A 288,358-nucleotide genomic window follows, 5' to 3' on the forward strand; every position below is an offset into this window, starting at 1 on the left:
TTTGAACCAAAATTGGTTAAGTAGAACCTTTTGTATAAATTTAAACCTAAAAGGCATAGTAGTGAGATAGAGAGTCAGTCAGTCGGTCAGGAGTCAAAGAGTCAGTCATTTAGGCCTATGGGTAAGAAAGGAAAGGCAACTGATATTGAAAATCAGGCCGAGGAAGAAATTCTTGTGTAAATGGTTGTTTATTAATACAGATAACTCGATTCTGAGTTTGTATGATGTGTATTTAAATTATAAGTTGTGTGTGAACTTGAGTAATTCTGCGTAACGTAGGTTGCAGGTGTGCAGAATTAGAGAAGTGAAGAGAGGAGTGTTATGGTTTGACACAGAGACAGTATTGGAGAAAGACTTTAATGTTACAGCGAAGGTGAAGGAAGCATAAAGGCGCGAGCAGAGATTAAGATCAAAACAAGTGAAGATCGTGAGGCGAAGAAAAATACATAGGCAGAAAGCTAAATGGGAGATTACACATTAAGAACCAAAAGAACATAACAGTGTTCAGGAACCATTGGATCCATTAGATCAATGGACAAGATTGTGTGCGATAGACGGATAATATTAAGTCGCACGCAATAAAGTCAAGAAGATGAATGGCAGAGATTAACACCACCTGTTAATAGAAGGACATAGTGGTATTCACAAGGGGTAAGTAGTTTCTCACGCGCTGTAAATGTGGTAAGCGGTCTTTCAAAATTTCATCTGATTACCTTTAGCAGTTGACACATAGCAAACAATGGAGAGAGAAAACCACTTTTCTCACGTGCTTCCAATCTGTTATCGGTCATGCAAATATCCACGCTAGATTGCGCGATAACCATTGGATCGAGCGGGATTCTTTAATGGTGGTGATTAGCTAAGTTTTTTGGCGGGCGGATGACACGATAGGTGTTGGATTGTATTAGACAAATCAACGGTGGAGACCGGCTAAGCTAGTTAGCGATAGGGTGACTCGATAATCGGCGTATCAGGGAATGAGATCGATGACGAAGATTTAATGCGCTAAGGAGAGCATCGATGTATGTTCAAAATTTTGTGGAATGTTGGAAAGGTGAGGTTTAAGTGTGTTTTATGAGATATTTCTATTATACGGAAGTTATAATAGAAATAAGAGGATTAATGTTTTATGGGTTAAGTTTGAGTTTAACCAAAGTTTAAAGACTAGGGTATGGTTGATAAGTGCTGGAGGTGAAAAGTAACCCAAAGTTATAACCTGTGGATAGTTAAATGAATGTTTCTGCATAGAGTTTAATTAAGGAGCCTTAAACCTTGATTTGTGAAGGTTTTACTAATACAAAGGAATATTTTAAATTCCTGGGACATGTACACACATAGTGTGACATGCAATCTTAACTGCAACATTGGGTTATATGCGGCTTAGGTCACATCATTAGGTTATTTGTGGCTTAGGCTGGCATCATTTGGCATTAGAGAAGAATAAGGAGATTTTGTGTGTAAGAATTGTTGGAAAAAAACTTAGAACAAAGTTATGTTTTGAAGGTGTGTATCTAGGCAAGAGGAGATCAGATTCTATATCTGAAAAGCAATAAGCACACAGAGATAAAGTGTAGCAGAAGTTGCAGATGCAAAGGAAACAAGAACAATCCATTCAAAGTGTAGGTGAATGGTAGAACAAGATCATGCAGAGTTCTTGAAGGTAGCAACATAATAAGGTGAGAAGATTGCAGCAACCTAGAGCAAGGAGTGCTCAATTGGTTCGAGAGGAGAGAACGAGAGAGATGTCAAAAGACTGATCTCAGAGGAGAGAAGCTTAGTGAGGCATGTGTAGCAAGAAGGAGATGTGTTACTGCAGAGGTATTGTTGTAGCTCAAGGAAAGATCATAAAGGAAATTCCACAAAGGATGTGGGTAGAATTGGTAAGGGATGAAGGACACTCGAAAGAGTTTCTAAATGAAAGAAGAATGTGGTAGAACCTTGAAGAATTCCAACAGAGGTTGGATAAAGAGGATAGTTGTGTTCTTAAAAGGTGCAGATGAGTTGAAGCCTAGAAGAAGCAGAGAGAAGTGCTCAAAGAGGTTCGAGAGAATACAGAACCAAGTGCTTGCCAAAAGACCAGGTACCGAGGAGATCTTGGTGAGGTAAGTGGCAGTAGGGAGGACTTGTTGTTACAGAGGCTTTAATGCAGCTCATAGTAAGTGAGTGAGGAATTCATGAAGATAGAGAAGATGATGACTATTGATAGTCATAACAAAGATAACTGAGGTTCTGAGGAAGACCACAACAGAAGAAAAGTGAAGAAGGAGGATACTAAGGTAAATGGCAAGAGAATGAGTCAAGAGGAGCGTGGCAAGGAGATTGCAGAGTTAAAAGAACAATTCAATTTATTAAGGATGATATTAGATGAAAACCAGAGACAAGGTTAGGTCTTGAGGAAAAAGGTAGTGAAATGTTCTAAGTTACAGAGAAGGCTATAGCAGAAGCAAGTGAAGTGGCTGGTGGAAGAACTCAAAGAAGCTGAGTTGAAAATGGAAGTTTCCATTTGTGAAGCAGAACAAGGTGAAGTTCTGGGTAAAGATGAAGACTGGAGATTTGTGGAAAATCTTATGAATTATTATGAGAATTTAAGACAGCAAGGAGATATGATGTCTGAAGCATCAAGTGAGACCACAAGGTCTTTTGTTTTTAAAACTAATAATTTATGTATGATTGCAAGTATTGCAGGAGAAAAGAAACTTTGTGAAGATGCCTTTAGTATGGATGAAGATTTTGAAGTAAAAGGTGACAAAAGAAATTTCTTAGAAGAGGAAGAATTTGACTGGTTACAACAGAAAGAGTCTATGGATGAGTCACTTAATGAGAGAAGACAGTCATTTAAAGATGTCATAGAGATGGAAGACCGAGATCTTATTCTGATGAAGAACGAAGGAATATTGTCTCAGAGAGGTAATATAATGAATTTGATTAATGTTATTGATGAAGAACAAATGCAGGAGACTATTAATACAAATGATGGGGCAAGGATAGCTCTTGAAGAAGGTTTACAGAGAGACAACAAGACAAAGTGTATTGAAGAAGAAGGAGAGGCAGATTTGTCTCAAGACAAAGAAATGACAATCACAGAATTGAAGAAAGAAGAAGTCTATGCAAAATATTTAGCAAAGGAAGAAAGGACATGTGATGGTTTGTCAATAAGAAGGGAAGGTATGCAAAATTGTGTGAAATTTACAAATTCTACTCCAATTGAAATTATTGAGATATATAGGAAATTAGACTTTCAAAGAAGGAAGTTGGAAAAGCAGAGGATATATACTCAGGAAAGATTGTTGAGAAAGGAAGACAAAGAAATTGTCATGAATTCCAATCATAAGGAAAAGAGAATGGTAATGAAATTTCAGCAAATTGACATTACAAAAGGAGGAGTTCATTATTGTGAACCAGGACAGAGAGATATCATTGGAACAGATGATATGAAGGAGAGTTTAAATCAACATACTGATGTGTTGACAAAGGAATTGAAGGAAAACACAGAGTAGCATACTAAGATGTTGCAAGAGAAGAAAAAGGTAATAAGGCCTTATATTTTTAATTCTGATAATTGTTTTATGATTACAGGATTTGATGAAAATGAGATAGACATGTTTCAAGTTGAAGAGTCAATTTTAGAACTGAATAAGACTGGAAGTTGTCAGCTCATACATGCTGATGAGGAAAAAGAAAAGCATGAAGATACCGTGCTTGAAGAAGTTAAACTAATTGTCATAATCAATCAAGGAAGTGAAGGACAATTATTAAAGGTTGTCAAAGAAGAGGAAGGAGAATATGTTGGAATTGATGAACAACATAGTGATGTATTTGAGAGGAATCATGTACAAAGGGAATTGGAAGACAATTTATTTTCTGAAGGTAAATTTCCAGATATAGTTTAGAGGTTATTTGGAAAGCAACAAGAGGGTAAGGATGAAAGGGCGGTAGTAATGATCCAACAACTTCAAAAAGAAGACAGTAAACAACAGTTTGAAGATGAGTGGACAGATTACAACAAAAAATGGTAAATTCATTATCAGTCAAAAGATAAATTGGACATAGAGATTGAAAGAATAATAAGATTGATGATGAAGGTGCCTTAGAAGAAAGCAGTAGTAAGAAGGCCAAGCAGCAGAAAGATAAAGACATGAATAGACTGTGAAAGCATAGCTAGTGGGGCAAAGAGACATAAAGTGTGGAAACCTGGAGAACAACAACAAACAATAACAACAACCAAAGACAAATTACAGAACAAAGTATGAGATCCAGGAAGACAAAGGTTGTAAGAACATGATCAGGAGATCATGATTATTTTAACCTTGGGAGTCTAATGCAGCAGCATTGAGCTCAGGAATTTCATTATATTCTAGTTAACTTAGGGGATCTTGTGTCTTCAAGGAAGTTGGATTCCTATGTATCAAGTTAATGTAATTATTAATGTTTTGAGTGATTATAATATGAATTAATTAGATATTGTGTGGATATTTGTAAATGCTCTCGAATGTAGGAGAATATGAGTGATGATGAGTGATGATCAGAGAGTTGGAAATCAATTATAAGGTTTAGACTAGAAAGTGGTGTCATGATTCGTAGAAGTAGAGAGGATTCTTAGGGATAACTAGAGATTAAAGTTGACTTAGAGGATATTCAGGATTTAGTTCAACAGATTAAGGATTTGAACCAAAATTGGTTAAACTGAACCTTTTGTATAAATGTAAGCCTAAAAGGCATAGTAGTGAGGTAGAGAGTCAGCTAGTCAGTCAAGAGTCAGAGAGTCAGTCATTTAGGCGTATGGGAAGGAAAGGAAAGGCCACTGATCTTGAAAATCAGGTCGAGGAAGAAATTCCTGTGTAAATGGTTCTTTATTAATACAGATAACTCGATTTTGAGTTTGTGTGATGTGTATTTGAATTATATGTTGTGTGTGAACTTGATTAATTTTGCGTAATGTAGGTTGTAGGTGTGCAGAATCAGAGAAGAAGTGCAGAGAGGAGTGTTATGGTTTTACACATAGATAGTATTGGAGAAAGCCTTTAATGTTACAACGAAGGTGAAGGAAGCATAAAGGCACGAGTGGAGATCGAGATCAGAAAAAGTGAATATCGTGAGGCAAAGAAAAATACACAAGCAGAAAGATGAATGGGTGATTAAACATTAAGAACTAAAGAACGTAACAGTGTTCAAGAATTGTTGGATCCATCAGATCAATGGACGAGATTGTGTGTGATAGACGGATAAGTTTAAGTCACACGCAATAAAGTCAAGAAGATGAATGGCAAAGATTAACACCACGTGTTAGTAGAAGGACAGAGTGGTATTCACAAGGGGTAAGCAGTTTCTCGCATGCTGTAAAGGTGGTAAGCGGTCTTTCAAAATTTCATGCAATTACCTTTAGCGGCTGACATGTAGCAAATGATGGAGAGAGAAAACCATTTTTCTCACGTGCTTCCAATCTGTTATTGGTCGTGCAAATATCTGCGCTATTTTGCGCGATAACCATTGGATCAAGCGGGATTCATCAATGGTGGTGATTAGCCAAGTTTTTTGGCAGGTAGATGACACGATAGCCGTTGGATTGGATGAGACTGATCAACGGTGGAGATCGGCTAAGCTAGTTAGCGATCGGGTGACGCGATAACCGTCGGATTGGGGAATGAGATGGACAATGGAGATTTAACGTGCTAAGGAGAGCATCAGTGTATGTGAAAAATTTTGTGGAATGGCAAAAATGTAATTAACGTGCTAAGGAGAGCATGAGTGTATGTGCAAAATTTTGTGGAATGGCAGAAATGTAAGGGTTAAGTGTTGTTTATGAGATATTTCTACTATACGGAAATTATAATAGAAATAAGCGGGTTAATGTTTTATGGGTTAAGTTTGAGTTTAACCAAAGTCTAAAGACTAGGGTATGGTTGATAAGTGCCAAAGGTTAAAAGTAACCCAAAGTTATAACCTATGGATAGCTAAATGAATGTTTCCACGTAGAGTTTAATTAAAGAGCCTTAAACCTTGATTTTTGAAGGTTTGTACTAAGACAAAGGAATATTTGAAATTCTTGGGACATGTACACAAATAGTGTGACATACAATCTTAATTGCATCATTGGGTTATATGTGGTTTAGGCTACATCATTGGGTTATTTGCGACTTAGGCTAGCATCATTTCGTATCAGAGCAGAACAAGGAAATTTTGTGTGTAAGAATTCTTTGAAAAAAACTTAGAACATAGTTATGTTTTGAAGGTGTGTATGTAGGCAAGAGGAGATCAAATTCTAAATCTAACAAGTAGTAATCACACATAGATAAAATGTAACAGAATTAACAGAAGCAAAGGAAACAGAGAACAATCCATTCAAAGTGCAGGTGAATGGTAGAACAATGAGTGCTCAACTGGTTCTAGAGGAGAGAACCAGAGAGATGCCAAAAGACTGAGCTTAGAGGAGAGAAGCTTACGGAGGCATGTGCAGCAAGAAGGAAACATGTCACTGCAGAGGTATTGTTGCAGCTCACGGAAAGATAATAAAGGAAATTCCATATAGGATGTGGGTAGAATTGGTAAGGAATGAAGGAAGCTGGCAAGAGTTTCTAAATGAAAGAAGAATGTGGTAGAACCTTGAAGAATTCCAAAAGAGGATGGGTAAAGAGGACAGTTGTGTTCTTAAAAGGTGTAGATGAGTTGAAGCCTAGAAGGAGCAGAGAGAAGTACTCAAAGAGGTTTGAGAGAATAGAGAACCAAGAGCTTGCCAAAAGACCAGGTATAGAGGAGAGCTTCGTGAGGTAAATGGAAGCAAGGAGGACTTGTTGTTGTAGAGGTTTTAATGCAGCTCATAGTAATTGAGTGAGGAACTCATGAAGATAGAGAAGAAGATTACTACTGATACTCATAACAAAGATAACAGAGATTCCGAGGAAGACCACAACAGAAGAAAAGTGAAGAAGGAGGATGCCAAGGTAAATGGCAAGATAATGAGTCAAGAGGAGTGTGACAAGGAGATTGCAGAGTTAAAAGAACAATTCAATTTATTAAGGATGATACTAGAGGAAAACCAAAGACAAGGTTGGCCCTTAAGGAAAAAGGTAGTGAAATGGTCTAAGTTATAGAGAAGGCTACAACAGAAGCAAGTGAAGTGGATGGTGGAAGAACTCAGAGAAGCTAAGTTGAAAATGGAAGTTTCCATTTGTGAAGCAGAATAGGGTGAAGTTATGGGTAAATCTAAAGACTGAAGTATCAAGTGAGACCACAAGATATGATGACTGAAGCATCAAGTGAGACCACAAGGTCTTATGTTCTTAAAACTGATAATTTGTATATGATTGCAGGTATTGTAGGAGAAAATAAACATTGTGAAGATGCCTTCAGAATGGATGAAGATCTTGAAGCAAAAGGTGAAAAAGAAAATTTCTCGGAAGAGGAAGAATTTGACTAGTTACAATAGAAAGAGTCTATGGATGAGTTACTTAATGAGAGAAGACTTTCATTTAAAGCTGTCATAGAGATGGAAGATCAGGATCTTATTCTAATGAAGAACGAAGGAATATTGTCTCAGAGAGGTAATCTAATGAATATGCTTAATGTTATTGATGAAGAACAAATGCAGGAGACTATTAATATAGATGATGGGGCAAGGATAGCTCTTGAAGAAGGTTTACAGAGAGACAACAAGACAAAGTGTATTGAAGAAGAAGGAGAGGCAGATTTGTCTCAAGACAAAGAAACGACAATCACAGAATTGAAGAAAGAAGAAGTCTATGCAAAATATTTAGCAAAGGAAGAAAGGACATGTGATGATTGGTCAATAAGAAAGGAAGGTATGCAAAATTGTGTGAAATTTACAAATTCTACTCCAATTGAAATTATTGAGTTATATAGGAAATTAGACTTTCAAAGAAGGAAGTTGGAAAAGCAGAGGATATATACTCAGGAAAGATTGTTGAGAAAGGAAGACAAACAAAATTGTCATGAATGCCAATCATAAGGAAAAGAGAATGGTAATGAAAGTTCAGCAAATTGACATTACAAAAGGAGGAGTTCATTATTGTGAACCAAGACAGAGAGATATCATTGGAATAGTTGATATGAAGGAGAGTTTAAATCAACATACCGATGTGTTGACAAACGAATTGAAGGAAAACACTGAGTAGCATACTGAGATGTTGCCAGAGAAGAAAAAGGTAATGACACCTTATATTTTTAATTCTGATAATTGTTTTATGATTACAGGATTTGATGAAAATGAGATAGACATGTTTCAAGTTGAAGAGTCAGTTTTAGAACTGAAGAAGACTAGAACTTTCCAGGTTAGACATGTTGATGAGGAAAAAGAAAAGCATGAAGATATTGTGCTTGAATAAGTTAAACTAATTGTCAAAATCAATCAAGGAAGTGAAGGACAATTACTGATGGTTGTCAAAGAAGAGGCAGGAGAATATGCTAGAATTGATGAACATCATAGTGATGTATTTGAGAGGAATCAAGTACAAAGGGAATTGGAGGACAATTTATTTTCTGAAAGTAAATTTTGAGATATAGAATAGAGGTTGTTTGGAAAGTAACAAGAGGGTAAGGATGAAAGGGTGGTAGTAAGGATCCAACAACCTCAAAAATAAGACAGTAAACAACAATTTGAAGATGAGTGGATAGATTAAATAAAAAATGGCAAAATAGTTATCAGTTAAAAGATAAATTGGACATATAGATTGAAAGAATCATAAGATTGATGATGAAGGTGCCTTAGAAGAAAGCAGTAGTAAGAAGGCCAAGTAGCAGAAAGAGAAAGACAATAGTGGACTGTGAAAGCATAGCTAGTGGGGCAAAGCATCATAAAGTGTGGAAACCTAGAGAATAACAACAAACAACAACAACAACCAAAGACAAATTACAAAACAAAGTATGGGATCTAGGAAGACAAAGGTCGGAAACATATGATCAGGAGATCATGATTATTTTAACCTAGGGAATCTGATGCAGGAGCATTCAACTTAGCAATTCCATTATATTCTAGTTAACTGTGGGGATCCTGTGTCTTCAAGGAAGTTGGATTCCTATGTATCAAGTTAATGTAATTGTTAATGTTTTGAGTGATTAGAATATGAATTAATTAGATATTGTGAGGATATTTGTACATGCTCTCGAATGTATGATAACATGAGTGATGATGAGTGATGACGAGAGAGTTGGAAATCAATTATAAGTCTTAGTCTAGAAAGTGGTATCATGATTTGTAGAACTAGAGAGGATTCTTAGGGATTACTGGAGATTAAAGGTGACTTAGAGGATATTCAGGATTTAGTTCAACAGATTAAGTATTTGAACCAGAATTGGTTAAACAAAACCTTTTGTATAAATGTAAGCCTAAAAGGCATAGTAGTGAGGTAGAGAGTTAGCTAGTAAGTCAGGAGTTAGAAAGTCAGTCATTTAGGCCTACGGGAAGGAAAGGAAAGGCCACTGATATTGAAAATTAGGCTGAGGAAGAGATTCCTATGTAAATGGTTGTTTATTAATACAGATAACTCGATTCTCAATCTGTGTGATGTGTATTTGAATTTTAAGGTGTGTGTGAACTTGAGTAATTTTGCGTAACTTAGGTTACAGTTGTGCAGAATCAGAGAAGAAGTGCATAGAGGAGTGCTATGGTTTTACACACAGATAGTGTTGGAGAAAACCTTTAATGTTACAACAAAGGTGAAGGAAGCATAAAGGTGCGAGTGGAGATCGAGATCAGTACAAGTGAAGATCGTGAGGCAAAGACAAATACACAGGCAAAAAGCTGAATGGGTGATTACACATTAAGAACCAAAAGAATGTAACAGTGTTCAGGAACTGTTGGATCCATCATATCAACGGACGAGATTGTGTGCGATAGATGGATAAGATTAAATCGCATGAAATAAAGTCAAGAAGATGAATGGTGGAGATTAACACCACATGTTAGTAGAAGGACGGAGTGGTATTCACAAGGGGTAAGCAGTTTCTCGCGCGCCCTAAAGGTGGTAAGCGGTCTTTCAAAATTTCATGCAATTACCTTTAGCGGTTGACACATAGCAAACGATGGAGAGAGAAAACCACTTTTCTCACGTGCTTCCAATCTGTTATCGGTCATGCAAATATTTGCACTAGATTGTGCGATAACCATTGGATTGAGAGGGATTGATCAACGGTGGTGATCAACCAAGTTTGTTGGCAAGCGGATGACGTGATAGCCATTGGATCGGATGAGACAGATCAATGGTGGGGATAGGCTAAGCTAGTTAGCGATCGAGTGACACGATAACCGTCGGATTGGGGAATGAGATCGATGGCGGAGATTTAACACGCTAAGGAGAGCATCAATGTATGTGCAAAAGTTTGTGGAATGGCGGAAAGGTAAGGTTTAAGTGTGGTTTATGAGATATTTCTATTATATGGAAATTATAATAGAAATAAGAAAATTAATGTTTTATGGGTTAAGTTTGAGTTTAACCAAAGTCTAAAGACTAGGGTATGGTTGATAAGCATCGGAGTTGAAAAGTAACCCTAAGTTATAACCTATGGATAGTTAAATGAATGTTTCTACGTAGATCTTAATTAAGGAGCCTTAAACCTTGATTTGTGAAGGTTTTTCAAAGATAAAGCAATATTTGAAATTCCTGGGACATGTACGCACATAGTGTGACATGCAATATTAATTGCATCATTGGGTTATATGCAACTTAGGCTGCATCATTAAGTTCTTTGTAGCTTAGGCTGGCATCAAGATACATGGAAGACTACCTTCAAAAATAGATAAGGTTTGTATGAGAGGTTAGTTATTCCATTTGGCCTATGTAATGCACCAACTACATTTATGAGATTAATGAATGATGTACTGCGCCTTTTTTTAGATTCATTTGTGTTGGTTCAATTGGGCCGAACCTAGGTTCAGAAGAATTATTTGGCCAAACAAATCCCGCAGCTACCAGCCCTTTCAACAACAACCTGCAAAGTGCGGACTGAGGTCTCACCTGGGGTAGTGGGGGAGGGTGCTGGAACCAGGTTTCTGCACCCTTGGGATGTCTAGGTGTGGTCTTGGAGGCTTCACGCGCCGTTCTACAGCTTCGCGCAGGTCTGAGCCCAGAGCTTCTTTTATTACTTACTTATTGTGTGGTGTATGTATTTGATTTACTTACTATGGTCTTTAAGAAAACATTTATCAGAGGTAACCTGTTTGCATAAAATGAACAGGAACTCATACATTCATAATAGAAACAGAAAGAGAAATCCAGATCGTGATGATTCATATTTAACGCAGAATTCCTGAAACACTGATCTTTATTAACTTGCTTCACCAATGCATCCAACCCACCCTGCGCACTCAGCTGTGGACTCTTCCAGGCCTCTGTGCACACAGCTGTAGAGCCTCTTCCTACTACCCAACCCTTCGACTCAGACTTACAGATGCTTTCTTCTTCGTCAAGTACCCATTACATAATAGATTCTAGCAAAACCAAAAAAAATTGTCTTCCCCCCATAGAGCCTCGCTCTATTTATACATATCTATGGTCCGTGGACCGACTTCCTATCTAATTATTTTATATTATTTTTTGGGCGGACAACCCTTTGACTCGATCTTTTACCCTTTGCACTCCACATATTCTGGAGTTTTACAATATGTTTATTCTAATTTCCAGATTAACACACCCAAAACTATTACGCGGGACCTTCGCTACCCAACAGTCCCCCAACACAATCATCGTGACTCGTCCCAAGTCACTCGTTGGTGTGGCAAAACGCGCTACCCCGGCCTCGTGATCCACTATCCTCTGAGTGATACTTGTCATTGTACTCCATCCATGCTATCTTGTACTGCGTGTTGTCTGGCTCCTACTTCGGTGTTGTGACCCCTTCCTGTGACCGATGATGCTCATTCTGCTCTGCTCGGTTAACACAAAACACCCCCTCTTAGGACTTTAATTTGAGTGGGGGAACCGCGTACAGGGCCTTCGCGTACCACCGTAGCTACTTCCATCATTCGTTGCCAGTCTTTGTCCCATTCGCTGCAGCGTGTGTTGCAATTTTGCAAGACCCTAGCTGCTATCCGTGAGACCCACCTTCCTTCTGTCATTCAGAGATTCCTTAGTTCCCTTGTTTGCACCCCTAGTCTCTATATTTCTCTTCCTTCAGTGAATTAGTGTCATGGACCATTCAATCTGCAACATCCAGACCACTTCTGCTTCGTGTTGCTATTCTCCCTGTAGATCGGCAGGCATCCTTTTGCGGTTAGAGTATTCGGTTACTGCAACGGCCATCTTACCACCTTCGGGCTTGCTCCTGGTGCAGAGATAATTAACAGTGCCATAACAATGGTTAGCTGATAGTATGCGGACTTGTAGCTGGGCTGGTGGATGTTCCTTGTTGATTTATAAGCACGCTGAATTTCAAATCCCATGATTCCCGCCTTTTGCAACCCTTCCTTGAGCTTCCGGGTGTAACTCATGTCATAGCTGGCTCATACTCTGGCTCTTAATTATCCACCGCCCGCTCCCTATCGCCATAATGTAAACGTCTTGTTGTGAATAGTGACCTGAACGGTCACCTCTACTCGGGGTACCGCAGCAATGAGCATTTGACTGCGCAACTGCGTTTGTACTAATGAGCTCGAGCTATGCACCTTTCGGCATTCGCACCCCTTATCCCCAGACTTCTTTACTGTCCCACGCTCTCTTTCAACTGGTTGGAGCGGTGAGACTGTTCCGTGAATGGCTAGTCAGGCAGCTAGCTCGCCGGTTTAGAGCTTCAGGCAACTGCCATTCACTCGACCCGGGAAAAGATCCCCATTAAGCTTGGCCAATTGGACCGTGCCCCCGTCGGTGACTTCCTTGATGACATATGGCCCCAACCAGTGCATTCGGAGTTTGCCAAGAAATTTCTCAAATTTACTGTCATATAGGAGTACTAGATCATTTTCTTTGAAAGTGCGCACCTTAATATGTCGATCATGCCATGCTTTTTCCCACTGTTTCTGTACTTGCTGGTGGAAGCCAGCCAAGAACCGTTCTTCTTCCAATTCTTTAAGTTGAATGAGTGTCTCCTCCAGAGCCTCATGGTCTTCCATACCCATGATTTCTGCTATCCATAAGCTGGCACAATATATTCCATAAGCATAACGGCCTCGTGGCCATAGACTAACCGAAATGGCGTCTGGCCTGTCAACTTCTTGCATGTGGTGTGGTACGCCCATAATACAGTAGGGATGCGTAAGTCCCAGTCATTTCATCATGCATTACAGACCTTGGTCAACGCGGTCTCCAGAATTTTGTTGAATGCTTCCACCGTCCCATTGGCTTGCGGATGGTATGGCGTACTCTGCTGGTGGTATATCTGGAACTCTTCAGTGAGGGTGCTGATTGTTTCATTCAAAAAATGCGTTCCTCGATTGCTCATGAGAATTTTGGGACATCCAAACCTTGTCAGAACATTTTCAAACAAAAACTTCACAGCGGTGGCAGCCGTGCAATCCTTAACCGGCTGTGCTTCTGCCCACTGGGTCAAATAGTCAGTCGCGGTAATGATATAGCACGCTCCGGTTTTCCCTCGCGGCTCGATAGGTCCTACGAAGTCAATGGCCCATTTTTCGAAGGGCTATAGCATCATCTGTGGCTAGAGCAGCATTTCATCTCTTCGTGAAGGTTTCCCCATCCATTGACAGACATCGCAGGCGCGACAGTGTGCTTTCGAATCCTGATACAGAGTAGGCCACCATAGTCCTGCGCGAAGGATTTTCTGGGTTGTGGTGCGACCCGCGTAATGTCTGCCTGCAACCCCTCCATGTGCTTCAGCCAGGATTTGTCCCCTTTCAAACTCTGGGACATATCGCTGCAAGATCTCATCGGTGCCCATTTTGTAAAGGTGGCCTACAATCACAGTAAAATCCACGACACGTATTACTAGTTCCTTCTTCTATTGAACAGAGTAGCCTTGCGGTGCGGTCTTGGTAGTTAAGAAATAGATTATATCTTTGAAGTGACCATCCGCAACTTGGACCGCATATAGTTGGGCATCTAGAAGTCCGTCTTCTATATTTGTGGGTTCTTCACCAATCTCGATTCGTGATAGGTGATCTGGGCCTGCATTTAGACATCCTGGTTTGACGATTACCTCAAAATCATACTCCTGGAATAACAGCAACCATCGACAGATACGCCCCCCCAACACAGGCTTGTTCACTAGGTATCTTAGCACCGAGTGGTCGGTATACATCTTAAAGTGGCCTCCAAGCAGATAGTGGCGGAATTTTTGTAGTGCGTATACCATTGCGAGCCCCTCGCGCTCAGTAGTGGAGTAATTCTTCTCTGCTTTTGATAACCGGTGACTTGCGAATGCAATTGGATGGTCGATTCCTTCTACTCTTGGTTGGGTAAGTACTGCGCCCAATGCGATACATGACGCATCGACATGCACATGAAACTCGACGTCCCATTTGGGGAAGACCAGAATAGGGGCCGATGCCATCTTTTCCTTTAGTACCTCCAGGCTTTTGTCACATTCCTCATTCCAACAGTAAGTAGCGTCCTTCTTCAGCAATTGTTCCATTGGGGCCGTGATCTGGGCATAGCCTTTGATGAACTTTCGATAGTAGCCCATGTGTCCTAAGGTGGCACGTAATTGTTTGACACTTCGCGGTGCTTGCAGGTTGAGTATGACGGTGATCTTGGCTGGATCCACCATCAAGCCGTGTTGGCACACTATGTGGCCGAGCAGGTTTCCGAATGGGACCAGGAAGGTACACTTCTTCAAATTGAGTGCAATCTGATGTCGGCGACAAGTATCCAGCATCAATCGTAAGCTCGCCACGTGCTTCTTAACCAATCCAAACACCGTCCAATCATCCAGATAGACTTCTAAGAACTTGTGGATAAATTCTTTAAATGCCGCAATGACTATTCGTGAAAATATGGTTGGCGCATTTTTCAGTCCGAATGGCATCACTGTGTACTGAAAGCAACCCCATTCAGTGGTGAACGTTGTCTTACTCCTGTCCTCCAACGCGATCTTGATCTGATGGTATCCTGAGAACCCATCCGTGAAGGAGTAGGCTTCCTGCCCACCCACATTTTCCAGTACCTCATCTGTGAATGGTGTAGGAAATGGATCGTTGACACAGGCATCATTCAACTTTCTGAGGTCCACGCAAATGCGAATCTCTCCCTTTTGTTTCTTCTCCTGTACAACCATTGGGCTTACCTAGTCAGATTCCTCAACTGGTTCAATGATCCCGGCTGCCAACATCTTGTCCAGTTCTTCGCAGACCTTTGCTTTATATTTTGGGTTCAATCAGTAGGGTTGTTGTTTTACTGGCTTCGCACCTGGTTTCAATGTTATCTTCATCATGCCTAAGTCTCCTAGGATCCCTTTGAGCTCCGTCATTTTGGTCGGAAACAAATCTCGATATTCCCTCAGTAACTCAACAACCTTCTCCACGGTAGCGTCATCCCAGTAGTCCCCAAGCGTCGCATACTTTGGTTCATCCTCGGTCTCGATATTTACTTGTTTGGTTCTTAATGGTGCTGTGATGTCTAGGTCCTCGATTTTGGGTCTGCGCACCTCCTGGCTACCCTCAGATTCTGGGATGTTCACATTCCACGGATCATCCTCATCATCTTCTATTTGGACATTATAGCATTCGAGGGCCTGGGTCAGCTGCCGCGACCAGTCGGGCTGCACAGGTTCCTCTTGCTCCAGCGGTGTTTTGAATATGGCGGCTTTCACCATCTGTAGGGCTTCGTCCACTGGTTCCCATTGATCTTCAAATAGGAAGGTCGACAAGAATTCTACACACAATATATCCCATTCACCTGTGTTGTGTCAAAGCTCTGCCTCCGTATACCAGTTCCTGGGAATGATGTCCAATGTGTGATAAAATAAGTGCACCCATTCCGGCTGAGGTTCCTCTCCGTAGGCCTTGCTCCATTTGGTAAGATGCATGCATGGATCATCTCGCCCAGTGTACTTTTCCGCTATGCGCAGCTCTAGCTTCCCAAATCTAATCTTCATCATGCGTCTACAGGCATGCCAATCCTTGAACGTTCCTTCATGTGTGCCCCACCATCACGTCGGTGTTGCCCACAACGCCCATTTCATCGCTTCAAATCGTTGGTGCTCTGGGACTGCGATCTCAAATGCGGTTAGGAATTCATCTACCATTGTCAACCCATCATATTTTGGCAATTCGCGATCTTGGGCCCTTACACAATACAGTGGTTTAGTTAATGAGCTGTGCCATTGCTCGGCTTCTAAGTCCCATGTGCATGATTCTGCATTATCCTATGATAGCCTTGCGTCCTCTGTTGTCTCCATCCATTCTCGTGCTTGGGCAGATATTCTGTAGCTATAAGCTCCATCGTTGTTGTTCACAGGTTCAATGTAGCGTGACCCTTCAGCCGGGTCGAGTGAAATGACGACGTGGACCAACTTGGTTTCGAATACCATTGTCTGCTTCTTTAGATCAATTACCCCATTCATATTGGTGGCCCACTCTATTCCCAACAACGCAGGATAGGTATAGTCTCATCCATGAGCTCAATGACTTCAAAGTCCGTTTGGGTACTTGCGCCGTTCAGATCCACCGTAACCCCTCACAGCCTTCCCATGGGCAACACCTTTTGCTAATTGGCCATTCTTAATTGGATAGGGGACCATTGTAGTGTAGGCTTACCCATGCATTCCCAAGTTTGTTTTGGCAGTACATTGGTATCTGACCCTAGGTCCAACACGACCTGTTCCATTTCATAACTGCCGATCTGCGATGTTAATCCCAATTCTCTTTCGGTTTGTGTTGCGTGTCTTTCCAATTTTCAGATAACGCGAGGCTCACTCCAGCCAGTGCATCCACTTACCAATTCTTGTAAGCCTGTGACCATCTTATTGTCGCAAAGCAGTCGTAAACATGTCTCTACAAAGGTAGTAATTATGGATGGTTCTCTGTTTGGTGCAGACTGGTCCTGGCTACCTGAGGTAGAGACTCCTGCGAGGTTCTCTGTATCTGTCTCCCTGCCACCTGCTAAACTTTCTTCATTTGTTCTCATGTCTGCCCTATTTTTCCATTCCGTATTGACCTTGGGATCTTCTTCGCATGGTTCGGACCTCATCATCTGCACATTTTGTGTAGTCGTCGGTTGCGCCGCCCTTTTTTCGCGAATCTGCGCTATTAGTGTAGGACACTCAGTTAGCTCATGATTCTTGTTGGGTTGGTACACTCCCATGCAAAATGTCCCGGTCCTCTGTAGTTGTAACAGATTACCTGGTCGCGACCTCGTCCGGGTCCCATACCACCCCGGCCTCGTCCCCGACCCTGGAACCCACCATGCACGATTGCCACAGCTGGATTCTGACTTCTTGTCTCGATCTGCATCCTGTACATAGGGGACTAGTCTGTTAACAACTGGTAGCTATGACAGTCTCTTTCCTCATGGCCGACTGACCGGTAGAAGTTGCAAAACAGCTGCTGGGGGGTCTGGTTGTATTTGGGTAACAGGTGACAATTATCAGTGTTGTGTTTTCCTCCTACTTGATAGATTGTGCACCAGAGCGGAGCTGTAATGCTAGGTCCTATCTGTGCCTCTGGTCGCAATAGCATTGTCCCCCTCGAAGCCACAAAATTTACTACCACTGGGCAGTGATCTTTATCGTGTCCTTGGCCTCTGCACTTTATACACCATACTTCTTCTCGAGCATCAGCTTGCAGTGCTGGTTCTTGTTTCAACTTCTTCATTTTGATGCACAACTCCTAGATCTGCACTTGGATTTGCTGCACTCCCAACCCTGGGTCTTGCAACGGAGTTTCATGTAGCCTCATTGTCGTTTCTAGTGCCTCGGCCTGGGTTGAGATCTTCTGTTGTGACAGAGCCGCCCTTAGGTGTGGTGGCAATGATGCCATAAACCAAGCGCAGTGTTGCGCATCTGTTAACATCATGTTAGCTTCGCGAATGGTATCTTTCAGTCATTGATCCAGATCCCATGGGGTCTCACCAGGCCTCATCGTAATTTCCTTAAATCCTATCACCACCTATGTTTCTGACTTTGGCCGGCTAAACTCCTGCTTTATTGCAGACTGGATGTCTGCTATTCCTGCTGTAGGATTCTTGCTCGAATATTTTATGTACCAAGACAGTGCGTGATCCTGCAGTGCGCTGACTAAGGTAGCCTTCCTGATATTCTCATCCGTGATTTGCTGCATGTTCCATACTGATGTCAACACAAACCAGAATTGGTTCGGGTCTTCGCCTCCTGCTCCCTTAAATACCGGTAATTGAATTGCGCTGGCCATAGTTACCCTTGCTCTACTATCAGCCTCTTCTTATAAAGTCCCTGTGTTTCACACTAGACACCCCTTAGGCAGATCCTAGTCCCAACAACAAAACTATTTGTTGGCTCAATTGGGCCTAACCCAGGTTCGGAAGAATAATTTGGCCAAACAAATCCCGCACCTACCGGCCCTTTCGGCAATAGCCCACAAAGTGTGGACTGAGTTCTCACCCGAGGTAGCAGGGGAGGGTGCTGGAACCAGGTTTCCACACCCTTGGGATGTCTAGGTGTGGTCTTGGAGGCTTCGCGCACCATTCTGCAGCGTCGTGCTGCTTTGCACAGGTCTGAGCCCAGAGCTTCTTTTATTACTTACTTACTACGCGGTTTATGTATTTGATTTACTTATTATGGTCTTTAAGCAAACATTTATCAGAGGTAACCCATTCGCATAAAATAAACACCAATTCATACATTCATAACAGAAACAGATGCATATAGAATAAACTGTGAAAGGGAAATCCAGATCACGATGATTCAAATTTAACACAGAATTCCTGAAACACTTATCTTTATTAACTTTCTTCACCAATACATCCAACCCACCCTGTGCACTCAGCTACAGGGGTCTGCCCACACAGCTACGGACTCTTCCAAGCCTCTACGCACACAGCTGCAGAGCCTCTTCCTACTACCCAACCCTTCGACTCGGACTTACAGACGCTTTCTTCTTCCTCAGATACCCATTACATAATAAATTCCTGCAAAACCCAAAAAAATTGTCTTTCCCCATAGAGCCTCGCTCTATTTATACATATCTTTAGCCCACGGACCGACTTCCTATCTAATCATTTTATATTATTTTTTGTGTGGACAACCCTTTGACTCGATCTTTTACCCTTCGCGCTCTGCATATTTTGGAGTTTTACAATATTTTTTTTCTAATTTCCATATTAACACACCCAAAACTATTACGCAGTACCTTCGCTACCCAACAATTTGTTATTATCTATTTGGATGATATACTGGTATATAGTGCTACCTAGGAGGAGCATATTTCACATTTGACATGGGTGCTGGAAACATTGAAGAAGTACCAGTTGCTAGAAAATCTCAAGAAGTGCGAGTTTGCGCAATAGTCCTTGGTCTATTTGGGATACATGGTTGGTGGAGGAGAATTGAAGATAGATCCTTCCAAGATGGAAGCCATCATGAAATGGTCGATGCCTACTAATGTTACTGAGGTTAGGAGTTTCACTGGAGTAGCATAGTACCTGAGAAAATTCATAGTCTCGATTTCAGTGGTAGTAGCACCGCTCCATGCCATAACAACAAGTGGCAAAAGTTTCCTGTGGGGAAAAGGGCAGCAATAGGCTTTCAATGAGTTAAAGAAGAAGATCAGTGAAGCAAAAATTTTGGGATTACCAAACTTATAACGACCCTTTGAAGTGGAGATAGAGACGACTAAGTATGCTATGGGAGTTGTCTTGATGCAAGGACGAAGGCACTTTTTCTATCATTCTTAAGTATTTCATGGGGCATTTCTTAACTACCCTACCTATGATAAGGAGCTCTATGCCATGGTGCAAGATGTGAAGAAGTTGAACCACTATCAGATGGGAAAGGAGACAACAATCCACATGGATCACCAACCATTACAGTACTTGCAAGCCCAGAATAAGCTACAACATACCAAACATTACAAGTGGATGGGGTTTTTACAATAGTTTCATTTGGTGATCAAGTTTAAGAAGGGTAACACAAACAAGTTGGTCGATATGATTGGAAGGCCACCCACATAAAATATTACATCTTTGGGGACTCTTATGCACATGGAGCCATTCACCCATGATGCATACAAAGAGGCATATTCAAAAGATGAGGACTTCAAGGAGGTGTATCAGCACTTGAAAATTCAGTGTCGTGTGCACGATGGCAACAACGTCGTTGACTACCATATCCAGGATGGGTTACTCTACATGCTGGATAAGCTATGTGTTCCTAAAGGTGAGAGTTTCTAGCTGATTAGAGAGGCTCACACCTCCAAGTTTTCAGGGCACTTTGGTGTAGGGAAGACCGTGGCTAACTTGCAAAGGTATGTGTATTGGCCGAAGATGCAAGAACAAGTAGCTAGGTTCATAAGAGGATGCATGCTTTGTTGTACCAGCAAGCTTAGCAATAGGAAACATGGTCTGTATCATCCCTTACCTGTACCTACTCATCCTTGGGAATGAATTTCCATGGACTTTGTGGGAGATTTACTGACAAACAGGAAGGGACATGACTACTTGCTCGTGGTAGTTGACAATTTCAGCAAGATGTACATTCGGATGCGATGTAAAAATACCATTAGTGGATGTCATGTAAAAAGACCATTAGCAGACAAGAAGCAACAAAATTGTTCTTTGGACATGTTTGGTTACACTTTGGGGTACCAATGAGCATCATTTCTGACAAGGATATATGATTTCTAAGTGCATTCTGGACTACATTGTGGGAGAAGATGGACACGAATTTGAAGAGATCTACAACATTCCATCCATAGAGAGATGGGAAGACATAAGTAGTCAACAGGAATTTGGTGCAGCTTCTGAGGGGTTACAACCAGAAGCATCTGAAGACCTGGGATGAAAATTTTGTATATATACAACATTATTACAATAGAGCGGTCCAAAATTCTACAGGAAAGTCCCCATTTGAAACTTGTTTTGGATAATTTCTACCTTCACCTTTGGACATTGCATATGGGCAGCAAGGAAGAGTGAAAGAAGCCATTACAACAGATTCTTTGAGGGCTAAAAATTTTATAGCTAAGATAAGATAGATCCATTTACAAGTATAGAAAACACTTTAGAATTTGCAAGTGAAGTATAAGGCCAGGCATGATCAACATAAAATAAAGAAATCATTCCAGGTGGGACACAGAGTATGGCTATAGTTGAACAAGGATAGGTTGTAGGGGCTTTGTAAGAAAATCAAGGCTCTAAGGTATGGTCCCTTTCAAATACTGGAAAAGGTGGGTGAGATACCACCATATATGCACATTTACTCAATTTTCAATGTAGATAATTTGAAACTCTATAAGCCTTCCGTGTTAGATCAGGAAGAGGAACAGGTCCTACCATTTGTGGAGGGTTTGGCACGAGACACTCAGGTGGAGTTGAAAAAAGATATAGTTTTGTAGAAGAGGTCCATAACTACAAGACAAGGGCAAAAAGACCTTTGGCAGATTGGGTTGAAGGGACGACTTCCATATAAAGCTAAATGGTACACCAGAAAGAAGGTGGAAGAAAGATTTCCTCACCTCATTCAATAAAAGATTTTGGGAACAAAAATCCTCCCAAAATGGGGAGGTGTGATCCAAATTGGATCATTATATTTTTTCTCATACATTGCGATGCATTTTGAGTGGAAAAAGTGGAGGAATCAACTCATGGGACCGTTTTTATTAGTGAGACCCAGTTTAGCAAAATGGTGTTTGAAACCTTGCAGAAGCATTTTAGGTCATCAAATGACGTTTTTTTGGCGTAAAAATTGTTTCTTAAGTATAGCAACTTTTCATGATATTCTACACACATAAATCTTTCCAACAACATAAGAATCACGTCAATCAGAGTCCGTATACAGAAGTTATCCCACTTAGAATTTGACCTTTCTCTTTTCACACCTATGGTTCGAGAGGATGCCGCATCAGCACCCATTATTCATGGAAAAGGGGCTAGCCATGTGTTTGTGATGTAAAAGACTCTAGAAGAGTCTATTTTGTAACTTTATTTAAGAGTTGATCTAGACAAACTTAACCACTAGCAGGCTATCAACTGTTATATAACTGAGCCACTACGAGGAAGAGGCATTCCATTCTTTCGAGAGTATTTGTTCCATAGTTGAGAAAAGATAGCTAGGATAGATAGGAGGTAGAGCACACAAAGAGAATTTGTGCACTGTAGCAACCCATGAGCCACAAACATTACTTATCTGTATCTGCAGCCATATTTCCAGACAGAGAAAGAGAGTGAAGTGACCTCACCTTCCAGCTCAGTTTTCTCCCGAAGGGGTTTTGTAGAGAGCATATCTTGTGTATTATGTGTATGTGAGCTTATTTTGTAGTTCTCTATTTTTATGCTTGATTTGCCTTTACATTCATGCACTAATTCCAATTAATTTTACAGATCTAGAAATTAAACAAAACTGTAATAGTGTAGAATCTCATATTTTTAATATAATATTATCAGATCTGTTGTGATGAACTGTCCAGTGGAATATCCACGACAGTTTACGGATCAATTAGACCCTAAAGGAATTTTATCAACTTCAAAGGCCAAGAATGACATTTTCAATGTCCACAAGTGACCTAGCAAGGGAATTTTCAAGGATTGGGTATGGGTCTTAGGACCTTTAGCATGGACAAGGAAGGGGATGTGAACATTAGGCCCTAAAAGAAGCTTCTATCCATCTAGGTCCAATAAGGATTTTGTAGGCAGCCACACATGGCCCCCTAAGAGAATCATTTGGATATTATTGTATGTAGAACGCATGTGTTCGAAGGATAGAAAAATGATCTACATCTTCTCATCTCCTCCCACTTTGCCACTCTCATCGCACCCTCTCATGCCCACCCCTACTGGTCTCCCTTATCTCTCACTCTTGTCCCACTTTTCTCCCAGTGTCCCATATTTCCCTCCCTTGCTGATAGAATCTTTTCCTCTTCTCACATCCTCCCCATTTGCCTCTTTTACATGACCCACTTATTCCCATCTCCCCTTGTTTCACCTATCTCCCTCTCTTCTCAACTCTACCCATTTTCCACAATATTCATCCGCCTTCCATATTTGTTCACCTCCTCTCCCAACCCATTTGATACATCCACTCCCTCTACTCTACATCTCCACCAACTCCAAGCCAACCACATATCCCCTTCCCCCTTTCCCCACCCTCACGTCCCATCCTCCTCTCTAACTTCATATTCATCCTACCTACCCTCCTCATTACCTCCTTCCTCCTATCCTTCATGCCCATTACTCCTCCTTCACTACCCATCCACCCTTAATTTTTTCTTTCCTCATTCATATTTTCCCTCAAATACCACACAATTATCTATGTTACTCTCACCTATCTCCCTATCTTCTCCCACCTCGACCATTGCATCCCATGTCCGTCCACATTCCATCTCTTATTACCTCCTCTACCAACCATCCAATGGATTTTCATTTGTTTCCTTCATGCCCAACACTCCTCCTAACCTAAGCATTAGCTCTTTGTGTCTTGTCACCTCCATATCTAACCATAACCCCCTTCCCTCTAGCTCTTCCTTAACTTCTCCCTCTTAATCTCTCTAATCCCTCCACCTTGGCTACTCCCTCTTTTTATTTATCCATCATTTAGCACTTCTCAGCTCTCCCCGTTTTCTCCATTATCCACCTCCTCTTACCTACCTCCCATAGTATCACCTTTCCTCTTTTATTAGGCTCACCCTTACCTCCTCCACCCATCTCCATCGCTCCTTCCTCACCTTCACACCTAACTCTTCCCTCCTTTCATTAATGCCCACCACAATACTTCCCTAGCCGTGCACACTTTGCCTCTTTCCAATTCCTCCCCATTTTCCCTTTTTTCACCACACTACCTCATGCCCCACCACATACATGTTTATGCTCCATTCCATAAAACCCCCATCCCCACTAACCCTTCTTCCTTTCCTCTATTTATACCATAGTCCCATCTATGTCTAGTTATCTACCTATGCTTAGCTGTTATCTCCCTCTATACTTGTGTATCTAAAACCATGAACAATGCTTAAAGCACTACACACTACCTTTGTAGGATATCCTTGTTCTATGAGATAGATGTTAGTGTCCTCACTACTTTTTGATCATTAGGTATGGGTTTTAACGCCTTGATTTGGTTGACGGGGGGGGGCGTAGGGGGCACAACAATTAGTTGAAGTGAAATTCTCTTTAAACCCCATCTTATCTTTGTACCCTTCCTTTACCTACACACACATATTCTCTTAGGCCACCAAACCCCTCTTCCATTGGGCCCTTACCTCTACTGTGAACACTTTCACACCGGGCCCATATCACCCCCTTTGGGACATCATCACCTCTTACCCTAGATGCTCTTCCCAAAAACCCTATTTATTCCCTATCAAGATTGCTCTAGGGCCCTAGTTATACCACCATCAGCCTTCACACCATTTACCATATACTTAGTCCCCCTTTTCCCCAGGTCACACATTCCCTCAACCCATCACCTTAGTGTTTTACCTCTTATTTATAATCCTATCCACAATCACAACCCTTGGACCCTAATTGCTGAGACCCTATTCCCATAGCCTTGTACCCTTCATAAATGGATCCCAAATGACTATTTCCTCCTTCACATAGCCCTCACCACCCTCATTATAACCCCTATTTTGTTGAGTCCTCACTTCCCAAATTCTAGTTCCCCAAGACCAATACCATAGAACTCATCTCTTAGACCCTATCTCCATCTATACTTGACCTCCCCCTCTACCAAACACTTAAGCTCCTTTACCCATGGATACCCTAACCCGCCCCACAGGGTCCCAAAAACTACATCCTTAGCATCCAATAAGCCACACTATATCGTTGATACCAAAACCTCTAACACCCTGACGTTGTTCTACACATGTACCCTTACCTCTAACCTTAAGCATTTTTTCCCCTAAACCTTTAGTCCCCTTAGTCATTGAACCAAACCTATTCCCTTATCCGTTTCAACCCTTAAATCCGAATTCCCTTCCTATGAATCACTTCCAATCATTCCCAACCTTTATCCCTAACCTACTTCCACGACTAGGCCTTTATCTCCATTAATCCCCTGTCCCATTCTATCTCTCCGTGTCCTTATCTCCATTAATCCCTTATCCCATTCTATCTCTCCGTCCTCACCTGTATTCATCCTCTCCCCTTATGTATGCCTATTATTCCCTACCTCTTCTTGTATAGTACCCCTTTATGTATGCCTATGCCCCTCTTCTTGTCTACTACCCACTTTATGTATGTCTATGCCCCTGGATGCACTTCGACCCTAGCCCCACTACCCCACCCATAACCCCCTTACGCTTGGTCCCTAAGATCCTTATTCCCATAATCTTATCTAGGGGCCCACGACCATGACCACGACCAGTACACTTTCATCATAGTGCTTTTAACTTGCCAATTTAAATACATATTATTGTGGAGCACCTTCAGGCAAACACATATTTTGGTCGTCATTGCGACACGTAGTCGTGCTTTCCCATGTACCAACTGCTGCAATTATTTGTGTATCTGTGGTCGCTCACTAAGAAATAAATATTGATGATGCCACAAGGTGCGTCAGGAATATTTAAAATGATAAGCAATCCACGCAAGCAGCGATGGCGACCATGATGGCTATAGAACTAGCGCATATAAGCTCAATAGATATTTAATATTAAAACTGGGGCCATGGAATAGATACAACAAGCAACATCCGTATGCCCACTGAAAATAAACATATATTGCAGACAGGGATGTTGTGATCATGGGTCCGTTTCTGTCTCTGTCTGAAACATACTCTGTCCAGCCATTAGCTATGTATGCGATGATCTCACCCCATGAACTGTAACACTGAACTGTGCATTTTCAGATTCATATAGCTATGGACATAAATAACATATAGTAGCGTTAAAAGGGTAGAAGATCCCAGCTGAAGTACAGATATGTTCTGAAATATTGTATGCGGAGCTAGTATATTGCTATCTGGTGCATTCATGGCTGTTGCAATGCTTGATTCCAGGAAGAATAATGACGAATACGATTATATGAAGGGCGTCAAACATCTGGTGGACTCCGGAGCATTGAATTCAGTGCCGATTAAATATGTGTTACCACAACATAGCCGGCCGTCAGCGGCAGAAATCGAAGAAGGAGAAAGTATACCAATCATAGATGTGTCTGCGCTGGATAAAACCCCCGAGGAACGACTGGAGGCAATCAAGCAACTTGGTCAGGCGTGTGAAGACTGGGGTTTCTTTCAGGTAACACATGGTGCTCATAGCGATCTTGTTTTATTCTGATCATAGATCGATTTTAATCCAATATCTTTCCGCCGATGAATTCTGAGTTGAAATCAATTTATATATTCGTTTAAAAATCCTATAGCAGATCTATAGAGAAGCTGACTGGATCTATAGAGAAGCTTACTTTTATTTTAGGTCGTTGCATTAGAAAGCACCAAATTCTGGGAGTCTTCTTTGCGACAGTTTTACATTATTTTAATTAAGCATTATTTTAATTAAGATTATTTAAACAAAAATATTGTTTTATTTAATTAAGTTGTTTAAAACATAATTTTGATTAATGGTGATTGAGTATTTTGTTCAGTACAAAATTTACTGGGATTTTTATGGTTAAAATTTCAGTTAGTTTAAGGGTTATTATGGCTTAGACCTGGTGTGATCCTTAGGTGATTTTGATAGTTTCTACTCCTAGGTAGTGGTCAATCAACCCACACACACGGGTGAGTGATTTTGATGGTTTAGATGCCCTTGGGTAGTAGTTACTCAAGTCACAGGCACCCTAGGTAATTTTGACTACTGAGATGCCTCTAGGTAGTGGCTACTCAAGCCACATACACCACTTTATGATTTTGATGGTTTAAATGCCCCTCCATAATGACTACTCAAGCCACCCTAGGGTGATTTTGACAATTTAAATATCTCTAGGTAGTGGTACTAGAATCACAAATTAGATATACCAATGATGTTCAAAACTCACATCACCTATAAACAAAAAAACATTTTTTTATCATTTACATACACCCAAAAATCACCAAATTTATTATTGAAATTATAAATTCTTAATAATAAAATTGTAAATTTAGAAATATAGATACAAAATCCTCTATCAAAACAAAACTGAAAACAGAACAGTTTCGTTGGAGAATCGAAAGCAAATTTTGGTAACAATTTTAACGTTTTGGTAAATCAGTTACTGTGGTGGGAGATATAAGGAATATCAAAATAAATCTGAAAACAGAACAGTTTCGTTGGAGAATCAAAAGCAAATTTTGGTAACAATTTTAGCGTTTTGGTAAATCATTTACTGTGGTGGGAGATATGAGGAATATTTTTTTATGTTTATTATTATTTATATACTAAATATGAGGATTAAAAAATTTAAAATAAAATGCATAATCCAATCTGCATGTAAAGGTCATTAAAAAAAATGAATGATACACATGGATTTATATTAAAATATTTAATTATTTTTTAATTAAGATGAAAATTATTTTAGAATTACGTTTTATTATTTAAGTTATAGTAATTTATTAATTTCATATTTTTATTTATAAGAATATTTTATAAATTTCAAGAATATTAAATTAAATTAAATTATAATTATATTCAATATTGTTAAAACTAGAATAACTATATAATTCTGAATTTTTTAGTATAACTGAAAATATGTCATAAGCTATATTAATATGAATATTAAGTAAAATTCTTACCATCTACATAATAATTAATTTGTTTTCCTTTAGTAAAATTTAAAATTAATATTTGTTTAGAATTTATATACTATAGATAATATTATTAAGAATTAGAATAGGTCCATGTTAATTAATGATCTAAGGAGTGATGAGAGAAATCAAATTTATGGAGGTGCAAACATTTCTTCAAATTTTGCACTAAAAAAATAATTTGCATAATGAGAGATTTAATTGTACAAATACTTGGTAGATCCTAAATCAAGACAAACCTATAATGGTTTTAAATAATTTGATAATTTTCATAAATTAATGAGTATCTATATTTATAAATAATATAATTCATAATATCTATAATATATGTATCTATAATATAAATAATATTATTAAAAATACTAATTAAAGATGTATTAAGTAATCACTATCGGAAACATTTAATTTTTTCAAATTTTACATTTAAAAAACAAATCAATATCTTGAAAAATTTAATCCCTCTCCCTACTAAATAAATACAAAATTATTATAAATTAATAAATATAAGTATTTATCATCCATATAATTAAATTAGAAGTCTAAAGCGCAGTGGAAAGAAGTTATCTTAAATTTCGGAATAACGGAATAGTCAAAATTCCGTTATAAGTCAATTTTACATTCATTTTGCATTTTTCATCATAGTTACTGTCAAATGCACACCGGCATTATACAACACAGAGATAGAGATACGGTAGATGAATTCCCCAGCCGCTCATCATTTATCCCTTAGCTTATTTTCTAATGAGAAGCCACACTAAAAAAATTTGGTGGGAGCAGGTAGTTAATCATGCCATTCCGGAATCTCTGATTTCCAGTATGTTAGACGCAGCTCATCAGTTCTTCTCTCTCCCGCCTGAAGAGAAGATGAAATATGAGACCAGAGATGTGCTGAATCCGCTAAGATATGGCACGAGCTTCAATGCTGAAGCGGAACAAATTTTCAATTGGAGAGACTATTTGAAGCATTTTTGTCATCCTGAACTGTACACACCTGATAATCCCCCAATTTACAGGTATCTTTTCGATCCAGCACTTGATTTGTTTCATTAAGTTTCAATGCGCCGAGCACTCAAGATAATCAGTTTTGTGGCCGCAGAGAGGTTGCGGAACAGTACTTCAAAGAAACCAGGAAATTGGCTCTGAGATTGATCGGAGCAATATCTGAAAGCCTGGGACTGAAGTCAGATTACATACAAACGGTCTTCAACGACTGTTTTCAAATGGCTGTGCTCAACTTATATCCACCGTGTCCAGAGCCAGACCAGACCATGGGCATTGCACGCCATTCTGATCACGGGGTTCTCACTATTTTACTGGAAAATGACGTGGGGGGTCTGCAAGTGCTGCATGAGGGGCATTGGGTGGCCGTTGAGCCCTCTCCCAACGCCTTCATTGTGAACGTTGGTGACCATCTAGAGGTGAGAATCATTTGATGTCTTTTTAAAATTTGTTCAATGATGGGGACCTCAGATTATTAATTTGAATAGCTCTTCTTCTTTTTTTTTTTTTTTCTATTTTGACCAACAGATTTTAAGCAACGGGAGATACAAGAGCGTGGAGCACAGAGCAGTCGTGAACTCGGAGAGAACAAGAATTTCAATTGCAGCACCAAATGGGCCTTCCATGGATTCTTTAGTATTTCCTGCTCCACAGCTAATAGATGAAAATCATCCACCATTGTATAAATCCAGATCATATGAAGAATATATGAGAGATCAGCAAAGCGCAAGACTGAGAGGCAAAGGAACTTTAGAATCGGTCAAGATAGCGAAGGGCGAAACAACATGAACATCCCATTAATCACCCCATACGTTGTATACTCTCTATTTTGTCTTGTATTCCAGTCTACAGCAGTTAGAATATTATTACCAAGGAGAAGTCTCGTTCAACCAAAATATGATTACTATGGAGAAGCTTTGTACTACAAAGTTGTCTATAATTTGTTCAATTGCTAGTATATGTTTAAATGTTAGAAGGTAACATTGCTTTAGCATTATGGACCTGTCCAGTGTTGTCCTTAGGTAGGTAGCAACAGGGAGAGTATAGCATATCCCATCAATTTGTTCAATTTCTAGAATATGTTTAAATGTTAGAAAGTAATATTGAATTAAGTGTTAGAAGGTGATATTGCTTTAGCATTATGGACCTATCCAATGTTAGAAGGGATTATTGCTTTAGCATTATGGACCTATCCAATGTTAAAAGGTAATATTGCTTTAGCATTATGGACTTGTCCAGTGTTGTCCTTAGCTAGTAGCAACAGGGAGAGTATAGCATATCCCATTATTGTTTAGTGTATATATTCTGTTTACGCTTATGGTATTAATAATGACGGTTTTGACTGTGCGATTATATATATATATATATATATATATATCAACTTTATTGAGTTGATTTTGATTTTTGATTTTTTCACATTCAATTAGTTCACATACCTGTGGCATGGATGGCATAGCCATAACCTTTAAGGGGAAAAGAAAAAAGAAAATTGCAAGATGAGCTTGAATTTAAAGTAGGAAAATTGAATGGCAAGAATGTGAAAATTAGTTTCGGATACTTTGTTCAATATTTTTAGCGATAGTAGTAGTTCGTCTTCAAATTCTTTAGAGTTTAAAAAAAAATTGATAACCAAAAATAGAATAAACAACTGTCGCATGTAACTTGTAGTCCTTGCTTATAATGTTTATTTGTTGCTTTCAACGAAATTAGTTTTGGACTCAGTGAATTGCTTCAGCTCATGGCTTCTGTGGATAGCTGCATGCATCTTTATTAGTGTTTAATTTTAATTGTCTTTTGTAATTTTGATATAAAATTTTATTATTAAAATGAATTGGGCATATCACCTCATATATAACGTATTAGATTCTTTTTATGAGAGAGATGATCTCCATGACCGTAGGTTAATTCCTGTCATAGCGTTTTTGTCAGAAATATGCAAATACCTTAATATCATAAATATGGGGCCAAGATTTGTTCCATTTATGTACTGCTCAACTCAACTACAAGATAAGTAATTTACGTTGTTTCAACTACAAAATAAGAAACTTACATTGTTTTTTCTGGACTCTAACTACTTTGAGAAACATTTTCTCAACTACAAGATAACCAATTTACCTTGTTTTCAATTACAAGATAAACAACTTACTTTGTTTTTTCTGGACTCTAATTACTTTGATAAACATTTTCTTTTGTTCGCCTTGCATCTGCATATTATGTATATATACTTTTTAACTAGTAAGTTTTTAACTAGTAAGCTTCTCAGCATTATTTGTATATAATTTCAATTCATAATTTTTTTAATTTATTATTTTAAAGAGGTAAAATATATTATAATTGATAAACTTTTGCTTTTGTTCGCCTTGTATCTGCACATCTGGATTATCTGTATATAATTTCAATTTATAATCTTTGTAATTTATTATTTCAAAGAAAATTATGTGTATATAATTTCAATTCATAATATTTGTAATTTATTATTTTAAGGATGTAAAATAATTATAATTAATTTTGCTAGCATTTTCACATTATGTATATATACTTTTAACTCATAAGCTTCTCTTCCTTATGTGTATATAATTTCAAGTCATAATACTTGTAATTTATTATTTAAAAAAAATAAAATATATTAGAATTATGTGTATATAATTTCAAGTCATAATATTTGTAATTTATTATTTTAAAGAAATAAAATATATTATAATTTTGTTGTGAGTTGGTATTTTTGATAAATATTATACAATTTTATTATTATTTTTTATATTAATTTTTTATTTTATCGAATAAAATGATATTTGAGTTAGAAACATTTGTTTGGTCTGTCTTGTTATAGAGGACGCTCTATAAAATACTTGATAAGGTGTAAGTGGAGATAATTTTAATGATGCAGCTCCATTTATTGAAAGAAGCTTCATGAATATAAAAGTAACTTCATGAATTTAAAACAACCAATATTATTTTAAAATCTTACTATCTCAAATTGCGTTAATATTATTTTAAAATCCGACTAAATTATTTAAATTACTTCATGCCTCCTTGCAACGAGACCAACGACACCAATAAATAGTAAAAAAACTAATAACCATTTAATAAATGGCTCAAATATAAACTATAATATGCATTTATGATGCCTCTCCATTTACTGAGGTGGCTTCACCAATTTACAGGTGTCTTCTACTGAGGTGCAAAAATTCAATATTATTTTAAGATTTCACTATCTTCAAATTGCTTTAATATTAAAATTGTCGTTTCCAGGTGTTTTTGCATGCATATGTTTTCTGAATGGCCTCAAGTGAAAGACATGTAGGTGTTCTGAATGACCTTTGTCAAGTGCAAGGGTTCTTCATGGATCCTTCTTGTCACGCCCCTACACCTGCGGTGATCTTCCAACCGCTTGTAGCGAGGTGCGGCACCACCGAACGCTTTCTTTTTAACAATACTAACACCCGTGGACTACGCCTACTTCAACATGAACATACTTAACTTATTTTTTATAACCAAGTAACAGCATTATCCTTTATACTTTAGTGAAGACCATTCTCAATTATTAACCATGAACAATAAAACGAGAACATCAACAATAATCAAGTACAAAGGGAGGGGCAACTCCCGAAGAGTCTGCCCAACAATTTTATTATGTCAAGAATATCAGATTTTACAACTAGTGTGTCTTGGCCGTACCAAGTCTCACACTTAACCAATTTTTACAAAAGACAGGCCACTCGCCTTTTACAACATCTCATGCACCTTTGCATAAGAAGGAGTGCTCACCTGAGCCACTCAACCTCCTTACCAAATCCTGCATAAAACCGCACACAACTTCCACCTTCACACCTCAAACCACAAGATACTTCCACCTCGCACTTAGGCTAGACTACGCATGAGGTATGCGTATCCTCCTCCAAAACTGCGCAGGTATTTACCCCTATGCGTATGAGAGATGAGCGAAGATGTGTTGGATGAAATGAGGTGCAGCCACCTCTTATATATACGCTCCACACCTTGGCATATAGTCTTTAGGCCGACATGCTAAATAATACCATGAACCCCTCACGTTATATCTTTAGGATGTCGGCTTGGTATATTTTAATGTCTATCCACCATCGCATATAAATTCTCATAACATATACGCTCAAGTGACACTTAGCCATTTTCATGTGTTTATGATCGTCGCTTTTCTGTTCACGGGTTCGTCGCATTTCCGTGTGCGCTCACCTGCCCGTCGTGCAGACCCGCTCGCCTATCGTGCAGACCCGCCCGCCCACCGTGCAGCCTTGCCCGCCGTGCGCCCGCCGTGCAGCCTCGCCCGCCTGTCGTGCAGACTCGCCCGCCAATCGCCCGCGCCGCCCGCGCCCGCCCGCCCGTGCGCCCGTGCACGGTGACTTCGCCCGGCGCCCGAACGCGCCCGTACCCAAGGACCTTACATCCTCCTCCACCTGAAATCGTTGTCGTCCTCGACAACATACCATCCCGGTAGCCATCCACCAAAATCATCATCATCCATGATGTCGACCTTTCCACACAAGGCAAACATCCCTGCAACATATGTAGAGACTCTTTCTCCACTATGTCTCGACCTAGTGACCACTACCACCAAGCTCACCATACCAAAGTATGTATCTCCATAATCCATGCTCAGGTCCATGGAAACTCCATCCATCTCATCTGCAACATGTCACGATGCTTGATGCCAAGCCATCCCTGCATCATCATCATCATTGTAACTTCATCACCTCAAAGTGCCTCTTATCGATCCTCTACATCAAGTCACTCTTCCAAGCCATGCCCATACATGCACTTTGAAAGTATGCATCCCATACTGCATCAAAGTCACCTGATCTCAGTTCCTCAATGCATCAAATCTTCTAAGTCCACCGTACATGAAGTCCCTAAAAGTCACAACAATCTCATGTCATCATGAGCTCCATAAGCCATCCCCCAACCAACACCTCAGCAAGCATACAATATGCCTCAGCTCCCCATGTAGTAGGAATGCTCCATAGCTGCTCACAAGTCCATCCAAGTCTTCAATCTTATCAACTCTCGATGTGCCCCATTCAAGTCCATGAAGTCCTCTTCATCATCTGCAATGTGCTATCCTCAAGTCTCCACTCTTATCAACTCTTGATGTGCCCCATTCAGGTCCATGAAGTCCTCTTCATCATCTGCAATGTGCCATCCTCAAGTCCCCATGTCACACTAGCAAGTCCTCCTGCATAACATTCCTGCCCTAGCACTCCTCTTTGGATGTCCCTTGACATCTCTACAAGTGCTTCCACACAATGTCCTTGCATAGGTCTGCCATGCTCCATATCTTCAAGTCTCCAACCTGATGTCCATGACTAAGTTGTCCATGTAGTCCAACCAAGTAGACACATCACAACATCTGGCCATCCCATCCAAGTCTTCAACTTTCGGTTTAGTGAACTCGGTCACCCAACCATCTCATCATCATGTCATGAGTCCCTTCATCATAGCTCCTCCACCAAAGTGTCCATCAAGACTTGCTCTTGGTTTCGGCCATGAGAAGTCCACCCAAAACATCACAAGTGTGTGCCCTCCTCAATCTGTCCATGAGTCATGCCGGGCACTTAGCCAATTCATGTGGCTAAAGCATGACTCATTCTTCCACAACGATCATCAAGTTCCACCCTTGTCCCGGGTCCTTGCACCTTTCATCATAAGGTCACAAGTAACCCCAACAAGCTTTCCAACAACTGACAATCCTTACTCTTCCATACAAGGTTCCATCATAGTCACCCATGGTAAGATGTCCTCTTGCCTTGGCAAACTGGCTTTGCCCTTCCCTGCACATGGTCCATCTTCCAAATGCCTAAATGAAACACAAGTATCAATACTTACTTCATCATCATGAGGCTCCTCCATGTGAGTGACCTCATCCATACATGTTGACAAACTGCACGATCCTGGTTCAACTTGATCAGCCTCAAGTTCTTCCTCCATCGTAATCATGTCTGCAACATCTTCATCACAGAAGGGGACAACAATAGCCTTGTTGCCCTTCAAGAATTCTTGTCCAAGTATCACATCGAAGTCATTCATCTCCATCACTATGAAGTCCAACTGACTCTTCCATTCTTTCATCTGTACAGGTACATCATGTACCAAACCTGCCACCTTAGCTCTAGAGTTTACTGCCTTGACCTCCATATTAGATGTCAGCCCAGCCTCTTTTGCTAACCGTGTTGTCATAAAGTTATGTGTAGCACCTGTGTCTACCAGAGCTTGAATGGTCTTGCCATGAACCATCAAGTCTACGAAACCCAGACTATTCATCCATGATTTCTCCATAACCTTATCTGCATCGGCTTCACCTGTCATCAATTTCCAAGTGTCCTCACACTTGCTCCACCAGCTCCTGACCGAGCTCTGATACCAACTGTCACGCCCCTACACCTGCGGTGATCTTCCAACCGCTTGTAGCGAGGTGCGGCACCACCGAGCGCTTTCTTTTTAACAATACTAACACCCGTGGACTACGCCTACTTCAACATGAACATACTTAACTTATGTTTTATAACCAAGTAACAGCATTATCCTTTATACTTTAGTGAAGACCATTCTCAATTATTAACCATGAACAATAAACCGAGAACATCAACAATAATCAAGTACAAAGGGAGGGGCAACTCCCGAAGAGTCTGCCCAACAATTTTATTATGTCAAGAATATCAGATTTTACAACAAGTATGTCTTGGCCGAACCAAGTCTCACACTTAACCAATTTTTACAAAAGACAGGCCACCTGCCTTTTACAACATCTCATGCACCTTTGCATAAGAAGGAGTGCTCACCCGAGCCACTCAACCTCCTTACCAAATCCTGCATAAAACCGCACACAACTTCCACCTTCACACCTCAAACCACAAGATACTTCCACCTCACACTTAGGCTAGACTACGCATGAGGTATGCGTATCCTCCTCCAAAACTGCGCAGGTATTTACCCCTATGCGTATGAGAGATGAGCGAAGATGTGTTGGATGAAATGAGGTGCAGCCACCTCTTATATATATGCTCCACACCTTGGCATATAGTCTTTGGGCCGACATGCTAAATAATACCATGAAGCCCTCACGTTATATCTTTAGGATGTCGGCTTGGTATATTTTAATGTCTATCCACCATCGCATATAAATTCTCATAACATATACGCTCAAGTGACACTTAGCCATTTTCATGTGTTTATGATCGTCGCTTTTCTGTTCACGGGTTCGTCGCATTTCCGTGTGCGCTCACCCGCCCGTCGTGCAGACCCGCCCGCCTGTCGTGCAGACCCGCCTGCCGTGCAGCCTTGCCCGCCGTGCAGCCTCGCCCGCCCGCCGTGCAGCCTCGCCCGCTTGTCGTGCAGACCCGCCCGCCGGTCACCCGCGCCCGCCCGTGCGCCCGCGCTCGCCCGTGCGCCCGTGCACGGTGACTTCACCCGGCGCTCGAACGCGCCCGTACCAAAGGACCTTACACTTCTACTTGGGGGATGCACTGCACCGTTGGGCTTGGATACTCCCGAATGCTTCGCTTGCTTTCTCAATGGGCTTGGATACCTTCTGGATATTTGACTTTCTTTCTCAATGGGCATAAGAAGATTAGGTGATGGCATTGAAGGGAAGGAGCACCAAAACAGGGAATGCAAGTAAAAAATCCTCCTTTACTTTCTTAGTTCCATGGAAGGAAATAAACCAAGCTTAAATTCCATGGAAGGAAATAAACCAAGTTTAAAGACATAGATAGGCCCGTTAGAATGCCAGCCAGCGAATCCTCGTCCAAGCTAACTAAATAACTAGGGGATTGCAAGAAAGCCCTTGGTTATTCCTCTCCTAGCAAGCATAAAGTCACTCAAGATAAAAGGGAAATATGCAAAGTGAGTATGAAATTAGTATTTCCAAGTGCATCCCTAAGTTAAAATAATTCCTTGCAGGTTTCCCAGCACATGAGTATAATATGAAGGCATGTGTAAATTGATTGGACTTATCAAATAAAAGTATGCTTCAAACAATTACAATAATTCCTTGCAGGTTTCTCAATTTTCAATAGAGCAATTTTAAGATTTGACAATACCATAGCAGTGTTGGTCATGGTTGAGAAAAGCATTTGACAAGACTGCCTATGCATGTCCATTTTATCAATTGGATGTATCTAATTTGCATAAAATGTAAATGCAATCTTCTTATAATCAGAAGAAACTTTAGGAAAAGAGACTTGAACTTGCAGAAAAGCCATTTTCATTCTTCCCTTCTCACTGTCAAATGTTGTCAATAACCTGTACTGTGATGTGGAAGTCTTCTTCCAAAATTGTGCATAAACATTAGCTTTCAAAGCTTCATTTTTCTGCTTGATTTCAATGAAGTTAGTAAAAACATTTGACTCCTTTGTTTCACTTGTTCTTACTGATTGAGTAATTTCCAACGAATTCTATAAAGTAGAAGAAGACAGAGTGGTAATTACATGTTCTTCTATCCTTACAGAAACCTGTGAATTATCCAAATTGATGTTGGTAGGCGCCTTCTGACCCTCACTTGTAGTAGTAGTTGTAGTTCCCTTTAATTCAATCCTTGATTTCTTCTGGTAATGGATGAATTCCTTCTCTCCAATTGCTGATGATGATGATCCTTCCATAGGACTCTTGTCATGTTTGGTTTGAGAAATAGGAGTCTGAAGAGTAGAAGGAGGTAAAACCCGTTCTTCTGCTTCTTAAAAAATATTATCTTCCCATTGTTCCTGATTTCTAAACTTTTCAATCTCTGGCCTAGGTGTATGATTATAGGGAGTGGTTTTGAGTTCCACCCTTGAGTCTGAAATAATGTTGAATGGGTCATAGGACCAGGTAAATCTGGGTTGGAAACATATCTGTTTCATAATAGAATCTGCCTCTAAACCCACTGATTTGGTATTATAGATAAATGTTCTAACCTATGCCTTGATATTAAATTATGATCTCCTCTTCCATGAGATGAAATGGAACTCATCCATGTTCATCATTTGCCTAATATATTCCAGAGAAAATATTTTCATTGGAACATATTTTGGTAGTTTATATGGAGCGAATTCGTAGCCATATACTCGAATCTTTGTGTAGTTTTGGTAGAGGTACCAGACTCTTGTTCTGATTTGATCATTGAGGTGCAGGATCTTTTTAATTTTTGAGTTGATCCTGGGTTCACTCTAAGTACTGAGAAGTTGTGCAATTGGGTGGATGAAACAGTCTATGAAATCATAGAATGTGAACTTAGTTGAGTTCTTCCTAATCAATGATGTCTAGTGAATAACTGATTGATTCTCTTGCTGATCATCCTGCTTATGCAAAACAATAGGCAACATGTCTCCCTGTTGAAAAATAAACATATGAAATAAAATTGAGGAGTATTTAAATACTACTTCATTAGTGAGGTTCATCAATTTCTCATGCATAGCTTCAGCCAACAATTGACTGTAGTTATACATGAATTCAAGCTTATTTTCTTTGGAAAAGATAGGCAGATAGCCTAGGATAACTTCATCTACCCATTGGTCTGATTAATAGCCTAATAAGCAAGAAATGAGGGAAATAATATGTTTGGCTCTTTACATAGATGCTGGGTAAGGAGTATTCTTCTTGCAGAGATCAACATCTTCAGGGAGAAAGATCTCAAAGATTTGAGCTCTCTCAGGGAAGGTCAACTTGTGATACAGGTCAATTAGGGTTGCAGTGGAACAAAAACTAAGGGAGTCATTATTAGGTATCTGAAGAATTTGGTTTATGGTTTCTACTGAAATAATTATCAAAATGTCTCCATTCTGAGCTACAACTGTTCTCTGTAAGGATTATAGTTTGATTGGCACTAGATAACCAGGTCATGAAAGGAATAAGTCTGGGGAAACATGTACAAAGGTGAATTGGATTCCTAGAGGTTTATTTCATCCTTAGAATCAAAATAGGTTTGCTTCAGCCAGTTGTGTAATTCAAACATGTTGAACTCATTTTTGGTGTCTACAACTTTGAAGTATTGATTGGCTAATGGGATATGATCCAAGTCTAAGGCATTAGAGACCTTTGGGGTTTTAGGAGTTGCAGAGGAGTTGGCAGAGGATTTATCCTTTTCTTTGGAGCCATGAGAATAACAGAGTTGTAATGGTGCAGGGAAGAAAAATGCAGAGGTAGCTAAAGGATACTTCTAGTTACAGGCTTGGCTAAACAGAGAATTTGCAAAGAGAATAGTGAATAGAAATAGTGAAAGAACTGTAGAAGAAGGAAAATGTAATAGGGGATATGAATATCTAACAGGGATTTAGGACAACCGTTACATTAGTTGTTGTTGCTGATCGGCTAATATGAAAATTAATGTGTTAACATGAAGGACATTTATGGCGGCAACGAATATGCAAGAATGGTTAAGAAATATTGGGTGGGGGCACGTGGCATGGAGTGATTGGAGGAGGATGGTGCGGGAGGTATGACCATTGGTGCGGTATCAGGAAGCGCGAGAGTGTGGATGGCAGATTTCGGGGGGAGAGGGGGCGGGTAGTGGTAAGTGGTTTGGAGTGAGGGGGGTGCGAAGTATTGACGGAGTGATACATAGGTGAGGGGGCCCATGAGGTAAAACCATTTTTTGCACCCCCCCCCCCCCCACATCGTTATCTCATTTCGTAGCGAGAGATGCGAAGAGTTTCCTCGTCGTTGGTTTGGGTGGGAAGGCTAATAACCTTTGATTTTCACCCAAATCTGCACACTTGCCAACAAAAGAGTTTTGTTGTTTACAGATTTTGTTTAAAACATAAAGAAAACATATTTATTTACAGTCATTAATCTCCCTGTTATGAATGTAATAAAACAATACTGAAATTTAATTTAACTAAGGGCACGTTTAAACTAACTACCTTTTTAAATTATTAAACTAATCTAAGCCTAAGCTATATGACTTAAGGCCAATTTTTAAGCATATTAGGCTTTTTATTTGTCTTAATCTAACCTAATTTCTAATTTTCAACCAAGATTAAGTTGTTTGGTTGAATTTATTCTCTAGTCTAGAAGAAAAAATTAAATTATCTGATCAAGATTAAACAGTTTGATTCAGATCAGAAGAAAATGTTGTGGCATTAAAACAAAGTACACACAGACCTTTATTATTACAAATGGAATTTATTCATGAAGTGGCACTTGAACGAGCACACATATTCAAATCTTTTTTGACTTTCTTTTGATGGGGTTCTCTTTCATCTCTTTTTATTTTTCTAATTTATTTTTATTTTTTCATTTTTTCATACCCTCTTTTATAAAATAACAACTTACTTATCAAAAATAAAGTATGTTACAACACTTTCGATAAAAAAATAATGTTTAATTAGTTTTGATTAAAAAAATTATAAAACAACAATAATCACTAATTTTTTTTTGTTGATATACATGGTGCAATATAATTTCATATTAATTTATTAATTTATTAAAAATAAATTAAAAATAGTAATTAGAAGTAAACAAAAAAAAGAGAGTAAAATGTTTCAACCTCATATTTTTCAAAAATATTTTAATGCAGGATTTAAATAAGCCATTTGAATATCTACCTTAACTAATTTATGTTCATATCAACTTTATATATATCTACATATAGAAATAATATGTTAAACAAAATTATTTTAATGTTGTATATAGTAAATCCATCATAGGTCCACCTTAACTCAAAATCTATCAAATGCGGAGAGGGATTCAAATCTTTTTTTACTCTAAAAAAATGTTTGCGTCTTAAAAAATATGATCTCTCTTAACACTTGGTAGGTCGAGAGTTAAGATATATATAGACTAGTTTATATTTTATTTATTTATATGTGTTATTTTATTTTCTTTTGTAAATTTAGAAGTTTATTACATATCAGAGAAGGACCTTCTCCTATAACAAAGAAGGAGCACTAAGGATGGAAGGTTGAGGATGGAAGGTTCTACCACTAGAAAGGAAGGTTGGTGGCAAGGAATAAAAAATTTACTAAATAAGATGGCATCAAAGTGGCTTGTAATTGTGTGGCAAGCTTGAGGACTAGAAATGAAACTTACAATGCACAATGCAGGGATAGATAAATAACTCATATGATTTTTCACATTAGAGTAATGGAAGGTCTCCCATGTATACCATAAATCAATTATAATGGTGAGAAGGGAGATTGAACAATAATGTATTTATTTTCAATATGCAAGGTAAAAATTTTAAATTTTGCTTCATAATTTACTCACTAAAAAATCGTTTATTAAATTTCGATTAAAATTATATATTGAAATAAATTATTGTTTACAAATAAAGTGAAAATTCTTTTAATCTCTGCATTTTAATTATTATTTCAAATACATATCACTGTAAAACGGAATCCATGGGAAGCACGTCGTCAACAACATATATTTTTCTCACCATTGCAACACGTAGTCATGCCTGAAATTATTTGTGTATTCATCTAATTGCTGATTATGTCGATAACCATTATATTGTGGGCTTCCTGTTGGTGACACTTTTAAGATTCGTTGTCCTCAAAAAGGGTCACGAAAATCTCAACAATGTCCTCATGCTTATTTTCTCATTCTCGTCCTTCGCAATAATCAATGTCACAAACATCTGAAGAACAAGCATGATGACATGATGGTAAGCTCTTCCAATGTCCAGAATATGATGCAGTTGCAGGAATTGCATGGACATGTTTCTATGGTGACTACCTCACCATCATTGATTGCATCTTCTAAAGGAAGGAATCACAGTAAAATGGAGCCCACAATAGGGGAATTGGTCTTCATGAACTCTCTGATGGTTGAATTGGGTTTACCATTAAACAACATTACAACAAAAGCACTTTGTACACTTCCATTTTCATTAGAAGTTGTCAATGGACAACCTTCTTCTGCAGAGGCGATGTGAATACCACCTTCTTCTGGAGTCTGAAGATCATCTTTTGGATCCGACCATGTCGATGTCGAATCCGTCAAAAGAACTCGACCATCTTTTGGATGCCTGGTTAATGTCATATGCGTTTGAATAACTTGACCATATTCCAAAGAAATTCTTGTGTGGAAGCAATCCGTTGACCTTCTAGACATCTAATCAGTCCATTTCCATCTTTAATCCCATTTATGGTCTTGAGTTTGGTACTTACTAGAATGTCTAGGGCATCCCTGGCACCTATCTCTAGATCCAACCTTCCTCTTATCAGACTTGTAATTAAAACTCCTATATTCCCTATGCATGTAATTCCTTGAATAGGAATATCAACAAAACCACCAACACCTTCTCTTATGTTTGTGCTCTTCCTCCTCCTCCTCTAAAGGGGATGAATCTATGATCCTAGGGTTTAGTGGGGAGTTCAGGGTTTGAGCCTCAAATTGTTAGAAAATTTTATAGGGGCATAGGAGAGGAGTTTGCCTCAAAAATTAGTTGTGGCAACAAATCTCAATTGGATAGAGGCTTAAATAAAACACAAAAGTTTACTCACAGAAAAACAGAGTAAAAACAAAATCGTTGCAATAAAACTAGACATGAAAGTTTAAATCCATATCGCAACAAACCAAACTTTGGATTATATTACAAAACATATGTAAATACATTCACATGATAAATTGGAGGTCGTTGCTCCAATTAAAACAAGAAAATGTCTTACTGCAATTTACTCTTCACCAGGGGTTGCAGAGTACCTCTCTGTAAAACTTCGTAACAACTTCTTTTCATGCCCCCACCAATATTTTCTACACAATTTTCTTCTCTCTACGTCATAGTCTTACTCCCTCAACTACAAATTAAAAGACATTTTTACATGTATATGAAAAACATACATTTTGACTCATTAATACATGACTGGTCAAAACATTAATACATAGTATGGGCACTTTTACATAATAAATGATTTTATGAACTTGTAGGTATTGTAGAGTGTAGATAACAATCATTGAGTGAATGTTTGCCCATACGTATTTACCAACATTTATTAAATTTCCATTTTCCCTTAAATTCTTGATGTGTGTGTTGCAGGATGGTCTGATGTATTATGGAATGGGGAACTCGTATTGTTTCTCAGAAGTTATGTCCTTCAACCTGCAAAAAAATCCACAACTTTCAAAAATTGACTCGGAAAGTATGGTGGTTTTCAATTTGTTAGTGGTTGGGATTAATTTTCCAACACTTCCCCTTAATCACAACTTCCGCCATTGAAAATTCCTAAACAATCTCTGAGATAAAAGAAAAAATTCACATGTTAATGGCTTTGTGAAAATACCAGCAAATTGTTCTTGTGACCTACAGTGCTGCAACATAATTTCATCATTGCTAATCAATTCTCTAATAAAATTATATTTAAAATCAATATACTTGGTCCTCTTGTGAAAAATATAATTATTTGATAGTGAAATTGCTGAAGTGTTGTCGCAGAAAATAGTTGTCATTCCCTCTTGGTTGTGGCAAAGATCCCTCAACATCCTTCTCATCCAAACTGCTTGACACGTTGCTGCTGTTGTGGTGAAATATTCATCTTCTTTTGTTGATAATGACACTATTGGCTTCTTCTTTGAGTCCCATGAAATGACTCCATAACCCAAATGAAAAACATATCCTAACATGGTCTTTCTGTCATCAACACTTCCCGCACATTCACTATCGGTGTAACCAACCAATCTAAAATCATTTGTAGTAGTGTATAAAATACCATACCGTTTTTTCCCACTGACATACCTTAGAATTATTTTTGTTGCTTGCCAATTTGTTTCTTTGGGTGTCTCCATGAACCGCGACACCAAACTCACTGCATACATTATATCTGGCCTAATGGAAGTCAAATACATGAAGCTGCCTATCATGCTTTTGTATAAGATCAGATTGACATTGTTGTTGCAATGTTCTTTGCTCAAATTCATCCCCATGACAGTTGGAGTTGGTGTGAGCTTGCTTTACTACATATTAAACTTCTCCAAAATGTCTGCTACATGCTTTTCTTGGGAAATAAAAATACCATTTTCTGTTTGCTTCAGTTTTATGCACAAAGCAATATTAACAACCCCAAGTCAGTTATTTCAAGTTCACTCTGCATGACTTCTTTAAAATCAATGATGAGGAAATCATCATTGCCTATAAAAATAAAATCATATACATATAAGACAACAATAAGAATATTACCATCACTCTCTTTGATGTAGAGAGTAGGCTTACTGTCACATTTTTCGAAACCATTGTCCAAGAAGTAAGCGTCTATTCTACTATACCATGCACGCGGTGTTTTCTTTATCCCATAAGGAGTTTTCCTCAACCGATAAACTTTGTCTTCTTTGCCTTCTACCTCATACCCAAGTGGTTGCACAACATACACTTCCTCTTTTGGCACTCCATTCAAGAACATTGATTTTATGTCCATTTGATACACTTTCCATTTATATTACATGAAAATCGCCACCACTGTACCCGTTGTCTCCATCCTCATGACTGGTGCAAATGTCTCCACATAATCTCTTCCATGCTAATGCTTGTATCCTTTGACAACTAGCCTTGCTTTATGCCTTTCAATATTACCATCGACATTGCTCTTGGTCTTATAGACCCACTTCACTCCAATGACTTATCTTCTTTGCAGAAGGTTCACTAACTCCCATGTGTCATTCTTTTCTATTGCTTTTGTTTCTTCCTCCATTGCCACAACCCATTTTTCTTCTTTAACTACATCCTCAAAATGGAATGTGTCATCTACATGACAAAATAATGCAAATAAGGAATGTAGACTAGCACTGCTATCAACATCATCTTGCTCATAAATGTCATTTAAATTTCTAAATTTTGGTCTTCTTGTGCTTGCTGAAGATGGGCTTGACATGTCACTTGGTGTTTCACTTTACGACGTTCTTGAAGAAGCACTTGTTTGACTACGTGATGATGTCCTCTTATTTGTTGATTGTGATGCTTGTTGCCTGCTTTGTTGCGCTTGAATAAGAGTAGAGGGAGTCACTGTTGAGGAATTGCTTGTTGCTGTCAATTCCTCTTTGTCCTCACATGGTATACATGCTTTCACATTGATTGTCTTCTCTAAACTTCCATCCCATTCTTCCTCTTCCCTGAATTGCACATATTTGTTGATTATGACCTTCTTGGTTGATGGATTCTAGAGCTTGTATGCCTTGGAATCATCACTTTATGCAACAAATATGCATTTCTCCCCCTTGATGTCTAAATTCTTCCTCAACTCATCTGAGACATGTGCATATGCCACACATCCAAAGACTCTCGTGTAAGTGACACTATGCTTTATTCCACTCCAAGCCTCTTTAGGAACCACATTCTTGACATTTTTTATTAGACACCTATTAATGATAGACGTTGCACAAGCGACAGCTCAACCCAATAATCATTTTGCAAATGCTTTGCCTTCAACATGCTCCTTGCCATTTCCATAATGGTCCTATTCTTCCTTTCCATGAAACCATTTTGCTAAGGTGTATACCTTGTTGTAAATTTCTCGTGAATTCCATGCTCCATACAAAATGAAGGAAATAATTTGAGATGTATTTGCCACCTTTTTCATTCCTAAGGAATTTTATGTAGTGTCCACTTTTCTTCTCAACAAGAGTCTTGTATTGGCGAAAGTGCTCAAACACTTCACTTTTCTGTTTTAGGAGATAGACCCATGTCTTCCTTGTGTAGTTATCTATGAAGGTCAATAAATAGTAGCTACCACTAATTGATGGTGTCTGTGTTGGTCCACATAAATCTGAGTGGACAATCTCCAAAGGTGCCTTTTCCCTTATTGACTTTCCTGCTGGAAATGTCTCTCTATGTTGTTTACCCAAGATGTATCCTTCACATAGGTTATCTTGGTTTTCTATGAGTGGAAACCCTTTCAACATTTCTTTTCTATGCAGCAAATTCAAACCTCTAAATTTGATATGATCAAATCTCAAATGCCATAACCAATTTTCATCTTTGACCTCTGCTTGAAAGTTTACTTGTGTGACAGCTGCATCTTTTCTTCCATACTCCTATGAGTTCATTGATAGTTGTGCGTGTGCACCTTCTTCCTTCAAATTTGATGTTAGCTTGAGAAGAAACATTCTATTTCTTGTCATATAAACCTTTGCAATCAGTTGTCTACTTGGAGGCCTATCCAAAACTGTGCACTCATTATTTTTGAAAAAGACATTACAACCCTTTTGCATGAGTTGTCCAATTCTTATGAGGTTATGCTTCAAACTAGGGACAAAATAAACATCTGAAGTATACTTCTCCCACGTTTTTTGTTAGGATATTAACTCTTCCTTTTCCGATGTCAAAGACATTGCCATGAGTCCCTAATGTCACTTCAGATTTCACACTTTCATCTAGATTGGAAAACATTTGTATTTTCCCTGACATGTGGTTGTAACAACCTGAATCTAGATATTGTACATCACTTTGTTTTTCTTGTTCTACATTACAAGCTAAAAGCATGCTATCATGGTTTTGTTTTTCCTTTGTAAAATTTACACTTGGTTTGTTACTAATGTCATATTGCTTCTTTCTACATTCATTTTCGTAATGACCATACTTCTTACAGTAATGATATTGAACTTGAGATTTATCATACCTCTGACCTTGTGCTTTATTTTGGCTTGGGCCTTAACTTGGATTTTGATCACCTCCCCTTCTACTTGAGCTTGAAGGGATGCTTCTTCCACCTCTATGTGGGATTCCTCCTCTTCCTCTAGCATATGATCTTCGTCTGCCTCTACCATGACCAAAAAGGAAACTTGTGTCTTGAAGGAATGCTCCAATGAGAAGCTTGTTTCTCTATTCAGTCTATGTTCATGATAAATTAGTGATGCATGAAGCTCATCCACTGAGAACTATGAGAGATCCTTTGTCTCCTCTACAGCCACAATAATGGCATCAAACCTTGCTAGCAGACTTCTCAAAAATTTCTCAACTATTCTCCTTTCTTCAAGTGTCTCACCATGAGACCAAATTTGAGTAACCAGTCCAATTACACGTGTAAGAAATGAGTCTACTTCTGAGGCTCTTTCATACAAATTTTATAAGAGTCTCTCCTTAGCATTTGTACCTTTGTTGTCTTCACTTTCACCATGCCTTGGTAGGTTGTCTCGATGGTGTTTCATGTTTGCTTGGACTTTGTTGCTACTTCAATCCTTGGGAAAATACTTTCATGAACTGCTTGGAAAATGTAGGAGAGGGTTTTTGTGTCCTTCTTCCTATTGTCCCTCAACAAATCCCTTTCTCCTTGAGACAAGGCATTGTATGTTGTTGCATCTACTAATGCTTGAAAACCATTCTCCACCAAATCCCAAATGTCTTGAGAAGAAAACATGACCTTCATTGTAATATCCCAATAATCATAATTTTTCCCATTAAATTGAGGTATTTGATGATTATTCAAGCTTGTGATTGAAGTTTCAATTTCTGAAGCTACTAAATACATTGCAAAAATCTGCCCTTAAAACAATTTTCAGTAAAAACACTTATTTTTACACTAACAATGTTTAACCTGCTTTGATACCATGTTAGAAAATTTTACACGGGCAGAGGAGAGGATTTTTCCTAAAAAACGAGATCCGGAAAGAAAATATTTAGTTGCAGCAAGAAAATCTTCAATTGCAGCAAGCAAATCTCAACTTGACAGAGGCTTAAATGAAACACAAAAATTTACTCACAACAAAACAGAGTAAAAACAAAATGGTTGTCGTAAAACTAGATGTGAAATTTTCAATCCATATCACAGCAAACCAAACTTTGGATTATATTACAAAACATATGTAAATACATTCACTTGATAAATTGGAGGCTTCTGCTCCAAGTAAAATGAAAAAAGATCATATTGTGATTTACACTTCACAGGGGTTGCGGAGTAACTCTCTGTAAAACTCCATAACAACTTGTTTTCATGTGCCCACCAATATTTGCTCCACAATTTTCTCCTCTCTACCTCACAGTCTTACTCGACTAAAAACTAAAAGAAACTTTTACATGTATATGAAAAACATACATTTTGACTCATTAATACATGACTGATCAAAACATTAATACATAGTATAGGTGATTTTACATAATAAATGATTTTCAGAACTTGCATGTGTTGTGGAGTGTAGATAATAGTCGTGGAGTGAATGTTTTCCCATGCATATTTACCAAAAGTCATTAGATTTCCATTTTCCCTTAAATGCTTGATGTGTGTGTGTTACGGAATGGTCTGATGTGTTGCGGAATGGGGAACTCATACTGCTACTCAAAACTTCTGTCCTTCAGCCTGCAAACAAATATGCAACCTACAAAAATTGACTGGGCAAGTATGCTGGTTGTCAATGTGTTTAAGGTGGTGGTTGGGATTAATTTTCCAACACATATCATTGGTCATGGATTCCATGTGCATGGTTCAGTCTAAGGTATCAGTAGCACAAGAAGGTTAATGCATGAAAAGAATGGTTATGTGGTCAGAGACACTTTTTTGTTTAAAACTTACACTTATGGAGACGTTGGCTATTGGGGTAACAAATACCTTCAAGAACTTGGGCCTTTTGACCGGTACCAACGCTTCTCCAAAATTTAAACTCTACATAAATAAACATATTCCTAAAACCTCCTATATTTTCATGGTTGGTTGTTGAAATACGATCAATAACAATTGCAACTCGCTCGATTCCTTCCTTATAGTTGCTACTTTTATATTTTGTAAGGTGGGGAAGGAAGGTATGGAGGTCCTAAATTGTGGCGGCCTTACAGCCTGTTACAACAGGAATTTTCCTCTGGCAACAAAATGCCTTCTTTGGTTTGGTACAAAGGATTGTTACAAAGCATTTGGTCCTGATATTATCATGCACATCTCTCGTTCAACACCTTCTATATGTCACAAGAAGCATGCTATGTTTATATTGTGATGCCAAAGCCCACTCTGCCTCCCCATCCACTAAAATACCCCGTAAAGTCATCTTTTGCTGGTCTTGTGATACATAGTTTGTGAATTCTATTCAATCCATATATACCTTTCCACATAAATAAGCGATACATATATGCAACCACCTATTCCATTACACATTCCATATACAGCTCCAAAGGAGCTTGGTTTGGGGAAATAGAAATATTTATCCATATTTCCTTTCCTGCAAGCATTGCCTTCCCAAATTATAGACTAGTTGTGCTCTCTTCTTCTCTTTTCCTGTTATGCCACCAAAATCCCATGGAATGGTTCTAGTTGAAAGAAAATGCATGATCAATAGTATCGAAAATAAATAATTTACGAGAAATTAATTTTTTTGTTGCACAGAGTTGTATCCTTAGCTACTTGTTGTTCCAATGTTCATGTTGCCACTGCTGCCCCAAAAACACAATTCCCAACAGAGTAGTAGTCACCACAATCGACTACAGAGTATTGAGTTTTCCCAATGCTACCGCCTGATGCTTCCACCAACCATCGCCCCTAAAACCTTGTCCCCGAAACTCTCATCCACCCAACCTTCATTCCCAAAACTCTCGTACTTTAACTCCACATTTTCCTCAGCTTCTAAAACAGAGTTTCCATAAAAAATTCTAGAGTAGCAGCTATTGATTTTGGGATTATTAAAAAGAAAATATACACAACAAACATCAGAAATAGTGTGTGAATAGGTTCTATGTGCATCCAAGACACTCATGGAATCCACCTCTGATATAAATTCACAATCCATGATTAGTATCTGACTCAACCACTCTTCATGATTTTCATTCACAATGCTTGAAGACAAAACCTAAAGTAGTCTGAAGGAGAAAAATTGTACTTCACAAAGAAAATTTTGAGAACAATAACAAACCTTCAAAACCAAAGGCCAAATGAAATTGAGAATCCTTACACAGTAATGCCTAAATAAGGATGTGTTAATTGATCCTCAAGCATTTCAACATTCCTTCTAAATTCTCTTCAAGAATTTTGACATAGTTTACATCCAAAATTTCAAAGAGGTAACCCTTGATTATGGGATTATTAAAAAGATAACCTGCACAACAAGCATTAGAAACAATGTGTGAATAGGTTCTATGTGTATCCAGGATGCTGATAGAACCCACCTCTGAAATAAATTCGCATATCCATGATTAGTATCTGACTCAACCACTCTTCATGATTTTCAATCACAATGCTAGAAGACAAGCCCTGAAGAAGTTATGAAGAAAGGCATGATAAGTCTACAATATTACTATATTCATGCTGACACATAACTGACAGACAAGGGTCTAAGGACATCTTGAATCTCAAAATGTTTATCATCTATAATGTCACACTCATTTTGTGTATGTTCTACTATAGACTGCCTGTATATATATATATATATATATATATATATATATATATATATATATATATATATATATTTATATATATATGCTTAATATCTGATTCAAGCACTCACACTTAGACATATTATCAGAGCATATGAATGAAGGAAAATGTCGCTTATGGTGCAATTCCCTTGCCAACTATAAAACACCAATGGCACTCATACCAGTGCAAGGTGCAAAGCAAAATCCAATTTTGGCCAGACCCTTATGAAGTGATGAACTTAACAAATTTGATGACTTGCCTTGAAAAGCATCTGAAAACTCCTCTTGTCCTGTCTGAGTCGAATTATGGACAACATTCATGAAGCTTGTTTCACTAGATGTCGTGTAATTCTTGGTAGAGATATCTGCACAGGAAAGATGCTCCTCTCCTAACATCTGATGTCCCAAGGAACCTGATGTAAACCTAGATTTACACAGAAAATTCTTGTTATTATATTTGTCTTCCGATTCAGATAAAGATATTTTTCCTCCTCCATTATTACTATTCACTTTGCTACATCCTATACCCAAATATTGGTATTTAATATCCCCCTAGTTCTTGCAAAAGGGGATTCCTTGAGAGAAGCATGAGACCGATAGTTTCGAGCATTTCTCACTAAGTGGCAAAAGAGGAAAAATTCCTATTTCCCTTACCTTTTCACAAGGACTCACAGGTTCCAAATAAATTAAATTTTGTTTAGTATAATTCCCCTTGATATTTTCCACAGATTTTAGCAAGCAGAATCTTCCATGCAATGACTCATCCTCCATTGAGTTCATTGTGATTTTGTCTAGATTTAATGTTGACATATTCCTGTCTGACCTCCAACCAAAATCGATGCAAGCAAGAAGGCCATGATTCCATATTGAATCTACTCCATTATTACCATTTGGTTTTCCATAATATTGAATACAACAATCCTTTAATCGTTGAACTTGATTCCATGTCATCCAAAAATTCAAATCATATTTGCATCAAGTTGGCCCTACAGAGAAAACATAAAAATTACCTTCCAACTCCTCAAGAGTAGTTGAATTTCCAAAGTTGAAATTTGTTTCTCCCTCCAGTGGAACTATTGTTGTGTCGGTCTTTGAAGGTAATGATAAATCCAGACCAGTATCTTTATAAAGGACTACAATGTTTTCTATTGTGGTAAGTTGATCATTACTCTAGCTTAGGTAGTAAAAAACTCTGAAATCATACCAGTTAAAAATGACACTTGTGAGAGACTTAAAAATTTATTTAGTGCTAATGTTGGGTACAACGAGAAGAAATAATACGTGTGCATGAAGAGTATTAGAATAACAATATTAGAGTATTGAATAAGGACACACACCAAACTGTTTCAAAATGCATAAATATATCATGAAATTGCATGTATGCGAATATTTCGAGATCAATGTCTTCAAAAGTTGCCCCTTCCTCGATATCCCTACTATTAGCGCAAAATCTAAATCAAGATGCCTGTGTCTATACATAAAACATGTGATCTAACCCTTTCATTTTCACACAAGAGTCTACCAGCAATTATATAGTAAAAAATATCATTCCCTATATAACCTAGCCTCAAAACCGTGGGAAGGAAATGTAGAAGCTCCATTGGGAAGTTCTCGGCAGATTCAACATTAATATCATTCAATCACATTAGATCGAATTAGGTTTTTCCATTAAAATTTCCATACAGTTAACTTACACAGTTGACCAAGGGCATAAGCAAAAGGAGATATGCAGATAATATTTTAATGGGTCCAAAGAATAATGGGAATAATGAAACTTGTCGATCATTCAGGTCACATATAGCCATTATATTGTACAGTTCCATAAGTGAGGCGTGGCACTTCAAAAACAGTTACAATATAAGACAAGAGATTTTCTGGAAGGTTGAGGAGTTATTGTAACTGCTGATAAAGCGGAATAACCCACAGTTATCAACAAGTAGCCAATGTAAAGGATGCTGGGAAGCGTACATCAACTTGAAGAACAACAAAATGTGCTCACTACTCAACTTGAAAATCATTAAATTTGGCATCTAGTAAATATCAAAACTTTGTTATGTTAAATTGATTGCATATATTTTTTGGTCTCATACGAATAAATCAGTGCATTGTTTTTCAGCTCCATAAGATCAATGGCACAACATTATGCGTACCAACTTCCACTTTTTAAAAACAGTCATAGCCTCCGTATAATGTCCTATATTGACCGATGTTCCAAGAGATCAACTAGTACACTACGCATTTTTTCAAGAGACATTGGTTTCAATAACACACCATCCATTCCAAACTTTATTCACTTTTCCTTGGTTGCTTTATCAGTACTTCAGGTAAGAGCCACATGTAATGGTCTTTCATGCCAATTAGGAAACATCTCCTGAATGTGAATGACCACTTCATAAACATTCATACTCGACATGCATACATTAGGAAATAATACTTGAAATTATGCCCAACCTGTGACATTGCTTGCAAGGACTCGTGACCAGATTCCACCATTGTGACATCACACCCTAAATGAGCAAGAAGGCTCCTTGTAACCATCTGTTTCACCCTGCATGTTCAACAAGAAATCACAATTGCATCCTCAAATAGTTCAAACATAACTTTATATTCTGCCGAAAGAATAGATGACAGATGCGTTCCACACACACATTTCATTAAGGCCTCTAGTCGAGGATATTGAATCATTAGCATTACTTTTTGAAACACCTAAATTCATTTTCTAATGACCTGCAATTAAGGCTAAAAAACCAGAATTAAAATCATTTTCTAATGACCTGCAATTAAGGCTAAGAAACCAAAATTCCTGATACTAGACTAGGCATAAAATTTGAATAGACAAAGGTCATTATCCTTCGAGTATGTAAATTTGGAAATTAACTGCATCAACATAGTAAGCATTTCTACCTGATTTAGTGGTGGAAAATGGGAAATCAATCCTAGGCCCTAAACTACATAATCCTTTATAATATGCAGAACGGCAAGTTGTTGGTAAGGCTGGTTCAAAATAAAATTGACAAAACATATGACAATTTACTCCCTTTCAAGCTCCAAAAAATAATTTAAAAGGACCTCGATACTGTAACTGAGATAGAGCTAGAGATATAGGATAACTCAATTGAAGAATAGTAACGTATAGAACATAACAAGAACTGGCCACTGGCATATAATACAAACTCTGCAATCCATGTCAAACATCCTATGTAATTCATCTTAGGAAAATTAATACAGAAGTTTATATCTTAAACTTTACCAATACTTTAGTCTCCTTGATTCCTTATGCCTTCCACATTGACATTGTTGTTTCCTTGATTCCTTATGCCTTCCACATTGACATTGTTGTTTCCTATAGTGTTACCTTTATGTCACTCTACATTCATCTACACCTCACCTCTATCAGCATTGTTACAAATTCTAAATAAAAAATGATGGTGACCACAAGGTGTGTACAGAATTCTTAAATTGATAAGGAATCCACACAAGCATCGTTGGTGACCAGAATGGATATAAAAATGGTAGCTCAACAGATATTTATTCAAAACATATGCCTTGAAATAGATACGACAAGCAACATCTAATTCCCCACTGAGAAAATTCATATATGGTGTGATGAGGGGACCATTTTTGTCTCTGTCTGAAACATACTCTGTCCATCCTTTAGCTACGTATTCCATGATCTCACCCCAAGAATTGTAACACTGAGCTGTACAATTTTAGATTCATATAGCAATGCACATAATATCCTAGATGTGCTATAGATATGTTCTGAAATATTGTATGTGGAGCTAGTATATTTCTATCTGGTGCTTTCATGGTTATTGCCATGCTTGATTCCACTCAGAATAATGGTGAACATGATTATATGAAAGGCGTCAAACATTTGGCTGACTCGATTATATATGTGTTCCCACGGCATAGTCGGTTGTCAGTGGCAGAAATCAAAGGAGGAGAAAATATACCAATCATAGATATGTCTGCCCTGGATAAAACCCGAGAGGAACTACTGGAGGAAACTGAGCATCTTGGTCAAGTGTGTCGAGATTGGGACTTCTTTTAGGTAATAAACGTTAATTGTCTCTATGTTAATGCAAATTAATCTCAACTTTAATATAAATCCATTAATCCATTTTAATCCAAATATGGATAGAATAAATAAGATGCGACCCTCTCTTCGGATGATTAATTTAGTTGAAATCAATTTATATTAATACACAAAAGTTCTTATACCAAATCTAGAGAGAACCTTAGTTTTATTTTATGTCCTTGCTATAATAAAACACCGAATTGTGAGACGCAATTAACTCGTCGCATTTACAAAGTTTCGATTAAGTTTAGGTAAAAGAAAATATTTTCTTATTTCACTTGTTATTTCGATTATAATTTTTTCATTCACATAAATCGAAAAGTCACGAATTCTATTGAAATTATATTTTTAGAGTCATGATTCCTATTTTTTGTTGTAAGTAAAGGTAGTGCCATTCTTTTCTATTTATACTAAACAAGGAAATCATATACATCGTTCGGGTGGCCTCAACCTGCCCCGAAGGGAAACCAGATCTGTTGGCCACCTTAATTTGCTATAAGTGTTCTGAAAACAAAACTTGACAAGTCTTTCCATATTGGCTATATGCATTATACAACTGAAAATACTTATTAAACTACTAGTTCGCATATAACTGTAAAAGGAGAAATTCAAAATAGTTCCCACAGATCCTCCAGGAGCTCATTCCTCCCTGATTCCTGTGTGCTGGTCCGTATCCATGGGAACATTCATCTGATCTCCCTGGCTGGGGCCACTTCCAGCCATCCTGGACAGTAATTGAGACATCTCTAACTTGTTATTCTGATTAATCATGATGACTTGGAAATTCTTCATTTCCTTCTGCAAGTTTGGCACCCCATTGGCAAGCTCCGCCATTTCCTTTGCAACTTGTTCAAGAGCTTTTGCCAGCAGGTGTTTTAGGACCAAGTAAATATGCAGAGACTATTTGTACAGGGTCAGCCTTCCCCTTGTGTTGCCAGGATCTGTAACCATTTCTGCCCATTCTTCTGTCTCTGAACCTGACTGCTCCTCCAGAATGCTGGATTCCATATTTTGGATGATGCGTCGAATATCTTCATCCGTGCCTTCCTGGTAAGCACGAGCCGCTTCCTGAACCACTGTCAGGGTTGATCTTCTTCCTTTGCGCTGATTGTCAGTTGCTTCTGCTGACCTGCCATCCTAGTTCCCCTGCCTTGGGCGTCCCCGGCCTCCTCGACCTCTTCCCCGGCCTGGACGCGCCATCCCTTGTTCTGCCTTCACCTGTAGACATTCATCAATCACAGGTGTTAGTTTTTTGAGATTCTCATCATCGTCTTCGCTTGCCGGATTGCCTTTGGTTATTCCTCTAATCCTGCTGCAATCCCCTTTGTTTCTTCCAATCTGGCATTGCTCTCCCTTCTCCGGATACAAAAGATCTATTATGCCCTCTGTCATGTGGACTAGATTCTGGGCTATTGGCATAATTTTCGGGTCTCTCTTCCCAGGCTTCATCTCCTCTCTTGCCTGGGGATACTTCTCTCAGTTTTCCTCATAATTTCTCCGGCTGTATTCACTACTACAGCTGCCCTTTTTATCCAGACTCCCCACCTGGTACAATTCCTTATAACCTTCTCCGTGAATTACAGAGGGGTGATCATATTTTTCTTCATCCCAGGCTTCACATTGGCTAAACATATCCATTCTGTCTATTGAGCTATATAGTAAGGGGACAGAGTTCATAGAATTCACATACCCGAAGATGCTGATCTCCCTGTTGTTGTCTCCTGGATGTAGCTCGTTCAGCTCCTCCTTTGCCCCGTTCAGAATGAACTTACCTCTACCTACCGCTATCTTCATATAATGGCTCTTCATTACCTTATTTGCTCTGCCACTACCGCCACCACTCCTACTACTCATTTGCAATCCACCACCTCTACTCCGGTTTCTTGAAGCTTGAGCTGTCCCATTAATCGTTGTTTTTGTTGGAAGGGCTGCCTCTTCCCTGCAGTCACATCCGGCTACCCTCCCTTTGTAATGATTACTCCTGTCGTTCTTACCTACCCTGCTCCTCATCTGGATCGGGAGCCAGCTATCGCTAGTGCCTTTGAATCGTGTCTTCATGATTATCTTGATTGAAGATCGTACTAAGCTGTTCAAATCCTGAGTCTTTTGAGTACATCGTCCATAGGCTATCCATTTTCTTCCTTTGTTCCTGGCATCCCCAGTTCGCAAGGAAATCAGCTGCTTTGTTGGCCTCTCTTCTAACATGCTTAATAATCATATAATCAAATCTTCCAAAAATACTTTCCAGATCTTGGATCAGGCTAGTCGTCCTCCAGCTTTGCATTACTTTGTCCCAAGAGGTCCCATTGTTGAGTTTTTTGAGTGCTTGTATCACCATTAGGGAATCACCTTCCACTTCCAGTTTATTATAACCATTTCTAATTGCTATCTTTAGGCCTTGAAGGACTGCCATCAGTTCTGCCTCATTGTTACTCATAATACCTCCGTTGTCTGCATATATCCATCTCGTTCTTCCCTGATCGTCCCTAAAAAGACCTCCGAACCCTGTTGGGCCCAGGTTTCCTTTAGAGGCTCCATCGAAGTTTAACTCTATGAAACCATTCGAAGGAGGGGAGAAATGCATGATGCCATTAACTCCCAACCTAGGTGCTTTCCACATCTGATGGGCCATCATTCCTTGATTCAGATTTAGTGTTAGGCCCCTATACTACTAGTGTAACCCCTTATTGTTATTAGTATAACCCACTTATTATATTGATGTACCCATGTAGTGCCCATATTGTTACTATTATGCCACATAGAAGCCCACCATTGTTACTGTTGTGCCCTACAATATTATTGTTATGTAGGCTTTGATTGTATTGGGACCACTTAGACTCCTATATATAGAAAGGAGGTATTTTCATTTGTATCATCCAAGAATTGTTCATTTATGTAATGTAAAGGAGGTTGCCCCCTCGAAGAGGCTGAATTCTAAGGCGTGGATCTCTCTTTTCTATCTTTTTGTGAGCTGGTTTCATAACATTTGGTATCAGAGCTTTGGATTCTAGGGTTTCGCTGCTCCAAACAGGTCATCGTGGAATTTTCGCTATAACTTTTTTTCTGGGATGTTTCAGAAGTCGCAAAAAAAACCCATTTGAGAAGAATTGACGCTGAACCGCGGGTCCGAATTTCAGATCTTTTCGCATGATATTTTCGGAGATAGGATCTGCGGAAGTTGGTCTTTTTGCAGACTCCTGAATTACACTCAAAACAGGTGACCTGGGGAAAATCGTCATAACTTGCTTTCTGAGCATCGGATTGAAATTTCGTAAGAAGTTACAGAAAGAGGACAGACTGTAGTTTCTGTTTATATATTTTTTAGAGTCAAAGGTTGAAACAGTGACACGTGGCACTTCATATAAGTTCGCCCTACTGAACTAGTCTATAATCAGGTCACTGCGGGAGATTGTGCATAAATTTTTCTTGGAGAATCCAATTTGGATCAGACTTGTGGCATTGGAAAGAGGACACAGAGGTCTACTACAGGTCACAAGTTCAGAACTTAAATATCTGAAAGTACAGAGTTACAGTCGTTTCAAGGTAGAGCTCCTAAAATCAAGAAAAAGCAAGATGAGGAAGTCTGATGGCAAGGATCCGGTAAATTGGATACTTCAGATGGAGCAATATTTTGATATACATGGTGTACAACTGTTACAAAAGGTATGTATTGCATCTTCATATTTAGAACCAGATCAATTTTTATGGTACAAAGGGCTTTGTTCTCGTAAAAAACTTGTTACGTGGTCAATTTTCACGGAGGAAATGATAGCACATTATGAGGATATAAAGAGCAACACCTTCTTTAGAGCAACACCACAACAATTGGAAAGAGTAAAAGGGCTTTGTGACATAATGGAAAGCAAAATTATGGAAACCAGGAAGCATACCCCTCACAACTATAAAGATGGAAGTGTTGTTTCTCCCAGCCTTCCACAACCTACAAGGGTTACACCACAACAATTGGAAGAAAAAAGAGAAAAAGGGATTTGTTACAATTGTGATAGAAAATGCACTAAAGGTCATAGGTGTGCTGAGAAGAAATTATTTTACATAGAATATGAAGAGGAGGAAGAAAAGGATCAAGAAACATCAAAAGAAGAGGAAATGAATCCAACCATATCTTGTAATTCAATGGATGAAATTACCACTCCTCAAACTATCAAGATAGAAGGACACATCAAGAAGAAAAATTTTCAAGAAGTGAAAGATCACATCGAGCATCAAGAAATGAATCTGACCATATCTTGTAAAGGACTGGAAGAAATTACCACTCCTCAAAAGATAGAAGGACATATCAAGAAGAAAAAGGTTCAAGTAGAGAAAGATCATATCGAGCATCAACAACAAGTTCTCCAACTTTTAAAGGATAACGACACTTCGGTGCAAAATCAAATGAAACAACAGGTAGATCAACATCGTAGTGAAAAATGTTTTGATGTGAGTGATTGGGTATTTTTACTGCTACATCTCAAGCAAGCTATTTATGAGAAGGAAATGTTGGCAATACTACATGCACTTAAAAAATGGCGACCTTACCGAATGGGAAGACGCTTCAAGGATGAGGATGTGGAAGCATTGTTTTGTGCTATTTATATTATCCAACCAAATTGGATAAACGAAGCAACAGATGAATGGAAGAAGAACGAAGAAGTATGGCCACTTATTCAAAAGTTGCAAAAGATCCCAATTCAAGCAATATTGCCAGAAATTGAAGAGGAAGGAAAAATCATATTGGAACCTGGAGCAGTCACAGAAACAAGAACCCGACAGCTACGAAATCGATCAATTTCAGAGTATCTCATCAAGTGGAAGAACTTACCCGCTGAATATTCCACATGGGAGGACAAGAATTTTATATAGAAGCATCAAGAACTACTCAAGCGTTGAGGACAACGCTTTTTGAAGGAGAGGGGCATGTTAGGCCCCTATACTACTAGTGTAACCCCTTATTGTTATTAGTATAACCCACTTATTATATTGATGTACCCATGTAGTGCCCATATTGTTACTATTATGCCACATAGAAGCCCACCATTGTTACTGTTGTGCCCTACAATATTATTGTTATGTAGGCTTTGATTGTATTGGGACCACTTAGACTCCTATATATAGAAAGGAGGTATTTTCATTTGTATCATCCAAGAATTGTTCATTTATGTAATGTAAAGGAGGTTGCCCCCTCGAAGAGGCTGAATTCTAAGGCGTGGATCTCTCTTTTCTATCTTTTTGTGAGCTGGTTTCATAACATTTAGTTTCTTTAGAATCTGCTCTTCTTACTGCATCACTTCCCAGTCCTCTCCATTCCAAGTGTCCCCAAGTATAGTTTCCCAGATATGGCTCAATGTTTTTTCCCATAGTTGGTCTTGTGTCATTTCTTTGTTTTGGAAGACTCTTCTATTTCTTTCCTTCCAGATCATCCACATATTCATCCCTGCTACCAGGTTCCAAGCCCGCCTTACCACTGGACTTATAAATTGTCCTCCTCCCCAAATTTTAATAGTGTTTCTAATACTCTATTGACCTCTATGGGTTTTTCCGAAAAGCCATTTTACCTTTTCCCATTGTCTTTGAGTTTCTGTGCACGAATTCAGAAGGTGTTCCTGCATTTTCTGTTCCTGTTTACATAGAGGACATCTGGGGGGACCGTGAATTCCTTTCTTTTGGAGTTGGTCCCATGTTAGAATACGGCCTTTGGTGACCAACCATATGAAATGAGCCACTTTCGGCCACCAGTTGCTATTCCATATCTGTTTCCAGGTACTTATCGTTTCCTCTGGTTCTCTAGTGCTCAAAAGATGGTAAGCCTCTTTAATTGAAAATTTTCCTTTTATTGTGTGTCCCCATCTCAGGATGTCCGGTCCCGATCTTATGGGGATTCTTCTTGTCTGCATTTCCTTTTGATATAGCTATTTTTGCTCTTCGTCTATTTGCTCCATCTATTCTTCTGGGATCTTACAGGTTCTCCATGCTTCATCTTGGTTCTCCATCCTCCAAAATTCCTTCACTAGAGTCTTTCCTTTCTCAGCTGCCTCTTGGCCTATATTCCTTAGTCCTTGCACTTCATTCATTCTTTCCCTTTGTTGCGAGGCTTCCTCCCAAAATCTCGCTGAACTGCCATCCCTAATTTCCCAGAAAGCATGCCTAGTTATCATATCTTTATTGAGACTGGCTAGATTCCAAACTGTTGACCCTTTCGGTGTGTCCCTTACCCTTAGAATTTCCTCTGGTTTGGTGGGCATGTTATATTTTTTTGACCATATTCTTTTCCAGAGGTCGTTTCCTCCATTCATCCAGTGCCACCATAGCTTTGCGCCCATTGCTTGATTTAGAACATAGGGATCTCTAAGGCCTAATCCCCCTTCCATCTTGCTTTTCACAACTTCCTTCCCGGATACTAATGCCCATTTCCTTTGGTCCTTTTGTCCTCCCCATATGAATTTTTTGAAGATCTCTTTCATCTTGGTGCATGTTTCTTTTGGGGCAGCCATTGCTGATAGTTGATATATAGGTATAGATTGGATTACAGCCTTAACTAAAACAGTTCTGTCCTCAAAAGTCAGAGTTCTAAAAGATCAGTTTGCTAATTTTTTGGTTATCTTATCCGGGGTTTGTTGCCAGTTTTCCATCCTCAATGGATTTAAGGCAAGTGGAGTTCCAAGATATCTGGTTGGGAATTCTCCAAAGTGGATTCCCAAAGTTCTGGTCAAGAAATTTCTGATATTTCGAGCTGTGTTAAAAAAGTACGTACAAGATTTGTCATTGTTAATTTGGGTCCCAGAGGCTGTCATGAAAAGGTCTAAGATTGCTTTGATTCTACGGGCTTCTCTGAGCGACACATTACAGAACAACATGATGTCATCAACGAATTGTTGATGGGTAATAGGAAGGTTGTTACCTCAAATTTGGATTCCTTTAAGATATTTTTCTCTAACTTCTTTTTTAATGTATCTCCCTAAGCCTTCTACTGCTATGATGAACAGGAAAGGAGACAGGGGGTCTCCTTGTCGGATACCTTTGGACACTTTAAAAGGCTGGGAAGGTGTTCCATTCACCATGATAGAGAAGTTTGTTGATGAGATCATTGATGAGATCCATTCAATCCATCTATTACAGAAGCCGAAGGCTTTTAAGGTTTCCTTTAGGTACTTCCAATTCAGAGGATCATAGGCTTTTGAGAGGTCAAGTTTTATCATCATACCTGTTCCCTTTTTGACTTTTAAGGGGTGCACCACTTCTTGAGAGACCACTAGTCCATCCAGGATTTTCCGACCCTCAATGAAGCCTATTTGCTCTGGGGAGATGATGCTAGCTAGGAGCGATTTGAGTCTTTTAGCTATTAAGGTAGCTATAATCTTATATATCACATTATAGAGGGCAATAGGTCTAAAGCCCTGAGGGACTTCGGACTTATTTTCTTTTGGGATTAGAGATAAGAAAGTTGAGTTTAGGCTTGTACTTACCTTCTGATTCCTTCTTGATTCTTCTACTACATCCAGGATGTCTTGGCCTAGGAAGTTCCAACCTGCTTGATAGAATTCCACTGTAAATCCATCGGGGCCAGGGGCTTTATTCTTTTTCATTCCCTTCACTATCTCTTCTACTTCTTCCAGAGTGACTGCCCTCATCAGAGCGAGGTTTTGGTCTCTAGTGATTCTACTCGGGATCTCATTACACATTCTTTCAATAGCTTCTTCTCGGTCTACATTTGGCTTCGTCAGAACATCCTTGAAATGCTTAACCAATACTTGCTCTATCTCCTCATGTTGCGTGACTCTTATCCCTGCTTCGTTTTTAATAGAGAAGATTCTATTTCCTTGCCTTCTTTGAATCATAGCTTTGTGGAAGAACTTAATATTCCTTTCCCCTTCCCTTAACCAGTTTACCCTGGATTTTTGCCTCCACAAGATTTCTTCTTGTTTTCGCCTCTCTTCTAATTGCCCTATTAGGATCCCCTCCTCTTTGGCCATGTCTTCACTTCTGCCTGCGTTTATTATTTCTTGTTGGATTTGTTCCATCTTCTGCTCTAGCCTCTGCTGATCTTCAAGGATATGTCCGAATTATTCCTTATTCCATTTCTTGATATTCCCTTTTAGTTCTTTTAGTTTCAGCTGAAAAGTCTGCATTTTGTTTCTTCCTCTCTACCTGCTTTGTTTCCACCATTCTTCTACTTCATAAAATTTTTGTCTTTGAGCCAGAAGGCTTCAAATTTGAAGGGCCTTCTCTTCGGGCTAGCTTTTATGTCTAGTTCTGCTTTGATCGGCCAGTGGTCCAATCCCATTCCTAGGAGAATCACTGCTTCAATGAAGATGTCCCAATTTATAATCTGTTCTGACAGTAGGAAGCGATCTAATCTGGAGGCTATCTGATTTCTGCCTCGTCTCCTGTTATTCCATGTATAAGTTCCATTTGTTGTTTGTATTTCCACGAGCCTTTGAGCTGCTATCCAATCTCCAAAGGCTTCCATGTCTGTCTCTATTCTTCTGAGTCCTCCCTTTTTTTCGTTTAGAGTTTTTATCATATTGAAATATCCTCCCACTACCCAGGGTGTGGCTGGGTAAAGGGAACGCAAAGCTGCCAGGTTCTGAAGAAAGTTTCTACGTTCATTCTGTATATGGGGTCCATATACGTTTGATAACAAAAACCATTCTTGGGACCCTAAGATTATAAATCTCCCGGAGAGGATACGTGGAATGCTTGTCCAATCTTCAAATTGGACCTCCTCTAGGTTCCAAAGTATTGCTACTCCTCCTGCGCTGCCTGTCGCATCTTGACCCATGATCTCATAATGTGGCTTGAAGTTGTTCATTATTTCTCTTAGTTTGCTCTCCCGTACTTTTGTTTCTTGGATTAGCATTATATTTGGCTTATCTCTTCTGAGTCTCTCTTTCAGATATATCTGCTTTCCCTTACTATTCAGTCCTATGATATTCCAGGTTGTGATAATCATTTCAAAAGTTTTAGGGGTTGTTGGAAGACCTTCGACAATGGTATCACTTTCCCTGGATTCACCAACATGTCTCCTACCATCTGAATGGTCTCGCTCATCGGTCTCCTTACTCTTTTCCTTCCGCTTTTCCCTGTTGTACCTGTTTCTGTGTTCTGATCCCCTTGTGATCCAAGTTGCTCGGGTTGCTTGGCTTTCCATCTTCCTCGTTTTCCTTATACCTTTGGAACATGTCCTTATATAGTTGTCTTTGGTCCTCGAGTATGAACCACTCATCCAAATGCTTCCATTCCTGTAGGAGTTTCCTCATGATCTTTTCTTCTTCTCCTTCTTGTTCCTGTTGTGGGTCTATTTCCATTAGGATCTGTTCTTGGGTCTGTTCTTGTTCCTGGTCTCCCTGCTCTCCCTCCTTTTCCATTGCTATTCTATTCGTTTCCTTAACTTCCTTCCTGATTTCTTTCTGGGCTTCTCTTATGTCCTCTTCCTCTTTGTCTCCTTCCACTTCCATTTCTAGGTCTCTCAAGACTTCAAACTGGTTCTGGCTTTTCTGGTTTCCTTCCGGGTAAGAATGTTTGGATCTGGTTTTTCCTTTTTGGGGTCTTTTTCTTCGCAAAACTTCCTTAAACCCTCCTATGTTTCGTTCATTCATCCTCCCTTCCTGCTCTGTTTGCTTCCTTTCATCCACTCGATTTGTTGGTGTATTGCCTTCGTTCATCGGACAATGTTTAAACAAATGGCCATATTCATGGCACCGTCTACACCTAAATGGGATGTGTTCATAATCAACTAGTTGCTGCCATACTTCATCGTGATATTCTATTTCAATATGGTTCGGCAAGGGTTCTGTGATATTCATGTAGACACAGTGTTATCACATAGCTTGTTCCCCAAAAGCAGTGGAAAAGGGAATACGGCTGAGGTAACCACTAACCAGTCTTTAGGCTGCAGATTCTAGCCAATCTACAACCAGAGAGGGCTCTCTCTTTACGATTTAGCTTTTTTTTTTCTATATGTTAAGCTAGTTATGGAGCACAAGTATTTGTTTGATGTTTGGATGGTGACATTCAATGGAACAAGGCTCCAAAGTATGAGAAGTTCAGACCATTGGGTTGATGGAGGTAATGAAAATAAACCTCTGGGTATGGTTTCTTTGGCAAAAGGAGGAACTACAGAGCAAGATAATTAAACATGGAACAATTTTCAAGCTGGAATAAGATGAAATGGAGTCAGGGAATGAAAGGCAATCAAGAATCTTTCATTATGCTAACAGAGGGAGAATGAGTAAATACTGCCAAGGAGCAGTTAAGAATTCCTTAATTGTATTCAGAGTGTAAGAACCAGGGAGACAGGAGCAGTCAAGAATTCCTGCCTATGCTAGTCTTGTAGAAAACATAAAAAATCATAGGAATTGAACACAGAGTACAACAAAGTAAATTTTGGGCTATTCTCTTTTCCTGTAATTTAGAACATGGTATTTAGATGATATATAAAACATAAAAACAATAAAACATGAGTTAGAAAAGACTTATTGATCCATGAGACAATCCAAGAATTCTACAACATATTCTTCAGTCATTAATTCCATAACTAGAGAGTTCATCAGCAAAGCATTCCAGCAATCTTTATTCAAAAGGGTTCTCAAAATTTACAGTGCAGGTCCAGAATGATATTCACCAACCAACATCAAAAAATTCTTGTGCTCCATAACTAGCCTAACATATAGAAAAACAAAGCTAAATCATAAAGAGAGAGCCCTCTCTGGTTGCAGATTGGCTAGAATCTGTAGCCTAAAGACTGGTTAGTGGTTACCTCGGCCGTATTCCTTTTTCCATTGCTTTTGGGGAACAACCTGAGTGATAACATCATTGGCGACTCCGCTGGGGAACTGAATGACTGTGTTTGGTACTGCTGTCTATTTTCTAAAGCTACAGATGGAGCCTGAAGTTAGCCAGGTAGCCTTTGAAACTGTTTTTTCTGTGCATTTATAGGAGTAAATTAAAGCCGCTTTAGTCAATCTCCATTCTAGCATTAGGCTTTATACATCCGTCTCAAAAATTTGATCAGTTTCCTTCCATTTTCGAAAGATCTTTAGGAAAATTCAAGACCCTCGTAATAATTACTTTCCTAAGAAAGATATTGTCAAAAGCATCATCCTTCAAATATCTCTAGAAAATACCAAAAATAGATTTAGAAGCTGGCTCCAAAGAAGAAAACTTGTTGCACTAGATCAAATCCAGATCCCAATCCTCCAGCTATTCTTGAAAACCCTAACCCGATCTCTAAGAATCTTAAAAGACAAGAAAGTCTAGAAAATTTTGCTGATTTAAATCTTGATATACTTCAGCAAAACCTTACCCAATCACCTCCTGGAAAAGCAGTAGTCCTTGCTACTGTGGCTGCAGCTTCTTCTAGTTCACCATCATCACTCCAAAGAATATTTTTCACTCCCCCATCCACTCCACTTATCTCAGATGTTATCCCTGTGCTTCCAGTTGTCCCATTTATACCTGCAAATATGGCAAACCGATATGCCCCCCTGCAGTTGCCTGCAAATCCAGGGGCTATGCCTCAAGATTATCAAAGAAAAATTACATATTTTGATGCTACTGGCTCCTATACAGCCCAACAACACACAAAGAAAATGATGGACTATTTCGAGAACTATGAAATTGATGATAACGATGTGAGAATGAAAATTTTTGTTCAAAGCTTAACCGGTGATGTAAGGACCTGGTTTAGGGCACTTGCTGCAAACACAATTGCTGATCCAGATGCCCTTTACCAAACCTTTTTGAACGGATGGGAAAAGAGGAAAGACCCATTGCATATCTTGTCTGAGTATGAGAGTTTAAAAAGAGGCCCACAAGAAATTGTCCAAGACTATTATGCTAGATTCAACAATGTGTACAATGCTATCCCTCAAAACCTTAGATCTCCACTTGACTTAGCCTTAATCAAATTCCCTAATGGATTTGATTCTGATATGGCATATCAACTAAGGGAAAGAGCCCCTCCAAGCTTAGAAGACATGCAGAGCATAACTGTTAGTGTAGAGGCCAATCTGATCTCTAAAAGAGCTCGAGCTAGAGCTAAAAGAAGGACTCCCTTCAAAGAAGAGCCTTCAGCATTTGAGCAAAAAATAGATGCAATCATCAAAGGAATGGATAGACTGGGTGATAGAGTGGAAACCATTGAAAGGAAATCCTCTTGGGAAGGTCAACCAAGTAACACCACTAGAAATCCAAACTTTAGAAAAAATCAAAATCCTAACACCGAGAAGGTTGGCCCTGATCAAAATATCAAGCCTCCATTTCAAGAAAACTATGCCGAAGCTTCAACCTCTAGTGAGCCAACAGAGGATACTCAAATCAACCTAATGGGTCTAAATAGTGAACAACAAATATTCTTAACACAAGATGACCAACAAGCTCATAATTTCAACCAATTTCAAACAAAATCCGGAGAATCATTTGATTTCAGAGAAGGATATGATGCATCTGTCTATGAAGTCCATAAACAATACAAATTGAGAAGCATAACGGTAGATGTGCCTGAACCTAGCAAGCTGAAAGATACCAAGCACCCTAAGAAAGCAAAGGATAAAAATGCCCTGACAGAACTCCCTGCTAAAACAAACCTCAATCCAAAAGAACCCACGGTTGAGGACATATCAGACTTACAACCATCAAAAACTCAGCCATCCACCTCCTCTCCTCCAAAAGAAAATGTAAACAGCTCTCCTGAAAACAATCTCAGAGCAGATTTAGTTCATAACAGCACTCATGATGAAGAAAAACCACTGGAAACATAGCAAAAAAGGAAAACCTTACTGCCCGCAATACAAAAATTCAAGTGGAAAAACCTTTCAAGCTCGAAACAGAAATAGGCAAGTTAAAAATAGCCATTCCACTGCCCAAATTGGCTAAACATGAGGTTTATAGGGAACAAATCAGTAGGTCACTTCAAATATCAGAGAATAGAGATGCAGTCAATGTATTAGATGACCAACCAAAACTAATTTTTGGTCCTGAGGTAAATGGTAAAACAGTAGATGGAGGAGTCCCTCCATTCTATGTAAGCTTAAACAATCATGACAAAGTGCCGCATAATGCAATGTTTGATTCAGGAGCTTCCCATAATCTGATGCCTAAATCTGTGATGGAAAGATTGGACCTAGATATCACATGGCCATATAAAGACTTGCTTTCATTTTATTCTAGCCAGGTCAAATGTCTAGGCCTCATCAAAGATTTGTGTGTATCTCTAGTACAATACCCTACTAAGACAATTTTGATGGATGTGGTGGTAGCTGATATCCCACCAAAGTATGGAATGCTTTTGTCCAGATCTTGGGGTGCAAAACTCCAAGGATCTTTGCAGCTAGACATGTCTTATGCCACCATTTCAGTCTTTGGCCAGCCAAAGAGATTGTACCGGGAAACATTGATGAAATATGTAGTCAACAGTCAAGAGAAACCCCAAAACTTCCCAATTTACTCCATGCATTCTGATATGGATTCGTTTATCTTATACAATGCTGAAATGTGCCCCAAAACTGATGACAAACTTCTAGAATTAGCACAAGTAAGAGTCATAAATTGTTATGAAACCAGCTCAAGAAAAGATAGAAAAGATAAATCCACGCCTTAGAATTCAGCCTCTTCGAGGGGGCAACCTCCTTTACATTACATAAATGAACAATTCTTGGATGATACAAATGACAAAACCTCCTTTCTATATATAGGAGTCTAAGGAGTCACAATATAATCCAGCCGACCTAACAATAATAATATAAAGCCACAAAAATAACAATAGAGGGATTCTATGGGGCACAGAAATAACAATATGGGGGTAATAGGGGCACAACAATATAAATAGGGGGTATAACTACAATAGTAATGGGGTAATCACTAGTATTATAGGGACCCAACATGCCCCTCTCCTTCAAAAAAGTGTTGTCCTCAACGCTTGAGCAGTTCTGGATACTTCTGCATAAAATTCTCATCCTCCCATGTGGAATCTTCAGCGGATAAGTTCTTCCACTTGATAAGATACTCTGAAATTGATCGATTTCGTAGCTGTCGAGTTCTTGTTTCTGTGATTGCTTCCGGTTCCAATATAATTTTTCCTTCCTCGTCAAGTTCTGGCAATATTGTTTGAATTGGGAGCTTGTCACCTATAACCTTCTTTAAACATGAAACATGGAAAACTGGGTGCAATCGAGAAGCTGCAGGAAGCTCCAATTTGTATGCCATAGTACCAATCTTTTCCAACACCTTGTACGGACCATAATACTTTGGTGATAATTTATTATCCTTCTTAGCTTGCTTTAGGGACATTTGCTTATATGGTTGTAGCCGTAGGAATACCCAATCACCTACATCAAAACTTCTTTCACTGCGATGTTGATCTGCCTGTTGTTTCATTCTATTTTGTGCCAACACAAGGTTATCCTTTAAGAGTTGGAGGACTTGTTGTTGATGTTCGATGTGATGTTCCACTGCCTGAACCTTAGAATTTTCTCTTAAATATGATGTGATGGATGGTGGTTGATACCCATAAAGTGCCATAAATGGGGTCATTTTTGTTGCTGTATGGAAGGAAGTGTTATACCACCATTCAGCTAGAGGAAACCATTTGACCCATTGTGTCTGTTTATCAGATACAAAGCAACGAAGATATCCTTCCAAACATTTGTTTACTATCTCAGTTTGCCCATCAGATTGAGGATGATAAGATGAGCTATGAGCTAACTGAGTACCAAGACAAGAAAATAATTCTGTCCAAAAATTTCCAGTGAAAATGGGATCTCTGTCACTTACAATAATCTTTGGGTTTCCATGTAGCTTTTGAACTGTTTCCATAAATGCAGTAGAAACTGTACTGGCTTTAAATGGATGTGATAATGCACAAAAGTGTGCATACTTGGTAATTCTGTCAACTACTACCATGATGACACTCTTTCCCTCAGACTTGGGTAAACCTGTGATAAAATCCATTGAAACCTCCTCCCAACGTTGGCTTGGAATGGATAAAGGTTGTAATAGACCTGGTGTCTTAATTGTTTCAACTTTATTTTGCTGGCAAACCAAACATTCCGCCACAAACTTTTGAATATCTGATTTAAGGCCATCCCAAAAAAATTCCTTCTTAACCCTGTGGTAAGTTTTTAAAAATCCTGAGTGCCCTCCTAAGGGAGAAGTGTGCAATTCCATAAGAATCTTTTGTTTTAGCTGGGAATTCTTACAGAGGTATAAGCGATCTTTGTACCATAACGAATCATTTTTCCAGCTAAATGTATCAGAAGTACTGGAATCTTGTTGTAGCTTTTGAATAAGTGCCCACACTTCTTCGTCGTTCTTCCATTCCTCCCTTGCTTCGTTTATCCAATCTGGTTGGATAATAGAAATGGCACACAACAATGCTTCCACATCCTCATCCTTTCTTGAGAGTGCATCTGCCACCACATTTTGCTTCCCTTTTTTGTAGATGATTTCAAAGTCATAACCCAACATCTTTGTGACCCACTTTTGTTGCTCTTCAGAGGATAATCTTTGTTCTAAAAAGTATTTAAGGCTATCATGATCCGTTTTTACCTTGAAGTGTCTTCCCATTAGGTAGGGTCGCCATTTCTTAAGTGCATGGAGTATTGCCAACATTTCCTTCTCATAAATAGCTTTGTTTAAAAACTTTCCCTTGATTGGACGACTTTCAAAAGCAATGGGTCTTTCATCTTGCATTAGAACAGCACCAATTCCATTTCCTGAAGCATCACATTCCTCAATAAAGGTTTTTGTGAAGTCCGGCGTAGCTAAGACCGGTGCTTGGCACATTGCCTCTTTAAGATGTTCAAAGGCCTTTGTTGCTTCCGAAGTCCATGAAAATGAATCTTTCTTCAATAATGTTGTTAGAGGTGCTGCTATTCTCCCATAATTCTTAACAAACTTGCGATAATACCCTGTCAACCCAAGAAATCCTCGCAGATGCTTTATGGATGTGGGGATTTTCCATTCCTTAATGGCTTTAATTTTGCTAGGGTCTACCTTAACTCCTTCATGAGATACAATATGACCCAAATATTCCACCTCCTGGACTCCAAAGAAACATTTGGATCTTTTTGCATATAATTGTTTCTCCTCCAATAGTTGTAACACCCTGTCAACATGTTCAACATGATCCTTCCAAGACTTGCTGTAGATTAGTATATCATCAAAAAATACTAACACAAATTTTCTAAGGAATGGTTTGAAAATTGAATTCATCAAACCTTGAAATGTTGAAGGTGCATTGGTAAGGCCAAAAGGCATGACCAAAAATTCATAATGACCCTCATGAGTTCTAAATGCTGTTTTCGGAATGTCTTCAATCTTCATTCTAATTTGATGATATCCCGAACGAAGATCCAACTTGGTGAAGTAAATTGATCCATGCAATTCATCCAGTAATTCATCAATAACAGGAATGGGGAACTTATCTTTAATAGTGAGCTTGTTGAGCTCCCTATAATCTGGACACATGCGCCATGATCCATCCTTCTTGTGCACCAATACTACTAGAGCTGAGAAAGAACTTTGACTCGGTTGAATTATACCAGCCTCTAGCATTTCTGCAACCATACGTTCAATTTCACTTTTTTGGACATATGGATATCTGTACGGCCTGATGTTTGGAGGAACACTTCCTGGAATCAGATGAATAGCATGATCATGATCACGAATAGGTGGGAGACCTTTGGGAGTCTCAAATACCTTGGAATGATTGTCCAAGACTTTTTGGAGATCTGGAGAAATAGATGATTCCAATGTGGAAACATCTAGCGAACATAATTGTGCAATTACACCTCTTTGCTCCTTTTTTAGAAGCTTTGTCATGCCATTAGAGCTGATTATCTTTCCTGGTTTCCCTGCAATACCCCTTAATTCAACTTCCTTTCCTTCCACAGAAAATTTCATGAAAAGTTCTTGAAAATTAAAAGCTATTGTACCCAAGGATTGTAGCCATTGGACTCCTAGTACAACATCAGCACCTCCCATTGGAATGGAAAGCATTGGGCTAGTCAATACATATTCTCCCATGGATAGCTTGATATTATGGCACTTTCCAGAACAATTTATTGTTCCTCCATTTGCAATCATCACTTGACACTGGTGCTGGATATAGGAAGCAACTCAATTCTTTTACTACCCTACAATGAATAAAATTGTGGGTGCTTCCTGAATCAATCAACACTATTACCTTTTTCTTCTTGATTTGTCCTTCTATCTTGATGGTTTGAGGAGTGGTAATTCCCACCAATGCATTACAAGATATGGTCGGATTTATTTGTTCTTCATCTAGGCTTTGTTCCTGGAATATATCCTCTTATTTTTACCTTTCTTGCTCCTTTTCTTCTTCCTCTTCACAATCTATGTAGAATAATTTCTTCTCAGCACACTTATGACCTTTTGTGTATTTGCTATCACAATTGTAACAAAGCCCTTTTGCTCTTTTTTCTTCCAATTGTTGTGGTGTCAACCTTGTAGGTTGTGGAAGACTATGGGCAACAACACTTCCGTCTTTATAGTTGTGAACGGTATGCTTCCTAGTTGCCATAATTTTGCTTTCCATTTTTCTTGCTAACCTGAATGCCTTCTCTAATGAATCAGGTTCCCAAAGGCGCACATCATGTTGGATATTATCCTTTAAAGACCCTATGAACACATCAATCCTATGCTCCTCTGGAATATCTTTTACCCTTATGTTCAATTTTTGGAACTCCTCAATGTGCTCCATTATTGAACCCTTTTGTTTGAGACTTATCAATTGGCTAAAAAAAGTGTTGCTTTTTGTATCCTCATAATGTGCTATCAATTCTTCCGTAAAAATTGCCCAAGTGATAAATTGTTTACGAGAACAAAGCCATTGATACCATACAAACTGATTTGGTTCCAAATATAAAGTTGCCATACGTACCTTTTGTGTGTTTTGCACATTATTGAGATCGAAGAATTGCTCCATCTGTAATATCCATGTGGCGGGATCCTTGCCATCAAACTTCCTCATATCGATTTTTGGAACATGGTGAGTCTTCGATCCAACATTAGAGTATATGGAATCATGATTAACATTTCTTTTATTCTCATCATGAGTTTCCTTTACTACCTTTTCACCATTAGTGACCCTTTCTTGTAGCAACTTCTTCAATTCATCCATCTTATCATCCATGCCATCAATTTTAGCGTCCATGCCATTCACCTTAGATTCCATGCCATCCATCTTAGCTTCCATGCCCTTTATCTTAGATTCCACACCATTTACCTTAGATTCCACGCCACTTATCTTAGCTTCTGTTAGCTTTTGTGAGCGTGACATTTGTTGCACTTGTTCTTGTAATTTTGATATATCATGTAGCATTTCTTCCTCTTCTTCATGAGTCATGCTAGAGCTTTCAGGTTCCTTACTAGGTGTTTGCATTTTCTTTCCTCGGGGCATCAGTTACCGATAATAATGTTTTACTATGCCCTTTGAATTCCGTTAAACCAAGCTTACACAAAAATTAAAAAAAAACTACACACCTTTTTTCACTTTATAGAAGCCTGATATTGAATCTGATGTATCTCTGTAATTTCGGATCATCCAATTATGAAATTTCTACCTAAAGTAGCCTTTTGCGTCCTCTTCCAATGCCACATGTAGCCAATTCTGGATTCTCCAAGGAAGAGTTATGTGAAATCTCCCACAGTGACTTGCTTTTAGACTGGTTCAGTAGAGCGAACTTGTACGACGTGCCATGAGTCACTGTTTCAACCTTTGAATCTAAAACACACATACAAGAAACTACAGTCCGTCCTCTTTCTGTACCTTTTTACGAAATTTCAATATGATCCTCAGAGAGAGAGTTATGACGATTTTCCCCAGGTCCCCTGTTTTGAATGTAATTCAGGAGTCTGCAAAAAGGCCAACTTCCTCAGATCATATCTCCGAAAATATCGCGCGAAAAGCTCTGAAATTCGGACCCACGGTTCAGCGCCAATTCTTCTCAAATGGGTTTTTTTTGCGACTTCTGAAACATCACAGAAAAAAAGTTATAGCGAAAATGCCACGATGACCTGTTTGGAGCAGCGAAACCCTAGAATCCAAAGCTCTGATACCAAATGTTATGAAACCAGCTCAAGAAAAGATAGAAAAGATAAATCCACGCCTTAGAATTCAGCCTCTTCGAGGGGGAAACCTCCTTTACATTACATAAATGAACAATTCTTGGATGATACAAATGACAAAACCTCCTTTCTATATATAGGAGTCTAAGGAGTCACAATATAATCCAGCCGACCTAACAATAATAATATAAAGCCACAAAAATAACAAAAGAGGGATTCTATGGGGCACAGAAATAACAATATGGGGGTAATAGGGGCACAACAATATAAATAGGGGGTATAACTACAATAGTAATGGGGTAATCACTAGTATTATAGGGACCCAACATAAATGAAGAATCTACTGCTCTAGATCAAAAAATTGTTGAAATAATTGATGCAACAAACAAACAAGCCAAACCATATGAATCACAAAATCCAAATCTGCCCACTAAGATAGTTTCTAAAACTCCTTATCCTAGTGGTAATAAAGAAATCTTATGGTACTTAGAGTTTGATGGGTCAGTGAATAAACTAGGAACAGGGGCAGGGATTTGGATACACGACATGCAAAATGACCATGCTCAAGGACATGCATATAGGCTGAATTTTAGATGTACAAACAATATGGCGGAATATGAAGCCCTTTTGCTGGGACTCAAACTGATTAGAAATCTAGGGGCAGCTAAAGTTTCAATTCTAGGGGACTTAGATTTGATTATCCAACAGATGAAGAGGAACTTTGTTACAAATGATCTTAGGCTGAGAGCTTACAGAGGGGCAGCAATTGAAATACTTAACACCTTCTTAGAATTTCAGCTAACTAAAATTCCGAGAAAACACAATTTACATGCTCATAGTTTGGCAACTTTTTCCAGCACTTGCAAGCTACCATTTGAGCCTAACCACCACTTCACTGCTGAAATTAAACACAGACCTGCTATTCCAGATAATGTCTAAAATTGGCAAGTGTTTGAAAATGATACACAAATCAATAACTTCTTGACTTTGAAAGAGGAATTTTCAAGCACAAACATAGACACAAGCACCATTTATGATGAACATCAAACAGATAAAATTGAGAAAAATATATCAGTTGAAACAGCAAATCACATTTTGCATCCAACCATCTTTACTAGCAAAAATTTACAGGAGCTGAAACAAATGGACCTTGATGAAATTGCTGAGGGAGAATCTGAAGTAATTGAGTTAAAGGATAATTTTTTGCCTACAGGCTTGACTCCTTTGGAGGATATTTTTGATTCAAATGATATACCAAGAAAGCCAAAAATGCAGCCTTTAAATGCAGAAATTGAGGACTGTAATATAGGAACTGCACAAAATCCTAAGATGGTAAAATTGTCCAAAGCCTTGCCTCCAAATCAAAAACTGAAATATATTGAGCTGTTTAAAGAGTTTCAAGATGTCTTTGCATGGAGCTATGAGGACCTCAAGTCCTATGATACTTCGGTCATCCAACACACAATACCTTTAAAAGAAAATCAAAAGCCTTTTAAACAAAAGCTTAGAAGGGTTAATCCAGTCCTCCTTCCTCTCATTGAAAAGGAAGTCAAAAGAATGTACCAAGCTGGAATAATCGCTCCTATTAGATTTTCAGAATGGATTTCAAATCTAGTGCCCACTAGGAAGAAAACGGGAGAGATAAGACTGTGTGTTGACTTAAGAAACCTGAATAAAGTTTCTCTCAAAGATCACTATCCCTTACCTAAGATGGATCACATTTTGCAAAGGGTAGTGGGAGCTTCTAGGATCTCACTGTTAGATGGATTCTCAGGATTTAATCAGATCTTAGTTCACCCGGATGATCAAGATAAAACTGCCTTTACAACACCTTGGAGAACGTTCAAATATGTAAAAATTCCTTTTGGGCTTAAAAATGCAGGGGACACATTTCAGCGAGCAATGGACATAGCCTTTGCAAAAGAGATTCATGATTTCCTAGTCATATATCTTGATGATCTCACTGCTTTTTCCAAATCAGATCAAGAACATTTAGAATATCTCAGACAAGTGTTCCTAATTTGCAGAAAATATGGCATATCATTGAACCCAAAGAAATCATTGTTTGGCCTAGAAGAAGGCAAACTCTTAGGTCACATAATTTCAAAAGATGGCATTAGAATTGACCCGGAAAGAATACAAGCTATCCTGCAAGTGCCTAACCCAAGAAATATGAAAGAATTGCAAGCTTTTCTAGCAAAAATCAATTTCCTAAGAAGATTCATGCTCAACTTGGTTGAATTAATAAGATTGTTTAATAACATGCTGAAGAGAAATTCCAAAGTCAAATGGACAATAGAAGCTAAGCAAGCATTTGAGGAAATCAAAATAGCTTTAACCAAAACACCGATCCTCACAAGCCCAAAGTTTGATATAGACTTCATAATCTTTTCCTTTGCATCTGAGCATACTATTGTTGTTGTCCTATTACAAAAATATGACCAAGGATGCGAGAAGCCCATTGCTTTCTTCATCAAAGCACTTAGAGATGCTCCACTCAAATATCAAATCATGGAAAAACAAGCTTATGCCCTTGTAAAAGACATCAAGGATTTCAGAGTGTATATCTTGTACTCTCATGTGATAGCTTATGTCCCAAATGCCGTGGTCAAAGACATTCTAACTCAAGAAGGAATTGAAGGTAAGAGGGGAAAATGGATAGCTAACATTTTGGAATATGATATTGAAATCAAGCCAACAAAGTTGATAAAAGGACAAGGTTTAGCTAAATTGGTGACTGAAACCAATTTTCAAACCCTTGACATCAATGAACTGGATAACGAACAAGAGATGGCGACTCCACAGATCAATTGAGCCTTCTTACAATCACCTTGGTATGCTGATATAATTCATGTATTGTTAAACCTGCAAGCTCCTCCAGGGTTATCCAGAACTAAAAAGATATTCTTGAAAATGAAAGCTTCAAAGTTTTGTATAGTAGACAATGTTTTATTTTGGAAAAATCATGAAGGTATTTTGCTGAATTGCCTAACATAGGATGAAACTGACAAAGTGCTTAAAGAATTTCATGCAGGGGACTGTGGTGGACATTTGTATTGGAAATCAACAGCTGATAAAATCCTAAGAGCTGGGTTTTATTGGCCCTCCTTGTTTGCTGATGTAAAGAAGTTTGTAGTTTCTTGCCATAAATGCCAAATCTTTGAAGGCAAGAGAAAGCTATTACCTTTACCCCTAAAACCCATTTCCACTGAAAGACCATTTCAACAATGGGGTTTAGATTTCATTGGAGAAATTCACCCTTCTTCCTCTGGCCAACATAAGCGGATTTTAACTGCCACAGATTACTTCACCAAATGGATAGAAGCCATCCCTTGTAGGCAAGACAATGACTCAATCATCATGCAATTCCTAGAAACCAATATCCTATCTAGATTTGGCTGCCCTGAGAAGATTATAACAGACAATGCTGCTGCCTTTAAATCTAAAAGAATGATCAATTTCTGCCACAAGTACCACATTACCTTGGGCCACTCCACAACTTATTACCCTTAAGGTAATGGTCTAGCTAAGTCGCCAATGATATTATCACTCAGGTTGTTCCCCAAAAGCAGTGGAAAAAGGAATACGGCCGAGGTAACCACTAACCAGTCTTTAGGCTGCAGATTCTAGCCAATCTTCAACCCGAGAGGACTCTGTCTTTACGATTTAGCTTTGTTTTTCTATATGTTAGGCTAGTTATGGAGCACAAGTATTTGTTTGATGTTGGTTGGTGAACATCATTCTGGACCTGCGCTGTAAATTTTGAGAACCCTTCTGAATAAAGATTTCTGGAATGCTTTGCTGATGAACTCTCTGGTTATGGAATTAATGACTGAAGAATATGTTGCAGAATTCTTGGATTGTCTCATGGACCAATAATTCTTTTCTAACTCATGTTTTATTGTTTCTATGTTTTATATATCATCTAAATACCATGCTCTAAATTACAGGAAAAAAGAATAGCCCAGAATTTACTTTGTTGTACTCTGTGTTCAATTCCTGTTATTTTTTATGTTTTCTACAGGACTAGCATAGGCAGGAATTCTTGACTGCTCCTGTCTCCCTGGTTCTTACACTCTGAATACAATTAAGGAATTCTTAACTGCTCCTTGGAAGTATTTACTCATTCTCCCTCTGTTAGCATAATGAAAGATTCTTGATTGCCTTTCATTCCCTGACTCCATTTCATCTTATTCCAGCTTGAAAAGTGTTCCATGTTTAATTATCTTGCTCTGTAGTTCCTTCTTTTGCCAAAGAAACCATACCCAGAGGTTTATTTTCATTACCTCCATTAACCCAATGGTCTGAACTTCTCATACTTTGGAGCCCTGTTCCATTGAATGTCACCATCCAAACATCAAACAAATACTTGTGCTCCATAACTAGCCTAACATATAGAAAAACAAAGCTAAATCGTAAAGAGAGAGCCCTCTCTGGTTGCAGATTGGCTAGAATCTGCAGCCTAAAGACTGGTTAGTGGTTACCTCGGCCGTATTCCCTTTTCCACTGCTTTTGGGGAACAACCTGAGTGATAACACATAGATCCTAGCGTATGATGTATATCTACCTCTCTTGGTCGTCTTTGCTACCTTCACAAAGGTTCCTATTGAGTTCCCAATTCCTTCTAAAATCTCCAGGTCCCAAAACTCTATCGGAAGCCCAAATAACATGACCTAGACTGGTGCCACTAGCATCTTTTCTTTTTCCAGATTGTAACATTCTTCCCATTGCCTCATGAATAATCCTGCATTGTTGAAGAAATAGGGACCTTCTTGAAAAACCCTCTCCTTATCTTCTAGATTTGTAAATACTACTGTGAAAAAACCCTTTGCCCCCAATTTCAGGTCTATATGACCTTTAGGTTTCCACTTTTGTTGTATCCATTTCATCAGATCTTTCTTAGACAGCCAGGTTCTTATAAATTTGAAAATAAGTGCATGATCTTTCATATAGCCTCTGTACTCTTCTAATTTATTGCTCAGAATTATGAACCTGGGTTTTTTGGTTGCCAGCAGAAAACATTTTTTCCCTGTCTTTGCCTCGCCTTCCATAGTTCTCCCATCATCGGCGCGTTTTTGCTTCAATTTCCAGGTCCTCCATTTTCCCCGATACGGCTTGATTCCCTTGCTGTAATCTCCTTGTAGGAGGGGATCTCTCCCCCCACTTGCTTCCGTCATTCTTTGCTATCTGGCCTGTTTTCAATAATTTCTGCTCTCTTTTTATTTGTTACTGATCTGTGGCGTGGTTCTTGCAGGTACGCGCGGGGTCTCCTGCACCTACCTGGGAGCAGGTCCACCAGGGGACGCCTGTTCCTATCCCGAAACCCTAACTCGCCATCGCCCTTCTCAGCTCCGCCGGCAATGATAAAAATATTGTGTGCAAAGTTAAAAAGGAATCGTATCGATTAAAACAAGCTCCACAGTCATGATTCCTATTGAAATTATATTTTTAGAGTAACAAAATTGTCCATTCAAAAGTATAACTCGCATTTTCACTGAGAGCCATAAGGAAACACTGACAGTCAATGCGAACCTTGAGTCCATCTATGTTTGAGTGAAACAAAGCTTATTAGAAAGTGACAAGTGTCAGAGGAGGAGTGGTATTGGAGGTATGGATATCAAAATTCTTGAAATGAGACCAGAAGAATTAATTGTGATATTCAGTAGGTCTAAATACCGCCTTTTAGGTTATAAAGTAGATGCGTATTTCCATAAAGTGGTTGTAGATTATTGATCGGAGAGTTTTTCAATACCAAAACTCCGATACATATAACATTGTCCCTTTATAATAATAAATGTATTATATAACCAAAGGAAATTTTTTTTTAAAGTGGTCATAGTTTATCGCAAGTACAAGATATTCTAGGATTGGCCCCCTGGATTGTCCCTGTAATAAGAATACAACAGAGCAATGAACGTTTTATTATAAAGGACACACATTTTAACAAACCATAGAGAAAACTGTATCAACAACCCTGAACCTTAAGGCAATACTCGTAGATACCTTATAACAGCGATCAAGCCATAGTGTGACAAGTGGCAAGCACAGATAGGTATCGCAGGTTTTTGATATCAGAGGTTTAAACATGAGACACTTCACAAATTTGCGATATTGTAAATTTATGACATAGTGGACGTGAAACCACATTAAAACATTATAAATAAACCGATTTCATCCGCATATGAGATCAATGATCGATGATTATTAAAGGCGACACTATATGAAAGTTGTGATATGGGTGGGTGTGACATCGTGATGAATTCATTTTAAGAACACAAAACAAAATCACTGATATGAGAACGAATGTGATATTTCAATTAATAAAAATTTAAATCAAATCGGTTCCGTGTATCCGAGATTTTCTCAAATGGGAGGTTTTTGCGATATCACAAATGGGAGATCAGAGGAAATCCTAGATCAGTGGTGCTTTACCTTGAGGAAAATAGGAAGGCTTTTTGGTCCTGAAAAACTTAAAGATCTCACCATTGTGGGCTCTGAAAAAGTAGAGGAGCTCACCAGTCTTGAAACGTGGACAACTTTGGAGGAGTTGCATGTCAGTCGATGTAGCAAACTCAAGAGCATACAAGCATTGGGACACCTTTGAAAGCTTAGAAGAGTATATGTTTATCAATGTGATGAGATAGAAGAGTTGCCATCTCTGGAACATCTGACATCTTTGTATATGTTGAATGTCTATGAATGTAGTAAACTCAAGACCATACAAGGGTTGGAACACCTCACAAAGCTTAGAATCCTATATGTTTCTGATCTCGCTGAGATAGAAGAGTTACCAGTTTTGGAAAATTTGTGGTGGTTGGAGGTTTATGCATGTCCCAAGTTCAAGTGCATACAAGGTTTGGAGCAGCTCACAGAGCTTCAAGAATTATATGTTGGAGAATGCCATGAGATAGAAGAGCTGCGAGGTGTGGAACATTTAATGTCCTTGGAAAGACTTAATGTAAGGTACTGTCCCAAACTGCAGTGGGGCGAGTACTGGAGCAGTTGCGCCAACGATTGAAGGAACGATTCAGATATGTAAAAGAAAGCAAAATCAAGAGGTTGTGGTCTGCTATAATAGAGAAAGAGAGTCTAACAGGGATAGACAAAAAAATAAAATCAAGACCATGGAAAATTAATTCGATGGTATATTTTATGTTAATGGTTTATTTTATGTTAAGCCTTATTGCATTTCTCTCTTTGTTTTCGTGACCTTGCTCTTGGTTGTGTGAACTTGTTTTATTTTTCCATGGACAGAACAACTCTTAACTGAAACCCATTATATAAAGTAATAGTCCAATGCGAAGAAAAATTGCGAATGCATGTATGATAATAGTGGAAATATATTAAGATGAAGTAGTAAGTGCCCTGGTATTGGGTTCATTTAAACTAGTTATTTCTGTATTAGTTGATATCAAAGCTAGCTTCTTTGGATGTCACAAGGGATATGTTCTCTCATTTTTCCATTCTTGTGAAATGTCTGGAAAAGGAGCCAAATAAAATCTTGTCCTTCTAGGCACTCTTTGTTAACATATGGCAGGCCATTGCATGGGCTCGTGCCCTGCCTCCCCAGGAACCGACGACATTCGAGCTCACGATGAACTACCGACATAGATTGATACCTCCATTACCTCATTCTTACTTCGGCAATGACATCAAAATTGTTAGCACCACGGTCAGTATAGGAGAGCTCCTAGCCTGTGATATACGTTATCTAGTGGGATTGCTGCACCACATCATATGACCACACCGTAATGGAACATCAGGGCGAAGCTGCAAAAATATAAGCAATGACCCACTGCTCTGGAACTGGATAGAACGATCTGCGATAGTAGTGTGATGATGGGAAACTCTCCAAGATTCCCAATGTTATCGCAGCCCAAACTTATGATGTTGCTCGACTCCCATTTCTCCGATACCCCATCCAAAAGCCACGTGCCACTTCATAAAACTATCAGATTTTGTTTAAAAATATTGGAGTTTTTTTTAACACACTGCCATACCAAAGTTCCGATACCTCTCCTTTGGATGGACCCGATGACATTTTTCACCACATTTTAAAGCCAATATCGGATCTGTTGGCCATCAGATTTTTGGGTTTCCACTTATGTGACACCTTCGATGCTTGCCAAAGTCCCAATACCTGAACCTGATATACTTTACACTCTAGTTAAATTCAAAATTGGCTTCACCCAAACATCGATTTTTTTTCAAATGGATGCGCTCGAAGTTTCCGATAGGCTCGGACCCGATCTCACTTTATGCTTGATTTAAATCTGATATCGGATCCACCACATCGGAACTCTTGTTATGAACCTCATTTAAATCTTCGATACCAGCCCAAACTTGATTCATTTTTTGGTGCCAAGTTGATAGAAGCTTCCACGTCAAATGTCAGAATTCAAGAAATAATGGGGTTGGAGGTCAATCTAGTTGTTTGCCAAATTTTTCTTCTAGATGGTGCTATCAATCTTAACAATTGTTTTCTCCCTCTGATGGTGGTCCATGTGACTTCATTCCCCTTCTAAAATTCCTTATGTTGTGTTTAAAAGTATTACTCATCTTTTATCTGGAACTCAAATACTGGGAGAGGATTTGTCCCTATCATTTGCAAAAAGGAAAAATGCCTCTCTTTCTTCTGTTCAATGAAAATTATTAATTCATTTGACTAGGAAATTAGCTCATAGTTTTCTCTTTCTCTTTTTAACACTCTAAAGTTGATTATGATCAAGTTACGAAGCTGAGAGATGGAGTTGCGATAGGTTTCATAATTAACTACATGGTAGTAGATGAGAATTTGCTCTAGCATTTCATAAATTCATGGGCTGATATATTTAGAGGAGAGACGAAAATCTCTCACCCACCACTTAACAGTCAATGTTTTGACATAAAGGTTTCTTGCATAGCTCTCAACCTGCCCATAACACAAAGGATCTAGAAAATTTTCCCGCTTGCGTTCACCGAAAGATATCAAATAAGAATGTGGAAGCATATAGTCATAACGAGAAGAACATTAATATGTCCCACAACAAGTACACCATTTAGAGACAATATCATTACATAACTCATGGAAGAACACCTCTGCATAAGAATACTCTTATATTACTCAATTGAAAAACAATAATTTCAAGATGAAATAACTTAAAATGTAATAAATAAAATAAGCACTACAAATAGTTCAAACAAGTTTCCCAAGCATTTAAAAGGCAAATGATGCAAATCATGGAGATAATAAACCTTCATGCAAAGTCAAACTGCTAGACAAAAAATTCGAGTACTTTCTCTGAGATTGAGAAATGAAAGTAGAAATATGACCAATATGAGAAACCTGAACCTCCAAGGGATTTAAAGAGAGAGAGATTTCATTAAATTGATAATACAACATTCAAGCATCATAAAATACAATTTACCAATAATGAAGCTAAACAACTTGCAGAGTCAAGCTTCTAGGACTTAAATACTATAAGATTGAACTGAAGTTTTCAAGTAAAAACAAATACCATTTGACTATCGATAGTAGTCACAAACCTAGCCATGGTTCTTCTCACAGGGAGACACAATGACCAAAAGAAACATCTATAAGGTAGCAGAGGGAATGCAACTGCATGTTAAAGAGGTCATTGCAGGCATAACAGAGGATTATATAGAGGGGTTTGCAGCAGCAGAACAAAGGTTGACAGAACAAGTGGCTAAGCTAAAGCAACAACTGGAAGTCCACGGTATAATCCCAGAGTTCACTCTCAAGAGTCAAAATGCTCAGAATTAAGAAGTAGATGGAGACGAATCACAACCAAAACAATGGAGACCGATGAGAAGCACATAAATGTCAAAGTATGTCCACCAAATCAACTGACTTCATGACCAATCTAGATAAGTATTATGGTTTTATATTTCACGACTTTTTTTATAAAAACATTAATAGTCAGGCTAGCATTTTAAGAACCTCCTCCTTACTAGTGGAAACTGGAAAGCCAACATTTTAATTTGATGACAGAATAGGCTAGAGATTTTCGCCATGAACTAAAACAAGCAGATTCAATGATTTCATGTAACTATTGGTCTTAATGACAGAGACTGTGAGGATCAAATATCAAGATTTCTGAGGAAAACTTCATATGTTGCATAATTATATAGCTCTGTATACTTTGTCGATAGAAAAATATTTACTTATCAAACAGAAACAACAGTCACAAACCTTGGGAATTTTAGGTAATCTTCTAGTTTCATTGCTTTCTAAAATTGTCTTCATAGTCTCTAATAGCATCTGAAGTTTTGAGTCTTTCAGATCGAGTAACAAATCTAGTTCCTTTTCCCATTCATCCGGTGAAGAATAAACTCGAGTAGGTGTATTTCCTAGGTGTAATCTCTTTTGAATAATTTGAACAACGAGCTGCCTCACAATAGCAATTCCCTTCCCCAAACCAATTTCTTGGTTCCCTTTCTTCTTCTTTTCACCTCTCGACTTCCCCTTAGTTTCATGTGCCTTCGTATCATTTTCCTCTACACTTCCCCCTTCACTATCGCCCCCTTTAACAACAACATCTTGGACAACAATTTTGCCCAGGAAGCTTTTCTCTTCCGTTCCACCAGCAATAATATTTTCATGCAAACTGAGCAAAGAGAGTGCGCAATCTGCCTTACAAACTAGAACTTGTCTCATCTTGTGTAACAAGGCAAGAACGTCACTTATTAATCAAATTACACAACCAATTTCATCCTCTCCACCCCATATTCAAGTTTTCCCAGCAACAACAACCGTTGCTTTCAATTCTACATCCGAAAGTGCACAAAACTCTGGAATGTCAAGCGATGTCAATAAACAAGAAAAGGGAAGGCCCAGAAACCCACCATTCAACAATGAGCATGCAAGCAGCTCCTCTTCATATCATGTTAACCCGATCATATTATAAATCACAATTAAATTCCAAATCGGGTCCAACCTATCAGATTTTACAACTTGTGAATTATTAAAAAGCCCGACATAATGAGCAGATGCGATATGGATCATAAAGAAGATTTAAATTCTATATCGAGTCCGGGACGTGAACCAACTATATCAGAAACATTCTGATGGGAGAACCTGCGATATATGATACGGTATGATGTGGTCCATCGGAGGTTAGGAGTATAACGATATCGGATTTTTTTGAGACATACCATATATAAAACTCCGATAAATGGGATTCTCCGATAAAGGGGTTGCTTTGGACTCATCAAAGTTTCACCCTCACTGCATTTCCTACCATGAGTTGCCTTAAATGGGCTCCTTTTGTCCTTGGCCTTTACTTCAAAAACTATAGTATCAAGGGCCACAACACCATGACTCTTGAACACCCCTACAATTATCGAAAATTCTCTCTCTCTTATGGCCATCTGTTCTAGTGTGAAATCACGGGTACCCTGTCACATTTATCAATTCAAAGCTACCAAAATAAGCATGTGGAGGCATATGACAGTAAAGAAATAACATTAATATTCCCCATAAAAAGTACCTAATTAAGAGAAAATCATTACATAAGTCATGGAGAAACCCCTCTGAGTAAGAATACTATCATACTGCTCACTGGAAAAACAACAATTTCAAAATGAGATAACTTCTTTTGTAATAAAGGAAATACGTATTGAAAACAATGAAAACCAAGCTTTAGAAGCATCTAACAGTGTGAATCATGGAGTTGATAACCTTTTATTTAAATTCAAACCACTAGACAGATAACTCTAGTATTATTTGGTAGGATTGAGAAATGAAAATTAAAAATGGGACTCAGTATGAGAACCCTAAGAAACTGCAATTGGTTTAAAGAGTGAATTTTTATTGCATAAATGGTAAAATATTCAAATCATGTTTGCAAGCATCATAGAGACAATTTACCAGGGACTTACATAGTATAAACATATCAACTGAAAGCTATCAAATAAGCATGTGGAAGCATATAGTCGTAACGAGAAGAACATTGATATGTCCCACAACAAGTACACCATTTAGAAAATATCATTACATAGCTCATGGAAGAACCCCTCTGCATAAGAATACTCTTATATTACTCAATTGAAAAACAATAATTTCAGGATGAAATAAGTTAAGCTGCAATAAAGAAAATAAGTACTACAAACAGTTCAAACAAGTTTCACAAGCATTTAAAAAGCAAACAATACAAATCATGGAGATAATAAACCTTCATGCAAAGTCAAGCCGCTAGACAAAAAATTTGAGTACTTTCTCTGAGATTGAGAAATGAAAATAAAAATATGACCAATATGAGAACCCTGAACCTCCAAGAGATTTAAAGAGAGAGATTTCATTACATTGATAATACAACATTCAAGCATCATAAAATACAATTTACCAATAATGAAGCTAAACAACTTGCAAAGTCAAGCTTCTAGGACATAAATACTATAAGATTGAACTGAATTTTTCAAGTAAAAATAGATACCATTTGACTATTGACAGTAGTCACAAACCTAGCCACGGTTCTTCGCACAGGGAGACACAATGGCTAAAAGAAACATCTATAAGGCACCAAAGGGAATGCAATTGCATGTTAAAGAGGTCCTTCTAGTCATAGCATAGTATTATATAGAGGGGTTTGTAACAAAAGCACAAATGTTGACAGAACAAGTGGCTAAGCTAAAGCAACAACCGAAATTCCTTGTTCACTCTCAAGAGTCAAAACGCTTAGAATGAAGAAGAATATGGAGACGGACCACAAGAAAAAAAATGGATACCTATGAGAAGCACATAAATGTCAGAGTATGTCCACCAAATCAACTAACTTCATGACCAATTTAGATAATTGTGACCACCTTGATAGGACAAAGGGGTGTCTCAAGCATATTGACACGAAACCTATCTTGCAGAATCTCACCAGCACACAAGACTCGATCCCCCAACCTGGCCTCCACATATTTGAGATAAGCACAGTTACAGATAAGCCTCCTGAGCACGTCCTCCCTGGAGTTTATGACATCGAAGAGAGTGAGAAAACACTCTCTCCAAGGCCTTCCCATCTTGAATTGCACCTTGTCATCTACCATGTGACCATAAGCTTCCCAAAGGATCACCATGAATATGCTCCCCGAAGCCCCAACCCCAATTCCTGACACATGGAGGGGTTCTCCCTTTCATTTGTTCATGACGCCTTGGAGCTCCGAGAGCTGATCTTCAACATAGAGGAGCGATAGCTTCTTTGCTCTTATATTTTGATGTAGAATCTCTTCACGATGTTGATTATGGTATCCATTAGTCGAAGGTGCCATTCAAAATCAATTCTGTATATACACATAAACTGTGTCTATCTATGTATATCTCACAGACCTATTTCTGAAAATGAAGAATTATGATGTATATATATCAACCGAACTGTGTATTAACAATAAAAATCTTTATTTTCTGAGCACATCCAACATGGTGTTTGATCTTCAGTGAATATGCGTTTGAATGTCCTCTAAACTTAAAAAAGTGAAGTAAAGATAAGCATCGTGAAATTTTGCCATAACTCCAGCGAGATGATTGAAGACGACTCACAACATCCCTTCTCTGAAAGTGCAACCTATTTGTAACGAAATTTCCCAAAGCGCTACTCGATATATTAGGTGCAATCTTTAGATATATGATTTGTGAGTTAAATTTCCTTCATTCTAATGGTATTCATGGCAGAAGAGAAGATGATGACGAAGAAGGGGAGACCGGTGGGAGCTCCATTGTATATCTCGATCTTATCTACTCCTACTTACTTGAACAATTAAGAAAGTTCTTCAATTCTTTGATTATGTAAGTTGTTCTGTTGATTTTTTATTCAAATCATCTTCAATGGTGAATTATTGGGCTTTCTTGTAGGAAAAGAGGGTTGTTTTTTCTTCCATGAAGCTGCCACCACCACTATTCTAGCTGTTGTGGTATATTATGTATGATATTTTCTGCCATTCTATGCTTCTCCTAATTTTCCTTTTCTGTGGCGATAATTGGTACTACTTGAACTATAGTTCGAGTACCCAAAATTTAGCATGGTATCTAATTAATAAACATGGCAGGATTCCTAGACCCTCTGCAGAAAGATACAGTACGAAACCTTGCGGGTGGAATTGCGAATGAAAGAGGGCTGCAAAGTCTCTATTGGTGAGAGGTTTGAAGTGGTAAATACATGTAACCCGCAATGGCAGTGTCACGACATTTTCCATAGATAGGAGATCCAACAGAATGGTTCCCCAAGTAACCCTACTCACCATGGTAGGCCTATCGAGGTCCCAAGTGGTTCACCCAGTCGCCATAAAATGATCAATTCTACCGCAAAATGAAGAAAATCAGAGTAGAACAGAGCAGAACAGAGCAAAAATCCGTGGAATGTGCAACCCTCGTATTGGCCAGCCTCGAAAACATATTCTCCAGGTTGACAAATCAGCTATAGTGTCGTAAGGAAGGACATCTCCATAAAAAGCCTATCGGCTTCACAAGTTTAGCTGTTAGATACCGGGCAAACTCCTCTTTGAAAATAAAATTGAAACCTAAACAATTTTACCAGAGAATTTAGAACAAGTTTTGGTAAGAGTGTTAGCATTTTACTAATCATTTAGTGTGGTGGGAAAAGGAAATACCACGAATATCTTTACCATGAAAAATTTTTGGCGTTTTGGTAATCGTTTACTATGTTAGGAAAAAGCAATACTAAGAATATCTCTCTATATCTTAGTGTTATTATTAAGTATATGTGTTAAAAATATTATATATTATTTCCGAATTATGTATAGTACTTTTAAAATTACTACAAGTTGTTGTTAAAAACCTAATACATATCAATACATTTATGATAATTATTAATATATTTATCTTATAATATATTTTTCATAAAAATTAATGAAAAAATTATTTTTTTATATTATTATATATTATTTAAATATTATAAATTAGAAAAGTCAAATAACAATATTTTTATTTTAAGCTTAGTTTCGGAGTATTTATAGTAGAAACCATATTTCTGTCAATGTTTCAAATCCCAATAGGGATCCATCACCAGGATCAATCTAAATAATGATAGAAGAAGAGCTTTGTGAAAGGATAAATATTTAAAGATTTTTTTTTTTTCTTTAATTGAAAGTCGGCTAATAACTTTATATTTATTTATCATTTTTATTATTAATAATTAATATTCTAAATAGTAAATAAATTATTATTATAATTTATGATTATCATAATTAAATTATTCTTATTTATAGCTCTAATTTTAAATAATACTAGTTTAATTTTTTATCTATAGATCTGTAGATCTTCTACTATCATTATTTAGATTGGTCCTGATGATGGATCCCTATTGAGATTTGAAACATTGACAAAAATATGGTTTCTACTGTGGATACTTCGAGACTAAGCTCAAAAGAAATGAACCACAGATGCCTAAAATCCAGGAACAATATTTTTAATCAGGTATGTTTTTATATTTGTGATGCAGGAGCATCCAACTCAATATTATCATTGTATTCTAGTAGAAATAGGGGATCCTGTGTTTCAAGGAATTTGGTTTCCTAAGTATTGGATTTATGTAATTATTTAATGTTTTGAGTGATTTTAATAAGTATAGGAATTAATTAAATATTGTTAGGCTTTATTGTAAATGTTCTCGAATGTAGGAGAACATTAGAGATTTAGAATAGTTGAGAGATTGAGGGATTGAAAATTGATTGTAAATCTTAGATTATGAGTCAGTTCATGAATCTAGGGATTAGAGAGGAGTTTTAGGAACAAGAAGGAGATTTAGGAATTTTGTTAAGGAATTCATGGATCTGAACTAGAATTGGTTTTAGAATCCCTGGGTATAAATGTAAGCCAAAAAGATAGAGACAAGGGTTGGATATTTTGGAGAGGTTGAATAGGAAAATAGATAGTAGATTGGAGTGTTGTAAGCCTACGAGCAGAGTTGGAATAGAGGCCACTGATATTAGAAAATCAGGCCAGTGAGTCAGAAAGTCCCATCTTGTAATTATGGGTTGATTTACACATATGCACCGAGATTAATTTCTAATGTATTAGTGTGTGTTTCGATGTATTGATTGATAGATTGAGTTTACCAGAGAACGACATAATATATGTATTCGTGTAGGAAAATTTAGTGAACGCAAAGAAGATGGTGAAACAGAGGAATGTAATGGACCTGTGAATCCATTTGAGGGATCAAAGCAGAGCTTTGGAGGGATTGTGATTGAAGAAAAGCGCAGAAACGAGTTCGGGAGTAAATGGAGCAGTAGAAGAGGGAAGAAAGTGGAACCTGTGAAGAAACTCAAGAAATGCATTAACACTGGAAAACAACGCAAATCACAAGTGAACAAAATAACGGAGAGTTGAAATGTGATACACAGTAGCCGTTGGATCTTGAAGATCGACGACCAGGATTGAATTGCGCGGGTGGATTAATCGAGATCGCAATACAACTTTCATGCAATATGGAGCAGACCCGAAAACCCATCAAACATAACATAGGAACCATATTGGGTCCATAATATATATTGGGTCAGGACTTTTAAGTAGAGGAGTTAAGCACAATGGTTCGGCGATAGTGGTTGGGCAATTAATCATCGACCATCGGATCATGAACATGATCGATGGTTGCGATTAAATTGGCCATCGCATATCGGAGGTGTCGGGTGATCGACACATCGGAAAATGGTTAGTTAAAGGGGCGGACCCGACGATCCATATATTTGGGCATATACCTTTTGAAGTCCATAGTATACGTTCAAGTGGGTTTCTCTTTTGTATTCAAAATATAAGTGAGGGCGATCCTTTTAACGGAAAATTTAATATTAACGACTCTGATAGTCAGAGATCGGAGTCAAAGGGGTGATGAAAACATATATATGTGCAGGACCCGTGGAAGGAGTGATGGTCGATTGCGATGAGGTTAAACCTCGGGAACCATGACAAGGTTGTACGGGAGGGCGGAAAGGTAGGTTTACGCAGCATTTCTCTTTGTAAACGGTTTATAAGGAAATTCGTGGCGATAGTGTTTTATGTGTTAAGCATATATTAACCAAGGTTTTGGAAAGAAAGGTTATATATGCGAAATTAAAAGCTTGACTAAGGTTTATGGGAGTTTAACAGTCCTGATAAGGAAGCTTTGAGGAAGACTTCATTAAAAGGGAATAATGAATGCTTTAAATGGTTGATAAAGTCCCAATAGAGGGTTTAAAGTGGGGTGATTGAGTTCCAATTCAAAGGAACTATAGGTAAGAGGGCCTTAACCATTGATTTTATGAGGATTCGACTGTTTTGTGAGTAAATTTCCTGGGAAAGTGGTATTTATGCACATTGATGCATATTGTGGGTATGCGCAGGGGAAACCCTGCATCATTTTGGTATCAGAGCAGAACTGCAATCAGAGTTGAATTATAAATGAACCATTTGGTGAGGCAGAATTAAGCATAGATTGGAGAGACAGGAAGAGTCTACAACGATGTTTGAAGAATGGAGGTTCACTCGGATGTGAAGAATGAATGGAGAAATAAGCTAATGAAGTATCTCAGCAAAGGAGATCAAACCTTATGGAGCAGTAATGAAAGAAGCTATTAATGATTTCTGAGAGGAATAAAACTCAACAAAGAAGGAATTGTTACCGATAGCTAAGCTTTACTAAGACAAAGCCAGAGGATTGGAAGAAAGAATCAGATTCTAAATATGATTGACAGTGATTGAATATTGAGAATTCGTGGAGTGGAAGCATAAAGATCTGCTGAAACAGATTGCAGAAATGGTGAGATCCTGAAGGTACGTGAAGGTATGCAGTCTTGTCTAATGAGTAGCAGATATGAATGAATGAAATTTTATAACAAGATTACAATAGTTAAACTGTAAGAGGGTTGTTTGTAAGTTTTTGAAGTAATAGAGTTTAAGGATGCAGTTGAAAGCTAGTGGAAAGGACAGTCCATTCAAAAGTGCAGGTGAATGGAAGGGCAAGATTAGAACGAGATCTTGAACGTAAGATGATATGGTTTTATTTGGATTTGAATATTAGAAAGTTGTAGTCTTTGCATTGAAGCAGAAGTATATTGCAACTCCCAAAAGACAATTCTACAGAGGATGTGGGTAGAATTGCCAAGAGATAAAGGAAGATGGTGAAAGTTTCTAAGTGAAAACAGAGATGTGGTAGAACCTTGAGGAATTCCAACAGAGATTGGATAAAGAGGACAGTTTTGTTCTTAGAAGATGCAGATGAGTTGAAGCGCAGAAAGAGCAAAGAGAAGTGCTCAAAGGAGGTTCGAGAGATAGAGAACCAATTTCTTGCCAAAAGACTGAGTGAGGAGAGCTTGGTGAGGTAAGTGGCAATAGGACAGGACTTGTTGTTTAAGAGGATTTAGTCCAACTCATAGTAAAGTGAGTGAGGAACTCATAGAGATGGAAAGGATAATGACTAGTGCCAATCATAACAAAGGTTCTAAAAGAGACCACAACAGAGGACAAAAGGAGAAGGATGCCAAGGCAAATGGCATACAGAGACAGTTAAGCAAAGAGGAATATGAGAGGGAGAAGGTTGAGATAGCAGTTCAACTTGAAGTGTTAATGGAGATGTTGCAAAGAAATGAAGTAGACCAGAAGCATGGTTATGTCATGAGAAAGAAGGTGAAGTGGAAAAGGCTACAAGAGAAGAGGAATCAACAAGTGAATATGCAGTTGATGAAGGAACTAAGGGAACTTGAATAGGTTATAGATGCCAAACAGAGGATAGAGAAGCTCGAAAGAGTTGAGCTACGGCAAAAGGAAGATGCTGAAGAAGATGTTGAAGTTTCAATATGTGAACCAGAAAGTGGACCATTACTTTTTGAAAGTGATGAATAGCTAGAGGAGTTTGAATGATTTGAAGCAGCCAGAACACTTGATGACTGAAGCATCAAATAAGGCCGTAAGGTCTTTTGATTTAAAAACTAATTATTTGTGTATGATTGCAGGTTTCAAAGAAGATAGACAGTCTTTTAAAGTTGTCAAAGATGTGAAAGAGTACCTTCCAGAAGATGAAAGTTTTGAAGCAGAATATGACAAAGAGGCTGGGAAAGAATTAGTTCACTACAGTGGACAAATGCTGGAAGACATCATTGAAACAGATGATGAGAAGGAGAGACTTGTTGACAGTCTCAAGAGTTCTTTGAGGCTGGATCAACATACTAATATGCTGACAGAAGAAGAGAGATCTGAGCAGTATATTGAAGTGTTGCTAAAGGGAAAAGAGGTACAGGGACCTTATATTTTTCATTGTCTTATAATCGAAGATGTTGTTGCAGAAGCTGGAGCAGATTTGGCACAGGTGGACAGCCAAATGGAAGAAGAAGAAGAAGAATATCTACTGAAGGATGTTATGGAAGATTTAGCAGAGAAAGAAAGACCATGTGAAGATGGATCAATAGAAAATGAAGCAATGGGAGATTGTGTAAAATTTCCAAAGTTCACTCCAAGCAGGATCATTGAGATATATAGGGAATTAGACTTCCAAAGGAGAAAGTTGGAAGAGCAGAGGATGAATTTCTAGGATAGATTGCTGAAGAACGATGACAAAGAAGTTGTCATCAATAATAATCAAGAAGAAGTTGAGAGATGCAAAAAACAGAAGCAGGAAATTGTTCTAAAAGACAATGTGGCAACAACAGGAAAGGTGCAAAACGACAGTAAATAAGAGAGTAAGGGTGAAAAGGAAGCGATCAGAACAAGTGAAGAACAAGCAAGAATAAGAGTTCAACAATCAAGAGATGGAAATGATCAGCAGACAAAGGATATATTGGATAGAGAGATTGAGTTGATAAGGAGGTTAATGATGAAAGTGTCTCAGAGAAAGACAACAACAAGAAAGAAGAGGAGTGATAACAAGAAGAAGACAGTTGCAGACTATGAGAGAAGGGAAAGTGGAGAATAACAACATAAGGTATGGAGACCTGGAGAACAGTAGTAGATAACAATAGCAATAGAACGATTGACAAGCAAGGACAAATTACAAAATAAATTTTGGGATCCAGGAGGAAATAATTATCCAGGCTTATGACCAGGTGGTCATAAATTTTCCTACATGAGGAGTCTGATGGAGGAGCATCCAACTCAATATTGTCATTGTATTCTAGTAGAAATAAGGGGGTCTTGTGTTTCAAGGAAATTGGTTTCCTAAGTATTGGATTTATGTAATTATTTAATGTTTTGAGTGATTTTAATAAGAGTAGGAATTAATTAAATATTGTGAGGCTTTATTGTAAATGTTCTCGAATGTAGGAGAACATGATAGATTTAGGATAGTTGAGAGATTGAGGGATTGAGAATTGATTGTAAATCTTAGATTAGGAGTCAGTTCATGAATCTAGGGATTAGAGAGGAGTTTTAGGAAAAAGAAGGAGATTTAGGAATTTTGTTAAGGAATTCATGCATCTGAACCAGAATTGGTTTTAGAATCCTTGGGTATAAATGTAAGCCAAAAAGGAAGAGATAGGGGTTAGATATTTTGGAGAGGTTGAATAGGAAAATAGATAGCAGATTGGAGTGTTGTAAGCCTACGGGGAGAGTTGTAATAGAGGTCACTGATAATAGAAAATCAGGCCAGTGAGTCAGAAATTCCCATCTTGTAATTATGGGTTGATTTACATCTATGCACCGAGATTAATTTCCAATGTATTAGTGTGTTTCGATGTATTGATTGATAGATTGAGTTTACCAAAGAACAACATAATATATGTATTCGTGTAGGCAAATTCAGTGAACGCAAAGAAGAGTGCGTAATAGAGGAATGTCATGGACCTTTGAATCCATTTGAGGGATCAAAGCAGAGCTTTGGAGGGATTTTCATTGAAGAAAAGTGCAGAAACGAGTTCGGGAGTAAACAGAGCAATAGAAGAGGAAAGAAAGCGAAACCTGTGAAGAAACTCAAGAAATGCATTAACATTGGAAAACAGTGCAAATCACAAGTGAACAAAATAACGGAGATTTGAAACGTGATACACGGTAGCCGTCGGATCTTGAAGATCGACGCCCAAGATTGAATCGCGCGGGTGGATTAATCGGGATCGCAATACAACTTTCATGCGATATGTGGCAGACTTGAAAACCCATCAAACATAACATAGGAACCATATTGGGTCTATAATATATATCGGGTTGTGACTTTTAAGTGGAGAAGTTAAGTGCAATGCTTCAGTGATTGCAATTAGGCGATTAATCGTCGACCGTGATATTGTGAACCTGATCGACGATTGCAATTAAATCGGCCATCGTATGTTAGAGGTGTTGGGTGATCGGTGCATCGAAAAAGGGTTAGTTAAAAAGGCAGACCCGACGATCCATAGATTCGGGCATATATATTGTGAAGTCTGTAGTATATGTTCAAGCGGGTTTCTCCTTTGTATTCAAAAAATAACTAAAGGCGAGCCATTTAACAGAAAATGTAATATTAACGACTCTGATAGTCAGAGATCGGAGTCAAAGGGGTGATGAAAACATATATATGTGTAGGACTCTTGGAAGGAGTGATGGCCGATTGCGATGAGGTTAAACCTAGGGAACCGTGACAAGGTTGTACGGAAGGGCGGAAAGGTAGGTTTATTCGGCATTTCTCTTTGTAAATGGTTTATAAAGAAATTTGCGCCGATAGTGTTTTATGTGTTAAGCATATATTAACCAAGGTTTTGGAAAGGAAGGTTATATATGAGAAATTAAAAGCTTGACTAAGGTTTATGGGAGTGTAACAATCCCGATAAGGAAGATTTGAGGAGAACTTCATTAAAAGGGAATAATGAATGTTTTAAATGGTTGATAAAGTCCCGATAGAGGATTTTAAAGTGGGGTGATTGAGTTCTGATTCAAAGGAACTGTAGGTAAGAGGGCCTTAACCATTGATTTTATGAGGATTCGACTCTTTTGTGAGTAAATTGCCTAGGAAAGTGGTATTTATGCACATTGATGCATACTATGGGTATGCACAGGGGAAAACCTGTGTCAATTTGATTATGAAATTTTTTAATTTATAAATAGATGATGTTACAATATTATGAGTTACTATTATGATTTATCAACACCACATGCTAAAAAAAATTACAACTTATTTTAGAGTCAAAATATTTTGTATATTTAAATTAGAAATAAAAAAATATAACTAACTTTGAGATAAATATTGACCCACTATTCATCAGTATTACAAAAACTATAATATTTGATATAAATAAATTCCTACAATGTTAATACTAATTCTTGATAATTAAATTAAATTTCTCTAAAACCTGTTTAAAAAAATACAAACATATCCCAACTAGATACTAGTATACTAGCTATTCAAAATTTGAGACATAACTCTTTTTTTTATTATTCTTACCTTTATCATCAATGTCAGACTATTAAATGCATTAAGAGACTCAGTAATTAGACTGTAAATACACATCACCATTATACAACACAGAGAGAGACATGAATTCTCTAGGCCCTCCTCATTTATCCTTTGGCTTATTTTCTATATGGAAGGCATGCTAATAAGTTTTCTTGGGAGAAGGTAATTAACCATGGTATTCAAGGATCTCTGATGTCTAGCATGTTAGATGCACCATATCAGTTATTCTCCCTCTTGTCAGAAGAGAAGATTAAATATGAGACCAAAGATATGTTAAATCCGGTTAGATATAGCACTTGAGCTTCAACGCTAAAGTGGACCAAATTTTCAATTGGATAGACTATTTGAACCTGATAATCCCCCAATTTACAAGTATGTTTTCAATCCAATGCTAGATTTATTTCATTAATTTTTAATGAGCCAAACAGTTAAGATAGTTAGGTTTATGGCCACAAAGATGTTGGAGGACGATATTTCAAAGAAACCAGGAAATTGGCTCTCAGATTGATGGGAGAAATATCTGAAAGCTTGGGACTAAATTCATATTACATATAAACCATATTCAAAGTCAATTTTCAGGTATTTGCATGGCACTAGTGATTATGGTCTCTGTTACCAAGGAAGACCAAGATTGGACAAAGTTTTGGACATCTATGGAATTTTTTATGCAGACTGAGCTGGAGATATGGATCTCAGAAGATCTACAAGTGGGTGTGTGTTTAACCTATTTGGAGGATCAGTCAGTTGGACGAGAAAGATATAGTCTATAGTGGCACTTTCAACTACAAAGACATAATACATGGTAGCCACTCATGCAAGCAAGGAAGCAGTTTGGTTGCAGAGATTTTGTTCAACTATGGGGTTAGTATAACGAACTATAAGGATAGAATGTAATAGCTAAAGTGCAATTGTCTTAGCAAAAAACCATGCTTACCATTCAAAGACAAAGCACATTGATGTTCAATATTACTTTGTGAGGGATATGGTTGAGGACAAAAAGGTGTTGCTAGTAGAGGTGGACACTTTGAAGAATGTTGCAGGTGCATTGATTAATTATGTGAGCACTGAGAAGTTTTATTAGTATAGAGAAACAATGAGTGTTGCAGGGCTAGACCAATGACTAAGCTCTCGTGTGACCCCCTGTGTGGAAAAGAAAATACAAAGTGGGAGAATGTTGGGTGTGTGTTATATTCTTTCCACAACTAGTCGCATGCGCAGGGGGGGGGGGGGGACATATCACCCAATTGTTCGTTGTGTTCAGGGGGTTTACAGGGGGATGATAGCCCCCATGCATGGGGTCCAAGGAAACACGACAAGTTTTTTTCATTTTCCTATATATATGCGGACCAAAGGATGGGGGGCAAAACCAATGATGGTGGGTGGACCTATGCATGGTTTTGTGCATGGGTTTTTTCACATGGTTTTGGGCATGATGGTTTTTTTCCCATGGTATTTTGTAGATCCAGTCAAGGGAACTATGGTTATGTTCTAAACTAGGGTCAATGGATTGGCATTTATTAATGCTTTGCCATTTATATATATGTATACATTGAAAGTCATGTAATGAAAAATGAATCTGGTAGTCCCAGTTTTGGGATCTAGGGGAAAATCTTTGGGTATTTGTTTTATGTTCTCACCATTGTATATTTTATATTTTAAGATTTTCTTTGAAGGTAATTTATGTACATGGTTAAAACCCACAAAGGCAACAAGATGAGTACATTTGGGAGTTCTAGAGCAGCCCTCTATAGGAGTACATATATAGGGCTTGTGGCACTACCAACTCACCTTTGTACATTAGGGCGAGCAGGCAGAGTTCTCCAAATGGATCATGTTGGGTGACCAAGTGGAATAGCATGAGTTGAGCATTGAGTAGTATCAACACAGTAGACTTATTTCATGTGCAGGAATTCATGCATTACATCTTTCCCACTGGATGGATTGGTGATAGATTATGAGTTGGAACTCTATTGATGGGATGATTCTTGGGAGGATACTCTTAGGGAAGAGCATATTGTAGCTTGCACTCTTGGACACAAACGTTGATGGAGGGTTAAGATGGTATCATAACCCACAAGTCCCAAGACTTAGGTGGCATTGAGATCTAGGTGGATCTATTGAGGGCAAGATTGGTTGGAAGATTGTTTGGAATCAAGGTATCAAAGGATCCATTCAGGATCATTTAGCATAGAGGCATGGGATAACACACTGGTTTGTATGGGATCCTGGTATCAATGTACATATGCTTCTACTATGTGTTATAGACATTTTTGTGCCTTATAGCTCTAAGCATGAAATGTCCATAAACCAAGGGCTCCTAAGTCCCTAAAAGTGTTGTTCTAACTCGTGAAGGAACAAGGTCAACAAATTATAGCTTCTCCCAGAAGTTCTCCACCAGAAACTGCTCAGAATCAGTCAAATCAGGATCATTTCAGCTACTCCACTAGCCAAGTGCGTTGCATAGCACCCAAGTCCACTAGCTAGGTGCGTTTCAATGCACCTAAATGCACTACCAGGGTGCGTTGAGCGGGAAATGACAAGTGGCAGAGTCATTCCACGAGGTGGGGAGACAATGGAAGCTTCCAAAATCTTCTCCAATGACACTTGCCTCACTGAATTCGACCAAGGATGAGTAAGAGGCTCTCGGTCTCCAAGTGGAAGCAAGAACTGACAAAGAGAAGACACTAGTCAAATCATAAGCTGACTCATACTCCTTGCATACATCTATATATGGATCCCTCATCCCAGAGATCCAGAGGCTGGAATTTTGTACATTTCAAAGAATTGCTGTTGGTTTTGAGATAGACATCAGAGTATTGGGTGATTTATGCTTTGTTGGAGGTGAAGAGGGGCTTCTTTGCTGGGAGGTTGATGCTGGATCAGGAATCATCGGTTGTAACTCCTCCTGGATCTTCTTGTTATATCAATAAAACTATTTGAGTTTCTCCTACATGCTTGTGTATCATTGATGCTTGTTACATTTGTATGTTTAGCTTAAATCTGATCCTAAGCTATTTATGAATATAAATCCATGTCTTTGTGTAGTTTTCTTCTTCTGTGATCTTACAGGAACTTGGTGAAGCTGGGCAAGTAAGGAAGCAGGTAGCTGGAAGCTGTCAAAGAAGAGAGAGATTGGATCAAGGGACTAGCGCAAGACACAAGTTGGTTCATCCTATCCCTCTTTGTTTATAGTTCATAAAGAAGAATACAAAAGTAGTTTTCTCTGTTTGTTTCTAAGGTAACTGTCACACCTTAGTGGGATATAGTTGTTCTGAATAGACACTTATCCCGATAACAAAATGGCGACTCCGCTGGGGACGATTGTCTAGTTAGTTTGTTTTTATTTCTCTTGTTGTTTGTTTCATAAACTTAGAAGTAGCAATCGAACTGCGTTTGCCATTAACAAATGCAAAGTAGACATCTGCTGCTTCAATCCATTCACTGGATCTGTTTATGATTTGAACAACTGATTTACAAATGATCTGATTTCCCTTTGTGATAGCTCTTAGACCTTCTTTAAATCTACCCTCTGATTGTGCATTACTGATTGCTTTTACTCGGCCAAAAACCATAGATTAAACTGCAAACCGTGACCCAGAACCCGGATAGAATTCTCGTTTCTGCCCCAGCACAGGTACTGTGAAGAGTTCCTGCATTTCAGCGCAGTTCCCGAGAGGGCAACCTGCGTTGCAATCCAGTTTCTCTGTGTAACAGGTGCGCTGATCAGCCTAGCCTTGTGCAGCTGAGGTTCTTTGCTTCATTTTTTTCAGTTTTGTCTCTGATTTTTGCAGCCTGTGATCAGTGTATGTGTCTGTTTAAAAACCCCTTTTCCTTGTTGTAATTCCGCCTCATTTGTATAAAATAAACTGTAGATGTTTTTATGTGTTTGTTAAGTCATTTACAGTTTTCCATTGCAAAAGTAGAATAGTCATACTGTCGTCCTTTGATTCAGATCTGTCGCAAGTGTCGATTTTGATCATAGGAGAAAGTTTATTTGCTGTTGACAGTCGATTATGCTTTTACTTTTGCCTTTGGCTTGAATTTGTGACTTTCTAGTGTCGAAACGAGTATTTATTTCAAAATCATAAAGTGTCGTAATCGTCTCTACCTTTTGATTTCGAAAAGAAGCTTGTTTGTGTTTGTCACTTGAAAGCAAATTCATATTTTTACAACAACTTTCTTTTTAGGCATCAATATTAAGAAAGTGAAAAACAAAACACATGCATGTGCATTTGCATATTGGCAGTCTGTTTGGCTTGATTTAGGAAAAGTGCATTTACAGTGTGCTCTTTGCTCTTTGCGCAAAGATTGTGTCTTTCTTTTCCCCTAGTAGCTAGGATTTTCATTGCTGAAAAGAGATAAAAGTTTGTTTATCATCTTTAGATTGCATTTTAGGAATTACATCTACATCTCGTGGTGATCCCAAAAGGCAAACTTCATAAGAAAAATCAACTTAAAATAAACTCAATGAACTTAACAACGCTTTGGAACTTAACGCACAACATTTAGAGGTCTAGGCTAGAGACGTATTCCGGCGTCGTAAAGCCTGGTAACTGTTGTCCTCACTGATGGTTGGGTGATTCCTCCACTTTGAGACGATAAGTGCCAGTACGGACTTGTGCTCCCACGTACCGTCGAGTATATATTGGGAGACCCCTATAGGCTTAAAACCTTTTATCCATAGGAAGCCGTGTCGGCCGCCCTACTGATCGCAATGCACTGAACACAACATTCAGGAAGATTGACTGCCGTACCGTAAAAATTATTCTGCAGTTTTGCGATTGGTTTGGTACTCCCTCTACCTAGACCTCCAGAGCAGTCCCTTTCGTTCCTTTTCAGACTCCTTAACGGAAAAGGTCCATCTGAGCACTTGTCACTTCAGGCTCATTAAAAATCGAAGGAGACTAGAGTCATCTTTTGTTTTTTCTCGACTCTTAAAAACTGAAAAAACAAGTTGTGTCAAAGCGTGTTAAAATTTATTTTAAATGGAATATTCATACCCTTTTCCTATGTTGATCTTGGGTTGAGAAAATGGAGCCTACCAACCAAGGAATTCCCCTTGGTGGAAATCCTAGTCCCTTCTCCTCTTGGGGAGATGTTGGTGCACCCCATATGGCCACATTGTCGCTTCCAGGACTGACAATTGGCTTGCCAGTATGGCTCTTCTCAACCAATGTCGTTCAGAACACCACCATTCCTGAACAATCGAATCAGCAATTAGACGAGTCCAGAGTTGCCCACCAGCCTTCTACTCCCTCTAATTCTTCCTCTCCTCCTTCATCTTCGCTTGATGGAACTGGTAAAGCTAAAAGCCAAGTTCCTAAGGAGAAGAAGGAAAAGAAGAAGAAAGAGAAAAAGAGGAAGGAGCCAAAGGCGAATGGGGGAAAACGAGTGTCGTCTAACGAAAATTCACACACTGCATCGACCAGGCCTAAATCGCCATGTGTCATTTGCGAAGGAGACCACTTTCACAGAGATTGTCCTTGCATCCCTCGGATACTAAGGGACTGGTCTCCTCGTTTGCACAATCCGGTGTCGTCAACCTCTGGTGATCATGTTGAAAGCACACCGTCAACTAGTGAAAGTGAAGCCCTAGGACAAAAAGGGAAAGCTAGATTTCCTTGTAAACTGTGTGAAGGTGATCATGCCCTCCACCGTTGTCCCTTCTTAGACGAAGCTAAAAGAGTTTTGGATGATCGTCCGAATTCACCATTACGACTTCCTCCTGGTTATAAAAAACTCTTTCCGAGTCCGTCACTAGTTGAGAATCTAGCTGGCTCGCTCAGGTGGTCGGCTGAAGCACCTATCATTGAAGATAAACCAACTGAATCCATACCAGACGAAAGTCAAAAGGTCGAGGCGGCAGTTGACCTGGTCTTGCCTTCAGAGGTTTTATCTTCGGATGATACAGTCACTGAAGAGAACAAGGATGACACCGTCCAAATTCTCTTCATCAACACAGACTCCGACGAACATGGGGGCAATCTACCCATTCCTTTACCGCAGGAAGGAAGTTCGTCAGAGCCATACCCGGCCGTCTACTCGGTCCCACCTCCAAGCAACCTAGTTGTCTCCTTCGACTGGAATCAACTAGGTAGACCCCGTTTACCAGCAAACATACCATTCCGAATTATCGTTCAAATATATAGAATGGTCATGGCTGGTGCCATCATAGATGAGGGGGCTTCTGTGAGTATCCTTTCCTCTATTGCTTGGAAAGTGCTTGGTTCGCCATCGCTTTCGCCTGAGATGAGAAATCTGATAGGCTTTGATAAAGGAACCAGTCGACCTTTAGGGATCCTTGCCGATGTGCCCATAACATTAAGAAGGAAGACAGTTCGCATGAACGTCATGGTAGTTCAAGGACCCTTGGATTATAACCTACTCCTTGGACGAGACTATATTTATTGCATGGGAGCCATCATCTCCTCACTCTTTAGAGTAATGTGCTTTCCGCACGAAGGAAGAGTGGTCAAGCTCGTGGACCAGCTTTCATTTCCCGGATTGCGCATAGCAAATACTCATATACCATCCCTAAATGGTCTCTTCACGCAAGAAATGTCTCAATCCCCAGTCTGTCCTCCCGATGAGCGCGAGTAAGTCGGAGGGATATGACTGAAACCCAGGGGGCATGCGTCCTTGTCTGCTTCGGCAGGAAAACTTCGGATATAGGGTAGGTTTCCGCGGGAGAATATGACTAGTCTGTACCCCGTCCGAAAGTGGAAGAGGGGTTATTCTAGAATAAGATTCTCTTGTCAAAGTTATGTGAGTTGGCGGGCATCGTCGCTCACCTTTGTTTATCTCGGTACACATCGCCGAAGAAGTGTTTTGTTTGCTGTGTGAATAGAACAATCTTTGGGTAACCTGTAAGAGGTAGGCCTCTCCTGATAGAACAAATGTTTTGTCTGCAAATTGAGGGGTAACCTTGAAACCATATTTTATACCTGGGGGCATGCAAACCTTTTGGAGTGCAAGCAAAGAGCGATTATTTATCTGTTTTTTGGATTAGTCGTTTCCTAACTTGCATAAAGAAAGGATGTGGGGCAAAAATCTAAAAGTTGCCGTTTTTATATGAGACATTCTTATCATATGACTGGATTAATCGAGCAGTTTTAGCACATAGTTCAAGCTCGTTAAAAAATAAACATAAGACATGAGAAAATTTTTCCACCCGCGTTTAAGCTCGTTAAAAAATGAACTATCCCCTGGTAAATAACCACCGTGAATGTAACATTTCAGCCATTAAAGCCTTGGTCGTGTTTGCACCGTCACCTCCACTTTTCCATTGGCCGATCATTCACCTCCATTTGATTGTTTACCCATTTTGAGGAACAGCTGCGAAGAGTGATTTCACTAGCCATCCTTGTGACACTGCCGTGATTGGAAAATTCCAAACCTTACCTGGAATCAGCTGCTACCCATTTTATCACTCGTTCCTCAAAAGAAGAGTCTTCTTTAAGCTCTTTTCAACTGACTCGTAAAATATCAAAAGATTTCCGAGTTTTGGCCTTCCAGCTCGTTAAAGCGACAGGAAGTGCTATCCCTCCTCTAGATTTTAATCTTTTTGGACCTGAGGGATTATTGCACAAAAAGATCGAGCGCTTGTTTTGTTCGGCTCGTTAAAGCTAATCGAAAATTCATCCCTTCTGTATTGTTTTATACTTTTTCGGACTTAAGGGATTAGATGACGAAAAAGGAATTTTGGAGTTATCTTTACGTACCTTTTCAGACTCTCTAAAAATGAAAAGGACCGAGTTATCTTTGTCGTTAGACTCGTTAAAAAGATTTATAGTGACAAACTTGTCTTTAGACCCGAACGAGTTTCACTATCGCTAGGCTCATTAAAACATAGCGATGGGTTTGCCTGAAGGGCAAATTATAGAACAAGCATATGTTATCCTCCTCAAGCTTGACAAAAATAAAGAGGTACTGGTCAGCAATGACTGGGGAAAAATTGGGAAGAAAACTCAAAGAATCTTTATTGGTAGCAAGTCGCTCTTGAACATGACACTTCCACTCCGTGCCCGAGTCGGGTTGGGTTGTTTCATTCACCGGTCACATCACCATGGTCATGCCATACCATCCACATTTGGGGTAAATGCTACCAATCCATCACATAAGTGTCGCCGACATGTTCAAGAGAAGTCATCCAGAGAAGTCACCTGTGTCCCATCCACTACCATACATTATACTTCATTCTTTCATGACCGCCATCCTAAACCATATATCATCAGATCGTTTTCACCTCCATCAAAAACATTTGCTCCGTTCTGTGTCATTGATGTGGGATTCATTAAGGCCCTCCTTTGACGGATCACTTCTTGTCGACATCAGCTCATTATCCAAGAAGTTGATCTAGGAACACCCCATTCAGTACTTTGAAGCTTGCATGCCTCAATGGCAAGTTTCTCACTTCCGGCGACAGGTATACCTCAATGACCTTCGACCAAAAGATTTTGCGTGGTGTTTGATGCCAAGTCCTTTATTCACACCACGTGAATTGTACTGCAGTACCTTGAGGGTCATTATCATTATCGGTGATTCCTCTCGCGCTTGTTAACAGTTTACATCATTGACTGGTAATCAAGCGATGTCTTTCCATGTTCGACTTCAAAACATTTCTCACATGGATCGACTTGTACTTCGAGTGAAGATTGGACGAGATTGAAGACCCCGGATCTAGTTTCATCCATCCGGGCTGCGATATATATTCAGGAAAATAAAGACATCGAAATGTACAGCATTGCAGCATAGATAATCATCCTACCAAAAGGATGATGACTCTATCAGAATCATCAGTCTACATCAGACGATTGTCTGTCCTATGTACATGAAAATGAATTTATAAAGCTGAGCATGGGAATGCCCACCTCAGCTAGATCATGAAAACAGTATGAAGATAATGTATTGTATTGTATCTTATTACAGGTCTCCTCCCAGCATTGAAAGAACTTCGGATCCTCCTAATAAAGCATTTCACCCGATAAATGGCCTCATACTTTAGGGGCAACTGTTATAGACATTTTTGTGCCTTACAGCTCTAAGCATGAAATTTCCATAAACCAAGGGCTCCTAAGTCCCTAAAAGTGTTGTTCTAACTCCTGAAGGAACAAGGTCAACAAATTACAGCTTCTCCCAGAAGTTCTCCACCAGAAACTGCTCAGAATCAGTCAAATCAGGATCATTTCAGCTGCTCCACTAGCCAAGTGCGTTGCATAGCACCCAAGTCCACTAGCTAGGTGCGTTGCAACGCACCTAAATGCACTACCAGGGTGCATTGAGCAGGAAATGACAAGTGGCAGAGTCATTCCACGAGGTGGAGAGACAATGGAAGCTTCCAGAATCTTCTCTAATGACACTTGCCTCACTGAATTCGACCAAGGATGAGTAAGAGGCTTTCAGTCTCCAAGTGGAAGCAAGAACTGACAGAGAGAAGACACTAGTCAAATCATAAGCTGACTCATACTCCTTGAATACATCTATATATGGATCCCTCATCCCAGAGATCCAGAGGTTGGAATTTTGTACATTGCAAAGAATTGCTGTTGGTTTTGAGATAGACATCAGAGTATTGGGTGATTTATGCTTTGTTGGAGGTGAAGAGGGGCTTCTTTGTTGGGAGGTTGATGCTGGGTCAGGAATCATCAGTTGTAACTCCTCCTGGATCTTCTTGTTATATCAATAAAACTATTTGAGTTTCTCCTACATGCTTGTGTATCGTTGATGCTTGTTACATTTGTATGTTTAGCTTAAATTTGATCCTAAGCTATTTATGAATATAAATCCATGTCTTTGTGTAGTTTTCTTCTTCTGTGATCTTACAGGAACTTGGTGAAGCTGGGCAAGTAAGGAAGCAGGTAGCTGGAAGCTGTCAAAGAAGAGAGAGATTGGATCAAGGGACTAGCGCAAGACACAGGTTGGTTCATCCTATCCCTCTTTGTTTATAGTTCATAAAGAAGAATACAAAAGTAGTTTTCTCTGTTTGTTTCTAAGGTAACTGTCACACCTTAGTGGGATAGAGTCATTCTGAATAGACACTTATCCCGATAACACTATGGATAGAAGTGGATTGTTTAAGGGCAAACAATCTTTGGGCTAGAGGATTTGTAATATTTCCTTGTTTTGATATGGACAAAATCTACCAATGGTATTTACCGTGGTATTTGACATGGTATATTATCATGGTATTTTCCTTCATTTTTCGAGGAAAAACAATAAAATAATGTTTCTAGAGTATCGATCAAGCCTATAAAAGAGAATAGTACCTAGCCATTGGCATCATCTTGGGTTGTCTATCTATTTGTGTTTTGTTCAGAACTCGGCTTGGCTAGTTCTAGTTTGATCCTCAGATGAAAACCCCTTAAAGACTTTTATTTGGTCGATCCATCCAGGGTTCAGTGCCTTTTTTTTCTCATTTGATGAACAATAGTGCATGTCATTGCATGGCTAGTTCTAGTTTGATCCTTGGATGAAAACCCCATAAAGACTTTTATTTGGTGGATCCATCCACAGTTTAGTGCCTTTGTTTTCTCATTTGATGAATAGTCATGCATGTCATTGTAGAGGTTCCAATATTATTATATGGGCACGTATTATTTTATTTAGTTAATAATATGAATAAAAAGTTGCATTCTAGATCTAGTTGTGTTTAGTGTTTTTGATTGTAATTTTTTTTTAATTAGAACACTAAAGTATGCCAAATCTATTAATTTTTTTTATGTTTGGGATTTTAAAAAAATAATATTGCTTTAGCATTATAGACCTCCTTATTGTCATTAGGTAATTATAATTAGGGAAAGGATGATGTATCTCATCATTGTAGAGTGTCTATTCTATTTATGTTTATAGTATTTATGGTGGGCTCCAGTATTGCAGCAATAATGCTGCAACTCCTGGTGTTATAGAAATTTTTGGCACTGCAACCCCAATCATAAATGTCCATAAACTAAGGGCTCTTTATTCCCTAAAACTGTTGTTCCGACCCCTAAAAGAACAAGGTCAGCTGATTACATCATCTCCCAGAAGTTCTCCATGAAAAACTACTCAGAACTGGTCAAGATTGGACCATCTCACCTGCTCCATGGTCAAAGTGCACTGCATCCCACCTAAATGCACATGGGAGGTGTGATGCATACTGAAACGCCCTTCTATGGGGTGCGATGAGTGAGAGTGGACAAATGGTAGGGTCAATCTGTGAGGTGGAAGATCATGGAATCTTCCAGAAACTTCTCCTATGACACTTGCCTCTCTGCATTCGCCCAGGGATGAGTAAGAGATCATCAATCTCCAAGTGGAATCAAGAACTATTAGAGAGAGGACACTAATCAAATCTCAAAAGCTGACTCACCCCCCTTGTAGACATCTATATATGGATCCCTCATCCCAGAGATCCAGAGGCTGGAATTTTGTATCTTGTAAGGAAGTGTTGTTGGTTTCTTGGTGTAACATCATAGTGTTGGGTGATCTAAGCTTTTCATGAGGTGAAGAAGGGCTTTCTTGCTGAGAGTATGACGCTGGGAACAATTGGTTGTATTCCTCTTTGCTATTCTTGATTATTAATAAAGCTATTCGAGTTTTCCTCCACATTCTTGTATGATTGATGATATATGCATTTGTGTGGTCAATATATATCTGGTCCTATATTGTTTATGATAGTAGATCTTTGTTCTTGGATAGTGTTATGCTGCTTTGATTCTATAGGTACTCTTTGAAGCTAGGTAAACGAGGAAGCAAGTGGCAAAGATCTATCAGAAGGGAGAGGAATCAAGAAAGGAACCAAGTGAAAGACAGAGGTTGGTCTCCTTCTTTCCCCTATTATCTACCTCTCATAAAGGAAAACGAAAGTGGTTTTAGTTTGTTTGTTTCTAAGGTAGCTACCAGCCTTAGTGGGACTAGCAGCTCTATTTAGACACTAGATTTCCCGATAACAAAATGGCGACTCCACTGGGGAACGAATAGATTGTTTGTTTTTCTATATTTGTTTGCTTTATAAATTTATAGACGGAGCCTAAACTCAGGCCAGCTAGCCTTCGAACTGCATTTTCTATGCAAGTGCAAAGTAGATCAATGCTGCTTCAGTCTATCTCCGGGTTTTGTTTATGAAATGAACAATCGATTTACAAGCTTTCTAATTTCCCTTGTGGTGGCTATAGTAACCTCCTTAGATCTACCCCTGTGATTTATTTACTGATTACCACTTGCTCGGCTTAAATCCCTGAACTGAGCTGCAAACTGTGACCCGAAACCCAGTTGAAGTCTCGTCCCTGGACCATCGCACTGTCTCTTCTTTGGAATCTGGATGCATCGCACTTCCCGTGTGTAGTAGGTGCGCTGCATCTCACTTTCCCTGTGTTATAGGTGCACTGATCAGACAAGACCTCTTCTGCTCTTAGATTTTGGTTTCTGTGTTCACTCTTTTCAGCTCTATTCAGGAGTTTTGTTGTCTATAGTCAGGATACCTCTATTGGAACACCCTTCCTTACCATTATTCCGCCTCCATTGTGCAAATAACTGTAAATGTTTTTATGTATTTTGAGCCATTTTCAGTTCTCTTTTACAAAGAAGTAGCGTAATTGAACTGTCGTTTCTTGATTTGTAAGTGTCGCAAGTGTCGTTTTCAGTCATAGAAGAGAATCTGGTTGTTATTGATAGTCAATTACACTGTTACTCTTGTATTTGATTTGAATTAATAGTTTTTCAAGTGTTGAAAGCAAGTTTTCAATTCCAAATAACAAAGTGTCGTCATTGTCTTCATTTTGTCTTGAAAAGAAACTTGTTAGTAATGTCGCTTTGAAAAATAATTGAGATTTGTGCTTAGCTTTCTTTTTATCATTCACACATTAAGAAGGTTGAAAACAAATACATGCATGTGCATTTGTATTTAGACTGTTTGTTGGTTTGATTTAGGACAATGCATATAGTGTGTGCTCTCTGCTCTATGTTGAAAGAATATCATCTCTCTTTCTTTAGTAGCTAGGATTTTCATTGCAAAAAGAAGATTAAACGATTGTTTATCATCTTAAATTGCATTTTAGGAATTGTATATCTACATCACGTGGTGAACCTGAAAGGAAAATTTCTTAAGCAAGATCAACTATAAAATAAATTTAATGAATCTAAAAACACTTTGGAACCTAACACACAACATTTAGAAGTCTAGGCTAGAGACGTATTCCAGCATCGTAAAGCCTGGTAACTGTTGTTTTCATTGCTGGTTGGGTGATTCATCCACTTTGAGACGACAAGTGCCAGTATGGACTTGTGCTCCCACGTATCGTCGAGTATATATTGGAAGACCACAATAGGCTATATCCTTTATCCATAGGAAGCCGTGTCTGCTGCCCTATCGATTGCAATGCACTGAACACAGCATTCAGGAAGATTGACTGCCGTACTGTAAAAAGTATTCTGCAGTTTTGCAATTGGTTTGGTAATCCCTCTGTCTAGACTTCCAGAGTAGTCTCTTTCATTCCTTTTCAGACTCCTTAAAAGAAAAGGTCCATCTGAGCACTTGTCACTTCAGGCTCATTAAAAATCGAAGGTGACTAGAGTCATCTTTTGTTTTTTCTCGACTCTTAAAAATTGAAAAAACAAGTTGTGTCAAAGCGTCTAAAATTCATTTAATTCGGAATCATTTTCCCCTTTATTTTGAGTTGATCGAGTAATCCGCAATCGTGGAAGAAAGTCAATCGAAATCGCTAGAAAATCTTTTGGATAGACTAGATATGTCTGAACAACCATCGACATCCAGGACTGTGTCATCCGACGCAGCAGCGGCAGAGCCTCCTGCTGCTACTCCAACGATGTTCGCCGGTATACCATCTGTCCTGGCAAGTTATCAACAATAAGCCAGAGTACAATCAGGGACTATTTCGACGACATGGTCAGCTCCTATTTCTCCATCCGGATTATCATCTAGTATTTCTTATGTTGAAACTCAACAAATTGATCCAATGTGTCTTCAAAGACCAATCTACCCTTTAAGTACTGGATTACCACCATATGGAGGGCAGTATGCCTTTTCATTGTTCCCTCCCAGAGAACAACCATATGGGAGTTTACAAAAAAGTTCAGGTTAAACTAGAATTACATCCAGCGGTTGGGTACCAATACTGCCTCAGCAACCAAGGGTTGTATATTCAATGCAACTAGTCCACCTTGTGTCGAATATTCCCACTATACCTGCTATGGTGAATGCATCGCAAGTACAAGCGCTACCTGTTGTATGTCAACCCCAAGTTTCTCAGGTTGGAATACAACAGCCTCTTGTCTCAACGACTCAATCACAACCTCAGGTTAGTGCCTCCTTATCTGGAGCGACTCAAGCTCAAACAAGTACTATGAATCCTCATCTTGGTCAATCATCCAGTATTGGACAACAACAAATGGTCCAACAACCATGGCTAGTTCAATCTCAACAACCGCCATTCCAGCAATCATATTAAGGACCTGAGGAACAAGTCTTTGTACGTAATGGGCAACCGCATTTTCAAAGCGGTTATCAACAACCATATTATAATGGTTATGCCCATCAACCTTATCAAAGTTACCAGCATCAAATACATTATGTTGGTATGCAAAGACCCACTGCTCAGGCGATTCCATCTTATGCTGGGTATGCTTCGCCTAACCTGAATCAAGAGTTGCCCTTTGTAGCAACTCTAGAATTACCATATCTAAACCCACTGACGAATGATCCAATTGCTTATGCCCCTTGGTGGCCGGCGATTCCACATAAACTTCCGTCAGATATTCCTAAATTTAATGGAAATCCGAGTGAAGACCCGTCGAATCATGTGATGACCTTTCATCTGTGGTGTTCATCTAACACTCTAAACGATGATTCGATTAGGCTTCGCCTTTTTCAGCGAACGTTAAGTGGTCCGGAAGGAAAATGGTATATCGAATTGCCTAGAGCTTCATTCGATAACTTCAGCACCCTAGCCACAACCTTTTAACCCATTTTCAGTTACCAATAAGGTACGAAATAGGAACAGAGCTTCTTACCAATTTCAAACAGACAACAACCACTCACATATCTGATCATATTCATGAGTGGCGACGTCGTCGCAGAATGGTAAAAACATATGTTCCTGATCAGTTGCTAGCTGAATGGTTTATTAAGTCATTATCACCTTCTATCACAGAAGATGTGGCAAAGGGAGGGGTCGTCACTGAAGAGCAAGTTATTGCTCGTGCACATATCTAGACTTGATCTATACTCAGTCTGGGACGCTCTACGATAAAATACCTGATGCTCCTAGACCGGAATTTTCTGTTCCTCCCCCTCCTAAATCAAACAAAGACTCTCATGCCGGTGATGGCGTGATAGGTACGACAAGCACGAAATCAACAAAGGCTACATCTAAGAAAGCCCGTAAGATTTCTGATCAAAATTCAAATGAAGAACTTCTCACCTCGGAGGTAAATGCCATGTCAACCGACAAGGGCAAACAACTGAAGCAACCAGGGGGCAAGAAGAAAAAGAAAGGGAGAAAAAAGAAGCAGGATGAGTCATCTCTTGAAAAGCCTTCTGCAAACCCTTCTGGGAAAAGGAAACCCCCTACGGGGTGTCAGATATGCGATGGCGATCATCGGACGAGAGATTGTCCACATAAAGCTGAAGTTAAGAAACTCTTTAAGAGTTCAAAAACCTCAGCAGTATTGACTGATCCGTTTCCAAACCAGGGAACCAAACTGGTTGCTAATCAAAATGCTTCTTGATCCCAAGTGCTTATGTTATCTATCTCAAAGCAGCAAAATGATGCTTTGACAGAGAATAAAGATTACGAGAATCCACAACTATCGAATAACAAGGCTAATGAACAACCTAGTAGTTCGACAACAACTTTGACTGAAGTTGTGCCACCCATCATTCCTGAGCAAATGATAAGGCCGCCAAAGGGAGTAGTACACAAATCGACATTTAATCCTCATGCCAAAGTAGCACAAAATTATAATATAGTAGAGGACCTGGCCCAATCGCTATCCGCATTGTCGACACTTGAGGTACCGCAAAATTGCCCCTCCTAAAAGCAAGATCTATTATCAGTAATAGGTGGGATTGACCAAACGGATTCCAATCTTGTATCCTTTAATCACAAAGGATATGACCCTCAGTTACCAGCTCAACTAGCTTTCCTTATTCAAGTGAAAGCCCTCAACAAAACTGTTCATCGAACAATTATTGATGAGGGGGCATCTACATGTATTATGTCGATGAGTTACTAGAAAAATTTAGGCTCACCACCCTTGTCGCGATCATCAACGATGTTAAAAGCATTTGATGGACAATCATACACTCCATACAGGATTTTAAGTAACTTGCAAGTTGAACTAGGGGGCAAAACAGTAGAAATTGATGTTGAAGTAATCGACGGAAACCTCGATTACAACATCCTACTGGGAAGGCCCTGCACATATGCCATGGCCGCAGTTGTGTCGACCTACCTCAGGAAGATTTCATTTCCCTTTCAAGGAGGAATTACAATCGTCGACCAACAAACATTTCTCCCCAACAGTTCACAAGTTACGAGAAGAATTCCAATGATCCATGGAAGCAATCATTCGCTTCAAAATATTGGAGTAGGCCTCCTAAAAGACCTTACCTTAATGGGTACTTTTGCCCTACCACCTCCGAGTAATCTGGCAGAAGTGGCCACAGTGGAAACCTGCAATATGAAATCTTCTATATCTAATGGATTCGGAAGATTCCTAAACATTTTGTCAGCATGGATCATCGCCATTTTAGAAATATTGTAGCAATCAATTTTCTTGGTCTCGGGGGCAAACCCAAATCAACGCTCATCGAGTGTTTGGATAGATAGGTCTAAGGAATATGGCACCTCTTCAGATCCTTGGTCGCATGTACATTCTACAGACGAAGGAATCATTCAATCAATGATGATAGGAGAGGCACCATGGGAAGATTACCACCATCGCTCCCATCTTTCGGATTACCATGAAGATTATTCCAGCAACCTTAATCATCCTTCAGTTTTTGATTTTCTATCAAATACTGTAAATATGTTGGATTCCGAGGACAGTTCTTATCTTGTGTCGACCTCGTTAAAAAATGAAACAAGGAGTCATGAGGATAGTTATTTTACTGTGTCAACCTCATTAAAAAATGAAACGACTCCCTTTCCAAATCGAGTCTTTGGTTACGATCTCGTAAAATCAAAGTCGAGTCTTTCGGAGATCTCGAAGGTAAACCTTCATTCCAACCACTGAGATGAATGCAATGAAGTTTGGGGGGCATGCACCTCGATTTGCGTTATTATGCTGGGGGCATGCACCTCGATTTGCGTTATTATGCTAGGGGCATGCAAACTTATCACGAGCAGTGTTACTGCAGGGTTAAAGGTCGTTAAAAAATAAACCTTCCTTGAGCAGTTTTAATGCGGAATTCAAGCTCGTTAAAAAATAAACATAAGCAATGAGCAAATGTTCCCCCAGAGTTTAAGCTCATTAAAAAATGAACCAATTTCCGGTAAATAACCATCGTGAATGTATTATCATTAGCCTTTGAAGCCTTGGTCGTGTTCTCACCATCACCTCCACTCTATATTGGCCGATCATTCACCTCCATTTGATTGTTTACCCTTTTTTAAGAACAGCTACGAAGAGTGATCCTGTTAGCCATCCTTGTGACACTGCCGTGATTGGAAAATTCCAAACCTTACCTGGAATTAGCTGCTACCCGAATTTATCACTTGTTCCTCAAAAGATGAGTCTCCTTTAAGCTCTTTTCAACTGACTCATAAATATGAAAATATTGCCGAGCGATTAGCCTTTCCAGCTCGTTAAAGTGATCGGAAGTGCTATCCCTCCTTTAGATTTTAATCTTTTTGGACCTGAGGGATTATTACACAAAAATATCGAGCACTTGTTTTGTTCGGCTCGTTAAAATTACCGAAAATTCATCCCTTTTGTATTGTTTTATAATTTTTCGGACTTAAGGGATTATATGACGAAAAAGGATTATTGGAGTTTTCTATACGTCCCTTTTCAGACTCTCTAAAATTGAAAAGGATCGAGTTATCTTTGTCGTTAAACTCGTTAAAACCGAATAGCGACAAACTTGTCGATACAAACAAGAATGAGTTTCACTATCGCTAGGCTCGTTAAAACATAGCGATGGGTTTACCCGAAGGGAAAATTATAAAACAAGCATATGTTATCCTCCTCAAGCTTGACAAATATATAGAGGTACTGGTCAGCAATGACTGGGTAAAAATTGGGAAGAAAACTTGAAGAAACTTTATTGGTAGCAAGTCGCTCTTGAACATGACACTTTCACTCCGCATCTGAGTCGGGTTGGGTTGTTTCGTTCACTGGTCATATCACCATTGGTCCATCACACCATCCATATTTGGGGTTAACGCTACCAATCCATCATGTCAGTGTTTCCAATACGTTCAAGAGAAGTCGCTCAGAGAATTCACCTGTGTCTCATCCACTGCAATACATTTACGCTCCATTCTTTCATGACCGCCACCCTGAACCTTATGTCACTAGATCATTTTCACCTCCATTAAAATCATTTCCTCCGTTCCGTGTCATTGATGTGAGATTCACTAAGGCCCTCATATGATGGATCGCTTCTTGTCGACATCAGTTCATTATCCAGGAAGTCGATCTAGGAACAAAACTTTCAGTACTTTGAAGCTTGCATGCCTCAATGGCAAGTTTCTCACTTTCGGTGACAGGTTTACATCAATGGCCTTCGACCGAAAGATTTTGCATGGTGTTCAACGCTAAGTCCCTTATTCACACCACATGAATTGTACTGTAGTACCTTGAGGGTCATCATCATTATCGGTGATTCCTCTCGTGCCTGTTAACAACTTACATCATTTGCTGGTAATCAGGTGATGTCTTTCCATGTTCGACTCCAAAACATCTCTCACATGGATCGACTTGTACTTTGAGTTAAGATCGAACGAGATTGAAGACCCCGGATTTAGCTTCATCCATTCGGGTTGCGATATATATTCAGGAAAAATAAAGACATCAAATGTACATCATTGCTGCACAGATAATCATACAACCTAAGGGATGATGGCTCTACCAGAATCATCAGTCTGCACACAGAAAATTGTCTGTCTTATGTACATGAAAATGAATTTATAAAGCTGAGCATGGGAATGCCCGCCTCAGCTAGATCATGAAACTATTATGAAGATAATGTGTTGTATTGTATCTTATTACAGGTCGCCTTACAACTCGAGAAAACTTCAGATCCTCATGATAAATCATTTCACCCGACATCAAAAGATTAACGACCTCATGCTTTAGGGGGCAACTGTTATAGACATTTTTGGGAACTGCAACCCCAATCATAAATGTCCATAAACTAAGGGCTCTTTAGTCCCTAAAAGTGTTGTTCTGATAGCTAAAAGAACAAGGTCAGCTAATTATATCATCTCCTAGAAGTTCTCCATGAAAAACTACTCAGAAATGGTCAAGATTGGACCATCTCACCTGCTCCATGGTCAAAGTGCGCTCCATCCCACCTAAATGCACACGGGAGGTGCGATGCATACTGAAAAGCCCTTCTATGGGGTGGGATGGGTGAGAGTGGACAAATGGCAGGGTCAATATGTGAGGTGGAAGATCATGGAAATTCCAGAAACTTCTCCTGTGACACTTGCCTCTCTGCATTCGCCCAGGGATGAGTAAGAGATCATCAATCTCCAAGTGGAATCAAGAACTATCAGAGAGAGGACACTAATAAAATCTCAAAAGCTAACTCACCCCCCTTGCAAACATCTATATATGGATCCCTCATCCCAGAGATATAGAGGCTGGAATTTTGTATCTTGTAAGGAAGTGCTGCTGGTTTCTTGGTGTAACATCATAGTGTTGGGTGATCTAAGATTTTCATGAGGTGAAGAAGGGTTTTCTTACTGGGAGGATGACGCGGGGTCAGAACAATTGGTTGTAATCCTCTTTGCTATTCTTTATTATTAATAAAGCTATTCGAGTTTTCCTCCACATTCTTGTATGATTGATGATATATGCATTTGTGTGGTCAATATATATCTGGTCCTATATTGTTTATGATAGTAGATCTCTGTTCTTGGATAGTGTTATGCTGCTTTGATTCTACAGGTACTCTTTGAAGCTAGGTAAATGAGGAAGCAAGTGGCGAAGATCTATCAGAAGGTAGAGGAATCAAGCAAGGAACCAAGCACAAGACAGAGGTTGGTCTCCTTCTTTCCCCTCTTATCTACCTCTCATAAAGGAAAACGAAAGTGGTTTTAGTTTGTTTGTTTCTAAGGTAGCTACCAGCCTTAGTGGGACTAGCAACTCTGCATAGACACTAGATTTCCCGATAACACCTAGGACTCCCTTATTTACTTTTATCAACCCGGTAGTTTGTAACAAACTTGGAAGCGACAGTGCTATATGCACAAGTACTAGCTCTTGCTGCAGCAGTCACTTGGTCAGCTGGCACAAGTCTGCTAGGAGCTTAGGCCAACTTCTATGAGCTCTAGGAAGAAGCTTTCTAATTGATGGACGGAAGCTAACTCAAAGGAGGCTAATCTACTTGCAGAAAGAAACTGAAACGCTGAAAGGAAATGCAAACCCTAGCAAACCCTAATTTTACCAGCTAATCCTACTGATGAAAGAAAGAGGGAGAAAGCTACTGAAAGAGATGCCATTGACTTATAAGAAGGTGAAATGCATGTGTTTAAGCTACTTCTATAGTAAAATTTGGACAAAACATCTTTTTATATTTTTGAGTAAAGTGCCAAAATTATCACGCATGTGCTTTAACTAGCTTTTGACTGTGCAGAGGTGGATTGGCGTGAGGGAATGCTTGCAGGAGGTTGGGAAGATTAGAAGAGGGCCTAAGGGGTCCCTATCACCCTTCCAGATAGTTTCACATATTTTGGCTATCAAGAAACCACTTTCGTGAGCTTATACAGGAAGTCTGCAGGGGTTCTATAGGATGTTCTGTATTTTATACAGGATGTTCAAGAATGGGATTTTGGAGGGTGGATGGAGAGAGAAAGGTGGAGAAGTGAGTATGTGGGTAGGATAAGGGTGTGAGGAGGTCCAAGACTTGGTGGATGGAGCTGAGGAGTGATGAGGATGGTTGGATGTGTTCAAGGAGGAGTAGAGCAATGTTGCACAAAAATTAGGGCTATGCGAGCGAATGAGGCAAACGTGAGGCAAGAATCCGAGTTAGTGGATGGAGAAGATGGGATTGATGGAGTACGGGTAGATGGAGAGGTATTACAGGTGCTCTGCAAGTTATTTCTCAAACTGAACAAGCAATGACTTGGAAAACCAATGACCTAGCTACTTTACTCTAATATGACCTAAGTAACAAGAAAGGAAATGAACAGAAGTTTATTTGCAATGAAACCACGTGAAATAGCTATGCAAACTAAGCAATCATGAACCTGAACATGTAACCTTGACTGGTATCAACTTCTGCAAATGATAATCTACACCAAGAATCTCTCGAGAGGTGAGATCAGAGGTGCTTGATGGCCTTTTTCTGAAGATATTCCCTGTTATTAACCTATCAACTCAATCTGAACATAAAAAAACTTTTCTAATAATGAACAATGACCTAGGTAACTAGCAAGATTTTAATCTACTTAACTGAAATTATTTTGCAAAGACATAAAAAAAACAAATAACAGTACACAAAGGAAGCCTTGGCACTTGGGTTGGGCCAAACTCAAAAATAACCATGTCACAAGAAAGTTATACAGCAGTAGCTACGAAAATGAGTTGAGAAAATGACATCACTATAGTGCAAAACACAACCATTCAAAAAGTAACCTATGAAGGCTGAAAACCTTCCTATTTATGCACTACGAGGGTCCTTAGCAGCCCTCCTTAACTCAAGGGGCTCGACTGTTCAAACTGCTAGTAAATAGTCACTTTTCACAACGCTGCTCTGCTGCCTTTAGGATTTGTTTTGGTGGCCTACTGAGCTCCGAGTTGAGGGTGGAGATTTTGAGGAAGGGCCATTTAATGCAAGAGACACCCTTCCTACGAATCCTCACCCTTGTTTCTTCATGCTTGGCTATCATCTCACTCATAATTGCTTGGCCTTGTTCCAAAATTTGTCCAAAAGAAACCTGAAATAACCACGTATTAGCCTTCTTGGAAAAGTGACCACCCTCATTCGTTAAAATACATAAATACACTCAAATAACATGCATAAACTATGAAAAATGGTGGATTTATGAAGAACAGTAGGCAAAATGAGCCCAATAAGTTACCCATTTTTGGGGCTCATCATCACCCCCTTGCTAAATGGGTTTTTCATCCTCTGAGCAACTAATCTAGCTCATCATCCTTGATAGCTTTGACTACCTCTCTCACGTCCCAGGCCTCCACAGTGATGTCTTCTTCCTGGTTGTGAAATCTTGCTTTTCTTTCCACTTCCTCCCACTGTCTGTTTTCCTCCTCTTTTTTAACTCCTTCTAGCAATCCCAAAAGCAAGGGAGGACTGAATTTCAGACTGATCCAATCAGCCTGCAGATTTTGCATTGACTATTTGTAGAGGGGTACCCTTGCCAAGGCGTCCCTCATCCTGGTGGGAGAATGGTATTCTCTTATCTTCAAGCTGTGGGGCAGTGTGTTCCACCGCCTTGTGCAGGCATGAAGTCAGTTATCCCCCAACAGTCTCTCCATGTCCTCAAAGTGGGCAATAGCTTGAGCCTATTGCTCAATGTAATCTAGTAAATCCTGAGGGCTGTTGGCCAAGTGCCAGTGGGCACTTATCACTACTAAGGGATCCTCCGACTCTGCTATGATCATTAGTGGCTCACTCAGTTCCCTGCTCATAATATTTCGGACCTCTGTTGCTCTTTTTTCCTCATGATTCATCCAAGAGGCCATGGCCATAAGTTGGACATCTCCTACCATAGTGTTGGGATCCCATGAATTCATATTTGAAAGGGCTAAGTTGTGCAAATAAAACTATGATAATTTGGCCTTGTCCTCTGATGAGCTACTGTCACATAAAGCCACAAATTGATGATAATTTTGAAATGGAGTGATGCCCCTTTGGGCCAAGGTGTTAATATGAAACTGCAACCACTGATCCTTAAGGTATAGGGTGTATGATTTGGCAGGTTTCCTACATGGTAGAGCTTCCATCGCCCAGTTGGCCATGAAGGCTAGTTGGGCCTCCTTTTCTTGCACCTGCTGTTTCAAAGACTGTATCTCCTGTGCTGCTTGTAAGTCCTTCTCCTGTAGCTGTCTAGTTAGTGTCTCAATTTCAACCTGCAACCCATCTCTTCTCTACTGTTCATCAGGGGCTTCTTTTTCTGTTGTGGGATCTTCTTGTTGTTGTTGTTCTCCCAAGATGTGGGGCATGTCTTCCTTATACTGTCCCTGTAGCTGTAGCTGCTATTTAAGCAGCTCGTTTTCTTCCTGTAGCTTGGCCTGCTGGCTGCTTTCCACATGCCGTACCATAGCCAATTCCTTTCTCGCCTCTTTGAGTTGTTCCTCCAGGGGACCTATATCTGCCACACCCTTGGACTTGGCGATCTTCATCCAAGTGTGGGTCCTCACTCTCTCTTCTTCTAGTGCAAGGAAAAGTGGCACTGCAAATTTTTGGGGAATGATCTTTCCGGCCTCTAACAAGTTATAGTAGGAGCCCAAGCTGGGCTGGGGGCTTGGTTCCACAATGTTCTCTGTCTTTTCTTCCTCCTGTGATGATTTAGCTGCCTTTCCTTCCAATTCTTCAGTCTCCTTTAGCCTAGCCAGTGTTTCCTGTAGAACAGTCTCAGCATCCTGTAGAGAGGTCTTTGTGTCCAACATTTTCATCCTTTCTCTCCAGGTGGATGTTTTCGGGCTTCCCCGTTCATAGGTGATGGATTCCTTTGAAGGAGACCTTTCCTTTTGTTTAGCTGGGGTGTCCACAATCGTAATTGGCTCCTTTGACTGTGGCTGGGGTCTGCCAGTTTTTATCCGCATGCTCCTTCTTACCTTAAAATACATGGAAGGCTCCCTTTTTCGCTACCCTTTTTGCTTTGGAGATGTGCTTAAGGCAGCCAGCACAACTGCCACCTCCCTGGCCAAAATCTTAAGTGATTTCTCCTTTTGCTGCTCCGTTTCCATGCTTCCTGTAGAAAGTCCCATGTCGACTGTTTCCATGCTTCCTGTAGAAACTGTTTTCATGCTTCCTGTAGAAATTGTTCCAACTGTTTTGGTCTGCTTGGCTGGATGTGTCTTTCCTTTTAATTTCTGTGTGGTTTCCTTGGTTGTGCCCTCCTTTGTTTGGACTTTTTCAGTCCTGTCTGGTCTACTCTGCAATCGTTTCTCCCAGGGTGTTTGTGCCATTGTTCCTCCCACAGTTTTAGGCTCAGCAACTTGGCCTTTCCCTCGTTTCTCTTCTTGTTATTTCTATGGTGGTCTATCCTGTGTTTCTTTACCACTGGCTTTCTCTCCTGCCTCAGTGTGTTCCCTTTCTTCACTGCTGGATGAGGTGAGTTCCTCGACCAGAATTCGAATATCGTCATCTCTAGACATGTTGCGGCAAATATCCCAGGAGAGGGGGACATTGTAGGTGTGGAGGGCATCTTCCACTAAAAGCTTGATAAGCCCATGATGGGCTAGCTGATCCGGTGTCCCTTCCTTCAATTTTTTGCCACACTCAATTAATGATTGCAGAAGAAAATAGGGGATTTATTTCATGATCTGGAAACTGACTTCACTCCAAAAAGGATGTAGGCTGGCTCTCCGGACCCCGTTCTTGTCTTCTGCAAACTGTTCCTCTGGTAGGAAAAATTCTTTCTTAGCTTTTTGGCCCAATGCCCTCTGTTGTTTGCTCCAAAGTATCCCCAATGGCAGATCAGTAACTCAACTAATGAGTTCAGTGGTAAGCTTTAGAGTCAACCCTCTGAAATTCACAGTGGCCAGTGTCTTTGATTTAGGTTGCAGGGACATTACGAATTCCTCCGTGACCTCATCGTCATGACCCTGAATTTTGTCACAAAAGGTCATCCAATTGGCACGGGTGAAGAGGTTCACCACCTCGGGATGTTCACGCAATTTTCTGGAATCCGAGGGTTCCTTCCTGATAAACCCCCCTGGCATAGTGAGTGTGCTCTGTTTTATGCTCTGAGCAGAGAGGGACTGCTATTTTATGGTTTCCTCCTTTGAACTTCAAGACAAGATCTCTCAAGTGTTTACTTTTAACTTGCACCAATTCCCTAGTTCTAATGCTTTTGCTACCCAAAACTCGGCTGTCCGTGTATAAAAGGATTAGGTTTCCACAGACAGAGTGCAGAGCTCAATTTTCATCCCCAGCATACATACAACCATATAAAATTCACATTCTTCATACACAGGTTAGCCCTCATAGTGCTTTATCTTTTCTACAGGAGGAATTTTCTTAATAGGAACGGTGGAGGAGAATTTTGACGCAGAACCAACTGAAAAATTCTGTGCAACACACAGGTAACTGCTATTTTCGACTCATAGGCAGACTTGTCTCTAACCCTCCAATTCAAGATAGCTCAATTCACCACTTTTTCGAAATATACCATGCATGGAAGAGTGTTTTTGAGTCTACCTCTCTCAGAACTCCAAATTTGACGAAGAAAAGTCTAGGTTTCTCTGCTCTGGAAGGCTATGCCGTACTTCCTGTAGAGCTCCTTCCTATAGAACTCTTGCTGGCTTCTGTAGGATATCACTGCACTTCTGAATGAGCCTAGTACGCAGGAGAATTTTGAAACAGGCCAAAAAGCTCGGGTTAACAGATTGTGGAACCAGAGGATGCGTACTTCAGCCGAGGACAGTTGCAGGTGCAAATGAACAGCAGTTAACACGAGTCTTCAGCCGAGCATTTTCGAACTATGATGCAATTCGTGGCAAGGGGGTGAGGTGGCTGGGCTGAACCGTTAGCCAACGTCACGACCATCACTCCTCTGCGTGTCCCTGACTGCCATTACCTCTCCTCTGCCATTAACCGCTGCCACCACTGCCAGTCCCGCCGATTTTCCCTGACTGGACACTCCACACGTGTCGGTTGCACATCTCGTTGGAAAATTCGAACGTAACCGAGCTTGTTTGGATCCCACGAAGCTATGTGATTGGCTGTGGGTGGCCAGTTGACTGGCCACCAAATTCGTTCAATCCGAACCATTTTCACAGACATGCAGTTTTCGAAATATAGTTTATGCAATTGACGAATGAGGTTAGACACTTACCTGTGTGGCCATGGATGCATTATGCAGACTTCAGGACTTGGAACCACTGCTTCGCTTGTTGTTGTCTTGTGCACAGGTGCTAGAACCCATTCTCTCATTTGTTGATGCTGTATGCACGGCTTTCGAACCCGATCCTTCTGTTGGCAACGCTGCATGCACAGGTTCTGTTTGGTTTCAACTGTCGAGGATGTTTTCATGTCCAGGAGGAACCTTTTTACATGATCCCTTTGTTAGTTCCGGCTGCCACTGCCTCTAGAGTATGTCTTCAAGAGGGATCAGCCACTATAGGATTCCTGTAGGATGTCCTGTAGCTGCTTCTCCTCCTGGGATGTAGGCTAAACAAGCAGGGCTAAATTCATTGATGAAGAGTCTAGATGGAGCTTGAATAGGTAGAGTGTGCGAGCCTTTGCTGCTTGACTTGTCACTTGAAAAAAATTTCTTTCCATCTAAAGAAAACAGGATTTCTTGTATGACTATGCAGGAACACATAACCAGGTGGGTGCAATGGCAGTGGAAAGAGATGAAACAAGGGTGACATACGGTGATGGATGGAATAGAGGGGTGACTGCAAGCCTAACCAACAGATTCCAAGCTTTATATCCCCTTCCAAAATAGAATTTGGCCTGCCCAAAGGTTCTACAGGATGTTTCATGTAGAAATACAGAACTTTCTGTAGAAATCTCAGAACTTCCTGTAGAAAGCCCAGAACTTCCTGTAGGAGGTGGAATCTCAACCCGAATGTGATCAAATCCTAGAAAGGTGAGTGGCCATGGAGGGAGTGTCTGTAAGGATGTACTGTAGCCTGGTATGGGCCCCTGTCCTCGTTTTACGCAACCCTCTTTACCTGCAATGTATTCCCTACAACCTACAATTATTTTACAGATATTAGGCCTGTTTTTTCTTTTCTCTTCCTTTTTTTTTTTGAGAGAGAGAGAGAGCTGGGGCACTTCCATGAGGTTTTCACCCCCACTATCTCCCCTGGGCGCCTCGAACATATTTTCACCCAAGGATATTTTTATTCCATTTCTTTATTTTTTGAGAGACAGCTGGGGCGCCTGCATGAGGTTTTCACCCTCACTGTCTGCCCTGGGCGCCTCAGAGAGGTTTTCACCCATGGATCTTTTTATTCCTATTTTTTTTATTTTTTATTATGATCAAGGTGTGGGTGGAATAGAGGCAGAGCCCTGCTCCACTACCAGCACTGATTTTTCCAAAGTTTCAATGAACTCCTTCCTTGAAAGGGGTTTCCTGTAGATTTTCAGTCGATACCCATTGACAAGCATGGGGATGGCTTCTTCATCAATGGTCCTGATAAGGACCGAACCATTGTCATTGCATTTTTCCACTGTATATGGTCCTAACCATCATGTCCTCAGCTTCCCTTTGAAATCCTTATATCTTGAGTCATACAGCAGCGTCCAATCTCCTGGCTGGAATTGCCTTTCATTAAGGTGCCAGTCATGCCATATCTTCCTCTGGAGTTGAACTACTTCTAAGTGGAGGAGGGCCTGCATTCTCTGCTCATCTAATCCATTTAGTTGCAGTAATCTTTCACGTTGAGCATGGCTGAGATCTAAGTGTAGCTGAGCTGCCACCCTCAATGTGTTGTACTCAAACTCTATGGACAACACAACTTTCTTCCCGTAGACCATCTCATAAGGTGTGAAACCTGTTGTAGTCTTCCAAGTGGTGTTGTAGGCCCAGGTGGCCTCAACCAGGGGATCTGCCCAATCCTTTCTGCTGCTGCTCACCACCTTCGTCAAAATCCCTTCCAATGCTCTATTAGTGACTTCCACCTGCCCATTTGCTTGTGGATGATATGGGGTGGAAGTCCTATGCTTGATCTTGAGATGAGCAAGCAAGTCTTCAACTAGCTTAGAGGTGAACTGGCTTCCTTGATCAGTGACTAACTCTCTTGGGTAGCCAAACTTGTAGAAGATATTTTCCCTTAAAAACTCAGCCACCTTTTCTTCTGTTGCTGTTTTGATTGCCTTTGTTTCTGCCCACTTTGTCAGGTAGTCGGTGCATACAATGATGTAAGACCTTTGCTTTGAAGGAGGGTTGATAGAACCCACAAAATCCATGGCCCACTTCTCAAATGGCTTGAAGGCCACTTGAGGTTGGAGAGAAATTTCATCCCTTGGAGTTTGTTTCCCCATCCTCTGACATCGGTCACACTGGCTGATGTATCTTCTGACATCTTGATGAAGAGTAGGCCAATAGTAGCCTACCTATTGAATTTTGAAGGCAGTCCTTTTTGTTGCAAAGTAGCCTCCACAGGGCCCATCGTGATAGGTTAGGAGGATGTCAAAGAATTCCTCCTCCCTAACACAATGCCTCAAGATCTGATTTGGGCCAAGTTTGAACAGGTTGCCCCCGATCCAAGTGAATGGGGCACTCTTCCTCATAACTCTTCTCTTCTCCTTTGAGGATAGATGCAGAGGGAACTGTGCTGAGACCAAGTAATTTTCTATATCAGCAAACCATGGAGAGAGTACTGAAATAGCAAACAGGTGTTCATCTAGCATCTGGTCATCCACTATCCCTTCTTCACCTGCAGGCAAATCCAATCTAGATAAGAAGTCAACAACAACATTTTCCTTACCTGGCTTGTCGACAATAGTCAAATCAAATTGCTGCAACAAAAGTAACCATCTAATGATACGAGCATTTACATCAGGCTTATTCATTAAATATCTAATCGCAGCATGATCAGTGTGTACGAATGTTTGATAACCAGTGATGTAGTGTCTGAACTTGTTTAGGGAATGGACTACGGCCAAGAACTCTTTCTCGGTTACAGTATAGTTCATTTCTTCCTTGGACAGGTTTTTGCTGACGAAATATATGGCATATGGTAATTTCTCCTCAACTTGTCCTAAGGCTGCCCCTATGGCTTTGTTCGAGGCATCAATGTGGACGTGGAAAGTTAGGGCCCAGTTTGGACCTCTCAAGATCGAGGCAGACACCAGCTTATCTTTCAACTCATTTAGGGCCCCTTGACAATCGTCAGTCCATTTAAACTCAACATCTTTCCCTAAGAGGCCAAATAATGGCGAGGCTAGCTTACTGAAATCTTTGATGAATCTTTTATAATATCCTGCTAAGCCTAGGAAACTCTGAACATCTCTTGCCTTTTGAGGAGGTGGGACCTTTTGGATGATAGTAATCTTGTTAGGATCCACCTATAATCCTTGCTAAGAAATTGTATGACCTAGCACAGTCCCTTTAGTCATCAGGAATTCACATTTTTCAGGACTGAGGGACAGGTTCATCTCAATGCACTTGGTTAAAAATTTTCCTAGGTTAGTCAATGCTTCTTGGAAGTTGGACCCATAAGGAGTAAAGTCATCCATATAGATTTCTACCGAATCGTGGACCAACTCAGAAAATATGCTCAATACTGCTCTCTGGAAAGTGGTAGGAGCGTTGCATAGCCCAAAGGGAAGGACTCGGTAGGCAAAGGTACCCCATGGACAAGTGAAGGTGGTTTTATCTTGGTCCTTCGGGCTGATTTGGATCTGATTATACCCACTGAACCCATCTAGGAAAGAGAAGAACTTCGTTCCTGCCAGTCCATCCAACACTTGATCTATGAAAGGCAAAGGGAAATGGTCTTTTTTGGTGGCTTTGTTAAGTTCTCGGTAATCTACATAGATTCTCCACTTTCCATTTTTCTTGGGCACAAGCACTAGAGGTGAGACCCACTCACTGTCGGAGATGGGGTAGATGAATCCTGCATCCTGCAATTTTTGCAATTCTTATTTGACGATTTCTTTAAGGGCTAGATTCATTCTCCTCTGAGGCTACCTGACTGGTTTACAATCTTCTTTAATGTAAATGTGATGGGTATAGACAGAAGGGTGGACTCCTTTCATCTCCTTATAGCTCCAAGCGAAAGCATCCAAATGATTGTTCAGTAAGCTACACATCTCCTTCTCCTGGGAGGGAGATAGGGAGGAGCTGATATTTAAGGTTCTTTCGGGGCCAAATTCCACATTATTAACTCTGGGAGAGGTCACATCAGTTACACAGAGGTCGACTAAAGCGCTGGCTTGGGTATCTTCCACTAACTCCTCTAACGACAGTGCACTGGGAGGTGGATTTTGAATCCAATTCTCAATCAAGTCATCCTCGGTTTGAGGGCCTCCCCTAGTGGTTTCTACTGTGCACAATGGGGCAGAGTAGACCTCATCCTCATCTCCCTCTTCCAACCAGAGTGGTAAGTGATGTTCTAGCAGAGGTTGGGCAGGAGGGTATAGGACTAGCTGTTTGGACATAGGCCCATTCTTGATGGTCATGCTTCCAGCTCGACAACTGATGTAAGCATCCACAGTAGCTAACTAAGGCCTCCCCAAAATGAGGGGGTATCCAGTGAGATTTTCCTTTGGCTAAAGGACCAAGAAGTCCACAGGGTACTCCCAAGAGTCAACAGAGACCAGAACATCTTCGACAATCCCTTCGGGAGTCATGGTGGAGCGGTCTGCTAACTGCAGTACTGTCGAGGTCTTCCTTAACGAACTCTGTAGGTTGAGTTTAAGCATAATGTCCCTGGTCATCACATTAATGGCAGCCCCTAGATCAATCAAGGTATGGGGGATTATGGTTCCATTGATGTGGACATCAACTGCAGGACTCCCAGGGTCCAAATACTTTGGACAGATTACTTGCCCCAACATTAGATCGGACAGTTGTCCTATGACATTGATAGTTGAGGCATCTCTCTTTCGCCTGCTTGGGTGCCTGAAACACTTTTCCTTGATCAATTTGTTATATATTGGTACATCTTTTATGGCCTAGAGAAGTGGTATTTTCACACACAACTGTTTAAGTTCTCCCAGAAGTTCAGTCTCCTCTGGGTTTGGTTGCGTGGTTACTGTTAGTCACTCAGGAAAGGGTGGAATGGCTTTGGGTTCACATTCCTGTTTCTCTTCCTCATCCTCTGGGGGAGGAGGTTGGCGATCTGGAAGGACCTTCCCAGATTGCAAGTTGATCTTCTGGATCTCCACAACATAGGTAGGGCACGCTGTCTCCCTAGTGTATCCCTGCTGGGCCTGTCTGTTGTTGGGGTTTGGGTTCGGTTGAGCAGGCATCTGGGGTTGTCTTGGAGGAGCAGGAGGTAATGGTTGTGGTTGAGCCGGTGGTGGAGGCAGAATGGCCGGAGGAGAGTTGTATTGTGGCCTCCACCCCGGTTGAGGTGCATTCCACTGAGGTTGTGGCTGGACATGTGAGTGAAATGAATGAGCAGTGGGTTGAGTATGGTATTGAGATGGATAAGACCACGAAGGAGGCGTGGACCAAGAAGGATGAGCAGGGGAGCCCCAAGAAGGTATGTGACCAGATTGGTTGGAGCTATAATAAGCTTGGGATGTCCCTTGCATCCCCTGCTGGTAAGGTCTGGGCCCATGTGGCCTCCTTTGGTTGAGGAAGTAGAGAGGTTCAGTTGTTGCCTCAGTCCCTTGGTATATGGCTTTAAATCCGGGTAAGGTTGGGAATTGGTTTGTGGGGTGGTCTTCCTCACAAACGAAACATACCTCTACTGAATGCAATGGACACTCGTTCTTAGGGTGCTTTCTCGTACATCTGGGACAGAAAATGGCTAAAGCCGTCTCAGCTTCCTCTTTCTTTTGTTGGATTCGGAAGGTATCAAGTTGCATGGCAATGGCCTATCTCATTTCACTTTTGAGGTCTTCCATCTGATTAGCAAACTCATGCTTGGAGAAGGCGACACTAGCTGAAAGTGGGTTCCCCCTACTTCTTTTCCGGGCTGCCCTAGAATGGTTTCTAAACACAGTCTTTATGTCCTCATAAGGTAGTTGGTAGATGTCCCCTCCAGCTAGCAAATGAAGGGTATCTAGAAGGTCTTCAGGGACTCCTCTGAGCAGAACCAGCTTCAGAGATTCAGGGTCAAGTGTGCACCTGCCCCGCTTATAACTAAGTTGGAACCTTTCCTTGTAGACTTCTAAAGACTCATCATTTTCCATGGTCATCTGGAAAATTCTCCCTTTGTTTCCTTGGACCTACAGTAGTCCCGGTATTTTTTGTTAAAGGCTCGCTGCATCTGAGCCCAAGTGATGATACTGTTTCTAGGTAACCCCATGAACCAACGCAGTGCTGCATCCTTGAGGGTAGAAGGAAAGAGTTTCAACTTTTGCTCGTCCTCAGCATAGTCATAAGTTCGACAAAGGACAACAAACTCAAACAGGAAAGTATCAGGGTCTTCAGTAGTCAATCCATGGAAATGAGGTAAGGTTGAGGGACTTATGTTTTTCGTTTTCATGTCCCCATTTGTTTCTCGGATGGGAAAGGTACCCTCTATTCTCTCATCATCTTCTCTACCGTTTCTCGGCTCAGCCATGGTCTCAAGAGGAATGTTCTTTTGCTCTTCTTCTATTATAGGATCTTCGTATATCTCAGGAGGTTCACCTATAGGTTCGTCTGGATCACTGCCACCAAAGAAGGGAGAAGGGTGACTCAGTGATGTGGTGGGGGTGTTGGGCAAGAATTTTCCGATATTGTCTCTGTACCTACGAGGCATAAAATGAAAAAAATTTGGTTTCTTTTTTTTTTTTTTTTTTTCTGCTTGTACCTACAAAACGGAAACAGATGGAATTGCAACTATCTAAAATCCATCTTACGGAAATGAAAATGTGGAATTGAAATGAAAGCAGGAAAGGACTAATCTATTTTGCTGAAATGAAACTGCGAAATTCAAATGCTAATCTACGCTTGCAGAATTGAAATTGCGGAATTGAAATGCTAATCTACGCTTGCAGAATTGAAATTGCGGAATTAAAAGGCTAATCTATGAAAGTAGGAAATGTCTAATCTACTTTTGCAGAAATGAAATTGCAAAAGGGAAATGAAATAAACTACTTAGCAAAAGGTTGTGGTAGAAAAATAGAAGAAAAGTAGCAATCACAAATACTCTTACGCTTCCCTAGCAACGGCGCCAAAAAGAATGGTGGGCTCCAGTATTGTAGCAATAATGCTGCAACTCCTGGGACTCCCTTCTTTACTTTTATCAACCCGGTAGTTCGTAACAAACTTGGAAGCGACAGTGCTGTATGCACAAATACTAGCTCTTGCCGCAGCTGTCACTTGGTCAGTTGGCACAAGTCCGCTAGGAGCTTAAGCCAACTTCTATGAGCTTTGAGAAGAAGCTTTCTAACTGATAAACGGAATCTAACTCAAAGGAGGCTAATCTACTTGCAGAAAGAAACTGAAAAGCTAAAAGGAAATGCAAACCCTAGTAAACCCTAATTTTACCAGCTAATCCTACTGATGCAAGAAAGAGGGAGAAAGCTACTGAAAGAGATGCCATTGACTTCTAAGAAAGCGAAATGCATGTGTTTAAGCTACTTCTACAGTAAAATCTGAACAAAACATCTTTTTGTATTTTTGAGTAAAGTGTCAGAATTGTCACGCATGTGCTTTAACTAGCTTTTGACTGTGCAGAGGTGGATTGGCGAGAGAGAATGCTTGCAGGAGGTTGGGAAGGTTAGAAGAGGGCCTAAGGGATCCCTAGCACCCTTCCAGAGAGTTTCACAGAGTTTGGCTATCAAGAAACCGCTTTCGTGAGCTTCTACAGGAAGTCTGCAGGTGTTCTACAGGATGTTCAAAAATGGGATTTTGGAGGGTAGATGGAGAGAGAAAGGTGGAGAAGTGAGTATGGAGGTAGGATAAGGGTGTGAGGAGGTCCAGGACTTGGTCGATAGAGCTGAGGAGTGATGAAGATGGTTGGATGTGTTCAAGGAGGAGTAGAGCAATGTTGCACAAAAATTAGGGCTACGTGAACGAATGAGGCAAACTTGAGGCAAGAATCCGAGTTAGTGGATCGAGCAGATGGGATTGATGGAGTACAAGTAGATGGAGATGTATTACAGGCGCTCTGCAAGTTATCTCTAAAACTGAACAAGCAATGACTTGGAAAACCAATGACCTAGCTACTTTACTCTAATATGACCTAAGTAACAGCGAAGGAAATGAACAGAAGTTTATTTGCAATGAAACCACGTGAAATAGCTATGCAAACTAAGCAATCATGAACCTGAACATGTAACCTCGACTGGTATCAACTTCTGCAAATGAGAATCTACACCAATAATTGCATCATGAAGCAAAGACAGTGTTTTTGGTCGCTGCAAGGACACTTTGGTCTTAGCTCATGGTCCCACTGAGGGAGAGGTGAGATCAGAGGTGCTTGATGGAATTTTTCTGAAGATCTTCCCCGTTATTAACCTATCAACTCAATCTGAACATAAAAAACATTTCTAATCATCAATAATGACCTAAGTAACCAGCAAGATTTTAATCTAGTTAACTGAAATTATTTTGCAAAGACATAAAAAAACAAATAACAGTACACAAAGGAAGCCCTGGCACTTGGTTGGGCCCAACCCCAAGAGCTATAGGCTCCTAAGAAAAACTCAGAACTGATGCCAAATAAAGCTGTTTTTCATTACTCAAAAATAACCACATCACAAGAAAGTTATACAGCAATAGCTACAAAAATGAGCTGAGAAAATGACAGCACTATAGTGCAAAACACAATTGTTCAAAAAGTAACCTACGAAGGCTGAAAGCCTTCCTATTTATGCACTACGATAGTCCTCAGTAGCCCTCCTTAACTCAAGGGGCTCGGTTGTTCAAACTGCCAGTGAACAGTCACTTTTCACAAAGCTGCTCGGCTGCCTTTAGGATTCGTTTTGGTCGCCTGCTGAGCTCCGATTTGAGGGTGGAGATTTCGAGGAAGGACCATTTAATGCAAGAGACATCCTTCCTACGAATTCTCACCCTTGTTTCTTCATGTTTGGTTGTCATCTGGCTCATAATTGTTTGGGCTTGTTCCAAAATTTGTCCAAAAACACCTGAAATAACCATGTATTAACCTTCTTGGTAAAGTGACCACCCTCATTCGTTCAAATACATAAATATACTCAAAAAAACATGCATAAACTATGAAAAATGGTGGATTGATGAAGAACAATAGGCAAAATGAGCCCAATAAATTACCCATTTTTGGGGCTCATCAATTTATAATAATGTTTTTAAATCAAGTGTATTGAATTTATTATTTTTATTTATTTAAAATTAAATTTATGTTAAAAAATACAACATAAATGATAAAATATTATATTTTCACTTAAAATCTAATAACTATATGAAAAAAAAAAACCTAAAATCGTTAATTAAACTACTCAGTGTTCAATTTCTTAATCCTCAACTTCTTCATGACGGGAAACGTATAGTTATAGCGAGGTGCTATATATAAATATGAAAAACAACATTCAATTAGTTGATAAACCCGTGGCATGGATGACATGGCAAAAAACTCTAAACGGAAAAGAAAATAGCAGGATGAACTTGAAAAATTAGGCATGAAAATTAAATTGCAAACGGAAGTGAAAAATATATTCGAATCTTTTCTTCATTGCTAACGATAATGGTTTTTTCTTTAACGATTTATAAGCATAGAGAATAAATAAGAAAATAATTATATTAATTAGAATTAATTTTTAATTAATATTGATAGGCCATTACCTATTCACCTAGCAGATTTAAATCACTTGCTTATTACGACCTTGACAGCCATCCAGTAATATTAGCTATAAACATATATCAACCAATAGGATATGAGAGTGTAAATACATTTCTATATATTTGGGTTATCTAGTGTAATTCTTTTAAGTGGGGAATTTTTAATTTTCTTAATTTTTTATTTATTTCAATTAAATTTTACTTCCATTCTTTGTATTGGTCCTATAGTCTTATACAGTTAGAACTCTTTCCCATTAAAATGGATATTTCCAAAATTAGATCCAATTTCTTTTAAAAAATTAATGGAAATTGTTGTATTAATTTTTTTATAAAAACAAAAGAGTTAGATTGCTGTAGGGTGAAAGGAAATTTGGAAGAAAAAAAGTTAAAATTTTGAATCGGAAAGAGAGACCAGAGATATTAGAAATATTTTTAATAAAAATAAAATATTTCACATTTCTATTTTAATTGTTCTTTCTTTTAGTTTGATGTAATTTAGGTTAATTATCTATTATTAAGGTAATTTATAAATTAAAAGGGTTCTTCATATGTATTACTAATGTTTTATATAATGAAAGATATATGATTCATTAAAGTAGAAATAAAGTAAATATATTTTTATTTATTTCATTGATATTTCTTACAGGTGTTATTTATTTTCTGGTATTGTGTGAATTTAGAAGTTGTGTTACATATCAAAGTGAGCTTATATAAGTTTATAAAGTTTTTCTTAACTTACTGAGATAAGATTTGTCACTTGCAGAACATACCAATTATCTAATAGTAAATTTTTCGTTCAAAATTTTACAAAAACATTATAAAATTTTCTAACTACTAAAACTGAGTATGATATACTAGATTTTTAGTTAAACGAAAAAAAGTTTTATCTAATTTGTAAAGATGTTCCCAATATATATATATATATCCACATCAAATTTACCTGAAATAGATAGATCTGGCACATAAATACCCATTAAACCTGAAAAAGAAATTGTTGAATTGGAATGCGTAGAGAAAATGCCTGAGTGGGGAGGCCAGGCCAAGTCAGTGCGACTTGGACCTTCCCCTAAAATGAAGAGGGACGCCACAGTGGGTATTGAAGGTTATGTGACTAGAAGAGCAGGTTGCCTTTGAGTATAATGTGCAGCAGGGGCAGCATCGCTGACCCAATGAACAAAGAGATGGGAAGTGCCCTGGAATGGCCATGCTAACTTGAGGAATGCTAATGAAACTCACACTTACTAGAATGGAGAAATAACGAGTGCAACTCAGCATGGATTTGCATGTGAGAAGTAATGGAGGGTCGTTGAAGTGTACCAAGACCAAGAATTAATTGTAATCGTGGGGCAACCACTGGGGCAAGAATTAATTGTACTCGTGGGGCAAGACCAAGAATTAATTGTAATCCACCCACTTTCCTCATCTACACTCGAACGAAGATTACGTGTTACCTATTTAAAATAGGTAAGGTAGAAATTTCAAATTTTATTTCATAAATTTCTCAGCGGAAGCTATGACCAGAATGGCTACAAAAATGGCAGCTATAAGCTCAACAAATATTTATTCAAAACTGACGCCGTGGAATAATGGCAGCTATAAGCTCAACAAATATTTATTCAAAACTGACGCCATGGAATAGAAGATCCTTGCTGAGCCACAGATACGTTCTGAGATATTGCTATCTGGTGCTTTCATGACTGCTGCCATTCTTGATTCCACTCGGAATAATGATGAATACGATTATATGAAGGGCGTCGAACGTCTGGCGGAGTCGGGAGCCTTGAATTCAGTGCTGATTAAATATGTGTTCCCACAGCATAGCCGGCCGCCAGCAGCAGAAATTGCAAAAGTATACCAATCATAGATGTGTCTGGCCTGGATAAAACCCCAGAGGAAAGACTGGAGATCAGGGTTGGAATTTGACGTTCTGCATTTAGCATTTCAAAACATATTTGATGGTTACCGAAAATTTTCCCACGTCAGGTTTACCGTGTCAGGTAAAGGAGCAACCCGTCAAAATGACGTCCAGTGTAGAATTGAAGTCGTTAAAATATATAGTAAGGTACATCTTTTACGATTGCAATTTCGTGAATTCTAAATAAGTTTGTCAGTTCATCTACAGGTAGTAAGAGCTTTGCAATAAATTTTGTCACGAAACCTACAATGATTACAGACACAGGAAATTAAACAGTGACCAGTGTATCTCAATATTACCGGCTAAAACTAGTACCTTTGGACAATGTCACATGATAAGGGGAACTAACCCATGGAAGCCTAAAGAGAAAACAATAAAAAATGTAACCCGTGAGTGAAATTGGTAATATAGAGCAAGAAAAGTGTGTTTCCTGAAAAATGCGAACAATGGCAAACTCATTTGCTTGGAGTTTTGGGAAGGAATTACAACAAAAGTGTTGGCATTCATGGTAACTGTAAAAATGGAGAAGATTGCTGCCAAGCTCGGACACCAAATTAAGATATTTTCCATGTTTTGTAATGCATCTCTCTCCCATATTAATTTTAAATTTAATGCATTCCCCCTCTCTTCTCAAACCACTGCTTTTGAGGATAAACCATTTATGGAGTCCATGTTTCTAATTCGTAGTTTGTTGCAAACCATTATACTTAAATTGAAATTGATTATCCTTTTGGGGATATTTCAAAGGGTTGATCTACTTTATGGGATAAAGGCCATTTATGGAGTCCATGTTTCTAATTCGTAGTTTGTTGCAAACCATTATACTTAAATTGAAATTGATTATCCTTTTGGGGATATTTCAAAGGGTTGATCTACTTTATGGGATAAAGGTCAATGACGATAGTAAGAACAATGATGAATATCAACATTCCTATTGGTAGATCTATCTATTACCGGGTATTTGCACTTTTGCGCTTTTCAAGGTTTTTTATATAATTTGTAAATTTTGACATGTTTATTCAAATTAAGAATTTGAACATATTTTCACATAAATTCATATATTTTGTATTCATACATTTTGTATTGTTCTCCGTGAAAATTTTAATTGTTTTTAAAGTTGCATGCGATTTAAAAATGGAATCTTAGATTGGTTTTAATTTTTATTTGTAAGAAATTTGAGTTTATTATTAGCGATCATGTTAGTTAAACTCGGTTAAATTAGGTATAATTATGAAGTGTATAGTAAGGATTTAATTTCAGTAATATTAGACTATTTTTAGTAATATAAATAAATCAAAGACTGAAATATATTTCTATTGTTAAGTTTTTTTCACTTTTTTAATTAAATTCATTAATTAGAAAAATGTCATATGAATGAGTGACTGTTAAAGAAGTTCTGGAGTCAATATTGACCCATGGTATTGTAACAATGTCTACTTATATATTAAGAATATCCATGATAAAGTGGGGGTGAATCTCCATGGTTAAAAATTTGTTACATGTTTTTTTTTAAATGTATATATATTTAATTTATATATTATTTTTTTTACCATTAATAATAACAATAATAAAGTTGTAATTTAATTAGTTTTTATGTTTTTTCTTTACTTTTAATTTTAACAACTTGAGATGTATCATGAAGTAAGTGTTTTGATGATTGTTATGGATTGATGTTTATCGCCATTTACTAGCCATTTAATTCATATAGCTATGCTAGTAATAAACATTTTAATGCAAGGTTGTAGAATTTCATAGTTACACTATTTTGAGTGGAAGCCATTTAACACCGCTTACATGTCATAACTATGATATGATGCAACTCATTTCACATGGTAGTGGTTCAAATTTCTAGTCGAATTCATTAGAGGTTGAAAATTTGATTTTAATTTTGAGTTGGTAATGGTTCAATTCTCAAGTTAGATGGATGAGATCGTTACAAGTGAATTTTGATTTGAATTTGACCACAAAGATACAAGGTACAAATTGAATTCATTGATCCATGTTTACACAATGGAGGTGAGTGGTATATGACGTGAAATTCAAAAGTGACGGTATAGATAGCAAAAAATAACTATAAATTTTTTGAATCCTTAAAAAATAGGAACATTGTTGGTTAAAGTTTAAATGTGTGGTTCCTAGTGAGAAATGCTTCCTAGAACTAGGATGAAGGGATAATTTCTAACATGCATGATTGAACCAAGGAAAGAATAATAGGACCTTGACTAATCATTGTTTCTTCATTAGAGGTTTTATTGGTCATAGCTTCTTCATTAAAGTTCTTGTTGAATTTTATGGCTAAGAAAGTACATTGAAACAATGACCAATAGGATGGGAAATCTATTCAATAAGAATATTAACTAATTTCTTATTCATTTTCCTTAGTTAAAAGTTCCTTCGTGACTTATGGTTCCTATGGTTATATTTTTTGTTGACTAAATTTCATTCATCAAATTTTTTATTGGTTGTAGTTTCTTTAACAAAGTTCCTATCTATTACATTTCTCCATCCTTTTCTTCGTTAAGGTTCTTAATCAAGAAATTCCTTAGAATTATGATCAACATGAATTTTAACCAACAGGACCCAACATCAATACGACAACTTAGATCAATTAGGGAACAAGACAATCATAGTTCATTGGTCGTAGTTCCCTGGTCAAAGTAATTATCTAGGAAAGTTCCTTCGAAGTATCACTAGCATGGCTTCTCATTAACAAGAACTCAAAAAGAAGGCATAGAGATATAAGCTTGGTCAAAGTTCTTCTTTGTCACAATCTCTTTTACTAATAGAAACACTTATCATCATTTGAACAAAAAGATTTTGTTAGACTTCTTCGCCAAGAACTCTGACTAGGAAACTATGAAGACAATGAACTTTAATGAAAAATAACTTTGTTTATTAGAGTTTTATTGGTCTTAATTCGAGGTCATGAAAATTCTTTTGAAATATAACTGATGGGAACTCTAACTTACATTAATGTTATTACTAGAGGATTAAATTTTAATTGTGTTTGTGAGAGATAGTTGAGATATTCTCTCAACTTATCATCCTAAGTATAGAATAACTTGGATCTCACAACAATTCAAAAACCCTGTATAAAATTATTGTATTTGTACCACTTTTAATATAGTATATCAAGCATGTAGAATTTTGTGATTATTTTATTTAGATCAGAGCAAGGTATCAGAGCACATATGTTAACTTAGGAAAAAACAAGGCACTCTCAGAGGGAGATTAATGAAAGTTGAGATGTAAGAGTAGTTGAAAGTGTTAGAATAATTTAATGGAGAAAGATATAGTTAGTTGTTTAAGGATAGGATTGAGACTCTAAGAATAGGTCTCAGATCCTAATATCCAGGGAGTGGTTCAAACCACCTGATTGTGAGAAAGCCTATATATACTAGGCTGTTCTCATGATTGTACACAATGTGTATGTGTGAAGTGCTTGGGCACTCTCCAGGTATCTTACCTAGAGAGCCACTTAATTAATAGAGTATCGATTTTTATCATGGTATCAGAGTTGCAGGAAGGAGAGCCATGTACATTGAGTTGAGGATCGCGACATCATCATTGTGGAGCTGAAGAGTAACTGAGCCATCGTCACAGGGATCCAAAAAGAGTAGTCGCGACGAGTCTCTTCCCCACTTCTCGCGTTTTTAATTTAACGCATTGTTGCAGGATTTTAGTGTGTTTCTATGTTGTTTGTCGCAGGAATCTGGTGTACATCTATGACTAGTCGCAGATCTGAGGAAAACAGTTGCGACCATCATGTTGCCTGCTTTTTTTAGAAGGCTGCGTGTACCTGGAAGCTGCGTGGAAAACATTGACTGTGTTTTGTTGAGGAAGGAGACTGTCATAGATGCGTGGTGGACAACTTGTGATTGATCATTGAAGAAGAGTGCACCTATAGCTGTGTAAAAGATGTGTCTGTGCAATCGTTTGGAGAGGCCATAGAGAGGAGGCCGGATCGCCGAAGGGAATAGCATAGGAGGTCGAATCACTGAAGGGAACAATAGAGGAGGCCGGATCACTAGCATAGCTGCGAGGAGAAGGTGTGGAGGCTGAGATTGCTCAAGGAAGCCGAGTAGGCCAAGGAAGAGGCCGGATCACTACCGATTGGCATAGGGTTGGTTGCAGACAGCCTGAGGGAGGGTGCAAGGAAGTTGTGAGAAAATAAAAATACCTGTGAGAGTATACATCATTCCTTGGCTCAGATTGAGGTTCTGCGAGGGAGCATCGTAGTTGTTTTTCCTTCCCCGAGTGACCAGATAATTATCCCCGTCTGGGGCCGATCATACCTCCTTGAGCCCTTTGTTTATCTCAGGGTTCATGATAACCCAGGTGTTGGCGGTCATTTTGGTAGCCGCTACTAGAGAACGATTTAAATGCAATGTGGAATGGATGATCTATATTAAAGTCAGTGGGTTTCTGACAGATTTTTATTTGCGTTTTTCTATGCTCTTTCTTGTTGAGGCGGTGGAAGGGAGATCGAGCGGATCAACTCATCATGAGCTAAGTTGAACAACCAGCGAGCAAATTTTGGAGCATGTGTGATGCAGGAGCATCTGGTTAACAGGATGAAGATGGAAATAAGGTTGATATGGATTCTGAAAAGGACAGAGAACACAACTCACTGGACGGACAGCGTGTCTGTCTTTATTTTTATTTATTGTTTTTGTTATTTTACTTTTCTGTTAAAAATGCCAAGAATAATGTAATGAACTCTAATTAGGAACATTAGTAATTAGTGAGAGTCATTTGTTTCCGAACAGTTATATTACTGTTGTAAATACAAGCAAAGGAAAACATGCCAGTTAAGAATAAGTTTCAAATACGAAATAACTATTGTAACTGACAACAAAACAACTAACAGCAGTTATCCAACTGTTCGAGGACAGTGATACAAAAGGAGGAAAAATAAGCCCAATAGGGGTTGGCCAGTGAAGAAGATAAGTAACAGAAATAAATATACTCATTTTTTTTAGTGCACATACAATTCCACGAGTGTCCTCAAATACTGTGAAAAGAAATTCAATGTTGTGTATTCCTTTGTTTTCTTTTATGGTACAAAAACATTGTTAACAGGTTCACTACAGACTCCGAACCAGAACAGAAGCCCAATAACCAAACAAAGAGCCACAACGACCAGCACAGGTCGCGCGGACATAGCGCTCAGGTGTATATACATTTAACAGGTATGCAAACAAAACCATACGAGTGGTTCCAGATTTATTTTCATATAGAATTCACAGGATAGAACATAGTCATTAAAAGTCTGTATCAGTATTCACATTCTCTGTTCAAAATAACTACAAAACCAACCGAGTTCGCAGACATGGGGAACTGACACGGTTGTAAACAAAAGCCCTCAATAAAGAGTTCGAGCCCATCTCCTGAGGTTACCACAGAACCTCACACCTAAGAAACCAACAGCAGACAACGACACAGAGCCAACGAAAACCATGCAGACCATACAAGAACCCAAACAAGCAGAGTTAAAACGACAAGGTGAAGCTACCCGTATACTGTTCAGGGTGGCCGGGAGTCCAAGTGTTCGGACCAACGAACAGCTCCACCTGCATAAGGGCAAACGAAGAAAGGGTCAGTCACCAACCACAACAAACGAAAACCAGAACGGAGAATCGGGAAGAAACTATTGAGGAAGTTTAACAAGGGCCATTACCTGATAGGCGAGCCGTAGCTGTAAATTCCGTAACCAGACGAGCCCCTGCTCACAGAGGAGCCGAGCCATTAGTCTCAAAACAAATAGCAGAAATAAAATCTAGCAAAGAACGGAAGCTTACCGGTTGAGTTGGCAAAGGGACGGGCAGAGCATGCCTCATGACCAGTCGAAGTTGGAAGCCGACGAACCCACGTCCACATTAACCTTACAACTCTCGCATAGATATAAACCCTTGTGAGATACGAGCAGACAGTGACCAGAATACACAGAGGCGAATATCAAAGCCGGATATACACTACAACGACAACGAAAACACATGCAAACGGAACCATAGTTCAAACCTTACCAGTGCTTCACCAAACAATCAATAGCATACAGGCCAAGACTTGGAATAGCAGAGACCACGACCGCAACCAAATGCACACCACACCGTCGACCGGGCAGGCAGAGTTCATACATTTCATCACAGAAAACACAGGAGTTACAAAGAATCGCCAGGAGCTCGCAGAGCTAAAGACCAGTGCAACAATGACCACCCAAGGAGCGCGAACGGAGTAAAACCCAAACCGAGGCGGGTTTCCAAGATCCCGAGGAGGGACAGATGTCCACCCAGCAAACCATCAAGGTACCCATGCCGTAACCCAAGGAGATTGAAAATCAAACAACATTTATTACCAAATCAATTACATTACTGTCCAGATCGTAAGTGCATTACACATCAGCTTTGGAACGGCGGGACCACGTGGGCTGGCCCCATCAATGTGGGAGCCCGTGTTGAAGGTCGAACACTTGCCCGAGAGGCCGCGTGGTGGAGGCCGTGTGTTGGAGGCTGCAAGAGCGTGGACACACGGAGGAGCTCGCGCAGTGCATTGGATGCCTGGAGGTCTGCTTCGAGCAGAGGCAGTGTGTTGGGTTTCAATCTGGGGAGTACGCTGCTGATCCATGGAAGAGATCTGCACAGCAAAAGAGTCATCCTGCTGTAGTGGCAGAGGTGGCAGAAGGCCGTGAATTTCCTAGTTCGGTTGTCAGCTAGCTGAGTATAGAAATCATAGCTGTCGATTTGGGCAGCAGAGATCGGACTACCGTGGAGAGCGATTGTTGTGTTAACTATTTTTTTATTAGTGTGAAGGTGAAGATTGCATCTCCTAGCTTTTCAAATATTTGGAATGGCGTGAGAGCTGCAGGGTGTTTCTTTCAGATTGAGCAGGATAATTGATCTGCGGTGGTGGAGTCAGCTAGCGTGGGTGTGGTTCAGTTGCAAAAGGATTGCCTTGAAGCGGATGAATGGATGGACTTCAGCACAAATACAAACCCATGACAGGAGTGTGAATTTGGAGATCTATCTTTTAAACAGTTCTTGTCATACTAGGTAGCACGGATCACTGCGTGGAGATCTTCTGCCTAGATTACCGTGTAGGAAGTGCAAGAAGTCAGTGTTATTTTTCTCTGTCCATACCATATGATCAGGTATATTGACATTAATGTTGGTCGCCAACTTCATCTATGACGATGTGAGCCTTTGGAGTCTTCAATTTCTTCTTTAATTTATGTTTTTTTATGTTCTGGGCATTGAGATAAAATTGAAAGAAAGAAAGGATTCTCCAGCTCATTGGAAGGGCACTACTCCAGGTGGACGTTGACCAATGAATTCTCTCCTTGATAAATTGTTGGAGGTTGAAAGGATTTTGGAGCGTGGAAGTCAATCGTTCGAGCTATGAGATTGTTGCCTTATCAGAAATTAGTAGTGCAGTGTGCAACGAACTATTCTTGGTTGAAGTGTTCTTGCAAGGGAGAAAATAGAAGAAGAAAATGGGTCTTCAATGTAAACTGAAAGAGTCCCAAAGAGAATTCAGGAGAAAACATCAACGGAGAAGTGCAAAATATTGTTTTGCAGAATTTTGTGATTTGTTTCAGGTTGATGGTAATGGACTAGCTGCTGATCAAGATGCAGATTTGGAATTTGGTGAGATTATTAAATGGTTAATGCCAGATTTACCATCTTTTTTAGGTATGAATTATGAAATATGGGCAAATGAAATAAAAACAGTACTATGGAAGGTAAATTTACTGGATTATGTTGAAGATGTTATTAAGGATAGTGGAGATGCATTAGCATTAAGTTTTATAACATCTGCAGTAGATGACAACATCATACTCAACATAATATATGAATATGGAGAGATTCTTAGTGAAAAATTCTTATGGGATATTTTAAAAATAAAATACTGTTTGAATGAGGAGAATGATGTTGAAGATATTCCCATATTTGATTGTGAAACTGAAGATGCAATGATAGCTGATGAATGTGTGTCTGTAAATGAAATTGGTGATGATGAAAACACATCCATTATTGTAGAACCTGAAATTTTTCCTGATGCAAAAATCAAGTTTGATGAGACTTATATACCTCATGATGAGTGGATCAATTTGATGATTGAAAAACATCTTATTGATAAATTTCTGTTTGGTGAGAAGGAAGGCATATCTTCACAAATAGATCAAATGCAGAAGATGCTTGCAGCAACATAACTGTGTGAAGAAGCTGAAGGTATACCAATGACAACAAAAAGGGATGAAGTAGGGAGAGATGGTGAAATGAAATCTCTCCTAAAGGAGCAAGAAGATGAGAGTAAATGTGGTCCTCTTTATAAATCTAACATTGTTTTTTGTGCAGATATTGGGAAGCAAGAAACGGCAACGACTTTTAAAGAAGAATTGAAGTTTCTTAAAGCATGGATGGAAACACCATGTCTTTATGAAGTCAATATAGAAGTTAAATCAATTAATGATGAAGACATCTTAGTTGACATTTAGATGGTTGACACCAGAAATAATGAGAGGGAAAATTCTCCTATCCAGCCTATCACAATCTTGAGAAGAGCGAAAATAAAAATTCAAGCTTTCCTTCATAGGGGAAGAAAGGCGAGGAAAGAAAAGATGAAGCCTCGACTCAAGATGAACAAGTATGGGCTCTACTGCAAGAAGACAAAAATGAAAACCTCTGTTACCAAGTTGTTTCATGTTTTAATTGTAAGCGTAGTTGAGACTGAGAGCAGTAGGCATATGTTCAGTGCTCTTTCTCTATTAAGGGGGAGTGTTAGAATTAATGGAGAAAGATATAGTTAGTTGTTTAAGGATAGGATTGAGACTCTAAGAATAGGTCTCAGATCCTAATATCTAGGGAGTGGTTCAAACCACTTGATTGTGAGAAAGCCTATATATACTAAGTTGTTTTCCTGATTGTACACAATGTGTATGTGTGAAGTGCTTGGGCACTCTCCAGGTATCTTACCTGGAGAGCCACTTAATTAATAGAATATCGATTTTTATTAGAAAGAGACATTCCAGGTACAAGGAGATCGGCATTCACAAATTTTCCTAGAACATAAAATGAAAGGTATGAAAAATGCAAAAACGCCATGAAATTTTCATTTGACAGGCAGAGGAGATCTGAAATTTCAAGCCTGCTGGAGATGATAAGCATCTTGGTCAGGCGTGTCAGGATTGGTTTTTTTTTAATGTTGTTTTAATCCGAAAATAAATCATTTTAAATTTTAAATAAAATTGACATATTAAGTGTGTTAGGTGTAAAATATTTAGAGTGCAGAATACAATATGTTGGTTTTCATTGTTTAAATTGTATTTTTAATGCTAAATAGAGTATATTTAAGAGAAAATAAAAATTTTAAACATAAAAATTTAGTTTTTTTCTATATATAAATATATATGAAGTTGATATTTATATAAATTAATTAACATAGATCTTCAAATAATTTATTTAAATCTCTTGTTGAAATATTTTTGAAAAATACAAGATTTTTTTTTTTAATTATAATAGACATTAAAGAGATAAGCAGTCAAACTTACACATCCCCTCATTTATAGTAAGCTATTTATAGCGAGTTGCAGAATAAACCTTTCAACTCAATTAATATGTAATCCAAATCAATTTTAATCCATAAAAAATATTAAAGTGAGACCCCTTCACGAATTCTGACTTAAAATTAATTTATATATTAATACAAATAAATTCTATGCCAGAACCATACAGAACCTTGCTATTATTTTATTTTGTGGCAATAGACAGCACCGTATTCTGGCCGTTGACACAATTAAATCGTCACTTAAATGCTGTTGAAATTGTAATCTTTACGCAATAAACTGTAAATTTGTTAGCTGCTGGACACAGAGCCCAATCCTCTTTGAAAAAAAATTTGAAAACCAAATAATAGTATCGGAGAAGTCAAAGCAAATTTGAGTAAGAGTTTTAGCGTAGCGTTCCCCTAATCATTTAGGGAGGTGGGATTAAAAAAAACAAAAAGGAATATTTCTGTCTGTGCGTCAGTTATTTATTTATTTTCTGGTAATAGCTACTTTTATGAACTATATTTACTTGTTTTTTCAGTAAGAAAAAAGCATGATTATATATTAATAGTTCGGAAATAGGAATTTCCAAACACATTAAAAAAGTCTCACCTCATAAAAGTTCCATTAGTGGAGATTCTTTTTCAGCTATCCATCCAAGTACTACCAAATACAAATATAAAAAGAGAAATAATAGTCCATAGTCCTTATACAGATCCAGAGTAATAAACTAGCATGATAAGGTTGTATGCAGTTCAGTGTCAAAGAGAAAATAGGAAGCATTCAGCTTGTCAACTGTTTTTTCTAGCTAGCTGTACATTGTGAAATAACAGCATGTCCATTCTTCTAGATGAATTGAAAGAAAAACAGTTATAAAACAAGTAGAGTTACAAAAAATTATACAAAAAAGAAGAAGGGATGAAGAAACTAATAATAGCATGTCCATTCTTCCAAATGAATTGAAAGCAAAACAGTTATAAGACAAGTAGAGTTACAAAAAAATATACAAAAAAGAGCGGGGGATGAAGAAACTAGCCAAGTAATGGGAAGTCTCCTATGTCTATGACTTTATGATCCAAGATAATTTCTAAGTGCATTTTTCCAGTGTTACCATTTAAGCCCCTCTTCGATAGTTCATCTACATCCATATTCTGTTCCCTGCCAATATGCTTGATAGTGGAGTTTCTGTGTTGATTCCATAGTAGTTCAATTCTCCTCAGCCAGCCATGTAATAATGGGTTGGTGATGTTTGCATTGCCCATTAATTGATCAATTATAATTTTTGAATCCCCATGGATATGAATAAGAGGGATATCAAGGAAATTAGTAAACCATAAGAGGCCCCATAAGGCCATTGCTTCAGCCTTTGTGTTAGTGCCCCTACCTCCATGCCATAATGTTCTATATGTCAGTGCCTCTGAGATGGCAAGCCAAAACCCGCAACCACATGTGTGTCGTTGAGTAGCACCATAAAAAAACCCACAGGGTATTCCATCTGAAGTTCAATCCTCTTTTGACGAGGTGTTTTGGAGCAAATTTCATTGGATGTATGCAGTGTGTGGCTGATTAAAACATTTTCAATGATCTTATAGAAATTTTCAGTGCAATTTTGAAAGATGCATCTGTTTCTCCACTTCCAAATTTCCCAAAAGAGAATAGGCGGAATGATTCTCCAGACAGACTTTTGAGAGCTCCACCACCGTAAACAATCTACAATACCTGCATGTTGAATGTATGAAAACCAATATATGAAGAAAGTATTTTCCATACTTGAATTGTATGTTGACATGTAAGGAAGATATGACTGTTATTTTCTGATTCCTCTTTGCAGATAGGACAGATGTCAGGTCCTTTCCATTGTCGCTTTTGCAAGTTTTCCCAAGTAAGATTTTTATTATGGAAAACCAACCAAGTAAATAGAATGATTTTGTTTGGGATATTAGTTTTCCAAAAAGAAAATAAAACATGTTTCTCAGTCAGTTGTGTATCCTCGGAACAGAGAGAGAGGTATATATCTGCAACTTTGATGTTATCATTCTTCATCTTCCCTGACCAGATAAATTTATCATAATTTCTAGCACGGAAATCCCGAGTTGTTTCATCCCAACAACAATGCAGTCCCATTCCAGGACCTAGTGCCCAGATAGACCCAATTCCTGCTCGTTCTTCCAGACTGGGTATGGACCCCTCCATAGTGAAATGGCTTGACACCAGAAGTATATGCCTCTTCTATTAAGAGAATTTAAGAGATGCTCCGGGATCATATCCATATTGCCAGCACCCAGAATGTGGTCGATGCCAATGAGAATGTTGTGGCCAAAGCCAATGTTCCAAGCCAGGTGTTGTAGGAAGATCTTAGTGACTTTTTTGAAACTGAGCAAAATAGCCAATCCATTTGAGACCCCAATGGAACCTCTTCGGAACCAGTATATAAAATCAAGATTCTTTAAGTATTTTTGTTTGATGACCAAACTCCATGTTCCTGTCCCAAAATACCTCTCCATAAAGACTTGATTAATAATGCCCATCCAAAACGACAAAGGTCAAGAACTCCCCATCCCCCCATGACCTTTGGTAGAGTGATCTTGGATAATTTAGACAAGTGAAATTTCTTATGTTCATGACTACCCCCCCAAATAAAATTAGCCATAACACGGTTGAGTGAGTGAATGATGGTAGCAGGAATATGATAAAGATGGGCCCAATATACCCCTAGTTGATTAAGGACTGCTTGTGTAAGGATGACACGGCCCTGAAGGGATAGATTCCTATATTCCCACCCAAAGATCTTCTTGAAAAATCTATCTATAAGCCATAGCCAATCAACATTCCTATATTTGCAGGGTTTGATATGGTATCCCAAGTACTTCATGCCATGACCCATCAACTCAACTTCAATTCCAAACAGATTTTTTATATATGCAATGATGTCCAATTCACAATTCCCATGATAAATAATAGATTTGTGAGCATTCATATACAGACCAGTAGCATTTGCAAATTTCCTGAAAATATGGAAAAGGCATAACCATGAAAAACGATTCAACATACCCATAATGAGCACATCATCGACAAAGAAACCATGTGATATGTTGATGTTGCAGCCCATCTTCAGAGCCTGGAAATGATCTCGTTCCACCGCTTTTGAAATATGCAGGCTCAAACCGTCCATAGCTAGGATAAATAACAACGGCGACAAAGAGCAGCCCTGTCTCAGACCACGCCTTGCCCGGAAGAAATTTGTGGGGTATCCATTAATGATCACAGAATAATCAACATTTATCACGCATGCCATAATCCATTCCACACATTTTAGATGTAGGCCTATTTTGAATAGGACCAGCCTGAGGTAACCCCAATCCAGGCAGTCAAAAGCCTTCTTCAGATCAACTTGCAGGATGGCAGCATTTAGATTTTTTGTATGTATCGAATGCAAGCATTCTTGTGCATTTGCAACGACATCATGTATTTTTTTTGCCCTGTAGAAACCCGTGTTGTTCAGGAGATATATGGCATGAAAGAGTACTTCGCAGATGCCCGACAATGGTTTTTGAGATAACTTTGTAGATAAGGTTGCACAGCGAAATTGGTCTGTAGTCCTCAAAACAGGTAGGAGGATATTGCTTCGGGATAAGGGAAATATAAGTAGATTTTATGTGATGGTGTACATTCCTAGTAAGTCTAGACTCCTCCACCATTTGCAGAAGTTCTTTTTTGAAAAGATCAAAGAAATGTGTGAACAACTCCACGGTCCACCCATCTGGTCCCGGACTTTTATCGCCCTTGAATGATTTAAGGACACTAAGTAATTCCTCCTTAGTGATGCTTCTGTATAGTGCATCATTTGATTCTTGGTCAAACATAGTTGGGTAGTGCTCAATCCCCCATATGAGATCTTCGACATCAATGTTTTCGCTGCGCTCATATGCCGCTTTGAAATGTGTGGTCACAGCTTTAGAGATTTCCTCCTGTGACTGGATATGATTTCCCTCAGCATCTTGAATCCCCCATATAGAATTTGTATTACGTCTATGGTTTGCATAACGATGGAATTTTTTGTATTTCTGTCTCCCTCTTTAATCCAGATAGCCCAGCTCTTAAGGCGCCAAGTGGCTTCTTCAAAGTCTAAGAGTCATTTCCTTTTTAATTCCAACTCCAGAATGTGTGAACGGGTAGCATCTGGAAGATTGTTCGTGGCCATCAATGGGAGGAGGAGGTCCAACTCACATTGAATATCCTTAATCTCTTTTTTCATGGATTGATTTTTTCTCTTCTGCCAGTTTTTCACTTCCCTGTGAAGAGTCTCCAGTTTGTCTAGTATATGATCCATAGGGGAGGATTCAATATCCCCCTTGCGGTGCCATGTATCCCTCACCAGAGTGTTAAATTCTGGATCATCCAGCCATGTTTTGTTGAATTTAAATGGCATACCCAGGCGCACCATCGACTTCTTCCAAACAAGTGTAATAGGTTTGTGATCTGATAAGAAATTGTTGATGATTTCCGTCTGCACATCTCCAAAGCGAGCAATCAACTGTTCATGCATTAAAAAACGATCCAGTCTCTTGGCAACATATGCCTCGCTTGCGCGTCCATTGTCCCAAGTGGGAGCCATTTCCTCCAGGCAAATGTCCACAAAGTTGTGTGCTAGAAGAGCATCACGAAACATCCTTGCCAAGGGGTCAATCCTTCTGGACCGTCCCCAAACTTCTTCCAAAGCAATGGTATAGTTTAAATCACCAGCAATGATGAGGGAGGCCAACTCCATTATACCAGAAGAAAACAAACGGTTCCAGAAAATAGTCCTATCTCTGTAAGGAGCATAGGTGTTCAAAATATGAATGCGACCGCCCATTCCTCAGACATGTCCTTCAAGGAGGATGCCCGTGAAACATCTGTATGCTTTAAAAATGACCCATCTAGGGTCCCAAATTGCCACTAAACCACCAGAGAGACCCACAGCTGTAGTAGCAGATATATGCCATTCCGGGAGCATTTTCCTGAAATATTGTACAACTTGTGGAACAGAGTGCATGGATTCTTGTAGAAGAATGATATAAGGGTGAAGAGAGGAGAAGAGACTCTTGAGGGCCTGATATTTCGGGGTAGCCCCCAAACCCCATATGTTTAATGATAGAATAAAATTCATGGAGACACCTGCTCAGGCAGTAGTGCTCTAAGGGCCTGTGAGGGGGGGATGTCAGCAATAGGCACATCAACCAAAAATCGGTCCATTGGGGAGGTAAGAGGATTAGGCCTAGGACGTCCTCTGAAATGCCGACTTCCACAATTTTTTTTTCAACCAGACAGTGATGTTACCAGCAGAAGTAGGGCTGATGTGGGGGGTAGGAGAGCCAAATGGCTTGTGGATGGTAAGGGTCTGCAAGTCCAATGATTTTCTATTGAGCAAAAAGTCTAGGTCACTGCCCACTGAGTTGGTAGGTGAGTCTAGTGGCGAGTTGGTCAGAGTGACACTTGTCCTAGGTCCCTTGTTCCGGTTAGCGAAAATGGAAGGTGACGAAGATGGAACGTACATGATTTGGGTGGTGGAGGGTAAGTCGTGGGATGGGAATGGAGCTGAGAAAGGTGGCGAGGCTTTTGGGCCAGGGTGGATTGTTCCCAGAGAGGGTTTACGAGAGTGTATTATTGGACTAGAGGGAGCTAGAAAATCAGACTTCAGTGAAGATAAAGGAGAGGAAGGAACTAGAATGGGTGATGAACCATTTAGAGAAGAGTCTAATGTATGAGAGCAGGGAGGATAGGAGCCAAGGGGAATACCTGAATGCTGACAAGTAGAAATTCCATGTCGAAAATTTTGTGCAGGCTGACCTCCCCCATGATGAGACTTCGAAAATGTGCCAGAGAAAGGCCTGCCATGTAATCGTCCTCCCGACCGACGTGGGCATTGTGCTAATAGATGTCCAGTGTGGTGGCAGAGTGAACACCGGAAAGGAACTCCCCAGAAGTCCAGTCTCTGAGATAGCTGAGTCTCACCCCAGAACAAATCTATATGGTCTGGAAAGCTGCCACAATATTCCTTTTCAATCAAGATCCAAGCCACCCGCTTGTCTCAATATTGATAAACATATTGTAGCTAAAAATTCCAATTCCAACCTAGTGGGGATGAAAACAGCACAATATGAGTATATAAAACATATAAGTATTTATTTGTATTAACATATAAATTAATTTTTATAAATATACATGCCACTTTGGCATTATTTCAATACTTTTAAAACTATGTCTGTTCACCAAATTAAGGAGAAATTAAGGAGATAATACAGGTTAATAATAAATTTTAAGAGATTTATTTTATAATATTTTTAATAGAAATGATGTAAATTATAATTTTATTTTAAAATATTATTATTATCAATTATCAAGTATTTATTATTAGCTGAGGGTTAGGGGTTTGGCTGGTTTGTGTTTGAGTATGATTTATGACCGTGAAGAAATAGATATAATTATCTTAAATAGATTAAATTATTATTATTATTATTATAAGTGTTTTTATTTTGAAATAGGTTTCTCAAAATTTTAATTTAGTTATCTATAATTATTAGGTTGAATATTTTGGAATATAATTAGTAGTACACACAAATTAATAAATTAAAGGTTGAGATATATCTCAAAAGTAGTTAAACTCTTTCTACCATTTTAATTATGAGTAGTTTTAAGTGCAACATTTTGGAGAGTTTTTGGCTTATTTTCCAATCTAATTTTTCTAGAATCTAGTAGGGATTCATTGAAATCACAAGTTTGACAGGTGAATTCTTCACAGTCGAAGTGCCCCCGAGGTTTTTGAGGGTGTTCAATCCATATATGTAGTCCAAAAAATGGTTTAAATAGCACAAACCAAGATTTGGCCACAATTTTTTTCATCGGATTCCAGCTAGAAATTTGTCGAAAACTCCAAAAAGTTGCACTTAAACACTACTCCTTTTAAGTAAATTAATTAACTAAAAAAATGTGGCATTCATAAGCCATGATATTGGCTCATGGTATTGTAACAAAATTCATTTATAGGTTAATAATCTCATGATGTTTTCTAATTCTTATCATGGATCGACCTTTACCATCCATATAATCTATATGAATGAATTATCGTTTCTCAGGGTGTGTCATGTACAAAAATATATTTATAAGTTAAGAATATTCATCGTAGTATCATGGTTTATCAATACCCCATGCCCAAAAAACCATGAGTGGCTGACACAATGAGATGTTATGCCCTCCAACTAGTTTCAAATCCCATGGGGGGGCATCTTTGGCCCCTTCTAATAATGCTCAAGGAATCATTTAGATTAAGGGAATGAGTTACCAATTCATCTTGGTAAAAATAAAATGAAAAAATTATACATATTTTATTTTAATTTAATTTTACAACATTTTTAAATTTGAATTTAAAATGGAAAAGACATAAGTACATACAAATCCCCATGTTGCCTCTTCCTCCGCTTCTCCACTTCTCCCCTCATTCCCTCTTGCTTTGATTCCATTAATTCTATCACCTTAAGTGTTGACCTTGACCTTTTTATCTTGGCAGTTGGTGTGTCCTTTGATCCTCGTGATCTCACCAATATTCCCCCTTTCATAAGCCCTCTCTGTCACCGACACGCATCTCCTCCTCCTCCCACACATAACCCCCTTCTCCACTTTGCTTATTTAATTTCGGTGCCCTCCTCTCCCTTTCTTGCTTCTCCCCGAACACCCTTCGCTTATCCTCGTTTTGTTATATCAACCTCCCCTTCCATCGTTCAATCTTATTTTTCCTCATCTTGATACCTCCCCCTCCCTTGTTCAACCTTCTTCTTCCTCATTTATCGATCCCTCCCACTTTTCTTCCACTATAACCATCACCGCCATTATTAATTCCTCATTTGATCCCTACATTACAATTAAAACCTCTCGAAATTCCCATGCTTCCCATTCTTGTAATATCTCTGCCTCCTTCTATTAATGTCCCCTCTTATCTTCAATTTAGTGGTTCCACTTTTGATCCATATAACCCTCATCATCCCTCCTACTCTTCTCACCCTCCTAAAGTTTATTATCCCTCTCCTCCTAGTATTCATGTTTTTCCCTCCACTGTAGTTAATCTATCTTCGGAAAATATTGACCATGCTACCTTGAAACTTTAAGAGAAAGGTTTCAATTTCGCAATCATCACTCATAACCTTCCATCTGAAGAAATAATTTGTGCAATTGAATCCATTACTCCTCATCTCTCACTGTATGATGCCAAAGAAATTAGACAAGAACATGGTTGATTCTTTGTTACTCCAAATTGCCCTAACTCAACATCCCCAAACACCAATCCTTAGCCCTCAAGAGCCTCAATAATAATCCCAATTTTCTTGTCCTTAAAGTTGATAAAGGAAATTTCGTTATGAACTCCTCAAATTATGATTCAAAAATGATTTAACTCCTTCCCTCATCCTCCTATAAGCCACCAAAAAAACCTCTTTCCTCCATTTTTAATGCCATAACTAAAGGTATGAAATCCTTTTCTCTCAATCCTTCCATTCAAAAGATTTTGATTCCCGTTAACCCTCGTATCCAAAGAACCTATTTTTTACCCAAAATCCAAGAAAAATATATTCCCTTGACACCCATTGTTAGTTCCATTGGTGGTCCTACCTATGCCCTATCCAATTACCTCGCTCAAAAGATCTGACCCTTCACTAGATAAACATCGTGATTCATTCAAGACTCCTATGATTTAATTAATAATACCAAACACCTTAATCTTGATGAGCAAGATATACTTGTCAATTTTTATTTTGTCTCCCTCTTTACCAAAATCCCCATCCATGAAGCCATTGATATCATTTCTAGTGTTGTTGACATTGATAGCCTTAACATTATCAAAATTTGCCTCTCGTTGACTTTATTTTCCTATAAAGGTGCTTGCTAGAAGGTACTGCGATGGGCTCATCCCTTTCCTTAGTGTTTGAAAACATTTTCATGGAATTCTTCAAGTCTTGTGGTTGACACCTTTGTTGGAAATGATGTGTGGTTGACACCTTTGTTGGAAATGATGTTTGGTTAAAACCTTTATTGTTTGGTCCCATGGAATCCCTACTTTACATGTCTTTCTTGAAAACCTTAATAAGATCTCCCCACATATTTAGTTCACCATGGAAATGGAAGTTGACAACTCCCTTCCCTTTCTTAACGTCCTCGTTTGCAATTTTGCTAAGAACTCTCCCTCCTATCAATTCTATCAGAAAATGACTCATATTCATAGATAACTCCATGCTCAATCACAACACTATCCTGCTCAAAAAACTATCATTCTCAAGACTTTAGTGATGTGCCATTTGCATCTTTGATCCCTAGCATTTTGAGAAATAACACCTTCTCCTAACCAAATCCCTGCAATCCAATTGTTATTCATCCTCCAAAATCAAAAAAGTGTTCCACTCTACCCTCCTTCCTAAACCTATAGCTAATCCTTCATCTCCTCCCTTAGCTAAAAGATCCCTCCCTTACACCTAAGGTGTCCCTAACCATATTTCCAAGATCCTAAGGAAATAAAAACATCCTAACCTCCTTCAAACCCCAAACTACCCATAACAAACTCTTTAGGTCTTCCAAAGACAAATTTGATCCCATGCTTGTCCCTGGTGTCTATGATATCTCTTTCTCTCGTGGGAAGTCTTACACAAGCCAAATACATAGATCATTTAACACTCGTATCAAGGGGCACATGGATGACAATATCCATAACTGAGTCTCCAAATTAGTAATTGACCAACACTCTTACAACAAGAAGCATCTCATTTTCTCTAAAAAAGTGAGAATTCTTGCTTCCGCTCCTTTCCACACTACTTGTTTAGTTAGAGTAGTCATCAAAATTGAAAACAACCCTAACAATTTTAACCAAAAAAATCATTTTAAGTTTAGCCAATTAACCAATCTCGACAACCCACCATCTATTGTCTTTCTCACAAACATCCCCACTTTATCCACCCCTAAATTATTCCTTACAACCTCCTCCTTTTTCTTTTCTTTTATAGCATTTCGTCTTTTCCTTTTATACTTTAAATTAGAATAATAATTATTATTAATAACCATTTTTATCTTTATTATTGTTATATTTTTTTCACAAAATAATTTGATTATTAGTAATAATATTAATATTTTAATAATAAAAATAGTTATTTTAATTATATCTACCTCTTTATATTAATATTTTAATAACAAGTAATTTGATCTTATAATTTAATTCTAATAATTAAAATTAGAATTATTGTAATATTAGAATTATAATTGATATTATAATATAATCCCAATAATTAAAATTATTGTAATATTACAATTGTAATTAATATTATAATACATTATAGTTTACATTTAATTGTTATATTATAATAAATAATTATTTATAATTATTATTATTTGGTATAGTTCTTTATAATGTTTCTTTCAACCAAATCTGGTATTAATAAATATTTATATTTATATTAATAATTATAATTATGAATGGTTATTGAATAAATTTAATATTAATATTAGTAGTTATAACACAAATAGTAATTATTTTATTTTATTCTTTTAATAATATTATTAGTGGGTTTTTTTCATAGCATTTTCTAGTTACTTTAAATCAAAATTTTTTACGAAATTTTAAAACTTTGAGTTTAAGTTGTTCGATCTATAGAATCTGAGGCTTCTAGGTTTTTTATAGTGTTGAATCTATTTATACATTCAAAAATGTATTTTAAACAACAAAAAAATAACAATTTTACTTGAGTTGAACAATTTAGTCATTTCGTTTATAAGCTACACTGCACCATATAATAATATTAGTTATTTTTATTCACCTTTTCATAATACCTATTATTATTCCTATGATTCATTTTATTATTAATATTTTATTAGTTGTTAATAATTTAAAATCTATAATTATATTTATTTTAACAATTATTAGTAGAAGTTGGGTCCTTGTCCTCTCCTCCTAGTTTTTTATATTTCTTTTTGGGATTTATTTTGTTTGTTTATTTATCTGTGTAGGTATTGGTGTCATTTTTATATTTTTTTGTTGGTTTATTCTTCATTAGATTTTATATTCTTGATCCTTTGTGTTTTCATAGATATTTTATCATCTTATTCGTTCTTAAACTCTTTTAGTAGTTTTGTTATTTGTTTAATGGGCCTCACCTTGTGTTTTATTGTTGACCTTGTTTTATTTATTGATTACTTTTTTAGTTACTTTTATTTATTATATCATCTTGTCTCGATTAATAATGTTTGTTTTTAATATTATTATTGACTCTTTTTTTTAATTGTTATATTTTTCCATTTTTTCATTAATAGAATTTTTTAATAATATTTCATTTTAATAAGTTAATTTAAATATTATCTTTCAAAAAACTAACCATTTAATATAGTTGTTACTTAATAATATTTGTTTTTAATAAATTAATAAATTAGTATCATAATTTGAATATTAGTTTTTAAAAATAACCATTACTTGAAATTATGGTCTCTACATTGCTCTTTATTTAAGCCTTTGCCATGGTCTGCCTCTTCATTTGGTCTGGATGATGAACCACACTTCTTGGTTCGAAACGCGTCGACCAAACATTTCTCTCATGTGATTTCTACCAAAATACTTTTCTTAATTTATGTTATACTAATAAATTACTATACCTGTTGAAGGTAGAGTATATTGTAATCAATGAAAATAATCTTTGACTTTAAATTAATTGGTTTCAATAAAAACAATTTTTCTAAAGTTTTATTATATTTCTTTTTTTGCTAAAGAAAGTGTGGATCCTTCTATTTCATTAAGCTGAAAAATAGTGTACACCTTTTACAAACGTCCACCCGACGCCAAGGAAAGAGAAAAGAAAGAAAAGCCCCAATCACCAATTGCTAAACCTCCTACCCTTACAAAAAAATAATCTAACCCGAGGAACAACCAACAAAAATAAAGCTCGCCCCCCTGAAATCCCATGAACTTCTCACTACCCCAAACTTAGAAAGGCCTGAACTATCTGAGCCGTCCAAAAAAGCAAGAAGATCAATGGCTGAGGAGGAAATAGCTCAGCCCAAAAAGACCGAAGTTTAGCGGTACTGCCCCACCAAGAAGCACGATCAAACTCAACCATTGATCGCCTTCGACTAGATCCTACGAATGAGAATGATATCACATCGGCTAAGATGAACCGACACTAGTGTGTGATAAAGGGCGGTTTTCGGGACCCTCACCCTGCCATGTGTTGTAGATTGACTGGAATCGCTGTGAAATCGCCAAAACTGTTTTCCACATAAAAGCAGTGCGATTAGCTGAAAACCACCTGGGAGGTGGTTTTACTTGCGGGGACCTTGATTTCTGAAAAAATCGTCTGTCAGATAAAACAAGGTTCATCTTGTGCTTGTTAATCTCCCTCTCCTAAACCTGAAATCTCGTAAAGATTAGAGGCTTTCCCTCGAACAAAGACTCGAGGGATTCAATTGGATGCTTCTAATGAGCTGAGATCTTCATCTCACTGACTCCTAGAGTCTGAGCAACAAGACTTGGTCTTCTTCTCGCCAAAAAATAGTAAACCAGATGATGGTGACACATTTAGGGAAAAATCAGTTCTAGTTGGCCTCCATGGCCTTGTGTGTAAACACTTCCCTGCCTTCTTCCACTTGCTCGACACATAGAGCTTTCAGTCTACCCGGACGCAACTCCTGCCACTTTATCGATACCTTATTCTCTGTGCAGCTGACCCCCTGGTTGGCCAGAAGATCCGCCAACTTATTAGCCTTTCTTCGAACATGGTGGAAACTGATAGTGCGAAGGCCCTGAAGATGGATCTGAATTCTTTGGAAGACCCGAATTAATTTCCAATGTTTAGAGACTTTCTCCGGCACGGCACCATTATTTATTTTTTGCACTGAGTTGATGATTAACTTAGAATCCGCCTCTATCATAACATTGAAACAGTGGTCTTGACTCAGAAAATCCAGGCATTGTTGGATAGCCATTAGTTCGGCCATGTTATTGGTGGCAGTACCTAGGTGGCAATGGAAGATGGAAATAATACTTCCGTCTGCATTTCTGAGGACACCTCCATACCCAGCTATTCTCGGGTTCCCTTTTGAAGCCCCATCGATATTGTACTTTAGGTAGCCTTTCGAAGGAGGATGCCAGAATTCCTTCCCCGTGTCCATAGAAATAACATTTCTATCAAGGCCTAGGGGAGTGACCCCCTGCAATCCCAGCTGCCTGATAATTTTTAAATATAAATCTGAGGGAGGTTTTTTAGGGTAGTTTCAAACCATGGTTCCCATAGTCTCCTTAAGCTGATTTAGGATTGTTTTTAATAGGCAATATGGGGGCTTCTTTTCATCCTTAAATATTATTTTGTTCCTCCCCTTCCAAACATTCCATATAATTAAGCTTGGAGTAAGAGCCCATGCTGTGCTGAGAGTTTCATAATTCGAAAAATTTCTTCTCCAATTGGTTAGGGTATTAATAATGCCCCCCTTGTCTCTATCGGACTGCTGAAAGATTGTAGCAAAATTTTCCCATAACCAGAAAGTGAAAGTGCAGATGTTGAGTAAATGTTCCATGGTTTCTTCTTGAGCCTCACAGAGCTGGCATCTTGAAGGCTCCTGAACACCTCTTTTCCTGATGTTGTCCCAAGTTAGTATTTTCTTGTGATATACCAACCACATGAAGAGTTTGATTTTCATCCACCCTTGCTGCCTCCAAAGGCTTTGCCAGCTTTTGTTCAGAACCTGGGGATCTAGCTCGAGGAGAATGCCTTTTGCTTCCTTAAGATTAAAGGTGCCCTCTTTGTTGTTGCCCCATCTTAGTTGATCTTATCCCTCTGTTAATAAGATATTCCTTTGTTCCACTATTTTCCTGAGCTCCTCTGCTTTTGTTTTTAGGAGATTGTTATCTCTGCAATCAATGTTTCTCTAGATTCTCCACTTCTCCGTTTGGTGAGAATGATTCCAGAAATCCTTTACCTTAATTATTCCTTTGGAATCTGATTCTTGCTTAAGATCCATGAAGCCTTCTTTTAACAGAATTGATTCTTGTTGCCACTTGTCTTCCCAAAAAAACACAAGATTTCCTTCCCTGATTTCCCTGAAGCTGTTTTCTTGTACTAGTCTTCTGTTCTCCCAAGCTTTGTTCCAGATATATGAGCCCTTTATATCTCCTGAAATTCTTATGAGATCACTATTTTGCCAGGAACTAGCATATTTTTCCTTCCAAATATTAGCCCATTGAGTCTCTAGATTTTGAACCCAACGCCACCAAAGTTTGGCCCCTAGAAATTTACTGAGTATCTCCTGATCATCCAAACCTAGTCCTCCATGGTTCTTGGGCTTACAAATTTTATCCCAAGACACTAAGGCCCATTTCTTTCTAGTCTCCTCCTTGCCCTAGAGGAAGTTTCTTTGAATATTTCTAAATTGCTGAAGGACTCCTTTTGGAGCTAGGAGGGCAGATAACATGAAAATAGAGATTGCTTGTAGAACAACTTTAGTGAGAACTAACCTGCTCGCAACATTTAAAGATCTGATGGTCCATTTACTGACTTTGTCCTGCAACTTATTGATCAAAGGTTCCCAAATGCTTTTAAGCATTGGTTTAGCAGTGAGAGGAACTCCCAAATATTTTGAAGGAAGGGAATCCCTTTGAAAGTCTCTAATTTTGGAGATATTTTTCTGAATAGCAATATTAGTATTGAAGAAAAAGATTTTTGATTTAGAGAGATTTACTTCCATACCTGAAGCCAAGGCAAAGAGATTCAGAATTTTTTTGTCGGTTGTAGCTTCTTTTATTGTGGGGATTCCCTATAACATGGTGTCATATACAAATTTTTGGTGAGTTAGGGCCTGACCATTTTCTGTTAGCTGCAGACCTTTAATCTTTCCTGTTGCTTTCACTTGCTTTATAGCCCTACCCAGTCCTTCCATCATGATTATAAAAAGAAAAGGAGAGAGCGGATCTCCCTGTCTGAGGCCTCTTGAAGGACTGAAAATCTATGAGGGAGAGCCTTTAACTAATATAGACAAACTAGAGGAGGTCACCGGTGCCATAACCCATCTGACCCAGTTATGGTCAAATCCAAAAGAAATTAGCATTTTCTTTATGTAGGTCCAATTTACCTTGTCATAAGATTTGGCAATATCTAATTGCATGATCATGCCCACCTATTTCTTGCTTGTTAATGAGTGCACCACCTCTTGGGCTTCAATGATGTTATCAAGAATTTGTCTGCCTTCCACATAACCTGATTGTTCCCCTAAAACAAGAATTAGAAGCAAAGGTTTAAGTCTGTTAACCACAACCTTGGATATAATCTTATATATTACATTGCATAGGGCTATGGGTCTGTATTTATCTGGAGTTTGAGCAATGTTCTATTTGGGGATCAGGGCTATAAAGGAAGTATTGAGCGCTTTCAAAATGGTTTTGTTTGACCTGGAGTCCTCCACCACATTCAAACTGTCCTGCTTAACAATATTCCAGCATGCTTTGAAGAAGTCCACATTAAAACCATCCAGGCATGGTGCTTTACCATCCTGCATCTCTTTGAGGACTTCCCTAAGCTCCAGCACTGTAACTGGTCTATTAAAGTTGAAATTGTCCTCTCTGGTCACCAATTTTGGTATGTTACTGGTTACCTCCCTGATGAATTGATCTCTATCCGAATTGTTCTCCTGGGTTATACCTTGGAAGTGGTGGACTAACACATTTTCTATGGCTTCATGGGAGATCTGAAGCTCCCCCTCCTCATTCTTGATCGAAGAGATTCTATTGTGAGTTCTATTGGCCATGGTGGTTCTGTGAAAAAACTTAGTGTTACGCTCTCCTTCTTTGAGCCATTGAACTCTGGACTTTTGTCTCCAGAATATTTCCTCTTGTTTACATAGATTCTCCCATTCTTGAAAATGTTTGTCCGCTTGATCACTAATGCCTTTATCAAAGCCTTCCTTGATCAAAGCTTGGTTGAGAACCTGCATTTTTCTCTCAACCACTTTTTTCTCCTCAAAAATATTGCCAAAATCCTTCTTATTCCATTCTTTAAGCCGGAGCTTGATGTGCTTTATTTTTTTGTGAAGAAGGAACATTATAGTCCCCTGAATCTACAAATCTTCTTACCACCATTTTTCGATGTTGTTGATGAAGTCTCGATGTGACAGCCAGATATTTTTAAATCTGAAGGGTTTGTTCTTGGGAGTGCCTATACCCTTAATCTCCAACTGAATAGGCCAGTGGTCTGAGCCTCAAAAGGGTAGAACTTGCGTTGTTACCTCTTTGTCTGTCAGCATAAGATTCTCAGAGATGAGGAATCTGTCTAACATAGAGGCAACAAGGGAACCTCCTCCTCTTTTATTATTCCAAGTAAAGAGGCTAGTATTCCAGTTAGTGTCAACAAGATTCACATTATCTGAAAAGGATTGGAAAGCTAAGGAGTCTTTACTTAGTGCTCTTGTTCCTCCTTTCTTCTCTGAAAGAGATTTGATCATGTTGAAATCTCCTCCCATGATCTAGGGTATATCTGCATGTCTGTCCCTGAGCTCCACCAGGGAATCTAGAAACCTGATTTTGTCTTCTATTCTCTAAGGACCATACACGTTTGTGATCAGAAAGGTGTCCCTTTCTCCTACCGATTGAATAACAACTGATAAATAATTTTTGGAATCCTCAGCATCCAGAATTCCTAACTTGTGGGGGTTCCATAGGGTGAGTATCCCCCTGCTATATTCTCTGCTTTAACTTCAAGAAACTCGAACCTGCTGAGCCATTTGCTATGAATTTGTCTTAATTTTTGAATGGAACATTTCGTCTCTTGGATGAAAATTATATCCGGCATTTCTTGTTTCATTATGTTACTAAGCATTCTTTGCTTTCTCCTACTCCCTAGACCTCTAATATTCCAAGATGTAAAATTCATTATTAAAGATTTGTAAAGGAGTAGCTGGCTAGATCTTTCATCTCACCTGAGTCAATCATTAGCTTTCCACACTCCATCAAGAGTTCATTCTGCTTTTTCCTTCGTCTTTTTTTGCCTGGGTTTCTAGTGGCCAGTTCCAGAGTAGTTTTCATCATTTTCACACCTCTGTTGTCCTGCATATCACAGGGTTTTTCCTCTTTCCAATGCTTTAGCCTGCATTTTCCATAGAAACAATTGTCATATTCTGTTTAGCTTTTCTTGAGGTAACGGATCCACTCCTCCCGTGGTTCCCTGCATTAAGAATCCTTCTATATCTAGGTTTTCTTTATCAAGAATTTCCTGTAGTTCATGGTCCTCCAGTTCCATTTCATTCTGGGTCATTTCCTGATCCATTTCTTGTTCAGCATCACTCATTGCAGCTTCTTTCTGGTACTCGAAATTTTGTGTTTATTCTCGGTCTTCTCTCTTCTCCTTTTCTATAGTACTTCCTTCCCTTGCCTGATCTTCTTTTGTGATGTCTTCCTCTTCCTGAAGCACTTGAAATTTGTTCTGCCTGAACTGTTTTCCTTTGTCTTGAGGTTGTTTTGACTCTCTTTTACCTCCTTTACCTCGATTAACCACTTTCTGGAAGCTGTCTGTTTCTTTCATTGTGTTAGTTTTGCTCTTGTTTACTTCTTTGCTGAGCGAACAATATCTGAAAAGGTGTCCATGTTCGTGACATTTGCGACATCTGAACGGAATGTGTTCATAGTCTACTGTTTGCACCCATTCTTCATCATAAACTTCCAAGATCACTTCATCCAGTAAAGCTCCTGATAGATCCATTTCCACACATATTCTGGCAAAGGAAGTATATTTTCCCTTTCTAGTGGCTTCAAAGGCTTTAACATCTCGACCTAATTTATTGCCTATGGCAGCTAACGATTCATTTTGCCAGTAATCAAGAGGTAGAGAATAGAGCCTTACCTAGATTGGAACTGAAGTAAAGGTTTCCCTTTCTTGAACAAAATTCATCCAACATGGTCTCATGTAGAGTCGCGCTGCAACATAGAAGTAAGGCCCTCCTTCGAATATTCTGTCCTTGTCTTCAATATTCGTGAACACCACTGTAAAGAATCCCTTAGACCCAAGATGTAAATCTATGCTCCCTTTAGGTTTCCAGTGGTATTTAATCCAAGATAGTAAAGCTTTTTCAGTGGGCCATAGACCCATGAAATTATAGATGATGGCATATGTCCGCATGTGTTCTCTATGCACCTACAGAGTTGGATCATTTAAAATGACCCTAGGTGTTATCTCTGCTTTGGGTTGGCAGGGTCCTTTTTGTTTTTTGTCTTCAACACCCTGTTTTTTTTCTTTTGTCTCTTTGTCTTTTGTGCCATTCCTTTCCTTATTTATGGCTTCCTCTGTTTCTTCTTCCATATTTCTTTTCCTTTCCTCCCCAGATCCTTTAGCATTTTCTAGAGGTTTCTTACCTCTGCTAGCCACGACCTCCTTGTAGGAGGGAGTGGAGCTCCCTCCTCTACAACCCTCCATAGGGTTCCCCGAATGTTACTACCTGCAAGCTTCGTTGTTCGCCCTCGCTATTAGCTCCTTCAGCTTCAAAATCATGTTATAACATATCATTACTTTCTAAAGTTTTATTATAGTTATCAAAATTTCAATATTAAATTAAATATGTGTGAATTATAAAAACAATTTTAGATTTAAAAAAAAAAAATTATATTCTAATTTTAGTATTGGCTAAGGACATTTAAGTGACTAATATTATGGGGTTTAAAATTCATTTCTCAGTGAATAAAAATATATTAGATTTTTAAAATTCATTTATCATTGACTATAAATATATTAAATTTTTAAAAAATAGCCACTTATTACTTTCATAGATAAAATTAAATGTTTATGAAGTAATTATATACATATATATAAACAATATTATGAAGAAAGACAATTAGACTATCTTTTCTTGATATGCAATGGATCACATTAATCTTAATAAATGTTAATCATCATAATCATATTAAATTTCTTGTATTTTTAAAACCATATTTTAAAATAAAAAAATCAATCAACATCATTTTGTATTAAATCCCACTCATCCTAGATTATGACTTAATATAGTTTCAACATTCATTTATATATTCTATGTGCAGATAAAATATGAACCTATTAAACATTGTACTAGTAATTTAAATTCAAGCTGTTAAATCTATAAAACTTGAGCATAATCAACCCTTGTGACTAGATCCCACTCATCCTAGATTATGACTTAATATAGTTTCAAGATCCATCCGTCTATTAGTCATTTAAGTTCAATCCATAAAGCTTGAGCAGAATCCACACTTCTGCGAAACCTTAATGGCTTTTAATAATAAGGAACGCTATATGGGTGATCTTTTTTTAGTCGAGCTATTGTATTTTTTTCCAAATTGATAGTTACTCATTTTTTTTTTTATATATAATATTTTTATTTAAATTAAGAGAATAAAAATATGAAAAAAATAAAAAATTAAATAAAAATTCTTATGGAAAAATTAGTGCCATAATATATTTATTATTTTTTTAATCAAATTCTAACTATAATGAAGTTTTTGAGTCTGGTAGGTTACATTATATAAAGTATTATGGGTGAAATCATGAATTATAAAAGCTTAAACATCACCAAGGATAAATTGGCTGTTTGGCCAAGTCAAATTTACTCCACTTAATTTTATTGAAATAGATAATTATGTGTTTTTAATTATTTATAATTTTTTTTGTTTCAAAGAGAAAAGATAAAAATAAAAATAAAAATGTTAAAAAATAATAAATACATCAAAAAGCTTTGATATATTTATTATTTAGAGTCCAAAAGATAATCACAATATCATGAATTATATTGACTAACGATTAATAATTATTTCTATGTTGTTCATTTTGTTAATTTCAATCTAGCTTTTTCACTTTCTAATTTTTAAATTTTATTTGACATAATAGATATTAAATAAAACTACAAGGAAAACACATTCTAGGAGAAGTTTTTGTAAATATTTTGTACTATTATAATATTGGACAAAGTAATCCAAAAGTTGTTCATTTTGTTAATTTCAATCTAGCTTTTTCACTTTCTAATTTTTAAATTTTATTTGACATAATAGATATTAAATAAAACTACAAGGAAAACACATTCTAGGAGAAGTTTTTGTAAATATTTTGTACTATTATAATATTGGACAAAGTAATCCAAAAATCGAAGTACTAGATTCTAGTTTAATTTTTTCCATAGCCTGATTAAATTCATAAGACTTATGTACTACTTATGTTTATATTAATGCACAAGCAAGAAAAGTATTAAAATTCCAAAAGTGAGCATCAATAGTAGTATTATTTTTATACTAGTTATAATAAGTTATGCTATCAATTACTTTTTGCATAAGAGGCAGGTACAATTTTGTATATTACACTTGTTAATTATTATTTTATGTTTTAATTTTGGCGTTATTTTAACAGTATTAATAATAATAATTTAATTAGCCCTCTTAGTCATTTTAATAATTTATTATTTATTAATAATGTTTATAATTATAATTATTTAATAGATATATTCTATATAGTATTTCATTATTAATTTGGACCCTATTACAATATTAATATTTTAATTTCATCCCGGATGCGGGTGGTTTTAGTGCGTAACAGGTCAGTGGCTCGTCACAAGGGCAAGTGGCAGCCCGGACGAGCCACGTATGCCAGGACTGGGATTCATTTAAGAAAGGAGGCGATTATTTATCTGCGCGACTTCAGACGAGTCCTTTCGGCATTTACTGCTCTTCTTGGTAGCGGGAAAATGGCGTTACAAAGCCATGGCATCTCTGTCATTCTCCCGCAGCTTGGCATAAGGTTTGGGTGCTCGGAGGTTGTGTTGGCTCACTCTCTGGTTCTGAGGGAGGTTGCGAGGGGGTATTCCTGCTCTTTGAACAATTCGGGGATGTATGGCATCTCTGTCATTCTCCCGCAGTTTTGCATAAAGTTTGGGTGCTTGGAGGTTGTGTTGGCTCACTCTCTGGTTCTGAGGGAGGTTGCGAGGGCGTATTCCTGCTCTTTGAACAATTCGGGGATGCAGCGTGAGCGCCAAAGGATGATAAGCAGGCGCGGAAGCTCCAGAGGTCGGGCTTCGTCTCAGAGGCAAGCTCCTTCCCCCTCCTCCTCAATTGAGGTTTCTTCCAACCGCAGACGCTCCAGGGGACGGGCAGTTGGCCGAGGTAGAGCAGCGGAACACCGAGAAATTATGGAATGTGGGCACTCTGTGCATCCCATGGTGAGATATCGTATTCCATGTACTCTGTCAAATTCAACTTTTTTTGTTACGATTTCGGTGGAGCATTGCAGCAATCCTGGTGGTCAAGAAGATGCTTTACAGGCAAGCCCTCCTCGGATTCCTGGGTTGGCTCCCACAGTAGACATGCACGTTCTTGCCGTAGATATGCTGCGCCCCGTCCAAGAAAGCTTCTCCCCAGATCCTGGGGCAGGCCCAAGTGAACCTACGCAGCGAAACACTCTCCCCAAACCGGACATCCCCAAGCAATTCAGATGCAAAACGGAGGAAGATCCGCACACCACTGATGATGACTAGCTCGCTCTGCAGTTCGCCACAGGTCTCTGAGAAAGGAATTTTTTCACTGTATGCTCTCACCGCTATCTTATATGTGTCAGGTCTATGTCCTTATGTATTTCGGTCCTTATCTGTTACAGTGACGGATATCCATATTTGTTCCAGTCTTTATGTGTTTCAGTTTCGGCTAATCATGTATGTTCAGTGTCGGTCTCATGTACTGTCGATATGGTTCAGTGTCGGTCTTATGTAATTTTGGAGATGATTATTCCTGAGCATTCTGTCATTCTCTCGACAGGAAACACAGGGCTACGGCTCTATTGTAACACTGATGATGTAAATTTTGCCTTTTTTGTAATATAATAGATTAGTCTGATTCAGAAAAAAAAAAAAAAAAAAAAAAAAAAAAAAAAAAAAAATAAAATTTAATTTTAGTATTTATAATTATTTTGATATTAATTAATAATTATATTGTTATTTTAATAATAGATAATTATAATAGTTTCCCTTTTAACCATATAATAATATTAATTATATCATCTTATATACTTCTTTCTTGTGAATAATAAAATCTATTTCAACATTTATTTTCTAATGTGGCTGGGCAACATTATAATTTAAAGGATTGGTCTTTTTATCATTATCGATGTTTCCTGCTTCATGTCCTAGATGAGGTGTGAAGGGTTCTCCAAAACGTCAGGCATTTCAACACTGGTTAACACATTTTTTCAAGAAATATTTTCTTCTCATCGTGAATTAAAAATGTGGAAATCCACATTCGAAAAGACACAACTACATTTCACATAAATATCAACCCACTATATATCACTCACTACTATTGAAAATAATCATAACTAGCATACCCTCCAAGGAGGGCCGAAATGAATTAGGGTGATAAATTGTTTTGAGATAAGAGAATTTTGTTGAATGGTTCATTGACAATTAATAGAAGATCCATTAAATAGGGAAATGAATAATTTATCAAAATGATTTTTTAGATATTTGTGCATCAATAGAGATTCTTATATTTGGTACCATCCATGGCTAGAAACTATGTATATGCAATGGAGGGAGGAAATTCTATGGTTCACACGCACACACCCCAAATAGATGCATATGAAGAATAACATTTGAAGTTGCAAAGTGAAGATGGATTTAGAAAAAAATAAGCTTCATTTGAAGAAGACATTAAGACAAATATGAATATCACCATAGTAAGTGGTTTAAGAAAATTAAGAAGAAATGAATCAAAGGAATTGGTTTTACGAATTGATTAATTCAATAAGTTAAGTCACATTGTGCTAGATTAATCCCATTATGGAGTTTGGGAAAACATTTATAGGAAAAACAAGGAGTTGGGGTTCAATTGTGATTTGGATTAGAACTTGAAAGAGGGCTCGAGGATAGTAAGAATTTTGCTAGATCCAAGTACAATATATTAAGGAGTCATAAGGACAGGGCAAACACCTACATAGTTCATTTCTGAATGATTCAGATAAAGGGTAATGGTGATCTTGTTGTTAGAAGAAAGCAAAAGTCATTGCCCTATCAGAGAGTGTATTATGTGGAAGTACAATGAAATGAGAAACTACTACTAGCTTCTAGGCTTTATAGGAGGTTAAATTTTTTCCAGTTTGATGGGAAAATCCTTTTCATTTTTTGAATTGAGGCTTCTGTGATCCATATTACATTAAGAAGAGTCCTTTCTATAAAAGTCACATAGGAGAAAATATTGTCAACGTATTTCGAACCAACTAATGTGGTTCATCATTGGGACTAGATGATGATGCAGATCATGGCATAGGCTTAAATAAAGGGCGATGTAGAGACCAAAAGATCATATAATGGCTAGCTTATGAAAATTAATATTTTAATAATGCTTATTAAGGTCAAATAACATTCCTATAATGGCTAATATAACGGCTAGTTTAAGAATAATAATATTATAATTTATAATAATTATTAAAAATAATATATATATATATATATATATATATATATATATATATATATATATATATATATAATCTCTTCCCTATCTTTGGTTGACTTGGATTGTTTGTTTCTTATTAATGTTTATGTTTTTCATTTTATATATATATAGATATAAAGAGGAGTCAAGGCCTTATTAATGAGTGAAGATCCTAGAAAAAAAAAATATATATATATATATATATATTATCATTAAATGAAATTATCTATATAGAAACAAATAATTCATAAATAGAAACATCAATCCTTAAAAAGAAAAAAAATCCGCAAACAGAAACAAACTAGGAGGACAGGACAGGGACCCAACTTTTGCTAATATTCCAACCATCATCTCCATTTAAATTATTAGGCATTTTTCGATTACCAAGGCCTCCTTGGATATATGATGATGGAAATGACTGACCATGGCAATGACATGGACTTCCTCAATACATATGCGATGCCTAGATTTTTCTACATGCTCTGCCAAAGGAGAGGAGCGGGTCCTTCCGTGCTTGATGTCAGCTGCATGCTCACAAATCCTTTAATTAATCAAGTGACTTGTATCACCAATGTAGGGAGTCTCACAAGAGAAAGGGATAACATAAACAACTTTCATATTTTTGGGGACCACATGGCGTTTAACAGAGCTTAAGGAGCTTCAGATGGTATTTAGAGGCCTAAAGGTTGAAGGAACCTTATGATTATTTAGGATCCTCACAATCTTGTCTGTACTTCCTTGGATAAAAGGGAGATGAACCCCAGAAAAACTATCCTTGGTTTATTTCTTAGCCTTAGGACATTTTTCAACTTTGAGGAAAGCCTTAGTACATTGGTGTCTACTATACCCATTATTAAAGAAAACACTCATGAGGTGTTCTTTCTTCTCATTGAGATGGTTAGCATAATTAACCCACTACTATTAAATTTCATCAGTTTGAAAGGTCTCACGTAAGAATTTCCAAGTTGAATGTAGATATGCCTTTTCTTAAACTTCTTTTATAAAATTTTAGTTTAAATTATGGAGATGGTCGTAGCCTAGAACAAGTGAAAGAATGGATTTGAGAGTTTCATGCTTATTTGACAAAGCACCCTAATCTATGTTTGTGCTAGTGATAGCTTGTGTGATGGATCATGGATCTATGGGAAGTGTATGTCACCATTTTCCATTGCCCCCCTCCCTTAGTTGGCTAGAATGTTCTTGCATTATATGCTTTAAATCCTCGTCAAATTATTTACATCGCAACTGAAACGATGATATATACCAAATCTAGATCTTATTGCATCACAATAATACAAGAATTTTCACATTTCAAGACCAAACCTAGATTGAAATATATACATTTTATGATTCAACCAAACCTCATTGTTACACTATGTTTTAAAGAAAATGGTTTTGACTCTTTTTTGGAAGAGAAAAGTCAATTAATATGAAGAGAAAGAAAATAATTTTGAGGGAGACCATTAACATTTAGTATGAAACATATTCATATAGTAAAAAATAATATTAATCCATTTATCTAAAATTTCATAACAGAAAGAAATGAAAGTGATATTCATGCATGAAAGCAAATGTAGGACATGTTTTTCCATTAAAACAACGTATTCAAGTAGATCTCTCCTTGTGTTGAAATGTGGCAACAAGAATATTCCAATTTAATTTGTCCTTGAATTAAATTGTGAATTACAATCGAATTTAGTCTTAACAGCTACCTGGAAATAATTAATTAAGCTATTTTGACTTGATTAGTTGGAGAAATTCAAGTTAGAAGTCTTTCTGAAGTCATGCAAGAGTTATCCCTTAAATTAAGGAGATAAGATTGAGTTATATTTGAGTTGTAATTAGTTAACTCAATTTACTAAGTTAAGCCCAGTTAAATTAGTTCCAAACTGTTTGAGGAACTATTAGAGAGTTAACAATCAGTTGATGCATGCATGCACTCAACTAATGTACTTGAGTTAACTAAAGATTCCCTCAACAGAAAATCATGCATGTCTATTCTGAGAATGACCTAGCTGAGATTAAAGTGAAGGACAATGTACTATCAGTTGCATGTGTTTTCTTATAAAGAAAACTCATGCATGTAGAAGGCATAAATTCCTTGAGGATTGCGCAGTTCTGATAGTGTGTGAGATTAGGTGATCATCCATTGGGTAGAAGAGATTTTCCACTTAATTGAAGGAGAATCATCCCAGAGGAACTGCGCAAGGAAATAAGAGCTTGGAAGGCAGAGAGGAAGGCTTGTGAGAAGCCAAGATTGCCTGTGAGCATCTGTGAGGATTGTACTGAGAGTTGGCTAGCTGTGAGAGCTAAGGCTTTGTATAATCTCTATGTATTTCCACCTTGCATGATAATACATACAGTGGGGTTTTTTAGCTGAGGCTTTCCCCAAAGTATTTTCATGTGTATTGTGCATTGATTCTTCTTCTTCTGGTTATATGTGTTCATCTCAATCATTAAGATTCCGCAAATAAAACTTTGATAGTAGAAGTAGGTTATAGTATTCTTCTTTGATGTATACTGCATTATCAGGTTAATCTATAAGCATATTTTCTACATGGTCTTAGAACGATATTTGTAGAATTTCCACATGGTATCAAAGCCAAGTTTATCGGAGCTGTGAACAATAGACTGAGAAGAGAATTCAAAGTTTGAAGTTTGGGGTTGCATGTGCAAATCGAATACTTATCATACTTCAAGGTTGGCCAATGGCTTTCTATGGCTTGAGACTCGAGTATGCCTTGGAAGGTAGCTCGAATTACATAGCATGGAAAGATAGAATGGAGGTTGTATTCGAAGATAATGGCTTGAAGGAATTCAATGATCAAGAAATCCGAAAGCCAACTTCAAATAATGCACAAGAGTTGGTTGAGTGGAAGAAGTGTGTGGCGAAGGTAAGATGGATCATCCTTGAGGGAGTTCGAGGCCATATTGTCTCGAGTCTCCATGGGAAGGATACTCCATTTTCAATGTGGAAGACATTGAAGGACCTCCACCAGAATAGTAGTGACCAGAGGAAATTCGCGCTCAAGGATAAGCTTCGAAGAATCAAGATGGAGAAGGGCGATACTATTTCCACATATCTGAACAAGCTCACCACCTGTAGAGATGAGCTTGGTAGTGTAGGAATAACTACTGTTAATGATGATATGGTGAGCCTCGCTCTCCTTGGCCTTCCAAAGAGTTGGAATAGTTACCAGGACTCTGTGAATGGAAGGGAGAAATTGCCGGATTTGGAACGATTGTGGTCGGATCTCGTGCAGGAGGAGATCCGGAGGAACACTCGAGATGGTTCTTCATCAAAGAATGATGATGAAGAAAATTTGACCTTAGCAAGTAAGGCAAGGAAAGGGAAGGGGAAGGCTTCCCATTCCAAATCGAATTCTTCTCTTGGAGGGAAGAAGGGTGACAAGTCTAAAGTGAGATTCTTTCATTGTTACGAGATGGGACATTATGCGACTAATTGCCCATGAAAGAAGTCCAAGAAGGGATCCTCAGAAGGATCGGAAGGTGAGGCATTAGCCTCTTAGTTCGAAATGGACTTTACCCTCATCGCATGCATGGTTTCATCGATGATGGGTTGTGTCTGGTATCTTGATAGTGGAGCCTCATTCCACATGACTGGTGATAAAAGTTTATTTAGTGCCTTGGAGGAGAAAGACCTCAAGATGCGCATAGAGATGGGTGACGAAGGAAGGTATAGTGTTTTAGGAGTGGTCACTGTTGCTTTTCAAAGGGAGAATGGATCTCCTATCACCTTAACAGATGTGAAGTATGTGTGTGGACTGAAGAAGAACTTGGTATCAGTCGCAATGTTGGAGGACAAAGGCTACAATGTTGTCTTTAGTAAAGGAAAGGTGTTCCTAAGACACATAGCTATGGGTCAAACCAAGAGGATAAGGATTTGAGTGAAGAATCTCTATAAACTAGAGGTAGATGATTTTGTAGCATTGAGTACAAAAGCAGAATTGGTGTAAAGCCAAGACATTAGCAAGTTATGGCACAGGTGGTTGGTCCATTTGCATCATGGGGCTTTGAAGATAATGCAACAAATAGCTATAGGACTTCCCAAAGGTAAATTTGAGCAAGTTGACACATGTAAAGGTTGTACCGTGGGAAAGTACACCAAGTCTTCCTTTCATGATCGAGACAGTCGAGCAAAGGCTATCTTAGAGCAAGTTCATACTGACGTGTGTGGACCATTCTCGATGGAATCCACAGTGAGGTAAAGGTATTATGTGAACCATTGATGATTATTCTTGTAAATGGTGGATTTATTCCATGTAGAAGAAGGACCAAACCTTCTCAAATTTTGAGTTCAAAGCTTTTGCCGAGAAAGAGTCAGGAAATAAGATCAAGGCCTTGAGAAGCGACAACAGTGGATAATATGTCTCTCAATACTTTAAGAACTTCTGTGTAGCGCGGAAGTAACTAAATGGGAGTTGATGACACCTCATAACCCACAGCAAAATGGGGTGTTTGAGAGGAAGAACAAAACTATTGTAAGGGCAGCACAGATGATGGTGCATGACCAAGGCCTACTGCTTCACTTATGGGCTAAGGCATGCAACACAACAGTCTATTTGCAGAATAGAAGCCTACATCACATACTTGGGATGAAGACACCAGAGGAAGCTTTCCCCGGTAAGAGACCACATGTGGGTCACTTCAGGATCTTTGGCTCATCGATATATTTCCATGTGACAAAGGATGCACGGAAGAAGCCTGAGCCAACAATAGCGTTGGAGATACTTGTGCAGTACACTGATATACCTCACAACTATTGGGTGTACTTGCCTACCATTCGGAGGATAGTGGTTAGCAGAGATCTCAAGTTTGATGAACAGAAGGCCATGTGATTTTCCCTTGAGATGGAGCTCCAACTACAGGCTGTGGAGGAACTATTGGTTCCTAAGGAGGAGGAGCCTCAGATTGATGTGGAGCAGCTGCGTGCAAAGGTTCCAGGAGTGGAGATATCCACTCAAGAAGAGTCTTCGAGAGATGGACGGAAGTGCACAAGAGAAGCTGACAGATTGTTGCAGGATGTGAGAGACAATGTGGGAGCACCATCTTCTTAGTGTAGACAGAGGAGGTTACCTTAGAAATACACTGGATACATGGCCCTTGTCGGGGAATGTGTTGAGACTGGGTCATCTTCTTTGAGGAAGTAGTGCAGTAGCCAATTTGGGTTGATGCTATGGTGGAGGAGTAAGACTCCATAGTTCGTAACAATGTTTGGGACTTCGTTTTGAGATGGAGAACAAGTCAGTTGTGAGTTCACGTTGGCTTTACAATGTAAAGAAAGCTGTTAATGATGGGAGGATCATATTGCTTCAGTAAATTTCAAAAAAGGAGCAAGATGCTGACATTTTTACAAAGGAATTATCAAAGTGTAAATTCGAGTTCCATAAAGACAGGATCGAGGTGGCAAATAATCCCTTTCTTGTTCAGAGGGAGTGTTGAAATGTGGAAACAAGAATATTCCAATTTAATTTGTCCTTGAATTAGATTTTGAATTATAATCAAATTTAGTCTTAACAGCTACTTGGAAATAATTAATTAAGTTATTTTGACTTAATTAGTTTTAGTTGGAGAAATTCAAGTTAGAAGTCTTTCTGAAATCATGCAAGAGTTATCCCTTAAATTAAGGAGATAAGATTGAGTTATATTTGAGTTGTAATTAGTTAACTCAATTTACTGAGTTAATTCTAGTTAAATTACTTCCAAGCTTTTTGAGGAACTAATAGAGAGTTAACAATCAGTTGATGCATGCATGCACTCAACTAGTGTACTCCAGTTAACTGAAGATTCCATCATCAAAAACTCATGCATCTCTATTCTGAGAAAGACCTAGTTGAGATTAAAGTCAAGGACAATGTACTATCAATTGCATGTGTTTTATTATAAAACAAACTCATGCATGCAGAAGGCATAAATTCCTTCAGGATTGCGCAATTCTGACAGTGTGTGAGATCAGGTGATCATCCACTGGGTAGAAGAGATTTTCCATTTGGTTGAAGGAGAATCATCCCAAATGAACTACGCAAGGAAATAGGAGCTTGGAGGGCAGAGAGGAAGGGTTGTGAGAAGTGAGGATTTCCTGTGAGCATCTGTGAGGATTGTACTAAGAGCTAAGGCTTTGTATAATCTCTATGTATTTCCAAATTGTATGATAATACAGATAGTGGGTTTTTTTAGCTGAGGCTTTCCCCAAAGTATTTTCATGTGTATTGTGCATTGATTCTTCTTTTTCTGGTTATATGTGTTCAACTCGATCTTTAAGCTTTCGCAAAGCAAACTTTGATAGTAGAAGTAGGTTATAGTATTTTACTTTGATGTATATTGCATTATCGGGTTAATCTATTGTCAGATTTTCTACATGGTCTTAGAGCAAGATTTGTAGAGAATTTGCAGAATTTCTACACCTTGCTCCTAGTTTAATAAATAAAACTCATGAAATTAATAATATCATAGAACAACCACAATTAACTACTGTTTTTTTAGGATAAATTGTATTCACTCTATTCAACCTTTATATTCCATCCCCTATGAAGATTGACTGAAGACACGTGCTATTTTTATATTCTTTTGTTGTGAAAATAAGGAATATAGTTTATTGTACAAAATAAAAAGTTAGGATAGACCAAATGTTCATTTAAGTATATTAAATAGGCATCTAAATCCATAACAATTTAGAGGGAAAAACAACAGAAGAACAATAACAACATAATAGCAAATGTTTCTCACAAAATAATATAGTCCACTATTTTTTGTGAAAAATCACACTTGTATGTAGAGTTATGCAATTCTAGAAATAGTTGATAGAAAAATAACTTCATGGATAATTTCTTGGTCATGAAAAGCAGTAGATTGATACTATATTATTTTGTCAACCCTTTTTATTTACAATTGAATAGCTAGACAAGTTCATAAGTCTCCATTTGAAAAGAATTATGGAGAAGATATCTATTTTTGCTTTCGTTGAATGATGATAGTATAAAAGTAGTTTATGTTAGGGATGAACTATTTCTTGTAACTTATTTCCCAACCCACCCCAATGAAATATAAAACCAAAATTATCCCAACCTAATTAATTAGAGTGAATTTTAGAAACAAAATGTTGTTATGTTATCCTACTAATAAAGAGAAATTTTATTTCTAAAATGGATCTGGTAAGAGAAATAAAATAAAAATTCAATGTTTTGCAGGAGAAGAAATAAAACTTTTATTTTTATCATATTCTCCATTATTTGTTTATAGGATTATTAAATGTATCAAATGCAGCTCACTTATTATAAAATTAAATTCCAAATTCAACTAATGTTTTTTGTGAATATATCATATTATAAATTGAAAATACATGAAAACTCGAAATAGATCCTAGAGTAGCTCACATACATACATAGTCCTACTTATGGTTGGACCATGACAAATGTGGGACTAAACGTCCTCACCTAACCATTGGACAACATCCTCAAGGCTAACCTTTGCAGAAATATGTTAAAAGTTATATCAGATATGAATAATAACAAGGAACATAATGTTTTCCCTTTTTTCCTTAAAATATGTAAAAATAAACTTTTTCATAAACATATTAAAAGATATAAAACAAACATCCCCATAAATTTGGAAAGTTATAAAAAAAATCTGAGTAGTCTTAGGTGCTACTCTTTGGAAAGTTTTCTAATTTATTTTCCGATCTAATTTATCTAGAATTCGGCAAGGTTTCTTTGAAATTGCAAGTTTGATGGGTGAAATATTCAAAATTGAAGTGCCTGAGGGGTTTTTAAGGGTGTTGAATCCATATATGCATTAAAAACAACCAGTTTAAAGAAACAAATCAAGATTTGGCCAAAAATTTTTTGGTTGGACCTTGGCAAGAAATCTGTAGGAAACTCCAAAAAATACCTAAAGATTATTCTAAAAAAATCTTTCCCCTAAACATGCTAAAAACCAACATAGGTACATTTAAGTATGGATATAATATGACTAGAGAGGGATCAAATTTCTTCGTGTAAACATTTTTAGAGGGAAAAATACAATGTGTAATTTTTCATTATTTAAATTGTATTTTTTGAATGCTATATAGAGTTTATATAGGACCAAATAAATATTTTAACCATAATTTTTTTTTTCAAGATATATACATCTTACACATTTTTTTTTAACTTCTAATTACTTTACAACATAGTCACTTTTTTTTATTATGAATAAAATAATCTTTATATTTAAAATGAAAACACTTTTACAATTTATAAATCTATAAATCTTTAAAAAAAATATATATTATAAAATTTCAATTATAAATCATAATTATAGATTGATACAAATTTAAAAGAATAAATATCATTTTCCACTACGGATCACTATTATGAATTTTTGTTTTCTTTCAACGCTATTTTTTTTTTTCCTTGAACAATCACTGGTCACTGTTATAAATCATAATTGATATACTTATACATATCTAAAAGAATAAATATCATATTTCACTCCTCATCACTGTTATGAAGTTTTTTTTTTCTTTCAACAATTACTTATTGATATATTGTTTTCAAAATAAACATATTTAATTTAACCTTTTCAAAAAAATTACCATACTTCAACATTCATAATATAAATCAAATAAATAATAAAAATATTTAAAATTATAAAAATTAAAGATCAAATGAATTAACTTTTACAAATTTGATTGGTATAACCAACGTTTAATTTGGAGACATTCGCAAAGGTAGTAGTGACATGCCCGTTCAAGTTTCCTTTGCCCGGTGGACTTGTATGGGCAAATGTATGTATCAACACACAACATGGCATCAGTTAAGCCAACAAGCCAGCTGTTATAAACGAGTAGTTAAGCCAACCAAGCAACCAACCAACCAAGCAAGTGTTATAAACTAGTAGGGATATGGGGAGCGATCAAATTTGAACACGTCGAGCCCTTTAGAGGGACTCTGGCACGTCCTAGAATTAGGAGAAAATTTTACAATTCAAAAAAAATTTAAAATTTGAATTTGGGAATTAAAAAAAATAAAATAAGAAGTGCGGTTAAGTTGTTAATCCGTCTAATTTGTTTTTTTTAAATTTCATTTTTTTCTAAAATCTAAAATTGGGGTATTCCAATTTCCAAACTGTCAGTGTACTGTGCATTTATCACAAGTTACAATGATTGAACTTGTGAATTTCTTTTCTCAATTTATGTTAAATCCCATTTCAGAAACAAAAGTTTCCAAATTTAGAGTTGCTTCCATTTCAAAAACAAAAATTTCCTTTTGAATTGTTTTTTCTAGTTGCAATTTATGCATATGATGCAAGTTAGCGGTTATGCCTGCAGGCTGCCCGTGAAACAAGGTTTGACGATGATTTACACTGGAGATGAGCATAGATTCATCATTCAGCAGACCCCTGTCAAGCAAGGTTTAAGCACGATTTATGCTTGGAGAGGAACACATTCAACAGACTTCATAAGTTCATAACATACTCGTTTTCACAAAATTTCACATTATGCTCCAATATATAGTTCATAACATACTCGTTTTCACAAAATTTCACATTATGCTCCAATATATACATCTGAGTCCTATTGTTTATGCGATGTGAAAGAGAAAGACTAAATACAAATAGAGCTTTAAGTTACTCATTCTGCTTCGACATCTATATTTTTCACTTATCATGATCTATGTAGGAAGAGTTGGTGTTTTTCAGACGAATTTATAGATTCTTCTTAATAGCCTAGAGTTTTTTTCTAGGATTCTTCGTTGTTCTGAGGTATTTAAGTTGTGTTTGGACTCTTTCCACGCGATTTTCCTTTCCCTGCTTCAATACCCACATTTCAAATTTTTCTTTTTGCTATGATCCATGGCAGAAAATAGCATACAAAAGTGCGGGACCATTTTCCTTGCAATTACTTCAATACCAACATAGGGAACCTTTGTCTTTTCATATTTTAGTAATTAAATGATAAATTCCATATTATGGATTTTGAAATTATTTTAAAAAATTAGATTTTCCATGGAAGCCCGTCACCTAACAGTTTTTTTTGTTTTTTGTTTTTTGCTCTTTTTACATACTTGCTTCGATGGTTTAGGCCTGAAACTTCTAATTTTATAATCTGGCTGACTTAAACCTAAATGTATATAGAGAGACACATTGCACTAATTTCTTTCTGTTAATAATATTTTCTCCAACTAAACTCTTTTGGTTGTTTTAGGGAATTCCAAGATTCAGCCTCTCTGTGTATGCTTTTAATATTTTTCTGCCCGGACTTCATGGTTGTTGCTGGTATGTTGTTTTCCTGCATTTTCATAACAAAATATGCATGCATTAGAGAGTGACATGCAGTGATTTTCATGGCTGACACCGCAGAGGCTTGGTATTCAAAAGTGCTAGCTATACCCTTGTTGAATCCTTCACAACATATGCTAGGCAATGCGCAATCCTCAAAAATAACACGCTCTCACTTTCCTTGGCCATCTCTTCCGGGGCAGTCAATATGGACATTGTTTTCCTCTAGCCTTCCCCACCCCAATGGTGGTCAATGTGGGACTCGTAATCTGGATCGGGGGATAGTTTTTTATTTGATACATCATCAGTGACAATACAGATAAAGGTTGACCAGCTGTGAATCACACATGTCTGCTCTGCCATGATATTATAGAAAGAAGCTTCTGTTTTGTGCCTCATTTTCAAATATGTAGTTGGCACGTTTCTCTCTTTGGCTTTCTAGGGATCCCCATTTCATTACCCCATAACAACCCTGCTTGGATTGATGGACATTCAAATCCCTAATCAGATGCATGAAGTTAATGTTAGATCATGGGAATTAAATATTATTCTTCTCCTCTGGTAAAATTGGATCTCTCGATATTGGGTAGCAGAGCATCCCATAATTTCCCATTTCAGATGGGATCATAATGCTTGGGGATCATCATGGCTGTTCTTGTTAGCCTCTGTTTTTGCATATATCTTCTCTGTTTTCTTCCTCAAATTGGTTCTTCTCATATTTAAGCAGAAGTCGTTTCCCTTGGGCCCAATCCCTTCGATTTATAATTTGGCACTTCTAGTGATTCGAGTCGCCATTTTTGTGGGCTGCTTGGTGGCAACTACTGTGGAAATAAAGGAGACGAGGTGGATATGGAGGAAATCCATGAGTTCTGTAGAGTGGGTGTTCTGTTTTCCTCTAGGTACTCGTTCTGTTGTGTGAGTATTCTTCTGGTCATATATCTTCTATCTCACCAAATACTATGAATTCATAAATACTTTTATCAGAATTCTAAGTGATGAGCCCATTGGTTTTGTTCACATTTTTGACCACTTGATTAGGGTTTTTGTGTGCTTTTCCTAGTTGGAATTCTCGAAATCTCTTTAGGTTTTAGGGATTCTAACTAGCAATTTAATGAATGAAATTTTGTGCAGTTAGGAATTTTGGCGTTCGACCTATCGACCAAATCTGGTAGCCATTTTTCAATTGGTTGAGTCCTTCATAATGGGTGCAGGGTCTATTTGGATGTTGAGATTGCATTTCACGATGGAGGGATGCAATGGCATGGCCTCTTGGATTTCCAGTGCTTATGCATATTCTCTTCTCTTTTTAGTTCTCTGGAATTCAAATCTCAAACAACATTTCAAAGCTCCTACTAAGTTCAATCAATCAGTTCAGCAAAGCAAAGTAAAACAATTGAAACACTGAACACCAAAAGGAATGAATAAGACTGAACTCTATCATTTGAGGAATTCAGGGAAGCGTTTACACACATTGAAATGTGCCATTCATTTAGGTACTTCAGATCAAAAAACGTTGGTAATATGGTTTACTTAAATTTGCTATTTTGCTACCATGTCCCTCAGCAAGGAGACATTGTCTAATACAATTTTATTATCTTCTTGCTTGGCCTTCTGCAATAATTTTGAACAATTTTGTTGCACACTATAGGAGATTTTGATCATTTGATGCTTAACTCAATTTTACCCTTTGCGTTTGTCAAAGGTGTTTTCATGTCTTTTTTGATGATGTAACCTCTTTCACATTAGTTTAAGAATATGAAATTCAAACATCAAGACAAAAATTAAATTTAATGTCTTAATAGCATGAATGAATCAAATAGTAATAAGAATAAAGTCCAGTATCTCACCAATATAGTTTACAGTTCAATTGAGCTCTCATCATTAGAAACACCATCCAAATCAAAATCCTAACCAAAGCACCTTCAACTAATCCCTTGTTAGGACGAAGTCATTAAGTCATAAAGTCATAAAGTCCCAACTATTTAATGTCCAATGAATAAAAAATTAACGAAATATATGAGTAGCATAAGTCATAATTCATAATGTCCCAACAACCTAAATTATAAAAGGAAAGAAGTCCTCAAAGTACTCCCAAGTTATCAGGATAAGAAGGAATTGCTGAATAGTAAAGTTCACTCTTACTGCTACAAATTTTAAAGCATCAAATTCATGAGGCAATATATTGCCAGAGTTCAACATCCACAGAGTTTCATCAGCTGTTAATGCAGTTGATAGTACAAGACTGGAAACTCTTGTTGTTGTTGCATCAGAATGCATAGCTTTGATTATCTCCTGAATTATTTCCAACTTATGGGGAGATACATTGCCACTGTAATCATAGCAGTCCACAATGATAACAAAAATCCTCTTCTTATTTCTCAGTGCAAGATACTTGTTTGAGACAATCAGGTTATTCACTAGAGGCCTTGGCTTAGGTTCAATTTCTTCAACGTTAAAAGATAACGACGTTATTTTCAATTTATCCAAAATAAGTTTTGGGTCACCCTTTGGTCCCAAAAGTTTGTCAACTTTGGTAGAATTTCCAGAGAGCCATTGATGGAATATTTCTCGCCATTGACAGAAAGCCGAAGAGACATGTCCTTCAGGGAATCACCCATTGATTCCTCCCCCATAGTAGTATCCATTACAGTGATAGTCTGCCACTGAGGATGCCTCATCCTGCATACAATTACCTGAGACAAATATTTTCTGCAATGTTCAGGCCATGAGAAAAGGTGAATGTTTCTCAACCCATTACAACGAAATTCATTCCATGGGTTTTTAGCTCTAGAAATACATTTTCTATGGCCTTCTAATCATGGGGTTCGACTAATAGTCCATTGTTCAAAGTCTGCAAAATTTTCAGAAACAGAGAATTTTTTAGAGCTTTTCTTTTCTTGCCTCATGCTTAAACATCATATTTGAAACTGAAATTTTTTTCCTGGAAACTTAGTTTTCCTGTCAAAATTATTGCCATAACCTAATTAACACAAGGTGGAAACTCATAATATTGGTGGAAACTCAAACTAATTCTTTTTTGGATGTTCTTACACCAACCTCTGCTTAATATGACAGTAATTCAAGGAAAAAGACAGAAAACATAACATTTGGCGAACATAAATGTTATGAACACAGTTGGCTTGTCACTTGTAAGTTACAATGCTTATGAATCGTATGATAAATACTGGACTTGCAGCTGTGTTCTAAAGGGCTATTGTTCTTGATAAATTGAGAAATATCTTGCAGCTTGCAACATTGTAAAGACATCGACAACCAATAGTATGTTGTCTTGGAACTCACAATATTAGTTCCAAACAGTTACTGATTCACCGTGTGTTAGAAAAAATGAAATTTGAAGATAATTTACTGTTGTCAATTGAATTTCTTTTTTTATGCTTTTCATTATAAAAGGGAGACCTAAATGTGAACCTTTGTAAATGAAATTAAAACCTACCCTTCAAATTTGATCACTAATGGGGAGTTAAGCCAACTAGCCAACTATCATAAACAAATGTGAGGATGAGAGCTATTTATTTTTATTTTTATTAAAGGACTGGATGGCAATTGCGACAGGTCTAGACTTGAAAAATGACCATTGATATACGCACTATCAATTAACCTATCCCAATTGTCATTGATGATACATGTCATCCTTTCCTTTAATTATCCAGTTTGTAAACCAATAAAATTTAACTATAAGTGTTATGCTTGGATTCGTCTTTGACAGACAACAAAGATCAGTGGGTGAAACTCAAACTTGGTCATACACAACAACCTCTTGAGCTTTGAAACCCGCTGAAAGACATGAGATGTACGTGGAAGTTGTTAATAGGCTAAATGACAGAAACATGTGGCATTTGTTTATAAGTGGCGAACAGAGGACGAAGGGCTCCAAGGTAATATCCCTTTAATAAATGCCTTCGGCATATATATTTACTAGCAATTGCACCAAATATTGGAAAGGAAACACAATAAGTCGATAGCATATGAAAAAAGAGCATAGATGAAAATGATGAGATATGTTATAGACCCTTATAGACATATGCAACATAACAAATTATAATGAAAAGATATCATATGAAAAAAGAGCATAAATGAAGATGATGAGATATGTTATAGACCCTTCTAAACACATGCAATATAACACATTATAATACAGTAATTCATTTATGAGAATTACGTTATTTGAGATTGTTAGTAATGTACTTGGTACACATTCAAGTAAAGGAAGGGTGTTATTGCGCTACTATTTTCATATATGGATAAAACCTTATTCTTCTAACATTTTCTTTTAATTACCAGAATACTAAAAATACAAAATCTGAGGTCCATCTTATAATTGAGAACAGAGAAGGAGGGCCAAATTCTATATGCCTCAATAGTGTCATTTTCCTATTTCTTATAAACACTCATATAATGTGAACACTACAAATCCTTCAATGTTTGTTTCCCAGCCTCTGGAAATTTATGGCACAACAACCCAGCAAGGGAGAGGAGCTTCAAACCTGCTCCCTCAGCCCATCAAGTGTAGGGAAAATCCCATAGAGATCCTAGAAAAAGGTATTGATGAGTACACTGCACTGGATATGTGGTTAAAAAACTTTTAATCTGAATACCTAGATAACATGGATCATGAATGAATGAAGTAGAAGGAAATATCTCAAGAAGAAATTGTCATCATTCGGTTTCGGGGAGGCGACGAGAGCGGCATAGAGTTGGAGCTGATCTTCTTCAGAGGAATAATAATAAATTTTGGTTAGTGGTATTCACAGTTGAACAAGGAGAGGGAAATAAGAGAGGAGCCAACAACAACCAAACTCGCTTTGTAGCGTTGCCAGGGCAGTTGGATGGCAACGACCACCAATGTCGTCCACACGAGATAGTAATACCTCAATGTTTGCTTTAGCTTCTCGCTCAGAAAAGTGTACCAAAAGTGTGGCATCAATGTTCTTACACAACTCATAATACTTATGGGAATTGAGAAGAAGAATATTGTGTGGCGTGGGGGGGAGTATGAGATGTTATTGAGAGAAGAGCAAGTAGACATGGAGGGATATGAGATTTTCATATCTTATGATAATTTATCATTTGTATCATTATGTTTTCATGTTAACAGTCATGACCCTTTCTCAAAGGAACCTCCTCTTTTTGTGGGAGCAATTATTTTCCTATTAACCTTCGTGACCCTTTCTCTAAGGAACCTCCTCTTTTTGCGAGAGCAATTAACTGCATAACACAAAATATTGTTTGGCAGCACTAGAGATGATAATAATCCAAGGGATGGTATTAGTTTAATCGTACAAAACATTGATCAAATGGTTCACAAACAACGTGGCATGAGAGGGGACTTAACACAAAATACTGTAAAATATTGTTTGGGAGCACTAGAGATGATAATAATCCAAGGGATGGTATTAGTTTAATCATACAAAATATTGATTCAATGGTTCACAAACAACGTGGCATGAGAGGGGACTTATTCTCATTACGACATAAATATATATAATTGTCTATAATTAAATTTATTAAAATATGTTTTTAATATAATAATAAGTTATGAAAATAGAAATAACAGAAAAAAACTAAAAACAAAAAGTTAGTAACTAATAGAAATGGAAGTTACTAAACAACTCATAATAAGACCCCAACTAATCACCTTATAAATAAAAAAATTTAAATAATAAAAAAAATAACAAAAATTGAATTCTTAATGTTAAACTATGGATAAACTCATCAAAGTCAAACTAATTCCTAGTCATTGGAAAAGTGTTAAACCATGCCGTGTAATAAGATAATTTATGCATTAATTTGATGATTTTACCATAGTTAAAAATATAATGATTAATTTTATTAATTTTATTTAAATTTTTAATTATATAGATTTATTTATTATTTTTGTATAATTTTTTTACCAATTAAAAATGTTTATGTTTTGGCATTATGGCATGGCTACCATACTTGCTCAAGTTTTATCTTTTTTAATATATCTATTTTCTCTCCTTCACTATATATGTTAGAGTAGTTGTAGCAAAACTTATTGTTGGTGGTTTTTGGGGCTCAAAGTTTCCATTCTTTTATCCATGGTTTTAATTTTAATGTAGCCTTTTATCCTTGGTAGTTTTTGGCCTCTCCATTTTGATAACCCCTGATTTTTACCATGGTATAATGTTTAAGTTAAATTAAATTAAATGGTTAGTGTAATGTAAACATCTTAACTCAGTCCCCGGATGCGGGTGCTGACGTGCGGAGAAGGGGCGGGCCACATGCCCAGCATGTGCCACCCCGTGTTAAACCCACGGCTCCTTGAAGGAGGCCGTCAACTGGCATTCTATCTCCTCATCCGCGCAATGCAACAGTTAATGCCATTGATGGCTGAGGAAAGAGGTAGATGGAGGAGCAGAGCGCAGTTATGGAGCGCCTGCAACGAGGGAATGAAACAAAATATGAGGAGCTTAATGTGTCGAGCAGGGAATATTGGTCTGCCGAGTACTGGAGGGTGCAGACGCACAGTGAGTTCAGGCCGGTGGAGATTTCATCACCCCGCGGCTCAGCTGAAGCCTGTCTCTGTGACCATCCTTGCCGCTAGTCCGAGAGAGGAAGGCAATTGGCATACCACCAACGACAATTGGGAAAATGGAATGGTTTGGAACCAAGAGGGAGAATTCAATCTGAGTTCTGTGCACCAGAGGACAAAAAGGGAAGGTATTGGCACTGCTACCGAGTTCAAGTTCATTCTCAGACAATCAGAGGAGGCATTAGGGACACCATGGTTAAGGTACGAGAACGACAGCCCAGCAGAAGGGGACCATGGAGAGGCTCCTCCTCACGAGCCCCTGCAGCAGATGAGCATCATCATTGTTGTTGCTGTTACTGTCATCGACGAGCCCGAGCAACCCAGCTCCCCATCAGACAATTCATGGAGGTTGGGAGTTCCAGCGAAGGGAAGCCGGTGCTTCCAGCCTTTGGCTCTGTGGTATTCACTCTGGGCAACTCTGCAGACATTGCAGGGGTCAATGCCCACATTTCAGTCTTATTCACCAGAATTCCGGAAGGAATTGAGGATGGAAATCCTCAGGGCACATTGGAGATGCCAATGGAAGACTCTGGAAAGGAAATTGATGTTGGAGACGGCACGACGGAGATGCCAATGGAAGGCTCGGGAAAGGAAATTGAAGTTGGAGAAGAACCGGCTGTGGAAGAGGTCACTGAAACTGAGCCACCATCGTCTGAAGCCGGAGGCAAGGAGGACCAAAATTCGCATGCCCTCTCACCTCCATTGGGGCCAGCCCCTCCAGGCGTCGACGAAGAGGTATGGAGGAAAATGTGGGAAGGACGTGAAGAAGGTGACGGGTGGGCGTACGTGGTCGAAGACAAAAGCCTCTGTGACGAGGCGGAAGAACATCTGGCAGCCTGCCTTCCATCCACCGCCCGACTCCAGGATTAATGCTTCCACGGGTATTCTGATTTTGTCATTCGGTTATGTTTGCTGGCAGTCGTTACTTGTGTCTCTGTTATGTTCAAATTTGTCTGGTCTTTGGTTCAGTCTCACTTCTGTTAGGTCTATGTGGGGTTACAGTAAATGCATTAATCGCCATGGCTATCATGCGCTCTCAGAAGCTAGCCCCTGCGTGGGCAGTTATATGTTTGGTCTAGGTAATGTTATTCCCCAGAGTTTCTGATAGATTTTGCCCCTGGGTGGGGGCTTTTGTTGTCATGAGAAGTTATGAGAAGTCTTGTCGATGCTGCCCCTGCGAGGGAGCTTTCAAGTCTACAGTCAAGGTTCCCAGGGTGCTTCTGCAGGCCCTGGAAGACATGTCTTTCTGTTTGTAAAGTTTTTTGTACATATAATTTGAAAGTTTAGCTAGTTTTACAGAGAAAAAAAAAAACATCTTAACTCAGTGAAAATTTAAAAAAATTTAACCCAAAAAAAAGAAAAAACCTATATAATTAAAATAATAATTAAAAAATGACCATGGTATTGGTCTGTGGTATGGAGATCCCATGGTATTGACCCATAATCTTCATGCGGAGTATAATTTTGATAAACATATATCCATTCATTCATTTATTGTTTGCTTATATTAATATTATATTTCATTCTTACTCTTCGTAGAAACTTGGTTTCTACTTATGTTGCTTTTGTACTATTTGTATTAAATCAGAATTTTATTTTACTATCATTCAATAATAACATATGTAGAATAGTATAGGGTTTTCTACCTAATTACTATATTCAGATTCAAGTTTTTTTATTCAGACTTTGCTATTGTTTGAGAAAAATAATATAATAAAAAAAAATATCCAATGATTTCCCAAGGTCTATAATAATAAAAATAATATACAATCCCAGATTGGGAATTCAGTACCATGTTATTATTTAGATATAATTTTACTTTTTGTAAGAGTGTCAAATTCTATTAATCATTTTCATTACATTTTAGCATTATGAAATGCTTCATCATTTTAGTTGTTTTATTTTATTTAAGTTGATCTTACAATGTGCACATACTAATAAACAAATCACTAATTAATAGAGCAGAATAAATCTAATAAAACTAATAAATTATATCTATAGTAGGGATACACACGCGCAATGACATCGTCCCTTCATTTCTAAAACAGAAATGGAAATACTTTACTGTTCCAAGACTTTGGAAATATAGTACTGTTGTGCAATGCAACAGTATTTTGAGATTGAAAGGTGTGATGAAGGATGTATTCCCTTGCCAAATCTGGTGAGAAACCATCTGATAGATTTTCTGAGTGGGATAGGTTCCATCCCAAACCACGTATTTCTCTGTATGTTTGCAAAGAAAAGTGTTGTATTTTCCATGCTCGTTCTTTGGAATCTCCAACTCGCAAGACACACCAATGTTAAATATCCCCGCTTCGCAGCGTGATGTTGTGTTTTTAAAACTTACAACCAAAGCCACGTCCCATATTGCATTTAGTCAATTCACAAGCCAATCCACGCCTATAATGTTTTTGAAATTTGCATTGGTTTTTCAAATATCTCTGAATTTTACCGTAGGAATTAAATTTAATACGAAATCATAAGCATTAGCAAGCACGATCGTTGCTCAGTCTAATTTGTTATTCTCTCGACTGATGAGAAACCTTAGACCATCATTAAAAATCATAACCGTTAGCAAGCAGGATCGTTGCTCAGTCTATTTTATTCTGCTGATTGATGAGCAACCTTAGACCATCATTAAATGCCACTGCCAGCTGATTTGTAGTCTCTAGACATCCACCATTACATGCCTTCACTCGAGCGAGCCTTGAATTTGGAGTACACCCCACAACAAGGCTTCTTATTACAAAGAATTTTCTCGCCCCTTTATTGTACAGACTCCGCGGCATCCACCACATAGAAGAGGATAACCCCAAATTTAAAATAATGGAATGATCAGCGAAGAAACTGAGAAAATAAAAAATCATAAGGGATTCATAGCCACCAATATAACCATTCCCCCAAGGCTTGGGGATAAGAGGAGACGATCCAGAAGTCAATGGAGGCCCATTCATGTTGTTGGCACTCAAAAATGAAGCAAGAGCATAAACAGGTGATCTAAATTTCGGTGGAAATGGTGCAATTCCAGTTGAAGATGGCGATGGAGCAGAAGAAGTGGGAGACGAAAAAGGAGTTGATGAAGAAGCTCTCAGATGAGGTGGCTAAGGTCTCACATTCATTAACAAATTTCTAGCTGAGTAACCAACTTCAACTGCACTTCCAACGTAGTGTTTACCCTAACCAAATTTGTAACCAACTTCCAACGAAGTGTTCTCTACGGTCTTTTCTGCGGCCTATAATGATCCAGCGACACAATTTTTTATAATCGTCTAGCACATCAGATTGATGGTGAAAGATGGGACACGGTGGCATGGAGGGGAGTTTTTCCCATAGGGAAAAGCCTTATAGTGTAAATATAGTTAAAGCCCATATCATCTATTTTTTAACTTATTGAGAGGATCTTGTTTGCTAGTTTCCTAACCATGAGCTAGTGTGAGAGTTGTAAATCTGGGCATGTGAAGGCAGGCTCATGGATTTTGCTCTTAATGTTGAATGGTTTGACGAGCACCCCATCTTTGAACCCTGCCGAAGTTGCCCATGTCATCTCATCCTTCCACTTTCTCTTCTACTTGTATTTTTGCTATGGACTCAGGTCTCTAAATTTTGGAAATTTTTATGAGAGGTGGGTGCTCATTCACTAGTCTGAGCCTCTTGTTTTGAGTAGTTTGAAATAAATTTAATTGATGTTGTTGAGGTTTTCCATTACATCGAAACCCGCATGGTTTTGAGTATGTTTAAAGAAATTTAGTTGATGTCATTGAGGTTTTCCATTACACCAAAACCCACAGGAATTAGTAAACTTCCAAGCCATTGTCGTTACCTTTATGAGAGGTCCAAGGGTGAATCCTAGAGTGGCGTTTAGTCCACATGATCAATTCCCAACGAGCTAAGTGTGAAAATCCAACACCCTCCCTGAAATGAAAATTGGGGAATTGAACTTGGGCTAAGGTTCTTATGTGTGTTCATCTCGATCTTTAAGCTTCCGCAAATAAAACTTTGATAGTAGAAGTAGGTTATAGTATTTTTCTTTGATGTATATTGCATTATCGGATTAATCTACAGGCATATTTTCTACATGGTCTTAGAGCGAGATTTGTAGTGAATTTATAGAAGTTCTACATGGTATCAGAGCCAAGTTTATCGGAGCTGTGAACAATACACTAAGAAGAGAATTCGAAGTTTGAAGTTCGGGGTTGCAGGTGCAAATCTAATACTTATTATACTTCAAGGTTGGCCAATGGCGTTCTATGGCTTGAGACTCGAGTATGCCTTGGAAAGTAGCTCGAATTACATAGCATGGAAAGATAGAATGGAGGTTGTGTTAGAAGACAGTGACTTGAAGGAATTCATTGATCAAGAAATCCAAAAGCCAGCTTCAACTAATGCACAAGAGTTGGCTGAGTGGAAGAAGTGTACGACGAAGGTAAGACGGATCATCCTTGAAGGAGTTCAAGACCATATTGTCTCGAGTCTCCATGGGAAGGATACTCCATTTTCAATGTGGAAGACATTGAAGGACCTCTACCAGAACAGTAGCGACCAGAGGAAATTTGTGCTCAAGGATAAGCTTCGAAGAATCAAAATGGAGAAGGGTGATACTATTTCCACATATCTGAACAAGCTCACCACTTGCAGAGATGAGCTTGGTAGTTGGAATAGCTACTAGGACTCTGTGAATGGAAGGGAGAAACTGCCATATTTGGAACGACTATGGTCGGAGCTAATGCAGGAGGAGATCAGGAGGAATACACGAGATGGTTTTTCATCAAAGAATGATGATGAATAAAATTTGGCCTTACCAAGTAAAGCAAGGAAAGGGAAGGGGAAGGCTTCCCATTCCAAATCGAATTCTTCTCTTGGAGGGAAGAAGGGTGACAAGTCTAAAGTGATATGCTTTAATTGTCAAGAGATGGGACATTATGCGACTAATTGCCCATCGAATATGTCTAAGAAGGGATCCTTGGAAGGATCGGAAGGTGAGGCATTAACCTCTTAGTTCAAAATGGACTTTACCCTCATCGCATGCATGGTGTCGTCAATGATGGGTTGTGTCTGGTATCTTGACATTGGAGTCTCATTCCACATGACCGGTGATAAAAGTTTATTGAGTGCCTTGAAGGAGAAAAACCTCAAGATGCGCATAGAGATGGGTGACGATGGAAAGTATAATGTTTCAGGAGTAGACACTATTGCTTTTTATAGAGAGAATGGATCTCCTATTACCTTGACAGATGTGAAGTATGTGCCTGGACTGAAAAAGAACTAGGTATCAGTGGCAATGTTGGATGACAAAGGCTACAATGTTGTGTTTAGTAAAGGAAAGGTGTTCCTAAGACACATAGCCACGGGTCAAACTAAGAGGATAGGGATTTGAGTGATGAATCTCTATAAACTAGAGGTAGATGATTGTGCAACATTGAGTACGAAAGCCGAATTGGTGTAAATCCAAGACATTAGCAAGTTGTGGCACAGACGGCTGGGCCATTTGCATCATCGGGCTTTGAAGATAATGCAACAAATATCTACAAGACTTCCCAAAGGTAAATTTGAGCAAGTTGACACATGCAAAGGTTGTACCTTGGGAAAGTACAGCAAGTCTTCCTTTCACGATCGAGACAGTCGAGCAAAGGCTATCTTAGAACGAGTTCATACTGATGTGTGTGGACCATTCTTGACAGAATTCACAGTGAAGAAAAGGTATTATGTGATTTTCATTGATGATTATTCTCGTAAATGGTGGATTTATTTCATGCAGAAGAAGGACCAAACCTTCTCAAAGTTTTGTGAGTTCCAAGCTTTGGTTGAGAAAGAGCCAGGGAATAAGATCAAAACCTTGTGAAGTGACAATGGTGGAGAATATGTCTCTCAAGAGTTTAAGAACTTCTGTGTAGCAGAAGCAATTAAATGGGAGTTGACGGCACCTCATAACCCACAACAGAATGGGGTGTCTGAGAGGAAGAACAAAACTATTGTAGGGGCAGCACAGGTGATGTTGTATGACCAAGGGCTACCACTTCACTTGTGGGCTGAGGCATGCAACACAACGGTCTATTTACGGAATAAAAGCCAGCATCACATATTTGGGACGAAGACACTAGAGGAAGCCTTTTTCGGTAAGAGACCAGATGTGGGTCACTTCAGGATCTTTGGCTCATCGGTATATTTCTATATGACAAAGGATGCATGGAAGAAGCTTGAGCCGACAGTAGCATTGGGGATACTTGTGCGGTACATTGATACACTTCACAACTATCGGGTGTAATTGCCTACCAGTCGGAGGACAATGGTTGGTAGAGATCTCAAGCTCGATGAGCAGAAGGCCATGTGATTTTGCCTTGAGAGGGAGCTCCAACTACATGCTAGGGAGGAATTGTTGGTTCCTAAGGAGGAGGAGCCTCAGATTGATGCGAAGTAGCTGCATGCAGAGGTTCCAGGAGTGGAGACATCCACTCAAGTAAAGTCTTCCAGAGATGGATGGAAGTGCACAAGAGAAGTTTACAGATTGTTGCAGGATACGAGAGAGAATGTGGGAGCACCATCTTCTTAGCGCAGACAGAGGAGGTCACCTGAGAGGTACACTGGATACATGGCCCTTGTTGGGGAATGTGTTGAGACCAGGCCATCTTCCTTTGAGGAAGCAGTGCAGCAACCGATTTGGTTTGATGCTATGGTGGAGGAGTAAGACTCCATAGTTCGTAACGGTGTTTGGGATGTGGTTCCTAGACCGGAGAACAAGTCAGTTGTGAGTTCGTGTTCGCTTTAGAAGGTAAAGAAGGCTACTGATGATGGGAGGATCATGTTTCTTCAGTATATTTCGACAAAAGGAGCAAGATGCTGACATTTTGACAAAGGAATTATCAAAGTGTAAATTTTAGTTCCATAGAGACAGGATCGGGGTGGCAAATAATCCCTTTCTTGTTGAGAGGGAGTGTTGAAATGTGGCAACAAGAATATTCTAATTTAATTTGTCATTGAATTAAATTGTGAATTATAATCGAATTTAGTATTAACAACTACCTGGAAATAAATAATTAAGTTATTTTGACTTAATTAGTTGAAGAAATTCAAGTTAGAAGTCTTTCTCAAGTCATGCAAGAGTTATTCCTTAAATTAAGGAGATAAGTCTTAAATTAAAGAGATAAGATTGAGTTATATTTGAGTTGTAATTAGTTAACTCAGTTTACTGAGTTAAGTCTAGTTAAATTAGTTCCAAACTTTTTGAGGAACTAATAGAGAGTTAACAGTCAGTTGATGCATGCATGCACTCATCTAGTGTACTTCAGTTAACTGAAGATTCCTTCATCGGAAACTCATGCATGTCTATTATGAGAAAGACCTAGTTGACATTAAAGTCAAGGTTAATGTACTATCAATTGCATATGTTTTCTTATAAAACAAACTCATGCATGCAGAAGGCATATATTCCTTGAGGATTGCACAGTTCTGACAATGTGTGAGATCAGGTGATCATCCACTGGGTAGAAGAGATTTTCCATTTGGTTGAAGGAGAATCATCCCAGAGGGACTGCGCAAGGAAATAGGAGCTTCGAGGGCAGAGAGGAAGGGTTATGAGAAGCGAATATTTCATGTGAGCATCTGTGAGGATTGTATTGATAGCTAAGTCTTTGTATAATATCTATGTATTTCCACCTTGTATGATAATACAGATAGTGAGTTTTTTTAGTTGAGGCTTTCCCCAAAGTATTTTCATGTGTATTGTGCATTGATTCTTATTTTTCTGGTTATATGTGTTCAACTCGATCTTTAAGCTTCCGCAAAGAAAACTTTGATAATAGAAGTAGGTTATAGTATTTTGCTTTCATGTATATTGCATTATCGAGTTAATCTATTGTCAGATTTTCTACATGGTCTTAGAGCAAGATTTGTAGAGAATTTGCAGAATTTCTATACCTTGCTCCTAGTTTAATAAATAAAACTCATGAAATTAATAATATCAAAGAACAACCACAATTAACTACGATTTTTTCAGGATAAATTGTATTCACTCTATTCAACCTTTATATTCCATCCCCTATGAATATTGAGTGAAAACATATGCTATTTTTATATTCTTTTGTTGTGAAAATAAGGAATATAGTTTATTGTACAAATAAAAAGTTAGGATAGACCAAATGTTCATTTAAGTATATTAAATAGGCATCTAAATCCATAACAATTTAGAGGGGAAAACAACACGAGAACAAGAGCAACATAATAGAAAATGTTTCTCACAAAATAATATGGTCTACTATTTTTTGTGAAAAATCACACTTGTATGTAGAGTTATGCAATTCTAGAAATAGTTGATAGAAAAATAACTTCATGGACAATTTCTTGGTCATGAAAAGCAGTAAATTGATAGTATATTATTTTGTTAACCCTTTTTATTTACAATTGAATAGCTAGACAAGTTCGTAAGTCTCCATTTGAAAAGAATTATGGAGAAGATCTCTATTTTTCCTTTTGTTGAATGATGATAGTATAAAAGTAGTTTACGTTAGAGATGAACTATTTCTTGTAACTTATTTCCCAACTCGTCACAATGAAATATAAAACCAAAATTATCCCAACCTAATTAATTAGAGTGAATTTTAGAAACAAAATGTTGTTGTATTATTCTACTAATAAAGAGAAATTTTATTTCTAAAATGGATCTAGTAAGAGAAATAAAATAAAAATTTAATGTTTTGGAGGAGAAGAAATAAAACTTTTATTTTTCTCATATTCTCCATTATTTGTTTATGGGATTATTAAATGTATTAAATGTAGCTCACTTACTATAAAATTAAATTCCAAATTCAACTAATGTTTTTTGTGAATATATCATAATATAAATTGAAAATACATGAGAATTCGAAATAGCACCTAGAGTAGCTCACATACATACATAGTCCTACTTATGATTGGACCATGAGAAATGTGGGACTAAACGTCCTCACCTAACCACTAGACAACATCCTCAAGGCTAACCTTTGTAGAAATATGTTAAAAGTTATATCAAATATGAATAATAACAAGGAACATAATGTTTTCCTTTTTTTCCTTAAAATATATAAAAACAAACTTTTTCATAAACATATTAAAAGATATAAAACAAACTTCTCCATAAATTTGGAAAATTATAAAAAAAAATCTGAGTAGTCTTAGGTGGTACTCTTTGGAAAGTTTTCTGATTTATTTTCTGATCTAATTTATCTAAAATCCGGAAGTTTTTTTGGAAATCGCAAGTTTGATGGGTGAAATCTTCAAAATCGAAGTGCTTGAGGGGTTTTTAAGGGTGTTGAATCCATATATGCATTAAAAACAACCAATTTAAAGAAACAAATCAAGATTTGGCCACAATTTTTTTGGTTGGTCCTTGGCAACAAATCTATAGGAAACTCCAAAAAGTCGCACCTAAAGATTATTCTAAAAATATCTTTCCCCTAAACATGTTAAAAACCAACATAGGTACATTTAAGTATGGATATAATATGAGTCGAGAGGGATCAAATTTCTTGAAGTGTAAACATTTCTAGAAGGCAAAATACAATGTGTAATTTTTCATTGTTTAAATTGTATTTTTTGAATGCTATATAAAGTTTATATAGGAAAAAATAAATATTTTAACCATAAAAAATATTTTTTAATGATATATACATCTTACACATTTTTTTTAACTTCTAATTACTTTACAACATAGTCATTTATTTTTTCCCCGGATGCGGGTGTCACTGGGCATGGCGTGCCACATGCTCAGCATGTGCCGCCACGTGAAGAGCGAAGGGAGTTAATGTCCAGGGCCGCCGAAACGTTAAGAAGGGGGAGGCGCGGCAGAGATCTTTATGGCGACGCTGGGAACGATGGAGAGCCCGCAACGGGAATTCAATGCCTGCAAATCCCAAGAGAATGAATGCAAGGTTAAATGGGAAAGAATGTTGCTGCTCAGGGCTCAGAGAGCCAAGCCAGCAACACAGAGTTCTGAGGGCAGAAGGAACGCCTCTGAGGCAGGAGGTGAAGGCATTCACCTGGGCGACGTTTGCTTCTTGCTGGCCCATCCTGTGCGTGGTACCTGGGCAATTGAACTCGGCTTTGTTTGGAGTTGGGGACGGCACTCAGGCAGCAGAAAGAGTTGGGATTTCAAACCCACAAGTTCGTTCTTGGAGCAATTTGAAGGAATCGTGGAAATCATGGCGCGAATGCAGGAGAGACAGCCGAGCAGAAGGGGACCTGGACGCGGGACATCTTCTCGCACCCCTGCAGCAGATGAACACCATCACTGCTACTGCTACAGGAGGGCGGGAGCCTTACCAGTTCCGGCCAATCAGTTCTTGGAGGTGGGCAGCTCCAGTGAAGGTGAGCCCGTGCTTCCAGCTTTCGGCTCAGTTGTTTTCACATTGGGCAGCTCGCCGGGAAACACAGGCATCAATGCGCATATATCAGTCCTCTTTACGAAGGTTCCGGAGGAGAACGACAAGGGAAAGCAACCGGTTTCGGCTGAGATGCCTCCTGAAGGCAATAGCGAGGATAGTCCAGTGCTGCAACCTCCAATTGAAAAGGGCAATCCAGGGAAGGAGCCGCAGCAAGCCCCTCCTCAGCCTCCAGAGCAGATTCCGCCGGCCACTGAGAAGGATCCCTGGGCAATGTGGGCTGGTGTTCCTGAAGGCCAAGGATGGTGCTATATCATTGAGGAAGAGCCTGAAGACTAATCCTCAGAGGCACTCTCTGGTCTACTTCTCTCGCTATGTTTGTATGCTTTTAGTTCTTTTTCATACTCTATGTCCATCTGCTATGTGTCATGGCAAGGTCCACTATGAGTCTTTTTGCTGGACGCCCCTGCGCGGGCTGCTAAACTACTGTCTAAGTTCAAGTCTGTGTCAGATGTTTTGGTTAATCATGGAGGTGATGCCCCTGCGTGGGCAAATTCTGTGTCAAGCAAGGTCTTCCAAGGTGCCACAGTTGGCCCTGGACAAACTGTTTTTCTGCATGTAATGTTACCGGTATATAATATAATCGATTAGCTAGTTTTACTGAGAAAAAAAAAACATAATCATTTATTTTATTATAGATAAAATTATTTTACTATTTAAATTGAAGAAACTTTTACAATTTATAAATCTATAAATCTTTAAACATATATATATTATAAAATTTCAATTATAAATTGGATACATATTTAAAAGAATAAATATCATTTTCCACATCACTATTATGAATGTTTGTTTTCTTTCAACAATATTTTTTTTCCTTTAAACAATTACTGGTCACTCATAATTGATAGACTTATACATATCTAAAAGAATAAATATCATATTCCATGTTTTCTTTCAACAATATTTTTTTTCCTTTAAACAATTACTGGTCACTATTATAAATCATAATTGATAGACTTATACATATCTAAAAGAATAAATATCATATTCCACTACTCATCACTGTTATGAAGTGTTTTTTCCTTTCAACCATTACTTTTTAATATATATATTTTTTTCAAATAAACATATTTAATTTTTACCAACCTTTTCAAAAGAATTACCATACTTCAACATTGATAATATAAATCAAATAAATAATAAAAATATTTAAAATTATGAAAATTAAAGATCAAATGAATTAACTTTTCCACATTTGATTCGTATAATCAACGTTTAATTTTGAGACATTCGCAAAGGTAGTAGTGACATGTCCGTTCAAGTTTTCTTTGCCCGGTGCGACTTGTATGGGCAAATGTATGTATCAACACGCAACATGGCATCAGTTAAGCCAACAAGCCAGCTGTTATAAACAAGTAGTGAAGCCAACCAAGCAAGTGTTATAAACTAGTAAGGATATGGGGAGCAATCAAATTTGAACACGTCAGAGCCTTTCAGAGGGACTTTGCGATAGAAAATTTTACTATTAAAAAAAAATTAAAATTTGAATTTAGTCATTTAAAAAAAAAATAAAAAAAAAATTAAGAAGTGCAGTTATCCAATTTTTTTTTTTTTAATTTCATTTTTTTCTAAAATCTAGAATTTGGAAATTCCAATTTCCAAACTGTCAGTGTTGCATCTATCACAAATTACAATGATTGAACTTGTGAATTTCCTTTCTCAACTTATGTTAAATCCCGTTTCAAAAACAACAGTTTCCAAATTTAGAGTTGCTCCCATTTCAAAAACAACAATTTCCTTTTGAATTGTTTTTTCTAGTTGTAACTTATGCATATGATGCAGGTTAGCAGTTGTGCCTTAGGCTGCCCCTGAAGCAAGGTTTGACAATGATTTACGTTGGAGATGAACGTAGATTCATCATTCAGCAGACCCATATCAAGCAAGGTTTAAGCACGATTTATGCTTGGAGAGGAACACATTCAACAGACTTCATAAGTTCATAACATACTTGATTCACAGAATTTCACATTATGCTCCAATATATACATCTGAGTCCTATTGTTTATGCGATGTGAAAGAGAAAGCCTGAATACAAACAGATCTTTAAGTTACTCATTCTTCTTTGATATCTATATTTTCACTTATCATGATTTGTGTAAGAAGAGTTGGTGTTTTTCAAACGAATTTATAGATTCTTCTTAATAGCCTAGAGTTCTTTTCTAGGATTCTTCCATGATCTGAAGTATTTAAATCGTGTTTGGACTCTTTGCACAAGATTTTCCTTTCCCTCCTTCAACACACATTTCAAATTTTTCTTTTGCTATGATCCATGGCAGAAAATAGCATACAAAAGTGCGGGACCATTTTCCCTGCAATTACTTCAATACCAACATAGGGAACCTTTGTCTTTTCATATTTTGGTAATTAAATGATGAATTTCATATTATGGATTTTGAAATTATTTTAAAAAATTAGATTGTCCATGGAAGCCCGTCACCTGATAGATTTGATTTTTTTGGCTCTTTTTCCATACTTGCTTCGATGGTTCAGGCCTGAAACTTCTAATTTTATAATTTGGCTGACTTAAACCTAAATGTATACAGAGAGACACAGTACACTAACTGCTTTCTGTTAATAATATTTTCTCCAACTAAACTCTTTTGGTTGTTTTAGGGCATTCCAAGATTCGACCTTTCTGTGTATGCTTTTAATCTTTTTCTGCCCGGACTTCATGGCTCTCGTTGGTCTGCCTCTATCCTACATTTTCATAACAAAATATGCATGCATTAGAGAGTGACATGCAATGAATTTCATGGTTGACACCGCAGAGGCTTGGTATTCAAAACTGCTAGCTATACCATTGTTGAATCCTTCACAACATATGCTAGGAAATGTGCAATCCTCAAAAATAACACGCTCCCGCTTTCCTTAGCCGTCTCTTTCCGGGGCAGTTAATATGGACATTGTTTTCCTCCAGCCTTCCCCACCCAAACGGTGGTCAATGTGGGACTCGTAATCTGGATTGGAGGATAGTTTTTTATTTGATACATCATCAGTGACAATACAGATAGAGGTCGACTAGTTGTAAATCACACATGTCTGCTCTGCCATGATATTATAGAAAGAAGCTTTTGTTTTGTGCCTCATTTTGAAATATGTAGTTGGCACGTTGCTCTCTTTGATTTTCTAGGGATCCCCATTTCAATATCCCATAACAACCCTGCTTGGATTGATGGACATTCAAATCCCTAATCAGATGCATGAAGTTAATGTTAGATCATGGGAATTAAAGCTTATTCTTCTCCTCTGGTAAAATTGGATCTGAGATATTGGGTAGCAGAGCATCCCATAATTGCCCATTTCAGATGGGATCACAATGCTTGGGGATAATCATGGTTGTTCTTGCTGGCCTCTGTTTCTCCATATATGTTCTTTGTTTTCTTCCTCAAATTGGTTCTTCTCATATTTAAGAAGAAGATGTTGCCCTTGGGCCCAATCCCTGCAATTTATAATTTGGCACTTCTCGTGATTCGAGTCGCCGTTTTTGTGGGCTCCTTGGTTGCAACTGCTGTCGAAATAAAGGAGACGAGGTGGATATGGAGGAAATCCATGAGTTCAACAGAGTGGGTGTTCTGTTTTCCTCTAGGTACTCGTTCTGCTAGGTGAGTATTCTTCTAGTCATATCTCTTCTATCTCACCAAATACTGTGAATTCATAAATACTTTTATCAGAATTCTGAGTGATGAGCCCGTTGGTTTTGTTCACATTTTCGACCACTTGATTAGGGTTTTTGTGTGCTTTTCCTAGCTAGAATTCTCGCAATCTCTTCAGGTTTTAGGGATTCTGACCAGCACCTTAATGAAGGCAATTGTGTGCAGTTAGGAATTTTGGCATCTATCGACCAAATCTGGCAGCCATTTTTCAATTTTTTGAGTCCTTCATAATGGTTGCAGGGTCTGTTTGGATGTTGAGATTGCATTTCATGAGGGAGGGATGCAATGGCATGGCCTCCTGGATTTTCAATGCCTGTGCATATTCTCTTCTCTTTTTAGTTCTTTGGAATTCAAATCTCAAACAACATTTCAAAGCTCCTACTAAGTTCAATCAATCAGTTCAGCAAAGCAAAGAAAAAAAAATTAAATTGAAACACTGGACACCTGAGGGAATGAATAAGACTGAACTCTATCGTTTGAGGAATTCATGGAAGCATTTGCACACATTGAAATATACCATTAATTTAGGTACTTCAGAGAAAAAAACATTGGTAATGTGGTTTACTTAAATTTGCTATTTTTCCACCATGTCCCTCAGCAAGGAGACGTTGTATAATATAATTTTATTATCTTCTTGCTTGGCCTTCTGCAATAATTTTGAACAATTTTGTTGCACACTACAGGAGATTTTGATCATTTGATGCTTAACTCAGTTTTCCCCTTTGTGTTTGTCAAAGGTGTTTTGATTTTTTTTTTGATGATGTAACCTCTTTCACATTAGTTTAAGAATATGAAGTTCAAACATCAAGACAAAAATTAAATTTAATGCCTTAATAATATGAATAAATCAAATAGTAACAAGAATAATTCCACTGCCTCACCAATACAGTTTACAGTTCAATTGAGCTCTCATCATTAGAAACACCATCCAAATCAAAATCCTAACCAAAGCACCTTCAACTAATCCCTTGTTACGCTGAAGTCATAAAGTCCCAACTATTTAATGTCCAATGAATAAAAAATTAACGAAATATATGAGTAGCATAAGTGATAATTCATAATGTCCCAACAACCTAAATTATAAAAGGAAAGAAGTCCTCAAAGTCCTCCCAAGTTATCAGTATAAGAAGGAATTGCTGAATAGTAAAGTTCACTCTTACTGCTACAAATTAAAGCATCAAATTCATGAGGCAGTATATTGCCAGAGTTGAACATCCCCAGAGTTTCATCAACTGTTAATGCAATTGATAGTACAAGACCAGAAAATCTTCTTGTTGTTGCATCAAAACACACAACTTTGATTATCTCCTGAATTATTTCCAACATATGGGGAGACACATTGCCACTGTAATCATAGTAGTCCACAGCTATAACAAAAAACCTCTTCTTATTTCTCAGTGCAGGACACTTGTTTGAGACAATCAAGTTATTCGCTGGAGGCCTTGGCTTAGGTTCAATTTCTTCAATGTTAAAAGATAGCGATGCCCTTTTCAGTTTATCCAAAATAAGTTATGGGTCGCCCTTTGGTGCCAGAAGTTTGTCAACTTTGGTAGAATTATCCAGAGAGCCATTGACGGAATATTTCTCGCCATCGACAAAAAGCTGAAGAGACATGTCCTTCAGGGAATCACCCATCGATTCCTCCCCCATAGTAGTATCCATTACAGTGATAGTCTACCACTGAGGATGCCTCATCCTGCATACAGTTACCCGAGACAAAGATTTTCTACAATGTTCAGGCCATGAGAAAAGGTGAATGTTTCTCAACCCATTACAGCAGCATTCATTACATGGGTTTTTGTTTCCTAGGAGCTCTAGCAATACATTTGCTATGACCATCTGATCATGGGGTTCAACTAATAGTCCATTGTTCAAAGTCTACAAAATTTTCAAGCACAAAGTATTTTTTAGAGCTTTGCTTTTCTTGCCACATGCTTAAACATCAGATTTGAAACTGAAAATTTTTCCTGGAAACTTAGTTTGCCCGTCAAAATTATTACCACAACCTAATTAACACAAGGTGGAAACTCAAACTAATTATTTTTTTGGATGTTCTTACACCAACGTCTGCTTAATATGACAGTAACTCAAGGAAAAAGACAGAAAACATAACATTTGGCGAACATAAATGTTATGAACACAGTTGGCTTGTCACTTGTCAGTTACAATGCTTATGAATCGTATGATAAATACTAGACTTGCAGCTGTGCTCGAAAGGGCTATTGTTCTTGATAAACTGAGAAATATCTTGCAGCTTGCAACATTGTAAAGACATTGGCAACCAATAGTATGTTGTCTTGGAACTCAGAGTATTAGTTCCAAACATTTACTAATTCACCATGTGTTAAAAAAAATGAAATTTGAAGATAATTTATTGTTGTCAATTGAATTACTGTTTTTTATGCTCTTCATTATAAAAGAGATACTTGAATGTGTGCCTTTTTAAATGAAATTAAAACCTACCCTTGAAATTTGATCATTGATGGGGAGTTTAGCCAACCAGATAGCTTATAAAAAATGTGAGGACGAGAGCTATTTATTTTTATTTTTATTAAAGGACTGGAGAGCAATTGCGACATGTCCGTACTCAGGAAATGACCATTGATATGCGCACTATCTGTTAACCTAACCCAATTGTCATTGACGATACATGTCATCCTTTCCTTTCATTATCCAGTTCATAAACCAATAAAATTTAACCATACGTGTTATCCTTGGATTCGTCTTCGACAGACAACGAAGGTCAGTGGGCGAAACTCAAACTGGATCGTACACAACAACCTCTTGAGCTTTCAAACCTGCTGAAAGACATGAGATGTACGTGAAAGTTGTTAATAGGCTAAATGACAGAAACATGTGGCATTTGTTCATAGGTGCGAACAGAGGACGAAGGGCTCCAAGGTAATATCCCTTTAATAAATGCCTTCGACATAAATATTTACTAGCAATTGCACCAAATGTTGCAAAGGAAACGCAGTAAGTCGATAGCATATGAAGAAAGAGCATAGATGAAAATGATGAGATATGTTATAGACCCTTATAGACATATGCAACATAACACATTATAATGAAAGGATATCATATGAAAAAAGAGCATAAATGAATATGATGAGATATGTTATATACCCTTCTAAACACATGCAATATAACACATTATAATACAGTAATTGATTTATGAGAATTACGTTATTTGAGATTGTTAATAATGTACTTGGTACACATTCAAGTAAATGAAGGGTGTTATTGCGCTACTATTTTCATATATGGATAAAACCTTATTCTTCCAACATTTTCTTTTAATTACCAAAATATAAAAAATACAGAGTCTGAGGTCCATCTTAAAATCGAGAACAGAGAAGGAGAGCCAAATTCCATATGCCTCAATAGCGTCATTGTCCTATTTCTTATAAACACTCATATAATGTGAACACTATAGATCCTTCAATCTCTGTTTCCCAGCCTCTGGAAATTTAGGGCACAACAACCTAGCAAGGGAGAGGAGCTTCAAACCTACTCCCTCAGCCCCTCAAGTGTAGGGAAAATCCCATAGAGATCCTAGAAAAAGGTATTGATGAGTACACTACACTGGATATATCGTTATAAAAGTTTCAATCTAAATACCTAGATAACATGTCATGAACGAATGAAGTAGAAGGAAATATCTCAAGAATAAATCATTATCATTTGGTTTCGTGGAGGTGACAAGAGCGGCATAGAGTTGGAGCTAATCTTCTTCACAGGAATAAGAATAAATTTTGGTTAGTGGTATCCACAGTTGAATAAGGAGAGGGAAACAAGGGAGGAGCCAGCGACCACTGAACTCACTTTGTAGTGCCACCAGGCCAGTTGGATGGCAACGACTACAAACGTCGTCCACCCAGGATAGTAATACCTCAATGTTCACTTCAACTTCTCGCTCAGGAAAGTGTACCAAAAGTGTTGCATCAATTTTCTTACGCAACTCATAATACTTATGGGAATTGAGAAGAAGAATGGTACTGTGTGGTGTGTGGTGTGGGGGGAAGTATGAGATGGTATTGAAAGAAGAGCAAGTAGACATGGAGGGATATGAGATTTTCATATCTTCTGATAATTTATCATTTGTATCATTTTGTTTTCCTGTTAACCGTCGCGACCCTTTCTCAAAGGAACCTGCTCTTTTTGTGGGAGCAATTATTTTCCTATAACTGTCATGACCCTTTCTCTAAGGAACCTCCTCTTTTTGCGAGAGGAATTGACTGCAAAACACAAAATATTGTAAAATATTGTTCAGGAGCACTAGAGATGATAATAATCCAAGGGATGGTATTAGTTTAATCGTACAACACAATGACCCAATGGTTCACAAACAACGTCGCATGAGAGGGGACTTATTCTCATTTAGACATAAATATATATAATTTTCTATAATCAAATTGATTAAAATATGTTTTTAATATAATAATAAGTTATGAAAATAGAAATAATAGAAAAAAAAAAAAAAAAAAAAAAAAAAAACAAAAAGTTAGTAACTAATAGAAATGGAAATTACTAAACAACTCATAGTAAGACTCCAACTAATCACCTTATAAATAAAAAAAAAATTAATAATAAAAAAAAATAACAAAAGTTGAATTCTTAATGTTAAACTATGGATAAACTCGTCAAAGTCAAACCAATACCTAGTCACTGGAAGAGTGTTAAACCATGCGGTATAATACGTTAATTTTACGCATTAATTTGATGATTTTACTATAGTTAAAATTATAACATTAATTTCATTTATTTATTTTATAATTTTAATTATATAGATTTATTTTTTATTTTTGTATATTTTTTTACCAATTAAAAATGTTTATGTTTTGGCATTATGGCATGGCTACCACACTGGCTCAAGTTTTATCTTTTTTAATATATCTATTTTCTCTCTTTTACTATATATGTTAGAGTAGTTGTAGCAAAACTTATTGTTGGTGGTTTTTGGAGCTCTAAGTTTCCATTCTTTTATCCATGGTTTTAATTTTTAATGTAGCCTTTAATCATTGGTAGTTTTTGGCCTCTCCATTTTGGTAACCCCTAATTTTTGCCATGGTATGATGTTTAAATTAAATTAAATAAAATGATTAATGTAATGTAAACATTTTAACTTGGTCAAAATTTAAAAAAATTTAACAAAAAAAAAACCTATATAATTAGAATAATAATAAAAACAAAAATGACTCGTGGTATTGGTCTGTGGTATGGAGAACTCATGGAATTGACCCATAGTATCCATGTAGACCATAATTTTGATAAACATGTATTCATTCATTCATTCATTGTTTGCTTATATTGATATTATATTTCATTCTTACTCTTCGTGGAAACTTGGTTTCTGTTTATGTTGCTTTTGTACTATTTATATTAAATCAAAATTTTATTTTACTATCATTCAATAATAACATATGTAGAGTAGTATAGTGTTTTCGACCTAGTTACTATATTCAAATTCAAGTTTTTTTATTTAGTGCTATGCTATTGTTTGAAAATAATAATATAATAAAAAATAGTATACAATGGTTTCCCAAGGTTAATATAATAATAAAAATAATATACAATCCCAGATTGGGAATTCAGTACCATGTTATTATTTAGATATAATTTTACTTTTTTATGAGTGTCAAATTCTATTAATCATTTTCATTATATTTTCGTATTATGAAATGCTTCATCATTTTAGTTTTTTCCTATCTTGTTTTATTTTATTTAAGTTGATCTTACAATGTGCATATACTAATAAATAAATCACTAATTAATAGATCACAATAGATCTAATAAAACTAATAAATTAGATCTATAGTATGGATACACAAGCGGGATGACATCGTCCCTTCATTTCTAAAACAGAAAATGGAAATACAGTACCAAAACTTTGGAGATATAGTACTGTTGTGCAATGCAACAGTATTTTTGAGATTGAAAGGTGTGATGAAGGATGTATTCCCTTGCCAAATCTGGTGAGAAACAATCTGATAGATTTTCTCAGTGGGATGGATGGGTTCCACCCCAAACCACGTATTTCTCTGCACGTTTGCAAAGAAAAGTGTTGTATTCTCCATGCTCGTTCTTTGGAATCTCCAACTTGCAAGGCACACCAATGTTAAATGTCACGCCCCCAAGCTGGCGGTAGTCCTTCAACCGCTCTTAGCGAGGTGTGGCACCACCGAACACTTTCTTTTCACCAATACTTATGTTTGTGGACTACACCTAACCACTTACTCCTACTTAGTTTGTGTTTCGCAACCAAATATTATTATGTTATCCTTTATACCAATGAACACCCATACACATTCATTATCAACAGCAATTATAAACGAGAACACAATTGCACAGTATAAAGGGAGGGGCAACTCCCTGAACATTGAGTCTGCTCGAATAATATATTATACAATCTTTTACAACAGTTACAAAGCTTTACAAGTATACTTGGAAACTCCAAGTTTCATACTTAGCCAAATTTACAATCTTCGGCAAACTCGGTTGCCCAGCTCGTCAGTGCCTCTGCACGGTCGCCGCACGACTCACCAACACTTCGTTCACCTCATCACACGATCGTGTTGTTTGCCCAACTTTGGCATGCCTCCAAGTCGCCACACACGGGCACCTCCACCCGAGACACACCTCCGTTCACAATCTCAACACTTCACCAAGTCACCGTGCACACTTGCATGACGGGTGGGCGCTCACCCGAGTCACCCAAGAACCTGTGCCAAGTCGTCGCACAAATCGGGCGTGACACACCCGTGCACGCCCTCACCCAACTGCCGGGTGCTCCTGCCCGCGCCCTTCACCCATAACCGAGTTAAGCGAGTCTCCTCTGTGCAACCAAGCCCAAGAATGGGTGCATCTATAATCTGTGCCTTCCTCCTTAGTTCTGTGCACTAGACCTGCGCTTTACTCCTTTGAGCGAAGATGTTGAGCGATGTCGAATGTGTTGAAATGCCATCCAACGCATCTCCATATATACCAAATGCAGGGCGAAGTCTAGGTTGCCCAGCCGACTCGCCCAATGCCCTTACTTCATCGCAAAAGCCACCTAAACATCAAGTCGGCCTTCCTACACATGCGTTCACCCTCCGTCGGCTTCACACATTCGTTGGTCGGCCTCCATAACTCCTAAGTCATGCTCCACGCATATATACATGCTCGCCCTCCTTCTATTATGTGCATAATACACTGTCACATATCAAGGGAGCTCGCACTTCGTCCAACCGCAGTCGCACTTCAAGCCAGAGCGTTCGTTCAACCTTCATCCATGGTCGCACTTCACCCGGTGGGCGAGTCAAGGACCGTAGGTCCTTACATCCTCCTCCACCTAAAATCGTTGTCGTCCTCGACAACATACCACCCTCGTAGCCATCCACCAAGATCATCATCAATGTCTATCTCATACTTGGTCCATGATGTCAACTCTTCCACATACTGCAAACATCCCTGCAACATATGTAGAACTACCATCTCCACCATGTGTCGTCCTCATCCTGTGAACTGTCCTCCTCGTCTGCCTGATTCCAACATCTCTCCGTGCACTTCCGGACCCCATGTCTAAACTAGTTGGGTAGCTAATCCAACTGTCACGCTCAAGCCATGAGAGTGAACATCCTTATGCCTTCACCAGTCTATCTCGGATTCTGCCACATCCCAGACTCACCAAGAATCTCACCACCATGCTCAGGTCCATGGAAACTCCATCCCATCTGCAACATGTCATGATGCTTGATGCCAAGCCATCCCTGCACCATCTGTCATACTTGCTCAACCTGTTTTAAAGGACTGACTACCATGAGCAGCTAACAATGAGCCCCATCTTCTTGTCATCTAAGAAGATGTGGAGGGAGTAGAGCTTGAAGGCTCACCCTCACTAATCAACTCAATCCATCTGTCAGGATCTTCTATCTCCATCCTCTGTAGATAAGTGACCCAATCCTCCTCCCAGACATTCGGCCTCACATATGCCTCATCATCATCATCATCATCATCCTCGACCACTTCTAGCCTTATTGACAAATCCAAGATACTATCTAAAAGTGTCCTGATGACCAATGACTACTCGGTAAGCTTTGTCTCAACCGTAGACAACCGCTTACTCATGTCTTCCATCCGCTTCTCATCCTCCATTTGCATCACTGCCAACTTACAATCAAGCCTTGTCACTCCAATGGTTGGTACACCAATGGGTACATCTTCCCTTCCATCGTAACCGTACAGCTTCCTAAAATGTGGAACAATCATAGCATTAAATTGTTTCATGAATTCCATCCCCAGCATAGCCTCATAGTCATCAATCCACACTATAGTGAAGTCGACCTTCCCTGTCCACTCACCTAGTGTTGTGTCCACTTTTCCAGCTATACCAAGAACATTATCAGGAGGGGAATTGACTGTCTTCATCTGTGCCTTCACCGGTACAAATTTCAGCGCAATTCTTCTTGCAATTTCTTCTCCCATGAAGTTGTGAGAAGCCCCACTATCCACCATAGTGAGTATATCAGCACCTCCAACCTTCATCCGAACATACTCGAGCTTGTTCCTCTCAGGATCCCTTTGAGAGACCACCTCCGTAGCAGCAGCACCACCAAGTATCTGCATCATCCCCACAAAAGCTTCTTCATTCTTTGTATTAGACTGTGCAATCGCAGCCACTTTCGGTCTAGAAGGACAATTGTTCACCGTATGTGGTCCAGCACATATCCAACACTTCAAGGCTTTCTTCGTCTTCGAATTGTCATCTGATTTCGAAGCATCATCCTTCTTCTTATCTTTCGGTTTATCAGACTTATTCTTCCTATCATTAGAAGTCTCATCATAATGCTCCACCAACCTGTCCACAGCAGCAAAAGCTTCCTCAAGTGTCCTAATCCTCTGCCTCTTCACTTCATTGCGTGCCCAAGGCTTCAACCCAATAATGAAATTGAACACCTTGTCCCTCTCCGCCATGTCAGGAAGTTCCAGAACCGCACTTGCAAACTCCCGCTAATATGTCTGAAGGTTCTCGGTCTGCTTTATGAACTTAATTTTCATCCTTGCTTACCACGTTTCATCCTGAGGACTGAAATGGGTCTGCAAAGCTTTCTTCATGTCATCCCACGAAGTAATGTCACCAACACTTCCATTGGCAATCTGATCCATCCTCCTTCGCCACCACATCTTAACATCCTTTGTTAAGAACTGAGCAGCTACCTTGACCTTCGTCTCATCATCTGATAGACCCAATCATTCCAAGTACTGCTCCATGTCCCATAGAAAGTTGCCAAGAGTCTTTGCACTCCTTGTACCATCGTAAGATTCCAGTTCCTTGACATTCACATGAGGCACTCCTCCACCTGAGTTATGCCTCATGACCTTCTTCAACACCACGATCTCATCTCTGGCTTCGTCAAGAGATTTTCGCAAGCCCACGATCTCTGCAAGACCTTGGTCTCTTGCCTCTTCAACCTCCTTGACCCTTACTTCAAGTTGTGTACACATAAGATCAGTGTACTCGTGTTGAGTTCGGAGTTCATCGAGCTCTTCCTTCATCTTCAAATTGGCCTTTTGCTCCTTATCGAACAAGTCCAACTTCTTAGCCCAGAAAGCTTCCAAGTCCTCCATCCTTTCCAACACTTTCTCCATAAGTGCCATAGTAGCATCCTGCACACCGTGACTAGACCCAGCCTGAGATTCAGCTGCCATTGATAACAGCTTCCTTCTTCTTTGCAATCTAGTTTCGACCATCCAACAACTTCACCAAGATTCCTGCAACCTGAACCAGCTCTTGTCCCACTTGTATGTGAAACAGCTTCCTTCACCTGCAAGTACCTGCTTCACTGTCACCAATTGTCAAGCTTCTTCAACCTCGAATCAGCTTCAATGTCCAGCTCCAACCGAGCTCTAATACCACCTTCACTTCAGTGGAAGTGTGTAGCAGCTTCAACCTTCAATGCCTGAATCAGCTGCTCTGATACCACCTGTCACGCCCCCAAGCCGGCGGTAGTCTTTCAATCGCTCTTAGCGAGGTGCGGCACCATCAAACACTTTCTTTTCACCAATACTTATGTTCGTGGACTACGCCTAACCACTTACTCCTACTTAGTTTGTGTTTCGTAACCAAGTATTATTATGTTATCCTTTATACCAATGAACACCGATACACATTCATTATCAACAACAATTATAAACGAGAACACAATTGCACAGTATAAAGGGAGGGGCAACTCCCTGAACAATGAGTCTGCCCGAATAATATATTATACAATCTTTTACAATTGTTACAATACAAGTATACTTGGAAACTCCAAGTTTGATACTTAGCCAAATTTACAATCTTCGGCAAACTCGGTTGCCCAGCTCGTCAGTGCCTCTTCATAGTTGCCGCATGACTCACCAACCCTTCATTCACCTCATCACACGATCGTGTTGTTTTCCCAACTTAGGCATGCCTCCAAGTCGCCACACACGGGTGCCTCCACCCGAGACACACCTCCGTTCACAATCTCAACACTTCACCAAGTCACCGTGCACACTTGCACGACGGGCGGGCGCTCACCCGAGTCACCCAAGAACCCGTGCCAAGTCATCTCACAAATCGGGCGCTACACACTTATGCATGCCCTCGCCCAACCGCCAGGCGCTCTTGTTCGTGCCCTTCACCCATAACCGAGTTAAGCGAGTCTCCTCCATGCAACCAAGCCCAAGAATGGGCGCATATATAATCTGCGCCTTCCTCCTTAGTTCTGTGCACTAAACCTGCGCTTTACTCCTTTGAGCGAAGATGTTGAGCGATGTCGAATGTGTTGAAATTCCATCCAACGCATCTCCATATATACCAAACGTAGGTGTTATAGAAATTTTTGGGCCCTACAACCCCAAGCATGAAATGTCCATAAACCAAGGACTCCTGAGTCCCTAAAAGTGTTGTTCTAACCCCTAAAGGAACAAGGTCAATAGATTACAACTTCTCCCAGAAGTTCTCCATGAAAAACTGCTCAGAATTGGTCAAAACAGGATCATTTCAGCTGCTCCACTGGCTAAGTGCGTTGCATCTCACCTAAATACACTGTGTGGGTGCGTTGCATTTCAAAAATCCCTTCTGTGGGGTGCGATGGGCGAGAAATGACAAATGGCAGTGTCATTCCACGAGGTGGAGAGGCAATGGAAGCTTCCAGAATCTTCTCCTGTGACACTTGCCTCACTGAATTCTACCAAGGATGAGTAAGACACCATCAATCTCCAAGTAGAAGCAAGAACTATTAGAGGGAAGACACTAATCAAATCATGAGCTGACTCATCTCCATTACAAACATCTATATATGGATCCCTCATCCCAGAGATCCAGAGGCTGGAATTTTGCATATTGTAAGGAATTGTTGTTGGTTTCTTGAGACAAACATCAGATTGTTGGGTGATCTAAGCTTTTTTTGAGGTGAAGAGGGGCTTCTTTGTTGGGAGGTTGATGCTGGTTCAGAACAACTGGTTGTAACTCCTCTTGGCTCTTTTCTTGTTTATCAATAAAAGCTATTCAAGTTTTCCTCCATGCTTTTGTGTCATTGATGCTTGCTACATTTGTATGGTCAATTTACATCTGATCCTAGATTGTTTATGATTATAGATCCATGTCTTTGTATATTGCTATTCTTCTGTGATCTTACAGGTACTTTGTGAAGCTGGGCGTGCAAGGGAGCAGGTAGCTGAAGACTATCAAAGAAGAGAGGAATCAAATCAGGAGATTAGCGCAAGACAGAGGTTGGTCTTTCTGTTCCTCTCTATCTATAATTCATAAAGGAAAAACGAAAGTAGCTTTTCTCTGTTTGTTTCTAAGGCAGCTGTCACACCTTAGTGGGATAGAGCAGTTCTATATAGACACTTTTCCCTGTAACAAAATGGCGACTCCGCTGGGGAGAGAATAATTAGTTGGTTTGTTTATCATTCTTTGTTGTCTATTTCATAAACTTACAGGTAGCATTCGAACTGCATTTGCCATAACAAATGCAAAGTAGATAACTACTACTTCAATCCATCTACTTGATCTGTTTATGATTTAAATAGCTGATTCACAAACTATCTGATTGCCCTTGTGATAGCTCTTAGATCCTCCTTAGATCTACCCCTGATTGTTGCATTACTGATTTCTTTTTGCTCGGCCAAAACCCAAGAACTGAACTGCAAACTGTGACTCGGAACCTGAACAGAGTCTCGTTTCTGGCCCAGCGCAGGTACTGTTCAGAGAATCTAAATTTCAGCACGCTTCCCGAGTGGACAAGTTGCGCTGCATTTCAAATTCTCTGTGTTAGAGGTGCGCTGATCAGACTAGCTCTGTGCAGTTTTAGCTTCTGTGATTCATTCTTTCTAGTTCTACTCTTGAATTTTTGCTGCCTGTGATCAGTATATGTCTGTTTGAAACCCCTTTTCATTGCTGTTATTCCGCCTCCTTTGTACAAAAGAAATGTAGATGTTTTTGTGTGTTTGTTGAGTCATTTTCAATTCTCCTTTGCAAAATTAGCATAATCGTACTGTCATCCTTTGATTTGAAACTGTTGCAAGTGTCTATTTCAATCGTAGGAAAGAGCTTGACTGCTGTTGATGGTCGATTATCCTGTTACTATTGCTTTTGGTCTGAATTTGTAATTTTCTAGTGTCGAGAACAAGTAGTCAGTTCAAAATCGTAAAGTGTTGTGATTGTCTCCATTTTTTGATTTCGAAAAGAAACTTGTTGATATTTGTCACTTGAAAAGAAATTCAGATTTGTGCATCAACTTTCTTTTTAGCATTCATATACTAAGAAAGTTGAAAACAAATACATGCATGTGCATTTGCATATAGACAGTCTGATTGGCTTGATTTAGGAAAGTGAATTTAGGGTGTGCTCTTTGCTCTTTGTGAAAAGATTCTGTCTTTCTTTTCCCTAGTAGCTAGGATTTTCATTGCACAAAGAAGATAAAAAGTTTGTTTATCATCTTAGATTGCATTTTAGGAATTACATCTACATCTCACGGTGAACCTGAAAGGCAAACTTCATAAACAAGATCAACTTAAAATAAATTCAATGAATCTAACAACGCTTTGGAACTTAACGCACAACATTTAGAAGTCTAGGCTAGAGACGTATTCCGGCGTCGTAAAGCCTGGCAACTGTTGTTCTCATTGATGGTTGGGTGATTCCTCCACTTTGAGACAATAAGTGCCAGTACGGACTTGTGCTCCCACGTACCATCGAGTATATTTTGGGAGACCCCAATAGGCTTAATCCTTTATCCATAGGAAGCCGTGTCTGTCGCCCTATCGATCGCAATGCACTGAACACAACATTCGGGAAGATTGATTGTCGTACCGTAAAAAGTATTCTGTAGTTTTGTGATTGGTTTGGTAATCCCTCTACCTAGATTTCCAGAGCATTCCCTTTCATTCCTTTTCAGACTCCTTAACGGAAAAGGTCCATCTGAGCACTTGTCACTTCAGGCTCATTAAAAATCGAAGGAGACTAGAGTCATCTTTTGTTTTTTCTCGACTCTTAAAAATTGAAAAAACAAGTTGTGTCAAAGCGTCTAAAATTCATTTAATTCGGAAACATACTTCCCCTTTATTTTAGTTGATTGAGTAATCCGCAATCGTGGAAGAAAGTCAATTAAAACCCTGTCGTTCGCGGAGGCTTACGAGTCAACCGTCTTTGTCTCTGGAATTGAAGCTAGTACCGACAAAGCGAACTCGTTTAACCGGTTCCAAATCTCCTATTAAAGTTAGAACAAGTGTTCCAACAACATCAGAGACTCCAGTTACTCCAAAAAATTTTGGAATCCCTGCCTCTACAGAAGAAGTTCAGCAGCCACAAAAGGACAATAGTACTGATCCTAGTCTGAGAGTAAACACTTGCGTTACCGAACCAGTTCCATCTACAACCAGTTCGAAGAGTCTTGCTCTTCAAACATCTGTCGCTGCCGATTCCATACCTTCTTCAGCACCAGAAATATTATACGGACCTGACGGTCTTCCCCTTCCACCTGGTTTGATTGCCATAGAAGAGATTGTGGAAGATCCTCCAACTAGTACTCCATCGCAATTTGGAGTCGGGATCAATCTATATCCTTCTTCATCATAAGTTAGTCTACCGGCAGCGGAAGCTCCTGTAGAATCACTAGGTAATCTTTTGGATAGACTAGAAATGTCTGAACAACCGTCAACATCTAGGACTGTGTTGTTTGACATAGCGACGACAGAACTCCCTGCTATCACTCCAACAATGTTCGCCGATATACCATCTATCCCGACTAGCTCTCAACCGCTAGAAGGAGCCCACTTAGTGGCCATTTCGACAGTATGGTCTGTTCCTGTTTGTTCATTCGGAATAATATCCGGAAACTCTTATGTTGAGTCTTAACAAATTGATCCATCTGGAGGTCAATTTGGGTAGTCTGGCCCTCAAGGGAAAACCATTCCCTTGAGTTTTGGATTACCACCGTATGGGGGGCAGTATACCCTTTCATTATCCCCTCCGGGAGGATATCCATACGGGAGTTCACAACAACATTCAGGTTATACTGGAATTACCTCAAGCGGTTGGGTACCGATACTACCTCAACAACTAAGAGGTGTATATTCTATGCAACAATGCTTACCTATGTCAAATATACCAACTACGCCAGCTATTGTGACGGTGTCGCAAGTTCAAGCGCTGCCTGTTCTATGACAACCTCAGGTTTCTCAGGTTGTAATGCAACAACCCCTTGACCTTGCGACTCAACCACAATCGCCGACTGGTGGAATGACACAGGTTCAAACGAGTACAATTACCCCTCATCTTGGTCAAACTATTAGTATTGGTCAACAGCACATGGCTTCACAACCATGGCTAGTACAATACCAACAACCGCAATTCCAAGAAGTATACCAAGGTTCTGAGCAACAAATCTTTGCAAATAGTGGACAGCCGTATATTCAAAACGGTCAAAATCAACCATTTTATAATGGTCATGCCCACCAACCTTACCAAAGTTACCAGCATCAAATGCGTTATGCCGGTATGCAAAGACCAACTACTCAGGCAATCCCATCTTATCCTGGGTATGCTTCACCTAACCTGAATCAGCAGTTACCCTTTGTGGCAACTTTAGAGTTACCTGATTTAAATCGGTTAACAAACGATCCAATCGCTTACGCCCCTTGGTGGCCAGCGATTCCGCATAAACTTCCATCAGATATTCCTAAATTTAATGGAAATCCGGGTGAAGATCCATCGAATCATGTGGTGACCTTTCATCTATGGTGTTCATCAAACACCCTAAATGATGATTCGATAAGACTTCGCCTCTTTCAGAGGACGTTAACGGGTCCAACGGCAAAATGGTACATCGAATTGCCTAGAGCTTCGTTCGACAACTTCAGTACCTTAGCCACAACCTTTTTAACCCATTTTCAGTTACTGATAAGGTACGAAACGGGAACAGAACTTCTTACCAATTTCAAACAAACAACAGCCACTCACATATCTCATCATATACATGAGTGGCGACGTCGTCGTAGAATGGTGAAAACGTATGTTCCCGATCAGCTTTTAGTTGAATGGTTTATTAAGTCATTATTGCCTTCCATCACGGAAGATGTGGCAAAAGGGGGAGTCGTCACCGAAGAGCAGGTTATCGCTCGTGCGCAATACTTGGAATTGATTTACACTCAGTCTAGCACGCTCTATGACAAAATACCTGATGCTCCTAGACTGGAATTCTCAGTTCCTCCTCCTCCTAAATCAAACAATGACTCTCATGCCGGCGATGGCGTGATTGGTGCAACAGACACAAAATCGACAAAGGCTACATCTAAAAAGGCCTGTAAGATTTCCGGTCAAAATGCAAAAGAGGAACTTCTTGCCTCAGAAGTAAATGCCGTGTCGACCGACAAGGGCAAACAACTGAAGCAACCAGGGGGCAAGAAGAAAAAGAAAGGGAGAAAAAAGAAGCAGGATGAGTCATCTCCTGAAAAACCTTCTACAAACCCTTATGGGCAAAGGAAACCCCCTGCAGGATGTCATATATGTGATGATGATCATCGGACGAGAGATTGTCCACATAAAGCTGAAGTTAAGAAACTCTTTAAGAGTTCAAAAACCTCAGCAGTATTGACTGATCCATTTCCAAACCGAGAACCAAACTGGTTGCTAATCAAAATGCTTCCCGATCCCAAGTGCTTATGTTGTCTATCTCAAAGCAGCAAAATGATGCTTTGACAAGGAATAAAGATTACGGGAATCCACAACTGTCGAATAACAAGGCTAATGAACAACCCAGTAGTTCGACAACAACTTTGACCAAAGTTGTGTCACCCATCATTCCTGAGCCAATGATAAATCCGCCAAAGGGAGTAGTACACAAATCGACATTTAATCCTCGTGCCAAAGTAGCACAGAATTATAATATAGTAGAGGACCTGGCCCAATCGCCGTCTGCTATGTCGACACTTGAGGTACCAAAAAATTTCCACTCCCAAAAGCAGGATCTATTATCAACAATAGGTGGGATTGACCCAATGGATTCCAATCTTGTGGCCTTTGATCATAAAGGATATGACCCTCAGTTACCAGCTCAACTAGCTTTCCTTATTCAAGTGAAAGCCCTCAACAAAACTGTTCATCAAGCAATTGTTGATGAGGGGGCATCTACATGTATTATGTCGATGAGTTGCTGGAAAAATTTAGGCTCACCACCCTTGTCGAGATCATCAACGACGTTAAAAGCATTTGATGGACGATCATACACTCCATACGGGATTTTAAGTAACTTGCAAGTTGAACTAGGGGGCAAAACAGTAGAAATTGATGTTGAAGTAATCGACGAAAACCTCGATTACAACATCCTACTGGGAAGGCCTTGGATATATGCCATGGCCGCAGTTGTGTTGACCTACCTCAGGAAGATTGCATTTCCCTTCCAAGGAGGAATTACAATCGTCGACCAACAAACATTTCTCCCCAACAGTTCACAAGTTACGGGAAGCATTCCAATGATCCATGGAAGCAATCATTCGCTTCAAAATATTGGAGTAGGACTCCTAAAAGACCCTGCCTTAATGGGTACTTTTGCCCTACCGCCTCCGAGTAATTTGGCGGAAGTGGCCACAGTGGAAACCTGCAATATGAAATCTTCTATATCTAATGGATTAGGAAGATTCCTAAACATTTTGTCAGCATGGATCATCGCCCTAATAGAAATATTGTAGCAATCAATTTTCTTGGCCTGGGTGGCAAACCCAAATCAGCGCTCATCGAGTGTTTGGATAGATAGGTCTAAGGAATATGGCACTTCTTCAAATCCTTCGTCGCATGTACATTCAACAGACGAAGAAATCATTCATTCAATGGTAGGAGAGGCACCGTGGGAAGATTACCACCATCACTCCTGTCTTCCAAATTACCACGAAGATTATTCCAGCAACCTTAATCATCCTTCAGTTTTTGATTCTCTATCAAATACTATAAATATGGTGGATTCCGAGGACGGTTCTTATCTCATGTCGACCTCGTTAAAAAATGAAACAAGGAGTCCTGAGGATAGTTCATTTCTAGTGTCAACCTCATTAAAAAATGAAACAACTCCCTTTCCAAATCGAGTCTTTGACTATGATCTCGTAAAATCAAAGTTGAGTCTTTTGAAGATCTCGAAGGTAAACCTTCATTCCAACCACCGAGATGAATGCGATGAAGCTTGGGGGGCATGCACCTCGATTTGCGTTATTATGCTGGGGGCATGCAAACTTATCACGAGCAATGTTTCCGCAAAGTTCAAGCTCATTAAAATATAAACCTAGCCACGAGCAGTGTTACTGCAAGGTTCAAGCTTGTTAAAAAATAAACCCGCCGCAGTGTTACTGCAGGGTTCAAGCTCGTTAAAAAATAAACCTGCATCGAGCAGTTTTAGCGCATAGTTCTAAGCCATGAGCAAATGTTTTCCCCCGCGTTTAAACTCATTAAAAATGAACTATTCCTCGGAAAATAACCATCATGAATGTAGTACTTCAGCCATTAAAGCCTTGGTCGTGTTTGCACCGTCACCTCCACTTTTACATTGGCCGATCATTCACCTCCATTTGATTGTTTACCCATTTTGAGGAACAGCTGCGAAGAGTGATCTCACTAGCCATCCTTGTAACACTGCCATGATTGGAAAATTCCAAACCTTACTTGGAATCAGCTGCTACCCAATTTTATCACTCATTCCTCAAAAGACAAGTCTCCTTTAAGCTCTTTTCAATTGACTCGTAAAATATGAAAAGATTGCCGAGCCATTGGCCTCTTCAGCTCGTTAAAGGGATCGGAAGTGCTATCCCTCCTTTAAATTTTAATCTTTTTGGACCTGAGAGATTATTACACAAAAAGATCGAGCGCTTGTTTTGTTCGGCTCGTTAAAAGTATCGAAAATTCATCCCTTTTGTATTGTTTTATAGTTTTTCGGACTTAAGGGATTAGATGACGAAAAAGGAATTTTGGAGTTACCTTTACGTTCCTTTTCAGACTCTCTAAAAATGAAAAGGACCGAGTTATCTTTGTCGTTAAACTCTTTAAAATTTTAATAGCGACAAACTTGTCTATAGACGAGAACGAGTTTCACTATCGCTAGGCTCGTTAAAACATAGCGATGGGTTTGCCCGAAGGGAAAATTATAGAACAAGCATATGTTATCCTCCTCAAGCTTGACAAAAATAAAGAGGTACTGGTCAGCAATGACTAGGGAAAATTGAGAAGAAAACTTGAAGAAACTTTGTTGGTAGCAAGTTGCTCTTGAACATGACACTTCCACTCCATGTCCGAGTCGGGTTGGGTTGTTTCATTCATCGGTCACATCACCATGGTCCCATCATACAATCCACATTTGGGGTTAATGCTACCAATCCATCACATCAGTGTCGCCGATATGTTCAAGAGAGGTCATTCAGAGAATTCACCTGTGTCTCACCCACTACCATACATTCACACTCCATTCTTTCATAACCGCCACCCTGAACCTTATATCACCAGATCGTTTTCACCTCCATTAAAATCATTTGCTCCATTCCATGTCATTGATGTGGGATTCATTAAGGCCCTCCTGTGACGGATCACTTCTTGTCGACATCAGCTCATTATCCAAGAAGTTGATCTAGGAACACCCCATTCAGTACTTTGAAGCTTGCATGCCTCAATGGCAAGTTTCTCACTTCCGGCGACAGGTTTACATCAATGGCCTTCGACCGAAAGATTTTGCGTGGTGTTCGACGCCAATTCCTTTATTCACACCACGTGAATTGTACTGCAGTACCTTGAGGGTCATTATCATTATCGGTGATTCCTCTCGCGCTTGTTAACAATTTACATCATTGGCTGGTAATCAAGCGATGTCTTTCCATGTTCGACTTCAGAACATTTCTCACATGGATGGACTTGTACTTCGAGTGAAGAACGAGATTGAAGACCCCGGATCTAGTTTCATCCATCCGGGCTGCAATATATATTCAGGGAAATAAAGACATCAAATGTACATCATTGCTGCACAGATAATCATCCAATCAAAAGTATGATGGCTCTATCAGAATCATCAGTCTACACTCAGACGATTGTCTGTCCTATGTACATGAAAATGAATTTATAAAGCTGAGCATGGGAATGCCCGCCTCAGCTAGATCATGAAAATATTATGAAGATAATGTATTGTATTGTATCTTATTACAGGTCTCCTCCCAGCATTGAAAGAACTTCGGATCCTCATAATAAAACATTTCACCCGACATCAAAAGATTAACGACCTCATGCTTTAGGGGGCAACTGTTATAGACATTTTTGGGCCCTACAACCCCAAGCATGAAATGTCCATAAACCAAGGGCTCCTAAGTCCCTAAAAGTGTTGTTCTAACCCCTAAAGGAACAAGGTCAACAGATTAAAACTTCTCCCAGAAGTTCTCCATGAAAAACTGCTCAGAATTGGTTAAAACAGGATCATTTCAGCTGCTCCACTGGCTAAGTGCATTGCATCTCACCTAAATACACTGTGTGGGTGCGTTGAATTTCAAAAATCCCTTCTGTGGGGTGCGATGGGCGAGAAATGAAAAATGGCAGTGTCATTCCGCGAGGTGGATAGGCAATGGAAGCTTCCAAAATCTTCTCCTGTGACACTTGCCTCACTGAATTCGACCAAGGATGAGTAAGAGACCATCAATCTCCAAGTGGAAGCAAGAACTATCAGAGGGAAGACACTAATCAAATCATGAGTTGACTCATCTCCATTACAAACATCTATATATGGATCCCTCATCCCAGAGATCCGGAGGCTGGAATTTTGCATATTGTAAGGAATTGTTGTTGGTTTCTTGAGACAAACATCAGATTGTTGGGTGATCTAAGCTTTGTTTGAGGTGAAGAGGGGCTTCTTTGCTGGGAGGTTGATGCTGGGTCAGAACAACTGGTTGTAACTCCTCACGGCTCTTTTCTTGTTTATCAATAAAAGCTATTCAAGTTTTCCTCCATGCTTTTGTGTCATTGATGCTTGCTACATTTGTATGGTCAATTTACATCTGATCCTAGATTGTTTGTGATTATAGATCCATGTCTTTGTATAGTGCTATGCTTCTGTGATCTTACAGGTACTTTGTGAAGCTGGGCATGCAAGGGAGCAGGTAGCTGAAGACTATCAAAGAAGAGAGGAATCAAATCAAGAGATTAGCGCAAGACAAAGGTTGGTCTTTCTGTTCCTCTCTATCTATAATTCATAAAGGAAAAACGAAAGTAGCTTTTCTCTATTTGTTTCTAAGGCAGCTGTCACACCTTAGTGGGACAGAGCAGTTCTATATAGACACTTTTCCCTGTAACAGTAGGGCGAAGTCTAGGCTGCCCAACCGACTCACCCAATGCCCTCACTTCATCGCAAAAGCCACCTAAACATCAAGTCGGCCTTCCTCCACATGTGTTCACCCTCCGTCGGCTTCACACAATCGTTGGTCGGACTCCATAACTCCTAATTCATGCTCCACGCATATATACATGCTCTCCCTCCTTCTATTATGTGCATAATACACCGTCGCATATCAAGGGAGCTTGCACTTCGTCCAACCGCAGTCGCACTTCAAGCCGGAGCGTTCGTTCAGCCTTCATCTATGGTCACACTTCACCCAGTGGGCGAGTCAAGGACTGCAGGTCCTTACATTAAATGTCCCTGCTCCACAGCATGTAGATGTTGTGTTTTTAAAACCTACAACCAAAGCCACGTCCCATATTGCATTTAGTCAATTCACAAGCCAATCCACGCCTATAATGTTTTTGAGATTTGCTCCGGTTTTTCAAATATATTTAAATTTTACTGTAAGAATTAAATTTAATACAAAATCAGAAGCATTAGCAAGCACGATTGTTGCTCAGTCTAATTTGTTATTCTGTTTATTGATGAGAAACCTTAGATCATAAGCGTTAGCAAGCAGGATCGTTGCTCAGTGTAATTTTTTATTCTGCTGATTGATGAGCAACCTTAGACCATCATTAAATGCCACTGCCAACTGATTTGTAGTTTCTAGACATCCACCATTATATGCCTTCACTCGAGTGAGACCACAACAAGGCTTATTATTACAATGAGTTTTCTTGCCCCTTTATTGTATAGACTCTGTGGCATCCACCACATAGAAGAGGATAACCCCAAAATTAACCCAAAATTAACATAATGGAATGATCAACGAAGAAATTGAGAAAATAAAAAATCATAAGGGATTCATATCCACCAATATAACCATTCCCCCAATTCTTGGGGATAAGAGGAGACGATCCAAAAGTCGATGGAGGCCCATTCATGTTGTTTGCACTAAAAAATGAGGCAGGAGCATAAACATGTGATCTAGATTTTGGTGGAAATGGTGCAACTCCAGTTGAAGATGGTGATGGAGCAGAAGAAGTGGGAGATGAAGAAGCTCTCTGATGAGGCGGCTAAGGTCTCACATTGATTAACGAATTTCTAGCTGAGCAACCAACTTCAACTGCAATTCTAGCTTCGTGTTTACCCTAACCAAATTCGTAACCAAATTCCAACGAAGTGTTCTCTACGGTGTTTTCTGCGGCTTTTAATGATCCAATGAAACAATTTTTTTTAATCGTCTAACACATCAGATTGATGGTGAAAGATAGGACACGGTGGCATAGAGGGAAGTTTTTCCCATAGGGAAAAGCCTTACAGCATAAATATAGTTAAAATCCATGTCATCTATTTATTAATTATTGAGAGGATCTTGTTCGCTAGTTTCCTAACCATGAGCTAGTGTGAGAGTTGTAAATTTGGGCATGTGAAGGCAAGCTCAAGGATTTTTCTCCTAATGTTGAATGGTCTGAGGAGCACCCCATCTTCGAACCCTGTTGAAGTTGCGCATGTTATCTCATCCTTTCACTTTCTCTTTCTTTGCTACTTGTATTTTTGCTATGGACACAAGTCTCTAAATTTTGGAAATTTTTCTGAGAGGTGGGGACTCATTCACTAGTTTGTGCCTCTTGTTTTGAGTAGTTCTAAATAAATTTAGTTTATGTTGTTGAGTTTTTCCATTACATCGAAACTCGCATGGTTTTGAGTAGGTTTAAAGAAATTTAGTTGATGTCGTTGGGGTTTTCCATTACACCAAAACCCACAGGAATTAGTAAACTTCCAAGCCATTATCATTACCTTAATGAGAGGTCCGAGGGTGGATCCCAAAGTGGCATTTAGTCCACATGATCAATTCCCAACGATGTGAGTGTGAAAATCCATCACCCTCCCTGAAATGAAAATTGGGGAATCGAACTTGGGCTAAGGTTCTTATACCATGTTGATATTTTCCATTACACAAAAACCTGCAGACTTTAATAAACTTCCAAACCAATATCATTACCTTTATGAGTGGTCACAGGGTGGATCCCAGAGTGTTGGTTAGTCCACATGATCGATTCCCAATGATGTGAGTGTGAAAATCCAACAGAGGTCTAGTTGTAACTATCTTAAAATTCACATGTCTATGTTTTTCTTTGAGTATCTAGTGCTTCTCTCTGAATGTCTTCTTGCTTTTGGTTATTTTTACCTCTAAGGGTTCTCTATGATATGTGGTCATCGAGAATCTCATGGTTTTGTTTATGATTAATGATTCTTGGGAGTGGGTGTTATGTGGCTGAGGTTTCTGCATATGTGCGGCAATCACTAGTGAATCCCTCTCAATGCATGGTCTGTGCTACACCCTCTTATCGTGTGGTCTGTGTTATGATTGTAGGTGATGATGTTATGGGATGATGTTTAAGATCATGGGAGTTTTCATTTGGTGTTCTTTCGTGTTTCTTTGTAGGTAGAGGAAGATTCAAGAGTTGCCACTAGCGCACCTCCTCAACTGTTGCCATGTCACCCAAGAAGCACATGCATTGTCAGACAGGGGCAGGGGGAGGTAGCAGTCCATAGAGAGTGCGTTAAGAGATTATCGACTCAATATTATGCTACCAGGTATTTTATTGTAGTGTCACTAGTGACAATAATGGAAATACACAAGTTGGAAAGTCAAGTTATGGTGGAGAGGCAACCCCACTCTCATTTTGAAATTATGGAGAAGCAGTGTTTGAACTCAATGGATTTACATTGACAAATGAAAAGTATGCTATGGTTGGTTTTCAAAGGAAAGTACATTGAAAGGTACATTCTCTTTACCACCCTGGAAGACAGTAAGAGAATGTTCAGAAACCAACAATTCACATTGGACAAATTGGATGCAAGGCTTTCCCATGTGGAGGGACACTTACATTGTGAATTTGATAATTTTGAACCTCTGAGATCGAGTGTTAGAGATCCAACTACTATGTCATCTTCTAACTCTAAATGATCGATTTTGTCTATCAATTCTTTTAGTCTTTTTGTTATGTATGTCTAGCTCTGTTTTTGGACAACACAATAATATGGGCTTTCGTATTCACTACTTCTATCCGAATTTAGTTGTAATGTTCATTTTTGGGGCCATGCAGTGCATACAAAAAAATTTGGTATTTTGAATGCTTGGGAATTCAAAATGAGGAAAAGAAAAATTCTCTTATAGCTAACTATTACGACAATGTAATTTTAATTTTTTTTATAATATAAAGTGTTGATTTAAAAAATATTGCTTCAACATTGGATTGACTCAAAACTATAAATTCCATATATAACTCAATTTCACATTCCTTTTAATTTCTCATCGCAATCAGACTGCAAAATGCACCATAAACATTACACAACACATTCATGGATACAATAATTGAATCTAAAATGGGCACCACTATTATAGAACACACACATAGGGTTGATGATTTCCCCAGCCCCTCATCATTTATCTTTTAGAATATTTTCTAAGGGGAAGCCATGCTAATAAGTTTCCCTCATAGCACGTAGTTAATCATGGTATTAAGGAAAATGTGATTTCCAGTACGTTGGATGTAGCTCATCAATTCTACTCCCTTCTGCTAGAAGACAAGATGAAATATGAGACCAAATGTGTGTTGAATCCTCTAAGATATGGCATAGATTCTATGCTGAAGGAGAGAAAAGTTTCAATTCGAGAGGCTATTTGAAGCATTTTTCTCATCCCGAATTGTACACAACAGATAATCCGCCAATTTAAAGGCATGTTTTCGATCCAACACTGTATCTATTTCATTAATTTTCAATGATCTCGTCACTAAATATAATCTGGTTTGTGACTGCAGAGAGGTTGTACAACGATACTTCAAAGAAACCAGGAAATTGGTTCTGAAATTGATTGGAGCAATATCTGAAAGCTTGGGACTGAATTTAGATTACGTACAAACGGTCTTCAAACACAATTTTCAATTTGGTGTGCTGAACTTGTATCCACTGTGTCTAGATCCAGACCAAACCATGGGCATTTCACACCATTCTGATCATGGAGGTCTCACTATTTTATTGCAAAACGACATTGGGGGTCTACAAGTGATGCATGAGAGGCATTGGGTGGCCATTGAGCCCTCTCCCAATGACTTCATTTTGAACGTTGGTGATCATTGGAGGTGAGAATCATTTTTTGTATTCTTGAAATTTGTATAATGATGGGGACCTCAGATTATTAATTTTGGTAGCTTCTTTTTTTCTATTTTGGCCAACAGATTTTAAGCAATGGGAGATACAAGAGCATGGAGCACCGAGCAGCCGTCAATGCGGAGAGAACAAGGATTTCAGCCGTCAACGCGGAGAGAACAAGGATTTCAATTGCAGCATCAAATGGGCCTTCCATGGATTCTTTAGTATTTCCCACTACACAGCTAATAGATGAAATTCATCCACCATTGTATAAATCCAGATCGTATGAAGAATATGTGAGAGATTAACAAAGCGCAAGATTGAGAGGCAAATGAACTTTAGAATCGGTTAAGCTAGTGAACGATAAAACAAGAAGCGCAATCCCTTACATACTGAATAAGTTGTATACTCTATATTTTGTCTTCTCTTCTAGTCTATAGTAGTTAGAATATTATTACCATGGAGAAGTCTCATTCTACCAAAATAATTTTTTTTTAAAAGGGGAGGGTCCCACGGAAGAAGCAGTTTATATTACATAATTTACATTTTGTATAACTGATATTTTTACAATCGTTGCGTCACACTCATGGCAACTCAGAATAGTCAACATACGATGTGTACAAACATCCGACATGTAAGCATGATTCGAACCCAGGTGGAGAGGGCAATATTGCCCTGTCCCAATGCGGATATTTTTAAGGGGGAGGGTGCAACTCTAGGACTTCCTGAGAGGTCACCTATCCTAGTACTACTCTAGCCCAAGTACGCTTAACTATGAAGTTCTGATGAGATATGATGCATTAACACTAGTATGACGGCACCCAAAACATTATTACCACAGAAACGTCTTGTTCTAGAAAGTTGCCTATAATATGATATATCGCGTAGACTTTGTTAAATGACTAGTATATGTTTGAATGTTAGAAAGTAATATTGAATTAAATGGAAGGTAATATTGCTTTAGCATTATGGACCTCTCAAGTGTTGTCCTTAGGTAGGTAGCAACAGGGGAGGATAACATATCCCATGATTGTTTAATATATCTGCGCTCATAGTATTAATAATGACGATGTTGACTATATTCAAATAATATTAATCATGACAATGTTGACTATATTCAAATAAATAATATAAATAATGAAATATTATGATTCTTTATATATATATATAAATAAATAAATTAATTAATTAATTAAGAGAATCCTAAAATCTCTCATTAAATTGCACATTATTCACCTTCTTAAGCCCCAACTTCGTTATGACAACGAATGTATAACTATAGTGAGGAGGCATATGCTCAAAAACATTCAATTAGTTGTTCACATACATGTGGCTCCGCCATAAACGTTAAAGCGTTAAAGGGAAAAGAAAATTGCAACACGAACTTGAATTTAAAGTAGGAAAAATGAATTGCAAGGGATGTGAAAATTAGTTTTAAATCCTTTGTTCATTATTCTTAATGACAAGAATAAGTGGTCTTCACGCTCTTTCGTTTTTTTTTAAAGATAAATAGGCAAAGAGAAGCTTGCTACACTAAAATGATAAATGAGAAAAATAATTATATTAATGAAGCTTGCTACACTAAAATGATAAATGAGAAAAATAATTATATTAATGGGAATTATTATTTAGTATAGTACTTTATGTTAAGGATTTTTTCTAACTAATATGAAATTAAATCTTATTATTATTATTATTATTTTTTTTAATCTTGAGGATATAGTTTTATTCATTTCAATTAATTAAATGAACTAAATTTTATTTTTATTTTTTGTATGGTTATTATGGTAATATGAAGTTGGAATATTTTCCAATTAAAATGGATACTTCCAAATTTAAATCTAATTTCCTTGAAGGTAATTAATAGAATTTTTTGTATTAATTTTTCTATAAAAATAGAAGTCTCTAAGAAGAAAAAATTGAAGATGGAGATCAATTGTATTGAAGACATTCTTAATAAAAATAAAATTCTTTCTCATTTATATTCTAATTGTTGTATATTTTAATTTGATGTAATTTATTTCAATTATATTTTATTAATTCAAGTTATAAGTTAAAAGGTTTTTTCATATTTATTATGGAATTTCCATTGGTTGTATAAAATGAAAGATATAAAATTCATTAAAGTATAAGTAAAGTAGATATATTTTAACTCATTTCATTTATTTTCTTGTTGTAGTAGCTATAACTATCTTCCAAAATTTTTCCTTAGCTTGTTTTGGAGTTTCTCTACCAACCCTCACAACAACTTGCCCTGCTTCGTCAATTCTTCAAGCTTCAGTGTCTTTCTTTCTCAAAGGCAGCCTGTCGATCACAGTTTGATATTTTCCCTTCACAGGCTTCTCAGCCAGACTTGGTCCAGTTGCAGGCTGAGCAGCTTCCTAGTGAAATTTGTGCATTTGTAGAGAGCAACCAGCCTTCCCTTCAGGAATTGCGCAATTCCCTCTAACAACCTATTGGGCTCTAGGATTGCGCAATCCTGCTAGCCAACCCTCCCAGTAGGATTTGTGTAATTTTTCAGATCAACAGGTTGTTCAGCCATGATTTGTGCAAATATGGGAAGCAGTCAGCTACTGTGCCTAGAAACTGTGCAATCTCCTTGGGTAGTCAACCCAACTTACAGTCAGAAATGTGCATTTTTCTCCACTAGTGGAGCAGTCACTTGCATGTTCAGCTAAGTTGACCGGTTCCCTCTAGGACCGAGAAAAAAAGACTTGCATGCATAGGCTACTTTTCCTAAAGAAACATGCAAAAGCATCCCTTGTTTCAGGGATTTATGTTTAGCAGTTGAAGGTTGCATGCAAGGAGTAATTCTGAAACCTCCCACCAAGTGTCGCTTCCCCTAGATTTGTGGCATCCGCGTCACAGCCTCAATGTTATCAAAACTCATCAACCAGACGATGTAGGGCTCATTCCTCACATAAACCTTGCAGCTTTAACATCGCACATCACATCTAGGAGCAATTGACACAATCAACTCAGTTATTTTGGGGTAAGCCCGCTTCCCATGCCTTGTGTTGCATTTATGTCACTTTTTGGGTTTTCTATTATATGATTATTATTTTCTTGATTTCTTTGAATGCTTGTTGTTGTTTACATGTATACTAGCCTTTTCTAGCTTTGTTTCAGTTTTTTTTGCTATCTCACCACTGTCACATGCATAAAACTGTTTTGCATAGACGTTCGCCCAACCAATGAACTGCCTCACCCACATGCATGTTGATCTTCTTGCTGAAACTTTCATACATATTTTTCACGCACTGTTAATCACTTCTTTTATCACTTCGTGTCACGATGTATTCATTGACTTACTTGCTTTCAGTTGCCCATTGGCGAGTCAGGCAACCTTGGCCTGGGTTCTGCTTTCACCAAGGCTACATTACACAATCTGGGAAAGGAAGGCTCACCTTCCTCTCTAGATTTTTGCATTCTGGCCCAGCACTGACCTCTTGGACCGAATTGTGCATTTCTAGAGGTCAGTGGCTGCTTGGCCCAAAAATTTGCACAAATTTGTCCCTAGGCTAGTAGTCTTTCCCAGTTGGAATCGCGCATTACGCAATCCCAGCAACCAAATGCCCAACTGGATTGTGCATTTCACAGTTACAACAGACAACCAGTTTCCCAACAACCCAGACGATGCCTTAATCAGTCTTGGTAGTCAATCTCCCGACCTCCCAGCTGAAATTACGCAACCTTCATGATCATTCACCCAGGTATGTTGCAAGTCACCACTCATGTTCATTTTGATTTTCGACTGACAGATTACTTACTATGAGTGTTTCCATGTCTCCAGGTATCACAGGTGTTCATATGCCTCTCAGAAGTATAGGTACAATGGTTTCTAGGAGAGCAGAGACAAGGACACCGTTTAGAGCATGCTTGAGGATGCATTCGATCAAGTGTCTATGAGCTTGCCTACCGATGAAGACATCAAGTTGTTCGTAGAAAAGGACATCAAGATATGACAGCAGCAGCATCATGAATAGTAGCTGAAAACATCATACTAAATGCAACGAATGCAAGAGGAGGGTTCTTGACAACATAGAGGTGGAGCAATGTTGCAATATCAAGCAGATCCACTAATAATGAAAGCAACTTTGGAGACTGAGGCTATGAAGTGGCGACGTGACATGAAGATCATGCGAAGGTAGAAGATGGAACAAAGAAGGAGTTACATGTGCTAAAGCAGCAACTTAGGAAGAATATGAAGCTGCGTAGATAGTCCAATGAGTTGCAATAGAAACAGGAACAATAGTGGGCGCAACATGCACTCACGGATGAAATTGTGCAAGTACAAGTTAAGGATCCATTCTAGCAGCTGACATAGAGCAAACATGGTGAGCAGTGTTGTTAATTGCCTGCAAAGGATCTAGTAGCATGCATGTTGTTGAGTGCATGCATGCAATCCAACCCATTCAACACACTCACCAAGGCGAAGACAAGAAGCAAGTCCAACTGGGGGTGAACATGCATTTCATCAAGTTGATGCACATGACCACCAACACACACTTGAAGATTAGCATGGACACTATGCATCAGTGCGTTGTCGGTTTAATCTTACCCAAGAAGACCATGTGCATGTTAGCAGACGAGTTGGATGAAGGGGCCGAATGAATGCACCAGTTGCAACGGAGGCAAAAGTTCGCTTCAAAAATATGTCACCATGCGGTGCACGCACACCATCACGAATGAGCAAGGTTGGCATCAACTAACCAACTTCACCATCACAAGCATGTCAAAGAGTTCGTCTCACCACAACAGACTGAGTGTTAGTGATTTCTTGCAAGGCTTGCTCAAGCCATGTTGTCTCACATGAGTACATATGCATTGTAAGGTTGAGTCATGTCAAGTGTAAGTCGAGTGTCAACAATTGGATGCAACAGTCATAGAGTAGGTGAAGAGTCATGAGGGTAGTTGAACTATCACAAAGGGGAATGTCAAGGGTCACCCCACCCTTTGATATAAATAGTCCCTCATAACTCATTGTATAGGATTTTGGTCAGCCAAGCTTCTACTAAGACTATCTTGAAGAAGGCTTGGATAATATTGTAACGCGCCTTGGCTTCTCCACTACATGAAGCTAGTACATCTCTTTGGAGGAGCAGGAGGATGTGGTTGTAACGTTCCACTGATGGGGCTAGCTGGTTTACATGGTGTATTATATGATTGTGACTTACACTTCTTTATATAATAAAAGCCATCATATTTACATGCATATGTCATTATTGTAGTTGGACTTCTTTGGTTGTCTTAATCATATATGTTGTTTAACTTACGTACTTGTATATGAACTCATTTGTATGCAATTATATGAATCTTGTTGTTAATGTGTTCCATATGTTGTTAATGTTGTCACCGCCGATGTTGATTGCTCTTTCATACATTAAATAGACCTTTCTATTAACCTTGTTATATCAACCGTCACTCTCGTCTCGAACTAATCCATGACTTTTGTTGGTGTTATATTACCTTGTATGTTGTGATTGCCGCATCCATGTCAATTGCTCTGCCGGAAGCTATGCATGTCCTTTATGTTCTGTGTTCCTAGCCAAGTTGGGACTAATTCCTTTCAACTTGGAACTCACCTTCACCTTGCTCTCCCTTTGAAGTGTTGGAACCTCTCATACTCATTCCTTGACTCACTGCATCAGTCACACTCTTGCTACTGACAGAGTTATCTTACTTGCTTCTGTGTGACATCGCGGTCAAGGAATTACCTTATGACCCACTGCTGGGACTCCTACAACCAACGGTCTAAGGTCTAATTAGGACTTCTTACTAGGAAGATCCTCTTCACATCTTGGTGGGTCCAGCACCGTCAACAATTTCCTTTATTTATATGTGTTATTTATTTTGTTTTATTTTTCATAATTTTAGAATTTCTATTACATATCAAAAAAAGATTACATCAATTATTTTTGACTTATTCTCGTAGTCATTTTCCACTAGGGAAACCAAAAAAGGGGAAAAATAGTAAACTTATCGTCCAAAGTTTTACAAAAAAATTATAAAAACTATCTCACTGCCAAGAATTAACATGATAGACTAGATTTTTAGATTAAGAAAGGGAATAAATTTGTATATTTTGTAGTGATGCTACCAAAAAGACATAAAAACTATAAATATCCACATCAATGTGACCTTGAAATCAATCGACGTTGTGCTTACCTAGTGCGAATACACTAGAGTTGCACCACACTTTAGGATTAAGGAAGAGGACAAGGAATTGGAATGCTAATGGAAAAGAGTGGACGTCAAGGTAGGGGAACTTAGAAAAGAAAGTTGGCTTTAATTATATTGTGCATTCACAAAGGATTTGCATTGTCGGTTGCAAGCAACATATAATTTAAAGGAGCATATGACATCGATGTGGCTTGGAATGGTCTGGTGAGCTTGAGGACTGAAAATGAAACTCATGTCATGGGGATGGAGGAATAACATGTATAGCGAAACTTGGTTTCCATGTAGGGAGTAATTGAAGGTTGCTCAAATGTACCATGAATATTAAAAAATATAATTCCTACTTCATTTGGTGTGATGCTTTCTAAGTAAAAGATTTTGTTCCTATTATTTAAGAGTTGTTTAGATTTACATGTTTGCTAGATTGGTGCGTGGTTGATATATTGTCTCGACCAAGTGATTATCTGTTCAAGATAGTCTATTTATCTTGAGAGACAACTTCATGTATATATATGTAACATTATTTTTTCAAAAAAATTACATGCTTATGTAATTTTCTGAATTGGTATCAGAGGGGGCATAATACTAACTCCCTCAAGGGAGGGACCAGGGACATGCGAAGAGTAGAAGTAAGTCTAATATTAGTTATTTTTGGTTTTTCCATAATTAATATAATTTCTACATGAAGGGAGATTTATACACATGTTGAATTTAAAAAAGTGTTGACAGTGTTGTACGTACCAACATTCAGGGGATCTCCCCAGTATGAAGTCCCAAATAGACCTCACACTGTTTGGTGTAGGAGTCCCTTTCAGTTCGATGGCCCAATCACCATTATCTTAGAGATTTTTCTTCTCTTGTTGTTTAGCACATGAGAGTATTATGCTTATATCTTCAAAAAGCGAGGCGAGAATGCCTGGTGAGTGTGTAATGTAACTTGTGGCAGGGTTCGCTTACTGTAAGGGAGAGAGCAAAAGTGAGCCTCTAGATGAGAGGTAATAGTACCACCTAGGGAGAGACACACGTGGAAAAAACAAGGGTCTGTTAGGCATCCAACAGAGTTGTCCACAGTGGATGTGGTGTTGGGCATGGAATCCTCCCCAAGGCATGTTTGGGGCTCAAAGCCCAAGTTTTGACCCAATCGTGATGTAAAGCTCCACAAATTGTGGGCGCAAAGCGCGAAAAGTATGATATAGTCAAGGTTGTTCGCCCTAGTTTTGTAATGTAATGTTGACTGGATAGACCAATCCATGGTCCGCAGACCATGGGATTGTATAAATAAAGTGAGGCTCTAAGGAGAATAAGTAGAGATATAGGAAAAGAGTCTAAGTAACTAAGTGAAGTGTGCCTTTGGGTTGTAGAGTAGGAGAAGGCTCTGCAGCTAAGTGCGTAGAGGCCTAGTAGTCTGCAACTAAGTGCACGGACCCCTGCAGTTGAATGTGCAGGGTGGAGTTGAGTCTGTAAATGAAGAAGTAATTAATAAAGAGAAGTTTGTTATCATTTTGTTTATATGTTCTTGGGTTAATAACTGATTAATATAATTTTCAAATAGACTGTTTATTTACTGCACGCACCTGTATGAATGGTTTATGTTGATAAGTATAACTTAAAGCACACAAGTAGGCTCAAATAATCGGCTAACAGTGGAATACCAGTAAGATCTTAGGGAATAACGTAGAGCGTGACACTGAGCCCCTAGATAGGGCTGTACGAAGGTAGTATATCAGGTTGCGAAGTGCGGGAAAGTGCGTGAAGAAACCTGTGCGTAGAGTTAAACTGTGGATCACTTGAACTCATCAGACATCTCCAGGGTGCAGAAACCTGGTTCTAGCACCCTCCCATACTACTTTGGGTGAGACCTCAGTCCACGCTTCATGGATTATTGCCAAAAGGGCCAGTAGTACCGAGATTTGTTTGGCTAACTTACCTCTGAACCTGGTTCAGGCCCTTATAAGCCAACGAATGGTTCTGTTGCCGGGACTGGGATCTGCATAAGAGATGTCTGATGTCGTATCAATAGAATCTGACAAAGAGAGGAATTGAAGAGTGGTTGGACAAAAATATTCACGAGTTCGTGGTGCAGGAAAATAGGAATCCACGGTTATCAAAGGAAGAGTGGTTAGATTGCTACTTATATGGAAATCCATGAAATTTTCTTTGCATCCTTCCCCTCCAGGTTGTACGAGTGGATCGCAAAACTAGCAAATAGTTAAGGAAGGTGCAGGCTCGACAAACCTATTATGTGGACTCTAGAGTTGGTGCACAAACTGGAAGCATCATAGGATAAGATCGTGCGCACTATGGGCCATTGGCTCAATCGAATTATAGGAAGGTTTATCATTGAGTTCCTGGTAGATACTTCAGTCAGCTATAGGGAGGCAGAACGATGCTTCCTCAAAGGACCGTGAGGTCAGTACGTTAAATATTTGAATACTTGGATTAATATGCTACTGTGTGAAAAGTAGGTTATGTGAATAAATTGATGTTTAGGGATATGTGGAGTAATGAAGGTAGCGCAGAACTAGAGTCTAGCCCCTTGATTTCACCTCCGTGGGAAAGCGAGGAAGAGCTCGTGAAAGTTTCACCAAGAAGTGCGATCAGTCTGATAAAGTAGTGAATTCCGCGCATGCCAGCCCCACCTACACCACCACGAGTTTCACCATCTTCAAACCTGTCTTCGCCCACACCACCTCTGCCACCACCATTCAATATGGCAAGTGCGATAAAGATGCCAGTGTTCAAAGGAGTAGGGAATGAAGATCTGGACCAATTTTGGTTCATGTGTAAGGATGTATGGGAAGCATAGGGAGTCACGGATGATAATATAAAAAAAGCAACACTAGTCAGCGCCTTGCAGGATCATGCATTGACGTTGTACATTAAACATTCCAATGACAATCCAAACACAGGGATCGCGGATATCCAAGTTGTGCTAAACACGGAATTTAACAGGACAAAATCAGAAACACAGTTGATTATTGGATTTAAGGAAATTGTGATGCTTCCAGGCAAGACCCCCTAGGAGCTAGATCAGAGACTGAAGTGTATGATTGGTGAAGCCAATATGACCTTGATAGATGTGCAACACTGCTCATGGTTTGTAGCATTGCTAACGCCGCATCTAAGGAATGCTCTGTCACAGCAGAAGCTATCCACTCAGGCCAAGGCCTTGGATATCGCAATGAGACTGCATCAGACCCCACTACAAAATCCTAACCTAGGAGTCCAGTAGATCCACACGTAGTTGAAAAACTTTTGCCTTTATATGCAAAGTTTGAAACAAGACAGGATGATTGGCCCATAAGCATGCGAGGAGGTATGGTACGTAAAGTGCAAAGGCCAGGGACATGACAAGGACCATTGTCTAGTATTTGCGAACTACGCCTTATGGTGCACAATTTTTCAGATAGGGGGAAAGAATGCTACAGATAAATGCCATCTATTACAAAAGTATACGCAGAGTTCCCAACAACTGTTCTATAATTTCTGTAGGTCAGTAGGCCACGATGAGTGCACCTGTAGAAGTTATGAACTAATGATGGATCAAACTCCTACCTACATATTTCATACCAAAACACAGGCCCTTGATCAAAATGCAGGGATGGCACGCACTAGATTTCATGGGTGCAAACGAGGTCAAGGTGGAATGGGACCAGGAAGAGGTCACGGACAGCTAATCTGTTACAATTGCGGAGGGCTAGGGCATTATGCCCGCGATTGTACAAATCTGACAAGGCCATCATGCTTATATTGTACCTAGTTTGATCATGAGATGGAGGATTGTCCCACGTTGATAGCGAGGTTGCATGATAAAAGAGCACTCCAACCTCCCCTGACTCAGAACCTGCAAATGATGAGGTCTGAGCCACGTGAGGAAGACCCGAATGTAAATATCGTGCTCCGAAGTGGTATTACGACAAGAGATGATAAAGGCAAGTAGCTCGAAGAGAGTGCCTGGGTTCCCAAGGCTCCAACAAAGGAATCGAAATTTGATTTAGAGCATGGTAAGGAGACATTCATGGAAGTTAAGAAGAGCTTCGCGGAGGCCTCCACTTTAGGTAGTAAAGACAAACTGGAATCGGAAATGGACCCATCAATGCTCACTACCTTTTTGGAGACATGCATGAAGTTGTTGTGCAACAACAAGGCTGTGAAGGGGCTACAAGAACTCATAACTAGATGTACTAGGACTGCGCTAGGCGAACTGTGCATAGTTTGGAAGCTCGGGAAGCACACAACGTGAACAGGAAGAGAGGTGACATTGACCATGCAGATCATGGAATATGAAATGGATCAAGTGATTTTGGATCTAGGATCGGACATGAATGTCCTGCCAAAGAAAACATAGGAACGCATGGGCAGGCCTGCATTGCAATGGTCTCCTATTCAATTGCGAATGGTGAACCATAAAAAGATCCTACCCATGGGAAGATTACACAGAATAATGGTGGATATCGAAGGTGCGAGCACATTTGTAGATTTCTAAGTGATAGAGATTGTTGATGACAACAATCCCTATCCTGCACTACTGGGAATATATTGGGCCACTGACATGAATGGAGTGATCAATCTAAAGAAGCACAATATGATTTTTGAGAAAACCTCACTGCGCATAGTGGTACCTTTAGACCCTGTAGAAGGATCACACTACACAAAGCCAGTGCGTGACTACAACAACGATGACGATCTAGACTATATCTACAAGATAAATATGCAGGAGCAGGACTGGGTGAATCCAACAGTGGATGACAGGATTTTGTGGCAACGCGGAAGCTCTTGCAACTCAGATTCGGACGAGGAGATAGAACGATGGCAGAACCGGTTACATGAGGTAACCACCCTCAACTACAACATGATGACAAGGTCACTACACTGTGTGACAACATAGGTAATAGATCTGCCTATGTATGATGAATTCATCGAGGTGGATGCTTTCCTAAACCAATTTGAAAGAGAAGTACTGGAACAATAGCATTTCGATGCTCTGAAATGTACACTGTGCTCCATGCCTGCAAGATGGTGGGATACAGATCAAAGAAGTTTTGAGGACTGGTGCGAATGCAGAAGGATGATGCTCATGCGGTTTGGAAAGCCTCAGATGCAGATGAAAGTCGAGTATGATAGACGAAACAGCCTACGTGCCCACCTCTTTAGATGGGTACAGGCGTATGGTGTGCAACCTGCACAAACGCACACCGTCCTCGTGATAAGAAACACGACCAACAAGTAGGAGCGAGAAAGACGGTGGCGCGAACGATAACCAAGAAGTATGAAGAGACCAAGCGCATCGAAGATTATCAGCATGGAAGCTTTGACAAAGTATGCGAAGCACTGAATGCGGTCCACCATGTGAAGCGAACTGACTGGGACCTGCGCGTACTAGCGGTTCTATGGGCTTATAGGACCATGTGCAAAACACTAACTGCACGGGCACTTCCGAAACTGAAGTATGAATCAAATTTTGTAATCCCTATGGAGCATACAAAGCCTAGTCCGTGCAAAGTAGCACCCATAGATACGATCATTCGCGCAGCCTGAAAAGGAGGGATCACACTATCTCAAGAAATAGAACGCATGGGACTTGAGGAAAAAATCCAACAAGGAAACCTTAGACTCCAAGAACTTGAAGAAGACAGGGTACGGTTAAGAAAGAGAAGTGCACTGGTGGATGCGGAAGTCAAGAAGCTGGAGGATGAGATAAAGAAAGATTTTCTCAGCAAAAAGACCAGAATGGTAAGGCAGAAGGCGTGCGATCATGATAATAGAGTTAAGGCCTATTTCCACGAATTGATCAGTTTGATTCCTTTTCTTGGACTGCATATTGCTAAGCATAGTGACCAGGGTAGTGCGCTGCAAATGGTGAAGTGCGCAATGCTGACCATAACAATACAGGGTGGGGATTCTCCAAGATCCATGATGGAGGACCGGATGAAACTCTACACGAGTGGTGCAACCACCTCACTAGCCAAGGGAAGGACAGTCTTAGTGCTCCAGGTAGTTGGAAGGGAGCACGGGACTATAGAATATTCTACCCGGGAGCTACGCGATTTTAGAGATGCACACAGAAGCAGAGAGTCACAAGTTCCGCGACTGCGCATAGGGGGGCTGCGCTACCACACGGGTTGGCTAGAAAGTGACCGTTGAAGTCACTATTCATAATGGGATGCTCAACTTGAGGCCAAATGGAGTAGGCAGTAGGCATTTAAGATGTGATTTATGGGAAAGATTTGGAAAAATCTACCACCAAAGGGGCATTAATGAACTAGAATTGGGGGGAACGGTTGAATTTGAATTGAAAATGTGCTATAATACAAAGAGCTACCCGACAACCAACACTTGGTCATTTGCGAATTGAGCAATTGAGCAGAGCCCTGAGTATTGTGAGCTAAGTGTTTATTAAGCCCCTGAATTCGCGAGTGATAGATTGTTGCACAGCTACAATGACAACAACTAAGGATGGTATGGGGATAGAAGAGGTGACCGTCGGTGAGGCCATGCAGGCCGTAACTGTGGGGGATGTTCCAGAAGGTGTCGAGATTATGGTAGATATCTTGAAATCACTACGCACGCCAAGACCCAATAAGGATAAACAAGCAATGGCTCCCGTATGCATGTCCCCACGGAACCTGCTGCAGCAAACTATCAATGGAGGAGAAAGGGAAAGCTATCACTATAGAAACAAATGAAGAAGAAGAAGATCTGCAAGCCCTTATCATCGTAGAGGAAGAAGAGGAAGGCATGGAGGTGGATATTCAACCTACTCACTCTATGACAAAACTACCTGCCTATGTGCCCCCGCCGAAAGGGAAGGCCAGAGTGCCCAAGGACCTAGACAAGACCAAGAGTTCGCTCCATACCCTGCTCCTCCCAGATGGCATTATGTTTGGAGGCACGCACCTGGGCCGCGTGCCGACCATGAAATTTGAAGATTGGGACCTCACTGACTGCGAGAAGTTCCCTCACCTTGAGACCAGAAACCTCATGAACCAGAACACCGTGGGGGTGGTAACAACATTAGAGCCGTGGAAGTGGTTGCACGGTGTGGAAAAGGTCAAGCTACTGAACCTGCTATGGGTGCTGCATTTCCACCGTGCCCCAATAACCACTTTTTTCATCAGGTAGCTACTCTGCTTGGTGCATGATTGGTATCTATGGCTGGAGGAGCCCATCCCCATCACGACAAACCTGATTCATCATGTTTCCCAGCTTCCATACATAGGAAAGGACCCGGCGACCATATCGGAAGGAAAGGGCAGTCATTTCACCATCACAGAGGCCATAAAGGAGAAGTACAAGATGGAAAAGAAGAAGAGGGGCTATGCCATCTCTAGCATCAAGGACAAAGCAGTATGCGTAGCAACCCAAATCTTCACAGGAAAATTTATGCACAAGTGTCACGCCAACGAGATACCTGCACCGGTGGTCGCATTAGCCGAGCAGTGCACGGAGGGGCTCTAGTTTAACTGGTCCAAATTCCTTTGCACGAAATTCTTAGAGAATTGTCATGAAGCCTAGGAGCAGGGTAAAAACTTCCACTATGCATGGTTGTTGCTGTTCATAGTGCTCGTAGCAGGGGAATTGCTGGAGGACAATCAATTCCCCATAATTGATAGAGATTTACCGGAGGCCGCGAAGTGCGCTTCGCTCTGGACCACAAAAGATGCTACAAGGATACGCGATAGAAAAATATTCTGGGTGCTCATGGAGATGAACATCCGAATGTGGATCAACCGTAAGCTGCAGTTATCACCCATGGTTTACAACAGTCGGCAGAGTTTTGTAGAAGTAAGGCAGGCATGCACAACACATATATTAGGGTGCAAAATGATCCAACGAAGTAGTGGACAAAGCTACCCTTTGTCACCACTGACGACGCCATTTTTAATGTCTTGGAGGCATGGCATCTGGAATGGTGCGCCCCAGACATTGTAGAAATCGAGAGGTCGACAGCGCAAAAGAAGAAATATAATGCCAAGTTGCGCATCGCACAGTTGGTTGAGAAAAGGCAGAAGGAAACAGCAGCAGCCGAAGTGCGGGTAGCGTGGGAAGTGACACAGAAATCAATCAAGCAAGAAAAGGTAGCAGCAATAGCAGCAGCACAGGAAGCAGCCGCGAAGGCGGCCAAGGGCCAAATAACACCTTCGCAAGGGCAGACAATAGTGGAAGCAAAAACAGAAGAAGGAAGCACGAACCCACAAACCGCATCCACACAGTTGAAGCGCCAACACCTAGTAGAACGGGCAGGATCAGGGAAGAAGGTCAAGGCTTTGAAATTGTCCATTGACCCGATCACCCTAACCGAGGGTGATCTACATGACATCGGCGAGATGGTGCGCGATGTCACAAATGAGGCTCTCCAAGATTTCATGCAGGAGCACCAGACTATGTTGGGGGCCCTCAGAGTGTAGTTGTAAGACTTTTAGGCGCGCCCCCCTCAGGTTGGTACCCTTTCAACCAACCTCACAGTTGGATCCATGGCAGCAGAGCAAATGTTGCACGTATGGATGATGAACACAATAGTGTTGCCGAAAGGGGCTCTAGTGACATCAAATGAGGCCGACAGATTTTTGGTTAGCACGATGAAAGGTCTCGGTGTTAATCTAGCTGCCCTTCCGCGTGAGACATTATATCTATTGCAGGATGGGATAATGGCAGAGCTGCGCGCTAGGGAGAGCCGTGTGCTCCAAGTCCTTAGCGAGAAGAAGATAAATATGGAACAACTCAGATTGCAGCACAATGAATTGGTGTTGCAAAATCAACAATTGGTGCAGGTGATAGGTGACGCTTACCGAAGCATCCCGGAGCTAGCTGTTGAAAATAGCAACAAGAAATGATAAAGATAGAACTGCTAAAATGATCACTTCTATAAATAGAAATTTGGGTACCAGTGTTGGACATAGAAACAAGGAATGAAAAATGGAAGTGCTAAAAATAGCATTGCTATAAATAGCATTTTGGGATGGATTCCAATTTTTGTTAGTCCCTGAACGAAAATTGAGAAGTAAAATTAGAATTTGTTCTTTTTTGCTAAAGCAAGAGACGGTCCTTCTATTAACTTAGGAAAAAAATACAAATTTTACACAGGATACAACAAACTCCCACAAAGGGAAAGTGTAAACACAGAGGCTCAGACTTCCACAAAGGGAGAGTGGAGATACTCCAAGAACTGAAAAAATCTATGAAAAACAAACTAGAACAAAGTCAGGACTGGCAAAAAACCAAAAGCGGAAAGCCCAAAAATCACCAAAAAACTGACACCTAACGGTCCCGCGGTCAAAAGTCAACTCGCGTGGAGTCCAAGCCTGCGGAAAACCTCAAGATGCACGATCAAAACTGAACGTTGATCTAAAACTTTAGAACCTGTTATCACTCAGGTTGTTCCCAAAAGTTGTAAGAAAGGGAATACGGCCGAGGTAACCACAGACCAATCTTTTAGATATAGGTTCTAGCCAATCTGCATCGAGAGAGGGCTCTCTCTTTATGATTTAGCTTTGTTTTTTTAAAGTGTTAGACTAGTTATGAAGTTCAAGGGTTTTGTTTTGAGTTTGGGTGGTGAAGATTTAATAGAACAGAGAGGTAAAACTGAAGAGTTCAGTCCATTGGGTGTGATGGAGTCAAAAGAGATGGTTTTCTGGATTTGGTTTCTAACAGAGGATGGCACCACAGAGCAAGGTAGTCAAACATGGAACAATTAAAAGGCTGGAATCAGATGGAATGGTCTCAAATGGATGAAGGGCAGTTAAGAATCCTTCAAGATATTGACAGAGGGAAAATGGATGATTACTATTAAGGAGCAGTTAAGAATTCCTTAGCAAATAAACAACATGGAAGAACCAACAAGCAAGAGCAATTAAGAATTTCATTGCTTATACTAATTCTGAAGAAAACACAGAGAATAATAAAGACTAAAAACAGAGTGCAGTAAAGCAAATTCTGAATTAATCTTTTTCTTTATCATTTAGATTATGAAACACAGATGATATAATAGACAAGAAACTGTAAAACACAAGGTAGAAAGTACTCATTGATCCATGGGTTGATTCAAGAATTTTGTGATAAGTCCTCTGCATCAATTCTTCATCCAGTAGGCCAGACAACAAATGTTTCCAACAGCTTTTTATTCCAAAATATCTGAGTTACACCAAAGTCTAGAAAACCTACACAGACCCAACCTCTTCAAAACTCTGATGAAGGGGGTACTTATACAACGAAAATATGTACAACAGAATATCACATAAAAGCTCTGAAATAATATCTAAGTTTAACCTAAAATAATTTACAAGAGAAGATAGAAACAGATCGAAAAAGATATCTGATGTTGTGCTGGAGGTTGGCTCTTCAGGGTTCAGCTTGAAGTTGTCCTTTGTAGCTCTGTGCCGACTGTTTGTATTAACTATTCTTTAACTTCTGATATGCTTCTCTTAGTCGGCTTTGATATTCTTTTAATTCTAAACTGATTTGTCTTTAATTCTACACTTATACTCTTTGACTTTAATCTGATACTCTTCAATTCTGATTTGATACACTTTAGCGCTCCTCTGATACACTTTAATGCTGAACTGACAGTCTTCGATCGTGTTTTGCCCTGTTTATCTCTGAACCGACCCTGCTCACTGCCTTTCTTGCAAAAATGGAACTGGTAAAGTGTCTCCACCACCTTTCCTTTCGTCGTTCATGTTTCTGATGGTTCACTGGTCAGGGTAACAAAATATCCTTGTTCATCCCTTTATTTATTTTTCTGCGAACTCGGAGTACTTTGTTTGCTTTAAACTGTTCTAGAGAGGAAAGTTGCTCCATGGCAGGTTGAATGGCTTGCCACGGAGTTCGTTGATGGAGTCCTTCCTGGCTAGAGGTGTCGAAAATCTGAAACTGTGTCGGTCCCTTTTACGCCTGGAGCCTGTGGGCCGATGTTTGCAAAAAAAACATAACAAAAACTAACTTTTTCCTTTTTTATTGAACAAAAATGATTTTTGGCGGGAAAATTTGATTTCAAGGACGGATGATGTCAGCATGACATTAGCGGGAGTACGGTATGGATGACGTGGCGGGTGACATCAGCAAGGGTTAGCGGGAGGGCGGTAAGCTATTTTGCCCGCACTGCTTTTGGGCTTGGGCAGTTTCAGGCGGAGGGGCAGCGAACAACACATGCGGTCGTCACGCGTCCCTGGTACCGGCGCAATACCGTTAGTTCCCCAGGAGGTAAAGGTCGGCAGTCGGGGGGGTTGCGAAATAGATCCCAGCCATCGGATGGTGAGGTCCAGATCGGACAGATGGCGTTTTGCGGAGATGGTGTGTAGTTAAGCGGCGGTTCGGTTCATTCAAACTGTTATTAATTGTATCGAGGGCATTCTCATTGGTCTGCGGGGTGATTGGTTAGGTTATTAATCAACCCTAACGGTGATTAATTCAATTATTTTTGCACGGTGGGTTCTTAATCAATTCCAGATGAACTATTAATTCCCATTTGAAACAGTGACATACGGTTATAGTTAACAAGGGTGGGGAGTATTAAAACATTGGGGTTTTTGTTATCTATAAATAATACGGGGTTGGAAATGTTTAAATGGGGGTTTATATAATAAATGTTAATTTGTTAATATGAAATTTGAATTGAAAGCGCTAAGTATAATGTTAGGAAACTTAGGCTTAAAGGGGAAAAGAAGTTTTTAGGGATATGTGATATTTGTACATTTTCCTAAGTAAACATGGGGTTTTTACTTAGGCAATGGATGAAATGGAAGGAGTGGCTTTTTGGGGATATTTAAGTAGATCTTAATATCTTTGGGGGAAATTAGTAAATGATTTGGGGAAAAACATAAGGGGAGTTAGCCATGCCTCGCTTGAGCTACTCCAAGATGAAATGTCCACTAGGCACTTGTGATAGAAGTGTAAGTTAACACATTTTTTAGGAGAAAAAACCTATCACAAGTCTCATTCTACAACATCAATCTACCTACCCTGCCTACTTTGCCTAACATTTTTTTTTCTTTTACTGGGTGCACTTAGACTCGAAAACCCTCAAAAATCTTCTTTTTCTTTGCATGATAAGCCTATCTGAGTCTACACTTATTTCTTCCAAGGGCTCAGATTAAATAGTTGAGCTCCTTTGCTTCTCTACCTATCTACTTATCTTCCAAGATTAAACAGGTTGGACATATTTTTATTCTCTATCTCTAAAAAATGAAATTAAAACATGAACTGGCCAAGATTAAGCTATTTGGCCATTCATCAATTGTGGCAAAAGTTCTACAAGCTATACATGACGCTTTATTTACAGAAAGTGAAATAGTAGTGGCATTTAGACTTGCACACTTTCCTGGTCTATCTTTTTTTGGGGTTCATTTCTTTTCATTTTTTCTTTTGACCATTTATTTTTTTCCACCGTTTGATTTTTCTTTTAGGGTATACCTTCTTTACATTTTTTAATTTTTTTGATTTTGTGATAATATGGAAATCTTTACAACAAGGAAAGGATGAACATATTACAGAGCTCAACCAGTCAATCATGAAATATGACACCTATAACTATAGGATTATAACACTGCCTCCTTGGTGGAAAGTTAAGAACAACAGGTCATATGGCCTTATGAATACCTTTTTCTGTGCTCTGAAAACTTCCTTCGCTGAATGTAGAAACTGTACAAAAGGATCATGTAAAATATATACACTACTCTTAAGCTGATTCAAACAACTGTACTTCTATTCTGGATAGTCTACTTGGATTACTTTAACTCATGTTTCCTGCTTCCAAATCTTCTTCTGAAATCTCTAATAACTGAAATGAGGAAAAAAAAAATGGTAAAGTTCCTTCACTGATTTCAACATTTTCTGCACTTTCCTCCTCATTCTTATTGTTGAAATGAACAATCTGATCACTTTTTTTCAAGCTGTTTGAACTTGAATTTCATTATGTACATGTTAAAGTTAGAATATATCAAAAAGCTGGATCAAAGTAATGCTTCAACATTTGACCATTCACTCGTCCTTCCTCTGTTTCTGTACCATCCAGGCTCTTCAGAAAGTAAGTGTTGTTTCCTTGCAATGCATGGATGATAAATGGCCCTTTCCATAGGAAGTCAAACTTCCCATGTTTTCCTTTGTCTTACCTCCTGGAATCCCACTTTAGAACTTTGTCTCCAATGTAGAAATCTTCTGCTTTGGTCCTATTATCAAATATCTTCTTAAGTTTTTCTTGTAACACTTGGGATCTTTGGTGCACTTCTTCTCTGGTTTGCTGCAAATGGATGGTCTGATTTATTCTTCTTTGAATAGCATTGGGTTCCACCTGAGCTTCTTGTAGCAATTTCATCACAGGATTTTCTACAGATGAAGGAAACATAGCTTCCATTCCATAAACTAACTCATAAGGGCTGGTTCCAATTGATCTTTTTGTAGTAAGTCTGTCTGCCCATAGTGCATTTGTAAGCTTCTTGTGCCAATTTTTCTTGTTCTCTTCCAGTAGTTTCTTAATAATGTTGATCAGGTTTTTATTGGAGGACTCAGCTAGACCATTACCTTGAGGGTAATAGGTTGTGGAATGGCCTAAAGTGATGTGATATTTGTTGCAGAAATCTATCAGTTTCTTGGATTTGAAGGCATCAACATTGTTGGTTATGATTTTTTGAGGACAGCCAAATCTAGACAAGATGTTGGTCTCTAAGAATCCTATGATCACTGTATCATTGGCTTGTTTAGCAGGGATTGCTTCTATCCACTTGGTGAAATAATATTTAGTAGTAAGGATCCATTTCCGTTGGCTAGAAGAGGAAGGACGAATTTCTCCAATGAAGTCTAAACCCCATAGTTGAAATGGTCTTTCAGTGGAAATTGGTCTCAAGGGTAAGGGTAACAGTTTCCTTTTGCCTTCAAAAATTTGGCATTTGTGGCAAGCAGTGACAAACTTCTTTACATCAACGAACAATGATGGCCAGTAGAATCCATCCCTTAGGATTTTATCTGCAGTTGATTTCCAGTACAAGCGTCCACTACAGTCCCCTACATGAAATTCTTTGAGAACTTTGTTAGCTTCTTCCTTTATTAAACAATTCAATAAAATACATTCATGATTTTTCCAAAAAGAGAATTATTTAAAACACAGAATTTTGAAGCTTTCATTTTTAAAAACCTTTTCTTTGTTCTGGATAACCTTGTAGGAGCCTACATGTTTAATAATACATGAATTATATCAGCATACCAAGGTGATTCTAAGAAGGCCTGGCTGATTTGTGGAGTCACCATCTCGTGTTCGTTGTCTAGTTCATTAATGTCCAGGGCTTGAAAGTTTGTTTCAGTCATGAGTTTAGCTAACCCCTATCCTTTTATCAGCTTTGTAGGTTTTATTTCAATGTCATATTCCTGTATTTTAGCAATCCATTCACCTCATTTGCCTTCAATTCCATCCTAAGTCAAGATGTCTTTGACAACAGTATTTGACACATAAGCAATTACATGTGAGTACAATATATAGACTCTGAAGTCTCGAATGGCTTTCACAAGTGCATAAGCCTATTTTTCCATGATTTTGTAATTCAAAGGTGCATCTCTAAATGCTTTACTAAAAAAGGCTATGGGTTCTTCAGATCCTTGATCATCTTTTTGGAGTAAAACAGCTGTTATGGTGTGTTCTGATCGAAATGAGAAGATTGTAGAGTCTCTGTCAAATTTTGGACTTGTGAGGACTGGTGTTCTGGTCAAAGCCATTTTGATTTCTTCAAATGCTTGTTTGGCTTCTATTGTCCATTTAACTTTTGAATCCTTTTTTAACATGTTGTTTAATAATCTGATTAATTCAGCCAAATTGGGTATAAATCTTCTCAAAAAGTTAATCTTCCCTAAGAAAGCTTGAAGTTCTTTGACATTTTTGGGGTGAGATATTTGTAGAATAGCTTCTATTCTAGCAGGATCAATTCTGATGCCATCTTTGGAGATGATGTGGCCTAAGAGTTTGCCTTCTTCTAGACCAAAAAAAGATTTTTTAGGATTCAGTGATATACCATATTCTCTACATTTTAGGAACACTTGTCTCAAATGATCTAAATGTTGCTAATCTGATTTAGAAAACACAATGAGTTCATCTAGATATACAACTAGAAAATCGTGAATTTCTTTTGCAAAATCTATGTCCATTTCTCACTGAAAGGTTGCCCCTGCATTCTTAAGTCCGAATGGCATTTTAACATATTTGAATGTACCCCATGGTGTTGTAAATTCAATTTTTTCTTGGTCATCAAGATGAACTAGAATCTGATTAGAACCTAAAAACCCATCCAAAAGTGAAATCCTAGAAGAACCTACTACCCTTTGTAAAATATGATCCATTTTGGGTAAAGGGTAGTTGTCCTTCAAAGAAACCTTTTTTAAATTTCTTAAGTCAACACATAACCTGATTTCCCCTGTTTTCTTCCTGGTAGGCACTAAATTACACACCCATTCTGAAAATCTGATTGGTGCAATCATCCCTGCATCCTGCATTCGTTTGATTTCTTTTTCAATTAAAGGAAGCAGCACAGGGTTGATTCTTCTGAGTTTTTGTTTGAATGGTTTTTGATTTTCCTTGAGGGGTATTGTATGTTGAATAGCAGAGGTATCATAAGATTTCATGTCTTCATAGCTCCAGGCAAACACATCTTGGAATTCTTTGATCAGTTCAACATACTTCAGCTTTTGATGAGTGGGCAAAGATTTGGAAAGTTTTACCATTTTTGGGTTGTGTTTAGTTCCTATGTTATAGTCTTCAATGTCTGATTTTGGAGGTTCCATCTGAGGTTTCTTTGGAATATCATTGAAATCAAAGAGATCTTCCAAAGGAGTTAATCCTTTAGGTAAATGATTGTCTTTTAAATGGATGACTTCAGATCCTTCTTCAATAATTTCATCAACATCTGTTTGTTTGAGCTGTTGTATTTCCTCTTTGGTGAATTTTGTTGGATGGAACATTTGAGTAGCATTTTCTGCTGAATTGTCTCTTTGTATCTGATTGGCTAGATCAAACTCACTAATTGTATCTACATCTATGTTAATGCTAGAAAATTCCTCTTCTAGGGTTAAAAAGTTGATGATATGTTTATTATTTCCAAACACTTGCCAGTTCTTCAAATTATCAGGTATGGCTACCCTGTGTCTAATTTTTATTATGAAATGATGATTTGGTTCAAATGGTAATTTATAGGTGCTGGCAAAAATTGCTAAGCTGTGAGCTTGCAAAGTTATGTTTTATTCATATTTTGGCAAGCTGAGTTTCAAAAAATGTGTTGAGGATCTCTATGGCTATTGTTTTGTATTCTTTTAATCTGGGATCATTTGTCAAGAACTTCCCTTTTATCTATTGAATGATTAAATCAGAATCTCCTAAGTAGGAATTTACAGGGTAAGTTCCTCAGAAAGAATACCAAAAGGACACCGCTCACAACCAGATCACAGATCAATACATCAGTATTTTTGACGTGGTTAAAACCCTCAAAGAGGGAAACAGTCCACGGCCTGTCCCAACGTGGGTACTACAGGCAATTTATTAATCAAAGAATGAAAATTTACATAAGCTTCTCTCATGCACGGATTACCCGAACAATGACCCTCCATGCACTTTAAATAGAACTCATGGACCAATCGGGTGTCAAGCCACGGATCAAGTGTCGGTAATACCGAGGTGAGAGTGAACCATCGGATCACTACATATCGTGACCGTCGGATTGTAAGTTACAAAATGTACAACGGTAAAGAAAGACACTTTACCTAACTCTATACTAGACCAAGTTGAACTTAACTATATCCTATGTGTCGGAATATCCTAACATCCCCCCTTAAGAACAACTTGGGATAGGATTGAAGGATTTACAAATATGACACAATAGGAGAAGGAAGGAGGCACTAGAGCCTATCCCCCCTTAGTGACAACTTCCTGAACTCCAAGCATATATCGAAGTTTAGTGAACTTCGCCTCTGTGAGAGCCTTTGTGAAGATGTCTGCAACCTGATCATCTGTTGAACAATATTGCACTTCAAGAACATGGTCATGAATGAGATTTCTGATGAAGTGCATGTGTAGTTCAATGTGTTTGTCGCACTGATGCTGGACTGGATCTTTGCATAGCTGAATGGCACTTTGATTATCACACCAAAGTGTGGTTGGATGCTGCTGCTCGAAGCCAAACTATGATAGGATCTGACGAAGCCACAAGGCTTCCTTACTAGCTTCCACGGCACCACGATACTCTGCTTCTGCTGACGAAAGAGAAATGGCAGCCTGTTTCTTACAAGCCCATGTAATATGTCTTGAACCAAGAGTGAAGACATAACCGGCAGTGGACTTCCGATCATCAGGGTCACCAGCCCAATCAGAATCAGTGAAACCAACTAATAGAGGAGCTGCTTTGGCACTGTAATGAATCCCAAACTGTACTGTACCTCGAACATAACGAAGTATTCTTTTAGCTGCTTTCCAATGACTTTCACGGGGGTTTTGCATAAAACGAGCAACAAGGCCAACAGCAAAGGAAAGATCAGGACGAGTATGGGTTAAGTACAAGAGTTTTCCTACAAGTTGACGGTATAAGGTAGCATCAACTTCAGGAGAAGTACAAGAGACTGAAAGTTTGACTCCAGACTGAAAGGGAGAAGGGGCTGGCTTACAGTCTTCCATATGAAAATGACGAAGAATATCACAAGCATACTTGGACTGGGAAAGGGAAATACCCTCCTTGGATTGCAAGACTTGAAGACCGAGAAAATAGTGTAAGTGTCCTAAGTCTATCATTTCAAATTTCTTTTTGAGGCTAGACTTCACATGGTTTATAAGGTTGGGATCACTACCAGTAAGGATAAGATCATCAACATAAAGAACAAGGATGATAAGAGAGTTGCCCACTTTCTTGGTGTAGACAGTATTGTCAGAATGACACCTAGAAAAGCCAGATTCTAAAAGAAAGCTATCCATTTTGGCATACCAAGCTCGAGGAGCTTGCTTGAGACCATAAAGGGATTTCTTGAGTTGACAAACAAGGCTGGAGTCTGTTTGTATGAAGCCAATGGGTTGTTCCATATAGATTTCTTCCTTCAAGTCCCCATGCAAGAAGGCAGATTTAACATCCATCTGATGGACTTCCCATTTTAAAAAAAACTGAAGCTGAGGATGCTGAAAGTAAGTGTTCCAATGGATAGATCTCAAAAAAATAGGCGGTTTTAAAAAAAACGGCTCTGAAAAAGGCTTCCGGATGAAGAAGTTATGGCTTTTTGAAAAAAAATTGTTGACATTGCCGGCAAAGTGCGCGAATGAAAAAATCCGCCCCCACAAAATGGAGACTTGAACCCAAGACCTCTACTCTCTTAAAATAGCTTTGAACCAATTGATCTATACAAAAAATTTGAGAGAGAGAGAGAGAGAGAGAGAGAGGGGGGGGGGGCCTTGGTTTGCGTGCTTGCCTTGAGAAAGCTCTTTTTCCCTACAAAACACAAAACACAAAACACAAAACCCAACACGAATATGCAAAGAAAAACGAACCTTGTGGCTCGAAGTTAGCTTTAGCCAAAAAACTAGAAATTTAAAAAAAATCTCAAAGTTAGCTTTAGCCGAAAAACTAAATATTTTTCTCAATGTTTCTGATTTTCCGAGATCACACTAAGGTGCAGGGAAAAGAGCATACACATGAGAAAAATCCTTCCTTTCTGTTTCTGATTTGCCCAGATCGCATAGATTCGTAGGGCAAAGAGCATACTCAGAAATGAAAGGTATATATCCGGTTAAAAAAAAGGGCTAAATAAACCGAAACCGAAATAAGCAGAGAGAAAATAACAGTAAACTGCAAAAAACACTGTATACCTCCCGATCTGAAAAGTGACGCAGCTAGGGCTACCGGAAACCTTTTCGCGTGAAACGAAAGGGGTTCCTCACTGGAACAGATGCTCCGAACGCAACAGAGCAGTCCTCTTGGCCCGAAAGCAGTCAGAAACAACAGATCTAGGAAACGACAGCCGCATGCAGTTCTACCGGCTTCAGATTTGGATCACCAACGGACGCGGCCCTCAAATAGCTCTGATACCAAGTAGGAATTTACAGGGTAAGTTCCTCAGAAAGAATACCAAAAGGACACCGCTCACAACCAGATCACAGATCAATACACCAGTATTTTTGACGTGGTTAAAACCCTCAAAGAGGGAAACAGTCCACGGCCTGTCCCAACGTGGGTACTACAGGCAATTTATTAATCAAAGAATGAAAATTTACATAAGCTTCTCTCATGCACGGATTACCCGAACAATGACCCTCCATGCGCTTTAAATAGAACTCATGGACCAATCGGGTGTCAAGCCACGGATCAAGTGTCGGTAATACCGAGGTGAGAGTGAACCGTCGGATCACTACATATCGTGACCGTCGGATTGTAAGTTACAAAATGTACAACGGTAAAGAAAGACACTTTACCTAACTCTATACCTAACTCTATACTAGACCAAGTTGAACTTAACTATATCCTATGTGTCGGAATATCCTAACAGGACTGACACTCTAGTTGCTCCCAATTTCTTCAGCAGTTTAAGACCTAACAACAGAGCTTCATATTCAGCCATATTATTAGTGCATCTAAAGTTTAACCTGTAGGCATGACCTTTAACATAATTCTTTTGAAGATTGTGCACCTAGACTCCTGCTCCAACTCCTAATTTGTTGACAGAACCATCAAATTCTAAGTACCATAGGATTTCATGTTTATAATTAACATTTGAAGTTTCAAAGCTCTATTTAGCAGGGAGATCTGGTTCTCTAGTTTCTTCTAATTTATCTGATGTTTCATGATTTTCAACAATTTCTTAGATTCAGACACTAGTCTTTTCATTTGATGTTTCTTCTGCCAGAACTTTTATTTCATGTAAGGGATCAATTTCAGCATTGTAAAGGATAAAAGAATCCATGTCTGAATGTACTGAGTAGATAGGGGAATTTTGAGGTTTCTCTTGACTACTTACTACATACTTCATAAGGGTTTCTCTGTATAATCTCTTGGGTTGACCAAACACTGAAATAGTAGCGTAAGGCATGTCCAACTGTAGAGATCCTTGAAGCTTTGCACCCCAAGATCTAGACAATAAAATACCATACTTCGGTGGAATATCAGCTACTACTATGTCCATTAAGATCGTTTTGGAAGGATATTGGACAAGTGACACACACAAATCTTTGATTAAACCCAAACATTTGACCTGGCTTGAATCAAAAGAGAAAAGATCTTTATATGGCCTGGTGATGTAAAGGTCAATTTTTTCCATTACAGATTTAGGCATTAAGTTATGAGAAGCACTAGAATCAAACATGGGATTATGGAGTATCTTATCATGAATGTTTCAATCCACATAAAAAGGAGGAATTTGTCCCTCTGCTGTTTTTCCATTTACTTCAGGTCCAAATATCAATTTAGGCTGGTCATCAAAAAAGTTTATTGAATCTTCGTTCACAGAAATTTTGAGTGATTTGCTGATTTGACTTCTGTAGACATCATGTTTAGCTAATTTTGATAATGGAACAACTATCTTTACTTTGCCTACTTCTGTCTCAAGATTGAAATATTTCTCGGTCTAAATTTTTGTATTTCGGACAACTGAATTTTTTGTGTTTTTCTCTTCTTTAGGCATGGGATTATGTGTTGCAATTATTTCAAAATCATGTTCTAGAGGCTTTTCTTCTTTTTCTTCAGCAGGAATAGCAGTGGAAGGTTTTCTGTTAGGTGGTTGTTTATCTGATATATCTTCAACAATTGGATTAGTTGGTTAGGGTCTGTTTTAGAAAGAATATGTACAGGGGGGACTGATCTTACCTTTGTAAGCTGCTTGGTATCTTTTTGTTTGCTGATTTCAGGGACATCTATTCTTCTGCTCCTCAAATTGTATTGTTTGTGAAGTTCATAAATGGTTGTGTCATATCCCTCCCTAAAGTCAAATGATTCACCTGACTGAGTTTGGAATTGTTCATGAATGTTAGCTTCTTGATCCTCTTGGGTCAAGAAAACTTGTTGTTCATTGTTGAGTCCCACCAGATTAATTTGAGTGTCTTCTTATGGTTCATCAGATGTTGACGCTTCAGCATAATTTTCTTGAAATGGGGGCCTAATATTTTGGTTAGGCCCTGTCTTTCCAGTGCTAGGATTTTGATTCTTCCTGAAATTTGGATTTCTGCCAGCATTGCTAGGTTGACCATCCCAAGGGGATTTTCTCTCCATTGTTTCTACTCTATCTCCAAGTCTATCCATTCCTTTAATGATAGTATCTAATTTTTGTTCAAAGGCAGAAGGTTCTTCTTTGAAAGGTATTCTTCTTTCAGCTCTGGCTCTAGATCGTTTAGATATCAGATTGGCCTCCACACTGACAGCTATACTCTGCATCTCGTCTAGGTTTCGGGGAGCTCTTTCCCTATGTTGGTAAGCCATATCAGAGTCAAATGCATCAGGGAATTTGATTAAGGCCAGATCTAGAGGAGGTCTGAGATTTTGAGGGACAACATTGTAGATATTGTTGAATCTGGTACAGTAGTCTTGGATAGTTTCTTGTGTGCCTCTTCTTAGGTTCTCATATTCTGATAAAATGTGGAGAGGATCTTTCTTCTTTTCCCATTTATTCAAGAAGGTCTGATAAAGAGCTTGTGGGTCATTGATACTGTTTGCAGGGAGGGCTCTAAACCAGGTTCTAACATCTCCAGCTAAACTTTGAACAAATACTTTCATTCTAACATCATCATCATCAATCTCATAGTTTTCAAAATAGTCCGTCATTTTCTTGGTATGTTGTTGAGCCGTGTAAGTGCCAGTACAGTCAAAATAAGTGATTTTTCTTTGATAATCTTGAGGCATAGCCCCTGGATTGGCAAGTAAGTTTAAGGGAGTATATCTGTTGGCATGGTTGCTGCAATAAGTGTGACAATTGGATGAGTAGGGATAACAATGGGAATGAGAGTTGCAGATGGAGGAGTGGAAAGGGTGGCTTGAGGTACTAATGGTGAACTTGGAGAAGCTGTTGCAATCACAGAAAGGTCTGGTGTTTTTTCAGAGGTAAGCTCAGATTGGATGGAGTTCTGCAAATGTTTGTCAAGGTGTGAATTAGCAGAATTTTCTTGGCTCTCTTGTCTTCTATGAATTCTAGAAATCAGATTAGGATTTTCAAACACAGGTGGGGGATTAGGATGAGGATTTGATCTAGTGTAACGAGTCCTTTCTGAAGCCAGTTTCTAGGTATATTTTTGGTTTTTTCTTGGAATAGCTTTTAATAATACAACTTTAACAGTCTCTTCTAGGAGGTTTTGGGTATGGGAATTTTGAACTTTCCTAAAGATTTATTTAAAAGAGGATCTGATCAAGGTTTTGAAACCAACTGTTTAATACATAAACTAGACCAGAGATAGATTGAAGCAGCATTTATTTACTCCTACAATTGCAAATCAAAAGCAGTTTCAAAGGCTACCTGGCTAACTTTAGGCTCCATATGTAGCTTATGAAGAAAACGATAGTAAAAGGCAATTATTCATGTCCCCAGTGGAGTCTCCAATGGTGTTATCACTCAGGTTGTTCCCAAAAGTTGTAAGAAAGGGAATACGACTGAGGTAACCACAGACCAATATTTTAGATACAGATTCTAGCCAATCTGCATCCAGAGAGGGCTCTCTTTTTATGATTTAGCTTTGCTTTTTAAGGTGTTAGGTTAGTTACGAAGTTCAAGGGTTTTGTTTCGAGTTTGAGTGGTGAAGATTTAATAGAACAAAGAGGTAAAACTGAAGAGTTCAGTCCATTGGGTGTGATGGAGTCAAAAAAGATGGTTTTTTGGATTTGGTTTCTAACAGAGGATGGCATCACAAAGCAAGGTAGTCAAACATGGAATAATTAAAAGGTTGGAATCAGATGGAATGGACTCAAATGGATGAAGGGCAGTTAAGAATCCTTCAAGATATTGACAGAGGGAAAATGGATGATTACTATTAAGGAGCAGTTAAGAATTCCTTAGCAAATAAACAACATGGAAGAACCAACAGGTAGGAGAAATTAATAATTTCACTACTTATACTAATTCTGAAGAAAACACAGAGAATAATAAAGACTGAAAACAGAGTGCAGTAAAGAAAATTCCGAATTAATCTTTTTCTTTATCATTCCGATTATGAAACATAGATGATATAACAGACAAGAAACTATAAAACACAAGGTAGAAAGTACTCATTGATCCTTGGGTTGATTCAAGAATTCTGTGACAAGTCCTCTACATCAATTCTTCATCCAATAGACCAGACAACAAATGTTTCCAACATCTTTTTATTCCAAAATATCTGAGTTACACCAAAGTCTAGAAAATCTACACAGACCCAACCTCTTCAAAGCTCTGATGAAGGGGGTACTTATACAACAAAATATTTACAACAGAATATCTCATAAAATCTCTGAGATAATATCTAAGTTTAACCTAAAATAATTTACAAGAGAAGATAGAAACGGCTCGGAAAAGATATCTGATGTTGTGCTGGAGGTTGGCTCTTCAGGGTTCAGCGTGCAGCTATCCTTTTGTAGCTCTGTGCCGACTATTTGTATTAACGTTCTTTAACTTCTGATCTGCTTCTCTTAGTCGGATCTGATATTCTTTTAATTCTGAACTGATTTGTCTTTAATTCTACACTGATACTCTTTGACTTTAATCTGATACTCTTCAATTCTGATTTGATACACTTTAACTCTCCTCTGATACACTTTAATGCTAAACTGACAATCTTCGACTGTGTTTTGCCCTGTTTATCTCTGAACCAACCCTGCTCACCGCATTTATGGAAAAAATGGAACTGCTAACGTGTCTCCACCGCCTTTCCTTTGACTGTTCATGTCTCTGACAGTTCACTGGTCAGGGTAACAAAATATCCCTGTTCATCCCTTTATTTCTTTTTCTTTGAACTCGTAGTACTCTGTTTGCTTTAAACTGTTCTAGAGAGGAAAGTTGCTCCATGGTAGGTTGAATGGCTAGTCGCAGAGTTCGTTGATGGAGTCCTTCCTGGCTGGAGGCGATCGAAAAACTGAAACTACGTCGGTCTCTTTTACGCCTGGAGCGCGCGGGGCGCTGTTTGCAAACAAAACATAACAAAAATTGACTTTTTCCTTTTTTATTGAACAAAAATGATTTTTGGCGGGAAAATTTGATTTCAAGGATGGATGATGTCAGCGGGAGTACAATATGGATGACATGGTGGGTGACATCGGCAAGGGTTAGCGGGAGGGGAGTAAGCTGTTTTTCCTGCACCAATTTTGGGCTTGGGCAGTTTTGGGCGGAGGGGCAGTGAACAACGCGGGCGGTCGACATGCATCCCTGTTATGGGCACAATACCATCGGTTCACTGGGAGGCAAAGGTTGGCAGACGAGGGGGTCACGAAATAGATCCCAGCCGTCGGATGGTGAGGTCCAAATCAGACGGATGGCGCTTTGCGGAGATGGCGTGTAGTTAAGCGGCGGGTTCAATTCAATCAAACTGTTATTAATTGTATCGGGGGCATTCTCATTGGTATGCGGGGTGATTGGTTAGGTTATTAATCAACCCTGATGGTGATTAATTCCATTATTTGCACATGGTGGGTTATTAACCAATTCCAGATGAACTATTAATTCCCATTTGAAACAGTGACATACAGTTATAGTTAACCGGGGCGGGGAATATTAAAACATTGGGGTTTTTGTTATATATACATAATACTGGGTTGGGAATGTTTATATGGGGGTTTATATAATAAATGTTAATTTGTTAATATGAAATTTGAATTGAAAGCTCTAAGTATAATGTTAGGAAACTTAGGCTTAAAGGGGAAAAGAGGTTTTTAGGGATATGTGATATTTGTACATTTTTCTAAGTAAACATGGGGTTTTTACTTAGGCAATGGATGAAATGGAAGGAGTGGCTTTTTGGGGATATTTAGGTAGATCTTAATATCTTTGGGGGAAATTAGTAAATGATTTGGGGAAAAACATAAGGGGAGTTAGCCATGCCTCGCTTGAGCTACTCCAAGATGAAATGTCCACCAGGCACTTGTGATAGAAGTGTAAGTTAACAAATTTTTTAAGAGACAAAACCTATCACAAGTCTCATTCTACAACAGTAATCTACCTACTCTGCCCACTTTGCCTAACATTTTTTCTTCTTTTACTGGGTGCACTTAGACTAGCAAACCCTCAAAAATCTTCTTTTTCTTTGCATGATAAGCCTATCTAAGTCTGCACTTGTTTCTTCCAAGGGCTCAGACTAAACAATTGAGCTCCTTTGCTTCTCTACCTATCTACTTATCTGCCAAGATTAAACAATTTGGACAGATTTTTATTCTCTATCTCTAAAACATGAAATTCAAACATGAACTGGCCAAGATTAAGCTATTTGGCCATTCATTAATTGTGGCAAAAGTTCTACAAGCTATACATGACGCTTTATTTACAGAAAGTGAAATAGTAGTGGCATTTGGACTTGCACACTTTCCTGGTCTATCTTTTTTTGGGGTTCATTTCTTTTCATTTTTTCTTTTGTCAATTTATTTTTTTCCACCCTTTGATTTTTCTTTTAGGGTATACCCTCTTTACATTTTTTAATTTTTTTGATTTTTTGATAATATGGAAACCTTACAGCAAGGAAAGGATGAACATATTATAGAGCTCAACCAGTCAATCATGAAATATGACACATATAACTATAGGAGTATAATAGAACCAACGACTGCTGGTCAAATCGCAAGGCTTAAAAGCCCACATAATAATGTGCGATGAAGGCGGTTTACATTTCCAGTCATTTGCCATGTGTAGCAACCTGAGTGGAATTGCTGGCTTTTGGAAAAAACCGACTTTGGAATAAAAAGCACCCGAATAAGGTGGTAAAGCACTGGTGGTTTTGTCCTTTCGGGCCCACCAACATGCACACCCAAAAGGTGGCCGTAGATCTGCCTCCTCCAGATCTGATTGCCACAAAACAAATAGGACCGCACATCCACTCACAAAATACCTAGCAAAGAAGGAATTAAACATTGTTCTCCCCCCTCCACACATCGTAAGTTGAATGGCATCACTTGTCATTCGAGAAAACCACAAAGAGCACCCTGAGTAGGTGGTGTATTCCAAGCAGTTATTGACCCTAGTAATTTCTTCCATTGACCTCCACCGCATTGAACGAGGAAGACCTGGCTGGAAGGGAGGCCTCCTACAAGGAATGCCATAAGAGTGGAGTTGACACTTTGTGGCGCTCATCTCACAAGGAATCCCTTCTCCTAAGAGCAGATAACTACTGTCACGATTTCTGCCTTTTTTTTTCCTATAAGTACTCTTAGAGAACCGACAGTGCCTATCCTCTGATAAACTGTCCGAAGTGAACTTATTCATCATTGACATGAGATAAAATACCGTCTCTTGAATTTTCCTGAAACTATTGTCTATCACTGAGGGCCCAGGATGAGCATTCCTTCTTCATCCTGTCATCTGTTACCTCCTCCCACCAGCAACACAAGTCAATATGTTTGTTTCGAACCCCCTCATTGGCAAGCCAGTCTGCAACTTTGTTGGCTTCCCTGCAGACATGCACCAACCTAAGAGTACGTAACACTCTTAGGTGTGATTGGATTCTTTGGTAGACTTGTAGAAGCCGCTAGTGGCCTGATATTTTCTTAGGTGCAGCACCAACATTAACCCTCTTCACCGAATTAATGACTAGTTCCGAGTCAGCCTCAATGATGACATTGTGAATGTTGTACTTGAGCAAAATTTCCAAGCATAGTTCCATCGCCATGAGCTCAGCCATATTGTTGGTGGCTTTTCCTAGATAACTATGGAAGATGAACAGAATGTTGCCTTCCTCATCCCTCAAGACCCCTTCATAACCTGCTTCACCTGGATTCCCTTTAGAGGCCTCATCAATGTTGAATTTTAAGAAACCATGAGAAGGGGGTTGTCAGGAAGCTTTTTTCAGCAGAGATATTCTTGTTGATCTGTATAGAACACTGAGGGAGATGGACATTGAGCTCTAACGTTTCCAAGATTCTAGTCTCTCTTTGTCCTATGAGTTTTCCAGTATCAACACCTCCCAGGATGCGCACAGACTCTCTAAGTTATTTAAGGATTAGCTTAAGAATGCTGCTCATCGGGCTCGCCTGATCCTTGAAAATCCTGTTATTGTGCTCCTTGCAAACATTCCAGATTAAGAACCCTACGGTCAACGCCTAGTCAGAGGTTATTATCTCATTCTTCGAAAAAAATTTCCTCCAGTTTATCAATGTAGCAATGATGTCATTTACATTTTTTTCTGTCTGTTCAAAGACATCACCAAACTAGTGCCAAATTATTGTGGTGAATGAGCATCTGTTCAGGAGATGATTAGTGGTTTCTTCCTATTGTCCACATAGGTGACATCTTTAGGGGCCAACAAAGCCTCTTTTTCTTAGGTTATCCCATGTTAGAATCTTGCCCTGTAGAACTAGCCACTTGAACAGTTTGACTTTCATCCAATGAGGATTATCCCAGAGTTCTTTCCACTTTTTATTAGTGTTTGGATAGTTAAGTCTTTTGTCTATCCTTTTGGCCTCCTTAAGGGTGAAGAGACCTGTCTTATTCTTTCCCCATCTTAATTGATCTTCCAAGGTTGAGGTAAAGATTTGCCTCTTTTCCAAAAGACCATTAAGGGCTATAGCTTGAGTATGCATCCTGCCCGTATCTCTATACTTTGGAAGTTTCCATATTCTCCATTTCTCATTGTTCCTTGAGTGATCCCAATAGTCCCTTACCCTCCTTAAACCTTTGTTGATGGTATCTATGTGAATGTCTGCTAAATCTTCACTACGGAGATTTTCCTCCTGCTGCCAATTATCCTCCCAGAACCAAGCCAGATTTCCATTTCTGATCTCCCAAAAACTATGATTTTGGACTAGGGCCCTGTTCTCCCATACTCTATTCCAAATTGAAGAACCTTTTACTTGTCCTATCATTCTTATGAGGTTCTTCTCCTGCCAATCTCTTGCATACTTTTGCTTCCACAGTTTTGCCCAGGGGGCTTGAATTTCCTTTAGCCATCTCCACCATATTTTGGCTCCTAGAACTTTGTTAAGAGTTCCTGGGTCATGAAGACCCAAGCCACCATGGGACTTTGGTTTGCATACCCTGTCCCATGCCACTAGGGCCCATTTATTATTTTCTTCACCTTTCCCCCAAAGAAAGTCTCTTTGAATGTTTCTTATATTAGTAATAACACCAGATGGTGTTGGAATGGCCGGAAGCATATAGATAGGGATACTTTGGAGGATAGCCTTAGTTAGAATTAGTCTCCCAGCAAGATTTAGGGTTCTATTTTTCCATTTGCTAATCTTATCCTTTAGCTTATTTAGAATAGGCTCCCAGATTTCCTTGTGTAACGGTTTGTCAGTGAGGGGAACTCCCAGGTACTTCGCGGGAAATGACTCTCCTTGAAAGCCCAAAATTCTAGAAATATTTCTCTGAATCGAAATATCTGTATTAAAAAAGAAAATCTTTGATTTAGTGAGACTTACCTCTGTGCCTATTTCCAAGGCAAACTCACTCAGAATTTGCTTAAATGCTCTGGCCTCCTTGACTGTGGGTGTGCCTTGAAGCATAGTGTCATCTACAAATTGTTGATGTGTCACCATGTCCCCACCTTGAGTGAGTCTCAGACCCTAAATTCTCCCTTCCTCCTCAGTAACTTTGATTGCTCTCCATAACCCTTCCATCATTAGAATGAAAAGGAAAGGAGAGACAGGATCCCCTTGCCTGAGTCCTCTCATAGGCTTAAAGGTTTTGGAGGGAGATCCATTGAGAAGAATGTAACAGCTGGATGTGGTAACTAGCACCATGACCCACTTAATCCAATTGTGATCAAAGCCATAGGCTTTTAGTATTGCTCTTATGTATGACCAGCTGAGTTTGTCATAGGCCTTTGCTATGTCTAGTTGAATTATCATCCCTGCCTAATTATTGGTATTGAGTGAATGAACCACTTCATGTGCTTGAATAATGCAATTTAGAATTTGTCTTCCTTCCACATAACCCATTTTCTCCTCTGACACTAGGGTAGGGAGGAGTGGTTTGAGACGATTGGCAATTACTTTGGATATAATTTTGTACACCACATTGCATAATGCTATAGGTCTAAATCTGTCTGGAGAGGTGGCCTTTTCCTATTTGGGGATTAAGGCTATGAAAGATTCATTGAGCGCCTTTAAGACCATCTTAAATTTCCGAGAGTCTTCCACAACCTCCAGAATATCTTGTTTTACTATCCTCCAACATGCTTTGAAAAAGTCCACATTGAAGCCATTCGGGCCTGGTGCTTTCCCATTGTGCATCTCTGTAATGACTTCCTCAATTTCTTCCTCTGTTACTGGTCTGTTGAGATTGTAATTGTCATCTCTAGAAACCAATTTAGGAATGTATTGAGTAAATATCTTTGTCAACTGATATCTGTCTTCCGAGGTTTCCTATGCAATTCTCTGAAAATGTTGGACTAGAACCTCTTCCATCTCTTCATGAGTGTTTCTTTCTATTCCATGATGATCTGTGAGTTTCATAATTCTGTTGTTGTTTCTATGAGCTATGGTGGATCTGTGGAAGAATTTGGTGTTTCTCTCCCCTTCCTTAATCCATTGTACTCTGGATTTCTATCTCCAGAATATTTCCTCTTGTAGGCATCTGTTTTCCCAATCATGCTGAAGTGACTCTGCCATCTCTTTCCTTTCATCTGTATAGCCTTCTGTGATAAGAATTTGGTTTATTTCCTTTAGTTTCTTTTCCACATCTCCTTTGTCTTTGAAGATATTGAAAAATTCCTTTCTATTCCACTCTTTGAGTCTACCTTTAATATGCTTGAGCCTACTGTGAAGAAGGAACATCTTTGTACCATAAATGTGTAGCTCTTCCTTCCACCATTTTTTAATGTTTGTGAGGAAGTTTGAGTGTGTGAGCCAAGCATTCTCAAACCTGAAGGGGGCATTCTTCGGTTTACCAAATAGAGAAGCTTCCAATTGAATAGACCATTGGTCAAAACCTCCAAAAGGTAGGATGAGCACATTCAGGCTACTTCCCATGAGAAGAAGTTCCTCTGAGATAATGAATCTGTCTAATTTTGAGGTTACTTAGGTAGGGTCACCCCTTTTGTTATTCCAAGTGAGTATTCCATTGTTGGTTTCCATGTAAACCAATTTCATATTGGTGATGAAGTTCTGGAAGGCAACAGAATCCCTACCAAGAGTTCTATTACTTCCTTTCTTCTCTACGGGTGATTTTGTCATGTTGAAATCACCTCCTAGAATCTAGGCTAGAGTTGGGTATCTTTTCTTCATATCCTCCAGAGTGGTGAGGAGTCTAAGTTTGTCCTCCATTGGCTAAGGACCGTAGACATTGGTGATCATGTAACATTGCCTATCACCCATTGGTTGGAAAATCAGAGATAGGTGATGTCTGGAAGCCTCTACATCAATCACACGAAATTTCTATGGATCCCATAGGGTGAGAATGCCACCAACAGATTTATTAGCTTTAACTTCAAGGTATTGATATCTATTTAACCATTTGATATGTTTTTCTCTGATCTTCTCCACTAAGAATTTTGTTTCTTGTAAGAATACTATGTCAGGTTTTTTCTCTTTGATCCTGTTACTTAGATTCCTCTGTTTTCTTCTGCTCCAAGTCCTCTAATGTTCTAGGTTGCGATTTTCATTGAGATGGGGTTGTAAAGGAGTAACTGGAGAGGTATTTCATCCTTCCAGAGTCAATCATGAGTTTTCCACACTCCAGCAGTAGTTCTTTCTATCTTTTCATTCCCCTCCTCCTTCGTGGGTTTTTTATTAATTTTCCTGTTATTAGTCCTATTGTGGAAGTCCCTTTATTTTCCTGGTTATCATGTCCTTTTTTCACTCCTGCAGCTGTTTGATGTAACTTGTTAAGGAATAGCTGTTGTACCTTGTCAATGTCCTCCTGAGGTATAGAGTTTATTCCCAGGTTCCCTTGTCGTTCAAGAAACTTTTCCAACTCTAGGTTCTCCCTTTCCAAGATCTCCTGTAAGTCTTGGTCCTCTATGCCACTTTCACTTTGAGTCATATCATGGTCTTTTTCTATTTCCATGTTACACAAAGGGTCCATCCTGTATTCATTTTGTTCCTGAGTGAACTCCATGCTGGTCTCTTTTCCTTTCCCCCTTGCTGTCTGATTCTCTGTCCTCTTTTGATCACCTCCATCTGCATCTTCTTCTCCTAAGATCTCAAAACTGTTGTGCCTTCTTGTTTTGTTCTCCTTCTCAGTAGGGTTCTTATGTGTCTTCCTTCCCCCTCCTTTTCCTTTTCCTCCAACTTTGGTGAAACCTGTCTGATCTTTCCCTTTACTGGTGTTTAGATCTTCCTCCCTTCTATTAAGAGGACAATCTCTAGATAGGCGCCCATGTTCATGAAATTTGTGACATATAAATAGGATATGTTTATAGTCAATTGTTTGAACCCATTCCTTGTCATAGACTTATAGAATGACCTCATCTGGAAGGGCTCCTCATAGGTCCATATCCACATAGATACGAGCATAGGGGGTATATTTTCCTCGTAGAGTAGCCACATAAATCTTTAAGCAATGACCTAATTTATTGCCTATAGCTTTTAAAGATTTTGGCATCCAGTAATCTAAAGGTAAGGAGTAGAGTCTAATCCATACTGGTACCAAAGTGAAGGTTTCTTGTTCTGGCACAAAGTTCATCATCCATGGCCGCATATAGAGTCTAGCAACTACAAAGAAGTATGGTCCTCCTTCAAAAATCTTGTCTCTGTCCTCCATGTTCGTGAATACCACTGTAAAAAAACCCTTGGATCCAAGATGTATATTTAACTCCCCCTTTGGTTTCCAGTTGTATTTTATCCAAGTGTACAACGCCTTCTCTGACGGCCAGATACCCATAAATTTTCATATAATGGCATAGTTTTCCATGTGATCCCTGTGCTCTTGTAGAGCTGGATCATTTAAAATAACCTGTGGTTTGGTTGTGGTCTTGGGTTTACAGGGCCCCAGCTTGGATCTGTTCCCTGTCTCTTAACCTCTATCTTCTGCTTTCTTCTCCTATCAGTTCTCTTCGTGGGTCCCTTATTCTGCATGGGTATTGCTGCCTTTCGCCTTCTAAGTTTCTGTGTTTTTTGTCTTGACCTCCAAGGGTTGTGGAGGCTTGTTCTTATTCCCTCCTCTTCCCCTACTTGCAACCACGTTACTGTAGGAGGGAGAGGATCTCCCTCCTACCTTTGTTGAACCCTAGAGCCTTGATCGCCTCCCGCTCCAGTCCCCTGGAACTCAATTTCAATTACCAAAAAATTGAATCTGTTCTTAATAGTTGTTTGATTAATAATTAATTAATTCATCTTGAGTTAATTAGTTGGAGAAAATAAAACATGAAATCTATGTGAAGACATGCAACAGTTTCTCCATTGATTGAGGAATTTATCCATTAGTTAAGGAGATGAGGATGAGTTGTACTTTGAGTTGTAATTAGTTAGCTCAGTTATCTGAGTCAAGTCCAGTTAGCTTAATTCAAATAGTTTGTTGAATTAATTGTGAGTTTAGTTAGTTAATGCATGCTTGCATATAACTGATGCATTTCAGATAACTGAATATTCTCTCATAAATAACTCATGCATGTCAGTCCAGTCAGAGACCCAGTTGATATCAGAGGAAGGGACAATGTACTATTAGTTGGAGGATTTTTGCTATATAGGAAACACATACATGCAGAAGGAATTATCTCCTTTAGGTTTGTGCAGTTATTTAAGAGGTTAGAGCAGTGTGTGAGGGATTATTACGCACAGGTTGTAGCTTGGAGATTGAGGAGAAATTGCGCAACGAAATAGGAGGCTTGGAGGGTAGAGCAGAAGGTTTGTGAGAAGTCTTTGATTGTCTATGAGTAGCATTGAGGGATTGTACTGAGAGCTGGATAGCTTGTGAGCTAAAGCTTTGTGTAATCCAGACATATTTCCACTTGTATGATATTACAAAGATTGGGATTTTAGGCCGAGGCTTTCCTTAGAGTATTCTTTTGTGTTATGTGTGATTGATTTCTCCTTATCAGTTATATGTGTTCTATTGATCTTGCTCACATTTGATTAAGCTTCCGCATAGTTGTTTGTAGAAGTAGATCTTATATTTTGCTTTAGTATATTGCATAATCTGTTGATCTACAGTGGGAATTTCTACACTAGCCATCCCAGCAGATCTACCAGCAAAGGTGTGGATCCACAAGCTAGCAGCAGGAGTCCGCGAGGCCAGGGAATGAACAACTAAGGTTCAGCTGGAGCTAAATCTTCAGGTCGCTGAGCTGTGGTTAAAGGCACAACCATCCTCTCCCCCAAAAGTCAGAGAACAACGTACTAGCACTATCACAATAGGATTGGAGGAAATCAGAGGTGTAGTGTGAGACTGCACCAGCATGTTGGAAGAATCACTTGAGCTCCTCACAACTCTGGAGGAGGACCCCAACATCCAACGCTTAGAGACAGAGGCACGAGAACTCCAACAAAAATATGACATTGTCTGAGGAACTACACAGACAGTGGTCCTCACCTAGCGGCTTGCGAGGATGCAGTAGGCTAAAGCACTGAAGGAGCTGGTGGACGCGGCACGACATAAGGAGGTAGTTCTAAAAGTGAAAGTCTAGCCTTGGATCGATGAGGCCTTCACCATCACAGCAGAAATCGAAGGCAAGCTCGTGCACATACAGGGGATGCAAACATTAATGCAGAGAAGCACTCCAGGAATAGAGGTCTCATAACAACGCATGCAACAGATCTAGCAAGCAGTAGCTCAGTGCATTGTTGACCTTCGCGTAGTTCGAGAACAGTTGGAGGGACTCCGTGCAAAGATCACCACACTGACAGAGTGACTCGAGGGTGAGTCATGATGTTTGTGTTGGGGGCCTGTTGGGCGTGGAATCCCCACCAAGGCATGTTTTGGGGCTCAAAGCCCAAGTTTTGACCCAATCTTGTTGTAAATCTTCGTGAATTGCAAGCACGGAGCACGAAAAGTATGATATAGTCACAGGGCTTTCCGCCCTAGTTTTGTAATGTAATTTCGGCTGGATAGACCTACCCATGGTCCGCGGACCATGGGATTGTATAAATAGAGCAAGGCTCTAAGGAGAAGAAGTAGAGAGATAGGAAGAGAGTCTAAGTAACTAAGTGAAGTGTGTCTTTGGGTTGTATAGTAAGAGAAGGCTCTGCAGCTGAGTGCGCAGAGGCCTAGTGGTCCGCAGATGAGTGGACGGACCCCTGTAGCTGAGTGTGGAGGGCGGAGTCGAGTCTGTAACTGAAGAAGGAATTAATAAAGAGAAGTTTGTTATGATTTTTTGTATCTATTCTTGGGTTAATGTCTGATTAATATAATTTGCAAAGAGACTATTTCTTGACTGTGTGCACCTGTATGAATGGTTTATGTTGTTAAATATAACTTAAAGCACGCAAGTAGGCTAAAATAATCGACTAACAGTGGAATACCAGTAAGATCTTGGGCAATAATTTAGAGCCCGATGTTGAGCCCCTGGATAGGGTTGTGCAAAGGTAGTATATCGGGTTGCGAAGTGCGGGAAAGTGCGTGAAGCAACCTATGCGCAGGGTTAAACCGCAGACCACTTGAACTCATGAGACATCTGCAGGGCATGGAAATCTGGTTCTAGAGCCCTCCCATACTACTTAAAGTGAGACCTCAGTCTGCGCTCCGTGGACTATTGCCGAAAGGGCCAGTAGTACCGGGATTTGTATGGCTAACTTAACTCTGAACTTGTGTCAGACCCCTATAATCCAACATGTGGCAATTGTTAAAACCAAAGTGCATGGAAAAAACATACACCATCCAGCAAAATAGTCCACATATGGGCGACGGTTGTTATAACCAAGAAAAACAATAATTTCCTATCTAATGTTTTACAAAGTAGTCCACATGGACGAGACAGAAGTGATAACAAATATATCGCATCTTCAACAATGTAAGTACTAAAATAACCAAAGTAGTTCAACTATCTTAGTATAGGTAAGTAAACATGCATTAAAAATGTTTAAAGAGTAGTTGTACAAACATCTACAAAGCATGCATGAAAACGTGATGGCCTAAAAGAGGCTTTTGAATTAAGACAAAGTCCCAAGACACATGTACACCATACATCACTACTCCCAGTAGTGGGACATTGGAGCTACTCCTTGCTTCTCAAAGAATAGACTATAGACTCTTAAGACTATGTGGGAGGAGCCAAGGTGAAAAGGTCCTTTGCTCATACAATGGGAGTTGTATATATAGCCAAGGGTGATGCTTGACCCTTGTGACTCTTGGATTACCCTAGTGGTTGTTCAACTTCCCATGAATTTTCAACTGACATGACCCTTCGACTTCTGTGCGCGTCCACAGGAATTCATTTTACATTACATTTAGTTACAATGGATATAGCCCATAATGGTGATGTAGACGAGACAACTCATGAAACAAATCAAAATGACATTAGTGAGATGTACTGTGGTGTCCATGTCGAGCTACTGCATTGGTAAGTGATGGATGTACTCTAGTGTACTTTGTCTTTTCCTCCACATGGCATAGTGCTGCGGGGTCTTCGATGGTCTTGGTCTTGCTTGATAGTTCAATGCGTGTGTTCATTTTTCTTATTTCTTGATATGCTTCATACATTTGTCCAGTTGCAAGCAATTCTCCTAGAATGGGTGCTCCTACTTCATCCCATTCATCATCTCACCATGATCTATGAGTGTACCTATTCCTACAACTCACTCACGATGGGACAACATCATATCCAAAAACTCCTAGTATAGCATGATTCATTGTTCTCGTGTTCCAAGTGACAAGGAGGGAGGACAACTCACTGAGACAATGTAGAGTGCAACTCGGGCTGGAATGAGGCATTTAGAGAGGACAACCTGCACTGTCGGGAAAAATTTCGTAGTGATAACTGAGAGGAAATATTGTGCAATGAGAGTCACAAGTGTTGACTACAAGGTTGGACCCTGAGGGAGGTATATTCTGCACAGTTTTCAATGGGGTAGACAAAGTGGGCTGCAGAGCTACTAACGGCTAGTTCTGCACAATCTCTAGAGGGAAGATAGAGCAGGACTAAAGGGGGGCCTGATGGACATGACTGTGCAATCAGTGGGAATAGTGCAGGATAGTTAGTAGGGGAACTCCCAGACATGTTTGTGCAATTTCTAGAGGTAGGGCAGAGCAAGGCAGCAAGGGTCATCTAGGAAGTTCTGCACAATTATGGGGAATAGTGCAGAGTAGGGTAGCAGATGACCAGATTGGCAGGTCTATGAAAATTTGGAAAACAATGCAGACAAGGTCTCCAGATAGTGCATACTCCTAGCTGGAAAGGAGGAGGGTTAATGACCGTGCTTGAGAAATGTGCAGTTCAGTTGGATAGGGAGGCAGTTTCTGCGCAATTCTAGGGGACAAACAAGATGCTCACCTCTAGGATTATGTAGCACTACTGACCTGAAGTAAAACCTCAAACACTGCACAGTTCTTGGAGGCAGAGCAGGGTCACTGTTGGGAGCAGGATCCCCCAAGGGAAGTTTTGGGGCTAAAATCCCATGTTTGAGTCAAATTTTGTAATAAAAATGTAAAGAATCTGCATTTTATGGTCACAGAGCGTGAAGGTATTATGTCTCATAAAGGGTAGTCTGCCGTTAGTTCTGTAAACTAAAGTTGGATGTAAGAGATCTACCCATGGTCCACAAACCATGGGATTATATAAAAGGAGCTAATCTCTAAGTAGTTTTTGAGAGATAGAATGATGAATAAGGTAAGAGAGTTGTAGCTCTGAAGTAAGAAGTCTAAGTCTTTGGTTGTAGCGTAGGTAAAGGCTCTACAACTGAGGGTACAAAGGCCTAGGGTAGAAGTCCACAACTGAGTGTGTGGACCACTGCAGCTGTGTGTGCAGGGTGGATAGAGTCTTTAAACATTTGGAAGATATTAATAGAGAGAGATATTCTAAAATTTCTTTGTCTTTGCTCTGTTGATGCATCTGATAATTTATGTATGAATTTCCTTTATTGTGCTTATATGATGTGCGAATGACCATCATTACATTGAATAATTGAATGCATTTACGAATATCTTTTTACGCGGTGTTAAATATAATTGTTTGATAAGATAAGAAAGTCACTTAGATTAATTGGGGAATTTGTACAGCACGCTATCGTAGCATCACGATGGTACTTGAGCAGTAGGCTAGGGATGCGCGAAGGCCGATCATACCCTTTCACGGAGGTACTGAAGGCTGGAAAAGAGGGCTCATCTCACAGGCCCTAGCGTGAAGCAACCTGTGCGAAGGCAAGGATAGAGAGAATCAATGACATCACAACCATCACAGGGTGCAAAAACTTGGTTCCAGCATCCCCCCATACTACTTCAGGTGAGACTTCGGTCAGCGCTCCGCGGGCTGATGCCGAAAGGGCCAATAGTGTAGGGATTTGTTTGGTTAAATTAATGTTGAACCTGGGTCAGGCCCCCTCAAGCCAAAAAATGGTTCCGTTGCTAGGACCAGAATCTACAAAAGGGATGTTGTTGTGGGGAAAAATGCCTATGCAGGATGATCCTATCCACCTAAGGTGTGACAGTGCCTTAGCAACAAACAGAGATAGCTATTCTCGTTTCTTCCTTTATGAAAGGTGAAAGAAGAGAGATAAATGGACTTACCGGTGTCTTCCGTTTGTCCCTCGATCCAGTCTCTCTTCTCTTTGGGAGTTCACAGCTACTTGCCTTCTTGCTCGTCCAGCTTCAATAGATTCCTGCAAGATCACAAGAGAACAGCTACTTGCGACAAGAGAAGAACTCTACACAAAGACAGATATTCACATTCATAACTGATTTAGGATTAGAAATAAATCAAATACACTAATGCAATCATACATCAAAGATACACCAATGTATAGGAGAAAACAAGATAGCTTTATTGATGAATATCAAGGCTCAGGAAGAGATACAACCCAGAGGGCTCCAATCCAGCATCTCCTTCCCAGCAAATGGAATTCCTATCTTCACCCCCTTCAAAGCATTAAGCACCCAATGATCTCAGTCTCAAACCAACAGCAATTCTTTGCAATAACAAAATTCCAGCCCCTAGATCTCATGGAGGAGAGATCCATATATAGATGTTTGGAGAGAGGATGAGTCAGCTTGAGATCTGACTAGTGTCCTCTCCCTTTGTCAGTTCTTGATTCCACTTGGAGATTTGGAACCTCTTACTCATCACCAGTCGAATTCCCTGAGGCAAATGTCATTTTGGAAGCTTCCTGGGTTTTGACACCTTGAGAAATGAACTTGCCACATGTCCAATCTCGCTCAGCGCAGGTAGCCAGTGTTTCTTTTGACATTCAGCACAGGTAGCCAGTGTTGGCTTTGACATTCAGCGCAAACAGCTAGTGTAGTCACTGAAATGATCCTGAATTGACTTGTTTTTGAGCAGTTTCAGGTGGAGAACTTCTGTGAATTGCTGTGGTTTGTTAGCCTTGTTCTTCTAGGGGTAGGAACAACATGTTTAGGGACTTTGGATCCCTTAGATTATGGACATTTCATGCTCAATGCTGTAAGGCACAAAAATGTCTATAACAGTTTCCCCCTAAAGTATGAGGCCGTTTATCGGGCGAAATGCTTTATCAGGGGAATCCGAAGTTCATCCAATGCTGGGAGGAGACCTGTAATACAATACAATACAATACATTATTTTTCATACTGCTTTCATGATCTAGCTGAGGCGGGCATTCCCATGCTCAGCTTTATAAATTCATTTTTCTGTACATAGAACAGACAATCGTCTGATGGTAGACTGATAATTTTGATGAAATTATCATCCTTTGAGTAGGATGATTATCTGTGGCAATGATGTACATGTCAATGTCTTTATCTTTCCTGAATATATATCGCAGCCCGGATGGATGAAACTAGATCCGGGGTCTTCAAACTCGTTCGATCTTCACTCTAAGTACAAGTCGATCCATGTGAGAATTGTTCTGAAGTCGAACATGGAAAGACATCGCTTGATTACCGGTCAATGAGGTAAACCATTAACACGCGCGAGAGGAATCACCGATAATGATAATGACCATCAAGGTACTGCAGTACAATTCACGTGGTGTGAATAAAGGACTTGGCGTCGAACACCACGCAAAATCTTTCGGTCGAAGGTCATTGATGTATACCTGTCGCCGGAAGTGAGAAACTTGCCATTGAGGCATGCAAGCTTCAAAGTACTGAAGGGGTTGTTCCTAGATCAACTTCTTGGATAATGAGCTGATGTCGACAAGAAGCGATCCGTCAAAGGAGGGCCTTAATGAATCCCACATCAGTGACACGGAACGGAGCTAATGATTTTAATGGAGGTGAAAATGATCTGTGACATATGATTCAGGGTGGCGGTCATGAAAGGATGAATGATAATGTATGGCAGTGGATGGGACACGGTTGACTTTTCTGAACGACTTCTCTTGAACATGTGGCGACACTGATACGATGGATCGGTAGCATTACCCCAAATATGGATGGTATGGCGAGACCATGGATGTGACCGGTGAATGAAACGACCCAACCCGATTGTGGTACGGAGGAAAAGTGTCATGTTCAAGAGCGACTTGCTACCATCAAAGTTTTCTTGAGTTTCTCCCAATTTTTCCCCAGTCATTGCTGAGCAGTACCTCTTTATTTTTGTCAAGCTTGAGGAGGATAACATATGCTTGTTCTATAACCTGCCCTTCGGGCAAGCCTATCGCTATGTTTTAACAAGCCTAGCGATAGTGAAACTCGTTCTCGTCTAAAGACAAGTTTGTCACTATTTAATGATTTTAACGAGTCTAACGACAAGGATAACTCGGTCCTTTTAATTTTTAGAGAGTCTGAAAAGGTACATAAAGTTAACTCCAAAAGTCCTTTTTCGTCATCTAATCCCTTAGGTCCGAAAAAGTATAAAACAATACAGAAGGGATGAGTTTTCAATAGTTTTAACGAGCCGAAAAAAAACAAGCGCTCGATCTTTTTGTGCAATAATCCCTCAGGTCCAAAAAGATTAAAATCTAGAGGAGGGATAGCTCTTCCTGTCCCTTTAACGAGCTGGAAGGCCAAGGACTTGGCAATCTTTTCATATTTTACGAGTCAGTTGAAAAGAGCTTAAAGAAGACTCGTCTTTTGAGGAACGAGTGATAAACAGGGTTAGCAGCTGATTCCAGGTACAGGTTGGAATTTTCCAATCACGGCAGTGTCACAATGATGGCTAGGTGAAATCACTCTTCGCAGCTGTTCCTCAAAATGGGTAAACAATCATACGGAGGTGAACGATCGGCTAAATGAAAAGTGGAGGTGATGGTGCAAACACGACCAAGGCTTTGATGGCTGATGATATTACATTCACTGTGGTTATTTACCGGGTAGTTCATTTTTTAACGAGCTTAAACGCGGAAAAACACTGCTCAGTCTTATGTTTATTTTTTAACGAGCATGAACTATGCGCTAAAACTGCTTGGATCTTGCATTTATTTTTTAACGAGCATGAACTGTGTGCTAAAACTGCTCGATTATACCAGTCATATGATAAGAGTGTCTCATTGAGATTCTATTTTTTATGGAGCTTCATCTCACGAAGCTTTGCCCCAGATCCTTTCGTTATGCAAGTTCGGAAACGACTAATCCTACGAGTTTAAAGGGTTAGACCTACAGGTTTAAAGGGAGGACCTAAAAATTTAAAAAATAAATAGCCGCCCCTTGCTTGCACTCCAAAAGGTTTGCATGCCCCCAGGCATAAGACAGAGTTTCAAGGTTACCTCTACTTCTTTTCCGTCACAACATTTGTTTTAACGAGAGAGGCTTACCTCTTTCAGGTTACCCAAAGATTGTCTCGTTCACGGAGCAAACAAGACATTTCTTCAGCGATGTCTACCGAAATAGACAAAGGTGAGCGACGTAGCCCGCCAACTCACATAACTTTGACAAAAGAATCTTATTCTAGAACAACCCTCTTCCTAGACGGATGGGGTACGGACTAGTCATATTCTCCTGCGGAAACCTACCCTATGCCCAAAGTTCCCCTGCCGAAGCAGACCAGGACGCATGCCCCCTGGGTTCCAGTCATATCCTCCCGGATTACTCGCGCTCATCAGGAGGACGGACCGTGGGTTGAGACACTTCTTGCGTGAATAGACCATTTAGGGATGGTACATGACTATTTGCGATGCGTGATCCGGGAAACGAAAGTTGGTCCACGAGCTTGACCACTCTTCCTTCATGCGGAAAACACATTACTCTAAAGAGTGATGAGACGACGGCTCCCATGCAATATATATAGTCGCGTCCTAGGAGTAGGTTATAATCCAAGGGTCCTTGAACGACCATCACGTTCATTTGAACAGTCTTCCCTTTCAATGTTACGGGCACATTGGGGAGGATCCCTAAAGGTCGACTGGTTCCTTTATCAAAGCCTGATAGATTTCTCATTTCAGGCAAAAGCGCTGGCGATCCAAGCGCTTTCCAAGCAATAGAGGAAAGGATACTCACAGATGCCCCCTCATCAATAACTGTGCCAGCCATTACCATTCTGTATATTTGAACGATAATTCTGAATGGTATGCTAGCTGGCAAGCGGGGTCTGCCTAGTTGGTTCCAGTCGAACGAGACAACTAGGTTGCTTGGTGGTGGGACTGAGTAGACGGCCGGATATTGCTTTGACGAACTTCCCTCCTGCGATAAAGGAATGGGAGCATTGCCCCCTTGTTCATCAGAGTCAGTGTTGATGAAGAGAATTTGGACGGTGTCATCTTTATTCTCCTCTGTGATGGTATCATTCGAAGATAGAGCCTCTGAATGCAAAACCGGGTCAACTGCCGTTTCAACCTTTAGAATTTCGTCAGGTATGGATTCAGACGGTTCATCTTCAATGACAGGCGCTTCGGCTGACCACCTGAGCGGGCCAGCCGGGTTCTCAACTAGCGAAGGACTTGGCAGGAGTCTTTGATATCCAGGAGGAAGTTGCGCTCATAAAATCGGGCGATCTTCCAGAACTCTTTTAGCCTCGTCTAAGAAGGGACAACGTTGGATGGCATGATCGCCTTCACACAGTCTGCAGGGGAATTTAGCTTTCCCTCCTTGTCCTGTGGCTTCACTTCTACTAGTTGACGGTGAGCAGTCAACATGGCTATCAGAGGTCGACGCTACCGAATTGTGCAAATGGGGAGACCAGTCCCTTAGTATCCGAGGGATGCAGGGACAATCTCTGTGGAAGTGGTCTCCCTTGCATATGACGCATGGCGATTTAGGCCTTGCCAGTGCTGTGTGTGGATTTTTGTCAGACGACACTTGTTTGCCCCCAGACGCCTTTGGCTCCTTCTTCTTCTTCTCTTTCTTCTTCTTCTCCTTCTTCTCCTTAGGAACTCGGTTTTTTGTTTTACCAGTTCCGTCAAGCGAAGAGGAAGGAGGAGAGGAAGATGAAGTAGAAGGCTGGTGGGAAACTCTGGTCTGGTCTAACTGTTGACTTGACTGTTCAGGAATAGTGGTGTTCTGAACGACATTGGTTGAAAAAAGCCAGATTGGTAGGCCAATTGTCAATCCTGGAAGTGACAAAGTAGCCATGTGGGGCACACCAACATCTCCCCAAGAGGAGAAGGGACTAGGATTTCCACCAAGGGGAACTCCTTGGTTGGTGTGCTCCATTTTTTCAACCTAAAGATCAACGCGGGAATAAAGGGTGATTGTTCCGTTTAAAATAAATTGTTAACGACGCTTTAGACACAACTTGCTTTTTCACTTTTAAAGAGTCGAGAAAAAGCTAAAGATGACTCTAGTCTCCTTCGATGTTTTAACGAGCCCGAAGTGACAAATGCTCGGATGGACTTTTTCTGTTATAGAGTCTGAAAAAGGCCAAAAAAAACTGCTCTGGAGTTCTAGGCAGAGGGTGTGCCAAACTTTTCGCAAAACCACAGAATACTTTTTAGGGTACGGGCGGTCGATCTTCCTGAATGCTGTGTTCAGTGCATTGCGATCAGTAGGGCGGCCGATACGTGATGGTACGTGGGAGCACAATCCGTACTGGCGCTGTCGTCCCTCAGGAGGAATCACCCACCATCCACGAGATCGACAGTCACCAGGCTTTACGACGCAGGAACACGTCTCTAGCCTAGACCTCTATGTTGTGCGTTATGTTGCAAAGCGTTGTTAAGTTCATTCAATTTATTTTAGGTTGATCTTTTTAAAGTTTTCCTTTCAAGGTTCACCACGAGATGTATGATACAAATTCCTAAATGCAGTTTAAAGATGATAAGCAAGCTTTATATCTTTTCAACTTTGAAAATCCTAGCTACTAAGGGAAAAGAAAGACACCATCTTTTCTCAAAGAGCAATCAGCACACTCTAATGCACTTTTCCTAAATCAGACATGCAAACTATCAAAATGCAAATGCACAATGCAGGTGTTTGTTTTCGGCTTTCTTAGTATTGATGCCTACAAAGAAAGCTTTTTGTACAACTTTGAATTTGCTTTTAAATGACCAATACAAACAAGTTTACTTTTTCGAAATCAGAGAGGGTAGAAGAGATTACAACACTTAACGATTCTCGAAATGAATACTTGTTTTGACACTTAAAAGAGACAAACTCAAACCAATAAGCAAAAGCAAATGTATAATCAACTGTAAACATCCAATGAACTCTCTCCTAAGATCGCAATCAACAGATCTGAATCAAGGGCTACAGGATGACTATTTCACTCATGCAAAGGAAAACTGTAAATGATGCCACAAACACATAAAAACACTCACAGTATTTTTGTACAAAAGGAGGCGGAATCTAAGCAAAGAAAAGGAGTTATCAGACTAGTACCTATGCTGGTTACAGGCTGCAAAAAACAGAGATCAAAATAGGGCAACAGAGAGCAGAGAACCCCAGCTGCACAAGGCAAGACTGGTTCAGCGCAACCTCAACACAGGGGTTTTGACATTCAACGCAGGTAGCCTTCACGGGAACTGCGTTGAAATGCAGAATCCCTTCACTGGGTCTGTGCTGAAAGAGAAACTCTCGTTTCCCACAGGTTTTGGATCACAGATTGCTATTTAATTCACTGTTTCAGGCCAAATCAAAAGCAACAAGCAAGGTACAATCAAAGGGATGCTTTGAGGGAGTACTAAGATCTATCACAAAGGATCATCAAATCATTTGTGAGCCCATTGTTCAGATCATAGACAAGTCCAGTGATTGGATCAAGGCAGCAACTGTCTACTTTGCATCCGGGAATAGCAGATGCAGTTCGATTGTTGCTGTCAAGTCTATGAAACAAGCAATGATAGAAACACAAATAAAATGACTAAACAGATCTCCCCAGCGGAGTCGCCAATTTGTTGTGGGGAAAAATGCCTATGCAGGACGATCCTATCCACCTAAGGTGTGACAGTGCCTTAGCAACAAACAGAGACAGCTATTCTGGTTTCTTCCTTTATGAAAGGTGAAAGAAGAGAGATAAATGGACTTACCAGTGTCTTCCGTTTGTCCCTCGATCCAGTCTCTCTTCTCTTTGGGAGTTCACAGCTACTTGCCTTCTTGCTTGTCCAGCTTCAATAGATTCCTGCAAGATCACAAGAGAACAGCTACTTGCGACAAGAGAACAGCTACTTGCGACAAGACAAGAACTCTACACAAAGACAGATATTCACATTCATAACTGATTTAGGATTAGAAATAAATCAAATACACTAATGCAATCATACATCAAAGATACACCAATGTATAGGAGAAAACAAGATAGCTTTATTGATGAATAACAAGGCTCAGGAAGAGATACAACCTAGAGGGCTCCAATCCAGCATCTCCTTCCCAGCAAATGGAATTCCTATCTTCACCCCCTTCAAAGCATTAAGCACCCAATGATCTCAGTCTCAAACCAGCAGCAATTCTTTGCAATAACAAAATTCCAGCCCCTAGATCTCATGGAGGAGAGATCCATATATAGATGTTTGGAGAGAGGATGAGTCAGCTTGAGATCTGACTAGTGTCCTCTCCCTCTGTCAGTTCTTGATTCCACTTGGAGGTTCTTGCTTCCACTTGGAGATTTGGAACCTCTTACTCATCCCCAGTCGAATTCCCTGAGGCAAATGTCATTTTGGAAGCTTCCTGGGTTTTGACACCTTGAGAAATGAACTTGCCACATGTCCAATCTCGCTCAGCGCAGGTAGCCAGTGTTGCTTTTGACATTCAACACAGGTAGCCAGTGTTGGCTTTGACATTCAGCGCAAACAGCTAGTGTAGTCACTGAAATGATCCTGAACTGACTTGTTTTTCAGCAGTTTCAAGTGGAGAACTTCTGTGAATTGCTGTGGTTTGTTAGCCTTGTTCTTCTAGGGGTAGGAACAACATGTTTAGGGACTTTGGATCCCTTAGATTATGGACATTTCATGCTCAATGCTGTAAGGCACAAAAATGTCTATAACAGATGTGTGATGTCGTATCACTAGAATCCAACTAAAAGGGAGATTAGGGACTAGTTTGATAGGAAGATCCATGAATTCGCAGTGCAGTAGAACGGAAACTTGCAACTGACAAAGGAACAGTGGTGGACAGATACCTGTATACAGAGATCCACAAGATCTTTTTTTGCTCCTTCCCTATTGAGCTATAAGAGTGGATCGCGAAGCTAGCAGATAGCCATAGAAGGTGGAAACTTGTCAGTCCTATTGTGTGGACCCCAGAGCTAGTGTGAAGGTTGGAAGCATTAGAGGATAAGATTGCCCACGCCATCGATCATTGGCTTGATCATGTCATAGGAGGATTTGTAACTGAATTCACAGTCAACACCTTAGTCATCTACAACGAGGCGGAGCGGTGCTTTTTCAAAGGACCTGAGGTAAGTACGTAAAATATTTGAATATTTGGATTAAAATATTGTTGTGCGAAAAATGGGTTATCCAGCTACCTTGATGTTCACAACTACATGAAGCGGAAAAACTTACAGGAACAAAGGAAAAAAGGGTCAAGAGTATAGCCCATTGATTTCACCTCTGTGAGGTGATGAAGAAGAGATAGTAAAGGTTTATCCATGAAGTGATATTTAGTTAAAAAGACAAGGATTTCATCGAATACAACCTCCGCCCACACCACCTCCAACTTCACCACCATCGCCTCCAACTTCACCCATATGACCTCCACCTCCACCACAGTTTAGTATGGAAAATACAGTGAAGATGCCTTTGTTCAAAGGCTTGGGAAATGAGGACCCAGACCAATTCTGGTTCATTGTGAGGGCTGTATGGGAAGCTCAAGGTGTTAGAGATGAGCATATAAAGAAGGTGACACTGGTTAGTGCTCTGTAAGATCGCACACTAACTTGGTATATTAAGTACTCAAATGATAACCCGAATGCTGGAGTGGTAGACATCCAGACAACACTGAATAAAGAATTCAGTAGGCCTAAATGTGAGGTGTAGTCAATTATGGGATTCAAAGAAATGGCGATGAAACCAAGCGAGACACCTTGGGAACTAGATCAAAGGTTGAAATCTACAATCTGTCAAGCCAACATGAACCTAACAGATGAACACATCGCGAGTGGTTTGTTGCTTTTCTCCTGCTACACTTAAGGGTTGTGCTATCGCAGTAGAAGATAACCACTCAGGCAGAGGCTTTGGATGTTTCCATGAGACTACATGAGACTCTGATGCAAGATCTAAACCTAGGGGTTTAGCAGATCCATGCGTGGCTGAAGAATCTATGCCTTGAGATGTAAAGTCTGAAGCAAGACAAGACGGTTTGACCAGAGGTGCGCGAGGAGGTATGATTCTTGAAATGCAAGAGTCAGGGGCATGACAAGGACCATTGACTGGTTTTTGTGAATTATATTGCTGGAGGGGGACTGATGACTTTAAGGCCAGAATCGCAAGCAAGACCTAGCGCAGGGCCTGCATTATGGTGCACTATCTGTCAGGTAGCAGGAAAATATGCCACAGATAACTGTCATTTGCTGCAGAAGTTTGTACAAGCACCACAACAACTATTCTGCAAATTTTGTAGGTCAGTAGGGCATGATGAGGGCGATTGCACTAACCCAACATTTCCATCGTGCAAGTATTGCACGTTGTTTGATCATGAAAGAAAAGATTGTCATATGCTAATAGCTAGGATACGTGATAAAGGGGCGCTGCCACCTTTGTTGACTCAAAACCTGCAGATGATGAGGTCTGAGCCACGCAAAGAGGATCCAAATGTAAACATAGTCCTCAGGAGTGGAATCGTGACATGAGATGACAAGGGAAAACAGCCACAAGACAGTACATGGGTTCACAAAGCTTTGACAAAAGAGGCTGAGTTTTATTTGGAGAGTGCACGTGAAACCTTCATGGAAGCTAAAAAGAGCTTCACTGAGGCCTATACCTCAGGAAGGAGGGATAAGCCTGAGCAGGAGATGGACCCCTCTATGCTCACAACTTTCCTGGAGACCTGTATGAAGTTACTGCGGGATAGTAAGGCTGTGAAAGGGTTACAAGAGCTCATCAATAGATGTGTTGGAACTTCGTCGGGTGAGCCGCGCGTAGCATGAAATATTGACAAGTATAAAATAAGGATGGGAGGGGAGATAATACTAATTGCGCAGATAGGAGAGTATGAGAGGGATCAGGTTATTTTTGGACCTAAGGTTAGGTGTGAACGTCCTACAGAAGAAGACTTGGGAACGAATGGGGAGACCCACGCTGTAATGGTCTCTGGTTCAGCTAAGTATGGCCAATCAACAGAAGATCATCCGCATGGGGTGGCTGCAGGGAGTGACTGTGGATATTGAGGGAGCGAGTGCGTTTACTAATTTTGAGGTGATAGAGATAGTGGATGACAACAATCCCTATCTTGTGCTCCTAGGAATTGACTCGGACACTGATATGAATGGGGTAATCTATCTGATGAACCATAAGATGATCTTCGAGAAGAAATCGCTACGCGTAATAGTACCTATAGATCCTGCTGAGGGATCATGCTATACAGAACCAGTCTGCAATTATGAGAGTGATGAAGATTTGGACTATATCTATTAGATAATGGCGTGAGATGAAGATTGGGTGAATCCCACTGCGGATGGATGAATTACATGGGATCATGAGAGTTCCTGGACTTCAGACTCCAAGAAGAGTTAGAGTGTTGGTAGAATTGGTTACATGAAGTGACTACGTTGAACTGCAACATGATGATGCGATTGCTGAATTGTGTGTCGTCAGAGGTAAGAAATATACCTACTTATGATGGCCTAAGTGAGGTACATTGATTTTTTGAAGCATTTTAAAGGGAGGTACCAGAAAAGTAGTGCTTCCAGGCATTGGACTGGGCCCTGTGCGCTATGGCCACAAGATGGTGGGGTACGCACAAGGGAAGCTTTGATGATTAGCACAAATGCAAGAGAATGATGAGAACTTGCTTTGGGAAGCTGAAGATGCGAATGAAAGACAAGTATGATGGGCAAGATGATCCGTGCATGCATTTGGCCAAATGGACCTAGGCTTATGGACAAAAACCCCAACCTGAATGGGTGCACTTGTTTTGTCACACCCTGGATATCGTCCTGATGAACTGGTATGTAGAAATTGAGCTCCACCATGGGACAGGTGAATGGGATATCCTGCGCGAGGGATTCATCATGACATTCAGTTTTGAGGACAGGTTTAACAGTATTGATGAAGTGCTACAAGAAGTGAGAGTAGCAATATTTAGGATACCACATGATCCTTTAGACCTGATTTAGCCTGAATGGGCTACTCAGCTGAGTCACGTGCTAGAATGTTATAATGTTACTGCTAAAGAAGAGGACGAGTATCTGCGAAAGATTAAAATTCCATAAACAAAAGGTCACTACGAGGTTCAAGGATAGTAGATTGAGAACCCTGATATAACCACACCTTTGAAAACGAAACAAGTAACATTGGTACGGAGGCAGAACCCAAATTAGCGAAGATGCAATGGTGGATAAGGTCATTGAATTGCTTCGTGAATACCAGGATTTATTCCCTACCAAGTTCACAAATTTGAAGGGGATAATCGGGGACCTAGGAATGATGAAGGTTACGTTGAAGCCTGACGTGAAGCCGGTTAAGCGAGGACCTTACCATCTCAATCTGAAATATAAGGAGAAGGTCTGCTTAGAGCTAGACATGATGCTCGCAGCAAGCATCATTGAGCCCGTGGAAGAATCTAACTAGGTAAGTCCAATGGTGGTACAAGAAAAGAAGCAAAAGGATGAAATAAAGACATGCGTGGATCTCAAAAAGATGAATGACGCTTGTGTACATGATCCTTTCCCGACTCCTTTCACTGATGAAGTGTTGTACAATGTAGGGGGCAGGAAGCATATTCCTTCACTGATGGGTTCTCTGGGTACCACCAGATCAAAATCGCACCGGAGGACAGGAGCAAGAAAACTTTCGCGACTGAGTGTGGTTGTTTTCAATACACTGTAATTTCATTCGGATTGAATAATGCACCCCCGATCTTCTCACACATAGTTGTTGCTGCATTCAAGGAATTTATTCATAAGTTCTTGGAGGTATATTTTGATGACTGGATTGTGTTTAGGCTAGTTAAGCGCCATGTAGCAAGCTTGCGCCTGATGCTAGATACCTGTCGGAGATACCAGATCGTGCTCAATCTCAAGAAGTTTCTGTTTTATGTTCCTTTTGGAAACCTGTTGGGGCATGTGGTTTGCAGACAAGGACTGATGGTAGACCCTCCTTGGAAGCATCACGCAGTGTGAAGCAATTGCAAGCTACTCTGGGACATACAGGATATTACAGAAATTTTATCAAAGGCTTTGTCGAGATCACCGCGCCTATGGAGAAATTGTAGAAGAAGGATGTCACATTCTACTGGAAGGATGACTATAAGAAGAGCTTGGATATATTAAAAGAAAAGATGGTCACCGTGCCAATTCGAGTCTTCCCAGACTGGAAGAAGGAATTTCATGGTCGACGTGTCATGTATAGCGTTGGGAGTAGTACTGACACAGGCTGGTGGAGAATGCTTAGACCATCCTATCACGTTCGCAAGTCGAAGATTATCCAAAGCAGAGAACAACTATTCCACCACTGAGTGCAAGGGGCTAGCTATGGTGTATGAGCTCCAAAAGTATAGGAACTACTTGCTCGGAGGCCATTTTAAGATGTATATATATCACTCCACACTAAAGTACCTGGTCAATAAGCCTGTGTTGGGGGGGAGAATTTGCAGGTGGTTCTAGATGTTCCAGGAGTATGATTTTGAAGTTATTGTGAAGCCTGGACAATTGAACGTGGAACCAAACCATCTGTCACGCATCAAAACAGGAGAAGAACCCACTAACTTGGAAGAAGGATTGCCTGACATGCAGCTATTTGTAGTGTGCATCCCGGATGGTCATTTCGAGGATATAGTACAGTTCCTAACGACTGGTACTACACCAGAAGGATACATTGTCTAGCAAAAAATGAACTAGTGGTGCGTGCAACAGATTTCTCCGTCATTCCTAGGCATCTGTGTAAGATGGGGACTGATGAGATATTGTGACGTTATGTACCTGATTTTGGAAGAAGCAGCATCCTCATGGATGCTCATGGGGGCACCGCGGGAGGACATTATGAAGAGAGAGAAACCACAAAAAAGATTCTACGTGCAGGGTTGTGGTGGCCAACCCTCCATTAGGACTCAAAAGTGTATTGCAGGGCATGTGATGTGTTTCAAAGGACTGGAAGGCCTCGTGGAGGGATAAGAGGCCTTCGAATCCACAAATGATGTTGTAACCCTTCAAGAAGTGGGCGATAGATTTTGTGGGACCCATTCAGCCCCAAGGAAAGACAGGAGCAAGGTACATTATCACCACGATGGATTATTTGACTCGTTAGGCAAAGGCGTAGCCAGTGAAGGATTGCACAGGTGTGACTACCGCGAAGTTTATATTTGAGCATGTATTGACGTGATTTGTCTATCCGAGGATCTTGATGATTGATCGTGGTACACACTTCCTGAATCAGACGATCAGTGCAATAACGAAGGAATTCCAGGTATACCACCAGAAGAGCACACCTTGTCACCCACAGGCGAATGGGATAGTGGAAGCATTCAAAAAAGTGCTTGAAAATGTGCTGACCAAGGTTTGTAATGCTCAGTGAAGTGATTGGGACGTATGCATACCTGCAATATTATAGGCTTATCGAACGACATGCAAGAAGTTGACTGGACAAACCCCCTTTAGGCCTATCCATGGGGTTGAAGCGGTAATGCCTATGGAGTATATTGTGCCTAGTCTGCGCATAGCAATGCTCACAGGCATGACAGATCATGGAGCCGTAGAGGAGAGGCTCACACAGCTGGATGAACTGGAGGAGGAAATATTTTTGTATGGATTTCACCAACAGGTCCAAAAATAGTGTGAAAAGGCATGGCATGATCGACACATTAAGCTGCACTCATTTAAGGTAAATGACCTGGTTTTTCTATATGATAAGTTTGATAAATTTCTAGGGAAGTTCAGGATGCACAGTTTAGGGCCTTATGTCATTAAGGAGATTACCAACGGAGGAGCGGTACAGCTGGTCAAATTATATGGAGAACCCTTCCCAGGAAAGGTGAATGGTAGTCGCTTGAAGCCATACACCAGTGGTCCGTCCATGTGACTAAATGAAGGTAGCATAGTATTAGCGCTCCAGGCAGCTGAAAGGAGGTGCGGGACTATAAACTACACTGCTTGGGTTGGGGAGTTGCATGATTAGCGAATAGTGTGAAGTAAGGAAGTGTCACTTGGGTCCGTGTCAACACGGAGGGAGTTGCACTTCCCCAGGAGAAATCGTGCAGCTCTGCCGGAAAGTGACTGTTAAAGTCATTGTTCATGAAAATAAAGCAGAAGTGAGGCCAAATGGAGTGGGCGACCAACATTTAAGACGAAATTTATGGCTTAGATCCTTGAAAATCTGCCTCCAATACGGCATTAAGGAACTGATTTTGGGGGGAACGGTCGGATTTGAATTCAAAATGCCCTATAAATTACAAGTGGTTGTCCAACAAGAAACACTTGGCATTTTGAGAATTTTGTTGTTGAGCACTGAGGCACATATGAATCGTGAGCAATATGAGCTTCTGATAGCTATTGGGGTATTTGAGACTTTGCCGACAGACACACAGGAATTCTTGCATAAGATCATGTCCGCACCCCTAGAGGTTATAAATACCGAGCAAGTAGTAGAGGATTCAGCACAGGAAATGGACATAGAAGCAGAAGTAGTTGCTCTGAAAGTGGTCGAAGTATTGGCAGAGGTCCCTACATCACTGCAAATGTCGAGAATGAAGCCAACCCAAACCAAGGATACTGTGAAGGACAAGAAGGGCAAGCTACCTGCCATACTAGTGTGTGCCTCACCAAGGCAAAACCCACAAAAACCCACTGCACAAGAGAAGGGCAAGGCCATAAACTTAGAGGCAGAGGAGGAGGACATCCCAATGGGCGATGAGGATGTGTGGCTTGAAGTAGAGGAGGTTGAAACACAGGGTGTGAACCCTATTACATGGTTTCCGAAGTATATCACTCTGCACAAGCCTAGGTCCAAGGTCCCAAAAGACATTGATGAGATTAATACTCCATTCCAAACCCCTATGATACCAGATGAAATTGCTTTCGACGGTCCGTGTTTGGCATGGGTACCGATACTGAAGCTTGAAGATTGGGACTTGGTGGACCACGAGAAGTTCCCACACCTAGCGACCGAGCAATTGATGCACTGCATCATAGACACAAATACGAGAATTTCCACCTTGGAACTGCGGAGATGGCTCAAGGGGGTAGAGAAGGCAAGATTGCTAAACTTGCTCTAGGTGCCACACTATAACTACACCCCGGTGACAGTTTTTGTCATCAAGAAACTGTTGTGCTTGGTGCATGATGGGTGTCTGTGGCTGGAGGAGCCAATACCCATCACAGATATGTTGATTCACTGGATAACGTGTCTGTCATATACAGGAAAGAATCCAGCGATGATCTTTGGTGGCAAGGGTGGCGAGAAGGCTCTCGTAGAGTTAATGAAGGAGAAATTCAAGCTAGTGAAGAAGTTGCACGGGTACACTATCTCCACCATCTATGACCCCGCTGTGAAGGTAGCAACACAAATCCTTGCAGGGAAGGTGATGTGGAAGTGTCGTGCCAATGAGATGCTAGCACCTATCGTCGCGCTTCCACAGTAGTGTGCAGAAGGAGTCCAGTTTAACTGGTCAAACTACCTTCGCGGAGAGTTCCTGGAAAACTATTGCTAAGCACAAGAGAAAAGCAAGACATTCCATTATGTGTGGCTCTTGTTGGCGATTGCGCTGGGAGTGTGGGTGCTACCAGAGGAGATCCAATTCTCTTTGGTCGCACCATACCTTTCTGAAGTAGTGAAGTACGCTTCATTGTGGGTGACCAAGGATACGTAGCGAGTTCGAGGCAGTGAGATCTTCTGGATCTTGATGGAAATGAATATCAGGATGGTCATCAATCGCAAGCTAGGATTGTCACCAATGGTGCGTGCCAAACTGCAGAGCTATGTCGAGTTTAAAGCTAATTTCCATTGATTATCAATCACGGAGTGGAAGGACCCTACGTAGAAGTGGTACAACTTGTCGTATCTGGCCACAGATGATGCCATCGATGCGGTGCTTGATCAATGGCAGGTGGAGTGGCGCACTACCACAAACTTGGTGGTGGGTGGAAGCAAATCCACCGCGTAGAAGAAGGAGGAGGAGGCTAAGCTGAAGATGGCGCAACTGGTCGAAAGGAGGAAAGAGGAGGTTGCTGAGAAGGCCCAGGCAGAGCAGGAAGGAAAGGAGGCAAGAAAACAGATAGGTGGCATAGAGCAGGGCACTAATAAAGGAGAGTGGTTGCCTTCACCTAAGACGAAGAGGAAGACACAAAGCAGCATGGTACGAACCCTCAGGAGACATCCGCCCGCATTAAGCACTCGAGAGAGTTGGAAAAGGGAGGGTCCAAAAAGAAATCAAAGGTAACCAAGACCTTGCTGGACCCAATCACATTGACGGAGGGCAACTTACATGATATTGGTGAGACAGTCAAAGATTTCACCACGGAGGCCCTATAGTAATTTCAACAGTAGTAGCAGATCATATTAGGGGCTATCCAAACCAGGTTGCAGGAGTTGTAGAACGACACATTGTAAGCTGGTACAGTGTCTGCCATCTTGGCCATTGGCACTTCAAAGGCTGCCGATATGCTGTGCATGACAGTTTCCAGTGCAATAGTGTTGTTGGAGGGAGCACTGACCATGGAAAATGAGGCTGACAGGCCCACTGTTAGTGCCTTGAAGGGAGTTGGGTTGAACCTAGCAGCACTTCCGTGCGAAGCACTCCACCTCTTGCAGGATGGAGTAATTACAGAAATGAGGGCCCGAGAGCACCGCACCCTCCAGGTGATCAGTGAACAACAGATCAACAATGAAAAGATGGCCCTACAGAGAAATGCTGCCATTGACACTGAGACCGAGGTGACCAACTAGAGTAAGAAGATCATGCAAGTCATTGAGGAGGCATGCAGAATGGTCCTAGTGTCAGCCATTTTGGAGGAAAAGCCAGTCAAGGTCCACATCCGCAAGTTGGCCACAGGGGTGCATGACACTCGAACGTAGATGGAACAGGTTCAGATGAAGTTGAACCTGCAAATCACCAAGCTACAGTTGTGGGCCCAACCCTCCACACCGCCAAAGGTAAAGGAGCAACATGTGACCGTTGTCATAGAGGCAGTCGCGGTGGTGGAAAGTGTAGGAGAAAACTGCACACAGTTGTTCAAGCAATCATTTGAGGTCTTGACTAGCATGTAGGAGGAACCAAATTTACAGAGGCTAGAGACGGAAGCACACTAGCTACAACAGCGCTACGATGAAGTTAAAGGCACAGTACGAACCATCGCACTGACAAAGAGGCTAGACAAGCTACAGGAGGCCAAGTAGATGAAGGAACAGGTGGACGCAGCGCTGCACAAGGAAGCAGTGCTAAAGGTGCGACTAAAGCCCTGGCTAGAGGAAGCTTACGTAGTCATAGAAAATATTGAAGGAAAGCTTACAACTCTGCAAGCGACACAACAAAAGCTTCAGACTGATAGCACAGAAGTAGTGACCGAGAAGACAGTGGAAGATGCGAAGTAGGTGACAACTCAGTGGACGGCTGAGGTAGTGTTCATACGGGTTAAGTTGGATGGGCTTCACGCAAATATCTCCGCACCTACTGAGTGAATTGAGGGCGAGTCATGATGATTGTGTTGGGGGTCTGTTGGGAGCGGGATCCCCCAAGGGCAGTTTTGGGGCTAAAAGCCCATGTTTGAGTCAAATTTTGTAATAAAAATATAAAGACTCTGCATTTTGTGGTCAAAGAGTGTGAAGGTATTATGTGTCATAAAGGGTAGTCTGCCCTTAGTTTTGTAAATTAAAGTCGATTGTAAGAAATCTACCCATGGTCCACATAGCATGGGATTGTATTAAAAGAGCTAAGCTCTAAATAGTTTTGGAGAGATAGAATGACGAATAAGGTAAGAGAGTCATAGCTCTGAAGTAAGAAGTCTATGTCTTGGGTTGTAGTGTAGGTAAAGGCTCTGCGGCTGAGTGTGCAGAAGCGTAGGGTAGAAGTCTGAAGCTGAGTGCACAGACCCCTGTAGTTGTGTGTGCAGGGTGGACAAAGTCTGTAAACATTTGGAAGATATTAATAAAGAGAGATATTCTGCAATTTCTTTGTCTTTGTTTTGTTGATGCATTTGATACTTTATGTATGAATTTACTTTATTGTGCTTATATGATGCGCGAATGGCCATAATTACATTGAATAATTGAACGCATTTATGGATATCTCTTTATGCGGTGTTAACTATAATTGTTTGATAAGATAAGCAAGTCACTTAGATTAATTGGGGAATTTGTACGGCACGCTGTCGTAACAGCACGAAGGTAACTGAGCAGCAGGCTAGGCATGCACGAAGACTGATCGTACCCTTTAATGGAGGTACTGAAGGCTGGAATAGAGGGCTCATCTCGTAGGCCCTAGATCGAAGCAATCTTCACGAAGGCAGGGATAGAGGGAATCAACAACATCACAACCATCTCAAGGTGCAGAAACTTAGTTCTAGCATCCCCCCATACTGCTTCAGGTGAGACTTTGGTCCACGCTCCACGGGTTGATGCCGAAAGGGCCAGTAGTATAGGGATTTGTTTGGCTAAATTAACGTTGAACCTAGGTCAATCCCCCTTAAGGAAACATTCACTAAGGGCCAAAACTATGCAGTGTAGCTTAGTCGGGGTCCTGTGGAAGAGGGTTGTCCGGTCGTGAAGATTTTTAGGAAAATGGCTAAGTGTTGAAAGCAAGAAAACTTGTGAAGACTGACAGTAAGAATATACACTTCGCATATGCTAATGACGAGACAACATAGACCATTATAACAATAAGAAAAAACATGCCCTCAATGAGACTACCTTGGAGTTGAAAGCGACAAGTGTGACACTTGTGATAGACCTTCAGACAACTGTGATGACTCTTGCGTGACATTGTTTATAACTTTGTGAGTATGACATATGTTTACAAAGCAAAGACAACCAAAACAGATAAAGACAGGTCTTCAAACTCACCAGAATAATATCACAAGCATGACAAAGAAATCAACATGCCAAACACAATCGTTGGTGAAACAAGCAAAAAATGTGAAAAGACTTCACAAGAGCTCATGGGGTGAGCTCGAGTGTTTGCAACAATCAAAGGAAAAACTAAGGAAGGATCTGAAATTTGGATGCAAGCCAAAATTTTTGGAGGGTGTTAGCCATTACAACACTTGGCAACACACTATTTGAATATCAGCTTCTCTATTTTGGTTCATTTTTAGCATAGGACCTTGGCCTTTCAGGAAGTATTGACTCGTTGTGCAGATCACTTTGGCTTCTCTGCTTAGCCTACGGACAAACATGATTCCCCTTGTGTTGACTCAGTTGAACACAACACAAACATCTAGCCATATCACAATGTTTCAAAGTTTGAAGGGTAATTTGGATCGCAAGCTTAAAATTTTCAGAGTATAAGTTTTCATCTCTATTGTTGCTTCGCTACCAGCAAGTTGGGATAGTACCCCAGTGAAGTCACCCAGGAAAAAAAGCATTGCTCCACTCCCAGTGAGTGTGGACAATACCACAGTGGAGTTTCTTGCTTCACCTCTCTGCGCATGAATCCTTTCTCTTCTTTTGCCATTGTTATTATTTTTTTGAAAGAGGATTATGCATAGGAACTTATTTATTTTTGGGGTGGAAGAGGGATCCTGAATTATTGAGAGAAGAAGAGGTTGTTCCTTTAGAGAGTCATGTAAGATCTCTGATTCAGGTTTGCTCATTTAGATTTCCCCTTCTTCATTTATATTAGTTGGATAAGCTCGAACACACAGAGCATAAAATTGAGTATAGGCATGAGGTTCCCTAGACTAGACATGGGCTCATGGTTTGGCCAAAACTTTCCTTATAGATGACTCCTATTTTCCATCAAGACTTCATCGGCCAAAATTTACAACAAAGCACAAAGAAGACGGTCACATGACCAACCAAGCATTGTAGTGTCACAAGACTCTTTGAACTTCAGCCACAGACACATTTAGAAGCCAGAAAGGAGTGTGGGACAACACTTATTTATAAAACAACAAATTGAATAGCAAAGAAGAGAAAATTAGCAAAGCAAATAAAAGCACAATAAAGAAAAGTAGAAAAAACAAATAAAATAACAAGACAACAATGAAACAAGTATGTACACGGTGTGGGTCGTGGCCCTAGATCATTGAAAATAACATTTTAAGTATTGACCATTGACAGGGAGGGTGTCAATCTTCCCGTAAAGTGATTGTAAATGATACATGTGTTGGCTAAGCTTCTCGTGAACTATGAATAGGCCAATCCACAGGGACTGAAGCTTCGTATGTTTGCCTTTGTACTCATGGGGTTTATCCTACTTCAACACTAAGTCACCCACAACAAAGTTGATGTTCACTGTAGACTTCTTATTGAATGATATCTTGATATCATTCTGTTGAAGTGTGAACTTTTCTTTTGCTTTCACCGTTTCTTGCTGTGGCTTGTGTAATGTCTCCATCCTATGTTGAACTAATAGAAACAACTTGCCTTGGGATTCTTGGGATAATGGAAGAGTAGACACATAGATATTTGGTGGGATGATGACTTCTTTTCTGTATCGCAGGAAGTAGGGAGAGGTATTCAGATTGGGTTTGGGTGTGACTTGGTTAGCCCAAAGAGAATTCACTAGAGTAGAATGCAAGCTTCGTTGTTTAGAGTACATGGTTTTTTTTATGATGCAGATAGTATTTTTGTTTGTAGAATTGGCAAGACCATTTCCCTGTGGGTATTAGTTAGCTTAACATTTTAACACAATACCATTTTTCAATGCAAAGTCATAAATATTTAACGAAGATAAATATGTTGCATTGTCAAAAACAAGTGGTACAAGCATGCCAAACCTCAAGATGATGTTTTGTCTTAGCAAGTTGATGACTTCTTGGTCATTCACTTGTTTTAGTAGAACTACTTTTGTCCACCACGTGAAGTAATCTGTAGCAGTTAATATGTAGCAGTGCTTCTTTAATGAATGTGAGAAAATATCCCCAATTATGTCCAAGCCCCAGTGTTGGAATGGTTCGTCAACTGTAATAGGTTGTCGTGGGGCTACTAACCTTTGTTTTCTATCGGTACATCTCTGATAGACCGAACACTTGCGGGCATAGGCATGTGCATGTTCATCTTGCGGGCATATGCATGTGCATTGTTGTGTTGCCCGTGAAGTGACCTCTAGCTGATCCTTCATGGAGATACGTAACACCCTTTCTGAATCTTGTGCCTCCAGGAACCTGAGCAAAACGTCATTGTGATGTTTTTTGTGAAGCACAACATGCACCAATTGGTAAGATAACGCTTTCAGTCAACGTGCCCTCTTCTGTCGCATATATAAGTGAGAGGGCAAGGTGCCATGCTCAAGTTATTTTCCCACGTCTACATACCAAGAGTTCCCATGTGAAGTGGGGGGGTTGATCGCTCAACATTATAAATTTCAATTCTTTCTCCGAGCCGATGAGCTCTACTTCTTCCTCTTGCACATGTACTACTTCAGTTGCTAATATGCAGAGACCGTGACCCTTTATGGTGTGAACTGGCTAGATGTCAAGGTCATACTCTTGTAGTCTTGTCATCCAGTTCGCCTGCCTCTTACCCTACTCTTGCTGAACAAGCAATGATTTCACTGCTGGCTATGGCACAAAGACAATGTAGTGATTTTTCAAGAGGTAGGATCGGAAATGTTTAACCACCTTGTATACATCATATGCTCATTTATCCACGACAAGATAGTTCAGTTCGGGTCCTTTCAAGCTTGCGCTCATTAAATAGATGGGCCTCTCATCATTCAAATTGTCTTTTTGATTGAGCACAACAAAGAGTGAAGTATCAGAACAAAATGTGTAGATAAAGAAATATTTGTTGTAGTGTGGGTTGTACAGTGAGGGTGTTTGTGATATGGCTTTCTTAATCTTGGAAAATGCTTCCTTTCCCTTCTTTTCCCAACTATACACTGTGTTCTTCTTGGTCATCTCTTGTATGGGTTTGACAATTTGTGCATAATTAGACATGAACTTTATGAGGAAGTTGATATTCCCGAGGAAGGACTGCATAGCTTTCTTGTTCATGGGATGAGGAATATGAGTGATGGTTCAGACTTTGTTTGGATATACCTTAATCCCATTTTTGGCAATGATGTGCCTAAGGAGGTTACCCTCAGACACTACAAATAAGATTTTCTTGGGATTCAAGCATATCCCATACTTTCGGCATCGCCCAAATATTTTCTTGGGATGACGCATGTGGTCTAACTGCTATATAGAAAAGATTGTCACCTCATCAAGGTAGACCAATACGCTTTGTCCAACGAGACCGTGGAAAGTGATGCCCATTACACGCTGAAATGTATTACCTACGTTTACCAACCCAAATGACATTCTAATGTAAGTGAACTTACCCCACTTGCTACAGAAAGTTGTTTTCAGTT

General features: G+C 39.1%; 2 protein-coding genes and 1 pseudogene across 2 annotated transcripts; 2 read left to right on the top strand and 1 right to left on the bottom strand.

The window, feature by feature from the left end:
- Nucleotides 1-12,730: 12,730 nt before the first annotated feature.
- LOC149234581 (uncharacterized) lies at nucleotides 12,731-13,183 on the bottom strand. Its single transcript, XM_089368317.1, has one exon. The coding sequence runs from the start codon at nucleotides 13,181-13,183 to the stop codon at nucleotides 12,731-12,733; it is 453 nt and encodes a 150-aa protein (XP_089224443.1).
- A 12,628-nt stretch (nucleotides 13,184-25,811) lies between these two features.
- LOC149234582 (2-oxoglutarate-dependent dioxygenase 19-like) lies at nucleotides 25,812-29,875 on the top strand. Its single transcript, XM_089371873.1, has 4 exons — nucleotides 25,812-26,266; nucleotides 28,528-28,763; nucleotides 28,847-29,168; nucleotides 29,278-29,875. Exons 1-4 carry the CDS (start codon nucleotides 26,000-26,002, stop codon nucleotides 29,536-29,538), a joined length of 1,086 nt encoding a protein of 361 aa, XP_089227999.1. The 5' UTR covers nucleotides 25,812-25,999; the 3' UTR covers nucleotides 29,539-29,875.
- A 52,868-nt stretch (nucleotides 29,876-82,743) lies between these two features.
- On the top strand, nucleotides 82,744-222,417 carry LOC149234583 (2-oxoglutarate-dependent dioxygenase 19-like; annotated as a pseudogene).
- Nucleotides 222,418-288,358: the final 65,941 nt, after the last annotated feature.

Source organism: Pinus tabuliformis, chromosome 8 (genome assembly GCF_031772625.1).
Source record: "Pinus tabuliformis cultivar Carrire ecotype Pingquan chromosome 8, CPIR1, whole genome shotgun sequence".
In the NCBI taxonomy this organism is placed as follows: Eukaryota; Viridiplantae; Streptophyta; class Pinopsida; order Pinales; family Pinaceae; genus Pinus; species Pinus tabuliformis.

Excerpts from the sequence above, each read along its gene's own strand:
- LOC149234582 (XM_089371873.1), top strand. The coding sequence starts at position 26,000 with ATGGCTGTTGCAATGCTTGATTCCAGGAAGAATAATGACGAATACGAT. Across the intron at positions 26,267-28,527 it reads AAGACTGGGGTTTCTTTCAG|GTAGTTAATCATGCCATTCC; the intron begins GTAACACATGGT and ends TGGTGGGAGCAG. Across the intron at positions 29,169-29,277 it reads ACGTTGGTGACCATCTAGAG|ATTTTAAGCAACGGGAGATA; the intron begins GTGAGAATCATT and ends TTTGACCAACAG.
- LOC149234581 (XM_089368317.1), bottom strand. The coding sequence starts at position 13,183 with ATGGGCGTACCACACCACATGCAAGAAGTTGACAGGCCAGACGCCATT.